At 44.8% G+C, this 288358-nt stretch overlaps 2 protein-coding genes across 3 annotated transcripts; one reads left to right on the top strand and one right to left on the bottom strand.

The window, feature by feature from the left end:
• Positions 1 to 62078: 62078 nt before the first annotated feature.
• Positions 62079 to 82190, bottom strand: ENY2 (ENY2 transcription and export complex 2 subunit). Its single transcript, XM_077271083.1, has 5 exons — positions 82101 to 82190; positions 80659 to 80736; positions 67505 to 67575; positions 64837 to 64911; positions 62079 to 62292 (listed from the first exon to the last, which is right to left on the bottom strand). Exons 2-5 carry the CDS (start codon positions 80724 to 80726, stop codon positions 62216 to 62218), a joined length of 291 nt encoding a protein of 96 aa, XP_077127198.1. The 5' UTR covers positions 80727 to 80736; positions 82101 to 82190; the 3' UTR covers positions 62079 to 62215.
• A 139-nt stretch (positions 82191 to 82329) lies between these two features.
• NUDCD1 (NudC domain containing 1) lies at positions 82330 to 255262 on the top strand. Of its 2 annotated transcripts, XM_077271082.1 has the most exons (11): positions 82330 to 82592; positions 127415 to 127621; positions 127705 to 127859; positions 148568 to 148753; positions 149922 to 150105; positions 169921 to 170091; positions 196541 to 196748; positions 213257 to 213401; positions 214735 to 214860; positions 250902 to 251061; positions 254827 to 255262. In XM_077271082.1, the coding sequence occupies exons 3-11, from the start codon at positions 127767 to 127769 to the stop codon at positions 255117 to 255119; spliced, it is 1566 nt and encodes a 521-aa protein (XP_077127197.1). In that variant the 5' UTR covers positions 82330 to 82592; positions 127415 to 127621; positions 127705 to 127766; the 3' UTR covers positions 255120 to 255262. The 2 variants fall into 2 exon arrangements, with proteins under 2 accessions (XP_077127197.1, XP_077127196.1); XM_077271081.1 differs by lacking the exon at positions 127415 to 127621 and having other exon boundaries at positions 82377 to 82592.
• Positions 255263 to 288358: the final 33096 nt, after the last annotated feature.

The following is a 288358-nucleotide window of genomic DNA, read 5'->3' as shown; positions in this document are numbered from 1 at the left end:
TGCTAAGTGCTCAGTGCAAATATATGGCACACAAATGTGCTACTACAAAGTTATGTCAGCAAAGATCCAGTTTTTTCCATAAAGTAATGTAGAAAGACCTGTAATCATACCTGGCAATGAATGCGGTCCTAAGTGGAGTGCGTGCTCTCACCCCGACAGCGCCGTTTCGCTAATTCTTCCTCTATGTGGGCCCCCATAGAGGAAGCATTAGCGAAACGGCGCTGTCGGGGTGAGAGCACGCACTCCACTTAGGACCGCATTCATTGCCAGGTATGATTACAGGTCTTTCTACATTACTTTATGGAAAAAACTGGATCTTTGCTGACATAACTTTGTAGTAGCACATTTGTGTGCCATATATTTGCACTGAGCACTTAGCACTTTAGATTAACAATCATAGTGCGGCCATTTCACAGTGACACACGTGTATACCAGGTCTTTATATAGGATACTCAGCACCTTATGCGAGATGCATTATACACTCAGCACTTTATGCTAGATTCATAATTTTATCATGGCACACTTCATACATTAGGTACTTGCATAGAATATCCAGTATTCCACAATTATTTACTAATTAATTACATATACATACAATTTGCACTAGTACACTTCAGATCTTTCTCAAGTTTACATTTATTATTTTATTATTTTTGTATATGTAAGAGGTATTTATTTATTTATTGGCACTTTACGTAGTAATTTTTGCACATTTTTTGTATATATTTGTATTAGATATTTATTACTGGCACTTTATGTAGCAGTTTTTTGCACATATAATTAAGTATTATATATATTATTGGCAATACAGCTAATTATATTCATCAGTCCAGAAATATGTTTTCCCAAGGTATTAATTTCCTATACATACCTGGCCCGGTATATATACATTGACTTTTCAGGAGTCCGGATTTGTGTGCTCTGTCTTGTGTGGTTCATATAGCTTTTTTACATGTTTTTAATTATTTTCTCAATAAAATTACAATTATTTTAATATTTTGCTGTTTCGTCTTTCTACTCCGTATTCAGGTAGTAGTGTGTATTCATTACAGTTTTTGACGTGTTGCAAAGAAATTTTTCTTCTAAGACTGTGTTTAATACAATCCAGAATACGGCAAAACCTAAAGCCCCTGATGCATCTGTAAAAAGTACCAAAGCCACTGCATCCACAAACTGCTCTTGCCATAAACTGCATCCCAGTTATTATGAGGTCGTAAGTTCGATACCGGTGAACCGTGGTCAATTCTGGCATTGAAATCAATATATGTACTTTGATATAAGCCCATTTGAAGCTGGCCAAATTCTGAGATCCTCTTTCAATTACTTAATTAATTGAATATGAAAATATGGTGATTATTAAACCATGAACAGCAATATAGAGCCCACCAGAAAAAAATTCTGTCTACTGAAATGATTCTAGAAGCAAACACTATTAATCCCAATAATGATTCCATATCCTTCAAAGTTATTTTCTTAAGCATTAGATCTTATTTAATACCAATATCTTCAATAGTAAAATTTCCTAATTTCCAGAAGTCTAAATTCCATTAACTTGATATCAATCAAAATGCCTAAAAGCTTTAATCTACAACTTTGTAACACAGTGCTATCAGTTGAAGTAAGAATATTAATAGAACTACATTAATATATAACTACAAACACTAACAAATAAATGAAAACCAACACTAGAATCAGCCCAGCCAATAAGTAAAATTAATCTAAATTATGAATAATACCAACCTCTTCAGAGTTCTTAAACATTACACAACGAATGAATGATGCAGAAGCATCAAAATAAAAGAAAGAAAACGAAATTTCCTTTTACAACTTATTACACTGAAAATCCAAGGAGTTAAATCCATCTGGATTTAAAGGTAATACATGAAATGCTGATTTGACATCTGCCTTTCTGACGCACGAGGAAAGAGTCATGTCCTCCCGAAACATTACGTCGCTAGAGAAAGGAATTGGGAGAGACCCAGCACAGGAGTGGGGGAGAGATCCGTCCCGTTACCATCCTACAGATCTCTCCAAATGAAGAGAGGATCAGGAAAACTGTGAATGTAAGCTGTCTAGTTTATATAAAACTTGAGTAATAAATAATGACACCCTGAATATGTTGGAGTAATTAATAAACCAAGTTTGTGATACCTTGGAGTCAGGTCAGCTGTTGGTGTAGTCCTGTGGGGCCCGATTCATTAAGGTTTTTACATCAGAATTCTAGTTTAAAAAACTTTAACAAGTCACAATATTTTTGTGCAACTCAGAATATTGCAACTTTTTACCTTTTTACCGTCAGTCCCAGCTAGCAACGCCAATTTTGACTGGTTGGTATGTGGCTAAGGCTGCCCATCAAATTCATTTAGCATTACACCACTTTTGTGGTATAGTTTACTTTAGAAATGTACTCCAGTCAATGAGTCCAGTTAAAAGATGCACAAGAGATTCCAGTTAGGCGCATCATTCCCCAACGAGACTGTTCATTAAGACTAGCACAACATCAATCTGTTAGAATCTGTTTTGCTTTTGACCATCCGCCATCTTGTTGTGGTTTTCTGGCTGCTGGTCTTTTTCCCCTGGTGCTGGGTTTGTCTTAGGTCAGGTGATTGTATCACCCTTTATTACCCAGCACCTGCCTCCCAGTCCTTGCTGGACAACAGTGTTAATCCGCTTGAGTTCTGGCTAGGTGCTTTGATAGCTTTCTATGTTTGTTATTGTGCAGTTCTGGGACTCCCGGTTCTGCTATCCTTAGTTTCTGTTTTCAGTTGGTTTCTGCAGCCTACTCTGTATTTTCTATTAGGAGGTGACCTGTTTTCATATCCAGCCCTTAGATCTTTCAGGGACCTCCTTTCCCCTATCTATAGGTCTTTGCTTGAGATTAACCTAGGATCGTCGGTGGGTCTATTCGCAAGGAATGGGTCGCTCACTTCATCGTAGGGTATCAGCCTAGTCTCAGTGCAGGGTCAGTTTTCCCCATTCTATCCTAGTTCTGTGTTGCAGGTCCATAACACAATCTTTATTAATTTGACCTATGGTATTTATAAGTGGTTTAGATCTATTTGCTTGTTGACATCAGCTTTTGCAATTAAACATATGCCATTGACCCAACGACTTAAAAAATTCATGATTTCAGCAATTGCATCATCAAAAAAAAAAGTTAACTGATGGCATCTTTTTATCCACTAGGTCATTTGCTAACTGTTTCTAAGGGAATGGCAAAAGATGCATTAAATGAAACTCACCTGGCTGTATTTTGGGGACAATGCCTAATGGTGACAAACCTAAAATTTCTGGAGGGAAGAGAACTAAAAGAACAATCAATCTTACATTTAGACAATTTTTTCTGTAATTTTATACCAACTCTTTAAAAAATGTACGACTCAGATGGAAATTGTCTCTTCAGAGAGGAAGAGGATTAGAACTCTAGTGTCAACTATTGGAAGCAGCAATCCTAAGGCAAAATTTGCATATTTCCCAGAGGAGCATTGCGGCTTTAAGTCCCCTCATCTCGACATGCTTAACATGTCACTCTCCGCAAGGAGAAACGATACTTTTTGGATCTTTCTCAGATGGAAAATTATCTATCCAACAACAACCTACCCTTTCAAATGTGGGAATGAAGAAAATGTAAAAAAATGTTTTAAAGCTGTTAAACAGTAGCTCTGCCATTGATCTGTCTTGGTATGCCTTCAGCCAAGGAAACATTCATTCCAGCATCACTGGAGTTTGTGCTCTTTTGAATCAATTGTTTGGAGACATTTGAGGATCGTTTTCTAAAACAGTGAAGGGATGTGGGCCACTACAAAAAGATCATTTGTGGTGATAATGACAGTTATTAAACCACTTACATTGACTCTCAGTATACACAAAGCATATACCTTTCCTCATGGACTTATGAGAAGAATCTTGTTTCAGAACATGCCCAGATCTCCGAGACACCATAAGACTTTTCCAAAGTCCTACATCTTTGAACCCCCATTTCATGATGGTGTGAACCATTTTTTTTCTGAAGACTTATATTGAAATTAAGTGTGGCCACTGAAAATACGGCATGCCTCCAAAGTAGCATCAACATAGTGGAACAAGCCTGAACACAACACTGATGTGTTATAGCAGAGCATGTTGGAGCTCACCTCAATAAATCTCACCAGTGCGGTACGAGAGCCCAGTGCCTGAACTTATAAATTGATACAACAGCATATGTGACCGGCTGCAGAGCTCTCGTATTGCACTGCGATCAAAGGTCCTCTTCGATAGTACATACCATCACTACTTATATGCAAGGAAAAGGCAGAGAAGAGTAACGTCATAACTTATAGAGGAAACTCGTGCAGAGAACATTTACTAATCTTCTCACCTTCCTTCTGTGTGTTCAATAGAAGCAGCATGTGCTGAAGTGCAAGTAAAGCCATCCACCATGGTCAGGCAAAAGCCATTACACAGGATAAAGTAGGGGCCAAAGTATCAGCTTATCTTCACAACGCAAAATTATTTTAAAACACATCTAATCGCTTAAATACTTAATTTTCCATCATCTATGAATTAAGCAGCACTTTCAATTATGGGACAACTCCTGTATGTAGATGAACATGAGCTGTAATATCAGACTTAGTCCATTGGCAAGGGTGGCGCTGTTTCTTGAATAAAACAACAATATTTTAATGTCACACCACCCACTTTCAGTACACTGACCTTGGAAGATGTAACTAACACACCAAAAACAATAGTGGACTTACCATGTGTTTCCTTGACTGTATCTTTCCAACAGGTCAAGTTATGCATTGTACTTGCTTTGTTTGAAGAATATAATATTCAATGTACAATACAAAGTATTTGGGTTGCTAAAGCACCCCTATCTGCAAGAATAGAGTAATAGAGTAAAAGTAACCAATAGGTGGTTGACTGGAACGAACACAACATATAGGGGCACACATAATGCTATGCATACAGAACAAAATAAACTCCAGTGTGTGAAGTGACCTTCTGAAATGTGCTCAGGATAAATGAGTACACCCTAACAGATTTGTCAGAAAACCTTTTAGTTTCCTTTTACGATCAACATTTTCTATATTAATAATAATAATAATAATAATAATATATTACATTAATAATAAACTATATTACAAAATATTCCCACAAATGTGGGCTATTAATTGCAAATAAGATTTGTTATTTTGCACACCCAAAAAGTAATTTTCCTAACATATTCAAAATCATGATGCAAAAAGTACACCCCCGATGAACATCTTAGGATAAAAGCTAAAGTTTAGGCTACTAGAAGACAAGATGCGAGAGCGTCTTCCATGGCAAAATCCTGGTGATGCGAAACAGCGAAGAGTAGATTGAATCTACGATACGATACGATACACTTTATTGATCCCGTGGGAAATTATGGTATCACAGCAGCACAACTTACATCATAAGAATCATAAAATGAACTAGATGGGCATTTCCTGAAGGAAATACATGGTGCTTGAACAGCGCTGCCAGCTTTACAGCAGCACTTTTCACACACGGGACCAGGGGGGCCACTCACTTTTCCACACCCAGGACCAGGGGAGCACTTACTTTTCCACACCTGGGACCGGGGCGCACTTACTTTTCCACACCCGGGACCGGGGCGCACTTACTTTTGCACACCCGGGACCGGGGGCGCACTTACTTTTGCACACGGGGCCGGGGGCGCACTTACTTTTGCACACGGGGCCGGGGGCGCACTTACTTTTGCACACGGGGCCGGGGGCGCACTTACTTTTGCACACGGGGCCGGGGGCGCACTTACTTTTGCACACGGGGCCGGGGGCGCACTTACTTTTGCACACGGGGCCGGGGGCGCACTTACTTTTGCACACGGGGCCGGGGGCGCACTTACTTTTGCACACGGGGCCGGGGGCGCACTTACTTTTGCACACGGGGCCGGGGGCGCACTTACTTTTCACACACGGGACCAGGGGGGCCACTTACTTTTCCACACCCAGGACCAGGGGAGCACTTACTTTTCCACACCCGGGACCGGGGCGCACTTACTTTTCCACACCCGGGACCGGGGCGCACTTACTTTTGCACACCCAGGACCGGGGGCGCACTTACTTTTGCACACGGGGCCGGGGGCGCACTTACTTTTGCACACGGGGCCGGGGGCGCACTTACTTTTGCACACGGGGCCGGGGGCGCACTTACTTTTGCACACGGGGCCGGGGGCGCACTTACTTTTGCACACGGGGCCGGGGGCGCACTTACTTTTGCACACGGGGCCGGGGGCGCACTTACTTTTGCACACGGGGCCGGGGGCGCACTTACTTTTGCACACGGGGCCGGGGGCGCACTTACTTTTGCACACGGGGCCGGGGGCGCACTTACTTTTCGCACACGGGGCCGGGGGCGCACTTACTTTTCACACACGGGGCCGGGGGGGCACTTACTTTTCACACACGGGGCCGGGGGGCACTTACTTTTCACACACGGGTCCGGGGGGGCACTTACTTTTCACACACGGGACGAGAGGGTGTCATAGTCACTTTATTCTGATGTTTGACTTTGATAAATGATCATGTCCTAAAATGGACACCGTACATTTGCATAGCTGCCATCTTTGGAAGGTCAAGTTGGGGGTAATGGAAAGTTCACCATTATTTCCTATGGGAAATTTTTTTTTTAAAATGCGATTTTTAAAAAAACTACATATCGGATCGACTATAAAAGTCATAGCACACCTGTCCCCACCGAGGCCTTCGAAACGCCGCCTGAACGGGGTCTCTGCGCCGAGCGGTTCGAGCCGCATTAATTGCGGAAAACGCGGAGAAGAATAATAAAATATAAGAAATCGGATTACAATATGTTGCTTGAACCTAGGAGGTTCAAGCACCATAATTACTTAATTGACATGACAGTTTGTTGACAGAAGGACATTATACATTAGAATAGGACATACACAACGAGTGAACTGAAATGTAGTATAAAGTAGACAATCCCCTTTATGATTTAACCCTAATGTTATTGTTGTACATCCCCATAGCAGTTGGCACAAACGATTTCCTAAATTTTTCCTTCTTACACCTCAGAAGTATTAGCCGGTTACTGAAGGTGCTCTTCTGTCTCATGAATAGCTCATATAGTGGACGTGCATTATTGTTCATAATTGCCCTACACTTTCTCAGAGTTCTTCTCTCCACTACCTCCTCAAGAGAGTCCAGATTGCAGCCGACAGCAGAGCTTGCCTTCTTGATAATCTTATTCAGCTTATTAGCATCAGAGGCCCGCACACTATTACCCCAGCATATGATTGCAAAAAAGATGGCACTTGCCACCACAGACTGGTAGAACATTTCTAACATTTTGCTGCACACATTAAAAGACCTCAGTTTCCTTAGGAAATACAATCTGCTCATCCCCTTCTTGTAGACAGTCTCTGAGTGGCATCTCCAGTCCAGTTTGCTATCCAAATGGACCCCCAAATATTTATAACTCTCCACCTGCTCTACCTCCTGACCAGCAATAGTGATCGGTAAGCATTCCAACTTAATCCTGCTATAGTTGGCCACCAACTCCTTGGTTTTCTTAACATTTAGTTGTAGATAGTTACCATTGCACCAATCCATGAAATTCGACACCACCCTTCTATATTCCTCATCCCCCCGATCTCCCCTAATACATCCCACAACCACGGAGTCATCCGAAAATTTTTGAAGGTGGCAAAGATCAGATTTATACTGAAAGTCCGATGTATACAGTGTGAATAGAAAGGGTGCAAGCACCGTTCCCTGGGGGGCACCTACACTGCTCAATAATCTGCTTGACACAACTGCTCCCATCTGTACAAACTGTGGCCGATCTGATAGGTAGTCAGTTATCCAATTTCTCATCCCCACCTCCACCTTCATATCAGTCATCTTCTTGTGTAGTAAAGGTGGCTGCAGGGAATTAAATGAACTCGAGAAATCAAAGAACATCGCTCGCACCATGGTTCCGTCAGTCTCCAGAAATGAATGTACACTATGTAACAGAGAAAGAATAGCATCATCCACCCCCAATCTATGTCGGTAAGCAAACTGAAGGGGATCGATAAAAGCATTGACCCTTGGTCTTAATTGAGCAAGCACTAATCTTTCCAAGGCCTTCTGTTATGACCCCAATGGCAGAGGGTCTCAGGAATCAATACCAAGTCTGCAAACACAAAAAAACAGCTCATAGGGCAGTGGTAACTGGGCTGACCATATATCTAATCCTAGCACCACAAATAGAAGTAGCTGGGGAACGTGCCTACGTTGGTTCTAGACGTCTCGCGCCAGCCGGAGAACTAACTAACCCTAGAAGGGAAAAGAAAGACCTTTCTTGCCTCCAGAGAAAAGACCCCAAAAGTTGGATACAAGCCCCCAACAAATAATAACGGTGAGGTAAGAGGAAAAGACAAACATAAGAATGAGCTAGGTATTTAGCAAAGAGAGGCCCACTAGCTAATAGCAGAATAAGTAAGATGACTTATATGGTCAGCAAAAACCCTATTAAAATATCCACGCTGGATATTCAAGAACCCCCGAACCGTCTAACGGCCGGGGGGAGAACACCAGCCCCCTAGAGCTTCCAGCAAGGTCAGAAATCACATTTAGTACAAGCTGGACAAAAATAGAAGCAAAGCAAGTAACTCAAAAAACAAAGAAGCAAGACTTAGCTTAATTTTGCAAGAGCCAGGACCAGCAGACAGGAGCAACAGAAGGATCTGATTACAACGATGCCAGGCACTGGACTAAGGATCCAGGAAGTTAATATAGCGACACCCCTGGACTAACGACCCAGGTGAGTGCCAAACAGAAAAAAAGACAATCCCAGAGTCATACCACTAGTGACCACAAGAGGGAGCCAAAAAGTCTAATTCACAACAGTACCCCCCCCTTAAGGAGGGGTCACCGAACCCTCACCAAGACCACCAGGGCGATCAGGATGAGCAGCGTGAAAGGCACGAACCAAATCGGCCGCATGCACATCAGAGGCAACCACCCAGGAATTATCCTCCTGACCATAGCCCTTCCACTTGACCAGATACTGAAGCCTCCGCCTGGAGAGACGAGAATCCAAGATCTCCAGCATGTACTCCAACTCGCCCTCAACCAACATCGGAGCAGGAGGCTCAACAGAAGGAACCACAGGTACAACGTACCGCCGCAACAAAGACCTATGGAACACGTTGTGAATGGCAAACGACACAGGAAGATCCAAGCGAAAGGACACAGGATTAAGGATTTCCAATATCTTGTAAGGACCGATGAAGTGAGGCTTAAATTTAGGAGAGGAGACCTTCATAGGAACAAATCGAGAAGACAGCCATACCAAATCCCCAACACGAAGTCGGGGACCCACACCGCGGCGGCGGTTGGCAAAACGCTGAGCCTTCTCTTGTGACAACTTTAAGTTGTCCACCACATGATTCCAGATCTGCTGCAACCTATCCACCACAGAATCTACCCCAGGACAGTCAGAAGGCTCCACATGTCCCGAAGAAAAACGAGGATGGAAACCAGAGTTGCAGAAAAATGGCGAAACCAATGTAGCGGAACTAGCCCGATTATTAAGGGCAAACTCAGCCAACGGCAAGAAGGTCACCCAATCATCCTGATCCGCAGAAACAAAACACCTCAAATAAGCCTCCAGAGTCTGATTAGTTCGCTCCGTTTGTCCATTAGTCTGAGGATGAAAGGCAGACGAAAACGACAACTCAATGCCCATCCTAGCACAAAAGGATCGCCAGAACCTGGAAACAAACTGGGATCCTCTGTCAGACACAATATTCTCAGGAATGCCGTGTAAACGAACCACATTCTGAAAGAACACAGGAACCAGATCTGAAGAGGAAGGCAGCTTAGGCAAAGGTACCAAATGGACCATCTTAGAAAAGCGATCACATACCACCCAGATGACAGACATGCCCTGAGACACCGGGAGATCTGAAATGAAATCCATGGAAATGTGTGTCCAAGGCCTCTTCGGAACAGGCAAGGGCAAGAGCAACCCGCTGGCACGCGAACAGCAAGGCTTAGCTCGAGCACAAGTCCCACAGGACTGCACAAACGACCGCACATCCCGTGACAAGGAAGGCCACCAAAAGGACCTAGCCACCAGATCTCTGGTGCCAAAAATTCCCGGATGCCCTGCCAACACCGAGGAATGAACCTCGGAAATGACTCTGCTGGTCCACTTATCAGGAACAAACAGTCTGTCAGGTGGACAAGAGTCAGGTCTACCAGCCTGAAATCACTGCAACACACGTCGCAAATGCGGAGAAATGGCTGACAAGATAACTCCCTCTTTAAGAATACCAACTGGTTCTGCGACTCCCGGAGAGTCAGGCACAAAGCTCCTTGAAAGAGCATCCGCCTTCACATTCTTTGAACCTGGTAAATACGAGACCACAAAGTCAAAACGGGAGAAAAACAATGACCAGCGGGCCTGTCTAGGATTCAGGCGTTTAGCAGACTCGAGATACATCAAATTTTTGTGATCAGTCAAGACCACCACACGATGCTTAGCACCCTCGAGCCAATGACGCCACTCCTCAAATGCCCACTTCATGGCCAACAACTCCCGATTGCCAACATCATAATTCCGCTCAGCAGGCGAAAACTTCCTCAAGAAAAAGGCACAAGGTCTCATCACAGAGCAACCAGGGCCTCTCTGCGACAAAACGGCCCCTGCCCCAATCTCAGAAGCATCCACTTCAACCTGAAAGGGAAGTGAGACATCAGGCTGGCACAAAACAGGCGCCGAAGTAAACCGGCGCTTCAACTCCTGGAAAGCCTCCACGGCTGCAGGAGCCCAGTTAGCAACATCAGAACCTTTCTTGGTCATATCCGTCAAAGGTTTAGCAATGCTAGAAAAATTAGCAATAAAACGACGGTAGAAGTTAGCAAAACCCAAGAACTTCTGAAGACTCTTAACTGACGTGGGTTGAGTCCAATCATGAATAGCGCGGACCTTGACTGGGTCCATCTCCACCGCAGAAGGGGAAAAAATAAAACCCAAAAAGGGAACCTTCTGTACTCCAAAGAGACACTTTGAGCCCTTAACAAATAAAGCATTCTCACGCAAAACCTGAAACACCATCCTGACCTGCTCTACATGCGAGTCCCAGTCATCAGAAAAAAACAGAATATCATCCAGATAAACGATCATAAATTTATCCAGATACTTCCGGAAAATATCATGCATAAAGGACTGAAACACTGAAGGAGCATTAGAGAGCCCAAAAGGCATCACCAAGTACTCAAAATGACCTTCGGGCGTATTAAACGCGGTTTTCCATTCATCTCCTCGCTTAATGCGCACAAGGTTGTACGCACCACAAAGATCTATCTTGGTGAACCACTTGGCACCTTTAATCCGGGAAAACAAGTCCGACAACAGAGGCAAAGGATACTGAAATTTAACAGTGATTTTATTCAGAAGCCGATAGTCAATACAAGGTCTCAAAGATCCGTCCTTCTTGGCCACAAAAAAGAATCCCGCACCAAGAGGGGAAGAGGAAGGACGGATATGCCCCTTCTCCAGAGATTCCTTGATATACGAACGCATTGCGGTATGCTCAGGTACAGACAGATTAAATAATCTTCCCTTAGGAAATTTGCTACCTGGAATCAAATCTATGGCACAGTCACAGTCCCTATGAGGAGGCAGAACACTGGACCTGGACTCGCTGAACACATCCTGATAATCAGACAAATACTCAGGAACTTCCGAAGGAGCAGAGGAAGCAATAGACACCGGCAGGGAATCACCATGAATACCCTGACAGCCCCAACTTGACACAGACATTGCCTTCCAATCCAAGACTGGATTATGAGTCTGTAACCATGGCAAACCCAAAACGACCAAATCATGCATTTTATGCAGAACAAGAAAAAGAATCACCTCCCGATGTTCAGGAGTCATGCACATGGTTACCTGTGTCCAAAACTGCGGTTTATTTTCCGCCAATGGCGTAGCATCAATACCCCTCAGAGGGATAGGATTAACCAACGGCTCAAGAACAAAACCACAGCGCTTGGCAAATGACAGATCCATAAGACTCAGGGCAGCACCTGAATCCACAAACGCCATAACAGGGTAAGAGGACAATGAGCAAATTAAAGTCACAGACAAAATAAATTAGGTTGCAAATTACCAATGGCGACAGGACTAACAACCCTTGTTAGGCGTTTAGAGCATGCTGATATAACATGTGTAGAATCACCACAGTAAAAACACAACCCATTCTGACGTCTATGATTTTTCCGCTCATTTCTGGTCTGAATTCTATCACATTGCATCAAATCAGGTGTTTGTTTAGACAACACCACCAGAGGATTAGCGGTTTTGCGCTCCCGCAAACGCCGGTCAATTTGAATAGCCAGCGCCATGGAATCATTCAGACTTGTAGGAATGGAGAAACCCACCATCACATTCTTAATGGCTTCAGAAAGGCCATTTCTGAAGTTTGCGGCCAGAGCACACTCATTCCACTGAGTAAGCACGGACCATTTCCGAAATTTTTGGCAATACACTTCAGCTTCATCCTGGCCCTGAGAAATAGCCAGCAAGGCTTTTTCTGCCTGAACCTCAAGATTGGGTTCCTCGTAAAGCAATCCGAGCGCCAGAAAAAACGCATCAATATTTGCCAATGCCGGATCTCCTGGCGCTAGCGAGAAAGCCCAATCCTGAGGGTCGCCCCGTAAAAAAGAGATAACAATTTTAACTTGCTGAACTGAGTCTCCAGATGAACGGGGTCTCAGAGATAGAAACAATTTACAATTATCCCTGAAATCCCTAAACTTAAATCGGTCTCCAGAAAACAGTTCAGGAATAGGTATTTTAGGTTCAGACATAGGACTACTGGTAACAAAATCTTGTATGCTTTGCACACGAGCAGCAAGCTGGTTCACACTTGTAATCAAGGTCTGGACATTCATGTCTGCAGCAAGCTCAAGCCACTCAGAGGTAAAGGGGAGGAAGAGAGGAAAAAAAAAAAAAAAATTCAGAATTTCCTTTCTTATATCCCACTTCTGCAATGCATTAAACATTCAATGTTGGCCTGGCATACTGTTATGACCCCAATGGCAGAGGGTCTCAGGAATCAATACCAAGTCTGCAAACACAAAAAACCAGCTCATAGGGCAGTGGTAACTGGGCTGACCATATATCTAATCCTAGCACCACAAATAGAAGTAGCCGGGGAACGTGCCTACATTGGTTCTAGACGTCTCGCGCCAGCCGGAGAACTAACTAACCCTAGAAGGGAAAAGAAAGACCTTTCTTGCCTCCAGAGAAAAGACCCCAAAAGTTGGATACAAGCCCCCAACAAATAATAACGGTGAGGTAAGAGGAAAAGACAAACATAAGAATGAGCTAGGTATTTAGCAAAGAGAGGCCCACTAGCTAATAGCAGAATAAGTAAGATGACTTATATGGTCAGCAAAAACCCTATTAAAATATCCACGCTGGATATTCAAGAACCCCCGAACCGTCTAACGGCCGGGGGGAGAACACCAGCCCCCTAGAGCTTCCAGCAAGGTCAGAAATCACATTTAGTACAAGCTGGACAAAAATAGAAGCAAAGCAAGTAACTCAAAAAACAAAGAAGCAAGACTTAGCTTAATTTTGCAAGAGCCAGGACCAGCAGACAGGAGCAACAGAAGGATCTGATTACAACGATGCCAGGCACTGGACTAAGGATCCAGGAAGTTAATATAGCGACACCCCTGGACTAACGACCCAGGTGAGTGCCAAACAGAAAAAAAGACAATCCCAGAGTCATACCACTAGTGACCACAAGAGGGAGCCAAAAAGTCTAATTCACAACAGCCTTCATAGCGTGAGATGTTAAGGCTACAGGACGATAGTCATTTAGGGTTGCAGGAGAAGAAGTCTTGGGTACCGGCACCAGACAGGAAGTTTTCCATAACACAGGTACCCTCTGTGTTTGTAGACTTCCATTAAATAGGAGTGTAAAGACAGTACACAGCTGGTCTGCACAAACTTTAAGGACACGTGAGCTGAGTCCATCAGGTCCAGCAGCTTTACCAATGTTAAGTGACTTAAACTGCCTCCTCACATCATTTTTGGATACTCTAAAATTAGTCTGCTCCTCCTCCAATATCGATGTTGCAGAATTTGCACCCAATTCCCCTCCACTTCCAGTTGGCAGTACACATGTACTGCTAAATCTATTGAAATACTCGTTCATCTCATTAGCCTTGTCCAGATTTCCTCCCCCGTGATCAGACCTTACCTTAAGCCCAGTCAGTAATTTCATTCCTGACCAAACCTCCCTGGTATTATTGTGGGACAGTTTCTTTTCAAGTTTAATTCTGAAGGCTTTCTGGGCCTCCTTTATTTTATACTTCAATTCATGCTGTATCATTTTAATTTCCTCTTTGTCGCCTAATTTAAATGCCTTTTTTTTCCTGTTGAGCAAATGCTTCAATTCCTTTGTTATCCATGGCTTGTTGTTTGCAAAACAACTAATCTTTTTAGCCGGCACCAGCATATCAATGCAGAAGTTAATGTAGTCAGTCACTCTACCAACCACTTCATTAACATTTGTATACTCGTCCATTGTCCCAAGCAACACATCCCAGTCTGTAAGATGAAAGCAATCCTGTAAAGCCTGTTCATTTGTTGGACTCCACATTCTAACAGATTTAATTGTAGCAGGCTGTTTTCTAACAACAGGTTGGTAGACTGGTGACAATAGTATAAGATTGTGATCAGACTTCCCCAAGGGCGGCAGGGTAGATGATGAATAAGCATTCTTGACATTCCCATAGAGTAAGTCCAAAATAATGTTGTCACGTGTTGTACATTTAACAAATTGATAGAATTTAGGTAGAGCAGTTGAAATTTTAGCCCGATTAAAATCCCCAGAGATTACAGTAAGCGAGTTGGGATGTTTCATCTGGAGCCGAGTAATGACTCCTGACAGCACTTCACCTGCAGCCTCATGGTTTGCAGTTGGTGGTATGTACAACACTATTGCAATAACAAGCGAGAATTCTCTAGGAATATAGTAAGGTCTGAGGCCAACAGCTAGCAGTTCAATGTTCGGGCAACAATGGCGCTCCCTTACAGTCACATGCCCCTGATTGCACCATCCATTGTTTATGTAGAGTATAACTCCTCCGACCTTTTTTTTGCCGCTCTTCGTAGTGTCTCTATCAGCCCGGACCATGTGAAATCCTGGTACTGAAACACTCGAGTCAGGGATCTCGCCGTGTAACCATGTTTCAGTAAAACACATCAAACTGCATTCCTTGTAATCCTTCTGGGTCCGTATTAATGCTAACAGTTCATCCGACTTATTTCCCAGTGATTGAACATTCCCCATGACGATGGACAGAACTACAGGTTTAAACCGTCTTCGCCTTGCCTTTAGTTTTTTGCCCGCTCTGCAGCCTCTGAAAGGTCGCCTTACCTCACTAGGGACACGTGGTCTACCCACTGCAGGAGAAGACATTAGCCTGCGCAGCTCCAGAAGTCGGCCCCTTGAGTAAGCAACACGTTTTGGAACAGACTTTGAGACATCCATCAAAACCTTGGCCATATTAGTCGCACCAAGCATGTCCGTGCAGGGTGGCATACAGTGCACGCCTCCAGACATAGCTGTGCCAATTCCCAGGCAGGTAGTGGCCACCCGGCCGTAGGTGCATATAAAAAAAAACAAAAACAAAACAGACCTAAGTTGCAAGGTGATCACAAATGCACTGTATATCCAGATAGCTGTGGGTAGTAGCAAACATCCAAGGGAAACATTTCAAAGGAACCCAGGTTCAGAAGCATATATCCAGAAGCAGTGGGTAGCAGTATGCATCCAGGGGAAACAAATCAGAGGATCCAAGGTTTAGAAGCAAACATCCAAGGGGAAATCCAAGGGTTCAGCATAAATCCAAGGGAAGCCTTCCAGCGGATCCAAGTTCAGAAGGAGAAGGTACTGGGGAATAGGTTCCTTAGAGTTCCAAAAACTGAGGTTCAGAAAGAAAAAAGGTTCACACATAACAAAAATAATTCCTAAATAAAACTAAAACTATTGCTGCTGCAATGGGCTGCCACTAGTACGGCGCCTTATTGCCCACCTGGTGAAGTTTTGCAGGTCAGGCACAACTCTGATGAGAGTAGCAGTGAAGTGATATTCCTCGTATCGACTGCTGCTTCACCTGTTGAAGTTGACAAAACGGTTGATTAACCCCTTCCCGACCTTTGACGCCACGTAGGCGTCATGAAAACCCTTGCCAATCCGACCCATGACGCCTATGTGGCGTCATGGAAAGATCGCATCCCTGCAGATCGGGTGAAAGGGTTAACTCCATTTTCACCCGATCTGCAGAGACAGGGGGAGTGGTACTTCAGCCCAGGGGGGGTGGCTTCACCCCCCCGTGGCTACGATCGCTCTGATTGGCTGTTGAAAGTGAAACAGCCAATCAGAGCGATTTGTAATATTTCACCTATGAAAATGGTGAAATATTACAATCCAGCCATGGCCGATGCTGCAATAGCATCTGCCATGGCTGGAGACCCCGATATGCCCCCCCCGCACCCCACCGATCGGCCCCCCAGTCGTCCTTTCTGCCCCGATCTCCTGTCCGCTCCCCTCCTCCCTCCTGTCCGCTCCCCCGGTCCTCTTGTCCGCTCCCCCGGTCCTCCGATCCCCCCCCCCGTGTTCCGATCCCACCCCCCCATACTTACCTAGCTTCGATGTCCCTCCCGGTGTCCGGCCGTCTTCTCCATGGGCGCCGCCATCTTGGAAAATGGCGGGCGCATGCGCAGTGCGCCCGCCGAATCTGCCAGCCGGCAGATTAATTACAAGTACATTTTGATCGCTGTGGTAGGTTCTATCACAGCGATCAAAATAAAAAAATAATAAATAAACCCCCCCCCTTTATCACCCCCATAGGTAGGGACAATAATAAAATAAAGAAAATATTTTTTTTTCTTTTTCGACTAGGGTTAGGGTTAGAACTAGGGTTAGAACTAGGGGTAGGGTTAGGGTTAGGGGTAGGGTTAGGGTTACGGGTAGGGTTAGGGGTAGGGTTATGGCATGTGCACACAGTGCGGATTTGGCTACGGATCGGCAGCGGATCGGCCGCGGATCGGCAGCGGATCGGCCGCGGATCCGCAGCGGATCGGCCGCGGATCCGCAGCGGATCGGCCGCGGATCTGCAGCGGATTGGCCGCTGCGAATTCGAAGCAGTTTTCCATCAGGTTTACAGTACCATGTACACCTAAGGAAAACCAAATCCGCTGTGCCCATGGTGCGGAAAATTCCGTGCAGAAACGCTGTGTTGTATTTTCCGCAGCATGTCAATTCTTTGTGCGGATTCCGCAGCGTTTTACACCTGTTCCTCAATAGGAATCCGCAGGTGAAATCCGCACAAAAAAACACTGGAAATCTGCTGTAAATCCGCAGGTAAAACGCAGTGCCTTTTACCTGCAGATTTTTCAAAAATCGTGCGGAAAAATCTCACACGAATCCGCAACGTGGGCACATAGCCTTAGGGTTAGGGTTGGAATTAGAGTTAGGGTTGGAATTAGGGCTAGGGTTTGAAATAGGGTTAAGATTAGGCTTGTGGTTAGGGTTACGGATAGGGTTAGGGGTGTGTTGGGGTTACAGTTGTGGTTAGGGTTGGGATTAGGGTTACGGTTGGGATTAGGTTTAGGATTAGGGTTAGGGTTGGAATTAGGGTTACGGGTGTGTTGCGGTTAGGGTTGTGTTGGGGTTAGGGTTGTGATTAGGGCTACAGTTGGGATTAGGATTAGGGGTGTGTTGGGGTTAGTGTTGAAGTTAGAATTGAGGGGTTTCCACTGTTTAGGCACATCAGGGGTCTACAAACGTAACATGGCGCCACCATTGATTCCAGCCAATCTTGCGTTCAAAAAGTCAAATGGTGCTCCTGCCCTTCCAAGCCCCGACGTGCGCCCAAACAGTGGTTTACCCCCACATTTGGGGTACCAGCGTACTCAGGACAAACTGGGCAACAACTGTTGGGGTCCAATTTCTCCTGTTACCCTTGCAAAAATAAAAAATTACTTGCTAAAACATAATTTTTGAGGAAAGAACAATTATTTTTTATGTTCACGGCTCTGCGTTATAAACTTCTGTGAAGCACTTGGGGGTTGAAAGTGCTCACCACACATCTAGATAAGTTCCTTCGGGGGTCTAGTTTCCAAAATGGGGTCACTTTTGGGGTGTTTCTACTGTTTAGGCACATCAGGGGCTTTGCAAATGCAATGTGACGCCCATAGACCATTCCATCAAAGTCTGCATTTCAAATGTCACTACTTCCCTTCCGAGCCCTGACGTGTGCCCAAACAGTGGTTTACCCCCACATATGGGATATCAGTGTACTCACAACAAACTGGGCAACAAATATTGGGGTCCAAATTCTCCTGTTACCCTTGTGAAAATAAAAAATTGCTTGCTAAAACATCTTTTTTGAGGAAAGAAAAATGATTTTTTATTTTCACGGCTCTGCGTTGTAAACTTCTGTGAAGCACTTGGGGGTTGAACGTGCTCACCACTCATCTAGATAAGTTCCTTGGGGGGTCTAGTTTCCAAAATGGGGTCACTTGTGGGGGGTTTCTACTGTTTAGGCATATCAGGGGCTCTGCAAACGTAACATGATGCCCGCAGACCATTCCATCAAAGTCTGCATTCCAAAACGTCACTACTTCCCTTCCGAGCCCCGGCATGTGCCCAAACAGTGGTTTACCCCCACATATGGGGTATCAGCGTACTCAGGAGAAACTGGACAACAACTTTTGGGGTCCAATTTCTCCTGTTACTCTTGCAAAAATAAAAAATTCTGGGCTAAAAAAATATTTTTGAGGAAAGGAAACACATTTTTTATTTTCACGGCTCTGCGTTATAAACTTCTGTGAAGCACTTGGGGGTTCAAAGTGCTCACTACACATCTAGATAAGTTCCCTTGGGGGTCTAGTTTCCAAAATTGAGTCACTTGTGGGGAGTTCCTACTGTTTAGGCACATCAGGGGCTCTGCAAACGCAACCTGATGCCCGCAGAGCATTCCATCAAAGTCTGCATTTCAAAACGTCACTACTTCCCTTCCGAACCCCGACGTGTGCCAAAACAGTGGTTTACCCCCACATATGGGGTATCAGCGTACTCAGGAGAAACTGGACAACAACTTTTGGGGTCCAATTTCTCCTGTTACCCTTGGGAAAATAAAAAATTGTGGGCTAGAAAATCTTTTTTTTAGAAAAGAAAAATTATTTTTTATTTTCATGGCTCTGCGTTATAAACTTCTGTGAAGCACCTGGGGGTTATAAGTGCTCACTATGCATCTAGATAAGTTCCTTGGGGGGTCTAGTTTCCAAAATGGGGTCACTTGTAGGGGAGCTCCAATGTTTAGGCACACAGGGGCTCTCCAAACGCGACATGGTGTCCGCTAACGATTGGAGCTAATTTTCCATTCAAAAAGTCAAATGGCACGCCTCCCCTTCCGAGCCTTGCCGTGCACCCAAACAGTGGTTTACCCCCACATATGAGGTATCGGCATACTCAGGAGAAATTGCCCAACAAATTTTAGGATCCATTTTATCCTGTTGCCCATGTGAAAATGAAAGAATTGAGGCTAAAAGAAATTTTGTGTGAAAAAAAGTACTTTTTCATTTTTGCGGATCAATTTGTGAAGCACCTGGGGGTTTAAAGTGCTCACTATGCCTCTAGATGAGTTCCTTGGGGGGTCTAGTTTCCAAAATGGGGTCACTTGTGGAGGAGCTCCAATGTTTAGGCACACAGGGGCTTTCCAAACGCGACATGGTGTCCGCTAACGATGGAGACAATTTTTCATTCAAAAAGTCAAATGGCGCTCGTTCCCTTCCGAGCCTTACCATGTGCCCAAACAGTGGTTTACCCCCACATGTGAGGTATCAGCGTACTCAGGACAAATTGGACAACAACGTTCGTGGTCCAGTTTCTCCTTTTACCCTTGGGAAAATAAAAAAATTGTTGCTAAAAGATCATTTTTGTGACTAAAAAGTTAAATGTTCATTTTTTACTTCCATGTTGCTTCTGCTGCTGTGAAACACCTGAAGGGTTAATAAGCTTCTTGAATGTGGTTTTGAGCACCTTGAGGAGTGCAGTTTTTAGAATGGTGTTATTTTTGGGTATTTTCAGCCATATAGAACCCTCAAAATGACTTCAAATGTGAGGTGTTTGTTGTAAAAATGAGAAATCATTGGTCAAATTTTAACCCTTATAACTTCCTAGCAAAAAAAAATTTGTTTCCAAAATTGTGCTGATGTAAAGTAGACATGTGGGAAATGTTATTTATTAACTATTTTGTGTCACATAACTCTCTGGTTTAACAGAATAAAAATTCAAAATGTGAAAATTGCAAAATTTTCAAAATTTTCGCCATATTTCCGTTTTTTTCACAAATAAACTCAGAAATTATCGACCTAAATTTACCACTAACATGAAGCCCAATATGTCACGAAAAAACAATCTCAGAATCGCTAGGATCCGTTGAAGCGTTCCTGAGTTATTACCTCATAAAGGGACACTGGTCAGAATTGCAAAAAACGGCAAGGTCATTAAGGCCAAAATAGGCTGGGTCATGAAGGGGTTAATACAATTGCAAGTCAAAAATTAAGAAATAAAAACCTTGTGGTGAATGACAAGGAGGAGAAGGTGTAGACAACGAACAGTCATTAAAAGACAGCAACGCGTTTCAAAATTGATCTAATTTCTTCCTAAGCCTAGCCTGCGGAACAAAGAAAACTAATTCCCATTTCATGCTGTCAGCAATGGCACCACATGGAAGAGAAATGTCACAAGGCTTGAGAAATAAAATATTTTCTTTACACGAGTAAGGTGAAGGCTATAAGAACAATAAAGATTTACTTATCAGTCAGAATACTGTCAAAAAAGTGATACAAAAGTGTAACAAAGATGGAAGTGTGACCATCTCACAGAGGCATCCAGAAGTTATTACCTAAACAGAAGCTTCTGCTGATTAGAGGTCCCCTGCAAATTAGTTAAAGAAGTAGAAAGCCAAACCAGGGTGAGTTTCCCGTTACACAATGTGCAGGGTTACCAACTTGACTTTTAATTTTTCTGGATAACTCATCAAAAAAATCACAGACAGACAAAAAATGTTTACAGACATAAATCATGATGATTGTAAATGATACATATCTACAGTCCAGAATTCTGATATGAAGAAATTAGCTGCATTTACTGTAAACTTATGATAATTAGAGTCAAAAAGATCTGTAGAAGTTTCTTTAGCTTAAAAAAAATAGTGGACACCTTACATTTTATTATCGACAAGGCAAAAAAGTGCCGTCTTTTTACACTGTCCTGGAATTTCTGCACTTTTGTCAACTCTGGCCTAAGGGTAGGGCAAATATCATCATTTTTTGTTGTTGTTTGGCGCCTTAATCTCTAATTCTTCCCTTTGAACTATTACTGTTTTTATTGTCAAGTGGTTTAGTGTTATACAAGGAACACAAGCTTTATGCACATGTACACTGTTTGTCTAGATCCTAACAAAACAGCAAATCTTCTAAGAGGTTGGAAGCCTGGTCTTCTCCTTGTAGTTCTTCTTTCTTACTGGACATCCTGGAGCACTGCATCAGATAGGACTTACCATAGCTACTTCAGTACATGGAGCTATATGTGTTGAAATAATGGTGAACAAAATGGAAAATTATTACCTCAGTTCATCGTTTGCATGCATTTTAAGTTATCTTTCTTCTTGCGCTGGAGGATTTTATGACAAATTCTTTAAAAGGGCAAATAATGTTTGATAAAAAGTGCGTAAATTCAAAAATGATATAACTTTTTTTTACATTTTTATTTTTTAGAGAAGCTCTAAAATATTGTTCATTAAACTGTGCAAAAAAAAAACCAGACAAATTTTGCTCACTGGTAGGGTATTGGAGTATTTTAATAACCAACACGCAGACCTAATGTCTAACAAAAAAAGAACTGATGAATAATCTTAAAAAAGGCACAAATTAAATAATGACTAGGCCCCTAAAAAACAGGTCACTAATAAAACCATTTATACTCCAGAAAAAAGGTGCAAAACCAATAATGGGCAGCCCGTATGTGTTTATGGAGACATTTTTATTATTACATGGAATTGGAAAGGAGAGCACTCCTAAGTGTGATACCACCAGCAAAGGAGGATAAAGAGGTGAGTGGTAATAAGCTCACCTTACGGTGTTGTGCTGCAGGTATAATGATCAATCTCCTGGGAACTACTGCTGTTTCCACATAATCCATGAGGGTTGCCAGGAATCAGAACGCCAGAGCAAAGAGAAAATATTGTGGTTATGAGAGCGCTGCCAAGCACTGGGAGACAAGAGATGATGTCAGATAAAAGGGTATTTATTTGGGAAATGCGTTTTGGAGTCTGTTTGACTCCTTTATCAGGCGCATGAACAACAGGATCTCAACCCTGACCTTTTATAGGGGTCAGCATTTCCAAAATGTAACATGATTGGTGGAAAAAAAATCACCAGTAATATAATGGAATTATACAAAAACTGTAGAAATTGTTTGACAAAAACATACAAAGATTACAAATTATACCATACAATTTCAAAACATAACACAAATTGTAAAAATTGGGTATTCACAAGAAGAGTTATATCATGTATAGTGTTGAGCGATACCGTCCGATACTTGAAAGTATCGGTATCGGAAAGTATCGGCCGATACCGGCAAAGTATCGGATCCAATCCGATACCGATACCCGATACCAATACAAGTCAATGGGACTCAAGTATCGGACGGTATCCCTGATGGTTCCCAGGGTCTGAAGGAGAGGAAACTCTCCTTCAGGCCCTGGGATCCATATAAATGTGTAAAAGAAAGAATTAAAATAAAAAATATCGCTATACTCACCTCTCCGACGCAGCCTGGACCTCAGCGAGGGAACCGGCAGCGTTGTTTGTTTAAAATTCGCGCTTTTACTTGGTTACGTGAAGTCCCGGCTTGTGATTGGTCAGGGCGGCCATGTTGCCGGGACGCGGACCAATCACAGCAAGCCGTGACAAAATTACGTCACGGCTTGCTGTGATTGGTCCGCGTCCCGGCAACATGGCCGCCATTAACCAATCACAAGCCGGGACATCACGGGAGGCTGGACACGCGCCCATTTTAAAAAGCGCGCGTGTCCAGCCTCCCGTGACGTCCCGGCTTATGATTGGTCACGGCGCCATGTTGCCGGGACGCGGACCAATCACAGCAAGCCGTGACGAAATTACGTCACGGCTTGCTGTGATTGGTCCGCGTCCCGGCAACATGGCGCCGTGACCAATCATAAGCCGGGACGTCACGGGAGGCTGGACACGCGCGCTTTTTAAAATGGGCGCGTGTCCAGCCTCCCGGCTTGTGATTGGTTGACCGCGGCGCAACCAATCACAAGCCGGGACGTCACGGGAGGCTGGACACGCGCCCATTTTAAAAAGCGCGCGTGTCCAGCCTCCCGTGACGTCACGGCTTGTGATTGGTTAATGGCGGCCATGTTGCCGGGACGCGGACCAATCACAAAGCCGGGACGTAATTTTAAAATCCTTAAGGACCTGAAATTACGTCACGGCTTGCTGTGATTGGTTGCGTCTCCCATGTGACTGCGACGCAACCAATCACCACGCCGGAACGTAATTTTAAAATCCTGAAGGACCTGAAATTACGTCACGGCTTGCTGTGATTGGTTGCGTCCCGGTCACATGGGCGGCACGCAACCAATCACAAGCCGGGACTCACGTAAAGGAAAGAAAAGCGCGAATTTTAAACAAAGAACGCTGCCGCTTCCCTCGGTAAGGTGCAGGCTGCGTCGGAGAGGTGAGTATAGCAATATTTTTTATTTTAATTCTCTCTTTTACACATTTTTACATTAATGTTGTTTCGATACCGATACCCGATATCACAAAAATATCGGATCTCGGTATCGGAATTCCGATACAGCAAGTATCGGCCGATACCCGATACTTGCAGTATCGGAATGCTCAACACTAATCATGTACAGTAATTTATGCATTAATTAGTACCCATGAAGATGAGAGGTATGAATGTTTCCGGATCTGATGCTAATCCAATTGGATGTCTTCATACAGAATTGAGGGGCAAAGCAATGAATTATAAAAAGGGGAGGAGGAAAGAAAAGGGAAAAACAAAAATCATCATTTCATATTTTCAATATATTCAATCAATCATTCGGGAGTCAAGGTGGCCAATTTGAAAATCCAATAAGACTCCCCATTGATGAGTCTCTGATATCTATTGGGAATGTGTTTGGGTATCTGTTCTAACAGGATTAATTTCGGATTAGTAGGGTCTTTATGGTGCCCAAATATGAAATGCCTAGAAAGACTATGATTAGTCACCCCTGTTAGGGTTTGCGGAACACACCGAATAAATTTATTGATGTGATTGGTGCGTTCGCAACCCGGGATCCACCGTGCAGGAAATATCCTGCCGCTAAGTAAATGGCGGCACTATATGGCGGTATTAACCATCTCTGTTAGCTTCACAGAGCGGCCGAGAAAGCAAAGCTCTGTGCCCTGTTAACTCTCACAGAGACACAGGCTAACTACCCAGAAGAGAGCAGTCAGTGGTCATGCATGCACACAACACTCCTCGCCAGAGGTGCCAGCATTCTAGGGGCTTATTTCAGCCGGGTCCCTGAATACTCTCATACACAATCTCCTCGCTGGAGGTGCCAGCATTCTAGGGGCTTATTTCAGCCGGGTCCCTGAACACATTTGCAGCGCCCCAGAGTCCTGGTCGTTGCAGTACTGTTGCTCCGCCGCTAAGGGGGGCTATGGTACGTCTGATGGCACTGAAGGAGTTCATCTGACCAGGTATCACAGACACCAATACATTTCACAGTCTGGCCTCCAGGGGGAGCTAAGGGTTCTATTTATTAGGCCACTCCTCACAATCTGGTAAAACTGGGGGTTAGGCAGGAAGTTAGGGAGAAAGCTGACTGGGTTGGAACCAGACAACACCTTGTGGCAGAGGGTGTTGTAGGGGAAGATTCAGAGAGGTCCCTGTCAGGGGTGGGATCCTGACAGAGGCCTAGCAACCAGAGAGAACGTTACGGGACCGCGCCTGCACGATATAGCGGCGGTACCCCAAGAAAGGACAAGAAGCGAGGTTTATTGTGCTGAGTGAGAAACGAGATCAATGCAACAAGGAGAATACCAGTAGGAGTCGTGCTGTAAGACGAGGCAACATCCTATTGAGGCGCATAACCGGTGGCCGGAACGCCGAGGAAGTATAGAGCTCCAAGCCAAACTTCAAACCTACGGCAGGACAGTCAGTTACAGGCGGGCTGTCTCACCCAGACCCAGGAAGACACAGGGGGGTAACAACAGGAGTGGGGCGACGCTGGAGTCCCGGAAGAGCTCCGAGCCTCCCCGTCATACGGGTGCGTCCTAACCGTAAGATCAGGGGGACGTAGAGGGAGAACATCAGGAACGAGTTGTGAGGGAACGCGAGAAACAGACACAACAGTTGTGGGGTACTATCCCGTAAGCACAGCAGGGGAGGACCACAACACAAGCGCAGGAAGGTAGGCACAGATTTCCACCTGCAAAGGGAACTCTGGAGGTTCCATCGGACCGGCTGGACTTGCGCAGCCCTGTTAACCGTATTCCGGATTGAGGACTCAGAAGCCTTCAGTAAAGAGGTAAAGAGACTGCAACCTGGTGTCCTCGTTATTGACTGCGACCGGCACTACACCGCACCCTAACATCAGCACCATTCCACCACCTTTCATTGTGCGCCCCTCAGCAGGGTCACGGACCGGGTCTAGCCACCGTGACAACCCCAGAGCAGAGACTCAGAGGCCTGGTACCGGGTACCCCTCGGCCCTGCGACAGTGGGGGCGCTACACATTCACGCATCTGACCACAGTGGCGCAAAGCATGTAACTTTAGAAGATTCTAGCGCATGGCTGTGCGGCCGTGCGAGCCTTAAATAGCTGCAGCACGTACAGGACCTTAAAGAAGAGGACCAATGAGAGACTGCCACTGAGTCTGCGCACCTACAGGACCTTCCTAGAAAGACCAATAGACTTGGCTGCAGTACCTGAACATGTGACCCCTGATCTCCACTGAGAGATCTTACCCTGGGCATGCTCAGTGTGTGCAAAGCAGGACTTAGTCCCAGAAAAGCCTGTTCACCGTAGATCAGTGCAGGGTACAATAGCAGAGCCTGGAGAGGCAACAAAAACCCTTTGCACTGAATCAGACTCAGTGAGACGCTGGGACCGACGTCTCCGCTGAGCAGGCTCCACTGCGGCTGAAGGAGAATGGGAGACCGCAGCAGAGACGGATCGAGATTCCTCCTGTGCAGCAGAGGAAACTCGACTCCCAACATTACCCCCCCTCCTAGGGCCCCCCCTCCTTGAGCCTCGCTACGCTCAAAAGCTGCAATGAGCAGCGGAGCCCGAATGTGCTCTACAGGCTCCCAGGTTCTATCCTCTGGACCGTGACCCTTCCAATCCACCAGATAAAATTTCTTGCCACGTACCACCTTGCACCCCACGATAGCATTCACCTCAAACTCATCCGTGGATGAACCCGATGTCCAGGCAGATGACTCAGAAAACCGGGACAAAAGAACGGGGTTTAAGAGGGAAACGTGAAAGGTATCGGTGATACCAAGGCGTGGAGGAATAGCCAAACGGTAGACCACAGGGTTCACCTGTTCCAGAACCTTGAACGGACCAATGTAGCAAGGCGCAAACTTAGTGGACTCAACTCGCAGCCTGATGTTACGGGCGAAGAGCCACACTAAGTCGCCAGGAGCAAAGGTCGGAGCGGGGCGCCGGTGTGTATCAGCCAAGACCCTCATTCTCTCCTTGGAGGCCCAGATGGCATCCTTTGTGCAGTCCCAGATGTCACGTGCCTCCACCGCCCAGTCTGCCACCCTAGAATCGGTGGATGACACAGGCATGGGCACAGGGACACGCGGATGCTGGCCATAATTAAGGAGAAAAGGAGTCTGACCAGTGGAATCGGCTACGGCGTTGTTCAAGGCAAATTCCGCCCAAGGTAGCAAAGATGCCCAGTCATCCTGCCTAGCAGAGACAAAATGTCGCAAGTATTTCACCAGAGTATGATTGGTTCTCTCTACCAACCCATTCGTCTTGGGATGATATGCAGAGGAGAGATTCAGCTCTATGCTGAGTAAACGGCAGAGCTCTCTCCAAAACCGAGACGCAAACTGGGGACCCCGGTCGCTGACAACTTTATCAGGCATTCCATGTAAGCGGAAAATATGTTTAATGAACAACTCCGCCAAGGCCCATGCAGAAGGTAACTGTGGTAGCGGCACCAAATGCACCATTTTCGAGAAATGATCGGTGATGACCCAAATGATGGTACAGCCGCGAGACTTGGGCAAACCCACCATAAAGTCCATCCCGACCATCTCCCAGGGTCTGTCTGCCACCGACATGGGGTAAAGTAACCCAGCAGGCCGTTGTCGTGAAGACCGATTCTGGGCGCAGGAGACACACGCCCGAATATAGTCCCGACGTCACGGGCCATATGCGGCCACCAGTATGTCCTCGCCAAAAGCTCAGATGTCCTTTTGGTTCCAAAATGTCCACCCACCCTGGACGAGTGAGCCCAAGAGAGAACCTCCAGTCGCAAATTCGCTGGCACGAAAGTCTTGCCCGGGGGCACGGACTCTAGCGAAACTGGAGCCACAGTTCTCAGGCTCTCAGAGGGGACAATAAGCCGAGGCTCCTCCTCCTCCTCCTCAGACGACACTACGGAGCGGGAGAGAGCATCGGCACGAATGTTCTTCTCCCCCGAGAGAAAATGGAGAGTAAAATGGAACCGGGAGAAGAACAGGGACCATCTGGCCTGGTGAGAATTCAGCCGCTGGGCCGTCTGTATGTACACCAAGTTTTTGTGGTCGGTGAATACATGGAAGGGAAAGCGAGCTCCCTCCAAGAGGTGTCTCCACTCAGAAAAAGCTAACTGCATTGCTAGCAACTCCCTGTCTCCGATGGAATAATTCCTCTCCGCTGGTGTAAAGGTCTTGGAGAAGAAGAAGCAAGGATGCTTCCGACCTTGAGCATCCTTTTGGAAAAGGACTGCTCCAGCACCAACGGATGAGGCATCCACCTCGATTATAAATGGCTTATCTACATCGGGGCGATGTAGAATAGGAGCGCTAGCGAAGTGTGACTTAATCAAAAGGAATGCCTTGGAGACATCCTCCGACCACAACTTGGGATTTGCTCCCTTCTTGGTGAGGGCAACCAAGGGAGCTACCAAAGTTGAAAAGTGTGGAATGAACTGGCGATAGTAATTGATGAACCCCATAAAGCGCTGCACCGCTTTAAGAGAATGGGGTTCCTGCCAGTCCATCACAGCCTGTAGTTTGGCAGGATCCATAGCCAAACCCTGGGCAGAGATGATATAACCAAGGAATGGCAAGGACTCCTGCTCAAACACACACTTCTCCAACTTGGCGTAGAGGGAGTTTGCCCGTAAGAGGTCGAAGACTTTGCGAACATCTCTCCGGAGGGAGTCAATATCTGGAGAGTAGATGATAATATCATCCAGATAGACTACGACCGAGGTGGTGAGCATCTCCCGGAAGATGTCGTTCACAAAGTCTTGGAAAATGGCTGGGGCATTACAGAGCCCGAAGGGCATCACCAGATATTCATAGTGCCCTGTTGTGAAATTGGATTCTGGGCTCCCCCGGTGGCCACTTGTGGAATTGTACTTGTGTGCATCATCCCCTCTGTTCACCTGCTCCTATCAGGATGTGGGAGTCGCTATATAACCTTGCTCCTCTGTCAGTTTCATGCCGGTCAACAATGTAATCAGAAGCCTTTCTGTGCATGTTCCTGCTACTAGACAACTCCCAGCTAAGTTGGACCTTTGTCCTTGTGTGTTTTTGCATTTTGTTCCTGTTCACAGCTGCTGTTTCGTTACTGTGTCTGGAAAGCTCTTGTGAGCGGAAATTGCCACTCTGGTGTTATGAGTTAATGCTAGAGTCTTAAAGTAATTTCTGGATGGTGTTTTGATAGAGTTTTCTGCTGACCATGAAAGTGCCCTTTCTGTCTTCTTGCTATCTAGTAAGCGGACCTCGATTTTTGCTAAACCTATTTTCATACTACGTTTGTCAATTCATCTAAAATCACCGCCAATATATGTGGGGGCCTCTGTCTGCCTTTTGGGAAAATTTCTCTAGAGGTGAGCCAGGACTGTCTTTTCCTCTGCTAGGATTAGGTAGTTCTCCGGCTGGCGCTGGGCATCTAGGGATAAAAAAACGTAGGCATGCTACCCGGCCACTTCTAGTTGTGCGGCAGGTTTAGTTCATGGTCAGTATAGTTTCCATCTTCCAAGAGCTAGTTCTCATATATGCTGGGCTATGTTCTCTCGCCATTGAGAATCATGACAGTTTGACCGGCCCAAAAAAAAGGGTTAAATTACTGGCTGAGAAAGGAGAGAAAAAAGAAGTCTGCTACAATTTTTTTTTTTTTTTCCTCTAGTTCTGAGTGTGCTCTTAATTGAATCACTTGCTAGTCTGCCTATACTGCAGCCTTCCTCTCTTTCTCTCCTTCTAATCCTTGAATGGCTCTGTGTTCACCTGTTTCAAATGGATCTTCAGAGTGTAGCTACAGGTTTGAATAATCTCGCCACAAAGGTACAAAATTTGCAAGATTTTGTTGTTCATGCACCTATGTCTGAGCCTAGAATTCCTTTGCCTGAATTCTTCTCGGGGAATAGATCTCACTTTCAAAATTTTAAAAATAATTGCAAATTGTTTTTGTCCCTGAAGTCTCGCTCTGCCGGAGACCCTGCACAGCAGGTCAGGATTGTAATTTCCTTGCTCCGGGGCGACCCTCAAGACTGGGCTTTTGCATTGGCACCAGGGGATCCTGCGTTGCTCAATGTGGATGCGTTTTTTCTGGCCTTGGGGTTGCTTTATGAGGAACCTCATTTAGAGCTTCAGGCGGAAAAGGCCTTGATGTCCTTGTCTCAGGGGCAAGATGAAGCTGAAATATACTGCCAAAAATTCCGCAAATGGTCTGTGCTTACTCAGTGGAATGAGTGCGCCCTGGCGGCGATTTTCAGAGAAGGACTCTCTGATGCCATTAAGGATGTTATGGTGGGGTTCCCTGTGCCTGCGAGTCTGAATGAGTCCATGACGATGGCTATTCAGATCGATAGGCATCTGCGGGAGCGCAAACCTGTGCACCATTTGGCGGTGTCTACTGAGAAAACGCCAGAAAATATGCAATGTGATAGAATTCTGTCCAGAAGCGAGCGGCAGAATTTTAGACGAAAAAATGGGTTGTGCTTCTATTGTGGTGATTCAACTCATGTTATATCAGCATGCTTTAAGCGTACTAAGAAGCCTGACAAGTCTGTTTCAATTAGCACTTTACAGTCTAAGTTTATTCTATCTGTGACCCTGATTTGTTCTTTGTCATCTATTACCGCGGACGCCTATGTCGACTCTGGCGCTGCTTTGAGTCTTATGGATTGGTCCTTTGCCAAACGCTGTGGGTATGATTTGGAGCCATTGGAGGCTCCGATACCTCTGAAAGGGATTGACTCCACCCCATTGGCTAGTAATAAACCACAATACTGGACACAAGTGACTATGCGTGTTAATCCGGATCACCAGGAGGTTATTCGCTTTCTGGTGCTGTATAATCTACATGATGTTTTGGTGCTGGGATTGCCATGGCTGCAATCTCATAACCCAGTCCTCGACTGGAGAGCTATGTCTGTGTTAAGCTGGGGATGTAAAGGAACTCATGGGGACGTACCTTTGGTTTCCATTTCATCATCTATTCCCTCTGAGATTCCTGAATTCTTGTCTGACTTTCGTGACGTTTTTGAAGAACCCAAGGTTGGTTCACTACCTCTGCACCGGGAGTGCGATTGTGCCATAGACTTGATCCCAGGTAGTAAATACCCTAAGGGTCGTTTATTTAATCTGTCTGTGCCTGAACACGCGGCTATGCGAGAATATATAAAGGAGTCCTTGGAAAAGGGACATATTCGTCCTTCGTCATCTCCCTTAGGAGCCGGTTTTTTCTTTGTGTCTAAGAAAGACGGCTCTTTGAGGCCGTGTATTGATTATCGACTTTTGAATAAAATCACGGTTAAATATCAATATCCGTTACCACTGCTTACTGATTTGTTTGCTCGTATAAAGGGGGCCAAGTGGTTCTCTAAGATTGATCTCCGTGGGGCGTATAATTTGGTGCGAATCAAGCAGGGGGATGAGTGGAAAACCGCATTTAATACGCCCGAGGGCCATTTTGAGTATTTGGTGATGCCTTTTGGTCTTTCAAATGCCCCTTCAGTCTTCCAGTCCTTTATGCATGACATTTTCCGCGATTATTTGGATAAATTTATGATTGTGTATCTGGATGATATTCTGATTTTTTCGGATGACTGGGACTCTCATGTCCAGCAGGTCAGGAGGGTTTTTCAGGTTTTGCGGTCTAATTCCTTGTGTGTGAAGGGTTCTAAGTGTGTTTTTGGGGTTCAAAAGATTTCCTTCTTGGGATACATTTTTTCCCCCTCTTCCATCGAGATGGATCCTGTCAAGGTTCAGGCTATTGGTGATTGGACGCAACCCTCTTCTCTTAGGAGTCTTCAGAAATATTTGGGCTTTGCTAACTTTTATCGTCGATTTATTGCTGGTTTTTCTGATGTTGTAAAACCATTGACTGATTTGACTAAGAAGGGTGCTGATGTTGCTGATTGGTCCCCTGATGCTGTGGAGGCCTTTCGGGAGCTCAAGCGCCGCTTTTCTTCCGCCCCAGTGTTGCGTCAGCCTGATGTTGCTCTTCCTTTTCAGGTTGAGGTCGACGCTTCTGAAATCGGAGCTGGGGCGGTGTTGTCGCAGAGAAGTTCCGACTGCTCCGTGATGAGACCTTGTGCTTTTTTTTCCCGTAAATTTTCGCCCGCCGAGCGGAATTATGATATTGGGAATCGGGAGCTTTTGGCCATGAAGTGGGCTTTTGAGGAGTGGCGTCACTGGCTTGAGGGGGCCAGACATCAGGTGGTGGTATTGACTGACCACAAAAATTTAATTTACCTTGAGTCTGCCAGGCGCCTGAATCCTAGACAGGCGCGCTGGTCGTTGTTTTTCTCTCGGTTTAATTTTGTGGTGTCTTACCTACCGGGTTCTAAGAATGTTAAGGCGGATGCCCTTTCTAGGAGTTTTGAGCCTGACTCCCCTGGTAATTCTGAGCCCACAGGTATCCTTAAAGATGGAGTGATATTGTCTGCCGTTTCTCCAGACCTGCGGCGGGCCTTGCAGGAGTTTCAGGCGGATAGACCTGATCGTTGCCCACCTGGTAGACTGTTTGTTCCTGATGATTGGACCAGTAGAGTCATCTCTGAGGTTCATTCTTCTGCGTTGGCAGGTCATCCTGGAATCTTTGGTACCAGGGATTTGGTGGCAAGGTCCTTCTGGTGGCCTTCCCTGTCACGAGATGTGCGAGGCTTTGTGCAGTCTTGTGACGTTTGTGCTCGGGCCAAGCCTTGTTGTTCTCGGGCTAGTGGATTGTTGTTACCCTTGCCTATCCCGAAGAGGCCTTGGACGCACATCTCGATGGATTTTATTTCGGATCTGCCTGTTTCTCATAAGATGTCTGTCATCTGGGTGGTGTGTGACCGTTTCTCTAAGATGGTCCATCTGGTTCCCTTGCCTAAGTTGCCTTCTTCTTCCGAGTTGGTTCCTCTGTTTTTTCAAAATGTTGTTCGTTTGCATGGTATTCCGGAGAATATCGTTTCTGACAGAGGGACCCAATTCGTGTCTAGATTTTGGCGGGCATTCTGTGCTAGGATGGGCATAGATTTGTCTTTTTCGTCTGCTTTCCATCCTCAGACTAATGGCCAGACCGAGCGGACTAATCAGACCTTGGAGACATATTTGAGGTGTTTTGTGTCTGCGGATCAGGATGATTGGGTTGCTTTTTTGCCTTTGGCGGAGTTCGCCCTCAATAATCGGGCCAGCTCTGCCACCTTGGTGTCCCCGTTTTTCTGTAATTCGGGGTTTCATCCTCGATTTTCCTCCGGTCAAGTGGAATCTTCGGATTGTCCTGGAGTGGATGCTGTGGTGGAGAGGTTGCATCAGATTTGGGGGCAGGTGGTGGACAATTTGAAGTTGTCCCAGGAGAAGACTCAGCTTTTTGCCAACCGCCGTCGTCGTGTTGGTCCTCGGCTTTGTGTTGGGGACTTGGTGTGGTTGTCTTCTCGTTTTGTCCCTATGAGGGTTTCTTCTCCTAAGTTTAAGCCTCGGTTCATCGGCCCGTACAAGATATTGGAGATTCTTAACCCTGTGTCCTTCCGTTTGGACCTCCCTGCATCCTTTTCGATTCATAATGTTTTTCATCGGTCATTGTTGCGCAGGTATGAGGTACCGGCTGTGCCTTCCGTTGAGCCTCCTGCTCCGGTGTTGGTTGAGGGTGAGTTGGAGTACGTTGTGGAAAAGATCTTGGACTCTCGTGTTTCCAGACGGAAACTCCAGTATCTGGTCAAATGGAAGGGATACGGTCAGGAGGATAATTCTTGGGTCACTGCCTCTGATGTTCATGCCTCCGATCTTGTCCGTGCCTTTCATAGGGCTCATCCTGATCGCCCTGGTGGTTCTGGTGAGAGTTCGGTGCCCCCTCCTTGAGGGGGGGGTACTGTTGTGAAATTGGATTCTGGGCTCCCCCGGTGGCCACTTGTGGAATTGTACTTGTGTGCATCATCCCCTCTGTTCACCTGCTCCTATCAGGATGTGGGAGTCGCTATATAACCTTGCTCCTCTGTCAGTTTCATGCCGGTCAACAATGTAATCAGAAGCCTTTCTGTGCATGTTCCTGCTACTAGACAACTCCCAGCTAAGTTGGACCTTTGTCCTTGTGTGTTTTTGCATTTTGTTCCTGTTCACAGCTGCTGTTTCGTTACTGTGTCTGGAAAGCTCTTGTGAGCGGAAATTGCCACTCTGGTGTTATGAGTTAATGCTAGAGTCTTAAAGTAATTTCTGGATGGTGTTTTGATAGAGTTTTCTGCTGACCATGAAAGTGCCCTTTCTGTCTTCTTGCTATCTAGTAAGCGGACCTCGATTTTTGCTAAACCTATTTTCATACTACGTTTGTCAATTCATCTAAAATCACCGCCAATATATGTGGGGGCCTCTGTCTGCCTTTTGGGAAAATTTCTCTAGAGGTGAGCCAGGACTGTCTTTTCCTCTGCTAGGATTAGGTAGTTCTCCGGCTGGCGCTGGGCATCTAGGGATAAAAAAACGTAGGCATGCTACCCGGCCACTTCTAGTTGTGCGGCAGGTTTAGTTCATGGTCAGTATAGTTTCCATCTTCCAAGAGCTAGTTCTCATATATGCTGGGCTATGTTCTCTCGCCATTGAGAATCATGACAGTGCCCATCCCTGGTGTTAAAAGCCGTCTTCCACTCATCCCCCTCACGGATGCGAATCAGGTTATAAGCACCCCGCAAATCTAATTTAGTAAATACCCTTGCTCCCCATAGCCTATCAAAGAGCTCAGATATCAGAGGTAGTGGGTACTTGTTTTTAACGGTGATGGCATTAAGACCCCTGTAGTCAATGCATGGACGTAATTCTCCACTCTTCTTCTGCACGAAGAAGAACCCTGCCCATGCAGGTGACACTGACTTCGTAATAAAACCTCTTGCCAGATTCTCTTGGATATACTGAGACATTGCCTCTGTCTCCGGGAGAGATAATGGATAGACTCGACCCCGGGGAGGCTCAGCACCAGGCAAGAGATCGATAGGACAGTCATAGGGGCGGTGAGGCGGAAGGGTCTCCGCAGCCCTTTTGGAGAACACGTCTGCATAAGGCCAATAGTGCTTGGGGAGAGAGGAAAGATCTGCGGGTACCTCAGTTGTAGCAACCTGAATGCGCTCCCTCTGACATCTACCCTCACAGGACTTACTCCATCCCCAAATTTTCCCTGAGGACCACTCTATATGAGGACAATGAAAACGAAGCCAGGGTATCCCCAACAGGACCTCATCAACTCCCTCAGGAAGGACCAAAAGAGAAATAATCTCCTGATGTGATGGAGATACAGAAAGAGTGAAAGGGATGGTTTGGTGTGTAATCTGTGAAGGTAGTGTCGACCCATTTACCACTCGAATGGTTATTGGCTTGGCGAGCATCACCAGGGGTATTGCGTGTCGCTGAGCGAAAGCGGATGACATAAAATTACCCTCCGCCCCAGAGTCCACGCAAAGCTCTACCATAAGAGTGGATGGGCCTATGGTATTTGTCCCCTTGAAGGACAATTTTGAGGTAAACGTCGCTGTGTCTAATGTACCTCCTCCAACTGCCACTAGACGCTGACGTTTCCTCGACCACTGCGGACACTTGGAGGCAAGATGTCCGGACTGCTGGCAAACATGACAGACCTTAAGGGCACGAGCGGCCTGGGACTTAGACCCCGCTCGCGACCCCTCTATGGCCTCATGTGACTCGGGCGCCTGGACCGGAGATTCCAAAGGTCTGGCGAAGGTGGGAGCCAGCCGAAACCTCTGCTTACACTGGCTCCCTCCAACCCTCGTTCGTGAAAACGAAGGTCTATGCGAGTTGATATAGATATGAGCTCCTCCAGTGTAGCGGGAATCTCACTAGTGGCCAAAGCGTCCTTCACATGGTCAGCCAGCCCCCTCCAAAATACTGGGATGAGAGTTTTATCTGACCACTCCAACTCAGACGCTAAAGTCCGGAAGAGAATGGCAAATTGGCTGACCATGGTCGAACCCTGAGTCAATGCCAGCAATTGGAGCGCCGTATCATGGGTGACTTGAGGTCCTACGAAGACCTGCTTCAGAGTGCCCAGAAACCGGGGAACACTCTGCACCACATGATCGTTGCGCTCCCACAGCGGCGTAGCCCACTCCAAAGCTCTGTCCGACAGGAGAGAAATTACAAATCCCACCTTTGCCAGCTCTGTGGGAAAACGTGAAGCCAGGAGCTCGAGATGTATACCGCACTGGCTCACGAATCCCCTACAGGACTTACTGTCCCCAGAGAATTTTTCAGGCAATGGAAAGTGGGATAAGGTCGGAACAGAGGTGGCAGTGGGTAAAGCTGCTGCAGCCACGCTAGCAGCCTGAACAGCAATTGCGGTAACATCCACCGCCGAGGTTGCACGCTCGAGAGACGCCAACCGGCCCTCCAGCAGCTGGATGTACCCCTGCAATCGCTGTTCGTCCGCCATTACTTAGCCAGATCCTGGCGCTAGTATAATGTTAGGGTTTGCGGAACGCACAGAATAAATTTATTGATGTGATTGGTGCGTTCGCAACCCGGGATCCACCATGCAGGAAATATCCTGCCGCTAAGTAAATGGCGGCACTATATGGCGGTATTAACCAGCTCTGTTAGCTTCACAGAGTGGCCGAGAAAGCAAAGCTCTGTGCCCTGTTAACTCTCACAGAGACACAGAAGAGAGCAGTCAGTGGTCATGCATGCACACAACACTCCTCGCCAGAGGTGCCAGCATTCTAGGGGCTTATTTCAGCCGGGTCCCTGAATACTCTCATACACAATCTCCTCGCCGGAGGTGCCAGCATTCTAGGGGCTTATTTCAGCCGGGTCCCTAAACACATTCACGCATCTGACCACAGTGGCGCAAAGCATGTAACTTTAAAAGATACTAGCGCATGGCCGAGCCTTAAATAGCTGCAGCACTTACAGGACCTTAAAGAAGAGGACCAATGAGAGACTGCCACTGAGTCTGCGCACCTACAGGACCTTCCTAGAAAGACCAATAGACTTGGCTGCAGTACCTGAACATGTGACCCCTGATCTCCACTGAGAGATCTTACCCTGGGCATGCTCAGTGTGTGCAAAGCAGGACTTAGTCCCAGAAAAGCCTGTTTGCCGTAGATCAGTGCAGGGTACAATAGCAGAGCCTGGAGAGGCAGCAAAAACCCTTTGCACTGAATCAGACTCAGTGAGACGCTGGGACCGACGTCTCCGCTGAGCAAGCTCCACTGCGGCTGAAGGAGAATGGGAGACCGCAGCAGAGACGGATCGAGATTCCCCCTGTGCAGCAGAGGAAACTCGACTCCTAACAACCCCATTCCTGAAATTATGACAATGCTTATTTATAGGATAAATAAAGATAATTTCAAAATTAGCCTACTTGCTGACGATATTTTGCTGACTATAGTGAATCTGTTGGACTCTATCATTGAGATGCAAATTTTATTGGACAACTTTTCTAGGGCCTCCTACTTTAAAATTTACCAAAAAAATCAAATATTTTACTCTTTAAAACAGACAACTTATTAATAAATAACATACAAAAAATGTATTTGTACAATTGGGTTGAAGACTCTATATCATATCTGTTGCTTCTCCTTACAAAGAATCTTAAAACGATGATTATGCTCAATACAAACATGATTATAGACTCCACCTTCAAAGATTCTAATAATTTAGGAAAGCCTGAATTGACTCCATTGGGGAAAATCATGGCATTTAAAATTTTTATGCTCCCCAAGATTCGACAGTCACCTTTTTAGGACCATTCTAGCTTCCATTTACGGTTACTTTTTTAACAAAATTTTGTTTGGAATAATAAAAAGGCCAGGATTATCAAGGGCATTCTATGGGAAAACAAGGCTAGAGGGGGTTTGGGTCTCCCAAACTTATCTAGTTATTAACACTGTAATCTTCTAAAACAAAATAAAACTCTTGGTAAAAGATGATATCTCAATTGCATGGTTGGATCTTGAGTTGGCATCCAACGATCATGCCCAGCTTCAGGAAATACTTCTTGAAATACTTATTAAGCAGCTAATTAGCCTCTATCTTCCAGAGCCTTTCAATATAATTTTTCAAGCTACTATTTTGGAGTGGAAAATATTAAAGAACCCTACAAAGAAAATCACAAAAATTCCATCAAAGAACATTTTCCCCCCTTTCTTTTAATAACCTTTATTGCAAAGGAAAAGTCCGAACATATTGGGTCTCTTTAGGAATCAAAAAGATTAAGGATCTATATGACAGGGAGAGTTTTATTCCATTTCGAGGCCTTAATTCAAAATATAATTTACCCAGTATGGATTTTCTTAATTCCTAAAGAAGCAATAGAACTTCTTTTAAACAGTAAATCTCCTCTTCCTGAGATTATTGGTTTATTGATTTTTAAACCTAAAAAAAAAGTTTTTATGGGATACTAACAATTTATATAATCATCTCAATAATGAGACCCTTTTTGTAAAAAAAAACCCTCCCATATGATAAAATGGGAATCAGATCTGAAAAAATCCTTCTCATCAGACCAGTGGGAAAAAGTTTTAACCCCTTTACCACCTTCGACTTATAGATACGTCCAAGGTGGGCTCCTCCTGTTTGCTGGGGCACCGGCGATGAGCCTGCAACTTTTCCGGCACATGTCAGCTGAGTTGAACAGCTGACATGTGCCCCTAACAGCCGTTGGTGTAATCAAGATGTTAACATGTTAACATGCTAAATGCTGCAGTCAATCTCTGACAGAGGCATTTAACATGAACGCGCCGGAAGCGGGTCACTATTGCCGCTCATCGGCGGCCGTGTCAATCCGATTGACATGACAACCCGATTGACATGACAACCCCGGGTCTGCAGGACACCCCTATGTTTGTCATTGCCGGATAGCTTTGAGAGCCTTATAGAAAATTGATTTTGTCACCTCAAATGGCCCTCCTATCTCTTGATATGAAAAACGTTATCCCTTCTTCGAGATCTATTATAATACATGTTTTCCTTGTTTTGAAAAACTCGATTGCAGCTTTGTGGAAAAAAAACCAGATCCAATTAACTATATTGATATCGTAGAAAAAATATTGCTGAAAATTTGCGCTTGGGAATAATATGTTTGAAAAATTCCATAAAAAATGGGATCTTTGGTACCAAGTATTTCCTTAAGCTACTTGTTCATTTAGGTGGTTATTCTGTTATTAATGCTTGAAACGTGAAAAATTGTAATCATGTTTTCATTTGTATTTGTATTAAATTGTACTAAAATGACTACAAAATGGGAGTTCTCCCAATTTCTTTCCTCTCCTTTTTGCCTTGATGTACCCATGTTTTCCTTCCTTAATAAATATCCTCTTCCCTTTATTTCCCTTTCTTTCCTCCCCCCATAAAAATGTAAACACTCAATAAAAATTCTTGAAACACAAATACTGATATAATGCAGTATACTGACCAAATACTGAACGTGTGAACGTGGCCTTAGTTTTATTTTCACTCCCTCTAAAAAGGATGCAAAAACAATGATTTTGTACTTTAATATTTTATCATTATTAATTTGACCTTAGGTACAAAACAATAACAAATACTATGAATCTGATTTAAAGTCAAAGTCAAAATGACTAAACAAGCTATACTTAAGCACTGAACTGGGTGAATATGGCAGAAATTTTTCCGGTAGGGACATCAAATGACAATCATCATAGTGGCTCAGTGGTTAACACTTGTAACATCCAGGCGAGTGTCACGGTTTCTCAGTGTTTCAGTCTCAGGTCAGTTTCCTCTGTCTCCCCTTCAGTCGCTGAGAGGTGCCATGGCTTTGTTGTGGGAAATGCATAGCGGCAGTGCAGCAGTCTTATTTCATTCCTAGATATGTCGGTGCTGCACAATCATGGAGTTATTGGGTCAATTCCTGTCTCCTTTCTGTCAGCCCTTTGTGGGACTAACACCTATTTAAACCCCTGAACCTCTGACTCTCACTGCCAATTAAATATATTTTCTGGCTCTGTCTTGTGCTATCTTTTCTTGCTTTGCTCTTTAAATTCCTGTTGTCTAACTGCAGCTTTTTTCTTCACCATTCTTTGTTTGCTGACTTTGCACCTTTGTTGCTCTCTTAGTTTTCACCGTGGCCTGTTTCCTGGCCATTCTTTGTCTTCTGATATTTTGCCTTGACTGCCCTCCTGGTCTTGACCTGGCTGGCTACATTAACTTCTCTCGCCCTTGATTCGTTCCTACAGCCAGCTGCCCTTCCTTGGAAGCAATCTAGTGGACCCCATCGTAAAACCAGATACCTGTACAGGAGTTAGAGGGCAATAGCCAGGGTTCCCCTGGAATCTGCCAGATGGATAGGCAAGTGCCAAATCTGTCCGAGTTAGCCTTTTTGAGCCTACAGTCTCTAACAGATGTTACAGATCAACTCACCCACTAAATTATATATCCTCTCCAAGTAGTGGTGGATCAAATGGAATAGTTGGCCCAACTTGTCCAGGATCTTGCCCCTGACAAAAGTTACAACACTATTGACTTGCAGACCTGGGGTCTTGGGTTAAATCCCACTTAGGGCAACATATGTATGGAGCTTGTACAATATGTTCTGTTTCCTTGTGGGGTTGTGAAACTGTACATACATAGTTATTGATGGCTGTAAGGGTACCGTCACACAGTACCATTTACATCGCTACGACGGCACGATTCGTGACGTCGCAGCGTCGTATGATTATCGCTCCAGCGTCGTAGACTGCGGTCACACGTTGCAATCACGGCGCTGGAGCGATGCCGAAGTCCCCAGGTAACCAGGGTAAACATCGGGTTACTAAGCGCAGGGCCGCGCTTAGTAACCCGATGTTTACCGTGGTTACCAGCGTAAAAGTAAAAAACAAACAAACCGTACATACTCACCCATCTGATGTCCGTCAGGTCCCTTGCCGTCTGCTTCCTGCTCTGACTGAGATCCGGCCGTACAGTGAGAGCAGAGCGCAGCGGCGATGTCACCGCTGTGATCTGCTCTCACTTTCCGGCCGGCAGACAGTCAGAGCGGGAAGCGGACGGCAAGGGACCTGACGGACATCAGATGGTGAGCATGTACGGTTTGTTTTTTTTTACTTTTACGCTGGTAACCACGGTAAACATCGGGTTACTAAGCGCGGCCCTGCGCTTAGTAACCCAATGTTTACCGTGGTTACCAGCGAACACATCGCTGGATCGGTGTCACACACAACGATCCAGCGATGACAGCGGGAGATCCAGCGACGAAAGAAAGTTTCAAACGATGTGCTACGACGTACGATTCTCAGCTGGGTGCCTGATCGCTGCTGCGTGTCAGACACTGCGAGATCATAACGATATCGCTAGAACGTCACGAATCGTACCGTCGTAGCGATAAAAATGCCACTGTGTGACGGTACCCTAATCTAAAAACCAACAACAAAGGATCACGTTAGCTTACAACTGTGACTGCTATTATCTTGTCTATAACTTCATGTCAGTTATCTCTTCAGTGCAAGCAGTACTTATACATTTATTGTCAGCGTGCTACCCGCTCTACTGTACAAAATGATGACTTACGTTAACACTTCATGTAGTTTAGGGTCTTAGTGAGAAGTATAATTATCTTACATGATTGGTTTCTGTATGTCGCTTTTAGTTATGATACGACAAAATGTTTTTGGTGCAAAGCGGAGAGGGCTGCCATATCTGCATCTAACGAATCATGATCAGGACCGGAGGCGAAGCTAAACAATTTTACAGCTATGAGCTACAGTGCCTTAAAGTATTCATACTTCTTGAACTTTTCCACACTTTTCCATGATACACCCACAAATTTAAAATTAATTTTATTTGGATTTTATGTGATATACTGACAATAAGTAGCAAGTGTTTGTGAACTGTAAAAGAAATATTTGTAACTTCAAAGTATTTTAAAAATATAAATCTGGAAATTCTGACCAACATTTGTATTTGCCCCCAACCCCGTCCCCCAGGAGTCAATACTTTGTAGGACCACCTTTCTCTGCAATTAATGCTACAAGTCTTTTGGGGTCTGTCTCTACCAGTTTTGCACATCTAGAGGCTGACATTTTTGCCATTTTCTTTACCAACTAGCTCTAGCTCAGTAAGATTGGATGAAGACATCTGCGAACAGCAATTTTCAAGTCTTGCCACAGATTCTCAAAAGGGAACCTGTCACCTGAATTTGGCGGGACCGGTTTTCGGTCATATGGGCGGGGTTTTCGGGTGTTTGATTCACCCTTTCCTTACCCGCTGGCTGCATGCTGGCTGCAATATTGGATTGAAGTTCATTCTCTGTCCTCAGTAGTACACACCTGCGCAAGGCAATCTTGCCTTGCATACGCGAAGTATGCTTTGCCCAACTGCGGGCAAAGCCGAAAAGCATTAGTGCGCATGCGCCGGCGCACTATGTCCCGGAACACAGCGAAATACTTCCGGGACATAGTGTGCCGGCGCATGCGCACTAATGCTTTTTGGCTTTGCCCGCAGTTGGGCAAAATGCGAGTGCGCAAGGCAAGATTGCCTTGTGCAGGCGTGTATTCATATGCCATTCACACATATGAATATGTTTTGATCTAAATCATCCATTGTAGCTCTGACAATATGTTTAGGGTCCATTTCTGGGTGGAAGGTTAACCTATGTCCCAGCCTCAGCCTCTAACACGTTTTAGTCCAGGATTGTCCTGTATATACTGTAGCTCCATCCACCTACCCATCAACTCTGGCCGGCTACCCTGTCCCTGCTGAAAAAAGCATCTCCATAGCATGATGCTGCCACCAACATGTTAGATGGTGTTTACAGGGCGAAGGGCTGTGTTAATTTTCTGCTACGCATCTAGCCAAAAAAAGTTCTACTTTGGTTTCATCTGGCCAGAGCACCTTCTTCCACATGCTAGCTGTATCCCCTACATGTATTTTTACAAACTGCAAATGGAACTTTTAATGGCTTGTTTTAAAAAATGGCTTTCTTCTTGCCACTCTTACACAAAGGCCAGACTTGTGGGGTATATGACTAATAATTGTCCTGTGGACAAATTCTCCCACCTGAGCCATGGATCTCTGCAGCTCCTCGAAAGTGACCATAGACCTCTTGGCTGATTCTCTAATTAGTGCTCTCCTTGCTGAGGATGTCAGTTTAGGTGGATGGCTAGGTCTTGGTAGGTTTGCAGTTCTGCCATACTCCTTTCATCTTCAGATGGTGGATTGGACAGGGCTCTGTGAGACATTCAGATCATGGGCTATTTATTATTTTATAACCTAACCCTGCTTTACTCTTCTTCCTAACTTTATCCCTGACCTGTCTGGTGTTTTCCTTGGTTTCAATGATGCTATTTGATCCTTCATGTTCTCAAATAAACCTCTGTGGTTTTCATACAAAAAAAAGTACTTCCCATGAATTAATCGCTTGTAGAAACAACTTTTGCAGTAATGACTCGAAGTATGTGTTTTCTACATGACTGTATCAATCTCTCACATTATTCTGGATGAATTTTGGCCAAGTCTTCCAAGTCTTCTCTACAACGTTGCTTAGGTTTACTGTGATTTGTGGGCATTCATTTGTGCACAGCATTTTAATTGGATTGAGGTCTAGATTTTCAGTAAGTCATTGAAACACCTTAATTCTTTTCTTTTTCATCCATTCTGATGTAGATTTGTTGGTGTGCTTGGGATCAAAGTCCTGTTGCATGACCCAGATTTGGCCAAGCTTTATCTTTCGGACTGATGGACTCAAATTTGACTCTAGAATACTTTGGTACACAGGGAAATTCAGTCGACTCAATTACTGCAATGTGCCAAGGTCCTATAGCAGCAAAATAAGCCAAAATAATCTCCCTTTCACCATCGTGCTTGACAGTAGTTGGTATGAGGTGTTAGTGCTGATGCGCTGTGCTTGTTTTTTGCCAAACATTTCACAGGGCATTATGGGCAAAACATCTCCACTTTCGTCTTGTTTAACCAAAGTACATCGTTGTAGAAGACTTGTGGTTTGCCATATGACTCTTTTCAAAACTTCAGCCGCTCTGCACTCTTCCAAACAAGTCATAATTGTTCAATCTTTTTTATAATTGGATTGTTATGAACTTGAACATTTACCATGCTAACTTAGGCCTTCAGAGTCTGAGCTGTATCTCATGAGTTGTTTTTCTCCAGTTTTTCTGAGCATAGCATACTCAGACCTTAAGGAGAATTTGCCAGGATGTCCACTCCTGGAAAGAGTGCCAGTTGTCTTGAATATTTTCCATTTGTGAATGGTTTTCCTCACTGTAGAATGATGCACTCCAAATTGTTTTGAAATGGCCTAATAACTTATCCCAGATTTATGAGCAACAACAATTACTTCTCTAATATCATTGCTGATGCTTTTTTATCTTTGACATTGTGGTAGCATAGGTTTGAATACTGCAGACCAGCAACTTGTCAAAACTTCTGCTTTTGCATAGCTGGTCAGATTTGCTGACGAACAATTCTTATGGAAGCAGTAAACGAGTACTTAATTTTTCACATACTTCCTCTGCATTTTGGTTTAGTTTTTGTTAAATAACGATAATATAATTTGTTATGTTGTTTTCCATCTGAGGCTGCATTTACTGTACCTAATTTTAACACCTTCCAAGCACCACATTTTTTTTTTATTTCCTTATACTTAAAAGCTGAAAATTCATAGAAAGTGTACTTCATTTTTCTCACTACAGTAAATGGAAAAATAAAAAAAAAACGATGCCTCTTGGGAGGTAGGACTGAAAAGAGAAAGTGAAAAAAAGTGCATGCAACGGGAAGAGGTGCAATTCATCCTAAGGTCATAGTAACTGCAAAGTCAAGAGGCTGAACAGCGGACTTAGAAATTTACTTGAAATTAGCCACAACTCATCTTAAAATAAGATAATTGATGTTTCCATGAAGAATTTGGCTCATGACCTAAATAGGCTTCCTTGTTAATTTTAACATATGTTATTTCCTCTCCGCACATTTTTATTGTTCCTACCAAGATACGCTTGACGGGACAAAAATTTAGCTTTAGCCGCCACCAAGCCTTTCACACTTATGACAACTGGATTTTCAGGATTCCTGGACCTGGAAACTATTTTATCAATATTCCAGATCCACTGTCTTAGGGTACCGTCTCACAGTGGCACTTTGGTCGCTACGACGGCACGATCCGTGACGCTCCAGCGTCGCTCCAATATCGCTCCAGCGTCGTAGACAGCGGTCACACTTTACAATGCACGACGCTGGAGCGATAATTCCATGACGTATTTGCGATGTAGAAGCCGTTGGTTACTGTGCGCACATCGTATACAACCTTTGTTACACAATGCGATCATGCCACCACAGCGGGACAATTGACGACGAAAGAAAGTTTCAAACGATCTGCTACGACGTACGATTCTCAGCAGGGTCCCTGATCGCAGTAGCATGTCAGACACAGCGATATCGTATGGATATCGCTGGAACGTCACGGATCGTGCAGTCATAGCGACCAAAGTGCCACTGTGTGACAGTACCCTTACACCACAGTGTTAAGCTTTGATACGTCTGACCTTTTTAGTTTCGCTCTGATTTTATTTTTTACTTCTTACACAACTACCAGCATATACCGACACAACATGTTTTGCTTCTTTCACCTTTTCTATTGATGACATATAAAGGGACTGTAAACCATATATACTCGAGTATAAGCCGACCCGAGTATAAGCCGAGACCCCTAATTTTGCCACAAAAAACTGGGAAAACTTAATGACTCGAGTATAAGCCTAGGGTGTGAAATGCAGCAGCTTCCGGTAAATTTCAAAAATAAAAATAGATACCAATAAAAGTAAAATTAATTGAAACATCAGTAGGTTAAGTGTTTTTGAATATCCATATTGAATCAGGAGCCCCATATAATGCTCCATAAAGTTCATGATGGGCCCCATAAGATGCTCCATATTAAAATATGCCCCATATAATCCTGCATAAAGGTTAATAATGGCCCCATAAGATGATCCATAGAATATTATGCCCCATATAATGCTGAACAAAGGTTGATGGCCCAATACGATGCTCCATAGAATAATATGCCCCATATAATGCTGCACAAAGGTTGATGGCCCCATAAGATGCTCCATAGACTATTATGCCCCATATAATGCTGCAGAAAGGTTGATGGCCCCATAGGCGGGTACACCAGCGCGCTATGGGAGCCAGGTGCCGGTGTCGCCGCTGGCTCAGGCCCCCGGCACTTGCGATATTCCCCTGTCCCCGTTCCACCACCACGCGCCGCTGTGTCTTCCGGGTATCTGCAGTGACTGTTCAGTCAGAGTGTGTGCACTAACCACGTCATCACGCCATCTGACCTGAACGTCACAGACAGAGGACGTGGAAGACAGAGCCCGGCGGTGGAATGGGGACAGGTGAATATCACATGGCTCACCCTCCTAAATCATACTCACCCCCTCCTGGCGCGGTCTCTCTGCATGTCCCTGCTTCTCCGATGGTCTCCGGTGCACGCCGGCAGCTTGTTCCTTTGTTCAGCAGTCACATGGTGCCACTCATTAAAGTAATGAATATGTGCACCACGCTTATGGGAGAGGAGTCGCGTCCATATTCATTACTTTAATGAGCGGTACCACGTGACCGCTGAACACAGGAAGAGCTGCTGGCGCGAACCGGAGACCTTCGGAGAAGCAAGGACATACAGAGAGACAGCGCCGGGAGCAGGTGAGTATGATGTGACAGCTGCCACTCCTGCTGCTCCCCTCCCCCGCTGAACCCCTGGGACAATAACTCGAGTATAAGCAGAGAGAGGCACTTTTAGCCTAAAAAAATGGGCTGAAAATCTCGGCTTATACTCGATTATATACGGTAAATAATGCAGAAATACAAGTGCTTCTCACTAAATTAGAATATCATCAAAAAGATAATTAATTTCAGTTCTTCAATACAGAAAGTGAAACTCATATCATATAGAGTCATTGCAAACAGAGTGATCTATTTCAAGTGTTTATTTCTGTTAATGTTGATGATTATGGCTTACAGCCAATCAAAACCCAGAAGTCATTATCTCAGTAAATTAGAATAATTAACAAAAATACCTGCAAAGGCTTCCTAAACGTTTAAAAAGGTCCCTTAGTCTATTTCAGTAGGCTCCACAATCATGGGGAAGACTGGTGACTTGACAGATATCTAGAAGGCAGTCATTAACTCACTCCACAAGGAGGGTAAGCCACAAAAAGTCATTGCTAAAGAAGCTGGCCATTCGCAGAGTGCTGTATCCAAGCATATTAATGGAAAGTTGAGTGAAAGGAAAAAGTGTGGTAGAAAAAGTTGCACAAGCAACCGGGATAATAGCAGTCTTGAAAGGATTGTTAAGAAAAGGCCATTCAAAAATTTGGGAGAGATTCACAAGGAGTGAACTGCTGCTCGAGTCATTGTTTCAAGAGTCACCATGTACAGACGTATCCAGGACATCGGCTACAAGTGTCGCATTCCTTGTGTCACGCCACTCATGACCAATAGACAACACCAGAAGGGTCTTACCTGGGCCAAGGAGAAAAAGAACTGGACTGTTGTTCAGTGGTCCAAGGTGTTGTTTTCAGATGAAAGTAAATTTTGCATTTCATTTGGAAATCAAGGTCCCAGAGTCTGGAGGAAGAATGGAGAGGCCACAATCCAAGCTGCTTGAGATCTAGTGTTACGTTTCCACAATCAGTGATGGTTTGGGGAGCATTATCATCTGCTGGTGTCGGTCCACTGTGTTTTATCAAGGCCAAAGTCAGTGCAGCCGTCTACCAGGAAATTTTAGAGCACTTCATACTTCCCTCTGCCGACAAGCTTTTTGGAGATGGAAATTTCATTCTCCAGCAGGACTTGGCACCTGTCCACACTGCCAAAAGTACCAATACCTGGTTTACAAACAACAGTATCACTTTGCTTGATTGGCCAGCAAACTCGCCTGACCTTAACCCCATAGAGAATCTATGGGGTATTGTCAAGAGGAAGATGAGAGACATGAGGCCCAATAATGGAGGCAAGCTGAAGGCTGCTATCAAAGCATCCTGGGCTTCCATAACACCTTAGCAGTGCCACAGGTTGATTGCCTCCATGCCACATCGCATTGATGCATTAATTGATGCAAAAAGATCCCCAACCAAGTATTGTTTGGGATGATTCTACACGGTCTAATATTTTTTTTACCCTACCATGTGTCAGCGTTGACTGTTGTGAATTAGACTTTTTTGGCTCCCTCTTGTGGTCACTAGTGATATGACTCTGGGATTGTCTTTCCTCAGTTTGGCACCCACCTGGGTCGTTAGTCCAGGGGTGTTGCTATATAAACTTCCTGGTTTCTCAGTCCAGTGCCTGGCATCGTTGTAATCAGTTCCTTTCTGTTTGCTCCTGTCTGCTGGTCTTGGATCTTGCAAAATTAAGCTAAGTCCTGCTTCCTTGTTTTTTGGTTTTTTGCTTTGCTCTTATTTTTGTCCAGCTTGTACTAAATGTGATTCCTGATTTTGCTGGAAGCTCTAGGGGGCTGGTGTTCTCCCCCCGGGCCGTTAGACGGTTCGGGGGTTCTTGAATATCCAGCGTGGAAATTTTGATAGGGTTTTTGCTGACCATATAAGTCATCTTACTATATTCTGCTATTAGTCAGTGGGCCTCTCTTTGCTAAATATCTAGTTCATTCTTACGTTTGTCTTTTCTCCTTACCTCACCGTTATTATTTGTTGGGGGCTTGTATCCAACTTTTGGGGTCTTTTCTCTGGAGGCAAGAAAGGTCTATCTTTTCCCTTCTAGGGTTAGTTAGTTCTCCGGCTGGCGCGAGACGTCTAGAACCAACGTAGGCACGTTCCCCGGCTGCTGCTATTTGTGGTGCTAGGATTAGATATATGGTCAGCCCAGTTACCACTGCCCTATGAGCTGGTTTTTTGTGTTTGCAGACTTGGTATGTACTTTTGAGACCCTCTGCCATTGGGGTCATAACAGTATGCCAGGCCAAGGTTGAATGTTTAATGCATTGCAGAAGTGGGATTACAAGAAAGGAAAGTCTGAGGTTTTTTTTTTCTTTCCTCTCTTTTTTCCTCCCCTTTACCTCCGAGTGGCTTGTGCTTGCTGCAGACATGAATGTCCAGACTTTGATTACAAGTGTGGATCAGCTTGCTGCTCGTGTGCAGGGCATACAAGATTTTGTTACCACCAGTAGTCCAATGTCTGAACCTAAAATACCTATTCCTGAACTGTTCTCTGGAGATCGATTTAAGTTTAGGAATTTCAGGAATAATTGTAAATTGTTTCTATCTCTGAGACCCCGTTCATCTGGAGACTCAGCTCAGCAAGTAAAAATTGTTATCTCTTTCTTACGGGGCGACCCTCAGGATTGGGCCTTCTCGCTAGCGCCAGGAGATCCGGCATTGGCAAATATTGATGCGTTTTTTCTGGCGCTCGGATTGCTTTACGAGGAACCCAATCTTGAAATTCATGCAGAAAAAGCCTTGCTGGCTATTTCTCAGGGTCAGGATGAAGCTGAAGTGTATTGCCAAAAATTTCGGAAATGGTCCGTGCTTACTCAGTGGAATGAGTGTGCTCTGGCCGCAAATTTCAGAAATGGCCTTTCTGAAGCCATTAAGAATGTGATGGTGGGTTTCTCCATTCCTACAGGTCTGAATGATTCCATGGCGCTGGCTATTCAAATTGACCGGCGTTTGCGGGAGCGCAAAGCCGCGAATCCTCTGGTGGTGTTGTCTGAACAAACACCTGATTTAATGCAATGTGGTAGAATTCAGACTAGAAATGAACGGAAAAATCATAGACGTCAGAATGGGTTGTGTTTTTACTGTGGTGATTCTACACGTTATATCAGCATGCTCTAAACCCCTAACTAGGGTTGTTAGTCCTGTCGCCATTGGTAATTTGCAACCTAAATTTATTTTGTCTGTGACTTTAATTTGCTCATTGTCCTCCTACCCTGTTATGGCGTTTGTGGATTCAGGTGCTGCCCTGAGTCTTATGGATCTGTCGTTTGCCAAGCGCTGTGGTTTTGTTCTTGAGCCGTTGGTCAATCCTATCCCTCTTAGAGGTATTGATGCTACGCCATTGGCGGAAAATAAACCGCAGTTTTGGACACAGGTAACCATGTGCATGACTCCTGAACATCGGTAGGTGATTCGTTTTCTTGTTCTGCATAAAATGCATGATTTGGTCGTTTTGGGTCTGCCATGGTTACAGACCCATAATCCAGTCTTGGATTGGAAGGCAATGTCTGTGTCAAGTTGGGGCTGTCAGGGAATTCATGGTGATTCCCCGCCAGTGTCTATTGCTTCCTCTACTCCTTCGGAAGTTCCTGAGTATTTGTCTGATTACCAGGATGTATTCAGCGAGTCCAGGTCCAGTGCTCTTCCTCCTCATAGGGACTGTGACTGCGCTATAGATTTGATTCCAGGTAGTAAATTTCCTAAGGGAAGATTATTTAATCTGTCTGTACCTGAGCATACCGCAATGCATTCGTATATCAAGGAATCTCTGGAGAAGGGGCATATCCGTCCATCCTCTTCCCCTCTTGGTGCGGGATTCTTTTTTGTGGCCAAGAAGGACGGATCTTTGAGACCTTGTATTGACTATCGGCTTCTGAATAAAATCACTGTTAAATTTCAGTATCCTTTGCCTCTGTTGTCGGACTTGTTTGCCCGGATTAAAGGTGCCAAGTGGTTCACCAAGATAGATCTTCGTGTTGCGTACAACCTTGTGCGCATTAAGCAAGGAGATGAATGGAAAACTGCATTTAATACGCCCGAAGGTCATTTTGAGTACTTGGTGATGCCTTTCGGGCTCTCTAATGCTCCTTCAGTGTTTCAGTCCTTTATGCATGATATTTTCCGGAAGTATCTGGATAAATTTATGATTGTTTATCTGGATGATATTCTGTTTTTTTCTGATGATTGGGACTCGCATGTAGAGCAGGTCAGGATGGTGTTTCAGGTTTTGCGTGAGAATGCTTTGTTTGTTAAGGGCTCAAAGTGTCTCTTTGGAGTACAGAAGGTTCCCTTTTTGGGTTTTATTTTTTCCCCTTCTGCGGTGGAGATGGACCCAGTCAAGGTCCAAGCTATTCATGATTGGACTCAACCCACGTCAGTTAAGAGTCTTCAGAAGTTCTTGGGTTTTGCTAACTTCTACCGTCGTTTTATCGCTAATTTTTCTAGCGTTGTTAAACCTTTGACGGATATGACCAAGAAAGGTTCTGATGTTGCTAACTGGGCTCCTGCAGCCGTGGAAGCCTTTCAAGAGTTGAAGCGCCGGTTTACTTCGGCGCCTGTTTTGTGCCAGCCTGATGTCTCACTTCCCTTTCAGGTTGAAGTGGATGCTTCTGAGATTGGGGCAGGGGCCGTTTTGTCGCAGAGAGGCCCTGGTTGCTCTGTAATGCGACCATGTGCTTTTTTCTCTAGGAAGTTTTCGCCTGCTGAGCGGAATTATGATGTTGGCAATCGGGAGTTGTTAGCCATGAAGTGGGCATTTGAGGAGTGGCGTCATTGGCTCGAGGGTGCTAAGCATCGTGTGGTGGTCTTGACTGATCACAAAAATCTGATGTATCTCGACGAGTCTGCTAAACGCCTGAATCCTAGACAGGCCCGCTGGTCATTGTTTTTCTCCCGTTTTGACTTTGTGGTCTCGTATTTACCAGGTTCAAAGAATGTGAAGGCTGATGCTCTTTCAAGGAGCTTTGTGCCTGACTCTCCTGGAGTCGCAGAACCAGTTGGTATTCTCAAAGAGGGAGTTATCCTGTCAGCCATTTCTCCGGATTTGCGACGTGTGTTGCAGAGATTTCAGGCTGGTAGACCTGACTCTTGTCCACCTGACAGACTGTTTGTTCCTGATAAGTGGACCAGCAGAGTCATTTCCGAGGTTCATTCCTCGGTGTTGGCAGGGCATCCGGGAATTTTTGGCACCAGAGATCTGGTGGCTAGGTCCTTTTGGTGGCCTTCCTTGTCACGGGATGTGCGGTCATTTGTGCAGTCCTGTGGGACTTGTGCTCGAGCTAAGCCTTGCTGTTCTCGTGCCAGCGGGTTGCTCTTGCCCTTGCCTGTCCCAAAGAGGCCTTGGACACACATTTCCATGGATTTCATTTCAGATCTTCCGGTGTCTCAGGGCATGTCTGTCATTTGGGTGGTATGTGATCGCTTTTCCAAGATGGTCCATTTGGTATCTTTGCCTAAGCTGCCTTCCTCTTCCGATCTGGTTCCTTTGTTCTTTCAGAATGTGGTTCGTTTACACGGCATTCCTGAGAATATTGTGTCTGACAGAGGATCCCAGTTTGTTTCCAGGTTCTGGCGATCCTTTTGTGCTAAGATGGGCATTGATTTGTCATTTTCGTCTGCCTTTCATCCTCAGACTAATGGACAAACGGAGCGAACTAATCAGACTCTGGAGGCTTATTTGAGGTGTTTTGTTTCTGCAGATCAGGATGATTGGGTGACCTTCTTGCCGTTGGCTGAGTTTGCCCTTAGTAATCGGGCTAGTTCCGCTACTTTGGTTTCGCCATTTTTTTGCAACTCTGGTTTCCATCCTCGTTTTTCCTCGGGACATGTGGAGCCTTCTGACTGTCCTGGGGTAGATTCCGTGGTGGATAGGTTGCAGCGGATCTGGAATCATGTGGTGGACAACTTGAAGTTGTCACAGGAGAAGGCTCAGCGTTTTGCCAACCGCCGCCGCGGTGTGGGTCCCCGACTTCGTGTTGGGGATTTGGTATGGCTGTCTTCTCGATTTGTTCCTATGAAGGTCTCCTCTCCTAAATTTAAGCCTCGCTTCATCGGTCCTTACAAGATATTGGAAATCTTTAATCCTGTGTCCTTTCGCTTGGATCTTCCGGTGTCGTTTGCCATTCACAACGTGTTCCATAGGTCTTTGTTGCGGCGGTACGTTGTACCTGTGGTTCCTTCTGTTGAGCCTCCTACTCTGGTGTTGGTTGAGGGCGAGTTGGAGTACGTGGTGGAGAAGATCTTGGATTCTCGTCTCTCCAGGCGGAGGCTTCAGTATCTGGTCAAGTGGAAGGGCTATGGTCAGGAGGATAATTCCTGGGTAGTGTTGAGCATTCCGATGCTGCAAGTATCGGGTATCGGCCGATACTTGCTGTATCGGAATTCCGATACCGGGATTCCGATACTCTTGTGGTATCGGGTATCGGGTATCGCAACAACATTAATGTTAAAATGTGTAAAAGAGAGAATTAAAATAAAAAATATCGCTATACTCACCTGTCCGACGCAGCCGGGACTTCAGCGAGGGAACCGGCAGCGTTGTTTGTTTAAAATTCGCGCTATTACTTGGTTACGTGAATTCCCGGCTTGTGATTGGTCAGGTCGGCCACGTTGCCGGGACGCGGACCAATCACAGCAAGCCGTGACGAAATTACGTCACGGCTTGCTGTGATTGGTCCGCGTCCCGGCAATATGGCCGCCCTGACCAATCACAACCCGTGACGTCACGGGAGGCTGGACACGCGCCCATTTTAAAATGAGCGCGTCCAGCCTCCCGGCTTGTGATTGGTTGACCGCGGCGCAACCAATCACAAGCCGTGACGTCACGGGAGGCTGGACACGCGCCCATTTTAAAATGAGCGCGTCCAGCCTCCCGGCTTGTGATTGGTTGACCGCGGCGCAACCAATCACAAGCCGTGACGTCACGGGAGGCTGGACATGCGCCCATTTTAAAATGAGCGCGTCCAGCCTCCCGGCTTGTGATTGGTTGACCGCGGCGCAACCAATCACAAGCCGTGACGTCACGGGAGGCTGGACACGCGCCCATTTTAAAATGAGCGCGTCCAGCCTCCCGGCTTGTGATTGGTTGACCGCGGCGCAACCAATCACAAGCCGTGACGTCACGGGAGGCTGGACACGCGCCCATTTTAAAATGAGCGCGTGTCCAGCCTCCCGTGACGTCACGGCTTGTGATTGGTCAGGGCGGCCATATTGCCGGGACGCGGACCAATCACAGCAAGCCGTGACGTAATTTCGTCACGGCTTGCTGTGATTGGTCCGCGTCCCGGCAACATGGCCGACCTGACCAATCACAAGCCGGGAATTCACGTAACCAAGTAATAGCGCGAATTTTAAACAAACAACGCTGCCGGTTCCCTCGCTGAAGTCCCGGCTGCGTCGGACAGGTGAGTATAGCGATATTTTTTATTTTAATTCTTTCTTTTACACATTTATATGGTTCCCAGGGCCTGAAGGAGAGTTTCCTCTCCTTCAGACCCTGGGAACCATCAGGAATACCGTCCGATACATGAGTCCCATTGACTTGTATTGGTATCGGGTATCGGTATCGGATTGGATCCGATACTTTGCCGGTATCGGCCGATACTTTCCGATACCGATACTTTCAAGTATTGGACGGTATCGCTCAACACTATTCCTGGGTGGTTGCCTCTGATGTGCATGCGGCCGATTTAGTTCGTGCCTTTCATGCTGCTCATCCTGATCGCCCTGGTGGTCTTGGTGAGGGTTCGGTGACCCCTCCTTAAAGGGGGGGTACTGTTGTGAATTAGACTTTTTTGGCTCCCTCTTGTGGTCACTAGTGATATGACTCTGGGATTGTCTTTCCTCAGTTTGGCACCCACCTGGGTCGTTAGTCCAGGGGTGTTGCTATATAAACTTCCTGGTTTCTCAGTCCAGTGCCTGGCATCGTTGTAATCAGTTCCTTTCTGTTTGCTCCTGTCTGCTGGTCTTGGATCTTGCAAAATTAAGCTAAGTCCTGCTTCCTTGTTTTTTGGTTTTTTGCTTTGCTCTTATTTTTGTCCAGCTTGTACTAAATGTGATTCCTGATTTTGCTGGAAGCTCTAGGGGGCTGGTGTTCTCCCCCCGGGCCATTAGACGGTTCGGGGGTTCTTGAATATCCAGCGTGGAAATTTTGATAGGGTTTTTGCTGACCATATAAGTCATCTTACTATATTCTGCTATTAGTCAGTGGGCCTCTCTTTGCTAAATATCTAGTTCATTCTTACGTTTGTCTTTTCTCCTTACCTCACCGTTATTATTTGTTGGGGGCTTGTATCCAACTTTTGGGGTCTTTTCTCTGGAGGCAAGAAAGGTCTATCTTTTCCCTTCTAGGGTTAGTTAGTTCTCCGGCTGGCGCGAGACGTCTAGAACCAACGTAGGCACGTTCCCCGGCTGCTGCTATTTGTGGTGCTAGGATTAGATATATGGTCAGCCCAGTTACCACTGCCCATTGGGGTCATAACAGTTGACCTCAGTGTGTGAACAAGGGCAGACAAAAGGACCGGGTCTCATCACAGGTATGTGTGGAGAAAAAGGGCACAGAATTTAAGGAAAAGAACATCTCTCCAACCATTAAGCATTGGGGTGGATCAATAATGCTTTGAGGTTGTGTTGCAGCCAATGGCACAGGGAACATTTCATGGGTAGAGGGAAGAATGGATTCAATGAAAATTCAACAAATTCTTGATGCAAACATAACACCATCACAATCCACCATAGACGGCCTCAAAAGGCACAAGCTGAAGGTGCTACAATGGCCCTCACAGTCCACTGACCTGAACATCATTGAAAATCTGTGGCTAGACCTCAAGATAGCAGTGCATGAAAGCCGATCCAGGAATCTCATCGAACTTCCAAGGAAGAATGGATGAAAATCCCTCAAACAAGAATTGAAAGACTCTTGGCTGCCTACAAAAAGCATTTATAAGCTGTGATATTTGCAAAAGGGGTGCTACTAGGTACTAACCATGCAGGGTGCCCAAACTTTGCATTGGCCTATTTTCCTTTTTTGTAATTTTTAAACTGTAAAAGATGAATATATCTATCTATCTATCTATCTATATATATATATATTTTTTTTTTTTTCCCTAAAATACAAAGTAAATGTGTTATCTGTAACTTTAGGCTTTTTAGAGATAATTTATTCTTCCACTTGCTTAACTGTTCAGAATAACAGTAACCAGGAGTGCCCAAATGTTTACATGCCACTGTAGGTTGCAGGCAGAGTAGACTCCACTGTAGCTGTGGCAACTTGGGTTGGTGCAGATGAAGCAGCCATGGTCAGGGCATCCAACTGTATTCACAGTCTGTAGAATTTTTGTTTTGCTGATCCTGCTGACGGATGAACCCTTGGTACAACTGCGATGCCTGAGGGGCCTTTGGATTGCCGGGGTCCATGGCCTGATCAAACTGTCACACCTGGTTTGTGGACCCACTGTGCCAGGGGTCGGGCTTGATTAGGAGGGGCGTAGCTAAGCGGCTACCTCGTGTTCACTAGAGATCCTGATGGTAGAGTCAGGCTTGAGCTGCACATAACCGCCAGTAGCATTCTTAGGCAGTCTCCGGTATCGCAGCTGTCAACCACAGGGCTCTGGTTCGCTGGACGGGGACACAGGAGCGGAGCCAGTTACAGGCAGCATTCAGAAACTGATAAACAGTCCGGACAAAGTGGGATTTGGGAATTGGTTCTGGTTCAGACACACGAATCTCACAAAACAGTTCAGGTTACTATGTAATTATGTGATAGCATGACATGTACTGAATGCATTACAATCAGGTATTTCATTATGTCAGGTCACATCCTCATTCCGATTATCTCATACTTGTTCCTGGAAAATGTACAAATAGCATTGTTCCATTTACAGGATTTTATGTTCCCTTTATGACTTCTTATACATGTATATAATGTGTGTGTATATAGTGTGCCAAGTCAACCTCTTCGTCTACAGACTCAAGAATAAAATATGAACTGAAGAGTATTATTAATGGACCGAGAAACACACAGAAAGGCAGAACCCACCAAGGCAATACGTGCACTATAAGTGCGGACACCGCTGTTTCCTCTGATACATTGCACGATACACAGTTATGTCTCCACGATCACGAAGAAAACTGTCCATCTGATATCAAACACAAGCCCTGGGATGGAGAAAACCACACCAGCCGGGAGATGAAGGAATTCTAGGACTCTTATGTAGATTTATTCCTTTCCTCTGCTGGTTAATTTTTTTTTTACCTGAGTTAGGAAAGTCCTGTAACGGTGTGTAAATATACATAATATAGATAAAGGTATTGGGACACCTCATAATTAATGAATTAAGGTTTCTCATTCAGCGCCATTACTACAGAAGTATGACATTCCCCCCCGGCAATGCCGCCTGCCTTTACTAACGTGGGAGTCTGGCTGGTGGTGCGAACCTCACCGATACCATTGCGGTCCTGTAATAGAAGCCACCGGTGTAACAAGGCGCTTCATGACATGTCTTCCCTCCTAAATCTTCCCTATCACCTGTGAAGAGGAAGAAACTGCAGCAACTCAGCCACGAAGAGACCACAAAATGTTACAGAGCAGAGGACAGAAAAGTCACCACCGCTCTGCTGACTCCATAATTGCAGAGTACAGTCCTCCTCTGATCCTAACATCAGCACAAACCTGTGCCCCGGGAACTTCATGGCTAAGCAGCTGCATGCAGCCTCCCATCACCCAGCACAATGCCGAATGTCAGAGCCACCAACACTAGAGCTTGGAGCAGTAGAAACATGTTTTGTGGAGTGACGGATCACGCTTCTCCCACCAACTGTAACGTTTGCTGGAAGAGGTATAATGCTATGGGGTTACTTTTTCAGGCATCGTCCTTGGTCTCTTAAGTTTCATTGAAGGGAAATCTTAATGCTTTAGCATAAAAGACCTTTTGTATAATTGTAGCTTCCATCTTTGAGGGTACAATTTAGGGAAGGTCGTTTTCGATTCGCCTTTTTGTGCCTAGTGCACATAGTAAAAACATGGTTGGGTGAGATTGGGTGGGAGAACATGACCGGCCAAAGAGCTCTACCTCATCTAACACCTTTGGGATGAACTAGAACAGACATTGCGAGTTTGGACGCTCCTCCGACCGGTGTCTGACCTCACAAATGCCCTATTGTAGAAAACCTTCCCAAAAGAGTGGAGGCTGTTATATACCTATGGACTTTGTGTTATAAAAGCTCCTGTATGTGTCATTTGTGGTGTCCCAATATCTTTTCCATATAATGATGATTAATTTGCAATAAAGGTACCAGTTTGCAGTGACATAATTGTTTTCATAGTGAAGTTCTGATTTTGGGGTGTGTTAATACTCCATATTTACCCAAGTTCATTGTCCAAGATTGCACTGTAGACTCACGCAGTGTGCCCACCATCCACAGCCCCGCTCATGTGAGATTTCTGAGAAACGCATGCACAATGTGTGATCACCTTGTATGCGCTACAACAGTGCACGAGCCTATCCAGTGCTGACAACATTAACATTGGGGAGGAAATCAGGCAGCCTGGATCTCGTTCTGGGTGGACCGCACATGATCTACGTTTCCCAAACTCCAGTCTTCACGGTTCCCCGTCATGTTTTCAGGATCTCTCAGCATTACACAGGTGATGCAAGTATCATCAAGGAATCAGGAATTCTCTCACCTGAGCAATACCATAGATATCCTGAAAACATGACCTACTGGGGAGAGTGAGGACTGGAGATTGGGAAACACCGATTTAGAAGATCACTGGTAGATGTAAAATTGGATCATGTGAAAATGACCAGAATCTGTATGTGCATTGAAAAAAGACTAAATGACATTTTTTTAACTGTGGCTATAATTGATTGTCATAGGGAAAAATTAAAATCCATAAACATTTCCAGAGAGGGGAACTATCACCCTCACATAGAATATATAGGATTAATTATAACTGGGGAAGTGAGAGAGCTGACACTTTAACCTCCATTGAAGTAGCAACCTCCTGCAGTGACCAGATAATTACAACAGGAGATCGGTTCTGGGAACCAGCCAAAGCTGGGAATAGTTTATTCAGAGGTGGAGAAGTACAGGGGATTCCACTGATCAATTGGAGCCAGTGGTCAGTGATGAATATTGCAGTTTGCATCAACACGATACTTAAGGGTTAGATATATTTTCGGTGTCGTAGCGAAGGGACGAACACAACGCATTCACATCACCGTAAAGCCATTCTAACTCCTCCAACTTAACCACCGGAGCTTTTTTAGTTTTTCGCTCCCCTTCTTTCCAGAGCCATGACTTTTTTATTTTTCCGTCAATATGGCCATGTGGGGGTTTATATTTTGCAGAACGAGTTGTACTTTTGAATGATACCTTTGGTTTTACCATGTCTTGTAACAGAAAATGTTAAAAAAATTCCAAATGCGATGAAATTGCAAAAAAAGTGCAATCTCACACTTGTTTTTTGTTTGGCTTTTTTGCTAGGTTCACCAAATGCTAAAACTGACCTGCCATTATGATTCTCCAGGTCATTACGAGTTCATAGACACCAAACATGTCTAGGTTCTCTTTTATCTAAGTGGTAAAAAAAAACAATTCCAAAGTTTGCTAAAAGAAAAAAATTGCACACTTTTCTGAGACCCGTAGAGTCTCCATTTTTCGTGATCTCAGGTTAGGTGAGGGCTTATTTTTTGCGTGCTGAGCTGATGTTTTTAATGATACGTTATTTTGATTGCACGTTATTGCATTTTAATGTAATGTCGTGGCGACCAAAAAATGTAATTCTGGCTTTTTGATTTTATTTCTCGCTACGCCGTTTAACGATCAGGTTAATCTTTATTTTATTAATAGATCGGGTGATTCTGAACGAGGCGATACCAAATATGTGTATGTTTGATTTTTTTTTTGTTTTATTTTGATTGGGGCGAAAGGGGGCGATTCGAACTTTTTATTTTTTTTAATAATTTTAAGCACATTTTTTTTTCTTTTAATTTTGGCAAGCTTCAATAGCCTCCAAGGGAGGCTAGAAGCATCCACTATTCGATCACCTCTGCTACATAGAGGTGATGCACAGATCACCTCTATGTGGCTGAATTACAGCTCATAGCAATCCGTCAACAATTGAGGTCTTCAGGAGACCTCTGGTTGTGATGGCAATGCACCGATGACCCCCTATCACGTGACGGGGGTCAGCGGCGTGCGTATTTCCGATTCTGCGCTCGCCCATTGCGGGCACATGTCAGCTGTTGGAAACGCCAGAGCCCACCTCAAAGCGGAGGATTCTGTCATCTGACGTACTATCCCATCAGCTGGCAGAAAGGGGTTAATATCTATCTGATGATGCTACATATGCCATGTTTCATCTTTATAGAAAGGTAAAATCGCAATAGCAAACCTGACGACAATATCGGCTGCCTGGGACCTCCAGGTCAAAGATGTCCTGTAAGTTGGGCATCTCATAATCTGCTAAAGCATATCCCATAACAAGCCCCCATATGACCTCACCAAGGGGAGGTATGTGGGCGTAACCTTAATCTAAAAAAAAACAGACTTTGGGTCTCTGTTCATTCTGGAAGACATACCTTATATACTCAAGTATAAGCCGAGGCACCTAATTTTGCCACGGAAAACTGGGTAAGCTTATTGACTCATTCCTATCCCGGTATGCGTGGTTCCCCTGTCCTGCTCTGTGTGGCTCCCCCTGTTGTATGTATGGCTCCCCCCGTCCCATCTTGTATGAATGGTTGGGCTCCCCTGTCCTCCTCACCCTCATAGCGCAGTCGCCGAATGTCCCTGCATCTCTATTGTCCCAGCGCGGCAGCTTCTTCCTGTGCTGAGCGGTCACGTATTACCGCTCATTAAGGTAATGAATATGCACTCCACGCCTATGGGAGTGGAGACGCGTGCAAATTCATTACCTTAATGAGCGGTACCACCTGACCGCTGAGCACAGGAACAGGAAAGAGCTGCTGGCACCTGGACGGAGATGCAGCAATGGAAGGTGAGTATCTTCTGGAAGCCACCAGCTGCAGCCGTCACTGTGCTACAGCTGACGGCTCCCCAACGGCTTTCTGGGACCGTGACTCGTGTATAAACCGAGGGGGGCGTTTTCAGCACAAAAAAAAATGTGCTGAAAATCTCGGCTTAGACACGAGTATATACGGTAGTTCATTGTGACAGCATTCCATTTTCCCCAATCAGGATGCTTCTCGCCATAAAGATAAGAGCCATTCCTGCATCATCAGGTTTAGTACTTTCTCTTTCGTTATTTCTTTTTATTTTATGTAATAGTATATATTGTATTGCTTTGTTCCCATTTTGCATCATATTTGTATATTATATATATATATTTTTTAATAAACACTGCCTACCTTTCCGTATTCAATATATAAAATGTAATCGCTTAGTTCCTCTTGCTCTGCAAACCGCACCCTTGAAGCCATACGAAACCTGTAACGGGTGTCCAATCGGCCTGTGTAAACAATTAGGGTGGCAGATATATGTTCCCTTTTGTTATTGTGTAGTTGGCAGTGTTCATACCGGGGTATATATATTCCATATGCTCACTGTGAGTTCCCCAATAACCGGCCTAGTAGTGGAAGCTGCCATCATTAGTCAGTCAATTGCGTAATTGTCCTAACGATTGGAGGCAGTGGAGTTGGGTTCCCTGACAAACTAGTGGCAGCGGTGGGATCTGCGCAACTCCCCCTTGTGTCCTCCATGACAATGATTACCTTATATACTCGTGTATAAGACGAGGCACCTAATTTTGCCATGAAAAACCGGGAAAAGTTATTGACTCGAGTATAAGCCGGGTATGCATAGTCCCCCCCCATTCCCCATCCTGGTACGCATGGCCCCTCATCCCCATCCTGGTATGCATGGCCCCTCATCCCCATCCTCGTGTGCATTGTCCCCTCATCCCCATCCTTGTATGCATGGCTCCTCGTCCCTATAAAAAACAAAACAAAAAAAACAACAAAACAAAAACATCCTACTTACCTTCCCTGCGTGCCCTCGCTGCATCTCGTTCTGGTGCCAGCAGCTCTTTCAGCCGAGCGATCACGTTTCCCCGCTCATTAAGGTAATGAATATTCACCTCTCTCCACGCCTATGGGAGTGGAGAGAGGTGAATATTCATAACTCTTAAGTAGCGTGATAGCCCGGCAGCTGCTGGAAGCCGGCGGCTGTGGCTGAGACTGTGCGCACTATAAGAGAAATGAATATTCACTGCCAGTGCAGTGAATATTCATTTCTCTTGAGAAGCGGGCACAGGCTTTAAGCTGCAGCTGCTGACTCCTGCTTCCTGTTACCCGCTGCTTCCCCTCCCCAGCCTTCTTCTGGGACAATGACTAATGTATAAGCTGAGGGGGGTCTTTTTAGAACAAAAACAACGTGCTGAAAAACTCGGCTTATACATTTTCTCCTCCATGCTGACAGCGAGTGAACAGTCTATTCTGGGGAGATTTAATAGATTTTCATGTTTGATAGTGGATGCAATTTCACTCACCGACATCAGTGACATGAAATGATGCTCTTACGTTTTTTTTTTTCACTAAGAAAACAGCGTATTGATTTGGCAACGTTTTATTTGGTCAAGACATGATACAAATTATGTAATAAAAAAACAGCTTGAAAAATGGAGAACAAATTGTGCAAAAAAAAACCCCACGTATCACATTAGAAAAGATAAAATAGGCAAATGAAGTTAAAGACTGGCATGCTGGGCGAGGAAAGCCCTTATCCTCTGTAACAGCTCTTTCTTCACACTGTCAGGCACCAGGGCTGGAGAGAAGAAGGGGACAATGATTAGACTGACGCATGTCTGCAAATATTATTATTAATATTATTTATTATTGTAGTGCCATTTATTCCATGAAGCTTTACATGTGAGGAGGGGTATACATAATAAAGACAAGTACAATAATCTTAAACAATACAAGTCACGACTGGTACAGTAGGAGAGAGGACCCTGCCCGCGAGGGCTCACAATCTACAAAAATGGAAAATATTAATTCATTGAGACAAAAAAAGTGTATGTATAAATGTGCTATTAGTACAAGTTCATCAAACTTATGAATGTATTCTTATTTCCAAAAGTGACCAGAATTTCAGCGATCAGCTCCACTTCTAACTTGTGATGATGTGTGTTATGCGTGAAGGGGGCTGGCCGACTGCTCGTTTCAATAGCTAAACTTTCTGTTTATGCATCGGCCATGGCAGAAAAGGGGGCTGACCCGGCTGTTGACTCGGCCTAAAGTGGAGCTGCCTTACCAATCACAGACAAGGGTTTTTCGGACTGTCATGTTTATACTACTGGCACTCAGAGACTTTTTTTTGCTGAGTTTTCAGAGCACAAGCTCAAAAGTTTGAGAGTTTCTGCTTCAAAATCTCCCAGCGCACATTGCCTTAACAGCTCTTTCGTTTTTGTAGCAGAGGAGGAAGATGAGCAGTTGCAGATCTATTCTGCCCATGATAAGGACTTGTGCTGAATCAAATATCCACAACAGTCTATTTGGGGCCTTTAGGACAAAGCATTTTTATCATTTTCTTGTTGTCGCACTCCAACAAAGCCATATCAGCGCTTGATTTTTGTGCGACGAGTTGTATTTCCCAATGGCGATATTTAGAGGCACATACAGTATATCTCATTAACTCTTTATGGGAAGGAATGGGAATTAGAAAAAAAAACAGCAATTCTGTTTTTTTTAAAATGTATTTTAATGATGCATTGTTTACTCAAATAAAAGTATTAAACTTATCTTGTGGGTCAGAACGATTACAGCTATTCCAAATTTATATACATTGTACATAGCAGTCAGTTCCCAATGCAGACGGCGCAGATCCTGAACCTGCTCCACCAACACGATGTAGATGGACATTTTAGTTCAGAAAATAACACTTTACCGCATTGCGATAGGGAAATTGGTTAAAGAAACATTTGTTTGGGGCTTCGCTATAGGCGTCTATACAAATACCAAAAATGATTAATGATAAAACTGGAAAATTACTTTAATCAGGAACACGTGAGATCAGTACTTCCTTCATTTTTTCTTGGTCCAGTAGTTAAAGGGGTATTCCTAAATTCAAGATCCGATCCCAATATGTAGTAGGTGTAATAATAATATTAGCAAATAACTCCAATTAGAAATGTAGTATAGTTCTTCTGATTCATTAGGTTACTTACCCCATGTGCAGGGCATTGCAGTAGTTTCGGCATCCTTGGTTACAACCACTCAATGACAAACAAAGTATCAGTGTATAGATCTATGGCATGTAAACATGAAATATATCAAACTGGAATTGCATTACTGCACTAGAAAATAAGAAAAAAAAAATGAAGATACTTAGCGCCTAAATTGGCCAATTCATGTGTGCCCAGCAACCACAATAAGGCGATCCTCTTTGTTGGGAACCTATCTAATGCGATTCCTCTCTTGGGCTGATAATCTTAATGTATATGGGTAGGTAGGATCCGGCTGTGATTAAAAACAGCCTCAGGCTGATGGGTGGAGAGCTCAGTCAGGGAGCCCATTTATAAATAACAAAAGACTGACCATCGCTTCCAAACAGAAAACTGGTGTGTACAGGAGCATAGTAAGGGTAGCCATGTCTACACATAACAAATAAAGTAGGACTCAGTAGCACTACAGCATGCAAACATGAAATAGATCAAATCTGAATTGCATTACTGCCAGGAGAGGAATCATTAGATTGTGAACCCTCGCGGGCAGGGTCCTCTCCTCCTGTACCAGTTGTGACTTGTACTGTTACGATTGCTGTACTTGCTTTTTTTATTATGTATACCCCTCCTCACATGGAATAAATGGCGCTATAAGAATAATTACATTTCCAAAAAGAGGATTGCCTTGTCTTGGCTGTTGAGCACACATGAATTGGCCAATTTATATGCCAAGTATCTTCATTTTTCCCTATTACCTAGAGCAGTGATGCAATTCCAATTTCATGATATATATATGGAGGAGACTACTGTTAGTAGGCACCTTTTCACACCCGCTTTCTGTTTGGAAGTGATGGTCAGTCTTTTGATATTCATATAATGATAGTTAGCTGTTAGTGGACGTAACCATGGATACATAAGCTACAACAATGCCCTGCACATGGGGTGAGGACCTAGCAAATCAGAAGAACTATACCACATTTGTAATTGGAGGTATTTGCTAATATTATTACACCCACTACATATTGGGATATGATCTTGGAGACAGGAGTATCAATTTCACTTTTTCCTACTGCAAAAAAAAGAAAAAAAAAAAAAAACAGTCCAATTTCTGGTCGGCCACAGAACAGTCAGTTGTCATCACTCACCTCTGCCCTTGGGAGTAATTTCTGCGACCAGATCATCCACGGTGACGTGCTCAAGTCCTTTCTCATTAATCACATCTAGAACATGAACACACACACACTTGTTAGAGGATCCGGCTGAGCGCAACAGGAAAGAACAACCATAAAGGGACCAAACGGCGACAACCTCACAGGCATTTTCTGGAGAAATGAAGGGTCGGGTAGTGAAAGGACCTCGCTGACATATTACTTGGCATTTCTGATATTTTTAAAGCCAAGACCAGAGCCGCAGACCAGGCGATTCTTGCTGTAAAAAATACCATAACGTAAAAAGCGCAAATATGAACAGAGACCTAAATAGATTCAGTGAGTTACAGATCAGTCTACAGAAATATGGGGAGCAGGCGGCAAAGGGGGAAATGGCTCGCTAATTAAAGCAGCAATTTCTCATTTTGCCTATACAGTATCACATAGACCATTAATAAATAATAATGCAATGGTTTGTGAGTATGCCTCGAGTTCCCGTTTTAGCTGGGATGTCTGCCATATTGATTCCCTTAATGCAGACTACACGTCCCATGATGCCTCTGCTGCGGACGTGGGGGGTCACATTGCACTTTGCTCGGGCTGGAGCCCCGTCTAACAGCAGCAGTAACAGATCAGTGACATGGGACTGCTGCCCCTCACACTTTAGAGACTCTCTGCATCCTATTGTGAGATATACAGATAGAAAGTAAATGTAATATCTGATTATACATGATGTATATATTTGAATATATATGAAAATTACGTTTTCTTAAAAGGCGTTTCCCACAAACAAACATAATTTTAATCAACAGATCTCGGAATAATAATAATTTCCACAATTGGAAGTGTATAAATAAAATGTTCCTGTGCTGAGATAATCTTATAAATGTGTCCCTGCTGTGTACTGTGTAATGGCGGTGTGTGACCCTAAAGGGACATGGTCTGATCATACCACATCTCCTGGGCAGGGGAGGAAGTAAAAAAAAAAGTATACAGATATTACAGCATGGGGATCAAATAATTCTTTCTTTGCAGGTAAAACATAAAAAAATAATAATAATAATTTCTGATCCCCTGCAGTCCTATCTGTATACTCTTTTGCTTCCTCCCCTGCTGTCCTGTCTGTATACTCTTTTGCTTCCTCTCCTGCCCAGGAGCTGGGGTATGATCAGACCATGTTCCTGCCAGGGCTGTGGAGTCGGAGTTGTGGAGTCGGCATAATGAAATTTGAGGAGTCGGAGGTTTGGCTTATCGACTCCACAGCCCTGGTTCCTGCATGGCCTCGCTCAGTTGGTCTAGTCTGAATGTGGCTGGAAGATTACAAGTCACATAATTGCATTCACGTGACTGCCTGCTCTCGCCTCCGACTTTGGAGAATCCTGACAGCGTGGAGGATGCACGGTGCAGGGATTCAGAAGTCTGCAGTCAGAGTAACTACAAAATTTTAGCAAAAGCCTGGACAACCCTTTTAAAAGGAGTATGGACCAAATAGGACAAGAGTATGAAAATTAGCTTTCTGGCAACGTGAACGTAGAAGAGGTAGCTACCCTATAAGTCAATATTTGATCTCTTAACAACATGACTAAAGGCAGAAACTAAAGCGGTTTCAGGGTGTTTGCCCATCATCAGTACACAGCACTGTCCAGCCAAGTAAGTGCGATGCCCTAAAGGCAAGGTGAGGGAAACTTTTCTACCAGGTTAAAAAAAAAAAGTTGAAAAATTCATCCGAATTCAGGTTTATACACAAAATATAAAACGATCTGCTAATGAGACAGAAAACCATCAATTAAAAAGCCGGTATGGAGGCATGAATAAGGTTCAGCTCACTAATAAAGTACAGCTGGTAACAGGAGGCGACAATATGGTCAGGTAGTCACCAGTGCTGGATCACACAGGTGGGGAGAATCCTGTATGTAGCAATAGTACTGACTGCAGCCCTTAGGCGGTATAATACAATGGTGCTTACATACAAGTACAGGTGATGAATGAGTTACTATAGTACCACAGGCCCCAGCGGACTCCACCGATACATAAGAGTAGGACAAATATTACTACATTATGTTTCCCAGCTGTTCACCTGGATACTGTTGTGTTGTGACCCAGCCCCTCACGGTTACAGAATACTGATGGGTCATTGTGGTTGGCCCCTCTTCATACAGCTTAGTTGTGCTTTCGGTATTTTTCATCATTTTGATCAGTGTTTGTTCAATGTGTCAGGCTTTTACCATCAGCGATTTTCAGAAATGAATAATAAATTGTCAAGCTTCCACTAAACTCTACATCATCACGGACAGAACAACGATGCCTGATTTTTCACGGACCCATAGACTTGTATGGTCGATCTTCATCTGACGCGTCTCTGATTTTTTTGTGGTTCTAGTTCACAAAATACATGAACATATGACTGACACCATAGACTTGAGTGGGGACGTATTTAATCCGTAAAACCCATGGATAACACATACGTAAAAAAAATGTGACATCTGAATGAGGCTTAATACATATGACGTTGGTAAGGGCTGAGTGTCCAGAACTAATCACCTGTGAGCACAAAAGGATCATGCATATCCTAATCCAACATGCCTGACCCTAACGTCTGGGTGGGTGGGGTAGACATTCATCCAATATCTATATCCACAGCTCATTCAGAAAACGGAGACTCTACCTTTGCAGTGCGCCTTCAGCTGGTCTCTCCATCCGCACTCGATAAGCTTTGCCGTTAACAAATCTTTAAGGCTTTGAATGAAGAAAGAAATAAAAATAATTAGAGATGAAACGTAGATTGTAACATAACGCATTATGGTTTGTAGTAAATTGGTCCTTATTAGTGAATGTGCTGGGATAAGGTGTTGTCCGCCATGCTCGTGTTCTAACCGAGTGACTTCGGAGTGCTCGACAACTATGCTTGATTTCCCGCGGCTGATCGACAGCCACAACACATGCAGGGATTGGCATTTTGTTAGGTAATCCTGGCATGTGTCAACCAATTTTCGAGCACGCAGAAGACATTAATAAGCACCTGATAACACCGTAACCGAGCACATTCGCTCATCACAAGTGCTTACCGATCACATCAGCCATGCAAGCCTATTCCCAGAATTACCATTTAACGCTGGAACTTAGAGCGGTTGTGGCGATATTGATCGATCTGTGCTCATTTATGGGGAGAAATCGGATCGTCCTTTAGTGCTCAAAGCTGAACTCATGCGTCGCCGTCAGTAGCTGAAAGGTCAGCGTGCACTCCGCCTTACTCTACCCTTTACCTTGTGGATACCATTCCTAACTTCTGTCCTTTCAGTATACGGTACCGAAATAAAACTTTACCAACATTTCTAGAAAATCTTTCCGTGAGGTTATATTAAATGTTCTTATCTTGGTTACAGACAGCTCGACTGTCACTCATGAGCCAGGAAAGATTACAGGTGCCATCATAGGGAGTAATAGATTGTCACCGCTCCGGCTGATGCACAGAGATAAGACAAAGCACATTTCTTACAGCTACAAAAGGTCCCACAGAAATCCCGGGAAGTCAAGGAAATCACAGCAAATATCGTCACATTGCCGCTGGCGGGACAGCGAACGGAAGGCATGATAAGTATGTGTGTGATGGGGCCGGAGAAGGACTCTCCGCACAATGCCAAGATGTCGCCTCGCACACTCAGGCTCGGAGGTAACATTATTCCATCAGTTTCTGCACTTACAATATGATGAGAGCAATCAGCGTTCCCACCCCATAGATAGCGAGCCGAACTCCGGGCACGGCCCTACTCATGTGCGCTGGACAGGTTCTATACAGCTCTTTGGATGTGGTTGAAAAAAAAAAAAAAGAACATAAGCTTTGGAAATAAATATTCACATCCTTATTTCTAGCAGTTAAAATTAGGTTTTTGGGTTCATTTTTTTTTTTTTTCATCCATCAAAATTTGTATTATATACATAAAAAATAAATAATTAAATCTCGCAATTTTCACATATGCTGTTTGGGCTTCTTTAGACTTCCTGCTTCAGGAAACAACACATGTACCTAGCCACAATGCTCGGACCCCGATCCTATCTTTTCTGTTGAAGCATTTAATCCCTTTACCCCCAAGGGTGGTTTGCACGTTAATGACCGGACCAATTTTTACAGTTCTGACCACTGTCCCTTTATGAGATTATAACTCTGGAACGCTTCAACGGATCCTGGTGATTCTGACTTTGTTTTCTCGTGACATATTGTACTTCATGATAGTGGTAACATTTCTTTGATATTACTTGCGTTTATTTGTGGAAAAAAAACTAAAATTTCGCAATTTTCCAACTTTGAATTTTCATGCACTTAAATCACAGAGATATGTCACACAAAATACTTAATAAGTAACATTTCCCACATGTCTACTTTACATCAGCACAATTTTGGAACCAAAATTATTTTTTGCAAGGGAGTTATAAGGGTTAAAAGTTGACCAGCAATTTCTCATTTTTACACCATTTTTCTTTTTTTTTTATTTTTTTATTTTTTTAGGGACCACATTACATTTGAAGTCACTTTGAGGGGTCTATATGATAGAAAATACCCAAGTGTGACACCATTCTAAAAACTGCACCCCTCAAGGTGCTCAAAACCACATTCAAGAAGTTTATTAACCCTTCAGGTGCTTCACAGGAATTTCTGGAATGTTTTTAAAAAAAAAAAAAAAAAAAATGAACATTTAACCTTTTTCACAAAAAAATTACCTCAGATCCAATTTGTTTTATTTTACCAAGGGTAACAGGAGAAATTGGACCCCAGAAATTGTTATACAATTTGTCCTGAGTACGCCGATACCCCATATGTGGAGATAAACCACTGTTTGGGCGCACGGCAGAGCTCGGAAGGGAAGGAGCGCCATTTGACTTTTTCAATGCAGAATTGGCTGGAATTGAGATCGGACGCCATGCCACGTTTGCAGAGCCCCTGATGTGCCTAAACATTGAAACCCCCCACAAGTGACACCATTTTGGAAAGTAGACCCCCTAAGGAACTTATCTAGATGTGTGGTGAGCACTTTGAACGTGCAAGTGCTTCACAGAAGTTTATAATGTAGAGCTGTAAAAATAAAAAATCATTTTTTTTTTTTCACAAAAAATCTTTTCGCCCCCAATTTTTTATTTTCCCAAGGGTAACAAGAGAAATTGGACCCCAAAAGTTGTTGTGCAATTTGTCCTGAGTACGCCGATACCCCATACGTGGGGGGAACCACCGTTTGGGCGCATGGCAGAGCTCGGAAGGGAAGGAGCGCCGTTTTAGAATGCAGACTTAGATGGAATGGTCTGCGGGCCTCATGTTGCGTTTGCAGAGCCCCTGATGTACCTAAACAGTAGAAACCCCCACAAGTGACCCCATATTGGAAACTAGACCCCCCCAAGGAAGTTATCTAGATGTGTTGTGAGAACTTTGAACCACCAAGTGTTTCATTACAGTTTATAACGCAGAGCCGTGAAAATAAAAAATATTTTTTTTCCCACAAAAATGATTTTTTAGCCCCCCGATTTTTTTTCAAGGGTAACAGGAGAAATTGGACAGCAAAAGTTGTTGTCCCATTTGTCCTGAGTACAATGATACCCCCATATGTGCGGGGGAACCACTGTTTGGGCTCGAAAGGGAAGAAATGGCGTTTTGGAATCCAGACTTTGATGGAATGGTCTGCAGGCGTTACGTTGCGTTTGCAGAGCCCCTGATGTACTAAAACAATGGAAACCCTCCAATTCTAACTCCAAACCTAACCCCATCACACCTCTAACCCTAATCCCGACCCTAACCCCAACACACCCCTAACCGAAACCACACCCCTAACCCTAATCCCAAACCCAACACACCCCTAACCCTGACACACCCCTAACCCCGACACACCCCTAACCCAACCGTAAACGTAATCCAAACCCTAACCCCAACCCTAACTTTAGCCCCAACCCTAACGGGAAAATGGAAATAAATACATTTTTTTTATTTGATTATTTTTCCCTAAGGTGGTGATAAAGGGGGGCTTGATTTACTATTTATAGTGTGTTTTTATGTTTGGCAGCCGTCACACACTAAAAGATGCTTTTTATTGCAAAAAATAGTTTTTGCATCACCACATTTTGAGAGCTATAATTTATCCATATCTTGGTCCACAGAGTCATGTGAGGTCTTGTTTTTTGCCGGACGAGTTGATGTTTTTATTGATACCATTTTCGGGCCCATGACATTTTTTGATCGCTTTTTATTCCGATTTTTGTTAGGCAGAATGAACAAAAACCAGCAATTCATGAATTTCTTTTGGGGGGGGGTTGATAAAAAGCAGTTATATTCTTCAGGTCGGTACGATTACAGCGATACCTCATTTCTATCTTTTTTTGTGTTTTGGCGCTTTTATACAATCAAAACTATTTTATATAAAAATTAATTATTTTTGCATCGCTTTATTCTGATGGCTATAGCTTTTTTTTTTTCTTTGATGACGCTGTATGGCGGCTCGTTTTTTTGCAGGACAAGATGACCGTTTCAGCGGTACCATGGTTATTTATATCCGTCTTTTTGATTATTGTTATTCCACTTTTTGTTCGGCGGTATGATGATAAAGAATTGTTTTTCTCGTTATTTTTTTTATGGTGTTCACTGAAGGGGTTAACTAGTCGGGTAGTTACAGATGCGGCAATACTAAATATGTGTACTTTTATTGTGTTTTTTATTTACATAAAGAAATGTATTTATTGGAACAATATTTATTTTATTTATTTAGGAATTTAAAAAATATATATTTTTACACAGTGGAATATTTTTTTTTTGTAACTTTTTTACATTGTCCCTGGGTGGGACATCACTATGTAGCGTCAGAACGCTAATCTGACACTTTGCAGTGCACTGTGTCAGATCAGCGATCTGACAGGCACAGCTGGAGGCTTGCTGGCGCCTCCCTGCAGGACCCGAACGACCCTGGCAGCCATCTTGTAGCGGGGCCTGCAGGGAGGAGAACGGAGGAGACGCTCGGAACAACGCAATCACATTGCGTTGTTCAGAGGGGTCTCAGGGAAGCACGCAGGGAGCCCCCTCTCTGCCTGATGCTTCTCTATGCCACTGGAACGCTGCAATCATGTTTGATCGCAGTGTGCCGGGGGTTAATGTGCCGGGGGCGGTCCGTGACCGCTCCTGGCACATAGTGCCGAATGTCAGCTGTAATAATCAGTTGACACCCGGCCGCGATTGGCCGTGCTCCCCCCGTGAGCGCGGCTGATCGCATATGACGTACTATCCCGTCGATGGTCATACGGGCCCGGGTCACCTCGATGGGATAGTACGTCAGATGTCAGAAAGGGGTTAATGAGCGTGTTGCAGAAGTCACTGTGAAAGGAAGGGGGAGCTGTGACATTGCCTATTGTGATTGGTGGATCCTGTGTTATCAGCTCATTATAATGCTGTTACCTGTCATTGCCATCCTGCCCCTGATGATAATGAGCCCACTGAAAACTTCCTGTAAGGGCAGGACGTACCAGTCTAAAAAATAGCCAGTGCCCGGTGTGAGAACTGCAAAATTATGATTTTTTTTTTTAAATATAAAAACATAGCCAATTTAAAAACAAAACAAAAATAACAGGTCATTCTTTTAAGATCTCATCCCTTTGAAAAAGGTTTTCCAACCTCTTGCAGCTCCTGTGAGGACATTTCCCTGGTGCCCCACTAGTCTCAAGCCGGTGGAACTGTGACCAGAAGGGGACAAGGAAGCACTGGTACAGTATTACTCCTTTTGTTATTTTACAAAATGGTCCGCTGTTACTACAAAAAAAAAAAAAAAAAAATCCAGGGGACTGAAAACCCCTTCGTTAATGTTCTCATGAAACATCTCATCTCCTGCTCTGTCTGCACGATGCTCGACGGATAAGCAGGAATTGGAGAGGTTGTGAAGGTCTCAAAAATGTTAAGATTTTGCAAGAAAACTGCTCTCGTTTCTGTCAACCTCCCCCCCCCCCCACAAAAAAAAAAACAAAAACGCGCAGGTGTAGTTACTGGAAGAACCTAAAAATAGTTGATCAGTCAGAGTCCCCCATGCGAGCCAACAGAGCCTGAAGGACATGGCATAAAAGCATGAGGAGCTGATGACAGGAGGAATGTAACCAGATCTGGGCTCCGATATGTCCTGCGGTGACGTCATCTCCCGCCTGTCCCCACCGAGCAGCACATTTCTCACATTCTATCAATGACCTTGTAGACAGGTACGTAGCATTGCTCAACACAGGAAAAAGTCGGCAGCGAGAGCCAGAAAATTCTGTCTTGGGACAAACCACCTTCATACACGGTGAGGACTGGAGAACCAGCCGGCAAAATGCATTGTACAGTGACGGGGAGCCATTACATAACGCAGCGAGGTGATCATGGGGCGCTGGTGCCCAGCATCACCGTCTAACCTCTGTCTTATCACATAGACGTGTTTGTTGGGGCTTATATGTCCAGGATCAGTTGTCTCCAAATCTGGGTGGTACAACACAAGTGCTCATACGGGTGCAGCTGCCAAGCCCCATGATCACAGCGCTGTAAATATTTAGCTCTAGGAGATATATACTACACCGTGTTCCAAATTATTATGCAAATTGGATTTAAGTGTCAAAGATTTCATTGTTTTGTTTTTCAAATAAACTCGTGGATGGCATTGTGTCTCAGGGCTCAATGGAACACTGAAATCAATCTTGAACACATGTGATTAGTTTTCCAGGTGATTCTAATTTAAGGAAAACTACTTAAAAATGATGTTCCACATTATTAAGCAGGTCACAGTTTTCAAGTAACATGGGAAATAAAAAGGATCTCTCTGCTGCCGAAAAGCGTTAAATAGTGCAATGCCCTGGACAAGGTATGAAAACATTAAATATTTCACAAAAACTTAAGAGTGATCATCATACTATGAAGAGATTTGTGACTGAAACAGACACAGGCAGAGTTCATGCAGATAAAGGCATAATGAGGAAGGTTTCTGCCAGCCAAATTCGTTGGATTAAGAGAGCAGCTGCCAAAATTCTATATCAAAGCAGCAAACAGTTATTTGAAGCTGCTGTTGCCTCTGGAATCCCTCGGACCTCAAGGTGCAGGATCCTTCAAAGGCTTGCTGCTGTGCATAAACCTACTATTCGGCCACCCCTAAACAGTGTTCACAAGCACAAACGGTTGCAGTGGGCCCAGACATACATGAAGACTGGCCCTGGATGGTCCAGATGGATGGAGTAGTGGATGGTTGGTGGATGGCCACCATGTCCCAACAAGGCTGCAACGTCAGCAAGGAGGTGGAGGAGTCATGTTTTGGGCCAGAATCATGGGAAACAGCTGGTAAGGCCCTTTAAGGTTCCTGAAGGTGTGAAAATGACCTCTGCAAAGTATATACAGTTTCTGACTGACAACTTTCTTCCATGGTCTAAAAAGCAGAAACGTGCCTTCAGGAGCAAAAACATCTTCATGCTGACAATGCCCCATCTCATGCTGCAAAGAATACCTCTGAGTCATTGACTGCTATGGGCATAAAAGGAGATAAACTCATGGTGTGGCCACCATCTTCCCCTGACCTCAACCCTATAGAGAACCTTTGGACTATCATCAAGCAAAAGATCTATGAGGGTGGGAAGCAGTTCACATCAAAACAGCAGCTCTGGGAGGCTATTCTGACTTTATGCAAAGAAATAAAAGCAGAAACTCTCCAAAAACTCACAAGTTCAATGGGTGCAAGAATTGTGAAGGTGATATCAAAGAAGGGTCCTATGTTATCATGTAACTTGGCTGGTTAGGATGTTTGGAGTTAGTTTTTTTGTTCAGTGGATGTGACCTCCTAATGCTGCAAACTCCACAAATGAGCATTTTCAGTTCTTTAACCCCTTCACCCCCAAGGGTGGTTTGCACGTTAATGACCGGGCCAATTTTTACAATTCTGACCACTGTCCCTTTATGAGGTTATAACTCTGGAACGCTTCAACGGATCTTGGCGATTCTGACATTGTTTTCTCGTGACATATTGTACTTCATGATAGTGGTAAAATTTCTTCGATATAAGTTGCGTTTATTTGTGAAAAAAACGAATATTTGGCGAAAATTTTGAAAATTTCGCAATTTTCCAACTTTTAATTTTTATGCCCTTAAATCACAGACATATGTCACGCAAAATACTTAATAAGTAACATTTCCCACATGTCTACTTTACATCAGCACAATTTTGGAACCAAAATTTTTTTTTGTGACGGAGTTATAAGGGTTAAAAGTTGACCAGCAATTTCTCATTTTTACAACACCATTTTTTTTTAGGGACCACATCTCATTTGAAGTCATTTTGAGGGGTCTATATGATAGAAAATAATCAAGTGTGACACCATTCTAAAAACTGCACCCCTCAAGGTACTCAAAACCACTTTCAAGAAGTTTATTAACCCTTCAGGTGTTTCACAGGAATTTTTGGAATGTTTAAATAAAAATGAACATTTAACTTTTTTTCACACAAAATTTATTTCAGATCCAATTTGTTTTATTTTACCAAGGGTAACAGGAGAAAATAGACCCCAAAATTTGTTGTACAATTTGTCCTGAGTATGCTGATACCCCATATGTGGGGGTAATCCACTGTTTGGGCGCATGGCAGAGCTCGGAAGGAAAGGAGCGCCATTTGACTTTTCAATGCAAAATTGACTGGAATTGAGATGGGACGCCATGTTGCATTTGGAGAGCCCATGATGTGCCTAAACATTGAAACCCCCCACAAGTGACACCATTTTGGAAAGTAGACCCCCTAAGGAACTTATCTAGATGTGTGGTGAGCACTTTGACCCAACAAGTGCTTCACAGAAGTTTATAATGCAGAGCCGTAAAAATAAAAAATCATATTTTTTCACAAAAATGATCTTTTCGCCCCCAATTTTTTATTTCCCCAAGGGTAAGAGAAGAAATTAGAGCACAAAAGTTGTTGTGCAATTTGTCCTGAGTACGATGATACCCCATATGTGGGGGGGTAAACCACTGTTTGGGCGCATAGCAGAGCTCGGAAGGGAAGGAGCGCTATTTTACTTTTCAATGCAAAATTGACTGGAATTAAGATGGGATGCCATGTTGCGTTTGCAGAGCCCCTGATGTGCCTAAACATTAAAAACCCCCACAAGTGACACCATTTTGGAAAGTAGACCCCCTAAGGAACTTATCTAGATGTGTTTTGAGAGCTTTGAACCCCCAAGTGTTTCACTACAGTTTATAACGCAGAGCCGTGAAAATAAATTCTTTTTTTTTTTTCACAAAAATGATTTTTTAGCCCCCAGTTTTGTATTTTCACAAGGGTAACAGGATAAATTGGACCCCAAAATTTGTTGTCCAATTTGTCCTGAGTATGCTGATACCCGATATGTGGGGGGGAACCACTGTTTGGGCGCATGACAGAGCTCGGAAGGGAAGGAGCGCCATTTGGAATGCAGACTTAAATGGATTGGTCTGCAGGCGTCACGTTGCATTTGCAGAGCCCCTGATGTACGCAAACAGTACAAACCCCCCACAAGTGACCCCATATCGGAAATTAGACCCCCCAAGGAACTTATCTAGATGTGTTGTGAGAACTTTGAACCCCCAAGTGTTTCACTACAGTTTACAACGCAGAGCCGTGAAAATAAAAAATCTTTTTTTTCCCACAAAACTTATTTTTTGGCCCCCAGTTTTGTATTTTCCCAAGGGTAGCAGGAGAAATTGGACCCCAAAAGATGATGTCCAATTTGTCCTGAGTACGCTGATACCCCATATGTTGGGGTAAACCCCTGTTTGGGCACACGGGAGAGCTCGGAAGGGAAGGAGCACTGTTTTCCTTTTTCAATGCAGAATTGGCTGGAATTCAGATCGGATGCCATATCCCGTTTGGAAAGCCCCTGATGTGCCCGAACAGTGGAAACCCCCCAATTATAACTGAAACCCTAATCCAAACACACCCCTTACTCTAATCCCAACAGTAACCCTAACCACTCCTCTAACCCAGACACACCCAACCCTATTCCCAACCGTAAATGTAATCCAAACCCTAACCCTATCTTTAGCCCCAACCCTAACTGTAGCCCCAACCCTAGCCCTAACCCTAGCCCCAACCCTAGCCCTAACCCTAGCAATAACCCTAGCCCTAACTCTAGTCCTAACTCTAGCCCTAACCCTAACCCTAATGGGAAAATGGAAATAAATACATTTTTTAATTTTTTTATTTTTCCCTAACTAAGGGGGTGATGAAGGGGGGTTTGATTTACTTTTATAGCGGGTTTTTTAGCGGATTTTTATGATTGGCAGCCGTCACACACTGAAAGACGCTTTTCATTGCAAAAAATATTTTTTGCGTTACCACATTTTGAGAGCTGTAATTTTTCCATATTTGAGTCCACAGAGTCATGTGAGATCTTGTTTTTTGCGGGATGCGTTGACGTTTTTATTGGTAACATTTTCGGACACGTGACATTTTTTGATCGCTTTTTATTCCGATTTTTGTGAGGCAGAGTGATCAAAAACCAGCTATTCATGAATTTCTTTTTGGGGAGGCGTTTATACCGTTCCGCGTTTGGTAAAATTGATAAAGCAGTTTTATTCGTCGGGTCAGTACGATTACAGCGATATCTCATTTATATCATTTTTTTTATGTTTTGGCGCTTTTATACGATAAAAACTATTTTATAGAAAAAATAATTATTTTGGTATCGCTTTATTCTCAGGACTATAACTTTTTTATTTTTTTGCTGATGATGCTGTATGGCGGCTCGTTTTTTGCGGGACAAGATGACGTTTTCAGCGGTACCATGGTTATTTATATCAGTCTTTTTGATCGCGTGTTATTCCACTTTTTGTTCGGCGGCATGATAATAAAGCGTTGTTTTTTGCCTCGTTTTTTTTTTCTTTTTCTTACGGTGTTTACTGAAGGGGTTAACTAGTGGGCCAGTTTTATAGGTCGGGTCGTTACGGACGCGGCGATACTAAATATGTGTACTTTTATTGTTTTTTTTATTTTATTTAGATAAAGAAATGTATTTATGGGAATAATTTTTTTTTTTTTTTTTCATTATTTTGGAATATTATTATTATTTTTTTTTTTTTACACATTTGGAAAATTTTTTTTTTACTTTTTTTACTTTGCCCCAGGGGGGGACAATACAGATCGGTGATCTGTCAGTTTGCATAGCACTCTGACAGATCACCGATCTGCGAGAAGTGCAGGCTGCTTCACAGTGCCTGCTCTGAGCAGGCTTCTGTGAAGCCACCTCCCTCCCTGCAGGACCCGGATCCGCGGCCATCTTGGATCCGGGTCTGGAGCAGGCAGGGAGGGAGGTAAGACCCTCGCAGCAACGCGATCACATCTCGTTGCTGCGGGGGGCTCAGGGAAGCCCGCAGGGAGCCCCCTCCCTGCGCGATGCTTCCCTGCACCGCCGGCACATCGCGATCATGTTTGATCGCGGTCTGCCGGGGGTTAATGTGCCGGGGGCGGTCTGTGACCGCTCCTGGCACATAGTGCCGGATGTCAGCTGCTATATGCAGCTGACACCCGGCCGCGATCGGCTGCGCTCCCCCCGTGAGCGCGGCCGATCGCGTATGACGTACTATTCCGTCCTTGGGAAGTAGGGCCCACCCCACATGGACGGAATAGTACGTCTAATGACAGAAAGGGGTTAAAACATATCAAATGTTTAGAACTTCTACTGTGCCTAATAATTTGGAACAGTGCATTATGAGGTTTTATTCATTTTGGAGATTATACTGTTATCATTGGGAGGTTTCTGCAATAAAATTCTATGTATACTCTAACGGGTGATGACTTTATTAGACTGACTGTCATTTGCACCGACCATTTAGGAAAATCCGAGAAAAATATAATTTGCATAATAATATAGAACATGGTGTAGTAGAGTTGGGGTTCTTCAATTCCCAGGACCCAGTCCATCAGCCACTTCAGTAAACTGTGGCTGCTACATGGGATTCCAGCGAGGGGCCCCCTACATGCCAGTCGCCCCCTACCTGCCAGCCGCCCCCTACCTGCCAGCATCCTTGGCCCTTGAGTCTTAATTTGATTAGCTGGCAACAATGATGTCACTCCAAAATATGATCCAGTTTACTGGGCTCCCGTCCGGCAGCCAGAGGACTGATGTGGCCCCTGGACTCGTGAAACGATTCGCAATACCTCCAATTACTACCTTTTAACGCAGTATGCTTAAAGGGGTTGTCCGGGCTTTCTGTACGATTTGTGTGCACCTAGGCTGCAGAATGCTGACAGTTTATAATATACTCCCGGTCAGCATTCTGCATGGTGTCCTAGATATCACACCTAGTCTGGTGAGCAGCTCTCTCCTGATTCTGGAGGAGCTGCTCACTCACCAACTAGTTTTCCTGGTCATAATCGCCAGTCTTTGCCAGACCCTCCCCCTCCTGTCCAGCCTCCCCGTGCAGCACACAGTGGGAGGCAGGGGGTGAATGACTCAGCGGATTGGATGAACCAGGAAGAAAAAGGCTTCTACATAGGTGAGTATAATGTGCTGTGCGCATCCATCCATCCCTAATGCACACACACACCTCTATAAAATGAGGTTCTGCAGCAGCTGAAGTATATTATGTGGTATCTACAGTTGTGCTCAAAAGTTTAGATACCCTGGCAGAATTTTTGCTTTCTTGGCCCTTTTGTCAGAGAATATCCATGATAACGCCAAAACTTTTTCTCCACTCATGGTTCGTGGTTGGGTGAAGCTATTTATTGTCAAACTACTGTGTTTTCTCTTTTTAAATCATAATGACAACCCAAAACATCCAAATGACCCCGATCAAAAGTTCACATACCCTGATGATTTTGGCCTGATATCATGCACAGAAGTTGACACAAATGGGTTTGAATGGCTACTAAAGATAACATCCTCATCAGTGACCTGTTTGCTTGTAATCAGTGTGTGCGCATAAAAGCTGAGTGAATTTCTGGGATCCAGACAGACTCTTGCATCTTTCATGCAGCCACTGACATTTCTGGATTGTGAGCCATGGTGAAAGCAAAAGAATTATCAATGGATCTATGGGAAAAGGAAATACTGGAGGCAAATTTGCCCTCATCAGCCTGGAAGCTGCGCATGGAACCTTCTTGGACATTCCAACATGACAACGATCAAAAACACAAGGCCAAGTTGACCTGTCATTGGCTACAGCAGAACAAAGTGAAGGTTCTGGAGTGGACATCTCAGTCTCCTGACCTCAATATCATTGAGCCAATCTGAGGAGATCTCAAGCGCGCAGTTCATGCTAGACAGCCCAGGAATTTACAGGAACTGGAGGCTTTTTGATAAGAAGTGTGGGAAGCTTTACCATGTGAGAAAGTAAAGAACCTCATCCACAATTATCACAAAAGACTTCAAGCTGTCATTGATGATAGAGGGGGCAATACACAGTATTAATAAATGGGGTATGTGAACTTTTGATCAGGGTCATTTGGATGTTTTGGGTTGTCATTATGATTTAATAAGAGAAAACACAGTAGTTAGACAATAAATGGCTGCACCCAACCACTAACCATGAGTGGAGAAAAAGTTTTGGTGTTATCATTCATATTCTCTGAAAAAAGGCCAAGAAAGCAAAAATTCTGCGGGGTGTGTAAACTTTTGAGCGCAACTGTATGTAGATATAGACATTACTATAGACTCTTCACAGTTCTCGTATGTCATGGGTAATGTGGGGACATGTGACGCTCTATCACCACTGTGGATGTGATGTGCGGACATGCGAAGCTCTATCACCACTGTGGATGTGATGTGGAGACATGTGTGAAGCCAGCCGCCTGTGGGAGGCTCCACACTTACTGACTCTGTACTTACCGCTCCCTCTCCCCTGTTTCGATGAGCTTCTGGTTGATCATCGCTCTCATCTGAGCATCTTTATTCATGGTGAAGACACTTGGAGGGAAAAAATAAGAATTTTGAAAACTTAAGAAAAATCTAATCATGCCAATAATATCGCTGTGTACACAGGTCTCATTCATGCACACAATACTCTCTGCGTTTCAAAAAAAATCTGGGAATTTTTTTTTCCCCAAACAATTTTGGATGCTACTTTAACTCTGAAAGATGGGGCTTGTAAGGTCACTCAAGGCAGGGAGGGGTCTGCAGCAGCAAGATAACAATGTGTGCTCCTGACTAGCCTAATTTTTCAGCGATAACGAACGACTCATATTATTTTATATTAAATGTGTTTATATGGCATGAAATGCAGTGATTGTAGTAATATACTCGCCTATCTCTGAGATCCATCACCGTTCAGCTCCTCTTCTCAGTGACGTCATCGCTCTTCAGACTATGTGTGAGCGGGAAGTCTCTATTACAATGAGAGCCTACGCAGCCGTGTTCTGGAGCCCCTTAGACTTCCATTGTAAAAGACACCGGGGAGGGCTTCTTTACGGTCTCAGAGCTCTGCTGGACGTCAGCTGACTGATAAATGTGGAAAATAGCACAGGTTTCCAACACCGCTCTGCTATACTGTGCTCAGCTGCATTGTAGGTATATCATCAGGTGAAAATTCAAAGAGAGGAAAAGCAGTACTCTCACGGGGATGCGGTGCCGACGGTCACAGTTCTGGGGGGTGCAGCCTTCCGGGGGAGGGGGTGCGATGCCGACGGTTACAGTACATGGGGGCTATCGAGCACAGTGCCGGGGGGGGGGGGGGGGGGGGGTGCAGGGCAGTCGGTCACAGCGCCGGGGGGGGGGGTGCAGGGCTCTCCACGGTGACTGTAGCCGCCATGACTGATATCCGGCAGCTCCCTGGAGGAATGAAGCTCAGTGTTGGACTCTTAGGCTACGTTCACATTTGCGTTGTGCGCCGCAGCGTCGGCGACGCAACGCACAACGCAGGAACAACGCATGCACAACGCTGCATTTTGCGACGCATGCGTTCTATTTTTGAACGCAAAAAAAATGCATCATGCTGCGTCCTCTGCGCCATGACGCTTGCGCCAAAAAGGACGCATGCGTCCCAAAACGCAACGCATGTCCATGCGCCCCCATGTTAAGCTGGACACTATTAAACCCTATAGCGGCGGGTTACAGTTTGGGGACATGACAGGTTCAATTTAATTTGGAAAAAGAGTAACAAAAGAGAACCAGTAGGCGGATTTATGTTGTGGAAACAACGATTCTCAGCCACAAAGCCGCCCCATCTGTACAGCACACATGGCGGCGGCTTTCTCCGGCACTAACAGTCCCCTCCTCACCGCTACCTCACACATTACCGCACACACTCCGCACCGGGCCGCAAACCAACTCACCACCAAGTCCGCCAGCCGGAAGTCCCCTCCAGTTGCTTGGCAACCACTTCTAAAGCGGCGTGTTACGTCCCCGGACGTAGCTCTGGTCACGTGACCGTACACTTCTATTTTCTCCGCAGCAGGAACACAAAGAAGCTTCTATTGCTCCGAATAATTGGCCGGTGTATGAAATGTCTCCACCCAGAGAGTGATGGGAGCAGTTACAAAAATCAGAAAGTTTCAAAAAGCTTAAAAAAACAACTACAATTCCCGTCAGGCTTAGTTCCTGTGGTCCTTCAGGGAATGAGGCGTTTCCGGTTGTAGCCTCAGTGAACGTGGTGTAAAGGTTCCGGGTTCCTCAGGCTGGTGACAGACACAGGGCAGACTGAGATAATAACATGGAAGCCGCCAACTGCTCCCTGCGGGTGAACCGGCTCCTGCTGGACCCCAAGTTTGAGAGCTACAAGCTGTCACTGGAGCCGCTGCCCTGCTACGGAGTGGAGCTGGACGCTGGTGAGTGGCGCGGACACGTGCGGCCGGGGGACAGCCTGCTGCCGGGGGACAGCCTGCTGCCGGCACAAGGGTCTCTGACTCAGCGGGGACTCTGGGGTGGACTGAACTCTGCTAAGGTTGTAATGTGTGACTGACCCAAAGTGTCAGATGTCCCCAGTGCAGCCCACCCGTCCCTGATGGCAGAGCCAGGCCCGGACTGGCCCACAGGGTAACAGGGGAATCCCTCGGTGGGCCCCAATCCCACTATATAGGCAGTACGTACTTGGCATAATTCACTTGATTCACTCTACGGAAAAAAGCAGCACCTCATCATTCATTAACCACACTACCCAGCTTATTATATAAAGACTAGATGGTGGCTCGATTCTAACGCATCGGGTGTTCTAGAATATGTATGTAGTTTATTTATGAAGATTTTAGAATAATACATTGAATACACAGGATACGGCTGGCCGCGACCAATTAGCGAAGCGTGGTTCAAATCCTGCGCCAATTCACGGCCGGACTGCGCCTGTCGCTGATTGTTCACGGCCGGCCACGGAGTATATAGCCCAGCCCACGGAGTATATAGCCCAGCCCACGGAGTATATAGCCCAGCCCATGGAGTATATAGCCCAGCCCACGGAGTATATAGCCCAGCCCACGTATTATATTGCACAGCCCACGGAGTATATAGCCCAGCCCACGGAGTATATAGCAATGTGGGCATCATATCCCTGTTAAAAAAAGAATTAAAATAAAAAGTAGTTATATACTCACCTTCCGTTGGCCCACGGATCCAGGCGAAGCATTTACCGATGCTCCTCGCGCGCTCCGGTCCCAAGAGTGCATTGCGGTCTCGCGAGATGACGTAGCGGTCTCGCAAGACCGCTACATCCTCATCTCGCGAGATCGCAATGCATGGAGCGGTCACCGGAGCGTCGCGAGGAGCGGGAAAGGCCTGTTCTGGATCCGAGGGGCCGACTGACGGTGAGTATATAACTATTTTTTATTTATTTAATTTTTTTTAACATTAGATCTTTTTACTATTGATGCTGCATAGGCAGCATCCATAGTAAAAAGTTGGTCACACAGGGTTAATAGCAGCGGTCACGGAGTGCGTTACACCGCGGCATAACGCGGTCCGTTACCGCTGCCATTAACCCTGTGTGAGCGCTGACTGGAGGGGAGTATGGAGCGGGCACTGACTGCGGGGATTAAGGAGCAGCCATTTTGCCGCCGGACTGTGCTGGTCACGGCTGTTTTGCAGCGACCAATCAGCGACTTGGGATTTCTGTGACAGAAAGAAAGACAGAAGTGACCCTTAGACAATTATATAGTAGATATAGGTAAATTTGTGAATGAGGGTAGTGTAATATTTGCATGCAGGTGAAAAGTGGGTCCCCCAAACTCAGTGTTGCTGGTGGGCCCTTGTCACCCCAGTCCGACACTGGTTGTAGTGCTTGTGACTCATTCTAACAGCACTTGTGCTGATCTTTATGGGGTGTGAAGAGTCCCACTGATCTGATAGTACTGGCCTAGTCTAAGTATCAATAATCTACACCTCAAGGCGCTGAGTCAGAAATTACTGCTGGCAGATTACTGCTATTTATTCTGTACAATTGTGAATGCAGCTGTTGGCTATTAACAGCCTGTAATCGATAATGAGTATAAGATAAAGAAATATTAGCTCATTTTCACTCATCCAATATTCTCATAGTGTTCTGTCCATTATAAACAAGTACTCATTATAGTCTGTGGGCATGCTCATGTGGCACCCCAGGAGTTCAGGTTCCACAGTGGTATTGCCTTCCTCTCAGGGAGGGTGATGCCATGCCTGGAAGCGAGGAGGATCCCTTTGACAGGTAACCTGTACATGCAGCGTGTTCTGACTTCCGGTCCGGAAGGGGGAGCTCTAGACCCGGTTAAAGGGGAGCTTCCCTAGATATATAGATTCTGGCTTGGAGGAGTAAGTTCAGTTTTGGAGCTTGAGGAGCATAGGAGATGCGAGGAGCTGGAGGAGAGCTGCGACTAGGCTCCCTCCACGCTGGAGCGCAGGAACCGGACACCGGGAGTCCGAGGCTGTGTGGGACTGTATGCCCCACAGCAGAAACCGTAGGGCAAGAGATTGAAAGTTACTTGCCCACTTCTACACCTGAAGGCACAGCAGCATACAGAGCCCAGAGTCACAGTACATAGAGACACCTTTGCAAAAGCTCGCGCTGTTTGCCATGCAGGAACTGTTCTAGGACACAGAGAGAGAAAGAGAGAGGACCTTGTGATAAGCCATAGGCAGCAAGGGACGCATCTTACAGCGCAGCAAGGAAGGCTCCTAATCCCACCTGGCTAAGGGGATTCCTAATCGCCTCCAGGCCGCCTCGACCTCAGCATCACCTGTTACCGGTACCCTGGACTGTGGCTTTTCATCACCAGTAAACGGTAAAGAGACTGCAACCTTGTGTCCTCTGATTCTTTCTGGCACCTCACCATCTTTCCCTACTTCACCGGGAGCTCTGGGGATTCAGCTTCACCTGTGTGAAGCCATACCATCCCTGCTGCAGCACCATCATCCCTAGTGGACCCCTTTAAGCAGCGCTGGTCATCCCTGACCGAGTACCACAGGTGGCGTCACAAACACTTTTTATTCAAATAGAACCCCTTTAAAGACCTTGCCTTTAACTTGGAGGCCCAGGGCCACGGACCGGGTCGCTGCCACCATGACTTCCCCTTTAATGACCACCGGACCCGGTACCGAGTACCCTTAGGCGCTAGCTGGCACTTCACTCACATGTCCAGCTTTTTTATAGATAAATTGACGCTATCCGTGTGGCATCATAATGCTGTCCACTGTTCACTGTCAAATAGTTAGAAGTTGGAAAATGTTGATCTTTTTCAATCCTTTCAAAGAAAACACACTTTTGGTAAAAACGTACATCATGACCAAAAAATGACAAAAATCGCTTAAAAACCATTGACCAAAATGTTTTCATATAAGGGGATAGATATTATTTCTCATTGCAGTTCTTGAAGAGAAACATCTTATGAGCCCAGTTTCCTACATGAACCAGACACCTACATAAAATCTAGAAGAAAAGCTATAATATCTGACGGCATCACAAAATGCGTCAACTGAGGGAAACTAAATTTTAAAACGCACTCCTTTTAATGTATTGCAATCATCATATTATACGGCACTGTGTACTTACAATTGCTAATTGTTCCCTTCTTCCCAGTTAATTATTTTCTTTTCTATTAGGTCTATGACATCACGTGAGTAAAAACAGACTAGCTGAATCCTTCTAAGCTCTATGTAGAAACAGGAAGCCTCTGTTCCCTGCATGAGTCATCATTAGAACTACAGTTCTACATCACATGATATAGAGCTAATGGAAAAGAGAAGGATTAGCTGGGTAGAAAAGCAAAATGAGCAATTGTTAAGTACACGGTGATATACAATATGATGATTGCAATATACTGTATTGAGAGGGGGAAAAAAAACTTTCAAAATAAGTTTCCTGAATAAATGAGATTCCATGCTGTCAACATAGCATTTTTTGGTGCCATCGGGACACTATGTAGGTCTGTTACTGTTCTACAAATTGCATTTCTTGCATCAGTGAAGTAAGTCCGGATAGGTGCTTTATGTACCTGATATAAATACATGGAGCAATTCAATTCCTCTGTGTTATGTCCTTCCCAATTTGCTGTCCAGGAAGGAGGCGCTGATGCTTCTTGCCCACAACCTGCAGTTACACAGACACAACAGTCAGCAACCACGTCCAGTCCAGCTTTCAGTTGTCCCTTGTCAGCATATATGTCTGTTCAGAAATTGTTAGTTAGATATACTATATATTCGTTAGCACTTTACACTGTCCGGTGCTGGACAAAGACCATTCCTGGCTTTTAGAGGCTCCTAAAGGAGACTTGTGTCTCTTTATTAAACTGTCGCTTCCCTTAAATTTTCTAAAGTTTGGTTAAAAAAAAATGTTGATGGGGTATTGGCCAGTTTCGGTACATTTTAAGCAGCTCTAAGAGTCTGGGTGAGCCACTAGAGGGTGGTATTATAGCACACTGAGATTAGAGATAGGAACTCAGGAACAGTAACAGTTAAGTTAGGAGGGGCCAACTGTGGGTAAGACAGGAGGATTTCCTGGTTTTGGGTAGTCAGGCTAGGGAGCCCAGGCAGGTCAGCTGGGCCTGGGGGCCCCCAGCTAAGTAGTGGGCCATGTAACCTTAAGTGTGAAGCCCTGTCGTCCAGGACAGCAGAAGTGGGAGCAGCAGGCACGGCAGAAGTGGGAGCAGCAGGCACGGCAGAAGTGGGAGCAGCAGGCACGGCAGAAGTGGGAGCAGCAGGCACGGCAGAAGTGAGAGCAGCAGAAGTGAGAGCAGCAGAAGTGAGAGCAGCAGAAAGCCAGAAACAGCAGAAGTCACCCCAGAACAGAAACGCAGGTCGCTCCAAAATGTGGCAGCTTTCTACTTGGGTAGATGCTCTTATGTCTGGCGCAAAACGGACAAGGGAACTCCTGAATGTTGCGAAGCTGAACAGGGAGGACGCTGCAGTATCGGTCGAGACGGGACAAACTGGGTACAACCTAAAGGACATAGGGAAGAGCACAGGGAAAGCGAAGGATGTGAACTGTACAGAACTCTGTGTTGATGCTGTAACTGATGTGGACGTGCTGCGATAGGAAACAAGAAACAAGTAAAGTTCTACATTTTTAGTTGGAATTGCACTGTCTCTTTATGTGGAGAAGTGTCCCTGCGTCTAAGGGAGGCCTCTGAGAACCAGGCAAGAGAGACAGTGGGACTGTATGTATGTGATGCGGGTGGTCAGGGCACGCTAAAGCAGACACCTATGTGGGCCATGACTACGGCCCTGGCTGCCGCTCACAATACAGCACTTATTCATATCTGTGGATTGTCATTTACTGCAGGTTATAACAGCCGTCCGGAGGCAAGAGCAAGACATGTTCTCTGTAACCACACTGACCACAAGGATCACGGACAAAGGACTCCCCTATATTCCTTAGTATTCTTCAAGATTCCATATCAAAATGTTTTGTTTTGGGTTTTTTTTGTGCACTTTTTCTTAGCTGGACAATCCCATAATTTAGACTACAAATTCTCTCCCATTGGCAGCAGACTTGTCTCATCTCCCGTCTCACAATCAGTGAAATTACCCTCTAAGGCCATGTTTCTATGATGAGTATTTGTTGAGTTTTTAACACTGTAGATTTCCTGCAGAATTTCATTCTTGAACTTGCCAGATTAGGTTATTTGTGTTTCTTCGTTGCCTTTTGAGTGTTTTTTACATGTTTTTATTGCATTTTTTTCAGTTTCGCTCTTGCTGCTTTTTGAATATAATTTAATTAAAATTTCTTTGCTTTGTAAACTTCCTGTTTGCTGTGAGCTTTGATAATGCTTTATTGATAATGTTATGTCTGCATGTGGATTACATCCATTTTTTTGCTGCTGAAATGTAATAAAAACCCATATGAATTTTTCATATGCGAATATTCGGCATCTCATTAAAGTGTATGGGAAATTCCACAAATAAAACACATAATTCGCAAGATTTCAAAAATTCAACACACCTCAATTTTTGTAGTATAAAAAAAAAAAAAAAAGTAAACAAGTCCAAGAACGGTAAAGGACCCAGCTTCCAGAATATAATTTTTTAACTTAATCCATTAAAAAAGTGAAAAAATATACAAACTTTGCAAAAGATTGAAGTGAACACTTTCTATAAGAACTAACGCGTTTCAAACATTACAACGTTCTTAGTCCAGGTTCGAAATACGTCGGTTTCTATGAAGAGTATTCAGAAAGTGAAATCTCTGTTCCCCTGAACTTTACACACTCTTCACTGCTCCAGGGCTGAATCTCTGGTGCAACCCATGGTATCTGTTATTGTCTGCAGCGCTGACTTCACATTGACAGCGCTGCAGACAATTAGTGAGCTCAGCAGCTTATGCTGTCAACTCAGAGTCACTGAGCGAAGTTACTGACTGCAGCGCTGTCACCGATGTAATGATGAAGTCGGTAAGGATTTACAGCACTTTTACATGGCGATATTTTGCATCAGTATTTGTTAGCAGACTCCAGGAGTGGATCCTAAACACAGAAGAGGTGTCATTCAGTTATTATTTTTCTCAGTGTTTGCTCCTGTTTTTTTAGCTGACAAATAGTGATGTAAAACACTGGCCAAAATACTGTGTGAATGAGGCGAGGAAGCTGCTTGTAATCCTGCTGTAATACAAGTCCTTAATCCAATGATGTGTGCACACTTGCTTGTCTTCTCTGTTCCATGATATTCAGCAGAGCAGGAGCAACACCTGGGGCAGATGTCTGGCCCTATGACACAGTGACATGTGATGGACCCCAACTCCCAAACAAAATTAATCACACAGACGCACACAAAATAAATACACAAAGCATTGTAATTAGGTGTCAAACGTTCTCAATTTTATTTACATTCACAGGACACCAAAAATGGCACAACCCCCGACTCACGAAGAGTCACCCTCCAGCACTCAGAAGAGGAAAAACCCCCTGTGGTGGAAACCTCTAGGAAACCATGGCTGGAGGATTTCCCTTCCCTTGGACTTAGAGAGTTAGTGCCAATATATAACAGATGTAACAAGTTTTAACATTTGTACATTTTACCAGATTTACAGAGAACGACATAACAAATATAGACTATAAATGTGATAAACCGAATGTGGGAGAGATCTGGCTGCGATATCGGTCACCACATTGGTTGTTAGACCCAATTTAGTTGATCTGATTGCCCAGATGGATGAACCATTTCTTCCTTACAGATCCAGGTCCACCTCATAAATTTAGACTTTTGGTTACAGGGATTGTTCATAATGGATAACCCCCAATAGGAGAAATACCCCTCCCCCCCCCCCCCATCTCCCATCCCAATTTATCACCCATTAAAGTCATAGGTGCGTGCATTATCTCCCAAAGGAGAGCAGCTTTGTAGAGGGTAACAGAAGGGGATACTCTGTTGGGGACCCCCCTCGGTTACCTTCCCATGCCCTGGGGGTGTCTAAAGCAGACAACCCCATTTCCCTGCTAGAACCTCCAAATTTCACCAAGGTCGGCACATTACGGGGGGTGGTCAAGCTCAACGTCCTCAGGCGCATCAGTAATGGCGCCGATCGTGGCAGTGCGGCCTTCTATTATGGAATCTTCTTTATAACACTTGTTTATGACCTCATAGCAGTTGTCATGGTTACTGCAGTAACTATTAGGCCGGCGTCACACTGGCGAGTTTTACGGACGTAAGAGCGCAGAAACTACGTCCGTAAAACTCGCATAACATACGGCACAATTATTCTCAATGGGGCTGCTCCTATCAGCCGTATATTACGGATCCGTAATATACGGCTTTCTACGGCCGTACAAAATCGCAGCATGCTGCGTTTGTCAGCGTATTGCGCAAAAAAATCGCCAATGAAAGTCTATGGGGGCCAGAAAAAATACGGATTCCACACGGACCAGCAGTGTGACTTGCGAGAAATACGCAGCGGTGTTAGTGAAAATTCGGTAATTCAATTGCCGGCTTTTCATTTCTCCTGCACAAACCCGACATGATATGAGACATGGTTTTCATACAGTAAACCATCTCATATCCCCATTTTTTTTTGCATATTCCACACTACTAATGTTAGTAGTGTGTATGTGCAAAATTTCAGCGCTGTAGCTGCTAAAATAAAGGGTTAAATGGCGGAAAAAATTGGCGTGGGCTCCCGCGCAATTTTCTCCGCTAGAGTGGTAAAGCCAGTGACTGACGGCAGATATTAATAGCCAGGAGAGGGTCCATGGTTATTGGCCCCCCCCTCGCTACAAACATCTGCCCCCAGCCACCCCAGAAAAGGCACATCTGGAAGATGCGCCTATTCTGGCACTTGGCCACTCTCTTCCCACTCCCTGTAGCGGTGGGATATGGGGTAATGAAGGGTTAATGCCACCTTGCTATTGTAAGGTGACATTAAGCCAGATTAATAATGGAGAGGCGTCAATTATGTCACCTATCCATTATTAATCCATTTGTCTGAAAGGGTTAAAAAACACACACACATGATTAAAAAGTATTTTAATGCAATAAACACAGCGGTTGTTTTAATAATTTATTGCTCTCTCAATCCATCAGCAACACCCTCGCTTGGAAAAATAATAAACGCACAAGATACATACCTTCTGATGTCCTATCACATCCAACGAGGAAATCCATCTGAAGGGGTTAACTAATATTACAGGCACGAGCTGCGATAAACCACTCGCTTGTGCCTGTAATCCCCGGGTGCTGAAAGGAAAGCAGAGTGATCTATACTTACATTCAGTCGCGGTGATGCGCCCCTGCTGGATGTTCTCATGAACTGCAGCCTGGGAACTTTTTCCCACGCTCCAGGTCATATGAGGACATCCACCAGGGGGCGCATCACCGCGACTGAAGGAAATGTAGGTCAATGACCTACATTTCATTCATTTGCCGGGGAATTACAAGCCCGAGCACACCGCTGCATTAGCAGGGCTCCTGCCTGTAAATTATTTTAACCCCTTCAGATGGATTACCTTGTGGGACGTGACGGTTCAGCTGAGGGTATGTATCTTGTGCGTTTATTGTTTTGCCAAGCGAGGGTGTTGCTGATGGATTGAGAGAGCAATAAATTATTAAAACAACCGCTGTGTTTATTGCATTAAAATACTTTTAAATCATGTGTGTGTGTGTTTCTCTATCCCCATGATGGCACCACGGAGAGAGGGGTCCGCCCCCAGGGACAGGAAACCTACAGGTGAAAAAGGGCGTACCTCTCTCCCACATCAGTTGGTTTCCTGTCCCTGACGGGGAACCTACAGCACGTACCTGAAGGATTCTTCGTGGGATTCCAGGGGCTGATGCAGTCGACTTTCTAACAGGGGGCGCCCTGTTACGGCTGGGTCAAGCGGTTTTTTTCCCCTCTTTTTTTCTCCCTTTCCTGAAGCACCACCACAGAGGTCGGCGGGCCTCATGGGTGAGTGGAGGAAGGCAGTGAAAGGATCCAGTCTGCCTTCCACGAAAAAAAAAAAAAAAAAAAAAAAAAAAAGGGGGGGGAGCGGGTGACGGCGGTCACCGGAGGACTCTTGATAGTAATATGGGGGTAGCGGCGGCTATCTTACCATAAAAGGCCAAATAAGAACGGGCCAGAGGACGCCGGCGTCATTACCTCTAAATCGGTGTGGGCGTCGGAAAAGGAGCGCTGGTGCGCTCACCGGCGCCATCACCGCAAAAACGCAGCGCTAGTGCGCGCGCGCCGGCGTCCTAGTATATTCATTTCCTCATGTGAGGCCGACGAATCAGAGAACCGGAAGTTGGGCGGGCGCATGCGCAAACCGTCACTTCCGGTCTCGCCGGCGCAAATGCAATAAAAGAACGCCAGCATATGGAAAAGGGTGGCAAATTCAAACTCCAAGTGCACCAGACAGTGCGGAGGCCACCATGAGCGAAAGCGAGCAGCAGGTTATGCAGGAAGCTGTCCAGCGATCTCCTGAGCAGGCACAAGTGCAGCGGCGTCTACACCCACAGCAGCAGCGCAAAGGAAACTCTTCCTCTGTACAGCGCAGCAGCAGCGGACGATCAGAGTCTCAACGCAGTCGGGGGTCTGCAAAAACCACACGGCCGGCGACGATTCCAGCGGATACAGTCCCCAGGCCCGAGACGGTATCTCTGATCCACAGGGGGTGAGTGATCTACGTGAAAGTGCTGAGTTTAATATAGGGCTCTTTTTGTTCTAGGGGAGAAAAAGTACAGCCAAAACTAAGCACAGAGAATGTGCCATATGTTCAGACGGCCTACCTTCCTCCTGGGAGAAGAGACTATGCAGCGTCTGTATAAAAAAGACAATTCAGGAGGAAACCCCATCATTTGCATCCGAATTAAAGTCATTAATAAAAAGCCAGGTGGAAAGTGCCATTAAAGGCATTAAAGCTACAAAGAAAAAACATAGAAAAACACCTGAGTCCCCTATGTCTAGTGCGGACGAGTCAGAAAGTGAACTATCTGACTCAAATAATTCGTCAGCCTCTGACACCTCTTCAGTATCCTCTGAGGGAGGCCGCAGTTGCTTCCCTATCGAGGAAACAGACGCTTTAGTGAAAGCGGTCAGAGCAACAATGGGGCTAGTGGAGGAGCGACCTAAAAAAACAGCGCAGGACATAATGTTCAGCGGTCTGGAACAAAAAAGGAAAAGAGCATTTCCAGTAAATGAGAAAATTCACTCTCTAATCAAAAGAGAGTGGAAAAAACCAGACAAAAAAGCTCTCCTCACCCCTAAAAGAAAATACCCGTTTGATGACCCTGCCTGCTCGTCCTGGAGTAAGGCACCAAAATTAGATGTGGCCATAGCAAAGGCCTCAAAAAAGTTTGCCCTACCTTTTGAGGATATGGGTACCTTAAAAGATCCGATGGACAAAAAAGCCGAGGTTTTCCTAAAAAACTCCTGGGAAGCGGCAGGAGGTGGGCTTAAACCAGCTGTCGCGGCCACCTGCACGGCTCGCGCACTAATGGTGTGGCTCGAGCACTTGGATTCCCAATTAAAGGGGAAAACCTCAAGAGACACAATTCAAAAATCAGTGTCCGTAATGAAAGGTGCAGCAGCCTTTTTGGCGGATGCATCTGTAGATTCGGCCAGACTAGCAGCCAGGGCTGCCGCCTTCTCGAACGCTGCAAGACGTGCCCTGTGGCTGAAATGTTGGCCAGGGGACCTTCAGACAAAAACAAAACTGTGTTCAATACCCTGTGAGGGTGAATTTTTGTTCGGCACAACGCTAGATGACATCCTCGAGAAAGCCGAGGACAAGAAAAAGTCTTTCCCTGGTTTCCCCAACCAATCGTACAGACGTTCCTTTCGGAATAAAAAATTTATGCGGAGAAAACCTCCGAAAGGGAACAAAGAAACATGGGAGGAAAAAAGAAATAAAACCAGAGGGTTCCTATTCAACAAACCCACTCCCGACAACAAGAAAACTCAATGAAGGTGTCCCCCGGGTTGGCGGGAGACTGACAGGGTTTCTCCCAGCCTGGGAAAAAATTTCAAGCAGTCCCTGGATACTAGGCATAGTACGAGAAGGGCTCAAGCTAAAGTTCCGCATTCCCCCCAACAACCTCTTCATGGTGACACCACAGAGACAGTCTCAAGAACAGTCGGCTCTTCAGGAGGAGATTCTAGGCCTAGTCCAGAAGGAAGTCCTACAGGAAGTCCCTCACCAGGAAAGAGGCATGGGCTTCTACTCTCCCCTCTTCCTCCGAAAGAAGCCAGATGGATCATACAGGACAATAATAAATCTCAAAAACTTAAACAGTTTTCTCGAGATCCCACACTTCAAAATGGAGACAATAAAATCTTCCGTAAAAATACTCTTTCCCAGGTGTTTCATGACTGTTCTAGACCTACGAGATGCATACTATCATGTACCGATCCACAAGGATCATCAGAAGTACCTCCGGCTAGCAGTGAATATCCAGGGGGAGGTGAAACATTATCAGTTTCGGGCCCTCCCTTTTGGGTTAGCTATCGCACCCCGGGTATTCACGAAACTAATGTCGGAAGTGATGGCTCATATACGAGAACAGAATATCCTGATAGTTCCCTACCTGGACGACCTCCTTGTAGCAGGGACATCATTCCATCACTGCAAACAGCAGTTGGATTTGGTTATGACTTCTCTGTCAAGCCTAGGTTGGCTGTTGAACCTTACCAAATCCAAAGTAGTCCCATTACAGGTACAGGAGTACTTGGGGATAGTCCTCGACTCAACCACACAAACGTGTTATCTTCCTCAGGGGAAGATTCAAAAAATGACACAGGCAGCGGTACAGTTGTCATCGTCCCCGGTTACCACACTCAGGAAAGCCATGTCCCTGCTGGGCTCTATGACATCCTGTATTCCGGCAGTGCAGTGGGCACAGTGCCATTCCCGGGACTTACAATGGGAGACTTTAAGTTCAAGCCTGTGTCTGGGAGGAAATTTAGACGGGCAGTTAAGTATATCACCGACTACGATACACTCCCTACAGTGGTGGGCGGACCCGATAAATCTTACCAAGGGGGTCCCCTGGTCACTACCAACAGAAAAAATCCTAACGACGGATGCAAGCCCCTGGGGGTGGGGTGCTCATATAGACGGTCAGGTGACACAAGGGAACTGGAGCAAAAATCAAGAGCTAACCTCATCAAATATGAAAGAACTGCTAGCGGTAAAACTCGCCCTAATACACTTTCTAAAAATCATCCGCTCCCACCACGTAAAAGTCTTCTCGGACAATCAGGTAGTGGTAGCATACCCAAACCACCAAGGGGGCACCAGGTCACAAACACTGATGGAAGAAACCCGATCCATCTTCTACATTGCAGAACACAATCTGAAGTCCCTGACGGCCCTTTACATAAAGGGTTCAGAAAACCAGACCGCAGACTTTCTCAGCAGAACACGCTTGAAACAGGGGGAGTGGGAGCTGAAACAGTCGGTATTCAACCAAATAGTGAAGCGTTGGGGAGAGCCAGAAATAGACTTGTTCGCGGACTATCAGAATCGGAAAGTGAGGAAGTTCTGCTCAATCGACCCCCGGGGAGGGCCAGTAGCTCTGGACGCTCTCACAGTCCCCTGGAACTATCGCCTCTCCTACGCGTTCCCTCCAATATCCCTCATTCCCCTAGTCTTGAGGAAAATTCGGGAGGAGGGGGCGACAGTGATAATCATAGCTCCATTCTGGCCTCGCAGAATATGGTTTTCTTGGCTGAGAAAGATGTCCTTAGACAGGCCGTGGGTTCTACCAGACACGCAAAATCTGTTATCCCAGGGTCCAGTGTATCACCCCAATGTAAAAAGCCTACATATGACAGCCTGGCTTTTGAAAGGAAGTTATTAAGCAGCAAAGGGTTTTCATCCAATCTGGTGTCCACATTACTACAGAGTAGGAAACCCGTAACCACCAAAATATATGGCAAAGTGTGGAAAAAATTCATGTCTGTATCGGGAGCTGATCCAAGGGGGGAAATCCCAATAGATAAAATTCTCGAATTCCTGCAAAAGGGTTTGGAAAAAGGGCTAGCTACAAGTACTCTAAAGGTTCAGGTAGCAGCCTTGGGAGCGCTGTATAATTACGATCTAGCCAGAAACCGATGGATCGTGAGATTCATCAAAGCCTCGGGTAGATCAAGACCGGTTCCTTTACATAATGCCCCTCCATGGGATCTAAACCTTGTTCTAAATGCACTAACCAAATCTCCTTTTGAGCCCTTGGCAGACGCACCCCTAAAGATTCTATCTTTAAAAACAACACTCTTAGTGGCCCTAACCTCAGCCCGTCGCGTTAGTGACATACAAGCATTGTCCGCGGGCCCTCCCTTCACTCAAATTCTCGAGGACAGAGTCATTCTAAAAACAGACCCGGCTTACCTCCCAAAAGTCGCGTCACAATTTCACAGGACACAAGAGGTCTCCCTGCCCTCATTCTGTCCCAACCCCAAGAATGAGGGAGAAAAAACACTACATACCCTTGATGTTAGGAGGTGCCTACTCCAATACTTGTCAGCCACTAGGGAGTGCAGGAAGGATAGGGCTCTGTTTGTCTGCTTCCAGGGTCCACGGAAGGGACAGAAAGCGTCAAAAGCTACGCTAGCGAGGTGGATAAAAGATGCCATCGCCCTATCCTACTCTTCCAGCGGGGCGGCCATCCCGGAGAATATAAAAGCGCACTCGACCAGAGCAGTGGCATCATCCTGGGCGGAAAGAGCGGGCGCTTCAATACAACAGATATGTAGAGCGGCCACTTGGTCTTCCCAGTCTACATTTTTCAAACACTACCGCTTAGACTTGACCTCCTCTGATCTCACATTTGGTCGAAGGGTTCTAGAGGCAGTGGTCCCTCCCTAAAAAAGTTACAATCTATGTAAATCTCTCCGTGGTGCCATCATGGGGATAGAGAAAATCGTAGTTACTTACCGATAACGGTATTTCTCTGATCCCATGATGGCACCCGTATATTCCCTCCCTTTTCACACACAGGTGTGCACACTATAATGTATAGTTAGTTACCTTTAGTCACGGTGCCTCTGTTAAGTAAAAAAATTGTTAAGTTTAATTTGTGTAAATATCAAATTGCAGCTGAAGTTCTGTATAAGGCTCTGTTAACCAACTGATGTGGGAGAGAGGTACGCCCTTTTTCACCTGTAGGTTTCCTGTCCCTGGGGGCGGACCCCTCTCTCCGTGGTGCCATCATGGGATCAGAGAAATACCGTTATCGGTAAGTAACTACGATTTTTTTAACCGTTTCATACAATTGGATTAATAATGGATAGTTGCCATAATTGACGCCTCTCCATTATTAATCTGGCTTAATGTCACCTTACAATAGCAAGGTGGCATTAACCCTTCATTACCCCATATCCCACCGCTACAGGGAGTGGGAAGAGAGTGGCCAAGTGCCAGAATAGGCGCATCTTCCAGATGTGCCTTTTCTGGGGTGGCTGGGGGCAGATGTTTTTAGCCACGGGGGGGCCAATAACCATGGACCCTCTCCTGGCTATTAATATCTGCCCTCAGTCACTGGCTTTACCATTCTGGCGGAGAAAATTGCGCGGGAGCCCACGCCAATTTTTTCCGCCATTTAACCCTTTATTTTAGCAGCTACAGCGCTGAAATTTTGCACATACACACTACTAACATTAGTAGTGTGGAATATGCAAAAAAAAAAGGGGATATGAGATGGTTTACTGTATGTAAACCATGTCTCATATCCTGTCGGGTTTGTGCAGGAGAAATGAAAAGCCGGCAATTGAATTACCGACTTTTCACAGATATCGCGCTGAATGAAATCTAAATACAGAATATATATATATATGTGTCTCAATGATGTATATATGTTTTCCCAAACATTTGAGCACATAAATCCATTAGATGTCGGTTTTGCAAGCCTGCGCGAAAATCTCGCAGTACGGATGCCATACGGATTACATACGGAGGATGCCATGCGCAAAATACGCTGACACACCCTGACTACGGATCACTATTTTGGGAACATTTCTCCGTATTACGGCCGTAGTACGGACGTATAATACGTGGCGTATTGTCTTACGCCATGTGTGACGCCGGCCTTACTGATACAAGATCCAAGTATTAACCCTTTCGTCATTGGTAATTCACTTTGTTATTGAGGCAAATAACTGCACTTGTCACCAAGCAGGCGCCTATCATTACGGCTTCCCTTAGGCACCAGAAGAAATACAGATTAAACGTGCAAGTGTTTCAGGAGGGTTTTGCACTTTTTAAATCCAGAGGTTGGATTTATAGCTAGCACTTTACACAGAAAAAAATAAGGGGAAATTACTTGTAAAATATTATAGGGAATTACAGTTCTAGCATTTTCCTAATGTACAGTTCACACGATTACATAGGTTGAACTTGATGGTCCTAGGTCTTTTTTCAACCTATCTTCAAAGATATATTTTATATTGCTAGATTACTTATAACTCACAATGTCATGTTTTGATTTAAAAAAAAAAAAAAATCCAGACCTTTTTTAAATGTTATAGTAACTGCCATTCCTAGCTCTTGTGGTCGGCATTCCAGTCTCATTGCTCTTACTGTAAAGAACCCTTTCCAATTTATCTCCCATAATTGTCTTTCCTCCACGTGTAATAAACCAGCCTCGGACTGGTCCACAGGGTAACGGGAATCTCCTGGTGGGCCCCTGTGTAGATCTGGGCCCCCAGCCCCACTGTATGGGCAGTACTTGGCATAATTCACTCTGTGCAGAAAAAAGCAGCATCTCATCATTCTTTAACCACCCTACCCAGTTTATTATCATAGAGATATAGGTAAATTTGTGAAGGAAGGTAGTATAATATTTGCTGCAGGTGAAAAGTGCCCCCCCCCCCCAAAGTCAATGTTATTGGTGGGCTCTTGTCACTCCAGTCCGACACTGGGAAGAGCCCACCCGTCTCTGATGGCAGAGCCCACCCGTCCCTGATGGCAGAGCCCACCCTTCTCTGATGGCAGAGCCCACCCTTCTCTGATGGCAGAGCCCACCCTTCTCTGATGGCAGAGCCCACCCTTCTCTGATGGCAGAGCCCACCCTTCTCTGATGGCAGAGCCCACCTGTCTCTGATGGCAGAGCCCACATCACCTGGTTATCGCAGGAGCTGAGGCTTTGCCGGCGCGGCCCTCCATACAAAGCCCTGTCGTCCTGCTTTCTGACTGCACGTTTTGGCCCGTGTTGGAGTGAGTGACCCTTTAAAGGTCGAGTTCACACGTCGGGTATTTTGTGCAGATTTCACTTTTAGATTTCCAAACTGAAATCCACATCATTTCTGCACCTAGAACCTGCACATATTCTCTGCACTGTTTTGTGCTTTTTATTTATTTTTTTGTTGCAGAAAAGAACTAAAATGCTTCAAAACAATGCTGGGCCAGCGGCATAGCCTGCGGATGTAAAGGGAGCTTGTCATGTCCCCAAACGCAATTAACCTGCAGATAAAGGGTTAATCTGCAGTAACTTTGGGCCATAAAGCTGCCCGGCTACTGAACCTGAAGAACCTAAAAACGTGAATGGGATTTGAGTTTCTTGGGAAGTTTTTCTGGATAAGTGTCCAGGATTTTGACTTTTTTTTTTTTTTTTTTTACCCACTTTGGGTTTTGAAAACAACCTGTTGGGAGGAAAGAGCATGTCACATGTCCAGAGAACACCCCACACTAGGCACTGTCCAATCATAAGACTGAAAAAAGCTCCAGCAAAACAAAACTCTCTAACAAGGCTTTAAAGACTCTTCAAAACTGCTTCAGGAAATGGAAAAGGTCCTCCCAAATCTCTTCAAAGAAAGAGCATTTCCTGAGATTTTAAAAACTCAGTTTTTTGATCTCATTAAATAATCTTGGTGTGCACATTACCTAGAGCAGTGATGGCCAACCTTTGAGACCGAGTGACCAAACATCAACCCAAAACCCCTTTATTATCGCAAAGTGCCAAGCAGTTTAATCTGAGTACTGAAGTCTTAATATAAAAGTTTTTTTTTTTCTAAACTATCAGCTTTTGTCCTAAAAGAAAAACAATAACTGAGCTTTCAATGATACAAACAACTTTTTATTGAAAGGTAAAACTTTGCATTTGACATGCTTCTCAGGAGGCACCTTGTTATGGGTGCCCTCAGGAAGGCGCCAGGTCGTGGGTGCCCTCAGGAAGGCACCGGGTCGTGGGCGCCCCCAGGAAGGCAATGTATGCTGACTCCTTGATTCCAGCACAAGTCACTCTGGTGATCTCCTACTAGATAGGAAGCAATAACCTCTCATTCTTCGGCCATTTGACTACTGAGCCTATCTGATGATGTTTTGTTCTAGTCACCTGAGGTCTTAGGGGTCAGGTGACCAAAGAATGAGACGCCATTGCTTCCTGCCCTTCTAGAGACCACTAGCTTATGTTAGAGCAGGGGTGGGGAATCAAGAGCTGTTTCAATATTTATAACTAAACTATCAACTTGAAAATCATCCTGTTATATTTGGTAACATTAACTGAAACCTAATGTGATGGCTGGAAGTACTTCTGTTTTGTGCGGCTGTGATGTTAGATGGTAGTGATGATGTTGCTACTTGCAACTGCTTTTCCTGATTTGCATAGGTCTACAGCACAATTGCCTCTTTTTGTTGATAAGTTTTGTAAAGAACTTGCAGCAGTATAGGAGACACATCCCATAGGAGACACTGGTGATGGAGCATATACATCCCATAGGAGACACTGGTGATGGAGCATATACATCCCATAGGAGACACTGGTGATGGAGCGTATACCTCCCATAGGAGACACTGGGGATGGAGCGTATACCTCCCATAGGAGACACTGGGGATGGAGCGTATACATCCCATAGGAGACACTGGGGATGGAGCGTATACATCCCATAGGAGACACTGGGGATGGAGCGTATACATCCCATAGGAGACACTGGTGATGGAGCGTATACCTCCCATAGGAGACACTGGTGATGGAGCGTATACCTCCCATAGGAGACACTGGTGATGGAGCGTATACCTCCCATAGGAGACACTGGGGATGGAGCGTATACCTCCCATAGGAGACACTGGGGATGGAGCGTATACCTCCCATAGGAGACACTGGGGATGGAGCGTATACCTCCCATAGGAGACACTGGGGATGGAGCGTATACCTCCCATAGGAGACACTGGGGATGGAGCGTATACATCCCATAGGAGACACTGGGGATGGAGCGTATACCTCCCATAGGAGACACTGGGGATGGAGCGTATACATCCCATAGGAGACACTGGGGATGGAGCGTATACATCCCATAGGAGACACTGGGGATGGAGCGTATGCATCCCATAGGAGACACTGGGGATGGAGCGTATGCATCCCATAGGAGACACTGGGGATGGAGCGTATGCATCCCATAGGAGACACTGGGGATGGAGCGTATGCATCCCATAGGAGACACTGGGGATGGAGCGTATGCATCCCATAGGAGACACTGGGGATGGAGCGTATGCATCCCATAGGAGACACTGGGGATGGAGCGTATGCATCCCATAGGAGACACTGGGGATGGAGCGTATGCATCCCATAGGAGACACTGGGGATGGAGCGTATGCATCCCATAGGAGACACTGGGGATGGAGCGTATGCATCCCATAGGAGACACTGGGGATGGAGCGTATGCATCCCATAGGAGACACTGGGGATGGAGCGTATGCATCCCATAGGAGACACTGGGGATGGAGCGTATGCATCCCATAGGAGACACTGGGGATGGAGCGTATGCATCCCATAGGAGACACTGGGGATGGAGCGTATGCATCCCATAGGAGACACTGGGGATGGAGCGTATGCATCCCATAGGAGACACTGGGGATGGAGCGTATGCATCCCATAGGAGACACTGGGGATGGAGCGTATGCATCCCATAGGAGACACTGGGGATGGAGCGTATGCATCCCATAGGAGACACTGGGGATGGAGCGTATGCATCCCATAGGAGACACTGGGGATGGAGCGTATGCATCCCATAGGAGACACTGGGGATGGAGCGTATGCATCCCATAGGAGACACTGGGGATGGAGCGTATGCATCCCATAGGAGACACTGGGGATGGAGCGTATGCATCCCATAGGAGACACTGGGGATGGAGCGTATGCATCCCATAGGAGACACTGGGGATGGAGCGTATGCATCCCATAGGAGACACTGGGGATGGAGCGTATGCATCCCATAGGAGACACTGGGGATGGAGCGTATGCATCCCATAGGAGACACTGGGGATGGAGCGTATGCATCCCATAGGAGACACTGGGGATGGAGCGTATGCATCCCATAGGAGACACTGGGGATGGAGCGTATGCATCCCATAGGAGACACTGGGGATGGAGCGTATGCATCCCATAGGAGACACTGGGGATGGAGCGTATGCATCCCATAGGAGACACTGGGGATGGAGCGTATGCATCCCATAGGAGACACTGGGGATGGAGCGTATGCATCCCATAGGGGACACTGGGGATGGAGCGTATGCATCCCATAGGGGACACTGGGGATGGAGCGTATACATCCCATAGGGGACACTGGGGATGGAGCGTATACATCCCATAGGAGACACTGGGGATGGAGCGTATACATCCCATAGGAGACACTGGGGATGGAGCGTATACATCCCATAGGAGACACTGGGGATGGAGCGTATACATCCCATAGGAGACACTGGGGATGGAGCGTATACATCCCATAGGAGACACTGGGGATGGAGCGTATACATCCCATAGGGGACACTGGGGATGGAGCGTATACATCCCATAGGGGACACTGGGGATGGAGCGCATACATCCCATAGGAGACACTGGGGATGGAGCGTATACATCCCATAGGAGACACTGGGGATGGAGCGTATACATCCCATAGGAGACACTGGGGATGGAGCGTATACATCCCATAGGAGACACTGGGGATGGAGCGTATACATCCCATAGGGGACACTGGGGATGGAGCGTATACATCCCATAGGGGACACTGGGGATGGAGCGTATACATCCCATAGGGGACACTGGGGATGGAGCGTATACATCCCATAGGGGACACTGGGGATGGAGCGTATACATCCCATAGGGGACACTGGGGATGGAGCGTATACATCCCATAGGGGACACTGGGGATGGAGCGTATACATCCCATAGGGGACACTGGGGATGGAGCGTATACATCCCATAGGGGACACTGGGGATGGAGCGTATACTTATTCGATAAGACTTTTTATTTGTGAAAAAACGGAAATTTGGCAAAAATTTAGCAATTTTCCAACTTTGAATTTTTATGCCCTTAAATCACAGAGGTATGTCACATAAAATACTTAATAAGTAACATTTCCCACATGTCTACATCAGCACAATTTTGGAACCCAATTTTTTTTTGTTAGGGAGTCCTAAGGGTTAAAAGTTGACCAGCAATTTCTCATTTTTACAACACCATCTTTTTTAATTTTTTTTTTTTTTAGGGACCACATCTCATTTGAAGTCATTTTGAGGGGTCTATATGATAGAAAATAACCAAGTGTGACACCATTCTAAAAACTGCACCCCTCAAGGTGCTCAAAACCACATACAAGAAGTTTATTAACCCTTCTGGTGCTTCACAGGAATTTTTGGAATGTTTAAAAAAAACAAAAAACGAACATTTAACTTTTTTTTTTTTTCACACAAAATTTACTTCAGCTCCAATTTGTTTTATTTTCCCAAGGGTAAAAGAAGAAATTGGACCAAAACAGTTGTACAATTTGTCCTGCGTACTCTGATACCCCATATGTGGGGGTAAACCACTGTTTGGGCGCATGGCAGAGCTCAGAAGGGAAGGAGCGCCATTTTACTTTTCAATGCAAAATTGACAGGAATTGAGATGGGATGCCATGTTGCATTTGGAGAGCCCCTGATGTGCCTAAACATTGAAACCCCCCACAAGTGACACCATTTTGGAAAGTAGACCCCCCTAAGGATCTTACCTAGATGTGTTGTGAGAGCTTTGAACCCCCAAGTGTTTCACTACAGTTTATAACGCAGAGCCGTGAAAATAAAAAATCATTTTTTTCCCACAAAAATGCTTTTTTAGCCCCCCAAATTTTTATTTTTCCAAGGGTAACAAGAGAAATTGGACCCCAAAAGTTGTTGTCCAATTTGTCCTGAGTAAGCTGATACCCCATATGTTGGGGTAAACCCCTGTTTGTGCGCACAGGAGAGCTTGGAAGGGAAGGAGCACCGTTTTACTTTTTCAATGTAGAATTGGCTGGAATTGAGATCGGGCGCCATGTCGCGTTTGGAGAGCCCCTGACGTGCCTGAACAGTGGAAACCCCCCAATTATAACTGAAACCCTAACCCTAGCCCTAATGGGAAAATGGAAATACATTTTTTTATTTTATTTTATTATTTTTCCCTAACTAAGGGGGTGATGAAGGGGGTTTGATTTACTTTTATAGCATTTTTATATCGGATTTTTATGAATTGCAGCTGTCACACACTAAAAGACGCTTGCGTTTATTGCAAAAAAATAGGTTTTGCGTCTCCACATTTTGAGAGCTATAATTTTTCCTTATTTTGGTCCACAGAGTCATGTGAGGTCTTGTTTTTTGCAGGACGAGTTGACTTTTTATTGGTAACATTTTCAGGCGCGTGACATTTTTTGATCGCTTTTTATTCCGATTTTTGTGAGGCAGAATGACCAAAAACCAGCTATTCAGGAATTTCTTTTGGGGGAGGCGTTTATACCGTTCCGCGTTTGGTGGACTTGATAAAGCAGTTTTATTCTTCGGGTCAGTACGATTACAGCGATATCTCATTTATATCATTTTTTTTGTTTTGGCACTTTTATATGATAAACTATTTTATAGAAAAAATAATTATTTTTGCATCGCTTTATTTTGGGGACTAACATTTTTTTTTTTATTTTTTTTTATTTCTTTGCTGATGATGCTGTATGGCGGCTCGTTTTTTGCGGGACAAGATGACGTTTTCAGCGGTACCATGGTTATTTACCATCATGTTATAGTGACAGATCGCTGATCTGACACTTTGACAGCACTGAGTCAGATCAGCGATCTGACATGCAGGGCTGCAGGCTTACCAGCACTTTCTCTGAGCAGGCGCTTAGTAAGCCACCTCCCTGCAGGACCCGGATGCAGCCCCTCGGCCATTTTGGATCCGGGGCCTGCAGGGAGGAGACGCTTAGTACAAGGTGAGGGTCATCGTACCGTGTGTGTGGAGGATACTGTGGCGTATCATAAAGTGTTTGGAGGGCACTTTTGTTGCCACCTTAGTTTATCTGTTGTATTTATTAAAGTTTTTTTAATACATATTTAAATTAGGCCATTGGGCTGTATGCTTTTTTTACTTCTCTTACGTAACTTGTTATTTCACTATGCCCCATTTGTGATTGTGTTTATTTTATTCTAAGATCTATTAAAATGTGCTTTGTTCGTGGGACAACCCCTTTTAAGTTTATTTCCGGGTGAAAAGGTTCGTCGTAATATTTGATGGTAAAGAAAAACTTCGATTGTTGACATGTTTTAATAAATATCAAGGTCGACCTGCTACTTTTTCCAAGTGTTTACTTTTTTCCCTCTGTATTTGCATCTGATATCTGTGATCTAAATACAGGTGCTTGTCACAAAATTAGAATATCATGAAAAAGTTAATTTATTTCAGTTCTTCAATACAAAAAGTGAAACTCCTATATTATATAGAGTCAATAAAAAGAGAGTGATCTATTTCAAGTGTTTATTTCTGTTAATGTTTATGATTATGGCTTACAGCAAATGAAAACCCAAAAGTCATTATCTCAGTAAATTAGAATACTTTATAACACCAGCTTGAAAAAATTATTTTAACACTTGAAATGTATGTTCAGTAAATGCCCTCAATACTTGGACAGGTCTCCTTCTGCATCAATTACTGCATCAATGCGGCGTGGCATGGAGGCGATCAGCCTGTGGCACTGCTGAGGGGTTATGGAAGCCCAGGTTGCTTTGATAGCAGCCTTCAGCTCGTCTGCATTGTTGGGTCTGGTGTCTCTCATCTTCCTCTTGACAATAGATTCTCTGTGGGGTTAAGGTCAGGCGAGTTTGTTGCCAATCAAGCACATTGATACTGTTGTTTGTAAACCAGGTATTGGTACTTTTGGCAGTGTGGACAGGGAACAAGTCCTGCTGGAGAATGAAATTTCCATCTCCAAAAAGCTTGTTGGCAGAGGGAAGCATGAAGAGCTCTAAAATGTCCTGGTAGATGGCTGCGCTGACTTTGGCCTTGATAAAACAGTGTATCTACACCAGCAGATGACATCGCTACCCAAACCATCACTGATTGTGGAGACTTCACACTAGACCTCAAGCAGCTTGGATTGTGGCCTCTCCACTCTTCCTCCAGACTCTGGGACGTTGATTTCCAAATGAAATGCAAAATTTACTTTCATCTGGAAACATGTTGGACCACTGATCAACAGTCCAGTTCTTTTTCTCCTTGGCCAGGTAAGACTCTTCTGGTGTTGGTTATTTGTCATGCGTGGCTTGACACAAGGAATGCGACACTTGTAGCCCATGTCCTGGATGCGTCTGTGTGTGGTGACTCTTGGAGCAGTGACTCTGGCAGCAGTCCACTCGTTATGAATCTCCCCGAAATTTCTTAACAATCCTTTCAAGCCTGCGGTTATCCTTGTTGCTTGTGCACCTTCCTCTACCACACTTTTTCCTTCTACTCAACTTTCCAAAAAAAGTGACCTTTTGTTGCTTACCCTCCTTGTGGATTATATCAATGACTTTCTGGACATCTGTCGTTCCACAGTCTTCCCCATGATTGTGGAGCCTACTAAAACAGACTAAGGGACCTTTCTAAATGCTTAACAAGCCTTTGCAGGTGTTTTTGTTAATTATTCTACTTTACTGAGATAATGATTTTGGGGTTTTCATTGGCTGTAAGCCATGATCATCAATAGTAACAGAAATAAACACGTAAAATAGATCACTCTGTGTGTAATGACTCTATCTAATATGAGTTTCACTTTTTGTATTTAAGAACTGAAATAAATTCACTTTCATGATATTCTAATTTTGTGAGAAGCACTTGAATATTTCTTACCCCATGACGGCACCATGGAGAGAGAGGGATCCGCCATCAGGGACAGGAAACCTACAGGTGAAAAAGGCGGTACCTCTCTCCCACATCAGTTCGGTTTCCTGTCCCTGACGGGGAACCTGCAGCGTGGACGTCGTGGGATGCCGGGGGTCCATCGGTTCTGTTATTGGCAGCGGGGGGCCCTGCTTCGGATATGGTGGCTAATCCTCCCCCGAAGACCACGTTCCCAGGGTCGGCGGGCCCTGTGCGTGAGCGGGGGAGAAGCAGTGAAGAAAGACCCAGTCTGCTTCTCCCCCATGAAAACCTAAAACAGCCGGTAATAGGTGACGGCGGTCACCTGGTGCCTTACCGCCAGTTCTCCCGCCGGATAGCGTACTCATGCGGGGGTCCCTCCGCGGGCGCTTGGGATCCTGGGGCTGGAGCGGGCGCTTCCTCCGGCGTGGTCTGCAGGGTGCCGGGACCGCACTCCCTCCAGGGAAAAATGGCGGCGGCAGAATGCGCGTGCCGGGCGCAGAGCATTCTGGTAGTCCCAGAATGCTCGGCACAGGGGTCACTTCCGGGGCGGCGCACGGCATCTCTTGGTAATGAGCCCAGCGGTGCGCCGCCCCACTTATACATAAAAGACGGCAGAAAACAAATGGCCGGTGCTCAGAAAGGTCTCGCTATGAGTGAGGTAGAGCAACCGGCAGAAGAAACTCTGCAGACCCCGCCGAAAAAGCGCCAACAGCAGCAGCACCATCGCCAGCAGCGGCGACAGCACGATGCTTCTTCGCAGCTCGGGATCTCAACGTAGCAGAGGCTCGGGCGGATCCAGCAGACCAGTAACGGTTCAAGTCGAGGAAGCTACTCCTACGCCAGAACCGGTATCCCCCTTTACTTAGGAGGGTAAGTGATCTTCGTTGAATGCTCAGTTTCTAAAGGGGTTTTATTGTGTTTTTCTTAGGGGAAGAAATGTACAGCGAAAACCAGGCAGAGTTTGCCCGATCTGCTCCGTAGAACTACCCACTACATGGGTAAAGAAACTCTGTGCCATATGCATAGAAAATACCATTTCCGAGGAGTCCCCAAGATTCGCATCCGACTTAAAACAATTAATTAAATCCCAGGTAGATGATGCGTTAAAAAGTGCCAAAGACTTGAAAAAGAAACGTAGATCCAAACATAGGTCCCCGGAGCGAAGTTCTAGTGAAGAAGATAGCGATATCTCTAATTCAGACAGTTCGCTTTCCTCTCTATCATCCTCTTCTTCCTCGGAGGGGGATCGCAATTGTTTTCCCATTGAGGAGACAGACGCCTTGGTAAAAGCGGTAAGAACTACCATGGGGCTAGTAGAGACTAAATCCCAAAAAAACGCACAGGACTTTGTTTAGCGGTCTGGAACAAAGGAAACGTAGAGCGTTTCCAATAAATGATAAAATACATGCCCTAATAAAAAAAAAGAATGCAAAAGACCAGACAAAAAAGTCCTCTTAACCCCGAAAAGGAAATATCCTTTTGATGACCCAGCCTGTTCTTCCTGGAGTAAAGCACCGAAACTGGACGTCGCTATAGCAAAAGCGTCTAAAAAATATGCTTTACCTTTTGAAGATATGGGGACCCTAAAGGACCCTATGGATAAGAAGGCTGAGGTATTTCTAAAAGGTGCCTTGGAAGCCGGCGGCGGGGGGGACTAAAACCAGCTATAGCCGCCACATGTACCGCCAGAGCATTAATGGTGTGGTTGGACCATCTTCAGTCACAACTAAAGGATAGATCCCCGAGAGAATCAGTATTGGGGCTCATTTCCACGTGCGAGGCACACGTCCGTATCTCGCATGTGGAAACCAAGCTCTGGCGCCGGCACTTTGGATTCGATCTGTGCAGCTCCATGTGTTCCTATGCGGCCGCACGCTCCGCTCTGGAGTGCCGGCGCCAGAGCTTGGTTTCCACATGCGAGATACGGACGTGTGCCTCGCATGTGGAAATGAGCCCTTAGATTCAATCTCGATAATGAAAGAAGCAGCGGCGTTCCTAGCGGACGCATCCATAGACTCTACAAGACTAGCGGCAAGAGCTGCTTCTTTTTCAAATGCCGCTAGAAGGGCTTTATGGCTCAAATGCTGGCCGGGGACCTACAAACAAAGTCCAAATTATTTTCCATACCCTGTGAGGGGGAATTTTTATTCGGCCCTACCTTAGATGATATCCTGGAGAAAGTGGGGGATAAGAAGAAAGCCTTCCCGGGGTTCCCTAACCAATTATATAAACGGTCCTTTCGGAACAGGAAATTCATGCCTAGAAGGCCTCCAAAAAATCAGAAAGAAGGATGGGACGATAAAAAATTTAAGGGAAAAGGCTACTTGTTCAACAAGCCCGACACCAAGAAACAACCCCAATGAAGGTGGTCCCCAGGTGGGAGGAAGACTGGCACACTTTCTTCCAGCCTGGGAAAGAATATCAGGGAGCCTATGGACCCTAAATATAATAAAAATGGGGCTGAAACTAATTTTTCATACAAGGCCGTCTCGTCACTTTGTCATGACACTGCAGAGGAAAGCAGAAGCCGAACAGCTCAGCCTTCAAAAGGAGATACAAATGCTTCTAGCAAAGAATGTCCTACAGGAGGTCCCAAGCCAGGAGAAAGGCATGGGATTCTACTCTCCTCTGTTTCTTTGGATGAAACCGGATGGAACTTACAGGACAATAATAAATTTAAAAAAATTGAATCAGTACCTAGTGACGGAGAGTTTCAAGATGGAAACAATAAAGACGTGTGAGAACGCTTCATCTGTCTTGTTTTATGACTGTCATCGATCTAAAAGACGCATACTACCATGTGCCCATACACCCAGACTACAAGAGATTTCTCAGAGTGGCGGTATTAATGCAGGGAGAGTTAAAGCACTACCAATACAGGGCCCTTCCCTTCGGCCTAGCCATAGCCCCGAGGGTATTCACAAAATTGATGGCAGAGGTCATGGCTCACATAAGAGAGCAAAACATACTAATGGTTCCTTATTTGGACGACCTCCTGGTAGTTGGCAAAACTCCCCTCCACTGCACTCAACAATTAAGCAAAGTAATGACATCCCTGACGAATCTAGGATGCTAAACCTAACAAAATCAAGAATCATCCCAACTCAAGTACAACAATACTTGGGGTTAATAATAGATTCAAACCGGCAAGAATGCCGCCTTCCAGGGGAAAAAGTTTCGAATATGGTCCAACTGGTAGAACAACTCAGGAAGTCTCCAGTAGTAACTCTATGCAAAGCTATGTCCATACTGGGATCGATGACAGCCTGTCTACCAGCGGTCCAATGGGCCCAGAGTCACTCCAGAGACCTCCAGTGGGAGATCTTAGAAGCAGATTCTGTGTTAAAAGGGGATTTAGAAAAGCACTTAATCTCCTTGCAAACAATACATTCCCTAGCATGGTGGGTGGATCCACACAATCTAACCAGGGGTGTTCCATGGGTATGGCCAACATCTATAACCCTAACTACCGATGCGAGTCCTTGGGGTTGGGGGGCTCATGTGGACAACGAGGTTGCTCAAGGGCCATGGTCGGAAGAGGAAAAACTGGGTTCTTCCAATATGAAAGAACTTCTAGCAGTAAAATATGCACTCATCCCCTTCCTACACTCCCTCCATTCCCATCACGTCAGGGTATTATCGGACAACAAGGTAGTGGTGGCCTACTTGAATCACCAGGGGGGGCACGAGATCTCGTACACTGATGGAAATAACAAAATCCATCCTATTATTAGCAGAGGCCAATCTGTTATCACTGACAGCCCTTCACATCAAAGGGACGGAGAACCAAACTGCAGATTTTCTAAGCCGAACACAACTCAAACAGGGAGAGTGGGAGTTGAATCTTCAGTCTTTGAGTCTTCAACCACATAGTACAATTGTGGGGTCTTCCAGAAATAGATTTATTTGCAAACAACCAGAACCGAAAGACTCAGGCTTTTTGTTCAATAGACCCACGTGGGAACCCAGTAGCCCTAGATGCCTTTTAAATTCCATGGAACTTTCATCTAGCCTATGTTTTTTTTCCCCCCAATAGCACTAATTCCTTTAGTGTTGAAAAAAAATCAGAGAGGACGGAGCGAGAGTCATCATGATAGCTCCTTTCTGGCCAAAGAGGGCATGGTTTCCATGGTTAAGGATAATGTCTGTAACAGATCCCTGGGTCCTTCCAGAAATTCCGAACCAGCTGTATCAGGGGCCGGTAAATCACCCGCAAGTAAAGAACTGGCATATGACGGCGTGGAATTTGAAAGGAGCCTTCTAATCAAGAGAGGGTTCTCTTCAAATCTAGTCTACACTCTCCTGCTAAGTAGGAAACCAGTGACTACTAGAGCGTATGGGAAGGTTTGGCGAAGATTTTTATCAGCATCCGGTGCTAATTTATCTGAGGAAATCCCAATTAAAAAAAGTGCTAGAATTTCTTCAGAATGGGCTAGAAATAGGCTTAGCAACGAGCACACTTAAAGTCCAGGTAGCAGCTTTGGGCGCCCTTTACAACTGTGATTTAGCGGGGAACCGCTGGGTAAAAAGATTCATTAAAGGGCCACTGTCACCCCCCCCCCAGCCGTTATAAACTAAAAGAGCCACCTTGTGCAGCAGTAATGCTGCAGTCTAACAAGGTGGCTCTTTTAGTTTTTGATTCATTTATTACCTCAATAAAGCGTTTTAAAAATTGGCCACAAAGACCAGATATTTTACCGGGAGGCGGTCCGAATCGTCCTCTATGAATCTCCCAACTGCCGTCACTCTTCTCTTCAGGGGCGATGGTCGCCGCCCCCTTCGCGCTGTTGCTTCTTAAATCCGGCGCCTGCGCTGTGCGTGCCTGCCTGGGGCAGGCGCAGTCTTCATTGTCAGTCACAGCTCAGACGCAGGGTGCCTGACTGCGCCTGTGCGGGCAGTGCGGCCACCCTGTTCCTGAATCCCCGCCCCGCACTGTGTTATTCATTATGCACAGTGCGGGGCTGGGGTTCCTGGGCATGCGCACTGCGCTTGTCAGACGCTCCCCCGGTCCCCCGCCTTCCAGCGTTGTTCTTTGTGGCTGTTCAAAACGTCGGCAATGAAACCTGTATATTCCGGCAATGCTGGAAGGCGGGGGACCGGGGGAGCGTCTGACAAGCGCAGTGCGCATGCCCAGGAACCCCAGCCCCGCACTGTGCATAATGAATAACACAGTGCGGGCCCCAGGCAGGCACGCACAGCGCAGGCGCCGGATTTAAGAAGCAACAGCGCGAAGGGGGCGGCGACCATCGCCCCTGAAGAGAAGAGTGACGGCAGCTGGGAGATTGATAGAGGACGATTCGGACCGCCTCCCGGTAAAATATCTGGTATTTGTGGCCAATTTTTAAAACGCTTTATTGAGGTAATAAATGAATCAAAAACTAAAAGAGCCACTTTGTTAGACTGCAGCATTACTGCTGCACAAGGTGGCTCTTTTAGTTTATAATGGCTGGGGGGGTGACAGTGGCCCTTTAAGGCCTCGACCAGATCTAGACCAGTGGTACACCATACTACACCTCCCTGGGATTTAAATTTGGTCCTCTCTGCACTGACTAAAGCACCTGTTGAGCCACTGTCACAAGCCTCTTTAAAAATATTATCACGTAAAACCTCCCTCCTGGTGGTGTTAACATCGGCACGGAGGATTAGTGACATGCAGGCCCCATCAGCATATCCACCTCTGACACGCATACTACGACAGAGTAATCCTTAAAATCGATCCATCCTACCTTCCTAAAGTGGCATCACATTTTCATAGATCTCAGGAGATCTCGCTACCCTCCTTCTGTCCAAACCCCAGAAATGAGAAAGAGGAACATCTACACACACTAGACGTTAAGAGATGTTTAGTTCAATACCTAGCGGCCACAGGAGTTTATAGGAAGGATAGGGCTCTGTGTGTGTTTTTCCAGGGTCCAAATAAAGGGCATAAAGCATTGAAGGCCACTCTTGCGAGATGGATAAGGGACGCCATCATCCTCTCGTATTCATCAAGTAATGAGAACATTCCAGAGGAAGTCATGGCTCACTCAACCAGATCGGTGGCGGCCTCCTGGGCGGAGAGAGCAGGAGCATCAATTGAACAGATATGTAGGGCGGCCACTTGGTCATCTCCTTCCACTTTCTTTAGACGCTACCAACTGGACCTGACTCCCTCTTCACACCTCACCTTTGGCAGAAGGGTTCTAGAGGCAGTGGTCCCTCCCTAATGTACATCTATGAAATTCTCTCCGTGGTGCCGTCATGGGGTAAGAGAATATCGTAGTTACTTACCGATAACTGTATTTCTCTGATCCCATGATGGCACCCGTACATTCCCTCCCTTCACGTGTGAGTGTGAACACTAGAATTAATCTTAATACTTAGTCACGTGGTGCCTCTGATAAGTTGAAATTAAAGTTTATGTTTGATAACATTTAAGTTACAGCTGAAGTTCTGTTAAGTCTCTGTAAACCAACTGATGCGGGAGAGAGGTCCCGCCTTTTTCACCTGTAGGTTTCCTGTCCCTGAGGGCAGATCCCTCTCTCTCCGTGGTGCCGTCATGGGATCAGAGAAATACCGTTATCGGTAAGTAACTACGATATTCTTCAGCATCCACAGGTTTTATTCCTCCTTTTGCCGTAGCCATGAGGCCTTGTTTTTCTATGTTCTTGTTTTCTTTTTTTCTTTTATTTGTCAATAACCCAATTAGAGGGTATGGGGTATGGAGTTGATGGAAAGTCTGGGCTTGTTGAGCAGCGCACTGTTCGAGGGGGGGTAACTAAGCGATTGACAAGGGGTCTCAGGACCCGGATCCACACCGATCTTTTTCTCTGAGCCATCTTTTTTTTTTTTTTTTTCTTTTTTCTCCTTTTGCTGAGGTCTTGATTTTTATGTAGGTTTTTATTTTTGTTTGTTTAGGGAACAATATATATCTACAGCTCTACTTTTCCTCTCATTCCTAAGGCTGCTTCCTCACGGCGTTCAGGCATCCTTTCAATGGCTCTGTGGGGGGCTCACGTCTGAACCCCCTCAAAATGCAATTGCGATGTATATGCCAACGGGGCCACAGACTATAATGGTGCCGGTAGAGCGAACGTGCTCTGTCGTCCATTGTTTTTAGTCATGTACACTTCCTGGAGGCGGACATTCAGACGTAGCAGACTGTACCTGGAAGTCCCTCTCCAGTAGGCGGCTACGCCTGAAAATGATAGACGACAGGGCGCACTGTCACTCTGCCGGCACAATTACTGTCTATGGCCCTGTCGGGACCCACAAACGGGTGTCAGAACGCAGTGTGTAAGCGGCCTTACTATTGTGCCTTTTCACATGGTTTCTCCATGCAGAGCCGGGTGTGTGACCCTCTGGGGTCTGTGCTGTGTCCCCTATAAAGGTAAAGGGCTTCTCTGCTGTACGTTCAGCTGAACTCGGAGAAACGTAATGAAGCTTCAACAAATCCGTGCTATCGTTTTCCATGTCTAGATGAAGAATGTAATATTTTGTTTCTTTTTTACTATTGCTCTTCTTCAGTGAGTTTTCTTTCGCTGACTCGTGCTCTTGAAATCTCATTTTTCTAGGAGCGGATATATTTTTAGGATGCAGCGGCAGTGCCAATTTTTCTCCACCAGGTGGCAGTAAAGGACCAATAACGCTTTTGCATAACTTGGTCCTTGGTAGAATTATCCAAAGTTCTGCAAGTGAGTTCTCCGGGAAGGAAGGTAACCACAGGCGACCAGTAAGAGAGGTGGCTATCCGACAGCTCAATGTGTGACGCTTTAACCCCTTCATTATTAATTTTTGCACTTACGTTTTTTTTTTCCTTCCCTTCTTCCAAGAGCCAAAACTTTATTTTTTTAAACTCTTCTAAGCATGAAGTTATTTGGGAGCTTATTTATTTTTATTTTTTTTATGCATTAAAATAACCCGTCAACATAATTCTGCAGGTCAGTACGGTAACGGTGATGCCAAGCTTGCAAATATTTTATTGTTAATTCAGAACATTGAAAGAAAAAACCAACAAACAAACCACATGTTTTTTTTTTGTTTTGATTCTCCATTTTCTGGGATCCTTAACTTTGAATTCTCGTTTCCGCGCAGTATTTTCCGCACCATGTGCACTGTGGATTTGGTTTACCATAGGTTTTACATGGCAATGTAAACCTGATGGAAAACTGCAGCGAATCCTCAGCGGCCAATCCGCACCGTGTGCACATAGCCTAATGGATCTTGTAAGCGCTGATTTACAACCATCCTAGTAAGCTTTGTGCCCCTGCCTGCAGCATTGGAGAGCGCACAGCTCTGGCCAGCAGCGCAGCAGTGCCGCTAGCCCAAACTGTTAACCTTTAGGATCGCACCTCCCCACCCCCTAGCAATCAGGAGGCAAGGTGGCACACTTAAAGGAATCATGAGACAACCCCTTTAATAGAAAGGTGGAGTGTGTCCATTCTGCTTATGGAGAGGGGGTCCTGAACAAACTGACCCCATTTTTTTTTTCAAAAATAATTTTCCCCTTCGAGACTGACTCTGACTGTTACTGGACCCATTCACCTAATTGGTGGGAATGTCTGCGTGTCCCCTTCTGCATGATCTCCCGTGACCCAGGGCTGATTGGAAGTGTTAGATGCAGACATCGGCGACTTTTTTTTTTTTCTTTTCCCGGACGAATCATTATCTTGACGAGTTTCCATGGTAACTGACTGCCATCCGCAGCTGATAATGTGTAATTCTGGTTACTAATGTTTAATAAAGTTCTCAGGAAATTGGGACTAAATCCATCCCGGACACCAAGCCGTGACAATAGGGGGTGCGGATTCACCCGGACACCGCAGTATGGACGGGTCCTCGGCACAATATGAGGAGTCCATTACCAGACATCACCATTTATTACCATTGTGGCTGCAAGTTAGACTTTTGGCCGGACTTTTTTTTTGGGAATCCAGTAGCCATTTTTGGTAGGTAGGCAGCATTGGTTTATAGTAATTTATGAAAGTTCAGGAGCAGGGCTCTCCAGAGAAACAAAAAGGGCCACAGCCGGGGCCCCAGCGCTCAGGCACCCCCTCCAACGTCCTCAGGTAGTGATGACATGTACTTCAGAGGGCGGGAAAACCTTATATTGTTTATCCTCCTGATGGTCAGTGGGTGTTGGACCGCTGGGATCCAGAACAGATCAGCAGGACGGTGCGCTGTGACACCTGTGAGCGTGGAGCTGCTGTGTACACGCCTGACCGCCCGCTCCAGTACCTCCCTATGGGGCTGCTGAGCGCTGTGCTCGCCTTTTTCCAGCCTCCCCTTAGGCTTCTTTCACACTTCAGTTTTTTGGCGTCAGTCACTTCCGACATAATGACGGATCCGTCACAATAGTTGAAAAAACGGATGTAACGGATCCGTGTTTTTGACGGATCCGTTACTCGGGGGTTGTATATACTTTTTGGAGCATGCGCAATTGAAAAAAATTGAAAAAACGGATTGGGGCGACGGATCCGCCAAAATGACGGTCGCGACGGATCCGTCGCCCATAGGTGGCCATTCTATGAAATGACGGACGCGACGGATCCGTCGCGATCCGCCATTTCAACGCAGACAAAAAACGTTGCAATGACCGTCAATGTCTAGATGACGTCCGCCAAATTTTGACGGATCCGTCGCATGACGGATGGAACGGACGACCATCCGTCACAATCCGTCGCTAATGCAAGTCTATGGGGGAAAAAACGGATCCGTCGAAAAAAAAAACGATCCGTTTTTTGAGGAAAATGGCGGATTTAGACTGACGCCAAACAACTGAAGTGTGAAAGAGGCCTTAGAGAAGGAATATTGGTCAAACAACCAAACGACGTCTTTTAGCCCCCGGCTTATATACCATAGTGATGGCTTCCGCCTGAAGAATGGTCGGGTGGCTTCTCTTACTGCAAAGCCTGAAGCTGTAGAGGCCATGGGCACACGCTGAGTATTTGGTGAGTTTACCTCAGTATCTGGAAATAGGAAAAAAAACGTGGATTTTCCGCGTTGCTGATGAGTAAGTAACGAGATCCAGGATACAAGAACTGTATTAAATGCATTTTTTTTTATTACCAACGCGGTTCAATCCTTCCTGAGGACCAAGTTTGTGTACTTTGAAACGTGTGTGCACATACCCCTAAAATACTTTTTTTTTTTTTCTGCCTTCTATGGCAAAATTTGTAGCTTTTTTTTTTTTTTTTTTTTACACAGAAAGGCCTCCAGAGTATGTTCTTTTTCTGTGACTTCTGAAGATGGTCCACTACAAAAATCCACATTAGAGAGTATGAAGAGTATGGAAAGCTGGTTTTCATGTGGATTTTCAAATGGATCCACTTAGGTAAAATTTTCACAATGAGTTTTTGGTTAATTTTTTTCACTTTTTTTTTTTTTTTAATCTCTGCAGTTTTTTTTGTCTCTCGTTGATGTCATGTTTTAAATAAAGTTGCCTTTTTTTTTTATACTTCCTAGTATTTGGTGTTGACAAAATTTCATTGATACTGATATGTGGATCACAAGCGTTTTTTTTACCAGCGGATTTTCCGCATCTAATGCATGTTTATGGCACGGTTGCCAAATTGACTTACTTTTTCTGGACAGTATCCAAAAATGACGGACAGACAATATTTTGTTACGGTCACATTGGAAAACCATAATAAATCATTCTGATTATAAGTGATCCGTGTGTACAGCCCATAATTCTGATAGGAGACATCCGCTGCATTCACTGTAAAATTACGATAATTATAGTGAGAATAATCTGTAGAAGTTTCTTCAGCTTCATACAAATCATGTTAAATGCGTTAAATTTTTCTCACGGCGTAACGAAATCAGATGCATTTTCCTGCTTAATTTTCCTTGCAGATTTTATGTTTTTCGAATCCACAGGGTGTCCATTATTTTCAGATGTTTTTGGAGGGTTTTTCACCCATGCCGCACATATCGCACACAACGTTGTTCCTGCCAACTCTCTGATTTTTGTTTCAGAAAATTAATTTTCAAATACGCAACGTGTGCTCGTACCCACGATAGGCGAATAGGCGCTCACAACATCTTTTTATGGTGGATTCCAATAAAATAAAAAAATACCGTAAAACTGCCTAAAAACTGAACATGATGCACAGCAACAATTTTTTTTTTTTTTTTTTTAAAAAAAAGCCTCTTTGGGTCCGTATAAATAATAGAAAAGATGCCACCACTGGAGCTGCCACAAAAATGGAAAAACCGACAGCGAAGCGTTTATGCCACAAATGTTTTATCGATGCTAGAGAATTGGAACATCATCTATCTGTATAATGAGGCCTCATCTCACGCCCCAGGAAGTAGAGATGGTTACATATGTGCTGCTTTCATAGATGCGCATGGTATCCTGCTCGCAAACATCTAGAGAATGGGCCCCAATCTCTTGCTTCATGATATGGAGAGTTGGCTGTGCATGTGCTGTTTTCACGGTTGCGCACCTGTCGCTCTTACGTTTGCGCACTATTGAGGCTGAGACCCTTTCTCATACAGCAGGAAATGGAGAGATGTTTGACCCCGTACTGCTTTTGGTTGCCCACGTGCTTCTCTCGTTGGTTGCCCACATGCTTCTCTCGTTGGTCGCCCGCGTGCTACTCTCGTTGGTCACGCGCCTCTTTCTCTCGTTGGTTGCCCGCGTGCTTCTCTCGTTGGTTGCCTGCGTGCTTCTCTCGTTGGTTGCCTGCGCGCTTCTCTGGTTGGTTGCCCGCGCGCTTCTCTGGTTGGTTGCCCGCGCGCTTCTCTGGTTGGTTGCCCGCGCGCTTCTCTGGTTGATTGCCCGCGCGCTTCTCTGGTTGGTTGCCCGCGTGCTTCTCTGGTTGGATGCCCGCGTGCTTCTCTGGTTGGTTGCCCGCGTGCTTCTCTGGTTGGTTGCCCGCGTGCTTCTCTGGTTGGTTGCCCGCGTGCTTCTCTGGTTGGTTGCCCGCGTGCTTCTCTGGTTGAATGCCCGCGTGCTTCTCTGGTTGGATGCCCGCGTGCTTCTCTGGTTGGATGCCCGCGTGCTTCTCTGGTTGGATGCCCGCGTGCTTCTCTGGTTGGTTGCCCGCGTGCTTCTCTGGTTGGTTGCCCGCGTGCTTCTCTGGTTGGTTGCCCGCGTGCTTCTCTGGTTGGTTGCCCGCGTGCTTCTCTGGTTGGTTGCCCGCGTGCTTCTCTGGTTGGTTGCCCGCGTGCTTCTCTGGTTGGTTGCCCGCGTGCTTCTCTGGTTGGTTGCCCGCGTGCTTCTCTGGTTGGTTGCCCGCGTGCTTCTCTGGTTGGTTGCCCGCGTGCTTCTCTGGTTGGTTGCCTGCGTGCTTCTCTCGTTGGTTGCCCGCGCGCTTCTCTCGGTTGCCCGCGCCCTTCTCTCATGGTACCAATTTACTTATCATGCATGAAAGTAACTGAAAAATGACACATATGCAATTGTCTTTTCATTCTCGGAGGGGCAACAGGGCTCCATTTTCAAGATTGATGTGTGATCTACACCTATTGGACATTTTTCATATGCCATAGGCTTTCCATAAATGTCCACCACTGTAGGAATACTTATGCACATGGTTGTCTCTAACTCCTGCATTGCTGGTTGCAGTTATCGGATCAGTACCACAACTCCTTTCAATCCCTTACATTTCATCATTTGATATTAGCAGGAGATTAGAATGGATCCGTTTTCCGGTCTGCTACCTTTACAATTATGAATGGACGATGGGTATTGTGTTGGGGTCGTCGAGGCTGGTTGTGATGTGAAGTTCCCCGGAAAAAAGCAGTTTATCAACCTTAGTCAGACACTGGAGATTTTCCTTTTGTGATTCACGGATTCTTTCCTGTGATCGTCATTAGAATCATCTTGATTACCCGCAGATAACGAGCCGCCCCGTATTCATAGGTAGATGAACACTGCACATCACCATATCTCTAAGTGTTAATGGGTTCAGCTGGCTACTTGTAGGAAATGTGAACCATCCCACCATGTTAAGGATGCGAGGAGCATATAAGTACCTATTCACAAGCATGAATGCCTAATTAATCCTTCTCTCCAAGTGTCGGAGTAGAGGGGTATCTCACAATGACTGGATGGGGGCTGCAACCTCCAGCTGTAGCGTTGCATTCGTTCCCGAAGGATTGATCTTATAGAACAGATTTGCAGTAATGTGCACCTATCTTAATTTTGCATCAGTAGTAATTGTATAAGATTACTAGAAAAAAATGGCAAATGTGGAAAAACTGGTATACAAAAGATTACAAAGATGTGATTGGAGAATTTGGTTAAATTCCCAAATGCTACGATTGCTAAAATCTCTAGAGGACCTTCCAGCGTACCCATCTAACCTGTCTTAGAAAATCATCACATTCACCTTAAGAAAACTGTCCTAGAGGAGCTCTGTGCTGTACCTCTGTTATTGCTGCGGGTAATGTAGGAATAAATTGACAACTGGGTTTTACCACTCTACTTGATAATAGTGTGTGTCTATACACGGTCTGATGGTGATCGGATATTGTCAGGGGGTCCCCAATCTTCTTACCTTGAAATCTTCATTAGGCTGTGAGAGATTACGTGTTGTGCCCATGTGAAGAAATCTTGAGCGTATGTTCCCCTTGACCGAATGCTCCTTTGTACAGTAGTAATGGCCAGAATCACTTCTGATTAAGTAGTAATTCCCTATTTCCCCCCGTATAAAGAAGAAATGTCTGAGCCCCCCCTTATAAAGTTATAATAGCCAAAGTCATCCCTGAGTAGTAGTTTTAATTCTCCGAGTGCCACCTTGTAAAGTTGTAATGCCCCGAGTGCCCCTCTTAAGGTAATAATACAGCAAATGTCCCCTTATAAAGTACTAATGCCCAGAGTTCCTTTTTATAAAATAGTAATAACGCAAAGGTCCCCTTTTCAAGTAGTAATGCTCCCAGTGCCTCCTTCTAAAGTAGTAATGGCCCTAAAGTGCCCCTTTAAGAAGAAATAATGCACGTCCCCTGTGGAAACCGGTATATCTGATAGTGGCACTTGCCTGAGCAGACAGCAGTTAGCCGCACTGCGGGGGCCCCCGAGAGCCCCATCTGGCTGAGATAGATGGACACATCATTAGCAAAAAGTGATCACACCGTGGTGTTAGTTTATTTTTAGGAATAACTGGAACAACACATCTACACACGTGGTCAAAATTGTCGGTACCCCTCGTTTAATGACACAAAACCCACAATGGTCACAGAAACAACCTGACGAAAGTAATAATAAATAACAGATCTATGAAAATGAACAAATTAAAGTCAGACATTGCTTTTCAACCATGCTTCCACAGAATTAAAAAAATAAGTCATGAAATAGGCCTGGACAGAAATGATGGTAGCCTTAACTTAATATTTTGTTGCACAACCTTTTGAGGCAATCACTGCAATCAAACGATTCCTGTAACTGTCAATGAGACTTCTGCACCTCTCGACAGGTATTTTGGCCCACTTCTCAAGAGCAAACTGCTCTAGTTGTCTCTTGTTTGAAGGTTGCTTTTTCCAGACGGCATGTTTCAGCTCTTTCCAAAGATGCTCAATAGGATTTAGGTTAGGGCCCATAGAAGGCCACTTCAGAATAGTTCAATGTTTTTAGCAGTGTTTTGGGTCATTATCCTGTAGCAAGACCCATGACCTGCGACTGAGACCAAGCTTTCTGACACTGGGCAGCACATTTCTCTCTTGAATCCCTTGATAGTCTTGAGATTTAATTGTACCATGCACAGATTCTAGACACCCTGTGCCAGATACAGCAAAGCAGCCCCAGAACATAACAAAGCCTCCTCCATGTTTCACAGTAGGGACAGTGTTCTTTTCTTGATACGTTTTTCAGTCTGTGAACATAGTTAATGTGCCTTGCCAAAGTTCAATTTTTGTCTCATCTGTCCATAGGACATTCTCCCAGAAGCTTTGTTGCTTGACAATGTGTAGTTTGGCAAATTCCAATCTGGCTTTTTTTATGATTTTTTTTTTTTTCAATAATGTTGCCCTCCTTGTTCATCTCCCATGAAGTCCACTTTGGCTCATACAATAACGGATGGTGCGATCTGACACTGATGTTCCTTGAACTTGAAGTTCACCTTTAATCTGTTTAGACATTTTTCTGGGCTCTTTTGTTACCATTCGTATTATCCGTCTCTTTGATTTGTCATCAATTTTCCTCCTGCGGCCACGTCCAGGGAGATTGGCTACAGTCCCATGGATCTTACATTTCTGAATAATATGTGCAACTGTAGTCACAGGAACATCAAACTGCTTGGAGATGGTCTTATAACTTTTACCTTTAACATGTTTGTCTATAGTCTTCTTTCTAATCACCTGAAACAACTCTTTCCTTCACTTCCTCTGGTCCATGTTGAGTGTGATACACACCATGTCACCAAACAGCACAGTGAGTATCTGTAGCCCTACAGGCCACTCACTGATTCCGAGATTGTAGACACCTGTGATGCTAGTTAGTGGACACACCATGATTTAACATGTCCCTTTTGTCACATTATTTTCAGGGGTACCATCATTTCTGTCCAGGTCTACAGTGGGGCAAAAAAGTATTTAGTCAGTCAGCAATAGTGCAAGTTCCACCACTTAAAAAGATGAGAGGCGTCTGTAATTTACATCATAGGTAGACCTCAACTATGGGAGACAAACTGAGAAAATAAAAATCCAGAAAATCACATTGTCTGTTTTTTTATCATTTTATTTGCATATTATGGTGGAAAATAAGTACCGTATATACTCGAGTATAAGCCGACCCGAGTATAAGCCGACCCCCCTAATTTTGCCACAAAAAACTGGGAAAACTTATTGACTCGAGTATAAGCCTAGGGTGGAAAATGCAGCAGGTACCGGTGAATTTCAAAATTAAAAATAGACACTCCATACCATTCATTATGGCCCCATAGATGCTCCACATAAAGCTGTGCCACATATAATGCTCTGCACCGTTCATTATGGCCCCATAGATGCTCCACATAAAGCTGTGCCACATATAATGCTCTGCACCGTTCATTATGGCCCCATAGATACTCCACATAAAGCTGTGCCATATATACAATGCTCTGCACCGTTGCCCCATAGCTGTGCCATATATATAATGCTCTGCACCATTGCCCCATAGCTGTGCCATATAGTGCTCTGCACCGTTGCCCCATAGCTGTGCCATACAGTGCTCTGCACCGTTGCCCCATAGCTGTGCCATATATACAATGCTCTGCACCGTTGCCCCATAGCTGTGCCATATATACAATGCTCTGCACCGTTGCCCCATAGCTGTGCCATATATATAATGCTCTGCACCATTGCCCCATAGCTGTGCCATATAGTGCTGTGCACCGTTGCCCCATAGCTGTGCAATACAGTGCTCTGCACCATTGCCCCATAGCTGTGCCATATATACAATGCTCTGCACCGTTGCCCCATAGCTGTGCCATATATACAATGCTCTGCACCGTTGCCCCATAGCTGTGCCATATATATAGTGCTCTGCACCGTTGCCCCATAGCTGTGCCATATAGTGCTCTGCACCATTGCCCCATAGCTGTGCCATATAGTGCTCTGCACCGTCCATTATTGCCCCATAGCTGCTGCTGCAATAAAAAAAAAAAAAAAAACATACTCACCTGTCTTGCTTGCAGCTCCTCGGCGCCATCTTCCCGGCGTCTCTCTGCACTGACTGATCAGGCAGAGGGCAGCGCGCACACTATATGCGTCATCGCGCCCTCTGCCTGAACAGTCAGAGCGGAGAGACGCCGGGAAGATGGCGCGACGCCCGGCGTGTGGAACGAGGACAGGTGAATATGCGATACTTACCTGCTCCCGGCGTCCCGCTCCTTCCCCCTGCCTGTCTTCGGTGCCGCAGCCTCTTCCTCTGTCAGCGGTCACCGGCACCGCTGATTAGAGAAATGAATTATGCGGCTCCGCCCCTATGGGAGGTGGAGCAGCCTATTCATTTCTCTAATGAGCGGTCCCACGTGACCGCTCAGGGGAAGAGGCTGCGGCACCGAAGACAGTGTGACAGGCAGGGGGAGCGACAGGAACGCCGGGACTAGGTGAGTATATGACAGTCCTCACCCGCCGACCCCACCACCGATCATGACTCGAGTATAAGCCGAGAGGGGCACTTTCAGCCCAAAAATTTGGGCTGAAAATCTCGGCTTATACTCGAGTATATACGGTATTTGGTCAGAAACAAACAATCAAGATTTCTGGCTCTCACAGACCTGTAACTTCTTCTTTAAGAGTCTCCTCTTTCCTCCACTCATTACCTGTAGTAATGGCACCTGTTTAAACTTGTTATCAGTATAAAAAGACACCTGTGCACACCCTCAAACAGTCTGACTCCAAACTCCACTATGGTGAAGACCAAAGAGCTGTCAAAGGACACCAGAAACAAAATTGTAGCCCTGCACCAGGCTGGGAAGACTGAATCTGCAATAGCCAACCAGCTTGGAGTGAAGAAATCAACAGTGGGAGCAATAATTAGAAAATGGAAGACATTCAAGACCACTGATAATCTCCCTCGATCTGGGGCTCCACGCAAAATCCCACCCCGTGGGGTCAGAATGATCACAAGAACGGTGAGCAAAAATCCCAGAACCACGCGAGGAGACCTAGTGAATGAACTGCAGAGAGCTGGGACCAATGTAACAAGGCCTACCATAAGTAACACACTACGCCACCATGGACTCAGATCCTGCAGTGCCAGACGTGTCCCACTGCTTAAGCCAGTACATGTCCGGGCCCGTCTGAAGTTTGCTAGAGAGCATTTGGATGATCCAGAGGAGTTTTGGGAGAATGTCCTATGGTCTGATGAAACCAAACTGGAACTGTTTGGTAGAAACACAACTTGTCGTGTTTGGAGGAAAAAGAATACTGAGTTGCATCCATCCAACACCATACCTACTGTAAAGCATGGTGGTGGAAACATCATGCTTTGGGGCTGTTTCTCTGCAAAGGGGCCAGGACGACTGATCTGGGTACATGAAAGAATGAATGGGGCCATGTATCGTGAGATTTTGAGTGCAAACCTCCTTCCATCAGCAAGGGCATTGAAGATGAAACGTGGCTGGGTCTTTCAACATGACAATGATTTAAAGCACACCGCCAGGGCAACGAAGGAGTGGCTTCGTAAGAAGCATTTCAAGGTCCTGGAGTGGCCTAGCCAGTCTCCAGATCTCAACCCTATAGAAAACCTTTGGAGGGAGTTGAAAGTCCGTGTTGCCAAGTGAAAAGCCAAAAACATCACTGCTCTAGAGGAGATCTGCATGGAGGAATGGGCCAACATACCAACAACAGTGTGTGGCAACCTTGTGAAGACTTACAGAAAACGTTTGACCTCTGTCATTGCCAACAAAGGATATATTACAAAGTATTGAGATGAAATTTTGTTTCTGACCAAATACTTATTTTCCACCATAATATGCAAATAAAATGATAAAAAAACAGACAATGTGATTTTCTGGATTTTTTTTCCCTCAGTTTGTCTCCCATAGTTGAGGTCTACCTATGATGTAAATTACAGACGCCTCTCATCTTTTTAAGTGGTGGAACTTGCACTATTGCTGACTGACTATATACTTTTTTGCCCCACTGTATTTCATGAGTTTTATTTTTTTTTATTCTGTGGAAGCATGGTTGAAAAGCAACGTCTGACTTTCATTTGTTCATTTTCATAGATCTTTTATTTATTATTACTTTTGCCAGATTCAAGTTATTTCTGTGACCATTGTGGGTTTTTCTGTCATTAAACAAGGGGTAGCAACAATTTTGATCTCGTGTGTATAACTGTTACATGTAGGAGGAACACAAGCGCTGGTGGAGAACATCAGGCTGAATTACGACCTCATATGTACTTGTATCGCGCTCCATGGTTCTCCTGACCCAAGTTCAGCAGCCTTTGGGCATAGACAGGGCAGTTGAGTTCAGATTCGAAGACCATCAGCTGGGTTGGAAATCTTGGTCCATTCGCAGACCATAAAACTTGAATGTGTGAAGCCAACCGTAATGTTTCCTCTCAATAATCGGGGAGAATTTTCTTGTTTCCCATATTTCCAATCCGATATTTGCAATGTGCAGTCCAATGTCTTGCGTCCAGTCTATATATGTGATGTTTGCGCTGGGTACACATGTGCAGTGAAGAACCCCACCATATGTACCATCAGGCTGGTTTAGTCTGATCCACCAGACCTCCACAGATTCTTAAGTTGATGGTGCTCAGCTGCACTTCCCAGTACCCCAGTGATCAAATGCATCTAAATTGAATAAAATATCCCAAATCACCATAAAAAACGTCCCTAACGTAGTAAGTAATGATAGTACGGAGATAGCTCTTAGGATCTGGGTTTCTCTTCAGCTGACAATGTAGTTCTTCTCTTTGGCGGTCATTTTAATACCTGTTTACACAGTCAGACAAAGGAAACAATGCGCACTGAGCCCTCGGTAAAAGATCGCTCAGCGCCCATAGGCTGCCATGTTTCTCGGCAGCGCGAGTCCTGCTTACACAGGACGACGCACCACCGAGAACGTTTCTTCTATGCTGCGTAAAAGATCATTTCACCCGATGAATGAACGTTTTGCTCGTTTAGCAGCCCGTGTCCTCAGCAGGATAATCGTGAAACCGGCGTTTAACACTCGTTCACAATTATTTTGCAGCGTATATGACCTTGACTTCAGAGATAAGAATCTGTGTCTCTTTATCTAGCCACACATTATAGTAGTTCAGAGCCCTGTTTACTTGCTGACAGTGTCCCTTTGACCCTTTTTGAGATTCGGCTTTTTTTTTATTTTTGCAGAAAAAATCCAAATGGGGTAATATTTTAGAAAACAAAGCAAAAAAAAAAGCCCAATTCTGCTAATGTTCTCGAGGTCAGTACGATTACAGCGAAACAATCTTTTATACGGTTCGTATATGTAGCTGAAAAGGTCAACTCTCGTCCTCACTGTTTTGCGACTGGCTGCAGCAGGAGCCTCCCCCCACTGCCCTGGCTAGAGTACAATACAGAGATTAAAGTCAACCATAGACTGGCAAACTGTTAAGAAAAATAAATAAGTTCACAGGCTTTAATGAATTTTCAATGGGGAGAGAGGAGAGACTCCTCTGCTAGAAACTTATCTACCCTAAAGCCAAAGCAATGGCCATTGAAATTCCAAGAGACTGGTCCTACACCCCCCTAAAGCGTTGGAAAGCCCCCATTTACATCAGATGGTTGGCCTGTCCTGCCAATCGGCTAGTTCAATGACTTTCATCCAACATCTTTGGGCTCCTATCACCCTGAACCTCAGCAGTTCACAAGCTGTAAATTGGAGAGTGTTAACCCCTATGATGTTTGCTTGACTGTTACTAGACCGTTTATTTTGGGGAAAAGTCCTGTTGACCGAAAAACCAGATTGTACAAATATCTCTCATTTAATTTTATCACTTCTTTCTTGATATAGAGTCCTTTCTATTCACTTGTCCTCTAATAATGATGAGATGACTCTGATGATTCTGTCTCAGTCTACTCGGTAAAGCTGGAAAAAAAAAATAAATGGGAAAACTAGGCAAAATTGGAAATGTCAGACTCTCTGGGAGATCTGGTAACTAGTGTTTAGAATTAAAATATTTTATGTTCTGTATGAAAAGCCACAAACATAGTAGTTATAATATAAGTTGGAGTTAACTTCTTCTGTAAGATTTGTCCAGTTGACCTTATTATGGTTTATTATTAGGTACATTTCTGGACCCTGGGAAGATAAAAGGTTAATGAGATGAATTGCTAAAATGATTCTGCCTTCCAATTTGTATTCCTGACTTGAGTGTATGTGAATCTGTCGCTCACCCTGGTACATAATATAATCCAGCGCCTCGTCTCCTGCTGCCGCGGAGGATTGAACGGTTGGAAAATCCATTAGAAAGATAATTTACTAAGTTTCCAGGCAAGATTAAAAAAAAAAAAAAAAAAAAAATACTATATAAAAATAAATGGATTAAAAAAAATATGTCTCTTCTTATGTTCCAGTTGTGGCGGAAGTGAAGCTCCGGGAGGATCAGTACACGCTGGACCACGTGCGCGCCTACGGCATGTATAATTACCTGCACTGTGACCCGTGGTGCCCTGATAGCGTCTTCTATGTGGATCAGCTTGGCAGAGTCATGACCATCCATGTGACACTGGTAGGGATGATACAACCTTTACATCGTTTGTGTTAGTAGTGTAAGGTCCGACTTCAAATCGTTTCCTCCCCTGGATTATATGTTATCACCGTTAAATTAATGAGCACCCCCCAGAGTAAGATTACTGTAATCTAAATGTATCAGTGAGACATCACTGGAATCAGGGTCTCTGCCCCTACATCACGCTGCTGTCAGATTACATAGCAAAAACCTGCTGACGGATTCCCTTTTACCCCCTTACCAATGTATGACGTTATGTCATATGCCGGCTCCCTGACTTTGATGCAGGCTCTTTCCCGGCACATGATCCCAAACACATTTTTCGAGCACGCCGAAGACACTTGGTTATCACACGAGCATGGCGGGTAACACCTTATCCCAGCACATTCACTCGTCATTATTTATAAACGTAAAAAACCCCAACAGGATATGGTTTTGGTTAGTTGTTTCGGGTAATGCAATAAGCCCTATCATAATATGTTATAGTAGTAGTAACTAGTCAGCAGACTTAATACTGCTCAATATTAAATCATAAAATATTAATTTAAAAGAATAGTACTATTGAGTAGAAATAATTTCAGCTTATTTATTCAACCCTCCACAAACAATCACGGTATCTAATCTGGCCTCTTGTGAAAATTAATTGCCCATCCCTGCCAGACAATATAGTTCTTATAGTTTTCTAATCATATTAACCCCTTTCTGCCATATGACGTACTATCCCGTCGAGGTGACCTGGGACTTCATTCCCAGGGACGGGATAGTACGTCATAGGCGAGCGGCCGCGCTCACGGGGGGAGCAGTGCGGCCGATCGCCACCTGGTGTCAGCTGATTATTACAGCTGACATCCGGCACTATGTGCCAGGAGCGGTCACGGACCACTCCTGGCGCATTAACCCCAGGAGCACTGCAATAAAGCCTTGCGTGCTTCCCTGAGACCCTTGGAACAACGCAATGTGATCGTGTTGCTCCGAGCGTCTCCTCCCTGCAGGCCCCGGATCCAAAATGTCCGCTGGGCTCCTTCCGGGTCCTGCAGGGAGGTGGCTTGCAAGCGCCTGCTCTGCCTGTCAGATCACTTATCTAACACAGTGCTCTGCAAATTGTCAGATCAGCGATCTGACATTATATAGTCAGGTCCCCCCTGGGACAAAGTAAAAAGTTAAAAAAAAAAAAAAAAGTTAAAAAAATATTACTAAATAAACAAAAAAAGATATTTTTCCAATAAATACATTTCTTTATCTAAATAAAAAAAAACAATAAAAGTACACATATTTAGTATCACCGCGTCCGTAACGACCCGACCTATAAAACTGTCCCACTAGTTAACCCCTTCAGTGAATTCCGCAAAAAACAACGCTTTATCTTAACGCCGATCAAAAAGACATCATTTCGTCCCACAAAAACGAGCCGCCATACATAATAAAGCGATGCAAAAATAATTATTTTTTTATATAAAATAGTTTTTATTGTATAAAAGCGCCAAAACATGAAAAAATTATGAGGTATCGTACTGACCCGAAAAATAAAACTGCTTTATCAATTTTACCAAACGTGGAACGGTATAACCCCCCCCCCCCAAAAAAAAAAAAAAAAAAAGGTCATGAATAGCTGGCTTTTGGTCATTCTGCCTCACAAAAATCAGTATAAAAAGTGATCAAAAATGTCACATGCCCGAAACAAGACCTCTCATGACTCTGTGGACCACAATATGGAAAATTTATAGCTCTCAAAATGTGGAGATGCAAAAATCATTTTTTGCAATAAAAAGTGTCTTTTAGTGTGTGACAGCTGCCAAGCATAAAAACCACTAAAAAACCCGCTATACCGTATTTTTCGGACTACAAGACGCACTTTTCCTCCCCCAAAAAAGGGGGGAAAATGGGGGGTGCGTCTAATAGTCGCAATGCAGGCTTACCGTGGCAGCAGAGGTACGGTGGCAGAGGTACGGTGGCAGAGGTGTGGTGGCAGAGGTGCGGCGGCAGACGTGCGGGGATGAGGAGGCGCAGTCATCGGGGTCCCTTTCCCCGGTGAGGTGATGCAGCAGCCCGGTAAGCAGCAGAGCCGGGTGAATCCTGTTAGCGGTGGTGGCGGCCATCTTCCGGAGGCCGCGCATGCGCAGATGGAGCGCTCTGCTTCCCGGGGTTTCAGGAAAATGGCCGCGGGATGCCGCACGTGCGCAGATGGGGATCGCGGCGGCCATTTTCCTGAAGTTCGTGGCTTCAGGAAAATGGCCGCCGCGATCTCCATCTGCGCACGCGCGGCATCCCGCGGCCATTTTCCTGAAGCCCCGGGAAGCAGAGCGCTTCATCTGCGCACCCGCGGCCTCGGGAAGATGGCCGCCACCACCGCTGACAACAGTATTCACCCGGCTCTGCTGCTTACCGGGCTGCTGCATCACCTCACCGGGGAAAGGGACCCCTCTGACGCCATACCTCTCACTGCGCCTCCTCATCCCAGCACCTCCTCATCCCAGGACCTCCTCATCCCAGCACCTCCTCATCCCAGCACCTCCTCATCCCAGCACCTCCTCATCCCAGCACCTCCTCATCCCAGCACCTCCTCATCCCAGCACCTCCTCCTCCCAGCACCTCTGCCGGTAACCACTGCTGCAACCCTCCCATGGACACCAGGCCGTGGCATTGCCCACCTAAGCAGGAAGGGACCCTGCTCAGGTGCACGCCGTACCGCATCACCCCACCTCTGCCGACACCATGCCTCCTGTGACCCTGCTCTGCCACCGCCAGCCCTCAGGTAAGATACTGTAAATTCGGACAATAAGACGGACCCCATCTTATAAAAAATCTCTTTTTCTGCAATTTTCACCCTAAATTTGGGGTGCGCCTTATGGTCCGGTGCGTCTTATAGTCCGAAAAATACGGTAAATAGTAAATCAAACCCCCCTTCATCACCCCTTAGTTAGGGAAAAACAAAAAAAAATGTATTTCCATTTTCCCGTTAGGATTAGGGTTGGGGCTAAAGTTAGGGTTTGGATTACATTTGCGATGGGGATTAGGGTTAAGATTAGAGTTAGGGGTGTGTTGGGGTTAGGGGTGTGGTTGGGATTAGGGTTAGGGACATGTTTGGGTTAGGGGTGTGGTTATGGTTAGGGTTGGGATTAGGGTTAGAGGTGTGTCAGGGGTGTGGTTAGGGTTATGGTTGGGGTTAGGAGTGTGTTGGACTTGGGGGTGTGGTTAGGGTTGGGATTAGGGTTAGGGGTGTGGTTGGAATTAGGGTTAGGGGCATGTTTGGGTTAGGGGTGTGGTTAAGGTTAGGGTTAAGGTTGGGATTAGGGTTAGGGGTGTGTTGGGGGTTAGGGTTGGAGTTGGAATTCGAGGGTTTCCACTGTTTAGGCACATCAGGGGCTCTCCAAACGCGACATGGTGTCCGATCTCAATTCCAGCCAATTCTGCGTTAAAATTCTGCGTTAAAAAAGTAAAACAGTGCTCCTTCCCTTCTGAGCTCTGCCGTGCGCCCAAACGGGTTTACCCTAACATATGGGGTATCGGCGTACTCGGGACAAATTGGACAACAACTTTTGGGGTCCAATTTCTCCTGTTACCCTTGGGAAAATACAAAACTGGGGGCTAAAAAATATTTTTTGTGGAAAAGATTTTATTTTCACGGCTCTGTGTTATAAGCTGTAGTGAAACACTTGAGGGTTCAAAGTTCTCACTACACATCTAGATAAGTTCCTTGGGGGTCTAGTTTGCAAAATGGGGTCACTTGTGGGGGTTTCTACTGTTTAGGTACATCAGGGGCTCTGCAAATGCAACGTGACGCCCACAGACCAATCCATCTAAGTCTGCATTCCAAAATTTCACTACTTCCCTTCCGAGCTCTGCCATGCGCCCAAATGGTGGTTACCCCCCACATATGGGGTATCGGCGTACTCAGGACAAATTGGACCCCAAAAGTTGTTGTCCATGTTACCCTTGGGAAAATACAAAAGAGGGGGCTAAAAAATAATTTTTGTGAAAAAATGATTTTTTATTTTCATGGGTCTACATTATAAATTTCTGTGAAGCACTTGGTGGGTCAAAGCTCTCACAACACATCTAGATGAGTTCTTTAGGGGGTCTACTTTCCAAAATGGTGTCACTTGTGGGGGGTTTCTACTGTTTAGGCACATCAGGGGCTCTCCAAACGCAACATGGCGTCCCATCTCAATTCCTGTCAATTTTGTAGTGAAAAGTCAAACGGCGCTCCTTCCCTTCCGAGCTCTCCCATGCGCCGGGATTAAGGTTAGGGGTGTGTTGGGGTTAGTGTTGAAGTTAGAATTGAGGGGTTTCCACTGTTTGGGCACATCAGGGGTCTCCAAACGCAACATGGCACCACCATTGATTCCAGCCAATCTTGCGTTCAAAAAGTCAAATGGTGCTCCCTCCCTTCCAAGCCACGACGTGCGCCCAAACAGTGGTTCCCCCCACATATGGGGTATTGGTGTACTCAGGACAAATTGCACAACAACTTTTGGTGTCCAATTTATCCTGTTACCCTTGGGAAAATAAATCAAATTGGAGCTGAAGTAAATTTTTTGTGAAAAAAAAGTTAAATGTTCATTCTTTTTTTTAAAAAATTTCAATAATTCCTGTGAAACACCTGAAGGGTTAATAAACTTCTTGAATGTGATTTTGAGCACCTTGAGGGGTGCAGTTTTTAGAATGGTGTCATACTTTGGTATTTTCTTTCGTATAGATCCCTCAAAATGACTTCAAATGAGATGTGGTCTCTAAAAAAAAAATGGTGTTTAAAAATGAGAAATCGCTGGTCAACTTTTAACCCTTATAACTCCCTAACAAAAAAAAATTTTGGTTCCAAAATTGTGCTGATGTAAAGTAGACATGTGGGAAATGTTACTTATTAAGTATTTTGTGTGACATCTCTGTGATTTAAGGGCATAAAAATTCAAAGTTGCAGAATTGTGAAATTTCAAAAATTTTCTCCAAATTTCCATTTTTTTATTTTTTATTTTTTTCACAAATAAATGCAGGTAATATCAAATAAATTTTACCACTATCGTGAAGTACAATATATCCCGAGAAAACAAGGTCAGAATCACCCGGATCCGTTGAAGCGTTCCAGAGTTATAACCTCATAAATGGACAGTGGTCAGAATTGTAAAAATTGGCCCGGTCATTAACGTGCAAACCACCCTTGGGGGTAAAGGGGTTAATGGTGAACGCTATACAAACCTCCCCCCCCATGATTATATTTAATGCAAGTGAGCTTCCACAGCCATCTCTCTGTTCATAGTAGCTGCGGCACCAGGCAGGACATGGAGTCCCTTTAGAGATTTGTGTGGGATACACCATAAATGTCTATCCTTGGATGTTAAAGTTTATCCATCACCAGATGTCACAATACAAACTGCATTCATTCTTAAATAGTTCTTCGACTTGATGAGGCTGGTGTATTTATGAAAAAAAAAATGTCTGTGTCAGAATGGTTATACAATCTTTGTATCAACATGAGCATTTTATAAGTTTGGCTAGTGCTGGCCTCATAAAATGCTAATTGTGATATCGGCCACAAGTACTTTCAATAAGAAAAATGCAAACAATCTGATTGTTGGATTTTATCCACTTCTTGACGTAGGAAGCCGCCATTTCTTAACCCAATAAAGCCCAGCCTTCAGCTGAGCAGCATAAGGCCGGCATCACACTCGGCGTAAGACAATACGGTCCGTATTTTACGGCCGTAATACGGCCGAAATACGGTGAAATGTTCCCAAAATAGTGATCCGTAGTCAGGGTGTGTCAGCGTATTTTGCGCATGGCATCCTCCGTATGTAATCCGTATGGCATCCGTACTGCGAGATTTTCGCGCAGGCTTGCAAAACCGACATCTAATGGATTTCTGTGCTCAAATGTTCATTAAAACATATATACAGTGTATATATATATATATATATATATATATATATATATATATATATATATATATATATATATATATATATATATATATATATATATATATATATATATATATATGTCATTGAGACACATATATATATAGTCTGTATTTATATTTCATTCAGCGCGATATCTGTGAACAGCCGGTAATTCAATTGCCGGCTTTTCATTTCTCCTGCACAAACCCGACAGGATATGAGACGTGGTTTACATACAGTAAACCATCTCATATCCCCTTTTTTTTTTGCATATTCCACACTACTAATGTTAGTAGTGTGTATGTGCAAAATTTCAGCGCTGTAGCTGCTGAAATAAAGGGTTAAATGGCGGAAAATTTGGCGTGGGCTCCCGCGCAATTTTCTCCGCCAGAATGGTAAAGCCAGTGACCGAGGGCAGATATTAATAGCCAGGAGAGGGTCCATGGTTATTGGCCCCCCCGTGGCTACAAACATCTGCCCCCAGCCACCCCAGAAAAGGCACATCTGGAAGATGCGCCTATTCTGGCACTTGGCCACTCTCTTCCCACTCCCTGTAGCGGTGGGATATGGGGTAATGAAGGGTTAATGCCACCTTGCTATTGGAAGGTGACATTAAGCCAGATTAATAATGGAGAGGCGTCAATTATGACACCTATCCATTATTAATCCAATTGTATGAAAGGGTTAAAAAACACACACACACATGATTAAAAAGGATTTTAATGAAATAAACACAGCGGTTGTTGTAATAATTTATTGTTCTCGCAATCCATTTCCAGGCCCTCGCTTGGCAAAATAATAAACGCACAAGATACATACCTTCTGATGTCAGATCACGTCCCACGAAGTAATCCATCTGAAGGGGTTAACTAATATTACAGGCACGAGCTGCGATAAACCACTCGCTCGTGCCTGTAATCCCCGGGTGCTGAAAGGAAAGCAGTGATCTATACTTACATTGAGTCGCGGTGATGCGCCCCTGCTGGATGTTCTCATGAACTGCAGCCTGGGAACTTTTTCCCACGCTCCAGGTCATATGAGGACATCCACCAGGGGGCGCATCACCGCGACTGAAGGAAATGTAGGTCAATGACCTACATTTCATTCATTCGCCGGGGAATTACAGGTACGGAGCACAGCTGCATTTAGCAGGGCTCCTGCCTGTAATATTAGTTAACCCCTTCAGATGGATTACATCGTGTGACGTGATCTGACATCAGAAGGTATGTATATTGTGCGTTTATTATTTTGCCAAGCGAGGGTTTGCAAATGGATTGCAAGAACAATAAATTATTACAACAACCGCTGTGTTTATTTCATTAAAATCCTTTTTAATCATGTGTGTGTGTGTTTTTAACCCTTTCCTACAATTGGATTAATAATGGATAGGTGTCATAATTGACGCCTCTCCATTATTAATCTGGCTTAATGTCACCTTCCAATAGCAAGGTGGCATTAACCCTTCATTACCCCATATCCCACCGCTACAGGGAGTGGGAAGAGAGTGGCCAAGTGCCAGAATAGGCGCATCTTCCAGATGTGCCTTTTCTGGGGTGGCTGGGGGCAGATGTTTTTAGCCACGGGGGGGCCAATAACCATGGACCCTCTCCTGGCTATTAATATCTGCCCTCAGTCACTGGCTTTACCACTCTGGCGGAGAAAATTGCGCGGGAGCCCACGCCAATTTTTTCCGCCATTTAACCCTTTATTTTAGCAGCTACAGCGCTGAAATTTTGCACATACACACTATTAACATTAGTAGTGTGGAATATGCAAAAAGAAGGGGGATATGAGATGGTTTACTGTATGTAAACCATGTCTCATATCATGTCGGGTTTGTGAAGGAGAAGGAAAAAGCCGGCAATTGAATTACCGACTTTTCACTAACACCGCTGCGTATTTCTCGCAAGTCACACTGCAGGTCCGTGTGGAATCCGTATTTTTCTCGCCCCCATAGACTTTCATTGGCGTATTATTAGCGCAATACGCTGACAAACGCAGCATGCTGCGATTTTGTACGGCCGTAGAAAGCCGTATAATACTGAACCGTAATATACGGCTGATAGGAGCAGCCCCATTGAGAATAATTGTGCCGTATGTAATGCGAGTTTTACAGACGTAGTTTCTGCGCCCTTACGTCCGTAAAACTCGCCAGTGTGACGCCGGCCTAAGGATTGTGATAGTTGCTACATATGGCAATGCTGAAGAACAGCATATAGTACATCTTCCAGGAGGCTAAAAGAAATAAAAAAGTGTGTGTATGTGCATATGTGTATATATGTGTGTATGTATGTGTAATATATATATATATATATATATATATATATATATATATATATATATATATATATATATATATATATATATATATATATACATATACATATACATATATATATATATATATATATATATATATATATATATATATATATATATATATATATATATATATATATATATATATATATATATATATATATATATATATATATATATATATACATATATACAGTGGGGCAAAAAAGTATTTAGTCAGTCAGCAATAGTGCAAGTCCCACCACTTAAAAAGATGAGAGGCGTCTGTAATTTACATCATAGGTAGACCTCAACTATGGGAGACAAACTGAGAAAAAAAAATCCAGAAAATCACATTGTCTGTTTTTTTATCATTTTATTTGCATATTAGGGTGGAAAATAAGTATTTGGTCAGAAACAAACAATCAAGATTTCTGGCTCTCACAGACCTGTAACTTCTTCTTTAAGAGTCTCCTCTTTCCTCCCCTCATTACCTGTAGTAATGGCACCTGTTTAAACTTGTTATCAGTATAAAAAGACATCTGTGCACACCCTCAAACAGTCTGACTCCAAACTCCACTATGGTGAAGACCAAAGAGCTGTCAAAGGACACCAGAAACAAAATTGTAGCCCTGCACCAGGCTGGGAAGACTGAATCTGCAATAGCCAACCAGCTTGGAGTGAAGAAATCAACAGTGGGAGCAATAATTAGAAAATGGAAGACATACAAGACCACTGATAATCTCCCTCGATCTGGGGCTCCACGCAAAATCCCACCCCGTGGGGTCAGAATGATCACAAGAACGGTGAGCAAAAATCCCAGAACCACGCGGGGGGACCTAGTGAATGAACTGCAGAGAGCTGGGACCAATGTAACAAGGCCTACCATAAGTAACACACTACACCACCATGGACTCAGATCCTGCAGTGCCAGACGTGTCCCACTGCTTAAGCCAGTACATGTCCGGGCCCGTCTGAAGTTTGCTAGAGAGCATTTGGATGATCCAGAGGAGTTTTGGGAGAATGTCCTATGGTCTGATGAAACCAAACTGGAACTGTTTGGTAGAAACACAACTTGTCGTGTTTGGAGGAAAAAGAATACTGAGTTGCATCCATCAAACACCATACCTACTGTAAAGCATGGTGGTGGAAACATCATGCTTTGGGGCTGTTTCTCTGCAAAGGGGCCAGGACGACTGATCCGGGTACATGAAAGAATGAATGGGGCCATGTATCGTGAGATTTTGAGTGCAAACCTCCTTCCATCAGCAAGGGCATTGAAGATGAAACGTGGCTGGGTCTTTCAACATGAAAATGATCCAAAGCACACCGCCAGGGCAACGAAGGAGTGGCTTCGTAAAAAGCATTTCAAGGTCCTGGAGTGGCCTAGCCAGTCTCCAGATCTCAACCCTATAGAAAACCTTTGGAGGGAGTTGAAAGTCCGTGTTGCCAAGCGAAAAGCCAAAAACATCACTGCTCTAGAGGAGATCTGCATGGAGGAATGGGCCAACATACCAACAACAGTGTGTGGCAACCTTGTGAAGACTTACAGAAAACGTTTGACCTCTGTCATTGCCAACAAAGGATATTTTACAAAGTATTGAGATGAAATTTTGTTTCTGACCAAATACTTATTTTCCACCATAATATGCAAATAAAATGATAAAAAAACAGACAATGTGATTTTCTGGATTTTTTTTTCTCAGTTTGTCTCCCATAGTTGAGGTCTACCTATGATGTAAATTACAGACGCCTCTCATCTTTTTAAGTGGTGGAACTTGCACTATTGCTGAATGACTAAATACTTTTTTGCCCCACTGTATATATAAAAAATTTGTGTTTAACAAGTATAATAAACGAATAAAGTGAGATTTCAGAATTGCTATTTTTTTCGGTAACTTCATTGCTTACAAAAATGCAATAAAAAGAAAAGTTAAAAATACTGTATATACTCTATGGCCTCTTTCACACTTCCGTCTTTTAGAATCAGTCACAATCCGTCAAAGTGTTGAAAAGACTGATCCTGTGCAGATTGTAAAAAACTGTTCCACTGGATCCTGTTTTTTGACAGATGCAGCAGCTGCAGGAAAAATGGGTTAAATTAAAGGAATAGAAATCCTTCCAGGCATGCTCAGTGGAGAGAAAAAAAACAACAAAAAAACGGAATCTGTTGCTGGATTCCATCATTTGACAGACAGCAACGGATCCTGCGCCCATAGGCTTCCATTCTAGCCAACGACGGACGCCGTAGGATGTGGCACGTTTTTGTCGTTGCAGACAAAAAACATTACATTGAACGTGTTTTTTCCAGACGACGGTCCGCCAAAACATGACGGATGGCCATCTGTCGCGATCCGTCGCTAATACAAGTCTATGGGAAAATGCAGGATCCCGCGAGCACATTTGCAGGATCCGTTTTTTTCCCCAAAACGACGCATTGGAACGGATCTGAAAAGTGTGAAAGAGGACTAAAATGGGGCAAACTCCTTCTGGCCCTGCAAGGAATAAGCCCTCGAGCAGCTTCATGAACAAATTAATAAAAGAACAGTTGCAGGTCTCAGAAAATGGAGGCATAAACCAAATTTGTTTTATTTTATTTTTTTTTATATAACCATTAAAATGGAAAACACATTCTTCAAGATTGGTATCGCTGTAATCGCACTGATCTGAAAAACCACAAAGTGAACACCATAAAAAAAGCCCTAAAAACAATTCAGAAATTGCTTTTTATTCCACTTGATATTACCGCGTTTGGATTTTTCCCCCCCCCCCCATTTTTTCAGTAAATCATATGGTAAAATAAATGGCGTCCTTCAAAACTCCAACTATTGGTGAAATTACCGAGCCCTGATACAGCTACGCAGACTAAATAAAAAGGTTCTGACTCTTGAAAGAAGGACTGGAGCAAAGGGGGAAAAAAAAATTGCAAAAGCGAAGAATTTTTTTAAGCACCCCAGCCTCATCAGGTCTAAGAGATTTATTTCATTATTTCCACTAAGTTAAGTATTCTAATATCTACTGACAGATCTGCTATGGCGGGTTACGGAGTCTGTTTTTATGTTGCGCTGTCACTTTAAGGCATGCAGCAAAATAACATGTTTGTTTTTCTAATTATTGGAGGCCAAAACGTAACGTATCTAGGGGCAAAAAAAGGATGTGCTCGAGTGTAAGGCTTCTGAAGTGTCTTAAAAGCCAGCACTTGATGCGCTCTCGTCTCCGCTCGGCAGTTTTCTTGCCCATCTTGTGCTCCTTGGTTTTGCTGCCTCTCGGTATCGCACAGCGGAGTTGTAGCTTGTCCGTCTATCGTAACACAGGTTCTAATTTTGTCATAGAGATCAGACTCCCGGCAAATTTTTTTTTTTTTCCTGTAAATGTACTAGTAGATTGCAGAGCGTGTGCCGTAAGCTAGTCCCGGTGACTCTACTCTTGGTGGTCATTAGACGATAATCAGTCTTTTACCGTCTCTTCCACTGTTTGTCGCAGATCTTGCGTTACTTAAAAAAATGTTTTTGTTTTCCTTGTTTTTTTTTATCATTGCAAAGAGCTTCTAACACCCTATCAATAAAATATTGTTTGGTTTCTGTGTGCTATATTTCAGATATTAGAAAAACTAATTGTTGACCTTGCATCGAAAGCTCCTCAAAGTCACTTGGTGGAAAAATAGAATTTATTGTGCAAGATTTTTTTTCTTTGTAGTTAATTCAACCTTAAATTCTCTCAACGGGTGAGACATTTCAAGTGGATCCATCTTCGAGATGTTCTTTTCCATCTAAATGCACCTTTGGTGTTTTTTGTTTTTTTGTCATGCCGAGCAACTTGGCCAATTGGACAGAGGGGCTCCATAATTTGTAAGGTGTCTGATGTAGAGACAGTGCTCTTCTTTAGAAGTATCTGTCCTGGCAATAGATTTCTTTAAGGAGGTTACTTCCAAGACTCTCCCTGTTCCAGCCTTCTCCTTGGAACTTGACTGTTCTGGTAGACCCAGTTCTTCCCGTACCGTGCCAAGAGGTTGACTCAGGAAAGTTTTAAGGCTTTGGCCACGTGTGCAGAAATGCAGCTATAGAACCGGCCAGGAGTCAATACCATCATTGGAACAACATGTATCAGAGGACACATCCACAAGGTGGGACAGGCTTGTGATGAAGGTGTGAAGCCAAGGTCAAAGTCAGGATCAGAAACCAAATAAAAATAAACAGGAATAATAGCCAAATCAAAGGGTGTAACCTTAATTGAGATACCATGTGAATAGTTGGAGTCCCTTTTTTATAGATTACCAGGATTGACGCCATTCAAAAATAAAGGTTGACCTTTCAACCTGACGCAACTTGCCATACAGAGGAGGAAAACAGCAACAATTCATCGCCGAAGTGAAGACCAAGGTGTAGCAGGTGCTGGTGGAGATCAGCTGAAGATCAGCCGTTGTAACCATGCAAGGTGATCAATACATTGACTTGAATCAGAGCACACGTACCCGTATACTGTCGATGGCGGTTGGCTGAACTATCGTTTAGCTGTCCACTATGTGTCCCGCCTCCACCATACACTGGAATGCTGAATTTTGCCAAGCTCCTGTGTTCTCTATGAGAGCAGATGCGAGAATCATCAGACAATCCATTATCTCCCCTCCAAATAATAGGACCGGGTGAGTGAATTCCAGCCATCAGATCCTTTTATTCTCGACATTACTAAATGCTCAGACGATCATTCCGAAATCGTCGGCCTCGTCCAAAGTTTTTCGAATGTGGGTCCCTAATTCTGACTAGACTTCATAAGCTCCTCAGCCCCTTGAACTTCCCTTTTGATGGTCTATGACGGTGCCCTTGAACACCACACAATAATAATCAGTGGAGAATGATGGAAATACCGTATATATAAAAAAAAAGAAACTATGATTTCTAGCTAAATACTCTGTATCTGAGAAGTGTTAAGATTATTTATAGTTTTGTTATTTAATATCTGGTACGATGACCCGTCCCGTATGCTGCGTTTTGTGCGCATCTGTGTTCTGCGCGGCAGGAGAGCCTATTATGGCAGCGATCCTTCAGAACGTGTGTAACAGGGCAGCGCGAGCATCTCCTGAGCCATATGTGTCTGCAGCGGACAATGAGGAGCTGCTGACAGCTTGGGCTCGTTTGCCATTGTTTTCTTTTTTTGGCTCCATTTCAGGTGCTATGTTGCTTTTCGTTTACTGTGATATGACTTGGAGCTTATGAATATTCAGAAGTCCTCTTCTGTGTGCAAAGCTTTGTTTTTCTTCCAGTTATGACGATATTAACTCACAATGGTCTAGGCTTTCTGGTTTTAAACCCACTTTTTCTGTTAAAGGAACATATTGATCCCTTTGAAATGTGGCCACTTGCCTTTAAAAGTAAATAAATATGATGAATTATGTGGTCATTGCCCAGTATAAACCTGCAAATGTAAATGTTTTTTCCACAATTAGAAAAAGAAATTTGTGACACTTCAGAAGCAGCGCTGCCTTTGTTCATGGGCAGGTTAGACAGCAGTATGAGCAGTCTCTTCTTACCTCTGCACTCCTAGTATCTCCAGTATTAGATCAGATAGACAGGATGGACAGCAGTGTGAGCAGCCTCTTCTTTCCTCAGCACCCCTGATATCTCCAGTATTAGATCAGATGCACAAGGGGGGACAGCAGTGTGAGCAGCCTCTTCTTACCTCAGAACCCCTGGTATCTCCAATATTAGATCAGATAAACAGGGTGGACAGCAGTGTGAGCAGCCTCTTCTTACCTCAGAACCCCCTGGTATCTCCAGTATTAGATCAGATAGACAGTGTGGACAGCAGTGTGAGCAGCCTCTTCTTACCTCAGCACCCCTGGTATCTCCAGCATTAGATCAGATAGACAGGGTGGACAGCAGTGTGAGCAGCCTCTTTTTACCTCAGTATTCCTTGTATCTCCAGTATTAGATCAGATAGACAGGATGGACAGCAGTGTGAGCAACCTCTTCTTATCTCAGCACAGCTAGTATCTCCAGTATTAGATCAAATAGACAGGGTGAACAGCAGTGTGACCTGCCTCTTCTTACCTTAGCACCCCTGGTATCTCTAGTATTAGATCAGATAGACAGGGTGGAAAGCAGTGTGAGCAGCCTCTTCTTACCTCAGCTCCCCTGGTATCTCCAGTATTAGATCAGATGCATAAGGAGGGACAGCAGTATGAGCAGCCTCTTCTTATGTCAGAACCCCTGGTATCTCCAGTATTAGATCAGATAGACAGGGTGGACAGCAGTGTAAGCAACCTCTTTTTACCTCAGCTCCCCTGGTATCTCCAGTATTAGATCAGATAGACAGGGTGGACAGCAGTGTGAGCAGCCTCTCCTTACCTCAGCTCCCCTGGTATCTCTAGTATTAGATCAGATAGACAGGGTGGACAGCAGTGTGAGCAGCCTCTTCTTACCTCAGCACCCCTGGTATCTCCAGCATTAGATCAGATAGACAGGGTGGACAGCAGTGTGAGCAGCCTCGTTTTACCTCAGTATTCCTTGTATCTCCAGTATTAGATCAGATAGACAGGATGGACAGCAGTGTGAGCAACCTCTTCTTATCTCAGCACCCCTGGTATCTCCAGCATTAGATCAGATAGACAGGGTGAACAGCAGTGTCGGCAGCCTCCTTTTAGCTTAGCACTCCTATTAGAGCTTGTTCATACCACCGTATACTGTACATCAGATGACTGCTATCAGATTTTGTTTTTATTGAATAGCTCTTTCAGCAGTTACATAATGGGGCTGTGCTGCTGATCAGTTTTTTCACTGACAGAATCTGTCAGTGAAACAAAATAGCTGCATGCTGCGATTTCACTCTGAAATTGAAAGCCATTCGCTCGTTCAAGTCTATGGGCACGTGGAAACCATCAAACTGCACTCAGATAACATCTGAGTGCAGACTTATTTCTGCGAACTCACACAATAGAAAAGATGGAACATTTTGTTCTCTATCTTCTCACAGTGCACTACAGTGCTCTCATCTGATCACACTATGCTGATACTTGGAGTTTGATCGGAGTGTCATTATCATAATCAACCCAATTCTCTCGGATGAGATAATCTACAGTCATGTGAACCTGGTTGCATGTAAAGTTTTCTATCAGAGTGGACAGCAGTGTGAGCAGCCTCTTCTTACCTCAGCACTCCTGGTGTCTCCAGCATTAGATCAGATAGACAGGGTGGACAACAGTGTGAGCAGCTATTTTTCCTTCACCACCCCTGTTATCTCTAGTATTAGGTGAATATGTACGAAAAGTGGTATGTACAGTAGGATAGGGAAGGGTTATGATAGGACCCATCAGAGAAGTGTCACCTTGCCATGGTTGATGGGTACACATGAATTGGGCAATTTGTGTGCTATGAACCTTTTTTCTTTTTTTTGTTAGTACATCTTGCTGAGGGACAATGTAGTTGAAGTTATTTCCATTGACACTATATGTCTTGGCTTTCACAGAGTGCTGCTGTGCTTTTTTTGTACATATTTTGCTGTCACTGCAGCTTGCACCTATTCACACTTAGGAGGTGCTGGTCAGGATTTTTTGTATAGTATTAGATGAGATAGACATTGTGGATAGCAATGTGGGTACATCGATATGGTGGACAGAAGTGTGAGCAGTCTCTTCTAATCTCTGCACTCCTGGTATCTCCAGTATTAGATCACATAGACAGGGTGGACAGCAGTGTGAGCAGCCTCTCCTTACCACAATACCTCAGGTATCTCCAGCATTAGATCAGAATTTCCACAGGAAGTCCATCTTCATATACCTGAAGTTAGGGAGCTAAGATTCCTACTGCACATTGCCTACCTTGAACAAGAGCCTCATCTCCTCCATTTTCTCTCTCTCTCTTGCTCTCTCCTTGCTTGCTCGCTCTCTCCTTGCTCGCTCTCTCCTTGCTCGCTCTCTCCTTGCTCGCTCTCTCCTTGCTCGCTCTCTCCTTGCTCGCTCGCTCTCTCCTTGCTCGCTCGCTCTCTCCTTGCTCGCGCTCTCTCTCCCTGCTCGCTCTCTCCCTGCTCGCTCGCTCTCTCCCTCTCTCCTTGCTTGCGCTCTCTCTCTCCTTGCTTGCGCTCTCTCTCCTTGCTCTCTCTCTCCTTGCTCGCGCTCTCTCTCTCCTTGCTTGCTCTCTCCTAGCTCGCTCTCTCGTTGCACTCTTTCTCCTTGCACACTCACTCACTTTCTCACCTTGCGCGCTCTTTCTCCTCTGCCCTTTCTCCTTGTGCACTCTCTCCTTGCGCGCTCTTTCTCCTTGTGCGCTTTCTTTCTCCTTGTGCGATTTTTCTCCTTGCGCACTTTATCCTTGCGTGCTCTTTCTGTCTCTCCTTGTGCGCTCACTCTTTCTCCTTGCACTCTTTCTCCTTGCGCAATTTTTCTCCTTGTGCGCTCACTCTTTCTCCTTATGCGCTCTCTCCTTGCACGCTCTTTCTCTCCTTGCGCGCTCACTCGCTTTCTCTCCTTGCGCGCTCACTCGCTTTCTCTATTCTTGCGCGCGCTCTTTTTGCGCGCTCTTTTTGCGCGCTCTTTTTGCGCGCTCTTTTTGCGCGCTCTTTTTGCGCGCTCTTTTTGCGCGCTCTTTCGTCTTGCGCGCTCTTTCGCCTTGCGCGCTCTTCCTTTCACGCGCTTTCTCCTTGTGCACTCTTTCTCCTTGTGCACTCTTTCTCCTTGTGCGCTCTTTCTCCTTGTGCGCTTTCTTTCTCTGCTTGCGCGCTTTCTCCTTGTGCACTTTCTTTCTCTCCTTGCGCACTCTCTTTATCCTTCGCTCTCTCCTTGCGTGCTCTCTCTCATTGCGCGCTCACTCGCTTTCTCTTTTTGCGCGCTTTCTTTCTCCTTGCACGCTTTTTCTCCATCCCGCTCTTTTTTTTTTCTCTCTCCTAGCGGTCTCTTTGTGCGTTCACTCTCTCCTTACGCGCTCTTTCTCCTTTGCCCGCTCTTTCTCCTTGTGCGCTCTTTCTCCTTGTGCGCTCTTTCTCCTTGTGCGCTCTCTTCTTCGTGGTCTTTCTTTTTGCGTGCTCTTTTTCTCTACTTGCTCGTTCTTTTTCTCTACTTGCTCGTTCTTTTTCTCTACTTGCTCGCTCTTTCTCTCTCCTTGTGCGCTCTTTCTCTCTCCTTGTGCGCTCTTTCTCTCTCCTTGTGCGCTCTTTCTCTCTCCTTGTGCGCTCTTTCTCTCTCCTTGTGCGCTCTTTCTCTCTCCTTGCGCGCTCTTTCTCTCTCCTTGCGCGCTCTTTCTCTCTCCTTGCGCACTCTCTTATCTCTCTGATAATTTATGGCTAACACAACTTTTCCTGCAAATGATGTGATTGGCCTTTTTTTTTTGTAAAGTTTGATGCCTGTACAAAATGCGAAAGTTACTACTAATTCGATTTTTATTTTCACTTTTTTTTTCTATTTTTCTTACTTGTTTAATGCAAGTTTCATGTTTGGAAAAGTCAATAACGGCGTTTATGTCAGTTCCTCATGACAGGAGCAGAATAGTTCTGTTACAGATGACATGCTGTGTTTCTGCCGATGTTTAGAAGCTGTTTTGTGCTCCCATATCAGGGCGGTGAGGAGGATGGGAGGCAGGGGAACACCGGGTCATTATGGTGTGTTACACACGGGGACTCGCTGCCATTGCAGCTGATAGGACTCCTATTGTTAATTCCCACCTGACCATTGTGCTATTGATTTGTCAGACAATCTTGGAACTTTTTAAGAGCCTGGAGGATAAAAAGTTTTGCCTGTCATCATTTTGCATTTAGCGATGCGTCTGCAGCCGGTGCGAGCGACTAATGTGTCACATAGTGGATTGAGGTCATTAATGGAGTTTGAAAGCTCAAATATTTCTGCAAAAGCCGCGTTAATAGTTAGCATCAGACTGCGCTCATACCCTATACTGTGCGTAGCATTTCCAGTCTTGGGTACCATGATGGACGGACTTGTCTGATTATCTAATTTCACTTAGTCCCCTTAATTTGGATTTTTTCACCTTGTGAGACAGAACCCTTTTATCACCTACTACAAGATAGTTGATAACTAGTGATAATGGGATAAGGTGTTATCTGAGCATGCTCGGGTGCTAACCGAGTGTCTTCGGCGTGCTCAGAAAACATGCCCGAGTCCCCGCGGTTGCATGTCTCGTGCTGTTCGACAGTGGCAACACATGCAAGGATTGAACAAAACCGAATAGGTGGCCTAGATTGATGGCGCTCTCCTCAAATTAATTCAACCTATAAACAAAAGTACGTCTTATGCCAAGTTTAAAAATGATATTGAAATCTTTATTAAGACATATAAGGTTAAAAACGTGAATTTTTGTGGGGGTGGATACAAATACAAAATTGACTGCATTCAGGTGTGCTTGAAGTCCATCAGTAATTAAATGATTCCTTCTGTTTATTCCTTAAGATCAGTTGGTTAATCATGTAATTTCCAGGATTGTATATGACCAATGTAAATACATTAAAAAAAGGTAGATATCAGAAAATGCTTTCAGTGCATATAGTGCAAATAGATCTGTCCGCTGCTAATCAATGCCATATAGTAAGGATAGTTAGCAGCATAATAACCCCAGCGGTAAGCAGTAATGACCAGACCATGGTCCTGCACGGTCACACACGGCCATTACACCGTACACAGCAGGGGCACATGTATAAGATTATCTCAGCACAGGAACATTTTATTTAAACACATCCAATTGTGGAAATTCTAATAATTATTATTGCAAGCTCTGACAATTAAAATCAACTTTTGTTTGTGTGAAGACCCTTAAAGTTACTGCATTGCGCCAGCAGTGCACTGCTTAGTACACCTCACATACTGGAGCAGCACAGCGGAGGAACAGGGCTAGGTGGGTCTCTTTATTTTTAAAAAATGTCAGTACTTGTGGGAAACTATGGGGACATCATACTGTGGAAGGAGAGAGGATGGCTCTGAGAGGACATGCGGTTTGGAAGGGCTGTGTGGGGACATCATGCTGTGTGGGAAATGATACAGCAAGGGGGGCTTTGTGGAGACATCATACTGCATAGAGGGGCTTTATGAGGTTATCATACTGCATGGGGGGCTTTATGGGGACATCATATTGCATTGGAGAGGCTGTATAGGGACATCTTACTGCGTAGGGGGCTGTATGGTGACACTGCATGGTAGAGACTGTTTGGGGACATCATAATGCGTGGGTGGCTTTATGAGGACATCATACTGCGTGGGGAGCTGCATGGGGACATCATACTGCATGGGTACGTTGTTATGAGGACATCATTCTGTGTGGGGACATCAAACTTCGTGAGGACATCATACTGCATGGGGGGGGGCTGTGTGCACACCATAAGGTGTGAGATACTTTGTGTAGCTCATCATTTGCGGTGGGTGGTGTGGGACATCATACTTTTCGTGGGGACATCATGCTGTTTTGGGACTTCATACTGTGGGAGGTGCTTTGTGAGAACATCAAAGTGCATGGCGACTGTGCGGGGTCATCGTGATGTTTGAGGTGGTTTCATTCTGTTTGAGATGTGTTGAGAGCTGTTGATCAGGTTACAAGAGCTGAATAATGGAAAATTATGATTTATAAACTTAACAAAACCCAGTAAATTATACAGTGTTTATTATCTGCTAAAGGTAAGAATATGGGTTACTATAAGCAGTATTGTTACATGTATTGGCAATAGCAGTGAGTTCACAGAATGAATGCTGCTCAATATTTACATGAGTATAAAACAGCAATAATAATGATTATAATAATTAGAATACCATTCTGCCTGCTGGTTTGTCCCTCCTTCAGCAGTCCCTGTCTCTCGATGACCCACCTCTACCTCTGCTTTAGAGGGGTTGTCCAGGCCTACAGTATTGATGGCCTACTCTTAAGATAGGTCATCGATATAATTTAGGGATGCCGGTTGTCTGCCCCCCACGATCGGGTGTTGATGGGTCCGAGGTGGCTATATGTAGAGAGTATACGGAGCGGGAACATCGCAGCACCGTACAGTCGGTAGTGTCTGTTCTTGGCTCTGGGTCACTACCATCGCACTATTGTGAGACTTTTCTCTGCAGAATCTGTGAGATGAATGACTATTTTTTTTCTATGCCAAATAATAAAAGTGAAGGGGAAAAAAGGCAGAATAACTATTGCACTTGCAGATTTTCTGAAACTGTCTAATTCCATTTACTGGATGACCGAGTGACGGGAGAGGTTGTAATCCGCCTCTGGTGACAGCTGCTTCTGGTCCGTGACCCTGGAAGGTAGAACCATGGGGATTATGGAATGATCGTGCTGGGATCTCTGTGCCGTGAGTTGTTGATTTGCTCATGTCTCGAAGACACTTTATTATCTGAAACCTAAAATTGTCATATCAAGATAGAATAGCGTCGTATCTGCCATCCTGAGATACAGAAGACCATGCGATGGGAGATGGGGCGCCCACCTTATAATCCTTCATATTCTGATCCCTTCTCCTACGTAACCTGAACATAAGTCCTAGAAACTTAGTGATCATGCTCACAAGTCAATCATTTGCCTCTTGTCCAATTTTCAGGATACGGCTTTGGGGAAACCAATAGAAGTCTTCAGATTTCCAAGTGACGTGCGCTCCTGCGACCAGCGACTCTGCTCCTCCATGCATTTCACATCGCCCGCCTGGGTGACCCTTTCTGATGGGACAGGAACCTTGTATGTCATCCACCGTTCCAGGAATGATGAATGTGCCTCGGTAAAATGGGAGGTGAGCATTCTCCATGTCCGAGATGTTTGGGTACACACAATAAAGCCCTCGGGGGATCCTGTCCCCACTAATCTGCCCCGAGAGAATTTCTCCAAACTGTTTGATCGTCATACAACTTAGATAACCACTTCAGATGGTCACATCAGGCGAGTATCATTATCAATCGAATAAAGCGAGTGTCCAGCTCAAACAAAATTCTTAAAATTTGCATAAAATAACTAGTTGTACAGTTTACTAACGAATTTTAAAAATCAAAGGATTCCCCATTCTAAAGATATTGGCGCTTTCCTGGCTCTGTAGTTCCGGGTTGTGTTTGATACAGAATTATTTCTGTTCCACAACATGGCGCTGTGTGTGAAGGGGGCTGGCTGACTGCTCATTTAAATAGCTGTGTCTATGGTAGAAAAGAAGGTTGGCTTAGCTATTCCTATGAGCACAGTCGGCCAGCCCCCTTCACATACAGCACTGGTCATGTGCTGACATAGTAAGTTCAATCCTATGTTGGGCATAAGCTAGAAGTAGGACTGTCCAGGCCTAAGACTGCTCTATATGTCTTATCTAGCTCAGTGGCTTTTCAAAATGTTACAAATTCTTCATAGTTCCTGGTTCCGATGGCTTTCTGCTGCAGTTCTTGTTTTAGAAATGTTAGCAAGGAAGGGGGAGGGAGTTGTACATGGATTTCTACAGCATGGGGAGTAGAGAAAGCGTGTACAGTCTTGGGGAGGGCAGAGAAAACCAGCTACAGAAAACAGGAAAGGAAGCTGTGCTGAGAGACACTCCGACAAGAGAAAAAGCTGAAACATGGATCAGGCTGGTGATAACCAGTAATATATTCATATGAAAGGTGCTTATAGCCTTTTAAGGCTAATTATATATATATATATATATATATATATATATATATATATATATATATATATATATATATATATATATATATATATATATATATATATATATTAACCTGGAAGACTCTACTTTCTCTAAAAGCTTAATTCAATATGGGCTGGGTCTTAGTTTGCATAGGACTGTGTAACCTTGTCATTAGGCTAAGCATATCCCTGTACTGAACCCTGCCGATCACGCCTCTGGTCCCCACGCAGTACATTGTATTCGCCTCCACATTGATGACTCTTGTCTCATTCACTTATTTTCACGTTCATTGCAGCTGACGTTTAATGAGGAGCTGGGGGACCCGTTCATCATTCTTCACAGTATTGTGTACGCCCGGGATGAGGTGCAGGTCATCGATACTCTAGTATTGTCTATCGAGAGAGATGAACTGGATGTGAAAGGCAGCGGTTTCCATGTCTCCCTGGAGTGGATATCTATAACGTGCGGCCAAAATATCGGTAAATACTTCTCCTTCTGTAAAGCAGATTTATCTTTCTTTAGTTTTGGAGCTTCTGTGGCCTTGTGGTCTCAATGCTTAAAAGGGTATTGCCTGAATTGAAAGTGGGTAAGGGATAATTTGCTAATTTCTGGGTATCTCTCTGCTGGGTCCCAAACGAGCCTGAGACCTGGACTCTGGATCCTACAGAGATGTGATGGCACAACCGCTATTCCTTTTATTCTTTATGGGGCCTCTGGAGAAAGCGGGCTTCAGCACTTTTCTATTTTCAGCACTCTGCTATGGTGAGGGCATAATTTTTAATTGTTGGAATACCCTTTTAATATACTTTCATAAACGGCCTCTATCCACAGGATAGATGATAAATGTATGATCTGTAGGGGTCTCAACGCTGAGACCCATGCTGATTCATAGAAAAGGGGGCCCAAAATACAGAGCGTGACTGGAACATTAGTGAGCATGTGCGACCACCTCTCCTATTGACAGAGCAGTAGTGAGCATGTGCGACCACCTCTCCTATTCACAGAGCAGTAGTGAGCATGTGCGACCACCTCTCCTATTGACAGAGCAGTAGTGAGCATGTTCAACCACCTCTCCTATTGACAGAGCAGTAGTGAGCATGTGCGACCACCTCTCCTATTGACAGTGGACAGAGCAGAAGTGAGCATGTGTGACCCTTCTCAATTCACTGTCCGTGGAATTGGTGGTGGCACATGTTCACTATCACTCTTTCCTTTGTCCATAGGAAAGGTGATTGCACATGCTCACACAGGGAACCTTGGGTCCCCTTTTCTATGAATTAGTTGGGGTCTCAAACATCAAAGACTTACCATCACTTCCAAACAAAGAGCACCAACAAATAAAGTTCCACTCTGTAAAGCTACAGCATGTAAACATAAAATATGTGAAACTGGAATTCTATTACTGCACTTATGAATTGGCCAAGTAACTATGTCTTTTCCAATTTTCGTGTGCCCAGCAACCACCGACAAGGCGATCCTCTTTGCTGGGAACCTAAACTCAGTTGCGGTCTCCACTATCAAGACCACCACAATACATTTTTCATCTTTTCTCCATTAAGTAGAAATAAGCTTTAGCCACTAAAAGGCAAGGTTTGGTATCCTGGGGTTAATCTGTAGGCTACCATTATTCAGTAGTTTACAGATTTTTTCCAAGACTGCAAATATGATTTTATAGGAACAGGAGCATTTTGAATTTTCTGTTACTTGGTAAAACCGAAAAAAATAAAATAATAATCTATAGAGGCAAAATAAATATTTGAAAATGTTGTTTCACCCCTTTAAGATTTAGGCAATTTCTATTTATTGTTTTCATTCTAGGTTTCATTTGTCTGTTAGTGACCACAGTGTGAACAAGCACCGACATATTACACTTCTGCCAACAGGTGTGCCGGCCCATGTTTTCAGTTTTGCTTTATATCCAAAGGATGTGTAATATATTTTTGATAGATGGTTTCTAACTCCTTGTGCTCCCAATGATCATAACTATCCCCCATGGTCTAGATCTGAGAAGAAAGTCCAAGGACGGGAGGGTTGGCTCCATTTTTAGTTGCATTCTACATCATTTTAAAAGTGGGTGACCGTAAACTTACAAATTATTCCCCAGCTCTTTACAGATATCATCATCGCTGCCCCCAATCTTCCAATCATTATATCTTTGGCGTATGGGAGAACCCGGAGGAAACCCACGCAAACACAGAAAGAACATGAAACTCCTTGCAGATGTTGTCCAATCTGAACCCAGGATCCCAGCGCTGTTAGGCTACCGTACTAGCCACTGAGTCATCGTGGTGATTTTGTGTAGTAAGGTGGCGGATCTTGCTGATATCAACCGGTTTAGCGGAGTGTCTGATGTGTATGTGTGCCTGTTGTCTGATGATCGGGAGAGATGTCGATCACGCTTGTCCAATTTCAGACTGCCGATTGCTCGGTTCTTCCGGAGATAAGCGGCCGGCCTATGTGTCAGCCTTCTGCTTTATCATAGAAAGCACGAGCGCTCTGCCGAACGAGCATTACTGAGTATGGGACAGATGGCTGAGATGGCTGTTGGCCAAAGCATCTTAGAATCATAGAATGTTAGTCGGAAGGGACCTCAAGGGTCATCGTGTCCAGCCCCCTGCTCAATGCAGGATTCACTAAACCATCTCATGTCTGTCCTGCCTCTGTTTGAAATCTTCCATTGAAGGAGAACTCGCCACCTCTTGTGGCAGCCTGTTCCACTCATTGATCACCCTCACTGTTAAAAATATCTAATCTGTATCTTCTCCCTTTCAGTTTCATTCCATTGCTTCTCGTGTTTCCATGTGAGAATAATGATGATCCCTCTACACTGTGACAGCCCTTCAGATGTTTGTAGATAGCTATTAATTTATTTTCTCGGTCCCCCATGACAGCACTACGGAGAGAGGGGATCCGCCCTTCAGGGACAGGAAACCTACAGATAAAAAGGGCGGTACCTCTCCCTCGCATCAGTTGGTTTCCTGTCCCTGACGGGGAACCTCTTTTCGGCAGTACCTGCAAAGAAGACGCCGTATCCAAAGGACCGGGACCGGACAGTCGGGTTCCGGCAGCGAGGAGGCTCCTGCCGCGGCTTGTCCGGCACCCGAAGCCGCCACCGCTGGAACCGACGGGTTCTTCAGGGTGTGCGGGGGAGAGACCGCCGCCAGACTCTGAGGGAAGAAGGGGCGCTGGCACCCGGAGCTCCTGTGCCGGCATCTGCACGCTCCGGGTGCAGAAAGATGGCCACCGCTCCGGAAATGAGGCGTTAACTTCCGGGTCATCTCCGCGCGCATGCGCGGTAATCTCTCTCTCCCTGGGATGTGTGCAGAACCGGAAGTGCGGCAGAACGCCGGAGGTGGCGTCGGATTAAAAAAGGGAGATAGTGCACACATAGCTATCGCACTATCTCCCTGTAACCATGGAGGACAGCGATCCACAGCAGCTGCAGCCCAGACAGCAGCATCATAAGAAGGTGGACCACAAGAGCTCCAGAAGAAGTGGGTCAAGCAGTCGGTCCACACAGCGCAGCAGATCGGCTGCAAGGACTAACTCCCCTCCTCAAGAGGCTCCACTGCCAGACCCAGGCCCTCCTCCAGAACCGGTACCTGCCTCCACATCCGAATGGTGAGTGATCTCCGTGAAAGTATATATTTTATAATGGGGCTTCCTCTTCTCCCTTACTAGGGTAAGAAGAGCCTGGAGAAAAAGAAAAATAGGGTCTGCCCCACCTGTAGCAAAGCTTTGCCGGTAACATGGAGCAAAAAGCTTTGTAAATCTTGCATTCAGCGATTATTATGTGAAGAGACCCCTGACTTCGCATCTGAACTTAAAACCATAATTAGATCTGAAGTTCAGAATGCCCTGTTATCTTCCAAAAAAGGGAAGGATAAGGTAAAGGAGACAGTATATTCTCACTCTGTCCGATCCTCGTCCGAGGACGTGGAGTCTGACGATTCTAAATCCTCCCTATCTTCCTCTGATGAAGATTCAGGCCGTCATTGCTTCCCACTAGAGGAAGTGGACGCTCTAGTAAAAGCCGTCAGAGCCACTATGGGGGTTGAGGATCCCAGACCCGATAAAACGGCTCAAGATATAATGTTCGGAGGTCTGGGACAAAAAAAGCGGAGAGCTTTTCCGTTAAATTCCAATGTTCAGACACTGATCAAAAAAGAATGGGAAAAACCGGACAGGAGAAATTCTTCAGTACCCTCGCTGAAAAGAAAGTACCCCTTCGATGACGAGGCGTCCACTTCTTGGGACAAGGCACCAAAATTGGACGTAGCAGTGGCCAAAGCCTCGAAAAAATTTGCGCTCCCGTTTGAGGATATGGGTACCCTCAAAGACCCCTTAGACAAGAAAGCGGATACCTTTCTTAAAGGGGCTTGGGAATCGGCTGGGTGTAGCTTGAGACCTGCAGTCGCAGCGACCTGCACCTCCAGGTCTTTGATGGTGTGGGTTGACCAGCTGGAAAACCAGATTAAGGACAGGTCACCCAGAAGTAAATTGCTTGATTCAATCCCTGCAATTAGGGCAGCAGCAGCGTTCCTAGCGGACTCCTCAGCGGACTCAGTACGTTTAACATCCAAGGCCGCTGCCCTCTCCAACGCAGCTAGAAGGACCCTATGGCTTAAAAGCTGGCCAGGGGACCTCCAAACAAAGCTGAAATTGTGTTCTATCCCATGCGAGGGAAATTTCTTATTTGGGGAAACCCTGGATGACATCCTCCAGAAAGCAGGGGACAAAAAGAAGGGGTTTCCAAATCTGGGGCCAGCCCCATTTAAACAGTCCTTTCGGAACCGGAAATTTTTTCGTCGAAGACCTCCCAGAGAACAGAATAAATGGGAAGAAGGGAGAAGACAAGATAGAGGCTACCTTTTTGGCAACACCTCCCGTGACAAAAAGCCCTCCAAATGACCTTTTTCCTATGGTGGGGGGAAGGCTCACCTCATTTCTTCCTGCCTGGAAGAAAATATCCAACAACACCTGGATTTTAAAACTCATACAATCCGGTCTAAAAATAGATTTCCTTTCCCACCCCCCCCCCCCCCGAAATTACGTAGTGACAAAAACGAGGTCTTCGGCAGCAGAACAAGCGGCATTAGAGAAAGAAATTATTATTTCCCTACTGCAGAAAGCCGTAATTCAGGAAATCTTTCCTCAAGAAATGGAGGAGGGGTTTTTCTCCCCTCTGTTTCTAGTACCGAAACCCGACGGGTCCTTTCGGACGATTATAAACTTAAGAAACTTAAACATTTATGTAAGAAACCACAAGTTCAAAATGGAAACGATAAAATCTACAATAAAAATTCTTTTTCCAAATTGCTTCATGGTCGTGATAGACCTAACCGACGCATATTACCATGTGCCCATCCACGAACAATCTCAAAAATTTCTCAGGATGGCGGTTTCCATAAAGAGAAAAATAAGAAACTTCCAGTACAGGGCCCTCCCGTTTGGGATCTCAATTGCTCCGCGAATATTCACGAAAATAATAGCAGAGATGATGGCCCACATAAGGGTACAAAACATTATCATAGTCCCTTAATTGGACGATTTTCTTATAGCCAGCGACTCGGCTCAAAGCTGCAGAGAACAGAGAGACCGAGTAATGACTATTCTAACGGACTTGGGTTGGCTCATAAACATAAAAAAATCAAAGTTGGAACCCTCTCAAGTACAGGAGTTCCTAGGGCTGACGTTAGACTCCCAGGTTCAAGAATGCCGACTCCCGGGCCCCAAAAAAGACAAAATATTAACCATGATAGCACAAACACTGCAAAACCCCTCCATGACTCTAAGGAGGGCAATGTCACTGCTGGGCTCTCTGTCTTCATGCCTGCCAGCGATACCTTTCGCACAATTCCACACAAGGGAGCTTCAGTGGCACATACTAGAATGGCAGTTAATATTAAAAAACAATTTGGAAAGCAGGGTCACTCTAAATTCCTCCGTTATTCATTCCCTTCTCTGGTGGGGAAAGAACCAGAATATTTCAAAAGGGATTCCTTGGGTACCAAAAATATCTCAGGTAATAACAACCGATGCGAGTCCCAGGGGGTGGGGGGCCCACATGGCAGACAGAGTGGCTCAGGGCAACTGGTCAGTTCAGGAACTGCCAGCATCCTCAAATCAAAAAGAACTCTGGGCGGTGCATCGTGCTCTTCTATCGTTCCTTACCTACATTCGGGGACATCATGTCCGAATTTTCTCGGACAATATAGTGACAGTAGCCTATATAAATCACCAGGGAGGAACAAGGTCTCGGTCACTGATGAATTCCTCCGCCAAAATTATCAGCCTTGCAGAGACAAATCTACTATCCCTTTCTGCACTGCATATTCAAGGTTCAAAAAACGAGAAAGCAGATTACTTGAGTCGAACCCAGTTGAAACAAGGCGAGTGGTCCCTGAATCAGTCTGTCTACAACCAGATCACGAGAATGTGGGGGACCCCAACAATAGACTTGTTCGCCAATTGCAAAAACAAAAAAGTAAACAAATTTTGTTCTCTAAGCCCGGAAGGGAATCCCCAGGCTCTGGATGCCTTTCTGATTCCATGGACACACAAACTGACATACGCTTTTCCACCAACCATTCTGATTCCGGCAGTCATTCGGAAAGTCAGAGAGGACAAAACAAAAATGATCCTTATTGCCCCGTTCTGGCCAAAAAGGACATGGTTTTCCTGGCTAAGGATGCTATCGGTCTCAGACCCATGGGTTCTACCGAATTTGCCAGACCTACTACAGCAAGGACCGATCTTCCACCCACAGGAGACGAACTTGTATTTGACAGCCTGGTTTTTGAACGGGAACTATTTAAAGAAAGAGGCTTTTCAGACAACTTGGTTGCAACATTGTTAAAATGTAGAAAACCTATTACTACTAAAATATATGGTAAAACATGGAAAAAATTCTTGTCTGTATCCAAAGTTAAAATCCAGGAGGGACCCTCAATTAATAAAATACTGGAGTTCCTACAAAAAGGTCTGGAACAGGGGTTAGCGGTTAGTACTCTTAAGGTGCAGATAGCAACCCTGGGTGCACTCTATAACCAGAATATTGCAGCCAACCCATGGATAATAAGATTCATTAAGGCGGTAACAAGAGCAAAACCTGTAGTTACCCAAAAAATGGCCCCATGGGATTTAAATTTAGTCCTCTCAGCGTTATCTGGCCCTCCATTTGAACCCATAGACATGATTCCCATTAAAATGCTATCTCTTAAGACCATTCTTCTGGTAGCCTTAACATCTGCACGCAGGATCAGCGACATCCAAGCCTTGTCCTCAAACCCTCCCTTTACAAAAATAATGGATGATAGAGTCACTCTAAGACCTGACCCGGCCTATTTGCCAAAAGTGGCGTCAAAATTCCACAGGTCACAAGAAATATCCCTGCCGTCCTTCTGCCCGAACCCTAGAAATGGAAAAGAGCAGAGCTTCCATAATCTAGATGTTAGAAGATGCCTAGTCCAATACTTAGATTCCACCAGGGAGTATAGGAAGGAAGGCTCTCTGTTTGTCTGTTTTCAGGGTCCCAGGAAAGGATTCCGGGCATCTAAAGGTACTTTGGCAAGGTGGATAAAAGAGGCAATAGTGTTGGCATATTCATCCACGGGAAATGCGATCCCGGACGGTATAAGAGCGCATTCCACAAGAGCAGTAGCTACCTCATGGGCTGAGAGGTCAGAGGTATCAATAGAACAAATCTGTAAAGCGGCCACCTGGTCATCACCGTCAACCTTTTTTAGACACTATAGATTAAATCTAGCCTCTGTGTCTGACTTGACCTTCGGTCGAAGGGTTCTTGAGGCGGTGGTCCCTCCCTAAGCTTAGTCTCTGCAATTCTCTCCGTAGTGCTGTCATGGGGGACCGAGAAAGTCATAGTTACTCACCGATAACGGTGTTTCTCGGAGCCCATGACAGCACACGCTTATTCCCTCCCATCACAAGTGCGGTGAGCACCTTTAATTACATATGATTTATATAATTTATATATTATAATCTAGGCACGGGGTTCCTTTTTAAGAAATGTTATAATATGGTATTTTCTCTGTTGTAAACTAACCTGGAGGTCCTCCGATGCTCTGTAAACCAAGGGGTACCGCCCTTTTTATCTGTAGGTTTCCTGTCCCTGAAGGGCGGATCCCCTCTCTCCATAGTGCTGTCATGGGCTCCGAGAAACACCGTTATCGGTGAGTAACTATGACTTTTTTTTTCTTGCAAGCTAAACATTCCCAGATTCTTTAACCTCTTAAGGACCACCTATACGCCTTTTAACGGCGGCAGTTAAGGGTACTTATTCCTCAACCCTGCTCTTTAATGGTGCTGAGAAATAAGGGTATAGCGCCCCCCGAAGGTCAGAATTTCTTGGATCTCGGCTACCGTGACCCTATCACAGTGATCAAAATAAAAAAATTGTAAATCAAACACTGCTTTATCACCCCCTTAGGTATAAATAATCAAATAAAAATATACATTTATTTCCATTTTTCCATTAGGGTTATGTTTGGGCTTATAGTTGGGGTTGGGGCTAGGGTTGGGGTTGGGGCTAGGGATAGGGTTGGGGCTAGGGTTAGGGTTGGGGCTAAAGTTAGGGTTGGGCTAAGGTTAGAGTTGGGGTAGGGTTGGGTTAGTGTTGGGCTAAAGTTAGGGTTGGGTTAGGGTTGTGGTTATGGTTGGGATTTGGTTAGGGATGGGTTGGGATTAGGGTTAGTGGTGTGTTGGGGTTAGGGATGTAGTTAGAATTGGGGGGTTTCCACTGTTTAGGTACATCAGGGGGTCTCCAAGCGCGACATGGTGCCGCCATGTATTCCAGCCAATTTTCGTTCAGAAAAACAAACGCTGCTTCCTTTCTTCTGAGCCATGCCATGCGCCCAAACAGTGGCTTTCTCCCACATACAGGGTATTGGCATACTCAGGAGAAATTGCACAACAAATTTTGTGTTCCATTTTCTCCCAATACCCTTGTGAAAATAAAAAAAACTTGGTTCCAAAGTACATTTTTTTGTGAAAAAAGCAAAATGTTCATTTTTTTTTTTCCTTCCACATTGCTTTAGCTCTCGTGAAGCATCTGAAGGGTTAATAAACTTCTTGAATGTGGTTTTGCGCACTTTGAGGGGTGCAGTTTTTAGAATGGTGTCACTTCTGGGTTTTTTTTCTGCCACATAGACCCCCCCAAACTCACTTTAAATGTGAGGTGGTCCTTATAAAAAAAATTAAAAAAAAATGGTTTTGTAAATTTTGTTGGAAAAATGAGAAATCGCTGGTCAACTTTCAACCCTTATAACGTCCTAACAAAAAAAAAATGATGTTTCCAAAATTGTGCTTATGTAAAGTAGACATGTGGGAAATGTTATTTATTAACTATTTTATGTGCCATATCTCTGATTTTAAGGGTACAAAAATTAATTGAATTGTAAAAATTGGCCTGGTCATTGAGAACCAAATTGTCTCTGTCACTAAGGGTTTAACCGTTCCCCGTAGGACATGCTTTGCAGTCTGCTCACCATCCTGGCAGCTCTTCTCTGAACGTTCTCCAGTTTTTCAATCGATCGGTCGATCACCTTCTAATGCGTATGGTCGGCCTTAGTGAGTAGCTTACAGCCATGTTTGAAATATAAAGTATATGTTCATAGTGAAAAATCATATTTGTACTTCATCAGGACTTTCTTACCACCTTATTTTCTCCTCTCCAAGTGTAGCGCAAAGTGACCCTTATGTGTAGGGGCCCCGTATTTCACAGTACCTTTCTTTTGAGGTCACCAGTCCCCTCCCATAGCATTTATCATTCTTGGGCTGCTTCTCTTATGCACTCGCTGGGTGTACTCTAGAGAAGAAGCTAACAGGTAGACGTGCTGCTGCTGTGCTGATCCTCTTCCCAGCTTCTCTCATGTGCACCCACTCAGTGCATGACTGGGCTTACTCTAGTACAGTCAATATTTTAACTGGTTTTATATTTTTTTGGGGGGGGCGGCTCGGTGGCAAAAAAAGAAAAAAAAAAAGTTCTGTGTTTTTTTGTTTTTTTTTTAAATCTTTTACAACGCTTAATATTTGGATTTAATTTTATATTTTGATGGGATATTGTTTTGTTTTTTTTCTTTAAGAATGGGACTTTTATTTATTTTATTTTTGTAAAATATGTTTTGTTAAAAATATTTAATTGATAATTTAACAATATTTGTATCACTCCCAATAGGGGACTTTAGGGTATGTTCACCCTGGGTGTTTTTTTTTATCTTTGAAGCAAAAACTTTTCTCTCTTAGCAGGACAGAAGCTGCAGAAAAAAATAAAGTACCGTATATTTTCCTTGGTTTTTCTTGCTGTTTTTTTTTTTTTTTTGTTTTTGCAATTTTGACATCCTAGATTTGTGTCTCGTGCATACTGATGAAGTGTAGTGTTGAAAAAAAGTCCTATTCTATAGAATCAGGTTTTGGCACAGGAAAAACTCAGCAAAACCTGATACCTGCTTTTCTGGTGCATTTTTTTTCAGCGTTTTGTTCAATACCCATTCAAGTCAGTGGATAAACAACGCTGAAAAAAATGCTGAAAAAAAAACAATTTTTGAAAATGGCGCCCACCACGCCTCCACATATTGCGCAGCACGAGCATGTCACTAAAGGTACCGTCACACTAGGCGATATCGCCAGCGATCCGTGACGTTGCAGCGACCTGGATAGCGATATCGCTGTATTTGACACGCAGCAGCGATCTGGATCCCGCTGTGAAATTGCTGGTCGCTGCTAGAAGGTCTGCACTTTATTTGGTCGCTAGGTCGCCGTGTATCGCTGTGTTTGACAGCAAAAGCAAGGATACCAGCGATATTTTACACTGGTAACCAGGGTAAACATCGGGTTACTAAGCGCAGGGCCGCGCTTAGTAACCCGATGTTTACCCTGGTTACCAGCGTAAAAGTTAAAAAAACAAACAGCACATACTCACCAGCGCGTCCCCCAGCCTCTGCTTCCTGACACTGACTGAGCGCCGGCCCTAAACTGAAAGTGAAAGCACAGCGGTGACGTCACCGCTGTGCTGTTAGGGCCGGAGCTCAGTCAGTGTCAGGAAGCAGAGGCTGGGGGACGCGCTGGTGAGTATGTGCTGTTTGTTTTTTTAACTTTTACGCTGGTAACCAGGGTAAACATCGGGTTACTAAGCGCGGCCCTGCGCTTAGCAACCCGATGCTTACCCTGGTTACCCGGGGACCTCGGCATCGTTGGTTGCTGGAGAGCGGTCTGTGTGACAGCTCTCCAGCGACCAAACAGCGACGCTGCAGCGATCGGGATCGCTGTCGCTATCGCTGCAGCGTCGCTTAATGTGACGGTACCTTAACACAAAGCTGAAGATTACACAACAACCACAAGACTGATTTCATCACCCCAGGTATCATTGTAATCAGTATAACGGCACCGACCTGACACTGTCTGTAGGTTACTGTGCACAATCCTGCTGACAGGTTCCCTTTAAGTACTATACTCCCGCCGTGTGTAGCATAGGCTCAGCTGAGCCCCCTGCATAAGCGCGCACCCGAAATACATGGGCAGCATATATTGGGTAAGGGTTAAAAGACAGACAGATTTGCTAGCATATGAAGATGAGCAATGTCTCAGTATTCGCCTGCATTAATCTCCGAGGTTTCTGACCCAACCCGCGGCAGATGCAACTTCAACTTATTCTCCCGCTAAACCGTCCTGTTTCTCGGTAACTTTCCTGTGACTCACCCGAGCCCCGTCCCTCTATTTTCCTCCCACGCGTTCACTTGCTTAACTAATAATCCAGTGTGTTACCTGCAGTCATATCTCTCAGCCTCGCTATTCTAGGATGAAGTAGGAAAAAAATGATTTAAAAAAATGATCAGCTTCTTTTCTTTAGTTTCAGGAGAATTTTATTCTCTGCAGGTACAACGCGTTTCACTGTTAGAAGAAGAGTGACCGAACTCTATAAATGTACGATGTGTGCCGACTAATGGACACGTCTGATAATGGGGGAATATCGCAGCTTTTCTTTTTTTCTATCTTAATTTTTTTTCTTTTTGATTTATTAAATATTTTGCAACATGGCGCCATCATTTTCACCCCATAAATCGTTTTTGAATTAATAAGCAATCCACTTTGTAATATATCTCGTTAAAGAAAAATCTCTGCTTCTATATGTGCAAGCACTGTGCTGTAACTGTGAGGTCTCAGAAGCTCTGCACTCCTCGCAGGTCCCCTATATACTGCACTCCTCGCAGGTCCCCTATATACTGCACTCCTCGCAGGTCCCCTATATACTGCACTCCTCGCAGGTCCCCTATATACTGCACTCCTCGCAGGTCCCCTATATACTGCACTCCTCTCAGGTCCCCTATATACTGCACTCCTCGCAGGTCCCCTATATACTGCACTCCTCGCAGGTCCCCTATATACTGCACTCCTCGCAGGTCCCCTATATACTGCACTCCTCGCAGGTCCCCCTATATACTGCACTCCTCGCAGGTCCCCCTATATACTGCACTCCTCGCAGGTCCCCCTATATACTGCACTCCTCGCAGGTCCCCCTATATACTGCACTCCTCGCAGGTCCCCTATATACTGCACCACACGGGTCCCCTATATACTGCACTACTCGCAGGTCCCCTATATACTGCACCACACGGGACACATCCCCTATATACTGCACTCCTTACAGGTCCCCTATATACTGCACTCCTCGCAGGTCCCCAATATACCCCTATATACTGCACCACATGGGACACATCCCCTATATACTGCACTCCTAGAAGGTCCCCTATATACTGCACCACACGGGACACATCCCCCTATATAGTGCACTCCTCACAGGTCCCCTATATAGTGCACTCCTCACAGGTCCCCTATATACTGCACCACACGGGACAGGTCCCCTATATACTGCACTCCTCGCAGGTCCCCTATATACTGCACTCCTCGCAGGTCCCCTATATACTGCACTCCTCGCAGGTCCCCTATATACTGCACTCCTCGCAGGTCCCCTATATAATGCACTCCTCACGGCACATCCCCTATATAATGCACTCCTCGCGGCAGGTCCCCTATATACTGCACTCCTCGCGGCACGTCCCCTATATAATGCACTCCTCGCGGCAGGTCCCCTATATACTGCACCCCCCGGGGCACATCCTCTACAGTGAAGGAAATAAGTATTTGATCCCTTGCTGATTTTGTCAATTTGTCCACTGTCAGACATGAGCAGTCTATAATTTTAGGAGTAGGTTAATTTTAACATTGTGAGATACAATATCAAAAATAAAATCCAGAAAATCACATTATATAAATGTATTTTCATTTTGCAGTGAGAAATCGGTATTTGATCCCGCTGGCAAACAAGAGTTAATACTTGGTGGCAAAACCCTTTTGGCAAGCACAGCAGTCAGACTTTTTTTGTAGTTGATGATGAGGTTTGCGCACATGTCAGGAAGAATTTTTTAAACCTTTTCAACATAATGTGTTACCGATGGTTTTCTTGAAGACTGGTCCCAGCTGCCTTGAGATCATTAACAAATTCCCACCATGTAGCTTTAGGCTGATCTCTCACCTTCCTCATGATCAAGGATACCCCATGAGGTTAGATTTTGCATGGTGCCCCAGATCGATGTCGATGGACAGTCGTTTTGTATTTCTTCCATTTTCTTACTATTGCACCAACAGTTGTCTCCTCACCCAGAATATTACTTATGGTTTTGTAGCCAATTCCAGCCTTGTCCCTGACATCCTTAGAAGCTCTTTGGTCTTGCCCATGTTGTAGAGGTTAGAGTCTAAATGCTTAATTAAGTCTGTGGACAGGAGTCTTTTATAAAGGTGACTATGTAAGACCGCTGTCTATAATGCAGGTAACTAGTTGATTAGGATCGTCTAACTGGTCTGTAGGAGCCAGAACTCTTAATGGTTGGTAGGGGATCAAATACTTATTTCTCACTGCAAAATGCAAATAAATCTATATAATTTTTACAATGTGATTTTCTGGATTTTATTGTTGATATTCTAGCTCTCAATGTTAAAATTAACTTATTAAAATTATAGACTGTTCATGTCTGTCAGTGGGCAAACTTACAAAATCAGCCAGGGATCAAATGCTTATTTTCCCCAATGTATATTCACCTATCCACGAGAAGTTGATCGGTTGGGTTCCGGCCGCTAGTACCCACAACGGTCAGCAGAACAAGGAACTTGTTTTTTGATTACAAAATGGAGAGACCGGTCAGATGCCCGACTGGGGCTGCCGAGTGCGGCACTTGGCTTTTGGTGGAGTGGTGGTCGGGCATCCAACCTGCCACTACATTTTATAAAGGGTATACAAATTGCTCGTTCTGCCAATTGGTGTAAGTTATCCTACAGCTAGATGAGAACTTGTTTTACCAGACTACCCCTTCGCTGGTGCCCCTACCCAGTGGTCTTATTTATCCACCCCTCCATTAATAGTTCCTCCACACCAGTGCCCCATTTATATTAATAATAAAGAGGAAAAAATGAATCCCCACTCAAACGTTGAACGCTAGATCATCTACCGTTCTGTGGTGCAGGCAACGCAATTCTGTTCTTGCTCTTCCTGCGGCAGGATGCTGATGTCCTCGGCCCCAGACCTCAGTGGCACATCGGAAAACTATTCTCTGTCTTCTCCTGTTTAGTTTTCAACTAGATCTGTGTCCTGAGGATGGAGATGTAGTTGAAAATGGCCTGAGCCACCATAGGGCACCTCTCCTTTCCAGGCCCGGTTGTGGTCTCCTTCACATGTGATCACAACTCCCTACACTCCTGATTATAGTCATACAATGGGTCTAGTCCTCTGCTTATCTCTTGACTCCACAGAAATATGTAGCACCACTTTTATTCCGATGCTGAAACTTTCTGTAGGATTTGAACAAGGTTGCGGAAAGACAATTTATATCCACTGTGTGCAGATTGTGGATCTGGATCGTGTGAGCAGAGCCCAAGGCCTCCGGATCAGTAAGACCGGAGTTTTTTACACCAGCTTTATTGAAGGGTGCAATAGAGTAAACTGAATTTGACACATCTTTACAGCTGTCGTGCGTCTCCGTCAGAAATGTTAGTTCAGTCTGGGACTTGAGAATAGTTCAGGTATCATAGGTTTGTGGCATAAATTATAATGAATTGGTTCCAACCTGGCTCCACCCGCTTTTCAAAAAGCACGTAGAACTGGCATCAAAATGCCATAAGTTGCCAAATTTTTGCACAATTTTTCTAATTGATGCAAAACTGCTTGAATTGATGGAACATGTTTTAAGCAGAGTCCTGGCATAAACTCCTTGATGAATTGGATCCTAAGCACTTCAGGTTCAGGAGGAAAAACTGTCGCTTCAGGCTGTAAAATAAAACAAATGTATATTATCCAGAATCCCTTTTAGGAAAATTTACAGGAAATGATTTATAAACTGTTTCCGAAGATTTATGACCTGTCCTAGTTGTGGGGCCTTCAAGTCTCTCTATAAAGTCAGTTACGAGAGGTCAAAAGGAGCACCACAATCTGATGAGCTCCAGAGCCCCTTTATACTTCAGATTGGTGGAGGTGTTAAATGGGAAAGTGGAATTACAAATCATCCGAACCTGCCTGGTAAAGGCATGTCCTGCATTCCTTCAGTAAACAAATTTCATCTTGGCTGTCGCTAATGTCCATGGGGAATTATTCTTTAATCACTCATTTGTTTCTGAGGCTGTAACATTCTGTTCCCTCGTTATAAAGTGGAGTTCGCCCCTAATCCCTCACTTGTATAACCTAGGCTTTCTGCTCACGACGTACGGTCAGTTTTGATGCCTGCGGAGATGTCTCCTGCCTTGTAATCCTCAAGCTGAAAATGGTTTTGCTTGAAGGACTCTTGAAAACTTGTTTGTAAGCAGCATTTACTCATTCTTAATTTTTTCCAAAGTGAACAAGTTACCGATGAGTTTCCACGATTTATTCGTTGCCGTTAATGGCTGTCCTTTTCATAGGTAGCCCAATTCAGAACCTGTTTTATTACTTATTCTGGTATTTGAAAATTATTAACGGGGTTGGCCACCTTTGGGGACCATTTTTTTTTTTTTTCTTAGATGCCTGCATTTTTGGGGCTATAAATTTTTTTTTTTTTTTTTTGCCGTTGGGTTTCATTAACCCCTTCACTCCAAAGCCTGTATTTACCTACCTGGCCATGACAAATTTTACAATTCTGGCCACTGTCGCTTTATGTAGCAATAACGTTGGAACGCTTCAACGGATCCCACTGATTCTGAGATTTTCATGCCATACTGTACTTCAGAAAGTTAGAGTTAAACATTTATCAGCAATTTATAATTTTTCCAACAAAAGTTACAAAACCAATTTTTGAAGGGACCACCTCACATTTGAAATGACTTTGAGGAGCTTATATGGCAGAAAATACCCTAACGTGACATCATTCTAAAAACTGCACCCCTCAAAGTGCTCAAAACCACATTTAAAAATCTTACTGACGATATAGGTGCTTCATAGAAATTTTAAAAAATGAGAATTTTACTTTTTCCCACAAAAATATTTCTTTAGTCTCAAATTGTGCATTTTCCCAAGGGTAATAGTAGAAAATGGACCATACAATTTGTGCAACTTCTCCTGAGTACGCCGATACCCCATATGTGGGTGAAAACTGCTGTTTGTGCGCACGGGAAGGAGCGCCATTTGACTTCTGGAATGCAAAATTGTATGGAATCGAGAGCAGAAGCCATTTCGTATTTGCAGAGCCCGTGATGAGCTTAAATATTGGAAACCCCCCACAAGTGACCCCATTTTGGAAACTAGACCCCCAAGGACTTTATCTAGATGTGTGGTGAGCAGCTTGGCTTCACAGAATTTTATAACGAACAGTGAAAATGTAAAATCACATTTTTCTCCAAAAAAATATTGCTTTAGCTCCAGATTTTTTGCTCAATTTCTTCTGAGTATGTCGATACCTCATATGTGGTGGGAAACTACTGTTTAGACATACTGCGATGCTCTGATAAGATGGAGTGACGTTTTGGAACGCAGACTTTGATGGATTGGTCTGCTGATGCCATGTCGCGTTTGGAAAGCCCCTAATGTGCCTAAATAATGGAAACTCTCCCACAATTGACACCATTTTGGAAACTTGACTCCTCAAATAATTTATCTAGAGGCATTGTTTTAGTTATGATAATCTTTTGGTTTTACTGGTGTATGAATTTATATTGTGGTGGTATGTGTAAGTTGTGCTGAGTATGACTGACTATAAAAGGGTGTTGTGTTAAAGGGTTAGTCCGAAACCCAAAAGTAAATTTCAGTTAATAAATCTTTAAAAACGAATAACTTTTGTAATTTGTCGTGTTGAAATTCACTTCCGTTCACACTGTACTGCAACTTCCAAACATGTACAGCTTCCCTCACCTCGACAGTGTCACTGAGCACCTTGTTCTTCTATATCTTGCTCCGTGGTGGTCGGTCTTGGCCTTCTCACCTCGGCCGTGTCTCTGAGCACCTTGTGCTTCTATATCTTGCTCCGTGGTGGTCGGTCTTAGCCTTCTCACCTCGACCATGTGTATGAGCACTGAACACCTTGTGCTTCTATATCTTGCTCCGTGGTGGTCGGTCTTGGTCTTCTCACCTCAACCATGTGTATGAGCACTGAACACCTTGTGCTTCTATATCTTGCTCCGTGGTGGTCGGTCTTGGTCTTCTCACCTCAACCATGTGTATGAGCACTGAACACCTTGTGCTTCTATATCTTGCTCCGTGGTGGTCGGTCTTAGCCTTCTCACCTCAACCATGTGTATGAGCACTGAACACCTTGTTCTACTGGGCCTCCAGGGAAGTTGCATTTTGGAATATGACAGCACTGGAGGTTAAGTTAATGGCATTCTGGTTGCTTCACGTTTGATTCTTCTCTTTTTTTTTTGGTCCATTTTGCCTGTGGAAAACAAGCTGCCTAATTCTGCACACCTTGATAAAGGACGTTTTATTCTTAGGTCGCACCCTCCTCATTACACACGTCACCTAATCTGCTCCATCCAATAAGCATCCCATGTTATACAGTACGGAGTTGGAAAAATCTCCATAAAAATGATATGGTCTAAATACTCACCTGCCAATAATTCTGCATACAATATATAGGGATTAGCTGTATGGGGACAGTAGTAAAGCAAATTACGAAAGTGGGTATGGATGAAAAATAGATTCTTATAAAGGTCGTTTTAGGTATCAGACAATGTCTTTAATTTAATTTATTCTACAGGTCATAATGGTTATGGTGATGCCAAAATTAAATCACTTGCTTTTTGATAAAAAATGTTTTTTTGTGTGTTTTTTTTGAGTGTGTGTAGCTGTTCACGGTGCAGAATAAATAAAGATATGAATCTTCTGCCTTTCAGAATGTTGCCATACTTGCAAGATCATGTCTAAGATTACTTACAAATTACTGCTAAATTTTTGCAACTCGCTTCCAATCACCTATATTTTTCAAGTTCCTGTCTAGTGGTCGAGAGGTGTAATACAGGTGATTAGAGTATCATCAAAAAGTTAATTTATTTCAGTTCTTCAATACAAAAAATGAAACTCAATAATCATAGGTCACTCTCTTTGTAATGACTCTATTTCAAATGTTTATTTCTGTTAATGTTGATGGTTATGGCTTACAGCTAATGAAAACACAAGTCATTATCTCAGTAAATTGGAATAATTAACAAGAAACACCAGCAAAGGCTTCCTAAGCATTTATAAACGCCCCTTAGTCTGTTTCAGTAGGCTTCACATTCATGGGGAAGACTTCTGACTTGACAGATGTCCACAAAGCAGGCATTGACACACTCCACAAGGAGGGTAACCAGAAAAGGTCATTGCTAAAGAAGCCGGCTGATCAGAGAGCTGTATCCAAGCATATTAATGGGAAGTTGAGTGGAGGGTAAAAAGTGTGGTAGAAAAAGGTGCACAAGCAACCGGGATAACCGCAGCCTTGAAAGGATTGTTAAAGAAAAGTCGATTCAATAATTTGGGGGAGATTCACAAGGAGTGGACTGCTGCTGATGTCATTGCTTCAAGAGCCACCACACACAGACGTATCCAGGACATGGGCTACAGGTGTCGCATTCCTTGTGCCAAGCCACTCATGACCAATAGATAATGCCAGAAACGTCTTACCTGGGCCAAGGAGAAAAAGAACTGGACTGTTGCTCAGCGGTCCAAGGTGTTGTTTTCTGATGAAAGTAAATTTTGCATTTCATTTTGAATCAAGGTCCCAGAGTCTGGAGGAAGAGTGGAGAGGCCACAATCCAAGCTGCTTGAGGTCTAGTGTGAAGTCTCCACAATCAGTGATGGTTTGGGGAGCCATGTCATCTGCTGGTGTAGGTCCACTGTGTTTCATCAAGACTAAAATCAGCGCAGCCGTCTACCAGGACATTTTAGAGCACTTCATGCTTCCCTCTGCAGACAAGCTTTTTGGAGATGGAAATTTCATTCTCCAGCAGGACTTGGCACCTGTCCACACTGCCAAAAGTACCAATACCTGGTTTAAAAACAGTATCACTGTACTTGATTGGCAGCAAACTCGCCTGACCTTAACCCCATAGAGAATCTATATGGTATTATCAATATGAAGATGATAGACACCAGACCCAACAATGCAGACGAACTAAAGGCTGCTATCAAAGAAACCTGGGCTTCCATAACACCTCAGCAGTGCCACAGGCTGATGCAGTAATTGATTCAACAGCAGCCCGGATCAAGTACTGAGTGCATTTGCTGAACATACATTTCAGTAGGCCAACGTTTCGTATTTTAAAATCATTTTTGAAGCTGGTGTTATACAGTATTCTAATTTACTGAGATAATGACTTGTTGGTTTTCATTGGCTGTAAGCCATAATCATCAACATTAACAGAAATAAATATTAGAACTAGATCACTCTGTTTGTAATGACTCTATATAATGAGTTTCACTTTTTGCATTGAAGAACTGAAATAAATTAACTTTTTGATGATATTCTAATTTTGTGAGAAGCACTTGTGTTCAGTAGGTGTTACGGACTTCTGGGGATTCTACTGTATATAATATAATCCTTTTCAGTGTTGTCTTAACATGTTTTACCCATTCCACTTAAGAATGGTCTTGAATGCCTCCGCAGTAGGAGGTGACACTGGTAATTATGGGGCAAACAGCAATTTTACTACAATCTTTTTGCAAAATGAGTTTTGCTTCTAGCATTGGTGTCGTAATTGAGCAATTTACCTAAAACTTGTGCGGCTGTAAGTGGCTGTTCAGTATGATATGATTGTCTATAGAAGATATTGCTTTTTTGTGTTCACAGATGAATGTAAAATCTTGAAACGTAGGAAGCTTCATGGCAAATCTGTCCCACATTATGCGGCTATTGAACCGACGGGAAATGGATTGACGATTATCTCTTACAAACCCTTCAGATTCATTGTGGATGAGGAAAATCAGCCAGAAGAGGAGAGAATGGAAGAGGAGAAGAAAGGTAATGTTGACACCGGTGTTCCCTTGATGCAATTTCCTTATAATGTGAAATTTTGCATGTGAAATACAATTTTTACTTTCCCTGCACACACAGAAATAACTTGTGACAGTAGTGGTTTATCACACAATAGAAGTAATAAAATATTTTTATGGAGCAGAATTTGTAGGAGTTAAAATGTCCCCAGGTAAAAAATGTTTTAGAATGGAAACAGCTTTTCATGCAAATATAAATATATTATTCAGCATTTCCAAATATATGTTGTATACCGGATTTATATTATTTCTTTAACCCCTTCATGACGGGAGCTTTTTTCGGTTTTGCTTCTTCGTTTTTCGCTCCCCTTCTTCCCAGAGCCGTAACTTTTTTTTATTTTTGCGTCAATATGGCCGTGTGAGAGCTTATTTTTTGTGGGACGAGTTGTAATTTTGAACGACACCATTGGTTTTACCATGTTGTGTACTAGAAAATGGGAAAAAAATCCAAATGTGGTGAAATTGCAAAAAAGTGCAATCCTACACTTGTTCTTTGTTTGGCTTTTTTGCTAGGTTCACTAAATGCTAAAACTGACCTGCCATTATGATTCTCCAGGTCATTACAAGTTCATAGACACCAAACATGTCTAGGTTGTTTTTTTATCTAAGTGGTGAAAAAAATTCCAAACTTTACTAAAAAAAAAAAAAAAAAAAAAAAGTTCAATTTTCCGATACTCGTAGCGTCTCCATTTTTATATTGATAGATCGGGCGATTGTGAATGCGGCGATACCAAATATGTTTAGGTTTGATTTTTTTTTTATTGTTTTATTTTGAATGGGGTGAAAGGGGGGGTGATTTAAACTTTTATTTTGTTTTTTTCATATTTTAAAAAACTTTTTTTTTTTAAATTTTGGCATTCTTCTATAGCCTCCATGGGAGACTAGAAGCTGCCATAACTCGATTGGCTCTGCAACATAGAGGCAATGCTCAGATCACCTGTATGTAGCAGAATTACTGCATTGCTAAGAGCGCCGACCACAGGGTGGCGCTCATAGCAATCTGGCATCAACAACCATAGAGGTCTCAAGGAGATCTCTGGTTGTCATGTCGACGCACCGATGCGCGCATTTCCAACCGGATGGTTGGAAGCACTTGTTAAATGCTGCTGTCAGTTTGACAGCGGCATTTAACTAGTTAATAGGTGCGGGCTGATCGCGATTATGCCCACGCCTATTGCGGGTACAAATCAGCTGACATGTTCTGGCTTTGATGCGTCCTCACCGCCGGAGCCCACATCAAAGTGGGTGATACTGCCATCGAACATACTATTCCGTCCGATGACAGAAACTGGAAGCCTACGTAGCAGAACATAAGGAATACGTTTGCAGAATTTGTTCCTCATAAAGTATCACAAACCAAAAGATTACTTTAGCAGACAGGTATACTCAAATTATTAGGGTAGGTGCACACGGTCAGTTAACACTGTGGGTTGCACACTAAGTACCTCCGCAGCGTTCAACCTGCAGTGTCCAGATGTTACCGTATAGTGGGTGGGATTTCAAGAAATCCCACGCCCATTATGCGTGCACCAACACCTGCTGCTTACCTGCGGAGACTGACATGCAGCGCGTCTTTCCAGACTGCAGCATGTCAATTTATCTTACGGAGACGAGAGCCTCCACAAGATAAATTTCACCCGTACAATGTATTGGACACAGTGAATCCATATGGTTTAATGAATACAAGCGGAATCACCTGCGTTCAAAAGCGTGGCTAATTGCTGACCGTGTGCACCTACCCTGACTTTTTATTCCTGGTGGGTTGTGTAGTGAAAAAGTTGTTTATATTTTCCTGGTAGTCTTGACTCATGATCTGGAGAAAGTAAGTTCTCACTCTCAAACACCCAACTCTGCATTCAGAAACTCAAATTCGACAGCAATGTGAGCAGCCTCTTGTCTCGCTCGGACATGGGTAAGTCCAGTGGACGACACTGCATACAGATACGACGAAATGGAAAAGGGAGAGAAAGTTCCTTACAGTAGGGAGCGAGATGGGATAGTCAATGAGTTCAAGGTCAAAAGCTAGGAGGGTATGTCATAATTAGAGGGAAGTGACAAAGGCGTTGTCAGTTAATGGTCCGAGGTCAAAATACCAGGAGGAAAACCGATCAGAGCAAAGGGGTTAAACAGACGGAAGGTCAGAATGAGGTCCAAGGTCAGGCAGCGAAAGTTCATCTAACAAAACACTAAGCACATAGTAGAAAACAAACCACACTTAGCTGAAGCTATATCTAGCAGGGGTCTGGGACTGACAGCCCTGCTAAGCAGCTGGGCAATCACCTGGGACAGAACAACTGAAGACATCTCAGCACCTTCCAGTCTCAGATATGACATCCGAGCTGTCAAGCAAAACACGGACCACTTCAGCACACCCCTGCACCAGATTGAACGGCTGAACCTTCAGTAACTGCATCCCAGACACACTGAGGGGTGGAATCGTGACAACAGGGTCATAGATGTATCATAATTTTATGAATTAGACAGGTTCTTTAGATGCTAAAGCAACTGATATAAATAGGATCTTCAGCATAGCATAGCTGAGCTGTACTACACCCCTGCTACCAGCTGATTTATTAGACATGGTTTTTAAGTACGTGTTTTACATTCCGAACCAAATAATGGGTCGAATACTGAAGATATCTATATAAAAAATATAGCTTTATTTGTTATAAATTAAAACATGATAATAAAAAATCAGATGTCATAATAGGGAACGCCTAAAGGAGGCACTCAGAGTAAATAGAAATAAAGTCTGTATAATTACTGATGAACTCTCAGGATTTCAATATGTCATAAGATTCACTAGCAAAATTAGATGGGTCAGGTAATACATATTTAAATAATTAACTTGCTATATCAACACACAGTCATTATTCTGGTACAGCACCTTAAATTTTAAAATCCTAAAGTCACAGTTGCATTATATGTACATTCAGGTGCTGCCCTTATATTCCTGTCTCGCACTTGTTTGGATGGATCAATAGGGACTGCAGCCCTTGACTACGAGTGGTATTAATACTGACACCTGGGAGGATCTAAGGGAATGCATGAGAATAAAGTGCAGAGTGCTATGCTTAATGTACCTGATAGTAAAGAGTCCGTGAAGGCTCCAATGTCCGAGGTCACTTCAGCGTCCCCTCACCCCGACGCGTGTTTCACCGCCAGCTTCTTCCTGGGTCATGGTTTTTAAGTACATCTGAATGTGCTCGACCAGCAGCATTAGAACTACTGGAGGATGGATCCTGTAGCAACAGAGGATGAAGAGAGCCCTGGGTGCATCATTAGAGGGCTGATGGCTGCAAATCTGTACAGATTTAAAAATGGGTTATATTGGCACGTGATTAATAGAGATGGATGAACCCGAACAGTAAAGTTTGGCGTCCGTACCGAACACCTGCAGTTTGGGCACGAACATCGAACATGGACTTCACTATGAAGTCCGTGTTACTGTTCGGTTCGGCTGCCCGAACACCGGATGTTTGTCACACTGTCATGTGCATGACAGCGCGGTGAACACCGCTTTTGATCGACTGTGAAATCATCCCTACTGGTCGGAGAGCTGCGGTCTCCAAGCTGTCAAGACAGTGTGAGCGCGCAGCTGTGATCGGAGGTATAAAGTTCACCTCCGGTCACTGGTGTCAGCTGTTGGGACTACAGCTCCCATCTCACCGGGGTCACCGCAGTTCAGCCCAGCTGAGAACGCGGACTCAGTGACCGGCGGTAACCTCGATGTCACCGCTGGTCGCTGAGGCTGCACTCGCAGCAGTTCAGTCACCAGTTGTTCTCAGCCTGAACGATTTCACATTGCTTACTCAATTTTGCTCCAAAGAATGAAATGTCAAATATATCTGTACTGCATCTTTACATAATAATTAAGCCAGATACATCCTTCGTGTTGCGAGGGATTGACCCATTTAGCAATGTCTTGTCCTGTTTGCATTATTACTCATTACCATGTGAGCCACGCACCGGCCTGTTACATTGGCAGAAAAATTAGCGTAAATGTATTTGGTTTTGAGCAGTGATAACGGTGATGCATGACGGCTGTGTATGTCAAGATTTGGGCATTGCATTTCGTCTCCAAGCCCTTGTCGTTCTGGCTCAGTGAACCTCTTCTTTTCGCTGCCATCGCTTTTCTCCTTTGTTTATCATCTTTCATCCAATCATTGTGTTTCCTGCAGAAATGAAATCTATCTAGATTGTCAACTGTGGGATTCTTCTCCCTGTGGTCATTGGTTCCTATAAACATTAATTCCACATTTTGGACATGTTAGACAGATTGGAGTGGAAACTATTAGCGTGTCCTAAATTCGTGATGGCATTCACAGTCTATTAGAGCCGTCATACGAATGTGGAATTTAATTTACAAGTTGTAAAGTAGATCTTCATTATCCTGAATTTCGTGACATAATTTAGTTTCAAGAACTACGATGGCCTTTAAGGGCATTGTCCGCTACTAGGATAACCCCTTGTCATTCCCCATGTTTAGCTCTGTTAAAATGATAAAAAAACCCTCTGTACGCGCGTCCTGTGCCGACGCCGTTCCAGCAGTGTCGGCACTCGCGTTACCAGGGCTCACATGAGGTTATGTTACAAGAGTCCTGCACTGTCCCCGCCTTGGAACATATACTTAAGAAGAATTCACAGCTGCGGCTGGCCGCGTACTTCTTCTAGATTATTTACGCCTACGGAGACAGACGCTAAGGCTAATTGAGGGCCGGGCTCAAGCGACCTAACAACCTCACGTGAGTCCCGGGAATGCGAGTGCCGACATCATTGGAACGGTGTCGGCACCATTGGAACGGTGTCGGCACGGGAGGCGAGTGTAGGTGTTAATTAGTGATGAGCAAACGTGCTCGGACAAGGCGCTATTCGACCATGCTCGTGTGCTAACAGAGTTCCGTCGGCGTGCTCAAAAAATATGTTTAAGTCCCCATGGCTGCATGTCCTAATAACAGGCAATCGCTGCAAGTGTTGTGGCTGTCTAACAGCCCTGAGACATGCAGATGCGGGGACTCGAACATATTTTTCGAGCACGCCGAAGTTACTTGGTTAGCACACGAGCATGGCGGATAACACCTTATCAGAGCACGTTCGCTCATCACTAGTGTATATATTTTAATGGGGCCAAGCATGAGAAATGAGAAGAGGGTGTTCAAGTATTTGACAACTTTTTCAGGCGGCGGCGGGTGCTCTTGTGTAGAGCCTGCGCCATACCCAGATGATCGCTTTTGTTATCTCCTGCCACTTTCTCTGATAGCGTTCTATTCTGGGGGTTTAAGACGCCCATAGCGCTCTGCCCACCCACCCCAGCGAGGTGTAATCGAGGAGTTCTACTGGATTACCAATGCAACCAGTGTCCTACTTAACAACATAATGGATCTAAAGTGTCCTAAAAAGACTAATAAACATGGAGGAACAGCGTTGTGTTCCCTGACAACAGCTATGTTGACTCTTCACATTTGCGGGCCCAATTCTGCAACGTTAAAACTATTCGCCAGCTAGCGCATGCGCTAGATCAGTACGTAGCCCATGAAGCATCTTGCCTGTACACATCCTGCAGGTAGTTTTAGTCTCCTTGACTATGCTAGACTTGCACTTCCTCACTGCTAAAGGAGTTCTAGCTCCGTGGCAGCGTAGGCCACTAGTAATGACACAGCAGTCAGGTGACCCGGGACCAGGGGCTCCTTTCCTGTCCCTAACACTAGGGGGCGCTGGGGCCTCCACCCTTGCTTTATCCTCCTGAGTTAGCCCTCCATCTGTTCTCTTCCCCCACCCAGGGAGAGGGGCGCTACTGTGCACCATAGTACACCAACCCGACAAACAAGGCATTACAACCAAGGGTTACCAGAAAACTCCAGAAATACAAAATATTCACTCACATATAACATAGGAATGCATCGGGGTGTGGAGGTAGGGGAATAAACCAAAACAGAGAAGGACAAGGAAATACCACGCATACAAACCAAACAACCGTCTCTGATAACTCCTCCAACGCTCCTTCTCATATGAACTCCTCTCCCACCGTTAGCCATGCAGCAAATGCTAGCTCTGACAAGGATTTGTAACAGAGCCCAGATTATAAAGGGAAAAGGAGTTGCTAACCGAGCTCAGCTGTGAGCACAGGGATTTCCAACATGACCGATTAACCTCTATTCTGCTTCTTCTCAGCGCCGGAGTAGGGGCATTCAGATGCTGCGGTCTTCTGGCTTGATTCCGCTGATGTTACTTACTAAGCTATTAGCTTTCATTTTGATAAAATCACAGTTTTATCTGCTGCAGGTCTAGCAGTGCTCAGAATGCTGAGCTCTATATAACCCCTCCTACTCCACTGATTGGAAGCTGTCTGTGCATAGGCAGAAAGCTGCCAATCAGTAGTGGGGGGGTGGTTATAAAGATCACATAGATATGGAGGACTACATGACAGCAGGCCTATTAGTGCTCTAATGATAATCTCCTGCTGACACAACATTGATTTTATTAAAACCACAGAAAGACGCCCAGTCAGTGATACACCTCTGGAATCAGGGTCTCTATCTTTACATTATGCTGCTCTCCGATAAGGTGGATAAAACCTGGTGACAAATTCCCTTTAAGGGTAAGCGCACACATTGTCTTTTTCAGGTGGATTTTGACTGAAAAAGCTCTTAAGCAACGCTAAAAAGAATGACCATATACACCGCAATATTAAAATGATTGCTGTGTATATATTCAGACTTTCAGCTTCTGCTTGGAGGCCGCAAAGTAGTTTATATCCAAGTGTCCCAAAAAAAGAGAAAACGCCGCCGAAAACTCGAAAAACAGATTATAAATACTCCAGAAAAAGACACTTCAGGAGAAAAGGCATTAGAGAACCCGCTGTGTTTTGCCAGAGGAAGACGCTGTAGGACACAAGGGCATCTTTTGTCCTGAAACGAGTGTTTCTGGAGTATTTTCGATCATTGTTTCGTCTTTTTCTCTGGCTTTTTTTTGGGTGGGGAACGCATTTTGATATAAACTACTTAGCGGCTTTCAAGGAGAATCTAAGAGGTTCCGTGAGCACACACCGAGCAGTACTTCTTTGCCAGCAGATCCTCCTCCTCCTTGTTTTTTGTTGAGCAAATATGTGCAGATGACGGCAGAGGAGGTGATGGATTTTTGGGCATCGCAGTATTGTGTTTTCTAATTTGTCTTCTGTATTGTTTTACTTTTGTATTGTGAAGAATCACCACCTTTATTGGGTAATACGGAAAGAAATAGGGTGGTAAAGAAAATAATCCCTTGTTTTTGTGCAGAATCCTTATTCCAGGACTGGTATTGCTTTAAACGAGCCCCCCGTCCTCTGCCTTATCACACTGGCATGTTTTTCATTGCAGCTTTTCACATGCAGACCCCGTTCTAACAGCAGCTAATTGTTAATCTCGTACAGTTGTGATGTCACCGCGGCCGGGTAATTACACCGTTCCTTTCATTGTGAAATTACACCGACAATGGTGGCCATCGCTGAGGACTATTATTCCAGTTTCATTAAAAGTAACCTATGGCTTAAACCCTTGTGCTTTGTAGGTAGGAACAAAGGGAACGTTTGTGGGGTTTTTGTTGGTTGTTCTTTTATCTTTGTTTCTTGACGAGATATAATTTTTATTTATTTTTGTATATAATAGTCTTTTCTCAGGAAGACTAAAGGGAGCCCTGGTCTTTATCTGCCTTTCCCATCTATATATATAATTGTCTAAGGGGTACTTCCGTCACGGTTATTCATTCACTGATTGGTCTCGGCAGCTGCCTGTCATGGCTGCCGAGACCAATCAGCGACGGGCACAGTCCAATTAGTCCCTCCCTACTCCCCTGCAGTCAGTTCCCGGCGCCCGCTCCATACTCCCCGCAGTCACCGCTCACACAGGGTTAATGCCAGCGGTAATGGACCTCGTAATGCAGCGGGTAACTCACTCCGTTACCGCCGCTATTAACCCTGTCACCAAGTTTTTACTATTGACGCTGCCTATGCAGCATCAATAGTAAAAGGATCTAATGTTAAAAATAATAATAATTTAAAAAAAATCATTATATACTCCCCTTCCGCCGCCTTTCCCGCTTCTCGCCACCCTCCGGTAACCGCTCCATGCAAGCGGCAGGTTCCGGTGGCAAGGATCGTATGGCAGAAGGACCTGCCATGACGTCACGGTCATGTGACCGCGACGTCATCACAGGTCTTGCGCGAGCAGGACCTGCCATTACGTCACCATCATGTGACTGCGACATCATCACACCCTGGGACCGGATGCTGCCGCCTGTACCGCACACAGGCGACAGAACTACAAGGTGCCCTCAGATCGGAAGGTGAGTATGTTAGAACTTCAAGGGGCCCTCGGATCGGAAGGTGAGTATGTTTATTTTTTAACCTGTGACATACGTGGCTGGGCAATCTACTCCGTGGCTGGGCAATCTACTCCGTAGCTGGGCAATATACTACGTGGCTCTGTGCTGTATACTACGTCGCTGTGCAATATACTACGTCACTGGGCAATATACTACGTGGCTGTGCAATATACTACGTGGCTGTGCAATATACTACGTGGCTGTGCAATATACTACGTGGCTGTGCAATATACTACGTGGCTGTGCAATATACTACGTGGCTGTGCAATATACTACGTGGCTGGGCAATATACTACGTCACTGGGCAATATACTACGTGGCTGGGCAATATACTACGTTACTGGGCAATATACTACGTGGCTGTGCAATATACTACGTGGCTGCAATATACCGCATCACTGGGCAATATACCGCGTCACTGGGCAATATACTACGTCACTGGGCAATATACTGCGTCGCTGGGCAATATACTACGTGTCTGGCCAATATACTACGTGGACATGCATATTCTAGAATACCCGATGCATTAGAATCGGGCCACCATCTAGTATTACATAATGTAGAGGAGGGCGTCTCTCCATAGATGAGTTCTCTTTCCATTAATGGCGTTATGAAAGGACTTTTGTAATTTTCTTCTTAGGCCTCTTTCACACGTCCAGATAATTCCGGTACCGAAGAAATCGGTACCGGAGTTATCCGTGTCCGTGTGCTCACGTGGCACACGTGCGGCATCCGTGTGCCGCCTGAGGACCACATGGACCGTGCAGGAGAGACAGCGCTACAGTAAGCGCTGTCCCCCCCCCCGCTGTGGTGCTGAAGGCGGCATTCATCTCTTCTCCCCGCAGGAGAGAAGAGATGAATGATCAAGTTTTTTTTCCTTTTTAGTTAAAAATAAAGTTGCATGTGACCCCCGCCTCCCACCCCCAGTGCGCCGCCCGGCCCCTTGCAGAAGAAATACTCACCTAGCTCCCACGATGTCTCCTCTCTCCTCTCTGCGCCGGCAGCGTCTCCTGTGTGAGCGGTCACGTGGTACCGCTCATTACAGTGAGGATTATGCGCATAATCCTCACTGTAATGAGCGGTCCCACGTGACCGCTCACACAGGACAGGCTGCCGGTGCAGAGAAGAGACAGGAGACATCGCGGGAGCTAGGTGAGTATTTCTTCTGCAAGCGGCCGGGCGGCGCACTGGGGGTGGGAGGCTGGGGTCACATGCAACTTTATTTTTAACTAAAAAGGAAAAAAAACGTGATCATTCATCTTCTCTCCTGCGGGGAGAAGAGATGAATGCTGCCTTCAGCACCACAGCGGGGGGGACAGCGCTTACTGTAGCGCTGTCTCTCCTGTGGGTGGTACGTGCACACGGAGGAGAGTGCACACTGTTCTCCGTGTGCGCGTGTGCAGGACGTATTGCAGTACGTTCTGCCGGAGAAACACGGACATATCTCCGTGTTTTGCACACGGGACACACGGTCCGTGAAAACACGGAGACATGTGCATAGACCCATTCATTTGAATGGGTCTACGTGTGTCAGTGTCTCCGGTACGTGAGAAAACTGTCACTACACGTACCGAAGCCACTGACGTGTGAAAGAGGCCTTAGGCTGTGTTCACACATTCAGTATTTATAAGGCAAAACCAGGAGTGGAACAATCAGAGGAAAAGTATTATAGAAAGACGTCACCACTTCTGTATTTTTCTCCCACTCCTGACTTTGGCTTACAAATACTGATGTAAAATACTGACCGTGTGAACATGGCCTAACTTCCTGCCTGTGCTGGCTCATAACGGTCACGGACTACTCTTGCCGGAGATTTTGCTGCTTTATTTGACCTCACGTCAACAGAACAGCTCTTCCTCTCTGATCTCATGACCGACGTACTGGGAGCAGTAGGGACCGCTGGGATCTGTACTGGGAGCAGTGGGAATAGCGGAGATCTGTACTGGGAGCAGTGGGGATAGCGGGGATATGTATTAGGAGCAGTGGGGACAGTGGGGATATGTACTGGGAGCAGTGGGGACCGCAGGGATCTGTATTGGGAGGAGTGGGGACCGCAGGGATCTATACTGGGAGCAGTGGGGATCTATACTGGGAGCAGTGGGGACCGCAGGGATCTGTTATGACCGATTCTTTTTAACCTCTTTATTAATGACCTTGTGGATGGGATTTAGAGTAAAGTGTCAGTCTTTGCTGACGACACCAAACTACAGCTCTGGAAAAAATTAAGAGACCACTGCAAAATGTTTAGTCTGTCTGATTTTTCTCTTATATTTTTGAATAAAATTTAAATTGTTCTTTTATTCTATAAACTACTGAAAACATGTCTCTGAATTCCAAGCAATAAATTTTGTATTTTTTTTTTTTTTTCTAAAAAGAGAAATGGTCAAAATTAAAAAATAAATAATAATGCAATGAAAACAAGTTCATAATCCTTTAGAGACAACAATACTAATGTTTTAACTCAGGAAGAGTTCAGAAATCAATATTTTGTGGAATAACCATGATTTTTAATCACAGCTTTCATGCGTCTTGGTGGGGAAATGTTGAGACTGATGGACCTATGTCTTTTTTTCAGCCCATGTAACTATGTAATCTCACCTTGTGCTTTGGTGACTCTGATGTTTACCGACATTTGAATCTAACACTAACCTTCAAAGCCGACCATGATCTCCTCCATATATCTCAAAACTAATCTCATGATATCACACGTAATCTCTGGTCCTTCCAGGACCTCCTTCTCTCCTCCACACTTTAACAATCCTCACTTAATTGCCTCAGTCTTTCCCCGAGCTTTCCTCATACTCTGGAATTTCTGTAGCCCATCACCTCTGACCTTCTGTAGCCCTATCCACCACATTCAGACGGAACTCTAAAACGCATCTCTTCAGGAAAGCGTACAGCCTGCAATGACCCTCCTCACCACGACCAGAGCCGCCGCCTGACCACTACCAGAGCTGCCACAACCCCCCAAACTACTGTCTATAAGCTGCGACGGCCCTCTCCGGCTCTGTACCCATCTGTCTTTCTTAGTTTCTCTGCCCTCTCCGGCTCTGTACCCGTCTGTCTTTCTTAGTTTCTCTGTCCTCTCCGGCTCTGTACCCGTCTGTCTTTCTTAGTTTCTCTGTCCTCCCCGGCTCTGTACCCGTCTATCTTTCTTAGTTTCTCTGTCCTCTCCAGCTCTGTACCCTCTGTCTTTCTTAGTTTCTCTGTCCTCTCCGGCTCTGTACCAGTCTGTCTTTCTTAGTTTCTCTGTCCTCTCCGGCTCTGTACCCGTCTGTCTTTCTTAGTTTCTCTGTCCTCTCCGGCTCTGTACCCATCTGTCTTTCTTAGTTTCTCTGTCCTCTCCGGCTCTGTACCCTCTGTCTTTCTTAGTTTCTCTGCCCTCTCCGGCTCTGTACCCGTCTGTCTTTCTTAGTTTCTCTGTCCTCTCCGGCTCTGTACCCGTCTGTCTTTCTTAGTTTCTCTGTCCTCTCCGGCTCTGTACCCGTCTGTCTTTCTTAGTTTCTCTGTCCTCTCCGGCTCTGTACCCATCTGTCTTTCTTAGTTTCTCTGTCCTCTCCAGCTCTGTACCCGTCTGTCTTTCTTAGTTTCTCTGCCCTCTCCGGCTCTGTACCCGTCTGTCTTTCTTAGTTTCTCTGTCCTCTCCGGCTCTGTACCCGTCTGTCTTTCTTAGTTTCTCTGCCCTCTCCGGCTCTGTACCCGTCTATCTTTCTTAGTTTCTCTGTCCTCTCCGGCTCTGTACCGTCTGTCTTTCTTAGTTTCTCTGCCCTCTCCGGCTCTGTACCCGTCTATCTTTCTTAGTTTCTCTGTCCTCTCCGGCTCTGTACCCGTCTGTCTTTCTTAGTTTCTCTGTCCTCTCCGGCTCTGTACCCGTCTGTCTTTCTTAGTTTCTCTGTCCTCTCCGGCTCTGTACCCGTCTGTCTTTCTTAGTTTCTCTGCCCTCTCCGGCTCTGTACCCGTCTATCTTTCTTAGTTTCTCTGTCCTCTCCGGCTCTGTACCCGTCTGTCTTTCTTAGTTTCTCTGTCCTCTCCAGCTCTGTACCCGTCTGTCTTTCTTAGTTTCTCTGCCCTCTCCGGCTCTGTACCCGTCTGTCTTTCTTAGTTTCTCTGTCCTCTCCAGCTCTGTACCCGTCTGTCTTTCTTAGTTTCTCTGCCCTCTCCGGCTCTGTACCCGTCTATCTTTCTTAGTTTCTCTGTCCTCTCCGGCTCTGTACCCGTCTATCTTTCTTAGTTTCTCTGTCCTCTCCGGCTCTGTACCGTCTGTCTTTCTTAGTTTCTCTGTCCTCTCCGGCTCTGTACCGTCTGTCTTTCTTAGTTTCTCTGTCCTCTCCGGCTCTGTACCCGTCTATCTTTCTTAGTTTCTCTGTCCTCTCCGGCTCTGTACCAGTCTGTCTTTATTAGTTTCTCTGTCCTCTCCAGCTCTGTACCCGTCTGTCTTTCTTAGTTTCTCTGCCCTCTCCGGCTCTGTACCCGTCTGTCTTTCTTAGTTTCTCTGCCCTCTCCGGCTCTGTACCCGTCTGTCTTTCTTAGTTTCTCTGCCCTCTCCGGCTCTGTACCGTCTGTCTTTCTTAGTTTCTCTGTCCTCTCCGGCTCTGTACCCGTCTGTCTTTCTTAGTTTCTCTGTCCTCTCCGGCTCTGTACCCGTCTGTCTTTCTTAGTTTCTCTGTCCTCTCCGGCTCTGTACCCGTCTGTCCTTCTAAGTTTCTCTGTCCTCCCCGGCTCTGTACCCGTCTGTCTTTCTTAGTTTCTCTGTCCTCCCCGGCTCTGTACCGTCTGTCTTTCTTAGTTTCTCTGTCCTCCCCGGCTCTGTACCCGTCTGTCTTTCTTAGTTTATTTGCTGTGATTTAAATTTGTGTTTCCAGTTCACCACCTGACAGCACCATTGGAGGACGTCCTTCTTACCCTCAGTGGGACAGGAACAACAAGCGGTTAATAGGACCCTCCCCACTCCACCCACGAGTGTTTTTCCTGTCCCACTGCGGATAGGAACGGTAAGCGTATCCTCCGACGGTGCTGTGCAGATGGTGGGGATCCCTGCCACAAGACTTCTGCGGCTGATGCCTGCTATGGGGGGTCCCTCAGCCTTCCCAGTGTAGCGCTGCTCCTGGGGTCGGGTCCGCTTCCTCCGTATAGGGGGCTCTCGGTCCGGGCGCCTGTCTGCCGGGGAGTCAGGGCGGTGGTCACTTCCAGCACGCGACCAGCTCCAGCGTGCGGCCGCAGCTTCACCAGAGACCGCTTCCAAGCGGACACTTCCGGGTCCAGCGGCCGCGTCACTTCCGGCTGCGACGGCCGCGTCACTTCCGGTCGTGGCCAGCGTGGGAGAACGGCGCCGGCAGCAGCCCCGGCCTCAGTGAGGAGTATAGCGCGGTCAACCGCAGCGGCGGTAAGGAGGGCAGGATCAACCAGGTAAATCCTATATAAACTTACTAAGGCTACGTTCACATTTGCGTTGTTGTGTGTTGCGTCGGCGACGCATCGGCGACGCAACGCACAACGCATGCAAAACGCATTGTTTTGTGACGCATGCGTCCTTTTTTTGCTTGATTTTGGACGCACAAAAAATGCAACTTGCTGCGTCCTCTGCGCCCTGACACGTGCGCCGCAGTGACGCATGCGTCACAAAACGCAAGTGCAGCGCATGTCCATGCGCCCCCATGTTAAATATAGGGGCGCATGACGCATGCGGCGACGCTGCGGCGCAGAACGCTAATGTGAACGTAGCGTAAGGGGGTCTTTATGCTGCCGGCCATCCTGACAAAGGAGCACTTGGCTATACGGCTAGAATTGTCCTCACTATGGAGGAGACAGCCAGACAGACCTGAGGGGACTGACCAGCTTCAGGGGCACGTGAGTGGGCTATATTAAGCCATACCACAAAGCTCACCCCTCCCCCTACTTCCCTACCTACGTAGTATTCCATATGTATCTCTATCTATCCTAGGCAGAGCCTCCCATTCCCACATCCGAAAGGAAAAAATCTGGGAAAAGTAAATGCCCAATATATGCCACTAAGTTTCCGGAAAATTGGCGGAAGCCATTATGCAAATCATGCACATCCAAGATTGTGGGGGATGAACAAACTGCGTCACTAACCAGTATGAGGACAATGATTCGGCAAGAGGTTCAGGCATCCATCTCAAGCTTGAATCTTCCCCAAACAAGTCAGTCAGAACCGCAAGCCTCACGGAAGAGGCCGAGGGAGTCTAGCCCCTCTACCGAAGGAGAGGTTTCGGAAGATTCTGACCAGGAAGAAAGAGACGGATCATTGGGCAGAGGGAAGAGATATCTCTTCTCTGCGGCAGACACAGATGAGCTTCTTCATGCTGTACGTAACACCATGCAGTTACAGGACACGCCAGAGGAAACCTCGATCCTGGATGAGATGTTTGGCGGATTACATGCCCAGGTCACAAAGGTTTTTCCCGTCAACAACCACATCCGTTCCATGATTCTGGAAGAATGGCAGGAAGCGGAGAAGAGACTAGTAGTGCCCAGAGATTTCAGACTCCGTTTGCCTTATAATCCAGAGGACATTAAAGTGTAGGATGAAGTTCCCAAGATTGATTTTCCATTAGCAAAAGTGGCGAAGAAGACCTCAATCCCATTTTAGGACTCCTCCGCATTGAATGATCCTATGGATCGCAAAGCAGATGGTCTGCTCAGGAGAACTTGGGAGTCCTCCACAGCAATAATACAGGCCAATATATAGCTGCAACATCGGTAGCCCGGTCAATGCATCTATGGATAGACGATTTGGAGGAACATCTCAAAGCTAAGACTTCCAGAGATGTTATTCTCAAATCCCTGCGGTTGCTTAAACTTGCAACAGGCTTTATGGCAGACGCTTCTGCTGAATCTGTACGCTTCGCTGCCAGAAGCGAGTCTTTATCCAACGCTGCCAGAAGAGCCATCTGGCTAAAGACCTGGTCGGGGGATATCCAGTCAAAAAATAAATTGAGCGGAATCCCATTCTCAGGGAATAAAGTATTTGGGCCTATTCTAGATGACGTTCTAGAAAAGGCCTCTGATAAGAAGGGGTTCCCTGAGGAAAATACAAAAAAGTACCAGCCCTTTCGTAGATCCCGACCTAGTCAGAAGACAGACTACAGGGGGAAAGGGAAGACTGGGAGTTGGTCTTATCCCAAGGGTGGAAAGGGTAGAGACTCCATCTTCCCAAGTGCAGGTACAGGAAAGCCAAATAAATGACATCAAGGTGGGTGGTCGGTTACAAAAATTTCTAGGGGGTTGGCAGAAAGTATCCCAAAATCCTTGGATTCTGCAGGTAATTGCTCAGGGGTACAAACTAGAGTTCTCCAGCAGTCCCCCAGAAAGATTTGTGGTAACCCGACCCTGTCCACTCTCAGACTCTTCTATGTGGACAAACATCCAGGAGTTGATAGAGTTAGATGCGATAACTCCAGTACCCATCTCAGAAAGAGGCAAGGGCCATTACTCCCTTTTATTTTCAATAAAAAAACCGTCAGGGGACTCCCGGACGATCATAAATTTAAAACGACTAAACAGATGGGTCCGGTACAAAAGATTCAGGATGGAATCTATAAAGTCCACAACGCCTCTCATCGACAAGGACATGGTGATGTGCACCTTAGACCTAAGCAATGCATACTATCATGTCCCGATACACGCTTCCTACCAAAAATTCCTGAGATTTGCCCTAATGAACAAGGGAATATTATATCACTTCCAGTTCAGATGTCTCCCCTTTATGCTTGATTCGGCGCCCAGGATATTCACCAAACTGATGTCAGAAGTTGTGGCCTATCTAAGAAACCAGAATGTGACCATAGTACCATATCTGGACGACTTTCTGATAATGGCGAGATCAGAGAAACTTCTCAGGATAGATTGCAGCTTCACACTTTCCATCCTACAGGATCTGGGGTGGATTGTGAATTGGAAGAAATCCTGCCTGGTCCCAGATTCCAGAATTACATTTTTGGGGGTCATACTAGACTCAAATGTCAGAACATCTTTTTTACCAGAAGACAGACTGGAGGCCTTAATCAGGCACATACATCGATTCAGGAGAAGTACCCCCTCCATAAGAGAGGCAATGAGGATTCTGGGCTTTATGACAGCATGCATACCCTGTGTGAAATGGAGCCAATTCCACTCGCGGGAGTTAGAGAGAGGTCTTGGGATCTTGGAACAGGAAACAGAGTTCCCTAGACAAGAAGATGATTGTGTCTCCGTCAGTAAAGAGATCCCTAACCTGGTGGACCACACCGGAAAACCTGAGAGAGGGAGTTCCATGGATACTCGATCCCTGTGTTACGGTTACCACAGACACCAGTCAATATGGATGGGGAGGTCATATAGGAAGGACATACTATCAGGGAGAATGGACTCCTCAGATTGCCGCAAGATCATCAAATTTCAGGGAGCTGTATGCGATCTGGAAGGTGTTGTACCAGGCCCAGTCACAGGTCAGGGGCAGACACGTAAGGATACTGTCCGACAATGTCACAGCAGTGGCATTTCTAAGACACCAAGGAGGTCCGAAGCATCCACCACTGCAACACCTAGCAGACCAGATTTTCAGATGGGCAGAGAAATCTGTCAAATCCATCTTGGCAGTTCACCTGGAAGGCGCCAAGAATCAGGTAGCAGATTTCTTGAGCAGAACGTCGGTACATCCCGGAGAATGGGAACTGAACCCAGAAGTATTCAGCAGTCTGTGCCAAAAATGGGGAACACCTCAGGTGGATCTTTTCGTCACCAGGTCAAATACAAAGACCAGAGCATTTTTCTCGCTCAATCCTTTTAGACGGAGCCACTGCAGTAGACGCCTTTTCTCAGTATTGGGGAGAAGGTCTCCTGTATGCATTCCTGCCTCTTCCTCTGATACTGAAGACACTCAGGAAGATACGAGAAGAGAGAGCAACCGTAATCCTGGTGGTTCCTTTTTGGCCAAAAAGGAGCTGGTTTTCTCTACTATCCAGAATGTCAACAGAGAGACCAATCTTATTACCGAACAGGCAGGACCTTCTACTACAAGGGCCGGTGTTCCACAAGAACCCAGACTCTCTTCACCTATCTGCTTGGATCCTGAACGGCAAAACTTAAGATGCAGAGGCCTGTCAGAAGATGTCATTACCACATTCCAGGCAAGCAGAAAGCCGGTGACTTCGGCGATTTACAACAAAATCTGGAAGCGGTATTGTTCCTTTCTGGGAGAAGTTTCTGTGGATACTTCAAAACCAGACATTCCCAGAATCCTCGACTTCCTGCAACTGGGATTTGACAAGGGCCTTCGGCCTAGTACTCTAAAAGTACAGAATGCAGCGCTTAGTGTCTTTTTTGATATGTCACTAGCCTCCCATCCTTGGATAGCAAGATTTTCCAGGGCCACACAGAGAATGAGACCACTTGTGAGAAAATCAACTCCTCCTTGGGACCTAAACCTGGTCCTTAATACCCTGTGTAAAACCCCGTACTTGTTATCAGAAGATATGAGCATAGCCAATCTCTCCTTTAAAACTGCCTTCCTGGTTGCTATCACATCAGCTAAAAGGTTGGGGGAGATGCAGGCTCTTTCCACCCAGAACCCATATCTTCAGATCTTTGACGACCGGATAGTCTTAAAGGTACCGTTACACTAAACGATTTACCAACGATCACGACCAGCGATACGACCTGGCCGTGATCGTTGGTAAGTTGTTGTGTGGTCGCTGGAGAGCTGTCACACACAGCTCTCCAGCGACCAACGATGCCGAAGTCCCCGGGTAACCAGGGTAAACATTGGGTTACTAAGCGCAGGGCCGCGCTTAGTAACCCGATGTTTACCCTGGTTACCATTGTAAATGTAAAAAAAAAAAACACTACATACTTATATTCCGGTGTCTGTCACGTCCCTCGCCGTCAGCTTCCCGCTCTGACTGTGTCAGCGCCGGCCGTAAAGCACAGCACAGCGGTGACGTCACCGCTGTGCTCTGCTTTTACTTTACGGCCGGCGCTCGCAGTCAGTGCGGGAAGCTGACGGCGAGGGACGTGACAGACACCGGAATGTAAGTATGTAGTGTTTTGGGTTTTTTTACATTTACAATGGTAACCAGGGTAAACATCGGGTTACTAAGCGCGGCCCTGCGCTTAGTAACCCGATGTTTACCCTGGTTACAAGCGAACACATCGCTGGATCGGCGTCACACACGCCGATCCAGCGATGACAGCGGGTGATCCAGCAACGAAATAAAGTTCTGGCCTTCTAGCTCCGACCAGCGATGTCACAGCAGGATCCTGATCGCTGCTGCGTGTCAAACACAACGAGATCGCTATCCAGGACGCTGCAACATCACGGATCGTAGTCGTTCTCGTTCAAAAGTTGCTCAGTGTGACGGTACCTTTAGACTTAACCCAGCTTTCCTCCCCAAGGTAGTGTCCTCAACAAATATTAACCCCTTTCTGCCATTGGACGTACTATTCCGTCCATGTGGGGTGGGCCCTACTTCCCAAGGACGGAATAGTACGTCCAGCACGATCGGCCGCACTCACGGGGGGAGCGCGGCCGATCGCGGCCGGGTGTCAGCTGCCTATCGCAGCTGACATCCGGCACTATGTGCCAGGAGCGGTCACGGACCGCCCCCGGCACATTAACCCCTGGCACACCGCGATCAAACATGATCGCGGTGTGCTGGCGGTATAGGGAAGCATCGCGCAGGGAGGGGGCTCCCTGCGGGCTTCCTTGAGACCCCCGCAGCAACGCGATGTGATCGCGTTGCTCCGAGGGTCTCCTACCTCCTTCCTCGCTGCAGTTCCCGGATCCAAGATGGCCGCGGCATCCGGGTCCTGCAGGGAGGGAGGTGGCTTTCCAAGTGCCTGCTCAGTGCAGGCGCTGGTAAGCCTGCTTTGCTCTAAGTCAGATCGGTGATCTGACACAGTGCTGTGCACACTGTCAGATCACCGATCTGTGATGTCCCCCCCTGGGACAAAGTAAAAAAGTTAAAAAAAAATGTCCACATGTGTAAAAAATAAAAATAAAAAAAAAATTCCTAAATAAATAATAAAAAAAATTATTCCCATAAACACATTTCTTTATCTAAATTAAAAAAAATCAAACAATAAAAGTACACATATTTAGTATCGCCGCGTCTGTAACGACCCCACCTATAAAACTATATCACTAGTTAATCCCTTCAGTGAACACCGTAAAAAAAAAGAAAGAAAAGAAACGAGGCAAAAAACGCTTTATTCTCATACCGCCAAACAAAAAGTGGAATAACACGCGATCAAAAAGACGGATATAAATAACCATGGTACCGCTTAAAACGTCATCTTGTCCCGCAAAAAACGAGCCGCCATACACCATCATCAGCGAAAAAATAAAAAAGTTATAGTCCTCAGAATAAAGCGATGCCAAAATAATTATTTTTTCTATAAAATAGCTTTTATCGTATAAAAGCGCCAAAACATAAAAAAATGATATAAATGAGGTATCGCTGTAATCGTACTGACCCGAAGAATAAAACTGCCTTATCAATTTTACCAAACGCGGAACGGTATAAACGCCTCCCCCAAAAGAAATTAATGAATAGCTGGTTTTTGGTCATTCTGCCTCACAAAAATAGGAATAAAAAGCGATCAAAAAATCTTCCGTGCCCGAACATGTTACCAATAAAAACGTCAACTCGTCCCGCAAAAAACAAGACCTCACATGACACTCTGGACTCAAATATGGAAAAATTATAGCTCTCAAAATGTGGTAACGCAAAAAATATTTTTTGCAATAAAAAGCGTCTTTCAGTGTGTGACAGCTGCCAATCATAAAAATCCGCTAAAAAACCCGCTATAAAAGTAAATCAAACCCCCCTTCATCACCCGCTTAGTTAGGGAAAAATTTAAAAAATTTAAAAAATGTATTTATTTCCATTTTCCCATTAGGGTTAGGGCTAGGGTTAGGGTTAGGGCTAGGGTTAGGGTTAGGGCTAGGGTTGGGGCTAGGGTTAAGGCTACATTTAGGGTTGGGGCTAAAGTTAGGGTTAGGGTTGGGGCTAAAGTTAGGGTTAGGGTTTGGATTACATTTACGGTTGGGAATAGGGTTGGGATTAGGGTTAGGGGTGTGTCTGGGTTAGAGGTGTGGTTAGGGTTACCGTTGGGATTACGGTTAGGGGTGTGTTTGGAATAGGGTTTCAGTTATAATTGGGGGGTTTCCACTGTTTAGGCACATCAGGGGCTCTCCAAACGTGACATGGCGTCCGATTTCAATTCCAGTCAATTCTGCGTTGAAAAAGTAAAACAGTGCTCCTTCCCTTCCAAGCTCTCCCGTGCGCCCAAACCGGGGTTTACCCCAACATATGGGGTACCAGCGTACTCGGAACACATTGGAGAACAACTTTTGGGGTCCAATTTCTCCTGTTACCCTTGGGAAAATACAAAACTAGGGGCTAAAAAATAATTTTTGTGGAAAAAAAAAATATTTTTTATTTGCATGGCTCTGCGTTATAAACTGTAGTGAAACACTTGGGGGTTCAAAGTTCTCAAAACACAACTAGATAAGTTCCTTTGGGGGTCTAGTTTCCAATATTGGGTCACTTGTGGGGGGTTTCTACTGTTTAGGTACATTACGGGCTCTGCAAACGCAATGTGATGCCTGCAGACCAATCCATCTAAGTCTGCATTGCAAATGATGCTCCTTCCCTTCCGAGCTCTGCCATGCGCTCAAACGGTGGTTCCCCCCCCAGATATCAGGTATCAGCGTACTCAGGACAAATTGGACAACAATATATAGGGTCCAATTTCTCCTGTTACCCTTGGAAAAATACAAAACTGGGGGCTAAAAAATAATTTTTGTGGAAAAAAAAAAATTTTTTATTTGCATGGCTCTGCGTTATAAACTGTAGTGAAACACTTGGGGGTTCAAAGTTCTCAAAACACAACTAGATAAGTTCCTTTGGGGGTCTAGTTTCCATTATTGGGTCACTTGTGGGGGGTTTCTACTGTTTAGGTACATTAGGGGCTCTGCAAACGCAATGTGACGCCTGCAGACCATTCCATCTAAGTCTGCATTCCAAATGGCGCTCCATCCCTTCCGAGCCCTCCCATGCGCCCAAACGGTGGTTCCCCCCCACATATGGGGTATCAGCATACTCAGAACAAATTGGACAACAACTTTTGGGGTCCAATTTCTCCTGTTACCCTCGGGAAAATACAAAACTGGGGGCTAAAAAATAATTTTTGTGGGAAAAAATTTTTGTTTTATTTTTACGGCTCTGCATTATAAACTTCTGTGAAGCACTTGGTGGGTCAAAGTGCTCACCACACCTCTAGATAAGTTCCTTAGGGGGTCTACTTTCCAGATGGTGTCACTTGTGGGGGGTTTCAATGTTTAGGCACATCAGTGGCTCTCCAAACGCAACATGGCGTCCCATCTCAATTCCTGTCAATTTTGCAGTGAAAAGTCAAACGGCACTCCTTCCCTTCCGAGCTCTGCCATGCGCCCAAACAGTGGTTTACCCCCACATATGGGGTATCAGCGTACTCAGGACAAATTGTACAACAACTTTTGGGGTCCAATTTCTTCTCTTACCCTTGGGAAAATTAAAAATTGGGGGCGAAAAGATCATTTTTGTGAAATTAATATGATTTTTTATTTTTACGGTTCTGCATTATAAACTTCTGTGAAGCACTTGGTGGGTCAAAGTGCTCACCACACCTCTAGATAAGTTCCTTAGGGGGTCTACTTTCCAAAATGGTGTCACTTTTGGGGGGGTTTCAATGTTTAGGCACATCAGTGGCTCTCCAAACGCAACATGGTGTCCCATCTCAATTCCAGTCAATTTTGCATTGAAAAGTCAAATGGCGCTCCTTCGCTTCCGAGCTCTGTCATGCGCGCAAACAGTGGTTTACCCCCAAATATGGGGTATCGGCGTACTCAGGACAAATTGTACAACATCTTTTGGGGTCCGTTTTCTCCTGTTACCCTTGGTAAAATAAAACAAATTGGAGCTGAAGTAAATTTTGTGTGGAAAAAAGTTAAATGTTCATTTTTATTTAAGCATTCCAAAAATTCCTGTGAAACACCTGAAGGGTGCTGATGTAAAGTAGACATGTGGGAAATGTTACTTATTAAGTATTTTGTGTGACAGATCACTGTGATTTAATTGCATAAAAATTCAAAGTTGGAAAATTGCGAAATTTTCAATATTTTCACCAAATTTCCATTTTTTTCACAAATAAACGCAGGTAATATCAAAGAAATGTTACCACTATCATGAAGTACAATATGTCACGAGAAAACAGTGTCAGAATCACCAGGATCCGTTCCAGAGTTATAACCTCATAAAGGGACAGTGGTCAGAATTGTAAAAATTGGCCTGGTCATTAACGTGCAAACCACCCTCGGGGCTTAAGGGGTTAACGTGCAAACCACCCTTGAGGGTGAAGGGGTTAATCAGGAGATAATCCTTCCTTCATTCTGCCAACACCCTAGAAACACAAAAGAAGGGGTCTACCATAACCTTGACGTTAGTGAGACTGTTCTAAAATACCTGGGGGCGACGGAAAGTTGGAGACAGGACACTAACTTGTTCGTGCAGTACGGTGGCCCAAATAGGGGTTGTAAGGCAGCAAAATCAACCATTGCTAGGTGGATCAAAACCATGATAAACCTAGCATATACAGACCAAGGGAAAGGTCCCCTGGATATTCTTAGAGCCCATTGAACCCGAGCTATCTCTACATCATGGGCGGAGAGGGGGGAGCCTCAGCTGAGCAAATCTGTAGGGCGGCGACTTGGACTAGTCTTTCTACCTTTGCTAGACACTATAAATTAGATGTCTCATCAGATCAGTTAGCTTTTGGTCGAAAAGTTTTACATGCAGTAGTCCCACCCTAGTTAAACATCCTTTGGTATTTCTCCAATGGTGCTGTCAGGTGGTGAACTGGAAAACGGTAATTAGCCTTACCGGTAATTGTATTTCCAGGAATCCATCCTGACAGCACTACTAATTCCCTCCCACTGCAAGTTTATACTATTGACTAATGTGATGTAACATTGGTATATACTGTTAATAAACTCTCTTTTTGCATCCATCCAGATGTGGTACTTAGAAAATCACTGGTGGGTGGAGTGGGGAGGGTCCTTTTAACCGCTTGTTGTTCCTGTCCCACTGAGGGTAAGAAGGACGTCCTCCAATGGTGCTGTCAGGTGGATTCCTGGAAATACAATTACCGGTAAGAACTAATTACCGTTTTTGTATGTGACTTCCCCTCATGTACAGCACCATGGAATCAATGGTGTTCTAAAAACAAATCATAATAATTTTTCGGTATCTTCAGTTTTTGGGTCTATCAATAATGTGAAAGTTGTCCTGGCAGTGAAATGGTTACATGGCGGTTAAAGGCTGCTGCAGCGTATGTGGTACTGCAGTCTTACTCTATTCCCTTAGCACTGCAGTACCGCACACAACCTGTGGCTAGTAGTGGCGCTGTTTTTTTAAATAATATATTCCCGTTTCTCGAATTCTGTGCATCCCTTTTAATGTTTTTTAGAACTGTTATTTTCCATACCGCGATATAACTATTGGTCGTGTTCGGTAATTCTTCGCTTCCAGATTCCAGTTACTGAAACTGCGCATTTTCTTATTTTTCATAAATAGGAAAACAAGTGCAGAGGTGTGAATAAAATGTGTGAGCGGGAGTGTTCATAACTAATCCTATATATCCCACTGTTTCCATAGTTTCTAGTAATATTTATAACTGTTGCGCACACTGGATCATAACTCAACAACACGAGACATGACGACGGTGCAGGAAAATATTGTATTGCTTGAATGTTTTCTTAGGACTTTAGACTGTGCCATTCCTCTGTTATTCTTCCTGGATAATTATTATAGGTAATCTGTCAGCAAGTTTTTGCTATTTATTTTAAGAGCTACATAATGTGGGGACAAAGACCCTGATTCCAGCAATGTGTCACATGCCCAGAGGCTTGCTGTAGTTTCGCTACAATTAGTGTTTTATCAGCAGGAGATTATCACTGCAGAGACAGGTATTGTGTACCAGAAAGTCCAATGGTATTGTAACCCCGCCCACACACATGGTCTGCAGGTTGCTGCCAATCAGGGATGTGGGCGGGGTTATACAGAGCTCTGCATTTATAGCACTGCTACATCTACAGCAGAGAAAACAGGGATTTTATCAAAACTGCACCGAGCAGCCCTGTAAGGCCATGTGCACACGTTCAGTATTTTTCGCATTTTTTTCGCTATAAAAACGTGATAAAAACGCAAAAAAAAGCTAACATATGCCTCCCATTATTTTCAGTATATTCCGCATTTTTTGTGCAAATGTAGCCTTTTTTTCCGCGAAAAAATCGCATCGCGAGAAAAAAAAGCAACATGTTCATTAAAATGCGGAATTGCGGGGATTCTGCACACCTAGGAATGCATTGATCTGCTTACTTCCCGCACGGGGCTGTGCACACCATGCAGGAAGTAAGCAGATTATGTGCGGTTGGTACCCAGGGTGGAGGAGAGGAGACTCTCCTCCACGGACTGGGCACCATATAATTGGTCAAAAAAAAAGAATTAAAATAAAAAATAGTCCTATACTCACCTTCGATGTCTTCCCGCCTCTCCGCTGCATGCTGCCGCTTCGGTTTCTATAGCTGGTGTGCAGTGAAGGACCTGCGATGACGTCACGGTCTTGTGATTGGTCGAGACCGGTCATGTGACCGCTCACGTGACCGCGACGTCATGGAAGGTCCTGAACCACACCGGCATTTATAGGAACGGACGCCTGCAGGTGAGTATAACCATTTTTTTTATTTTTTTTATTATTTTTAAACATTCTATCTTTTACTATAGATGCTGCATAGGCTGCATCTATAGTAAAAAGTTGGTCACACTTGTCAAACACTATGTTTGACAAGTGTGACCAACCTGTCAGTCAGTTTTCCAAGCGATGCTACAGATCGCTTGGAAAACTTTAGCATTCTGCAAGCTAATTACGCTTGCAGAATGCTAAAAAAACGGAAAAAAAAACGCAAAAAAAAAATGCGGATTTCTTTCAGAAAATTTCCGGTTTTCTTCAGGAAATTTCTGCAAGAAATCCGGACGTGTGCACATACCCTAAGAGATACATCACTGGAATCCAGGTCTCTGAACCTACATCATGCTGCTCTCAGATTACATAGGAAAAACAACTACTGACAGATTCCCTTTAATAAATGGAACACTAATCATCTTTACGGCAGGATAATGATGCTTTACAGTCAATTCTAGCAGGAGACATCCCCAACGTTTACCCCAAATACATCATCCATGGCACTTATTATATCCAGTGTCTGCTTTTGTTTTGTGTATCTGAAGAAGTTATGTTATATTTCTTGAAATTCCAAACTTTTGCATTGAATCCACAGAAAGACGCAGGGAAATCATCAATGAATCTATAAATCATGAATATTTTGCTTCATATTCCCATCCCCCCAACAAACCCCCTCCCCCCATTAACAAATCCGTATACATGTCACATCTGGGGCTAGTATATACAGAGACTGGAAGGCAACCACGCAAGTGCCAGGGAGGTTAAAGCTGTAAATATCCTGCAGATTTTGTAGCAGATTCCCAGATTATCAGCATCAAAATGCTCAACAATAGGATTTTATTGCTTTTTATTTTTTTTTACTTTCCCATTGAAGTCAGTGAGCAGAATGTAATCCTTGCTGCGGATTCACACACATTTTTAAAATTCCATGAGAACTTTCCCTTATGTCTAATTGTCACATTTCTACATTTCACTTTACTGTATGCTGTAAAATTATATATATTTTTTTCAGTTTTACGGTAATTGTCAGTCTTGTATAGAACATGTTTGTAAAATTGCAATTTTCCATCATGTATTTTTACGTGTTTGGACAGTACATTTTCTTCTACACCAAATTTATTTTAAGAAATCTCATTCTGATGGTCATATACCTTTAAATGAATAACCTGCCCTATTGCATATTTCTTTTATACATGGTTTATTAATTTTTTATATATATATTTTTTCTATATTTTCTATATTTTTTAAAATATTTTTTTAATATATTTTTTTTATAGAGCCCCTTTATATTTGGCAGCAGACGGCAGAGGATGTGACTCTTACTTTCCGCCTTCCCGATGATATAACCAAAGAGCACGTTAATATACAGTTTTCTCCCGATCACGTCAGCATTTCATTAAAGGAACAGGATCCATTTCTCAAAGGACAGCTTTACTCCAGAATTAATCATGAAAGCAGCACTTGGATTGTAAAAGATGAAAGAAGGTAGTCTAATGTTCTGTTTTTTTCATAGCTCAGGTTGAAATGTATCTGAATATTTTCCTTTCCTATGTAAATAATATGGAGCCAGATTGGAAACCTGCTCCTTTCCCCCACCCTTTCCCCCAACCTGCTCCTTTCCCCCACACTGTCTCCCAACCTGCTCCTTTCCCCCACACTCTCTGCCAACCTGCTCCTTTCCCCCACCCTTTCCCCAACCTGCTCCTTTCCCCCACCCCTTCCCCCAACCTGCTCCTTTCCCCCACCCTTTCCCCAACCTGCTCCTTTCCCCCACCCTTTCCCCCAACCTGCTCCTTTCCCCCACACTCTCTGCCAACCTGCTCCTTTCCCCCACCCTTTCCCCAACCTGCTCCTTTCCCCCACCCTTTCCCCAACCTGCTCCTTTCCCCCACCCTTTCCCCCAACCTGCTCCTTTCCCCCACACTCTCTCCCAACCTGCTTCTTTCCCCCACACTCTCTCCCAACCTGCTCCTTTCCCCCACACTCTCTGCCAACCTGCTGCTTTCCCTCACACTCCCAACCTGCTCCTTTCCCCCACACTCTCTGCCAACCTGCTCCTTTCCCCCACCCTTTCCCCAACCTGCTCCTTTCCCCCACCCCTTCCCCCAACCTGCTCCTTTCCCCCACCCTTTCCCCAACCTGCTCCTTTCCCCCACCCTTTCCCCCAACCTGCTCCTTTCCCCCACACTCTCTGCCAACCTGCTCCTTTCCCCCACCCTTTCCCCAACCTGCTCCTTTCCCCCACCCTTTCCCCAACCTGCTCCTTTCCCCCACCCTTTCCCCCAACCTGCTCCTTTCCCCCATATTGTATCCCAACCTGCTACTTTCCCCCACACTCTCTCCCAACCTGCTCTTTTCACCCACTCTCTCCCAACCTGCTGCTTTCCCTCATACTCCCTCCCAACCTACTTCTTTCCCCCACACTCCCTCCCAACCTGCTCCTTTCCCCCACACTCCCTCCCAACCTGCTCCTTTTCCCCCACACTCTCTGCCAACCTGCTCCTTAACCCCACCCTCTCTGCAAACCTGCTCCTTTCCCCACACTCTCTGCCAACCTGCTCCTTTCCCCACACTCCTTCCCAACCTGCTCATTTCCCTCACACTCTCTCCCAACTTGCTCCTTCCCCCACACTCTCTGCCAACCTGCTCCTTTCCCTCACACTTTCTGCCAACCTGCTGCTTTCCCTCACACTCTCTCCCAACCTGCTCCTTTCCCCTACACTCTCTCCCAACCTGCTCCTTTCCCCTACACTCTCTCCCAACCTGCTCCTTTCCCCCACACTCTCTCCCAACCTGCTCCTTTTCCCCACACTCTCTCCCAACCTGCTCCTTTCCCCTACACTCTCTCCCAACCTGCTCCTTTCCCCCACACTCTCTCCCAACCTGCTCCTTTCCCCCACACTCCCTCCCAACCAGCTCCTTTCCCCCACACTCTCCCCCAACCTACTCCTTTCCCCCACACTCTCCCCCAACCTGCTCCTTTCCCCCACACTCTCTCCCAACCTGCTGCTTTCCCTCACACTCTCTCCCAACCTGCTCCTTTCCCCTACACTCTCTCCCAACCTGCTCCTTTCCCCTACACTCTCTCCCAACCTGCTCCTTTCCCCCACACTCTCTCCCAACCTGCTCCTTTTCCCCACACTCTCTCCCAACCTGCTCCTTTCCCCTACACTCTCTCCCAACCTGCTCCTTTCCCCCACACTCTCTCCCAACCTGCTCCTTTCCCCCACACTCCCTCCCAACCAGCTCCTTTCCCCCACACTCTCCCCCAACCTACTCCTTTCCCCCACACTCTCCCCCAACCTGCTCCTTTCCCCCACACTCTCTCCCAACCTGCTCCTTTCCCCCACACTCTCTCCCAACCTGCTCCTTTCCCCCACACTCTCTCCCAACCTGCTCCTTTCCCCCACACTCTCTCCCAAAACAGTGCCACACCTGTCCACAGGTTTAGGGTGGTATTACAAGCGATACAAGTGAATACTTCAATCTCGCACCCAGAGGGCAAGTGTGCAGCAGCTCTTGGAAGATGACATCTATGTTTTGAAATCATGGACAAGCCAATTAAAAATGTTCCCAAAGGGGTAACATTCTTTACGCAACCCCTTTATTATAAGCCGCTGAAAGGACTGTAATATACACTCGTCCTCATCTCAGTACCTTCCATTAGCTGATGCTTGGCTTTGGAGATCTTTCGAATTTCCAGTAGCAATTATTTGGAGCCTTGTAGTACTCTGTATTACCTGTAGAGGCGCCATCACATTGTTTCAGATTTTTCTCAGATAGATCTGCAATTTTGAATGTGACTGTCCAAGTAAAAATTTAATTTGCAGCCATTAAAAGGTTAGTGCCACAAGGACGAGTCTTATCCGTATGCCCTCGGATGGCATGTGAACAATCTAGAGCAACTATGCACTTGTGAACTTGCACTTTGCAGGGACATTTCTTTGATTGCCCCGGCATTGATGACTGATATCTAGAGGGAACAGAATCCGGATCTGCTGTGCCCACCGCACACTATAAGGTCTTTTTTCTTTGTCTTCTGTCCAGTGACAAGTTTTTTTTCTATTTAATCTGGGAGCAGCACAATGCAGGGACAGATCCTCATTAGAGTGATGTTTCACTTATTAGTCTGTGTTCTGTAATGTAAATACAATCAGTGTTTTATCAGCAGCAGATTATCGCTGTCAGACTTGGTCTCACATGCAGACAAGTCTGGCTAATCTGTGTAACCCCGTCCCCACCTCTTATTGGCAGCTTATTGACAGTTTACACAGGAATCTGCCAATCAGCGGTGTGGGCGGGCTTATACACAGCTCGGCATTCTGAACACTGCTACAGATAAAACAGGGATTCTATCAAAACAGCCCCAAGAGGCCCAGTAAGTGACACATCACTGGAATCAGGGCCACTTGCTCTATATTATGCTGCTCTCAGATTGCATAGAAAAAAAAACTGCTGATAGATTCCCTTTGTTTTCAGATGCCTCCAATGTACTTAGAACTGTCCTCTACATGCAGAGGACACAGCGGCTGTGTCTGCGCCTAGCCCCCCTAATCTCCGTTTTATATGACATAACAGGCTCTATGTATACATGGTAATACCTGTAATCACAGAGAATAGAATTACCTTCTGTATGCAGGGACGGTATAGATATGGCGGGATTATACACCTTCACACGTAAGTGCCGCAAATCTGTCCTGTTCGGATCCAACTCTCCTTCATGTCCAGAAGCTGCATTTTGTCAAGTCGGCATCTCTGGTCTCGCTTTCTCAAAAATGAAGCAAGTGATAGTGGATATTTTATCGTAAAGGGGGCCCGTTCCTGAAAGATTGTACATTAAAGGGGGTTTCCAGTTTAATACCAGCAAAACTGTCCTGCCCATGTACCCCTCATTATGGCGTAAATGTTCCCATAGTGTATAGAGCTGGAAGATGATGGCTCTATACTCCGCGTAGTGGCCGTACTGTGCTACTGCATCTCGGATTACTTTCTGTTCAATGAGAGCTGCGCTGCAGTACCCGACAATAGCCACTGTGTGGTGTACTGAGCTATGGCGTTTCAGCTCCATACGCTAGCAGTTGACCGGTGGGGTTGCCAGTGTCGACCCCCCGCAATCTGATACTGAAGACCTATCAATATCAAACTCCTGGATTGCTTGAGTCTGGGCAATGCTCCTTGGACTAAATAAATCAATATCCCAAGTCTTGCTGATAGTTTGCCGCAGTGTATCAGCCTGAAGTTCACGCTGATTTTCCCACAAGGTATTACCTAGTGTGGACTCACTTGTGTCCACTTCTCCGCTCGGAGCAGACGTTCTATACAGTTTTTCAGCCTTTGGATGTTAACAAAAATCTTGTAGTCTACTGACGGCAAACAAAGATCTTGAAAATGGGGAGGAATAAAAAGTGTCAGACAGACCAACGGTGTCATCCGTAGGCACTGCACATGTGGGAACATCCTGTGGAGCACTGCATTTGTGGGCGACTGCTTTTAGGACACTGCATGTGCAAGGACCTTTTTGGTGCCGTGCACATTCAGAACTACTTTTGGAGCACTCTACTACGTGGGTAATACCTTTTGGGGAAGTCTTACTACGTGGGAACGCCTTTTGGGACACTGTCTACTAAGTAGGCAATACCTCTTGGGGCATTCTGTAAAGTGGGGAATGCCTTGTGGAGCACACTACTAAGGCTACGTTCATATTTGCGTTGGGCGCAGCGACGCCGACGGATACCGACGCATGCGTCATGCGCCCCTATCTTTAACATGGGGTGCGCATGGGCATGCGCCGGTATGCGTTGTCTAGCGTTGTCTGACGCATGCGTCATTTGGGCGCAACAGTCCGGGCGCAGCCGACGCTACATGATGCAGTTTTTCTGCGGCCAAAAATCATGTAAACGTTGAACGCATGCATCAAAAAACGCTGCGTTGTGTATGCGCTTTGCGTTGCATCGGCGACGCTGCGCCCAACAACGCAAATGTGAACGTAGCCTAAGTGAGAAATTCCTTTTGGGGCAATGCACATGCGGGGACTTACTTGAGAGCAAGGCATATGCAGGGACAGTCTGTGGTGCCCTGCACATGCATGGGACTGTCTTTGGGGCACTTAACATATGGACACCGCCTTCAGGGCACTTGTAATCGCAGTGTAGAGTGGATACAAACTTGTTTTTGATCATTATACTAAGAATATACACTAAAGCGGGGGTGGGGAATCTTTTTCCTGGGAAGAACCACTTGGATATTTATACCATCCTTCAGGGCCGAACAAATTGTGCACTAACTCCCCCCATAAAGTACTTCCTGACCCTGGCACTTGTCGGAATGTAATCTTTCATTGCACACGTCTCGGCGGTCAGTAGTGAACATTGTGTGGCCCGTGGTCACAGAGCAAGAAGAAATATTAATTGGCCTGCAGCCATCAAAATACAGCTGCCGACCCAAGCCCTGCGGTACCCAGGAATCTGCCTGGGGGCCGGATAAAGGCTCATCGAGGGCCATAAACCGCCCCCCGGCCCGAGGTTCCCCATCCCTGCACTGAAGTATATTTAATTTGCTTTCCAGTTCTTCTCCTTGTTGCGGTCGCAGTTTTGTAGGATTATTATTATTATTATTATTATTATTATTTATTATTATAGCGCCATTTTTTCCATGACGCTTTACATGTGAGGAGGGGTATACATAATAAAAACAAGTACAATAATCTTGAACAATACAAGTCACAACTGGAACAGGAGGAGAGTGGACCCTGCCCGCGAGGGCTCACAATCTACAAGGGATGGGTGAGAATACAGTAGGTGTGGATAGAGCTGGTCATGCAGCGGTTTGGTCGATCGGTGGTTACTGCAGGTTGTAGGCTTGTCGGAAGAGGTGGGTCTTCAGGTTCTTTTTGAAGGTTTCGATGGTAGGCGAGAGTCTGATATGTTGTGGTAGAGAGTTCCAGAGTAGGGGGGGATGCACGAGAGAAATCTTGTATGCGATTGTGTGAAGAGGAGATAAGAGGGGAGTAGAGAAGGAGATCTTGTGAGGATCGGAGGTTGCGTGCAGGAAAGTACCGGGAGACGAGGTCACAGATGTATGGAGGAGACAGGTTGTGGATGGCTTTGTATGTCATGGTTAGGCTTTTGTACTGGAGTCTCTGGGTAATGGGGAGCCAGTGAAGGGATTGACAGAGGGGAGAGGCCGGGGAATAGCGGGGGGACAGGTGGATTAGTCGGACAGCAGAGTTTAAAATAGATTGTAGGGGTGCAAGAGTGTTAGAGGGGAGGCCACAGAGCAGGAGGTTACAGTAGTCGAGGCGGGAGATGATGAGGGCATGGACTAGGGTTTTTGCAGATTCTTTGTTTAGGAATGTACGGATCCGTGAAATATTTTTGAGTTGGAGGCGGTAGGAAGTGGAAAGGGTTTGGATATGTGGTTTGAAGGAGAGATCAGTGTCAAGGATTACCCCAAGACAGCAGGCTTGTGGGACTGGGGAGAGTGGGCAGCCGTTTACTGTAATGGATAGGTTCGTTGGGGAGGTCATGTGAGATGGGGGAAAGACGATGAATTCTGTTTTGTCCATGTTAAGTTTTAGAAATCTAGAGGAGAAGAAGGATGAAATAGCGGATAGACATTGAGGGATTCTGGTTAGTAGGGTGGTGATATCTGGTCCAGAGATGTAAATCTGTGTGTCATCAGCATAGAGATGATACTGAAAGCCGTGAGATTCTATGAGCTGTCCCAGGCCAAAGGTGTAAATGGAAAAGAGCAGGGGCCCTAGAACTGAACCTTGCGGGACTCCGACAGATAGGGGGCGAGGTGAGGAGGTGGTGTGTGAGTGGGAGACGCTGAATGTCCGGTCAGTTGGGTATGATGAGATCCAGGATAGGGCCAAGTCTGTGATGCCAAGGGATGAGAGGGTCTGCAGCAACAGGGAATGGTCCACTGTGTCAAAGGTGGAGGACAGGTCCAGGAGGAGGAGGATAGAGTAGTGCCGCTTGCTCTTGGCAGTTAATAGGTCATTGGTGACCTTAGTTAGGGCAGTTTCAGTGGAGTGGTGTGACCGGAAGCCAGATTGAAAGCGGTCGAAGAGGGAGCAGGAAGATAGATGGGAGGACAGTTCAAGATGGACATGTTGTTCCAGTAGTTTTGAGGCATAGGGGAGAAGTGATATAGGGCGATAGCTAGATATAGAGGATGGGTCAAGAGAGGGCTTTTTGAGGATAGGTGTGATTGAGGCATGTTTAAAGCTTGAGGGGAAAACACCAGTTTTTAGTGATAGGTTGAAGAGATGGGTTAGGGTTGGGATGAAGACTGTGGCGAGGTTTGGGATGAAGTGGGATGGAATCGGATCAAGTGCACAGGTGGTGAGATGCGATCTTGAGAGTAGAGTGGAGAGTCTGTCTTCTGTAATGGTGGAGAAGTTGGCTGTAGAAGACCATTGAGCAAGGCCAAATGAGGAAGTGAGAGATAGAAGTTTAGTGGCAGCTGAGAGGGGAGCGTCAATGGGGATGTTGAAGTCGCCCATGATGATAGTGGGGATGTCAGCGGCGAGGAAATGGAGTAGCCAGGTGGTGAAGTGGTCAAAGAAGGTGGTGGCTGGCCCTGGGGGACGGTAGATGACAGCCAGTTGGAGGTTGGAGGGGGAGTAGATGCGCACGGAGTGCACCTCAAAGGAAGGGAGGGTAACAGAGGGTGGCAGTGGGATTGGGGCGAAGGAGCAGTTATCTGACAGGAGAAAACCAACTCCTCCGCCATGCTTGCTGTTGGGGCGAGGGGTGTGAGAGAGGTGGAATCCACCATAGGAAAGCGCGGCTGGAGAGGCTGAGTCAGAGGGGGTGAGCCAGGTTTCAGTGATGCCGAGGAAGGAGAGTTTGTTATTGATAAAGAGGTCGTGGATAAATGACAGTTTATTGCAGACAGAGCGTGCGTTCCATAGTGCTCCAGATAGGGAAATTGGGGGAGCGGGGGCTGGATGAATGGGTATGAGGTTACTGTTGTTGCGAAGACGTGTAGAGGATCATGGCAGGGGATTAGAAATGAGTGTGGGGATGTGGTGAGGAGGGCCAGGATTTGGGGATATGTCGCCAGCAATGAGGAGCAGCAGACTGAGCGTTAGAAGGTGGGAGCAGGATAGGTCATGATGTGGCCGTGTGTGCCTGGAGAGAAAGGATTGTATGCGGAGGAATAGTTCTGTGGAGGAGGTGAGGTGGCTGGGGAGGATGGATGAAGAAATAACTAGTTCCTTACTGGGTGGAGGGATTACAGGAGATAGGAAGAAAGAGAGTAGTATGGGGGTGAATGTTAAAAGAAACCGAAACATTATAGTGGTTTTCTATTCCTTTACCTTCCAGTCAATTCCAGTCCAATTCTAGTCTAATTCATAGCAATTAAAAATCTGCAATTTAAAAGATGCAATTTCTAAGATGGTCAGACACGTCTCCTGACAATGGTCAGACAAGTCTCCTGACAATACCCCATATCTCTTGGTTATAGCTGTCTGGGAACGCTGGGGGCAGCCAATATATAGTGGTCACTGATCCATAGGAATGGTCACACAGGTTTCCGAGACCCTTGAATGTTCTCTCGTTGTGGGAGACGTCGCTCCCGGTGACTTGTGGTAAAAATATAATGTTCTGTAAGATCTCTGCCTTCACACTCCAGAAAGTTCACGCTGTCAAAATCTGAAGCCTTCAACTCGTAGAGAGTTCTATCAAAAGCTCAAAGACGTCTCGTACACCTCTGCAAGGAGACGCAGCCATCAATCAAAGGAAGCTGCTGCGGCTCGTCCTCCTACCTTTGTGCGAAACGCCATTACTTCCTGCAAATTGTCTCCGTGCCAGAGGCGCAGGGTTTTTTTTTTTTTTTTTTAATAAAAGATGTATATACAATGTATTTTTGTGTATATACACGGTGCCTTGAAAAAGTATTCATACCCTGTGAACTTTTCCAGGTTACACCCACAAACTTAAAATCCCCCAAAATACATTTATGTGATACACCAACACTAATATCAAGTATTTGTGAAATGTAAAATAAATCATACATGGGGGGTTCTAATTATTTTAAAAATACAGATCCGACATGCATTTATGTTCACCCCCTCTGAGTCAATACTGTTCAGATCACCTTTTACAATAAACAGTGACATTTCTGGGGAGTGCGCGGGAAGAAATCCCAATAGGACAATGATGAATATAAATGCAAGCAAAGAAAAAAATCCAGCACTTGGTCTCCATTGTGGAATAAAAACCATAATATTTATTAGTACATCCAGAAAAAACTTAATAAAACTTCACACATTTTAAAACTGGACATCCTGATAAGAGTAACCCTGGCCTACACGTTTCGAACCGACATCTGTATGCAGTTGTCATTCATGGCATGAGACTGCTGTATACATCACATATGACACACTGTGACTGCTGTATATACATTACATAGGATACACTGCGAGTGCTGTATATACATTACATAGGATACACTGCGAGTGCTGTATATACATTACATAGGATACACTGAGACTGCTGTATCTACATTACATAGGATACACTGAGACTGCTGTATCTACATTACATAGGATACACTGAGACTGCTGTATATACATTACATAGGATACACTGAGACTGCTGTATCTACATTACATAGGATACACTAAGACTACTGTATATACATTACATAGGATAAACTGAGACTGCTGTATACATCACATAGGAAACATACAACTGTTGTGTATACATCACATAGGATACACTGAGACTCTGCTATATATACATCACATAGGAGTCACGAGACTGCTCTTTATGCATCACATAGGAGACACTGAGACTGCTGTATATACATTATATAGGGTATGCTGAGACTACTGTATACATAATCTAGGATACACTGAGACTGCTGTATCTACATTACATAGGATACACTGAGACTGCTGTATCTACATTACATAGGATACACTGAGACTGCTGTATCTACATTACATAGGATACACTAAGACTACTATATCTACATTACATAGGATACACTAAGACTACTATATATACATTACATAGGATAAACAGACTGCTGTATACATCACATAGGAAACATACAGCTGTTGTATATACATCACATAGAATACACTGAGACTGGTGTATACATCACATAGGATACACTGAGACTCTGCTATATATACATCACATAGGAGTCACGAGACTGCTCTTTATGCATCACATAGGAGACACTGAGACTGCTGTTTATGCATCACATAAGTCACTGAGACTGCTGTTTATACATCATATAGGGTATGCTGAGACTGTACTGTATACATAATGTAGGATACACTGAGATTGCTGTATATACGTCACATAGGAGACACTGAGGCTACTGTATTTATATTGCATAAAATACAGACTGCTGTATACATTACATAGGAGACATGAGACTGCTGTATACATCAAATAAGATAAGAAAAAGAACTGCTATACTCACCGGTTCGAAACATGTAGGCCAGGGTTGCTCTTATCAGGAGAACCTGTTTTAAAATGTGTGACGTTTTAGAACTTTTTTTTTTCTTATGTATTGATAAATGTTTTTGTTTTTATTCTACCATAGAGAGTAAGTGCTTCATGTTTTTGCTTTTTTGCATGGATCCCTCAGGATTCCCTTTTTTCTTCAGAAAATGAAGAACTCCATCTATGACGTCCACATACCCATAATAGGGCACATAGCAAAGGAATGTCCTTTATCAAATAAATTTCCACCCGTTGCAATCCTAAAAGCAGAATGCAGACTGCCCACACAACGCCTGCCATTACAGCTCCACCAGAAGTCATTAAAGGGGTATTCCCATCTCCAAGATCTTATTCCAATATGTAGTAGATGTAATAATATTAGTAAATACCTTTAATTAGAAATGTAGTATGGTTCTTCTGATTCACTATGCCCTCTTACCCCATGTGCAGGGCATTGCAGTAGCTTTGCTCTCCATGGTTACGACGACTCACATAGTGACAGTTGTTAGCGGTTGTAAACAAGGTTACCTAAGCTACTGCAATGCCCTGCTCATCTGGTAAGGGACATAGCGAATCAGAAGAACTGTACTACATTTCTAATTGAAGGTATTTACTTATTTTATTATTATTATTACATCTACTACATATTGGGCTAAGATCTTGGAGATGGGAATACCCCTTTAACTTTCCTGGAGCCCTGAAAGGCAAGTCCCCCCCTCCTGTATGATTGCATGTAAGACCTTACTGTGCCTGTAAGTTGAATGTGCTATGGTTTAGAAAGTTGGCTAAAAACTTATGTCTGATACTTTCACACTGGCATTATAAGCAGGTCTATATATTCTAACACCAGGGCAGTACCTATCTGCTGCAGGGAACTGTGTGCACAGTCTGCTAAATAGCTGCTTTTCATTTGTTATTTTTTTTAATGTTCTCCCCAGGGACACATTAAGTCATGAAAATAGATATAATAAAGCTAATTAGTAGAAATTGTTTCCATTATTTTCTGCTGTTAATGTATTGTCATTAACTTTACTCAAAATTAAATTAATTGCACTTTATAAATCCTTGGAAATTACACTTATAATAAAATTAGCTTGCATATTATTTATCACAACGATTCAATAATTCATAGAATGGAACTCGACTTCTTTCCCGTGGGAGGTAAGATGCTGCTTATAGGTATGGCAGCATTTTATTCCTACCTCAATTAGGCTATATCTTCACATAGATTTTTTTTTTTGTATATATAAATTGTTCACTGCTCTCTAAAATGCATAGTTGAGCAGGTTTCTAGTCTTTATTAAACATGTGGCACTATTTTGCTGCTGCAGAATGTAAGTCCTTTATCTTGCCGAGTGCTCTGCAGAAATGTTCAAAATCCATCAGATCTCCCTCTCTTGAGGCTCTGCTTTCCACTCTTCCCTCAGTATTAGAGGAGAAGAAAATTCACAGGGGAGAAAGCATCTACAGTCTCAGGAGCGGCAGAGAAAATATACTGTAGAAAGGAAGAAAGCACATAAACATCATAAAATGCAGAAAAGAATCTGTGCTGATATATAGGTAATGAAGACAACAGTACCCTACATATACTCTGACTTCATGCCCAGCCTATATTACCGGGACTTGGAGCAGGCAGCAATCTCCGTATTAGGGGTCTAAAAATGAAAGAGAAAATGAAGATCGCTGACTAAAAGTTAGTGCAACTTATTAACTAAAGGAAACCACTAACCTATGTAAAATATTAGTAATCTATATTAATGGTAGCCTTTAATCCGCTTCTTTTGATGATGGCCAATCAGTTGTGATGACTGAAGCGTATCCATTTTTTTATTTTCTGTGTGATATTCAGGTCTTTTTTTTTTTTTTTTTTTTTAAGCTGCCACCTTCTTATATCTCACAGCTGCCATTCTCTAAATTTCTGGATGCCCGTATCTCTTTAGCCTCTGGTCTCACTTTTTTACAGTCTGACCATAAAATGTGTACTGTACAGGGGACAGAGTATTTGCATGTTGGAGTTATTCGCTTTTCAATATGGTGGCGGCATCGGAGGTGAGTATAAGTGTTATTATTTCACTGGGTGCAAACATACGGATTGAGATGGTCCTAGAGGTGTGCAGAGCTCACAGTTTGCAGCCACAACATGCTATAGATAAGGTGCATGTAGGGGAAATCGGTGCAGGATAGAAGCTGTACTGATTCTTAGCTAATATAGGCAGCAGTACCCAGGATATCTGTGGAAGAGACCTTGATTACCAAGGCCTGGAAGACTGAAGATTAGCCTCTGAAACTGCACCCTCACGTAGCTGAGAGATCGTCGCCCCTTTTCCTTTGGGAGGGGTCTAGACATGGACCGAATTCTATTTCTAGACAAAATGCAATTTAAATGCATCTGGTAAATTTAGGAGAAAAAAAAGAGCCCAGCAGTAATGAGTATCTGCCACAATATCCAAAACTATTGATCTAAATCCCCCTCCTTCTTCCACATGAGTTGTGAATAACAAAATTTCTTTTTGCCTATGGCTCCGCCGCTCAGTTCACAGCAGACTCCGAAAGCGTGAAATCATCGCGAGGAAATGTTTTACTATCTTTCTGTTTGGCGTTGCATGTATAATGCAGCATGAAGGGGAACACATCCGAAAACGACAGGGAAAGAGCCGCTTAATGATTCCTTCCAGTGAGGAATCCTCCGTCGCTTCCGAGATGAAACGTTTTTGCTACATCCGGCAAATGGCCGTCCCCGGCTCCTGATCGGCTTAGAGAAGCCGCAGATTGTACCTTAATTGGGAATTTGGTTATTGACCTTTCGCTTTCTGATAAAACCTGTTATTCATCCCGGCAGCCTTTTGATCCCACTCCTCCACGTTCTCCCTTTTTTTTGATCACCGTTTTCCCCTTAATCCGGTGTGAACGCTCTAGTGCCCGAGGTCAGTGGCACTGCTTTTTAATTTTGTACGCTAATTTAAAGGACTTTCAGTACATTAATTACATGCAATCAAAGTCTTAAGATCTCCGTCCGCTCTTCCCTTAATGACCGGTAAGGTCTTCCTTCTTTCGCAACGTCTTCCTTTTCTTTGGCAGCCACTTGTGGATCTCTATAAAGGCAGCAGTGGCGCTCCCTTTATTCACATTGTCACGGCATCTGAGAGCCTGTCATCTTTTCGCTCACTTTGATGAAATCCAATTCTCCCCTATTAACCTGCCAAGGTTCCGATGCCGTGTTTTTATCTATTGATCCCGAGCTTCGCCTCTTCCATCTCCTGCGTTTTGAAGTCGACCGGCACCAATCAGTCGGCAGACAATGAAGATGAAGGCGCGCTCTTCAATGAACTACGGATCCATATTGCCTCGTGGAGACATAAACAATGCGCCCTGCGGAGGGATTGATGTGATGTTTTTCATTTTCAATAAATCTCCCTCCTGTCGCCGCTTTCTGCATTTGTTACGATGCTGCAGAACGTATCTCATCCCTTCCAATTAAAATCAACTGTAGGATGGAATACCGGTGTAATAAAAGTTGCAGATTTAGATGTATTCCTGTAATGTTTTTTGAGCTACATTATGCAACATTTTAGGGGGAACTTCCCAAGACCGTCATTTCATATACCAAATTTAAAGGGGTTGTCCACTACTCAGACAACCCTTTCTCAATGAATACACTCCCCCATGTAAAATAACCAGTGCTTTTCCGGCAATGCCTGCGCTGGGACTCTCGGGGCCCAACAATGGCTGCAAGACGAGTCGTGGCCGCCACACTCGCTTCGTTTGGACAAAGCTGATTAGTGGAAGAAGTCAGAACTGCTGCTACTCTCTCACTTCCTCCCGATACCCGTTTTGTCCAAAGGAAGTGAGAGTTAAGCTGCTCATTAGCAGGTGCTGATTGGCTCCATGGCTCACTAGTGGGGAGTATAGGCTGTTATTATTTTACTTGGGAGGGGGTATGTAGTAATTGAGAAGGGATGGTCCAAGTAGTGGACAACACCTTTAAGGTGCATTTAGATTTGCTGTTAAATGGGTAGTCCACTACTTGGACAACCCCTTCTGAATCCTTGAGTTTTCCCCCCAGTAAAGTGACAACACTTATACTCCCCTCCAGTGTCGTCACCGTTCCAGCGATATCAGCACTGGCTCTCCCGGTGCTCACGGGACATTGTCACGTTATCCCTGCAGCCAATCAGCGCTGGCTTCACCCGCCTCTCTTTCGGACATTTCAGGACATCCGGAGGAAGTGAGAGCTGCTGCTTCTGCCCTCTCACTTCTTCAGGCTGTTGATTACATGTGTTTTTGTAGGGGAGAGTGAAACCAGTGCTGATTGGCCACAGTGATCGCGTGACACAACAGTGCCCTGGGAGAGCCTTTGCCATCGGCACTGGAGGTGAGTGTAAGTGTCGTTCTTTTATTGGTCGTAGCATATGGATTCAGAAGGGGTTGTCAGAATAGTCGTCAACCCCTATAAATGGCTGCTATTCAGTTATATGTAAACAGATTGGCAGTCGCTTAATGGCCTGTTCATTTATGTAAGTGTACAGTGGGGTGAGAAAGTGTTTCCTCCTTCCTGATTTCTTGTTCTTTTGCATGTTTGTCACACTTAAATGTTTAAAATCACCAAACAGATTTAAATATTCAACAGAGATGACACAGGTAAACACAGAGTTCAGAAAAGAAATCCAAACCTGCAGGGCCCTATTGCCCCCCCCCCCCCCACACCTTAAAATATAAATAACTGTGATTTATCACACCTTTAAGAAACGGAGTTCAAAATCCCTAGCCACACCCAGACCTGATCACCCAGGTCCCCCCACACCTGTTCTCAATCAAAAAATCACTTAAATAGGACCTGCCTGACAAAGTGAAGTAGACCAAAAGACCCTCAAAACACACATCATGCCGCGATCCAAAGAAATTGTGGAACTAATGAGAGGCAAAGTAATTGAGATCTATCAGTCTGGAATAGGTTATAAAGCCATTTCTCAAGCTTTGGGACTCCAGCAAACCTAAGTGACAGCCATTATCCACAAATGGAAAAAACTTGGAACAGTGGTGAACCTTCCCAGGAGTTGGTCGGCCAACCAAAATTACCCCAAGAGCGCAGTGACGAGTCATCCAAGAGATCGCAAAAGACCCCACAACAATATCCAAAGAACTGTAGGCCTCACTTGCCTCAGTTAACGTCAGTGTTCATGACTCCACCATAAGAAACAGACTGGTCAAAAATGGCCTGCATGGCAGAGTTCCAAGACGAAAACCACTTCTGTTTAGCCAGAAAACATCTTGATGATTCCCAAGACTTTTGGGAGAATACTCTGTGGACTGATGAAACAGAAGTTGAACATTTTGAAAGGTGTATGTTCTATTACAAATGGCATAGAAGTAACACAGCATTTCAGAAAAGGAACATCATACCAACAGTAAAATATGGTGGTGGTAGTGTGTTGGTTTGGGGCTGTTTTGCTGCTTCTGGACCTGGAAGACTTGCTGTGGTAAATTAAATCAGCTGCCTACCGAAAAATCCTTAAGGGATCATTTCCACTTGCGAGATAAAAAACAGTCCGGAATCTGGACCGAAAAAAAGGGATGAAAAGTATGCGATTGTCATGCGAGTTCAATGCGATTTTTTTTAATCGCACCATCCGTTTAACATCCGTATGACATCCGTATGCAATCCGTTTTTTTTCTCTGCAACTATTTTTATACAGTCATTTACAGGACTATTTACAGTGTTATATGCCACAGAATGGTAAGGTATCTGTAAAAAATGGACGGAATACGGATCGTCCGTATTCCAATGCGTTTTTTTTTCTCGCACCCATTGACTTGCATTGGCGAGTCTCGTCCGAGAATCGCAGCAATACGCAGCATGCTGCGATTTTTTTCACATTTTTACAAATTTATAGGCAAAGCTAAATGAACTCCACTGAATTCCACAGGTATGCCTTCTTCCCGGACCATCTCTTTTCTTCCTGGGCCATCTCTTTTTTTTCTTCCCGGGCCAGCTCTTTTTTTTCTTCCCGGGCCAGCTCTTTTTTTTTCTTCCCGGGCCAGCTCTTTTTTTTCTTCCCGGGCCAGCTCTTTTTTTCTTCCCAGGCCAGCTCTTTTTTTCTTCCCGGGCCAGCTCTTTTTTTTTTCTTCCCGGGCCAGCTCTTTTTTTTTTTTTTCTTCCCGGGCCAGATTATTATTTTTTTTCTTCACGGGCCAGCTCTTTTTTTTTTCTTCCCGGGCCTGCTCTTTTTTTTTTCTTCCCGGGCCTGCTCTTTTTTTTTTCTTCCCGGGCCTGCTCTTTTTTTTCTTCCCAGGCCAGCTCTTTTTTTCTTCCCGGTCCAGCTCTTTTTTTCCTTCCCAGGCCAGCTCTTTTTTTTTTTTTTCTTCCCGGGCCTGCTCTTTTCTTCTCAGGCCTTTTCCTTAATTCCCGGGCCATCTCTTCTCCCTTCAGATACATAGTGAATAGATAACATGTAGTATTAATATTTTTATTGTCTCTTGGTGTTCAGCAAGTCATCACTATGTACTTTTTTGTCTTCGCAGTGTGAAAGTCACATTGATGAAGAGAGACGAGGGCTGTATGTGGCCAGAAGTCATTGTCGGCGATAAACAAGGAGAATTTGTCGCAGATCCAGCACAATGTGCTGCAATCGCTGAACAACTGATGCACCTCACGTCTGAGGAATTGGTAAGGGAACCAGTTCTTAAATCTTGATCATCGAATATACTTTTTCCATTTCTAAAAGAAGCACAGCACTGATGAATCACTCGCACAACAGACCCGATCAACTTATTATGAGGTTCTGCTCAGTCTCCCATTATTATCATCTTAGTGATGGGGCAGAGCACACAGCAAGCACCCTGCCTGGTCATACATACATACATACAGTATATCTATATGATCCATGGAAGAGGGGAGGGGACAAGAAAGCTCAATACTGAGTGCTCTGATTTGGCCCTGAAACAGTCTGTTGTTGAGTTTCTGGCTTGCCATTCAGCTTTGATGCTTGACAAAGACCTTTTGGGTCGAAACGTTGCATCATGGCAGAACAAAGGTATTGATTTTTTTCATCACCCGGACTGGATGCTGTTCCTTTTTTATTTGGTGCCATTCATCTTTGGTCATGTTGCAAGTCTAGTGAGAGAGTGAGACAATGACTTGCAAGATGCTTTCTTTCATTTTGCAAGAAAGCTAATCTGCATAGTTTTCCCTATGGTGCATGGCTTAAAAGACTCCATACTAAGCCCTTCTCTGTTTATGGGATTGTATGGCCTTAGGCTACGAGTCAGACTTGTGAATCCTCACATCACACCAACTGCAGACTGTCAGAAGTCTGCAGTGCCAGGACCCCATGTATGTGATTTGCACACATGCGGACACTTCTAATCGGAATGTGGCCGACAGTATGGAAATCGTATACTTGTCATCACATGACCGCTCCCTTCTGGACCCGGCCCTGGAAAATCCTCACCGCGTGCAATGAGCGCACTGTAAGGATTCACAAGTCTGCAGTCATGTGGAGTGACTGCAGACTTGTAGCCAAAGACCGGACAACCACTTTAACCCTTTCCCTCTACATGACTTACCATTATGGACTCCCAGATAAATTCCAGTTGGCACTCGTGCAGTTTAGTGGTGCTTGTGTGTAGATGGCTTACAAAACACCGGCATGTACTTGAATGCATAAAGTTGTGGCATAAAGCTATTTTTTTTTTCACTGATGTCATCATCAGCTGAACCATTCCAATATTTGCTGAGGAAGTTTGGGAGGTATTTTGGGACGGCGATGAGCGGTCGTTCATCAGGCCATCGGTTGTGTTCTGGTGATGGCCTCTGGAGGTGACCTTGCTGGCAAATGCTTGGCGTTACATTGACAGCTGGTTGATTTCGGTGGCCCCGGTGTTATGCTCCATTTCCTTGTTAGTAAATTGCTCAGATCTCTGTGTGAGTTAATCTTGTGGTAATAGATGCAAAATATTCTGAATTTACATCTTGGTAATTTCTTGCGTTTCTTTGTCAGAATCCAGACCCGGAGCGAGAGAAGCCTCCGTGTAATGCTCAGGAGCTGGAAGAGTGCGACATGGCTCTGGAGGACAGCACAACTTTGTGCAGATTTGATGGTAACACAATGAAAGCTACACATGTGGTAAGATGCTGCCATTACTGAGGAATGCAGAATATATTAACCGTTATGTTCATTTCTTAGGACAACAACTAGAAGGTACATTATCGCCCTGCTCTGGTTGAGCTCGTGTAGGAGTCTCAGATGTTTTCTGCCCTTCATCTATGACTTCTCCCATGTGGGCACTGGTCCTAATTACGATCACACATTCTCATTTGGATCTATTCTTTTTCATATGGGCAGGAAATCCAATATTTTTTTTTTCTTTTATTAGAAGGGTCCCCAAGAATATGCTCATCACAAGATCTCCCAATGCTCAGAGATCTCCCATAATCTGTGGAGGAACCATTCTGTAGCCCCGTCCGATAGGTGAATGTACGTCACATGCCAGATGCGGCTGTGTAGAACAGGCTCAGCCTACCGCATGTTATAGAGCCTGCAATCGTAATGGCACCGATCGTTGCTGTTAACCCCTTAAATGCCACCATTGATCTGCCATGGTGATCATCGTGACTTGCCGTTTAGAGTGACCCACCCCCCAACACGATTTGGGGTGCCAATGGCAGATGGAGACCTGCTGATGCACATCTGTGAAAATCCAATGGTGCCAATAAAAACGTTGAATCACCAAGCACGTGGCTCCTGTGGAAAAAAGGAAAAAGTTAACTCAGAAAATTCGCACACAACACTATTTTTTTTTATTTTCTTTAATTTCTGATTTTTTTTTCCACCATTTTACATGGAAGAAAAACCTTTTTAAAAGTTTGATATCGCAGTCCTATTGATCTGTAAGAATTACATTGACAGGTCATCTTTACTACACATTGAACCCAGTGCAAAACAAAAAAACAGATCACTGAGGTCAGTGATTGATTGCAGACCTCACATGGGGGTATACCTGGCGGTGTAGTGCCTCACTGCAGGATTTCACATAAATTGGACAACCCCTTTAAAGAGGACCTTTCGCCAAATTTTTCATTTTGAACTGGACACACGGTGTAATATTAGCTGCAGGGCAGAAGAAAATGTTTGTTTTTTTTATTTTGCCTCTCCGATGTGGAGATATTAGCAATGAAAGTATTTGGCACTTAATAACGTTTAACTTTTGATAAGTCCAAGTAGGTGTTATCAGATGGTTTTCATTGGGAGTGTGTACTTTTTCTCCCTGTATGATGATGACCTATCATAATCAGGCAGTAACACTCAAGGGAAACAAGAACTCGCCCCTTAATAGCTTAGAGCAGGTTTCTCAATGCATGAGGTGTGTGACAGACAGCTCTGATCTCCTGGTCTAACCTCCTGTATGATTAGAAAGTGCTGAGAGAAGAAAATAGATGACTCGCATCTTTCAGATAAAGTATCTATGGTGGTTGAAGCAGCACAGCTGAGTTTAGTTGTGTCATATTACCAACTCTTCTATCAGCTCTCCTTCTCCCATAGCATTGTCAGCTCTGCCGTACTGCACCTCCTCTACACTGCCTGTCTGGAGATGAGTCAGTAAGGAGTCCCCTGTGATCACAGTAACTTGCACTTGCTCTGCAGTGAGATCGTAGCAGGGTGTCATTACATCTCACACAGGAGTATCCCAGAATAGACTGCTCCTTTGTGAGATGTAATGACAGCCCTGATCACACAGCAGACATAGGTGTGATTACATCTCTCACACTGAGAAACATGCTTTAAGCTATAGTGGGGGGCGTGTTCAACTTTCTTCAGTGCTGCCTGCTTATGATTGGATAACATTATACAGGGGAAAAAGTAAACGCCCCCAGAAAAGCATCTGATAACACTCACTTGGTCCTAACAAAAGTTAGCTCATTAGGTGCCAGATACTTTGATTGCTAATATCTCTGCAACGGAGAGATATTAAAGTATTATTCTGCTCTGTCGCCACTATTACATTGTGTGTCCAGTTCAACAATAAAAATTTGATGAGATCCTCTGCACTGCCCCCAGAGGTAAAATGAAGCATTGCGCAATTCACCTTCACATCTAGAAGTTGTCTGTGTAATACTAAAACATGCCAAGTCCTCCAGAGTAAGATACGCTCTTCGCTCCTCTTGTTCCACCGCATAGATGAGTTCTGAGTGGGAGACTCCCAACTATTAATGGGGAGATCGATGGGGGCGCTGAGTATCTGGCCCCACCGATTTGATATTGGTGCGCTATCCTGAGGAAAGCTCCTCAACTTTACAAGTCATCTGTCAGTGAAGAGTGAGGAGGACAACTATACTGGAGATGAACAGATCGATTCACAGTGGCCACATCCATGGCAGCCTGATGGATCCTGTGAGCCGCTTCCTCCTGCGGGCATTCCTGACTACTCTTCTGATTAGCCGGCCAGGTGCGACATTGTCACTCTACGACGATGATATTGTGTCAGGCTGGCTAATCAGAAGAGGAGACGGTGATGCCGGCAGGAAGGAGGCGGGTAATGGGGCTCAGGGTACTGCGATTCAGTTTTCTCATCTCTAGCCCATACACATATTAGCAGATTTGTCTGCCTTTACTCTGTGTTTTGGGTATCTTAAAGGAAATGTGTAAGTAGGAAAAACTAAATCTCCGAGCACTAAAAAATACTCGGAGGACACCCGAGCATGCTCGGGAAATCTCGAGTAACGAGAATGTTAAGCTGTCAAGATCAATGGGCCGGAGAATCCCAGAGAATCTGCCTCCAGAGAGTATTTTAAATGAAAGTGGGCGTTACCCAAGAAAGACATGTAATGACTGACAGTCCTCTCTCCTTATGTACATGTCTCACATGATCAGTGTTCGGCCCGTAGATCTTAAGGGCTCATTTACATATAAGAAAAACTTATATTTCTCTGGAATAAGACATCGGGTTGCAGATATCAAGGTATCTTTTTATTTAGCTTCCTATGACCTGCACTCCCATATGAACCTTTAGGAGGGTTGATCCTACTGACAAAGTCCCTGTAAGGCTATGTTCACACTAGGCGTTTTTTCAGTGTTTTTATTTTAACAGCAAAACAATGCTCTGCTTTCGATGGATAAAAAAAAATGCTGAAAAAACACTGAAAGAAGTGACATGCTTTATTCTGCAAACAAAAAACAAGCAAAGGCAAAAAATACTGAGAGGCAGGAAAAACAAGCTTACTGAAATCTCATAGACTTTGCTGGTACCGTAAAATGCAACTGAAATTTGCATTAAAAAAACGCTGAAAAAAAAGATGCCCGGGACTATAAAAAATAAAAATAAATAATAACCCCTTAATCCCATATGACGTACTATCCCGTCAAGGTGACCTGGGACTTAATTCCCAGTGACGGAATAGTACGTCATATGCGTCACGGGGGAGCGCGGCAGATCGCGGCCGGGTGTCAGCTGACTTTCGCAGCTGACATCCGGCACTATGTGCTAGGAGCGGTCACGGACTGCCCCCGGCACATTAACCCCCCGGCACACTGCGATCAAACATGATTGCAGTGTTCCGGGGGCATAGGGAAGCATTGCGCAGGGAGGGGGCTCCCTGCGGGCTTCCCTGAGACGATCGGTACAAGGCGATGTGCTCACCTTGTACTGAGCGTCTCCTCCCTGCAGGCCCCGGATCCAAAATGGCCGCGGGGCTACTTCTGGGTCCTGCAGGGAGGTGGCTTACCAAGTGCCTGCTCAGAGCAAGTGCTTATAAGCCTGCATGTCAGATCGCCGATCTGGCACAGTGCTCAGCAAAGTGTCAGATCAGCGATCTGTCACTATACAGTGATGTCCCCCCTAGGACAAAGTAAAAAAGTAAAAAAAAATGTTTTAAATGTGTAACAAAAAATAAATAAAATAAAAAAAAAATTAATAAAAAAAAAAAATAAATTGTTCCCATAAATACATTTTCTAAATTAAAAAAAAAACAAGAAAAGTACACATATTTAGTATCTCCGTTGCCGTAACGACCCGACCTATAAAACTGTCCCACTAGTTAACCCCTTCAGTGAACACCGTAAAAAAAAAAAAAAAAAAGGCAAAAAACGCTTTATTATCATACTTCCGAACAAAAAGTGGAATAACATGCAATCAAAAAGATGGATATAAATAACCATGGTACCGCTGAAAACGTCATCTTGTCCCGCAAAAAACGAGCCGCCATACAGCATCATCAGCAAAAAAACAAAAAAGTTATAGGCCTCAGAATAAAGCGATGCAAAAATAATTATTTTTTCTATAAAATAGTTTTTATCGTATAAAAGCGCCAAGACATAAAAAAATTATGTAAATAAGGTATCGCTGTAATCGTACTGACCCGGAGAATAAAACTGCTTTATCCATTTTACCAAATGTGGAACGGTATAAACACCCCCCCCCCCCAAAAAAAAAAAAAAAAAGAAATTCATGAATAGCTGGTTTTTGGTCATTCTGCCTCACAAAAATCGTAATAAAAAGCGATCAAAAAATGTTACATGCCCAAAAATGTTACCAATAAAAACGTCAACTCGTCCCGCAAAAAACATGACCTCACATGACTCTGGACCAAAATATGGAAAAATTATGGGTCTCAAAATGTGGTAACGCAAAAAATATTTTTTGCAATAAAAAGCGTCTTTTAGTGTGTGACGGCTGCCAACCATAAAAATCCGCTAAAAAACCCGCTATAAAAGTAAATCAAACCCCCCTTCATCACCCCCTTAGTTAGGGAAAATTAATAAAGTTAAAAAAATGTATTTATTTCCATTTTCCCGTTGGGGTGGGGTTGGGGTTAGGGGTGGGGCTAAGGTTAGGGTTGGGGCTACAGTTAGGGTTATGGCTACAGTTAGGGTTAGGGCTAAAGTTAGGGTTAGGGCTAAAGTTAGGGTTGGGGCTAAAGTTAGGGTTGGGGCTAAAGTTAGGGTTAGGGTTGGGGCTAAAGTTAGGGTTTGGATTACATTTACGGTTGGGATTAGGGTTAGGGATGTGTCAGGTTAGGGGTGTGATTAGGGTTATGGTTGGGATTAGGATAAGGGGTGTGTTTGGGATAGGGTTTCAGTTAGAATTGGGGGTTTCCACTGTTCAGGCACATCAGGGCTCTCTGAACGTGACATGGTGTCCGATCTCAATTCCAGCCAATTCTGCATTGAAAAAGTAAAACAGTACTCCTTCCCTTCTGAGCTCTGCCGTGCGCCCAAACAGGGGATTACCTTAACATATGGGGTATCAGCGTACTCGGGACAAATTGGACAACAACTTTTGGGGTCCAATTTCTCTTGTTACCTTGGGGAAAATAAAAATTTGGGGGGCTAAAAAACATTTTTGTGGGAAAAAAATGATTTTTTATTTTCACGGCTCTGCGTTATAAACTGTAGTGAAACACTTGGGGGTTCAAAGTTCTCACAACACATCTAGATAAGTTCCTTGGGGGGTCTAGTTTCCAAAATGGTCACTTGTGGGGGGTTTCTACTGTTTAGGTGCATCAGGGGCTCTGCAAATGCAACGTGACGCCTGCAGACCAATCCATCTAAGTCTGCATTCCAAATGACGCTCCTTCCCTTCCGAGCTCTGCCATGCCCCCAAACGGTGGTTCCCCCCACATATGGAGTATCAGCGTACTCAGGACAAATTGGATAACAACTTTTGTAGTCGAATTTCTCCTGTTACCCTTGGGAAAATACAAAACTGGGGGCTAAAAAATAATTTTTGTGAAAAAAAAAAATGATTTTTCGTTTTCACTGCTCTGCGTTATAAACTGTAGTGAAACACTTGGGGGATCAAAGCTGTCAAAACACATCTAGATAAGTTCCTTAGGGGGTCTACTTTCCAAAATGGTGTCACTGGTGGGGGGGTTTCGATGTTTAGGCACATCAGGGGCTCTCCAAACGCAAGATGGTGTCCCATCTCAATTCCAGTAAATTTTGCATTGAAAAATCAAATGGCGCTCCTTTCCTTCCGAGCTCTGCCATACGCCCAAACAGTGGTTTACCCCCACATATGGGGTATCAGCGTACTCAGGACAAATTGTGCAACAACATTTGGGGTCCATTTTCTCCTGTAACCCTTGGTAAAATAAAACAAATTGGAGAGGAAATAAATTTGTTGTGAAAAAAAGTTAAATGTTCATTTTTTTTATTTTTTTTTAAACATTCCAAAAATTCCTGTAAAACCTGAAGGGTTAATAAACTTCTTGAATGTGGTTTTGAGCACCTTGAGGGGTGCAGTTTTTAGAATGGTGTCACACTTGGTTATTTTCTATCAGATATACCCCTCAAAATGACTTCAAATGTGATGTGGTCCCTAAAAAATATTGGTGTTGTAAAAATGAGAAATTGCTGGTCAACTTTTAATCCTTAACTCCCTAACAAAAAAAATTTGGGTTCCAAAATTGTGCTGATGTAAAGTAGACATGTGGGAAATGTTACTTATTAATTATTTTGTGTGACATATCTCTGTGATTTAAGGGCATAAAAATTCAAAGTTGGAAAATTGCAAAATTTTCGCCAAATTTCCATTTTTTTCACAAATAAACGCAAGTTATAGCGAAGAAATGTTATCACTATCATGAAGTACAATATGTTACGAGAAAACATTGTCAGAATCACCGGGATCCGTTGAAGCGTTCCAGAGTTATAACCTCATAACGGGACAGTGGTAAGAATTGTAAAAATTGGCCCGGTCATTAATGTGCAAACCACCCTCGGGGCTTAAGGGGATATTGTCTAAGCACTAACAGGCAGGTAGTTGGTAACAGAGTTAACTACGTGCTTGTTGCACCCGGCGCCGGTCATTGACCGCTCCTGCCGGAGATTCAGCTGCTCCCTGTCAGTAGAGCAGCAGTTTCTCTTCCTGTTGACAGGGCGGGACTACTGGTGCCATGCTGATTGACAGCTGGCTCTCCCCAATTAGGAAGTGTCAATCAGCATGACACCAGTAGCCCCGCTCTGTCAACAGGAAGAGAAACCTTTGCTTTGTTGACTTGATATCAGCACAAGTCTGTGACCGCTCTGTGCCGGCGGAGGACGGCGTCGGGCACCAAAAGACAGGTACGTACCAACTACTTGTGTATTAGTGCTTAGGCACTTTTTTTTTTTAAATCCTGGATATCCCCTTTAAGTGAACGTTACCCATGTGACATCTATATTGAGGCATTTATGTCTCCCTCCTACTCCATTTTTAGAGTGTTTTTCCTACCATAGATGTAAATATCCATACCATGCACCACCTCTTACTGATCAGTGTGCCTCCAGTTACTGGGGGAAGTCCAAATTACCCTGCTAAAGGCAATGCGAGTCCAACAGGGAGCTGCGGTATAGGCCTAGTCTCCTGCACATTGACGAGTGAAGAAGAAATGCTGAAGGGACTCCATTCTCCAGATTGGCAAGGGTCCCAGTGGGTGGCGTGTGCTAGAGGATGCCCCAATATTCCAGGGTGGGAATACCCCAATAATCAAAGACTTGTTGTGCAGTAGTGTGCCTTGGGAATATAATCCTATACATCACATGCGTTTGATACTCCACTTATCGTGGAGGTCTATACAAATGCAATTGTTTGACCGGAACATTGCAGCTGCCAGCTCTCATTTTTCAGTGATAGAATCAGTGAAGCAATGAAAAGTTTGAGTTGTTTTCCCTCCATTGATGATTGGTTTTCATTATTTCTATTCACAACCTTCTCAAGTAAAGGGCTTGTAGAATGAAGCACCTGAGGCTATGAGAAAGTGAGGAGTTTAAGGGTCAAAAAAGTCTTGCAAATGACCTATAAATTAAAGTCCGTATAAGCAGAGCAAATATGTTATGCCAAGAGTCAAAAATGTATGCAAAGAGTAACTAAACTTTATTTTTTAATTTAATGATCCTCCAGGCATTGCAATGTTATATATTGTAGTGTACTTCATGATCTTATTTTCCTTCTTTCTCTACCGAATACTTTGCTAAAGTGCTGTTTCAATGTCTCATTTATGCTCCTTTAGAAGCTGCTTTCAACTGCTGCTCAGCAAGATCTGTAAGCTATGGCCCTGATTGATCATTTGAGCCCTTTATACATTTTTTTTTTTTCTTTGTCTTTTCTACCTTTTTGTGGTGGCGGACTTTGGTCCACATTCATGAAAAGGCGCACAATGTTTTCGGGGAATTCATCAACTCTTTTAAGCCAGAACACTTATGTTGAAAATTTTCTGAATCTTTTTGGCTTGCTTTTCTAGAGGGGGCTGATCTTCGTCCTCCTACTCTGATTGACGTGGATGACACAAAATGTGTCATCTACGTAGCCGGGCGAAAGCTTGCGCCTGTGCAATTTGCACTGCCCCACTGCGGGCAGAGCCTAAAACAAGCGCACTTAAGTGTGCGGTTGTGAGCCGGTGATGTCTCTGCGCAGGCGCGAGATTTCACCCAACTATGTAGATGACGCAGGAGACTTCATGCATGACAGTCATCATTAGTTCGTCGATTAGCAGCCGGGAGGAGGGATAGAGACCACAAAAAGGACGCCTATTGGACTGGACCGACACGGTTTACATAAAGCGTGGGGGAATTTATAAAGGTTTTGGGGGAGTATACAGGGGGAGTCACCGAGGTTATATACCCCTTTATTAATTAAGGTGATAATCTTTGGTCACACATGAAAAAAAAAATGGTGATCGGTTCCTATTAAGTGGTATCTTACTCCATCTACCCCTGGATGAAGACTGGTGTACAAAACACCAGTCTTGATAAATTTTCCTCTTTTTGCTCTGTTTTTCCTTTCAATAGGCTGTAAAAGGCTCAAACTAACCAACGTTTATATAATCAAAACCAAGGCCATATTGTTGAGCAAGCCTAAAAGGTGATGAGGACTGAAACCCCAAACATACAAATGGTACAAAAGTCATAATGAATTTGGTGCGAGCATAAACATGCCTAAAAATAAAAAATTGAAAAAAAAAGTGTTAAAAGAATGATGATTTTGGCCTGTATTCAATTAGAGTGTGGAAGTTTCCCTATTTGAGTACAGCAGGGGAGCAGTGAGGCTCAGACAGGAAAAGTCCCATACACAGGTAGTTTGAATGTAGTGTACTGATATAGCTGAGCAGCAATTGAAAGCAGCTTCTAAAGGAGCATGAACTGGACAGCACTGCAGCATAGTAATTGAGAGAGAAGGAAGCAAAATAAGGCAATTAAATGCATAACTTTGCAATGCATGGAGGATAATTATAGAAAAAAATAACATTTAGTTACTTTTTTTTACAATTGGAACTTTTTTATTGTACTTTTTGTGTGTCAAAATGGTGATGGACATCTATCCTGATCATGTTATTGGGTTCATTAGACTGCCGCTATCTGAGCTTAATCATAACAACTCCTGTATCTATATGAATATGACGTTACCAGGCCATGGGGGTCTGAGCCCAGACACACAAAGATTAGACATATTCTGTCTGGGCATCAGGTGTAGAAGCATCCGGGCCTTAGCTGTTTTTGTGCATACTTTCAATCATTTCTGTAATAGTGTCTTCATAGTTTATTGTCCGTGTTTAGAGGCTGTGTACAAGGTTACAGGGGTTGAAAAACAAGGATGCTTTTTTTCTATAACAAAAAAAGTGACTGTTTTTTTTTCAGCTCCTCATTAGGCCTCATTCAGATGTCTGATTTTTTTCACGTACAAGAAAATTGGACCGATTATATTGATCAGTGTGATACGAGTGTCATCCAATTTTTTTTCTCGCACATGAAATTTAAAAAAAAGAAGAAGAATTTCTTCATTCCGACAGTCCTTGAAAATCGAAACGCACTCGAATGTCATCCAAGTGCAGTCAGATATTTATTTTATTTTTTCCCACTGACTTGCATTGCAGATTTCGATCCAACCCTCCGATCAAAATCCGATATTGTCTGCAGACTGCTCAGTTCAGGGTAAAAATTACCGGTATCTTTGAAAAACACGGGTAGCACTCGTGTGAGAAAATCGGATGTTTAAATGAGGCCTGATAGTACAACATCGGTCAGTGTGCAAAATTAAAGGGAGTCTGTCATCCCAAACTGACAATATAGACTAAGCACATAGCCTTGTAGCTATTACGGGCCCTATAAAATCTCACCGTTGGTGCTCTAATCGCAGCCTCCGTTTTGCAAAAACTGTACTTTAATGAAACATGCTAATTAGAGTAGTTGTTGCACCCTTGGTGTGGCCAAGAGGCTCAGTGCACTGCTCCGCCCACTGGTTTTGCATGTCCCCGCCTACATTACTGGTGACTCACCTGATTGGCCTGCCTAGGCTTTCTCTGCAGTCAGTGCTCACTCCAGGCTAGAGAGCACTGTCAGTGTGCTCCCTAATTAGCATATTTGATTAAATATCAGTTTCTGCAGAACGGAGGCAGCGATTAGAGCACGAACGGTGGGATTTTTATAGGTGCTGTAATATCTGCAATGTCCCGTGCTTAGTTTACACTGTCAGATCGAGCAGTCGGACCCCCTTTAAAGGGATTTTACTGTACCCATGATCTTTTCTACATTTTAACGAGTGGTCGGCACCAGTTCTCTCTCTGTGAATGTTATTTTGGTACACTATATGTAGATTTTCTTATTATATCTGCATGTTATAGAACATTTTATCTTATTTGCTCCATCCCCCGTTTCCGTTCACACCCCCCACACTGCCAGCTATTTTCTATCCCTCGTCTCCTCTCTATTCAGGAAAACAATGCGATCTTCACACCTCGCTGCTATAGTCTCCACACACAACCAGTATGGAGGTGCTCCGATCTGATATCAGCCGAATATTAATGAGGACTATGTCTCATTGTGTGTGGGAGATGGGGCGAGCCAGATCTATATTCTGATCAGACTTTATCAGGCAATTATGCTAATTACTCTGCAATGCCAAAAGTGGACTGCAAAGTATTTTCTGCCCTTTTTTTAGAATTTTATATGCAGAACGTTGAGATAAATAAGCAAGTGTATTCCATAATCTCAGCAGCTGACGGTTCTCTGAGCACCACCTCGCATTAACCCCTGCCAGCCACAGCCAACTTTCATTTGTGTACTTTAGCTTTATGTTTTTTCTTTGTTTTTGCCCTTTCGTTTTATGTTTTTTTTTCTACCTGCTCGTATTCAAAGAGCCCATAGCTGTTTTTTATTTTATTTTTTGACCGCCCATACCCACATGATGGCTTTTTTGTTTTGGGCAAGTTGCAATTTTGAAAGACACCATTCATTTAGCTTTATAACGTATTCAAAAACGAAAACAAAAATGTCAAGAAATAGTAAAAAAAAACTCAATAAGGAATTGTGTTTTTATTTTCACCATGGCGTTCGTTGTGCAGTAACAATGACCTGGCAATACGATTCTCCAGGTCGGTGCAATTCCGACGATGCCAAACGGAGTATTTTTGTGTTTTGTTTTTTTTTAGTTCTATAATTAAGGGAAGAAAAAAATGGTTTGTGTCCCCATTTTTCCAACAGAGGACATGTGGGCTTGTTACTTTTTTTGGGGTACGTACAACTTTTTGATCTCTCTTTATTTCATTTTGTGGTTGAGACTGTACTCGTAAAATAATTTTATGTTTTGGTTGGGCTTTTACAGATGCAGTAATACTAAATATGGTTACATTTTTACGTTTTTTTTTATTTTTGAAAAGGGAAAGGGGGGGTGTGTGATTAAAAAATTTTTATATATATTTTTTTTTAATCTATATAGATTTTTGCTTTTTTTTATCACCTTAAGGGACTTGTACCTTTTGATCCTGTAATGGATTAATCTGTATACTGCAGTACCACAGTATTGAAGGATGCAAGTAAAATATTTGGTGTCTATATAGCTGGACTATCCCAGGAGTACTGACTTTGCAGCCATGGGGGCTTTCAGCAGGCCCCTAGCTGCCCTCACAGTCTTAAGCAGAACCCAGCCAGGCACTGCAATGCATCAGCAACCGGCGATTGTGTATCAGGAGAATCATGGGTGCCTAAAACGCTGCATTATCAGAAGCTGATGGCGGAATTTAAGGAGTTAGCAACAGTTATGAGAGCTAGGTCTGGTCACTATTGTTAGAGGCAGATGCCGGCTGTATAAGACCGCCGACGTCTGCTCTGTTTTGAGTGGGCTCAGCTCGTAAGCTTGTTCCATATAATGGCACTCATACCAGAACGAATCATCCTGGCCACCATGGATGTGGAATCTTTGTACTCTAACATCCCACACCAGGATGGATTAAATGCCTGCAAATTCTTCCTGGAAAACACAGAGACTGATGCGGATTCTGTGGTGAAACTTATAAAATTCATCCTCACCCACAATTACTTTGAATTTGACAAGAAGATCTATTTACAGGAGACTGGCACCGCAATGGGAAGTAAAATGGCCCCACAGTATGCAAATCTTTTCACGGCCAAGCTTGAAAGCGACTTTGTCCTCATGTCCCATCGGGCCTCTGGCATACTACCGCTACATTGATGACATTTTAATCATCTGGACGGAGTCTGAGCCACAGCTAAAGATGTTCTATGAACAGTTTAATCAATTTCATCCTACCATCAACTTGACACTCAACTACTCCTGTACTGAAATTAACTTTTTGGACACCATCATTAAGCTGCAGAACAATAAAATAGAGACATCCCTGTATCAGAAGCCAATCGACCGTCCAACATACCTTAAATGGGACAGTTTCCATCCAAAACACATAAATAATTATATTGTCTACAGCCAAGCCATCAGATACAATCGTATATGTTCCAACCCCATGGATAGAGACAAACACCTTGGTTGCCTCAGAAAGACCTTTTTGAATCAGGGCTACCATCCAAGAACAATTCAAAACCAAATTACAAGAGCAACTAGAATATGAAGGAATCACCTGCTACATTACAAAGCTAAAGAAGAAAATAACCGGGTGCCTCTAGTGGTCACCTACAATCCAAATCTGGAGGTGCTAAGGGGAGCTGCACGGAAATTACAACCTTTACTACAAAAAAGATGCCCGATTACAATCCATTTTTCCAGACCCCCCACTACTATGGTTTAGGCAGCCCCCAAATCGAAGAAGCATCATTGTCAGAAGCTCCCTGTCCTCTCCAACAGCTGCAGGTACCTTTCCTTGCAACTAGAAAAAATGTAAAACCTGTCCATTTATAATGACCACGGACAAGATAAAGATCCACAATTCACACCAGGACTACAAGATACCAGGTACCTTCAGCTGCATCACATCTAATGCGGTGTACCTAATTATTTGTACCAAATGTCCAACTGGGGGTCTGTATGTAGGGGAGACAGGGCAAAAACTGAGGACAGGGATGAATTCTCATCACCACACAATAAGAGAAAAAAGAATGGATCTACCTGTGGCCAAACATTTTTGTCTCCCAGATCACAGCATTATGGACATGAAATTACTTGTATTAAAAGGTAACTTCAAATCTCAGAGAAACAGAATAGTCTGGGAATATAAACTGATGACGAACTTTGACACAGGAATGAATGTGTCCCATGGATTTATGTCTTTTTACATCAATTAAGGAATTTGCTCCTCAGACCATGTGGGGTCATCATAACATAGAACCAGACCCCAATCAGAGGACAATAAAACATTCACACTCCTTATCTATGAACTGTTCCAATATTTATGCACATAAACATTTTAGCACTCTCACATAATGGTAGTTCTGCTTCACGTCACCTGTCTTATCTATGGCATTTTTTCTGGGCTGTATTGTGCATAAATGTGTTTTTTCTGAATTTGTATTAGTCTAGTCTGATGTAGGGACCTGAGTAGTCTCGAAAGCTTGCAATTTGTTTCCATCTTTTCAGTTAGCCATTAAAAGGTATCAACCACTGAGGACTCTCAATTCTAAATATTTTTCTATCTACTGGCTAACACAGTACCAAGATATATATCTTTCCTGTATCTTACACTAGACCTACCAAGTTCTAATATGTGCATGAGGGCAACTACATCGACCCTTGGTAATTGCTTTTGAAGGAGACTAGAATCGTCATGTTGGGTTTTAAGACGAGCAATGCAGACAGTATCTGGCAGCATCTTATGAGAATAAACATGCAAGCTGGACCGTCAGGCAGGAGAACAGAGCTCCATATGTATCTCTTGTGCAGCATTTAGAATCTATTACATTTAATGGGTCCCTGGCCTTTCAGGAAGCGCGATCTTATGTGACAGATAATGGGATAAATAGAAAATCTGCAAAGTACTTAATTTCGAAATTGTTATCTTGCCTCCGAAAAGTCACTTCAAAGAGCTGGCCACTAGGTTTTCCATTCTGTGCACTGCTTGTTGTCAGGTGTAATCACAGCAGCAGAAATGAACTACAGGAGGTGGAGGCGGAGCTATGATTTTCTCTGCTCCTGCCCTCCTGTCTGTTATACTCCAGGCATAAGACGAAGGTGAACTACAGGAGGTGGAGGCGGAGCTATGATTCTCTCTGCTCCTGCTCTCCTGTCTGTTATACGCCAGTTATAAGAGAGGTGAACTACAGGAGGTGGAGGCGGAGCTATGATTCTCTCTGCTCCTGCTCTCCTGTCTGTTATACGCCAGTTATAAGAGAGGTGAACTACAGGAGGTGGAGGCGGAGCTATGATTCTCTCTGCTCCTGCCCTCATGTCTGTTATACTCCAGGCATAAGATAGAGGTGAACTACAGGAGGCGGAGCTATGATTCTCTCTGCTCCTGCTCTCCTGTCTGTTATACTCCAGGCATAAGAGAGATGAACTACAGGAAGTGGAGGCGGAGCTATGATTCTTTTTGCTCCTGCTCTCCTGTCTGTTATACTCCAGGCATAAGAGAGGTGTGAACTACAGGAGGTGGAGGTAGAGCTATGATTCTCTCTGCTCCTGCTCTCCTGTCTGCTATACTCCAGTCATAAGAGAGAGGTGAACTACAGTAAGTGGAGGCGGAGCTATGATTCTCTCTGCTCCTGCTCTCCTGTCTGTTATTCTCCAGGCATAAGAGAAATATGGACTTTCAGGATGAGCAGTGTATTGGACAATGGCAGAAAAAGTGCATTCTGGGGAGTTATAGAAAGAAAGATGTCGCACCTATAGGCCTGATTCATCATTGTTGTTTCTCCAGTTTTCTGAGATAACTTGTACTTTTAGTGGCTTTAGGCAGTATATGAGCCTAAAGCATAAAGATACATGCATAAGATACATGTGTAAGGATAAGAATTGCACCGCTTTTGCAGTTGTTTTTTTTATTTCTCCTCTACAACTTTGTTTATCCAGATGTTTAGGACAGATTCACAAAGTGCAACTTTTGCAAAATGTCGTGTTCTTTTGCCTCATCTCACAGGTTATTGCAAGCTTTTTAATTTAACGCGTTTTAAGCCAAACTTGCGACTTCTGAAAGGATTTGCAACTTTTCTGCTAAAAAGTCAAAAAAAAAAATTTAAACACAAAGTTAAGGATTGTTTTTATTATTATTATTACATGAGTGAATCCCACAAGATAAAAAAAAATAAGTGACTTCAAGAAATTGCAAGTGATGTATTAGCACCATAGTGTTTACAGTATGACACTAAAAAAGTGTCTGGCAATGTCTGTAGCGGTGCATGCTGGTAAGTGAAGAAAAGGACGTAGTTGTGACAGGCTCCTTCTATGTCGTTCTATGCATAAAGCACTTTTTTTAACCAATTTTATAGTCTGTGAAGTAGAAATGGGTGAAAAGTTTTATTACTGCTGTTTCCATTTTGAGCCAAATCCTTTAGGTTATTCTGCGCACCCCAGGCGGCTCTTGTGCCGTGTAAGGTAACACGTCCCGTAATTCTTTTTATGAAAAGACCCACTCCCATCAGATGTTCTGCATAGAAATATTGCAAAGAAGTATGAACTATTAGTTTATTAAAATCTATCTACAAAAGCTTCATTCAGTAGGAGCAGAGCATAATAAAAGTCCTCACACAGTTCATGACAAATAATATATATATATATATATATATATATATATATATATATATATATATATATATATATATATATATATATATATAGTGATATATGTGATGCAGTAACCCCTGTAACAGGTAGGGGGCGCTGCATGGTCTCCCCGGGATGTGCACGGAGTTGTATTGAGGCCGTGAGAATTGACCTGCAGTGATGTCAGGATCACGTGACCACCAGCCCATGTGATCCATTACCGTGGGTGTGGTTACAGGTACATAACGTGACCAGGGTGTGGGTCACATGGTCCTGTGTGGTTCCAGTGTTGGACCTGGAGGGTCCAAGTGCAAAATCCCTGAGGGAGTTCCTGAGGGCTCGGTGTGTTCCTGTGTTGGAAGCCTGAGAGGGGGCTTCCTGGAAAGCACCTGCTGGCGTGGGAGGTCCTAGTAGGAGGACCGGATCCCGGAGCAGTGCACAGTAGAACTGGGGAAGCTGGAGTCCTTCGGTGAGGTCTGGACTGACTACTGTATGCCGGACAGGCAAGTTGGGGATCCCTGTTAGGCAGCTTACCCAGAAGAGTGTTGACGGAGTCTGGGGAAGCTGGAGTCCTTCGGTGAGGTCTGGACTGACTAGTGCGTGCCGGCCAGGCAAGTTGGTGATCCCTGTAAGGCAGCTTACCCGGAGGTGCGGACTGGCAAGGAGTCAGCAGGTGGAGCCGGAGCTCCCGTCAGGTATCGTACAGGCCGGTAGTGCTTGTGAAGTTCTATGAACTGTGTGGTCTCCCTTGGGAACTGGTTAAGGGAGGACCAGCGTGTTAGTGACCGTGAGGCAAAGCCGTACACTGAAGTGTTAGAAGCTGCAAGTAAATATGACCAGTTGGTGCCTGTTGTGTTTCATGTTATGAACTGTGCGTACCCCGGTTTATGAGGCTTAATAAACCGCATGGACTGCTTTGTTTTATAAACCCGTGCCCGTGTGCTTGAATATCGCGGCCAAGTGAGTGTCACCCAACACTCTCAGTAAGAGAAACCTTACAATTGGTGGAGAATGCGGGCAACAATCCCGCTAGCACACGTGGAGTTAATTGCTGTGGCAGAGCCACGAAGGTGACAAGCGTCTAGCGGTAACTCGGCGGGGTTACGAAAGTGACAAGCGTCTACTGTGACTCGGCGGGGTCACGAAGGTGACAAGCGGCAGCGGTGGACCCGTGCAGAGCCGTGTGGAGAGTAGCCGTGGTTGCAGCGAGGTTCCACAGCAGGCGGAGCTGCAGTGACTTGTGGTTGGCAGCACCTGGAGGTGCCGGTTGTGTGTGACTGCAGCGGGAGCTGTGGCGGTACCAGCAGGAGCTGGTGAAAGTGACATAGAAAAAAAAAAAAATAATTTTTCTTTTTGTGCAGACTTTTAAAGGGCCAGTACAAGCCTAGAGACATTGGGGTGTACTGTGTGTACTGGGGCCTGAGTACTGTGGGGGAGTCCACGGGGTGTATCCCAGGGAAGGGATTATCCCTAATAGTGAGCGGTGGCCCAAACGGGGATGGTTGCCCAAAAGGGGGCGGAGTCCCAAAAAGGGGTGGTAACCCGAATAGGGGTAATGGCCCAAAAAGGGGTGGAATCCCGAAGGGGGGCTGAATCTCGAACCGGGGTGGTATCAAAACGCGGAGCACTTGCCCAGAAAGGGGGCGGAGCCAAAAAAGGGGCGGCAATCAGTGAGGTGTCACGACTGCGTCCTTTTTGGCTGGATGGAAAGTGTGTGCAAGGGTTGATAGACCCGGGGAGAGAAGCGTCTGTGCTGAGAACCCGTCCAGGAGATTCTGTGTCACCTGGCGACACTGAATATCTCCAGGTAGCCACTATCTACATTGTCGCAGCGGAGGTTTCCACATACCATGAGGTGGTTGTAGACCCGATCTTGCCGTATCCTATGGTAATAGGACAAGATTTGGTAGCACTGTGGGAAAAGGCTGAAGTGTTTGTGGATATAATGTGGATGTCAGTTAGTAATGTTGAGAAGGCAGGCCTGACCAGAGGGAAAGGTTCGACTGCCCAACTAACTGACCTGACGTCACTTGAAGTGTGCCACAATACGACTGGTAGTGGTCTGCTGGATAAAACAGGTGGAGCTGACACCCAGACAGAGAGTGACTTGCAGGGTCATCAGACTGTGGGGTGTGACACAGATTCTGGGGGTGACTGTGACAAGTCATGGCCAGTAACAAACGCGTATGCCCTGGTGACAGGTGGAGGACGGGGTCCAGGACCTGTGGTAACGGGTGGAGGACGGGGTCCAGGACCTGTGGTAACGGGTGGAGGACGGGGTCCAGGACCTGTGGTGACGGGTGGAGGACGGGGTCCAGGACCTATGGTGATAGGTGGAGGACGGGGTCCAGGACCTGTGCTGACGGGTGGAGGACGGGGTCCAGGACCTATGGTGACAGGTGGAGGATGGGGTCCAGGACCTGTGCTGACGGGTGGAGGACGGGGTCCAGGACCTGTGGTAACAATTGGTGGCGACTCCCCTTCAGACGGTGACGCCAGTGGAAAAGAGTGTAATAAGGTTGACTCAGGCAATTCTTCCTCCCGTCGCCGGAGACGTAAAAGAGCCAAAGGGGCTGAACCCGTTGCTCCGTGTGAGGAATTGACGGAAGATGCTGAGGACCTGGGGTGTATGAAGTGCTCTGTAGTCCCAGGGAAAAGGGACGAACCTAATGACGTCACTGCTGAGACCCAAGAGAGGGCCGACCCTGACAGTGCAGAGTCGGAGGGTGCGGAAGTGGAGGAGGCCACCAAGGAGATGGTGCCGGAAGTGAATACCTCCTCAAGTGATGGATGTTTCACCAGTCCGGAGGATGGGAGAAGCGAGATGGAATTGGTTATAGAGACGGTGAACGACCATGTCGAACGAGAAAGGGTCCTGAGACAAGCGGCTGAGCGCAGAGTGGATGAGCTAGAGAAGGAAGTCTCTGAGCTCAGAGGCCACCTGTTCAGATGGCAAAGTGTGTATCAGACCCTAAAGGAAGACATTGTAGTGCTTAGAGAAGCACTAAAAGGCCCTCTACAAGGAAAAGAGGTGGTGGTCGCAGACTTCTCGTGCCAGTACCAGAGTGGTAATGAGAGTAAAGCTGAAGAGGAGTTGGCGCTAAAAGCAGAACAAGATGGTCACCCGGTTGTGATAGAGGTCTTGATGGAAAGGTCCATGGCAAGGCAGGGGCCATCTGTTCTTGAAGGAAGTGAGACTCCGCTCTTCAAGTGCGTGATAGATGTACCCGTAGAGGCGCAAGATGCATGTACCCGCGAGGGTGTGCATGAGGCCTTTAAAAAGGCAGTGGAAGCGTCTAGTGTGCACTGGGCACTGGAGACGAAACAGTTGGTGGTACTGTCTACTAAGGAAGTCACAGTGAAGAGGGTGGCTGTCCTGAAGGACATGCACCTACGGTGCCTCCGCACGAAGCAGAGGGTCCTGTGGGAGAATGGTGAGGCCACTCGTTGTTTGGAGCAAGCCAGGAAAGCTCAAAGTCTTCTGGGCTTGGTAGAGGACACAGTCCAAGTGCCCAGAGCTCTGGTAGCGAAGCTCATTGGCCGATTTGGAAAAGCGATGCAGGAGATGGTGGATGTGTCAGGTGTGAAGAGACTGAGGATTCCGTCTGAAGACGAGGCCCAGGTGGGTGAAGATGGAATGGTGTCATTCCTGGTTGTCGGGTCCAAGGAGAGTCTAGCAAATATCCGGATGCTCCTGAGGTATCGCGTGGCCTACCTGAGAGAAATAGAGCAGCTAAGACTGTACAGACGGCAGGTCAATAAACAGCTGCAGAACATAAGGTGGCGGCCGCCTTCTTCCCAAGGAAAAGGAAACAAAAAGGACATGTACAGTAGTAGACGTAGTGATGGAGGGTCAGACTCTGATCAGTTGCTAGTCTCGACTGCAAGTGGGACTAATGTCCGTACCAACCGTGGGTGGCGACCCTGGAGAGAAAGGTCGAGTAAAGAGACAAACTTGACTAAAGGTTTGGTGTCACGGACAGAGTGTAACTTATGGGCCAAAGCTCAAGGCCTACATGTTGACCGCTGGGGGCGGGGTAAACTCAACAACTGGATGGGTCTGTGTGATGCTCAAAACCGACTGAGACGGTTCTCTCGACAGGTAGGGCAAGGCAACGTGCATGACATATCCCGTGATCCCACGTGTATGACAGGTGTTCAACCCTACAGGTGTGAACAGAGGGGGGGGATATGTGATATATGTGATGCAGTAACCCCTGTAACAGGTAGGGGGCGCTGCATGGTCTCCCCGGGATGTGCACGGAGTTGTATTGAGGCCGTGAGAATTGACCTGCAGTGATGTCAGGATCACGTGACCAGCCCATGTGATCCATTACCGTGGGTGTGGTTACAGGTACATAACGTGACCAGGGTGTGGGTCACATGGTCCTGTGTGGTTCCAGTGTTGGACCTGGAGGGTCCAAGTGCAAAATCCCTGAGGGAGTTCCTGAGGGCTCGGTGTGTTCCTGTGTTGGAAGCCTGAGAGGGGGCTTCCTGGAAAGCACCTGCTGGCGTGGGAGGTCCTAGTAGGAGGACCGGATCCCGGAGCAGTGCACAGTGGAACTGGGGAAGCTGGAGTCCTTCGGTGAGGTCTGGACTGACTACTGTATGCCGGACAGGCAAGTTGGGGATCCCTGTTAGGCAGCTTACCCAGAAGAGTGTTGACGGAGTCTGGGGAAGCTGGAGTCCTTCGGTGAGGTCTGGACTGACTAGTGCGTGCCGGCCAGGCAAGTTGGTGATTCCTGTAAGGCAGCTTACCCGGAGGTGCGGATTGGCAAGGAGTCAGCAGGTGTGGCCGGAGCTCCCGTCAGGTATCGTACAGGCCGGTAGTGCTTGTGAAGTTCTATGAACTGTGTGGTCTCCCTTGGGAACTGGTTAAGGGAGGACCAGCGTGTTAGTGACCGTGAGGCAAAGCCGTACACTGAAGTGTTAGAAGCTGCAAGTAAATATGACCAGTTGGTGCCTGTTGTGTTTCATGTTATGAACTGTGCGTACCCCGGTTTATGAGGCTTAATAAACCGCATGGACTGCTTTGTTTTATAAACCCGTGCCCGTGTGCATGAATATCGCGGCCAAGTGAGTGTCCCCCAACACTCTCAGTAAGAGAAACCTTACAATATATAATATTGCTCTGAAGCTTTTTATTTTAATTGATTTCAATATATAATAGTCTAATTGTTGGAATAGTCAGTGTTCTCTTAGATTCTATGCCAATCATCAGGAGCTGTACAATTGTCAGAGACGGGGGATTAACGCTTATGTGACCTAAAATGTAATGGTCTATGTGGGCAAGCCTGTAATTGGCTCGTGTAGACATCTTGGAGATCACCGGACTAACGGTCAAGACACAAGGGACCACCTTCTAAGACAGTGATTTTCAACCAGTGTTCCGCATGGTCGGGTGTGCCGCGGGGAAAGTTCCCCAAACTATGGTGCCCCCTTTGTTTTGTTCCCCGGCAATGCGCAGCGATGCGCAGTCACGGAATAACACATGCGCGAGCTTTGAACGCTCGCGCGACTTAATGACGTCACCGAGGCCGGCGCGTCATCCTGAGAGCGGAGAGACTCTCGCATTTGCCCGCCGCCAAGGTAATGCCCGCCAATAATGCTGTGTATAATCATTAACCCCTTCCCGACCCATGACGCCACGTAGGTGTCATGAAAGTCGGTGCCAATCCGACCCATGACGCCTATGTGGCGTCATGGAAAGATCGCGTCCCTGCAGATCGGGTGAAAGGGTTAACTCCAATTTCACCCGATCTGCAGGGACAGGGGGAGTGGTACTTCAGCCCAGGGGGGGTGGCTTCACCCCCCCATGGCTACGATCGCTCTGATTGGCTGTTGAAAGTGAAACAGCCAATCAGAGCGATTTGTAATATTTCACCTATGAAAATGGTGAAATATTACAATCCAGCCATGGCCGATGCTGCAATAGCATCTGCCATGGCTGGAGACCCCGATCTGCCCCCCCCCCCCCCCCCCGCCACCGATCGCCTCCCCAGTCGTCCTTTCTGCCCCGAACTCCTGTCCGCTCCCCTCCTCCCTCCTGTCCGCTCCCCTGGTCCTCCTGTCCGCTCCCCCGGTCCTCCGATCCCCCCCCCCCCCCCCCCCATACTTGCCTAGCTCCGATGTCCCTCCCGGTGTCCGGCCGTCTTCTCCATCGGCGCCGCCATCTTGGAAAATGGCGGGCGCATGCGCAGTGCGCCCGCCGAATCTGCCTGCCGGCAGATTCGTTCCTGTACATTTTGGTCGCTGTGATAAGTTCTATCACAGCGATCAAAATAAAAAAAAATTGTAAATAAACCCCCCCTTTATCACCCCCATAGGTAGGGACAATTATAAAATACAGAAAATATAATTATTTTTGTTTTTCCATTAGGGGTAGGGTTAGGGGTAGGGTTAGGGTTGCACTTAGGGCTAGGGTTGCACTTAGGCCCAGGTTTCACACTGAGTGAGTATAAATACATTTAGAATCTATATTATTAACTATATGTAGAATATGTACTGTTTTAGTGTCATTTTGTGCCATTTTGGTTGGTGGTGTGCCCCGGGATTTTTTAAGTATAAAAAGTGTGCCACGGCTCAAAAAAAGGTTGAAAATCACTGTTCTAAGATATCCATATGCTCTAATGTTGTGAATTCTGCTCTTGGGCTCCCTCCGGTGGTTGTAAGTGATAGCGCTGCTGTCTCTGAATCACAGCATTTATCAGGTGTGTTCACTTTTTGCAATTTTGACTGGGCTATTTAGTCTTGCTTCACCCTTTAGTCAGTGCCAGTTGTCCATTGTTCCTGGAGGATTCACATCTCTGCCTGGTCTCTCCTGCTTTGCAGTTCTTTTCAGCAAAGTTAAGTTCTGGCCTTGATTTTTTGCTGTCCACATGCTGTGTGGCCTTATTGTTCAGTTTTTTTCCATGTTTTTTTGTCTTGTCCAGCTTGGTCTGTATAAGGATTTGTTTAGCCAAGCTGGTATCTCTGGAGATGCAGATATACCCTCCATATCTTTAGTTAGCTGTGGAGTTTTTGTATTTTCTGTGGTGGATATTTTCTAGTGTTTTAATACTGACCGCATAGTACTCTGTCCTATCCTTTCTATTTAGCTAGAAGTGGCATCCTTTGCTAATTTCTGATTTCAGTCTGTGTATGTTTTTTCCCTCTACTCTCACAGTCAATATTTGTGGGTGGCTGCCTATCCTTTGGGAATTTTCTCTGAGGCAAGATAGTTTTCCATTTTCTATCTCTAGGGGTAATTAGTCCTCCGGCTGTGTCGAGATGTCCAGGGAGCGCTAGGTACATTCCACGGCTACTTCTAGTTGCGGTGTTAAGTTCAGGGTCTGCGGTCAGTACAGGTACCACCTTCTCCAGAGTACGTCTCATGCTGCTCTTAGGCCACCAGATCATAACAGTACAACTGGCCAACAATGAGTTAACCGCATCTCAGAAGAAGGGAAGGAAAGTGCTGAGCCATTTTTTTTTTTTCTGTAGTCTGTTGTGGTTTTTTTTTCCCTTCCCTCTTTACCTCTGGGTGGCTCAGGAGTTCGGCGCTGGTATGGATGTTCAGGGATTGGCTTCTCGTGTGGATCAACTTGCTGCTAGAGTACAGGGTATTTCCGATTATATCGTTCAGACTCCGGTTTTAGAGCCTAGAATTCCAACTCCTGATTTGTTTTTTGGGGATAGGTCCAAATTTCTGAGCTTTAAAAATACAGTGCCTACAAGTAGTATTCAACCCCCTGCAGATTTAGCAGGTTTACACATTTGGAATTAACTTGGCATTGTGACATTTGGACTGTAGATCAGCCTGGAAGTGTGAAATGCACTGCAGCAAAAAAGAATGTTATTTCTTTGTTTATTTTTTTTTTAAATTGGGAAAAGTTTTTTCAGAGGGTCATTTATTATTCAACCCCTCAACCCACCAGAATTCTGTTTGGTTCCCCTAAAGTATTAAGAAGTAGTTCAGGCACAAAGAACAATGAGCTTCACATGTTTGGATTAATTATCTCTTTTTCCAGCCTTTTCTGACTATTTAAGACCCTCCCCAAACTTGTGAACAGCGCTCAAACATGGTCAACATGGGAAAGACAAAGGAGCATTCCAAGGCCATCAGAGACAAGATCGTGGAGGGTCACAAGGCTGGCAAGGGGTACAAAACCCTTTCCAAGGAGTTGGGCCTACCTGTCTCCACTGTTGGGAGCATCACCCGGAAGTGGAAGGCTTATGGAACTACTGTTAGCCTTCCACGGCCTGGACAGCCTTTGAAAGTTTCCTCCCGTGCCGAGGCCAGGCTTGTCCGAAGAGTCAAGGCTATCCCAAGGACAACAAGGAAGGAGCTCCGGGAAGATCTCATGGCAGTGGGGACATTGGTTTCAGTCAATACCATAAGTAACGTACTCCACCGCAATGGTCTCCGTTCCAGACGAGCCCGTAAGGTACCTTTACTTTCAAAGCATCATGTCAAGGCTCGTCTACAGTTTGCTCATGATCACTTGGAGGACTCTGAGACTGACTGGTTCAAGGTTCTCTGGTCTGATGAGACCAAGATCGAGATCTTTGGTGCCAACCACACACGTGACGTTTGGAGACTGGATGGCACTGCATACGACCTCAAGAATACCATCCCTACAGTCAAGCATGGTGGTGGCAGCATCATGCTGTGGGGCTGTTTCTCAGCCAAGGGGCCTGGCCATCTGGTCCGCATCCATGGGAAGATGGATAGCACGGCCTACCTGGAGATTTTGGCCAAGAACCTCCGCTCCTCCATCAAGGATCTTAAGATGGGTCGTCATTTCATCTTCCAACAAGACAACGACCCAAAGCACACAGCCAAGAAAACCAAGGCCTGGTTCAAGAGGCAAAAAATCAAGGTGTTGCAGTGGCCTTGTCAGTCTCCTTACCTTAACCCAATTGAAAACTTGTGGAAGGAGCTCAAGATTAAAGTCCACATGAGACACCCAAAGAACCTAGATAACTTGGAGAAGATCTGCATGGAGGAGTGGGCCAAGATAACTCCAGAGACCTGTGCCGGCCTGATCAGGTCTTCTAAAAGATGATTATTAGCTGTAATTGCAAACAAAGGTTATTCCACAAAATATTAAACCTAGGGGGTTGAATAATAATTGACCCACACTTTTATATTTAAAATTTATAAAAATTTAACTGAGCAACAAAACTTTTTGGTTTGTAAGATTTATGCATCTGTTAATAAATCCTGCTCTTGTTTGAAGTTTGAAGGCTCTAACTTATTTGCATCTTATTAAACCTGCTAAATCTGCAGAGGGTTGAATACTACTTGTAGGCACTGTAACTGTAAACTGTTTTTTGCTCTGAAGCCCCGTTCCTCTGGTGATCCCATCCAGCAGGTTAAAATTGTTATGTCTCTGCTGCGTGGTGACCCCCAGAATTGGGCATTTGCCCTGGAACCTGGGAATCCGGCGTTGCTTAATGTAGACACCTTTTTTCAGGCGCTTGGGTTATTGTATGACGAACCTAATTCAGTGATCATGCTGAGAAGACCTTGTTGGCCCTGTCTCAGGGTCAAGAAGCGGCAGAATCATATTGCCAGAAGTTTAGAAAATGGTTTGTACTGACTAAATGGAATGAGGATGCCTTGGCGGCAATCTTCAGAAAGGGTCTTTCTGAATCCGTTAAAGATGTTATGGTGGCCATTCAGATTGATCGGCGCTTGCACGAGCGCAGAGTTGTGCACGCTATGGCATTGTCTTCCGAGCGGAGTCCTGAGCCTATGCAGTGTGATAGGATTGTGTCTAGAGCTGAACGACAAGGATTCAGACGTCAGAAAAGGTTGTGTTTTTACTGCGGCGATTCTGCTCATGTTATTTCTGATTGCCCTAAGCGTACCAAGAGAATCGCTAGTTCTGTTACCATCAGTACTGTACAACCTAAATTTCTGTTATCTGTGACCCTGATCTGCTCATTATCGTCATTTTCTGTCATGGCATTTGTGGATTCAGGCGCCGCTCTAAACTTAATGGACTTAGAATTTGCCAGACGTTGTGGTTTCCCCTTGCAGCCTTTGCAGAGTCCTATTCCTTTGAGGGGCATTGATGCTACACCGTTGGCTAAAAATAAACCTCAGTTTTGGACACAGCTGACCATGTGCATGGCGCCAGCCCATCAGGAAGATTGTTGTTTTCTGGTGTTGCATAATTTGCATGATGCTATTGTGCTGGGTTTCCCATGGTTACAGGTGCATAATCGGGTATTAGATTGGAAATCTATGTCTGTGACTAGTTGGGGTTGTCAGGCGGTTCATGGTGACGTTCCTTTGATGTCAATTGCCTCCTCCCCCTCTTCTGAAATTCCTGAGTTTTTGTCTGATTTCCAGGATGTATTCAATGAGCCCAAGTCCAGTTCCCTTCCACCACATAGGGACTGTGATTGTGCTATTGACTTGATTCCAGGCTGTAAGTTCCCTAAGGGCCGACTTTTCAACCTGTCTGTGTCAGAACATACCGCCATGCGGAGCTATGTTAAGGAGTCCTTGGAGAAGGGGCATATTCGGCCATCTTCTTCACCATTGGGAGCAGGTTTTTTTGTTGTTGCCAAAAAAGATGGCTCCTTGAGACCCTGTATTATTGCCTCTTGAATAAGATCACGGTCAAATTCCAATACCCTTTGCCTTTGCTTTCTGATCTGTTTGCTAGGATTAAGGGGGCTAGTTGGTTTACTAAGATTGACCTTCGAGGGGCATATAATCTTGTTCGTATTAAGCAGGGTGACGAATGGAAAACTGCGTTTAATACGCCCGAAGGCCATTTTGAATACCTTGTGATGCCATTCGGACTCTCTAATGCTCCATCTGTGTTTCAGTCCTTCATGCATGATATATTTCGGAATTATCTTGATAAATTCATGATTGTATATTTGGATGATATTTTGATTTTTTCAGATGATTGGGAGTCTCATGTGAAACAAGTCAGGATGGTATTTCAGATCCTTCGTGATAATGCCTTGTTTGTGAAGGGGTCTAAGTGCCTCTTTGGAGTACAGAAGATTTCTTTTTTGGGCTTCATTTTTTCTCCCTCATTTATGGAGATGGATCCGGTTAAGGTTCAGGCCATTCATGATTGGATCCAGCCCACATCCGTGAAGGGCCTTCAGAAATTTTTGGGCTTTGCTAATTTTTATCGCCGTTTCATTGCCAACTTCTCCAGTGTGGTTAAACCCCTGACCGATTTGATGAAGAAAGGCGCTGATGTGACGAATTGGTCCTCTGCGGCTGTTTCTGCCTTTCAGGAGCTTAAGCGCCGATTTACTTCTGCCCCTGTGTTGCGTCAGCCGGATGTTTCTCTTCCTTTTCAGGTTGAAGTTGACGCTTCTGAGATTGGGGCAGGGGCCGTTTTGTCTCCGAGGAATTCTGATGGTTCCTTGATGAAACCGTGTGCCTTCTTTTCTCGAAAGTTTTTGCCTGCGGAATGCAATTATGATGTCGGTAATCGTGAGTTGTTGGCTATGAAGTGGGCATTTGAGGAGTGGCGACATTGGCTTGAGGGGGCCAAGCACCGTATTGTGGTCTTAAATCAGATTCTTATGATCGGTCATCTCGAGTCTGCCAAACGGCTGAATCCTAGACAGGCCCGATGGTCCCTGTTTTTCTCCCGTTTTGATTTTGTGGTCTCGTATCTTCCGGGTTCTAGGAATGTTAAGGCTGATGCCCTCTCTAGGAGCTTTTTGCCTGATTCTTCTGGGGTCCTTGAGCCGGTCGGTATTCTGAAGGAAGGGGTGATTCTTTCTGCCATCTCCCCTGATTTACGACAGGTTCTTCAGAAATTTCAGGCTGATAAACCTGACCGCTGTCCAGTGGGGAAATTGTTTGTTCCTGACAGATGGACTAGTAAAGTGATTTCGGAGGTTCATTGTTCTGTGTTAGCCGGTCATCCTGGGATTTTTAGTACCAGAGATTTGGTTGGTAGGTCCTTTTGGTGGCCTTCTTTGTCACGGGATGTGCGTTCTTTTGTGCAGTCCTGTGGGACTTGTGCGCGGGCCAAGCCTTGCTGTTCCCGCGCTAGTGGGTTGCTTTTGCCTTTGCCGGTCCCTGAGAGGCCTTAGACGCATATTTCTATGGATTTTATTTAGGATCTTCCGGTTTCCCAGAGGATGTCAGTTATCTGGGTGGTTTGTGACCGGTTTTCTAAGATGGTTCATTTGGTACCTTTGCCTAAGTTGCCTTCCTCTTCTGATTTGGTTCCGTTGTTTTTTCAGCATGTGGTTCGTTTGCATGGCATTCCGGAGAATATTGTGTCCGATAGAGGTTCCCAGTTTGTTTCTAGGTTTTGGCGGGCCTTTTGTGCTAGGCTGGGCATTGATTTGTCTTTTTCTTCCGCATTTCATCCTCAGACAAATGGCCAAACCGAGCGAACTGATCAGACTTTGGAAACTTATTTGAGATGCTTTGTGTCTACTGATCAGGATGATTGGGTGGCTTTCTTGCCATTGGCCGAGTTTGCCCTTAATAATCGGGCTAGTTCTGCTACCTTGGTTTCACCCTTCTTTTGTAACTCTGGTTTTCATCCTCGTTTTTCTTCGGGGCAGGTTGAGCCTTCTGATTGTCCTGGGGTGGACTCTGTGGTTGACAGGTTGCAGCAAATTTGGGCTCATGTTGTTGACAATTTGGTGTTGTCTCAGGAGGGGGCTCAGCGTTTTGCTAACCGTCGTCGGTGTGTTGGTTCCCGGCTTCGGGTTGGGGATTTGGTCTGGTTGTCTTCCCATCATGTCCCTATGAAGGTTTCTTCCCCTAAGTTTAAGCCTCGGTTTATTGGCCCTTATAGGATTTCTGAGATTATCAATCCAGTGTCTTTTCGTTTGGCCCTTCCAGCCTCTTTTTCCATCCATAATGTTTTTCATAGATCTTTGTTGCGGAAATATGTGGTGCCCGTTGTTCCCTCTGTTGATCCTCCTACCCCGGTGTTGATTGATGGGGAGTTGGAGTATGTGGTTGAGAAGATTTTGGATTCTCGTTTTTCGAGGCGGAAGCTTCAGTATCTTGTCAAATGGAAGGGTTATGGCCAGGAGGATAATTCTTGGGTTGTTGCCTCCGATGTTCATGCTGATGATTTGGTTTGTGCCTTTCATTTGGCTCGTCCAGATCGGCCTGGGGGCTCTGGTGAGGGTTCGGTGACCCCTCCTCAAGGGGGGGGTACTGTTGTGAATTCGGCTCTTGGGCTCCCTCCGGTGGTTATAAGTGGTAGCGCTGCTGTCTCTGAATCACAGCATTTATCAGGTGTGTTCACTTTTTGCAATTTTGACTGGGCTATTTAGTCTTGCTTCACCCTTTAGTCAGTGCCAGTTGTCCATTGTTCCTGGAGGATTCACATCTCTGCCTGGTCTCTCCTGCTTTGCAGTTCTTTTCAGCAAAGTTAAGTTCTGGCCTTGATTTTTTGCTGTCCACATGCTGTGTGGCCTTATTGTTCAGTTTTTTTCCATGTTTTTTTGTCTTGTCCAGCTTGGTCTGTATAAGGATTTGTTTAGCCAAGCTGGTATCTCTGGAGATGCAGATATACCCTCCATATCTTTAGTTAGCTGTGGAGATTTTTGTATTTTCTGTGGTGGATATTTTCTAGTGTTTTAATACTGACCGCATAGTACTCTGTCCTATCCTTTCTATTTAGCTAGAAGTGGCCTCCTTTGCTAAATTCTGATTTCAGTCTGTGTATGTTTTTTCCCTCTACTCTCACAGTCAATATTTGTGGGGGGCTGCCTATCCTTTGGGAATTTTCTCTGAGGCAAGATAGTTTTCCCTTTTCTATCTCTAGGGGTAATTAGTCCTCCGGCTGTGTTGAGATGTCCAGGAAGCGCTAGGTACATTCCACGGCTACTTCTAGTTGCGGTGTTAAGTTCAGGGTCTGCGGTCAGTACAGGTACCACCTTCTCCAGAGTATGTCTCATGCTGCTCTTAGGCCACCAGATCATAACACTCTAATTAGCATTCAGCGTACTTGGCTACATGCAGGATAGGTGATGGCTTATTGATCAGTGGATATCCAACCACTGGGACCTACATTGATCAGCAGAACCGGGACACTTTTATTCCAGTGAGAACCTCCATTCCATTCATTCCATATTGAGCTGTTGAGCGCTGCACTTTACTTCTTCTGACATCGCCTAAGAGAATGAATGGAGTGGGGGTCAGGCATCTGACCTAGCATAATTTATCGACGATCCCGTGGATAGGTGATGACTTGTTTTCATCAGTGAACCCTTTAAAGGCCTCTTTCACACACCTTTTTTGTGACTTTGGTGGAGGGAGAGATTGGGCAGGATGGAAATGCCATGAATTTCATGAATTTTTAAGAGGATAGGGAGCACTTGGGAAAAACACACCTAGAGCAAACTGTTTTGTCTAAAAAAAAAAAAAAATGCTTCCAACTCAATAAGGAAATTGCCACAAGGAGTTATTTGGTTGCCTTGTAGGCTGGCGTGCCTATCCATTTTTGCAATCTGTGCATAGATTTTATACCTCTTTCTGTGATGGCTTCTGTATGGGGAGTGGGAACTAAAATAAGTCTTGTGTGGAATGAAAAATAGCCTATTGTGTTGCAGTTAGAAGTTTTGCTCACATTTCTAATACAATCACACCTGTGAATGTAACTTCATGTTCTCATATTGTGGTCACCTAGACAAGGAGTCACTTGATGATGGACGAGTTTTCATCTGTTTGGTTGGATTAGAAACCTGAAATTCTGCTTGGTTGTGTGAAAGAAGGGTGGGCACCATCCCGTCTAATTAGACTCCTTAGGAGCCACCTTCAAAAAGATTAGATATAGGCTACTTTGGCCTCAATGATGTTCACTTGATGATGCTTCTACTGTATTAAAAGAAGCAGAGTCTAGATCACGTTAAGTAATTATCCCCCTCTACTCCTCCTTGGTCAGGCCTCATGTGGAATACTGTGTACAGTTCTGGGCACCACATTTTAAAAAAGACATTGAAAAAGCTTTAGCAAGTTCAGAGAAGAGCGACCAGGATGGTGAGCGGACTAGGATCTGGGAATGTTTAGCTTGCAAAAAAGAAGACTAAAAGGAGACTTAATAGCTGTCTACAAATATCTGAAGGGATGTCACAATGTAGACGGAGCATCCTTATTCTCATTTGCACAAGGAAACATGAGAAGTAATGGAATGAAACTGAAAAAGAGAAGATACAGATTAGATATTAGAAAAAAAGTTTTGACAGTGAGGGTGATCAATGAGCGGAACAGGCTGCCATGAGAGGTGGTGAGTTCTCCTTCAATAGAAGTCTTCAAACAGAGGCTGGACAGACATGAGATGGTTTAGTGAATCCTGCACTGAGCAGGAGGATTGGACATGATGACCCTGGAGGTCCCTTCCAACTATAACATTCTATGATTATATGGCAGGACTATAGAAGTAAATAGGGTCACATTGCAACACCTACAGAAAAAATGCAACCCCATTAATTGTGCTTCAATGTAGTCACGAGCCGACCTCAGTTGTGCGATAGATGTCGCCTCCAAAGTTGCCTTGTATCCCTAGCCTTATGGTGGGTACAGGCTGGCCTGCCAAGTCGGAAATTGTGGATGTTACTGGATTTGTGTGCTTTCGTGTCTCCACATAGTGGATGGATAGAGACGCTGCTTACAGTTTACATGTGATTTAGTCATTTTATTTTATTTTTTCAAATGGATTAAAGGTCCGTGTGTAAAATCGCTGCTGTACATTGGGTCACAAAGTACAGCCTTAAGGCCCCCATACAAATTAGACTAAACTCGATATCAGTGGGCTCGCCGACAGTCTGATGTATATTGAGGAGTTTTCTAACTCTGCTCTGACAGATGATGTCTGAGGAAACAAGGATCCGATATATCCGAGATTGGCTGGCGCTAGTGGAATCTGACAGCTCTCTTTCTTAGAGAACACCGGAGAGCCCTAGGCAGAGCATTTAGGAGCTGCATGCCCATCCGTTGCCCAAACCGTCAGCTATCTATTGTGTATGCTCCCAGGCTTGGCTCCTGGTCTGGGAAAGGATAGACTGCGTTGAGGCATGTGGAGGTCATCACAATGAGGTGTGGGATGTCCTATGGTGTTTTCAGGTTCTGGGCAATAGGCTCAGAGTTTGGACGGCTAGAGTTCTACCACGTCTAGTTAAGGGCTTGACGGCCCCAGATTAATTTTTCTCTGTGATGTACTTGTTTTCTGTATGAAGATAATCTGATTTCAGACAGATTTGAACCTTATCCACTGTTTGGGAATGAAAGCCCTTTGTGTGCCAACCACCTATCCCAGGAGATGGCGACCCCGAAAGCTGATTAGATCTCATAAGATACTAATGTAGAGTTTAGCTTTAATACTAACCACAATGACTATACTTAATACCATGTGTGGAGCACTGAACGAGTATTGTTAGCCACGGTGTCGTCCTCCGAGGACTGCTTCACTTTTTCACTGTTCTAGTATTAGAATATTTATGTGCTCGTCCTCCACAGGCATCGGAGTAACAATTTGTGCCTTTGATGTTCTGCAGACTTGTGCATATCATAAGGAACAATGCGAGAAATCTGTACTGTATAATTTATACGCAATAGGTTTTAGGAACACCATTAACCCCTTAACACTACACGACGCTGTATCCATCATGAGCACTGGTAAACTAGCTCTCCGCAATGAATATATTCATCACATACACAGGTGGGTTCCTGCAAAAACTGGGGGAATCTGTGAGAACACGATCCCTCTATTTAACCCCTTAGATGCCACTGTCAAGAGTGACTGCGGCGTCTAGGTGTTTAGACACGGGGAGAAGCTTGACGGGTTGGAAAAACACAAGTACATAAGTTTATTTCTATGTACAGTATATAGAATGAGTTATATCTTATGTTGCTCAGATTTATCATCAGCACACTAGATTTCCATTGCCAATTTTTGGAGCATTATATTGAGGTTTACGACACTTATTTGCTTTGTGATCACCCTATATTCACCTGCTCAGCCTGCAATCCTATAAAAATCATGGTGCATATTATGCTTAAACCAAGGGAAAATACCTGCATCTGCTGGGAATATTACAAGCCCTTTTACACATAACATTAACTTCAATTTTTTCTTTATTCTTTTTTTTTTGTCCCTCTTTCCATGTTGCTCTTTCTACCTTTCTAATCATTATCCTGAGGATCAGTATGTCTCGTGCCTGAGGATAAGCCTGGCTGTCAGACACATCACCCGTGAACAGAGCGCCGCCGCACTTCTCTTTTCATCACTACTGTCTTTGACGATTAATATTTAATTTGTGAGATGCCATGCAGAAATGACACTTAAAAGATACACGGGCAATGTAATTTATTCAGTAATTCTCAAGTGGACCTTTCCCGGATTAGAAAAGCTTGAGAATGTAGAATACGGCACTCGTAAAGAAAGTCCTTCTGCTGCACGCCAAGATCACTCATCGAGATATCATGTCTGATATGTGACAGCGCGGCAGATGCTGAGCTAGATGTGTGCAGCGCGGTCCGGAGGAGCGCGCCTGGAAATATCCGGCCCCCATCTCTACATTTTATGGGACAAGTTAGCAAAAGTTTTACCAGGAAAGTATTCTAATTCTTGCCTTAAAATAGGTCATAAATAGGTCATCGATAGATGATCAGTAGAGTCCATTCCAATCAGTGGATAGAAGGTTGGTGGCTTTCCCTAGTAGAGTACCAATCACACTCATATGGGAGTGTTCAGAGCACCGCTGCTCTTCAATTTACTCATCTTGGGACGCCCGTCATATCAATAACTTATGCTGAGGATAGGCCATCGGTGTAAAATCCCAGATCGTGAAAAGTTCTGCAAGCTTCTGTTTTACTGCTTCTCCGCCCACAGGAATGGCCTCTTAATTTTGGAACGAAATTGTGCAGCCAATCGCCACCATGGGTGCAGATTATGTCCAGCCGCACCGTCTGATCTCCCCTGATATCAACACTGTCTTACAGTAAAGCAGTGTTTGTTGCCCATAGCAATCAATCGGAGCAGTGACGCAGTGTTGGGGCTGCCACAGGTGCCGTTGTTCTAGGTGCAAAATTCTTAGATTTGCTACATTTTTTTAAATAAAAGTAGAACTTTTTTTATTTCTTTTATCATTTTGCAGTTCTAAGTGGCAGTGCTAAAGTGGAAGATTTGGGGCAGTGCATGTGCCTTGGACTTCTACCCCGGTGCCCCGGATCTCCTGGCGAGAGCCACAGTTTGATTCTGCAGTCCAGCACGGAGTCTATGGCTCTGCCCCATCACGCTCCATCCTGAAGACGGCAGAGAGCTATAGGCTTATATCTTCAAAAACATGAGCGTCTTGATCTGACCTTCTCTGAGGAACCGGAAGTGATGACCTCCCGACCATCAGTCATCTGAACCTGCAGCCAAATAGTGGCCTCACTGGTCAAATGACTGATGGTTGTGAAGTCCTGCGGAAGGCTAATTACGAGATCAATGCAGTTTTTGTTTTTTTTTCAATTGCCTATGTTATCTGCTGTCCTACTGCTGATTTATTACTCAAGGTAAAATCACGGGGCATTTAAAGGGAATCTGTCACCTCAAATTGGTGGGATATTTAAATTACTTTTTACCTGTTCGATGGGCAGCATTTCATCTTCATTTCTCCACCCCGTCCGTCCCTGTTGTCCGCAATATGTTAGTGAATTAGAGTACGTGTGCTCCATAGTTGGCGCGTGTGCAATGCAATCTTCGGTCGCGCACGTGCAGTATGATCTGCCCAACTGCGGGCAAAGCCGAAAAGCATTACTGCGCATGCGCCAGCGCACTATGTCCTGGAAGTATTTCGCTGTGTTCTGGAACATAGTGCGCGGGCGCATGCGCAGCAATGCTTTTCGGCTTTGCCCACAGTTGGGCAGAGCATACTGCACGTGCGCGACCGAAGATTGCATTGCACACGCGCCAACTATGGAGCATACGTACTCTAATTCACTAACATTTTGCGGACAACAGGGACGGACAGGGTGGAGAAATGAAGGTGAAATGCCGCCCATCGGACCGGTAAAAAGTAATTTAAATATCCTGCCAATTAGAGGTGACAGGTTCCCTGTAACCATTTAGTTACTCAATTGTAACTAAAGTTCTGGGGTTGATGATACCTCCATTAATATAACAGTCACTTCTTAAAATATTTATACGTATATTTATTTCCATTATTTTTGGTCTTTTTGCTTTATGAGAATCACATTTTGTTTTGTTCTGCCCATTAAATATCATCAAATGTTGTTTTTTCTACATTACAAAGTCATAGATGCATGTTTAACTTATTGATCTTTTGTCCAAACTCATGATTATCTGTTATACCTTGTGTAACTTATTGAAATGTCACATCCCTTTTGGGATAGATTTGTTTTTCCTTTGCATCATGCTGATTCCCATTTCCTTGCATTTTTAACTGTTTCTGATAAGTGGGACCAGCGCCTGAAGTTTTGACTTCAGCTTGATTAATTATAGCCACTAATTGGCACATGCCTAGTATAAATGATGGCTCACAATGATCCACCTCAGTTCTCCTATGAATAAGGGTGTTGTATACACCTGAAACGTGTCCGATTTCCTGAGGTTTCATTTTACCATGTTTTAATCTGTTTTTCAATAAAGAAAGATTTTCCTTATATCCTGGATGGATGTGCCGACGCACTTTCTTTTCCTCCATTTTTTTTTTGTTTGTTTCCACCTGGGCTGTGGACTTGTCATAATTGTCTATCTTGTGAATTGAGACTGTGGGGGAGTTAGAGGATCTTTTTAAGAAGGTATATAAAGTGGAATTTAATTTTATTCAAGATACTTAAAGAAAATTGATCATAAAAGTTTTGCTTCCCAATTTGAGCACTGTAAAACAAGGGCCGATATCCTGATTTCATCCCTGGGTCACTTGCTGTGTTCATTAATGTAGTTTTGATGAAATCACTGTTATATCTGCTGCGGCTCTGCTAGTCTTCTCAGTAATGAGCTCTGTCGCACCTATTCTGCACTATTGACTACCGTTTTCTGTCTGCACTGTACATAGACAGGAATCTGACAATGAATATCAAGAAATATCTGCAGCTTATTACTGAGAAGACTAGCATAGATGCAGCACATAAAACAGTGTTTTATGAAATCTATAGCAAGAAGCCCCATAAAGTGACCCAACATTACAATCAAGTTTTTTTCTATTCTCACATGGGGCATCAAACACCTGGTGACAGTCTCTTTAAGTTTCTGACCCCATTGAAGATGTCTTGTCAAGTCTGTACCCTATTTTCCCACAGGTAAATCTAGGCGGCAATCAATTCCTTTTCTCACTTGTTGCTGCTCCAGAAATGATGCCATGCTTTTCCTTGAGACATGATGTGGACGCTCTTCTGTGGCAGCCAGTTTTGAACCAAGGTGACAATTTTTGGGAACATGCAGCGACATTCAATGCTCTCGGTAAGCTGTCAATGATGAGTACTTGGGGGGGATATTTAAGGACCATGTCAGCTTTTGAATTAAAATGCAAATAAGGCTGAATAACCATTCAGAGATCTGAAGCCTCTGTCACTCCAGCTCTGTTCGCCGACCAGCGCCACCTCCACTGCGTGACTGACAGCTCCTTTGCCTGAAGTCACACAGCTTAGAGGATGTCAGTCAAGCAGAAGGAGGCGGCGCTGGGTGGGGAATAGAGCTGGAGTGACAGAAGTTTACGATCTACCATTATCATTTGCATATCAATTTAGATGCTAATTTTTCCATGCAAAGGTTATGCTTGACTTGTCTTTGAAAGCGCTACACACGCATATAAAGTATAATTAGTGACTCATCCCTGGAATCAGGGTCTCGTGCCCTATGTCAGGCAGCTCTCAGATTAAATGGCCAAAACTTGCTGGCAGATTTCCTTTAACAGTTTAAGTAAAGTGGATGTGACTTCCTGAAAATCAGTTACCATTGCATTTAAAGACGCTTCTGAGCTGTTTTTTGGTGTAATTTTTCCTATAGCCTTCCAGAGGGAGCCTGAAAAAAATGTATCTAAAAATGTAATTCTGTTTTTAAGTGGAGAATCCCAATGTTTGTGCACTAAAAATGGCATTTAAAAGACGCATCAAATCTGCACCAAAGAAACGCCTAAAAATGGGGGAAATGCTTCAAAAAGATGGAGCAAAATTGCAATAATCAGACTAGATTGCTATCACTTATTTTGGTGAGAAAAATTAATGGGGAAAAAAGTACTATTTTCACATGTGAGAATATGGCCTATTGGATCCTTTTGGGTAGATCCAGATGCAACAAAAACTGCAATGTGTTTTTCCTAAAAAATAAATCCAATCTGAGCTGGACATGCCGTAGATTTAATGGACTCTGTCATCTTAGTATAAGTGTTCACACCAAGTACAGGCGCTCTGTGCTCCCTCTGCGTGGCCAAATAATTAAGTGCACCTTCCCTCCCTGTTTTCCCTCTATCTCCACCAACCCTCCCCTTCTTTGATTGACAGCTCTGGCTTTATAGAAGCGTAGAAAGGTGGAGATGTTCGGCCACAACAAGGGTGCACCGAGCTCCTATACTTGGTTTGAACAGTCATTTTGTGCCGACAGCCCCTTAAAATTATTCAGCGCCGGTTAATTTCTTGCTCAGGAAAATGTATTAGAATGAATGGAGTGATTTGTTTACTAGACCACTGCTGCAAAGTCCTAGGGACCGACTTACAGAGCTTCATTAGCTATGCATGTCCTATGATTTTGATTAGCGGGTTTGCTGGACAGCTGCTCCTTTAAGTGGGGGGCTCAGGACCCTATTCTCCTAACCAATAATGGTGGTGGGAACACTAATGGTCAGAGACTTATCCTCTGTCCTGTGTAAACTGTAGACACTGCCCCCGCAGGCCCTGTGCAGTCATAACACAAGGTGTAGGTTTTGGCTGGTGCCTATATTGCCCCCGTACCACAGGGATGTGGATTAGATGCCATTCTTAGAACAGTATGAGTTCACTTCTCTCTTGACTTCTTTCTTTAATTTTTGCTGTATATATTTTTTTATTTCTTCACACTTTGTACGGGGTTTGTCACACTGGGTTGTTTGCCCAGAAAATCTGATCATTTAATTTCAATACTGCACATTTCGCCATAAACTTACACATTAGCCGATGGCGCTCCTCCATCCGTAGCCGGGATTCTGCAAATGAGAGGAAAGTGTTTAAGATGGTGTGAAAATAAAATTGGTGTTGTGAGCTGAGGTTGTGTTAGATTAGTGGACTGCTGCGTCCAGGCTTATAGCGGTAACACATGGATGTCTCACAGGTACTAGCCCCGTACAAGAGCCAACTAATGCCAGGAGCACCTAGGGGGGCCGTGACTTATAAGCCTGCCGTATAACGGATTCTGTTTCTATGGCAACAGAACTTGGGAATACATCACAGTTTAGTTCGTTTCAACTTATATATATATATACACAAACATCAATACCGTCCTAGTGCGGGATAAGACCACGGAGATATCGCTATAAAATGTGTGTGATGTACAGTTCACAAGCATTGCATATAATGATCCAAAACTTTACTTTGCTGTCTGACCGGGAAGAAATGGTTGGCAACATCCTTAAATCTCACGGTAATTGCTAATTTTCCAAGTTATCCAAGAACCTTCCAGAAAGAGAGGAGAACTCTTTGACGTTGTAAAAATGTAACCCATTGACGCTGGCGGAATTATGTTTTGTTTTTCACCGGATCGCCCCATTTGAAGATTATTCCACGTTTTTTAGTATATTCTTTTTTAAAGTGAATGACCTAATTCAAAACTACTACTACAAAGCTACAACTCACTGATACCGCAAGAAAGCAAGTTCTCATACGGATACGTCGATGAGAAAAGTTTGGTTATAGGTAGAAGAGAAGAAAAAACTAAATTACCAATTGAAATATTGGAATTTTATGAAGGTTTTGAATGGGGATCAGCTGCAAGACGTCACATTGCCCATGATCACCAACTCATGGTGATCGGCTGCAGGAGAAATAGTGACTATTCAGATAGTTGGCACAGGGAGGGTCCGGATCTGAGGTTTCCTATGACATCTCTATGCCCTTGTAATCAGTTGGCTACTATGTAACAAGGTGGCACAGGGTGGTAGTCGCAGGCGAGTCTACTACAACAGTCAGTCCACACCCCGGCCCCTTGCATATAAAATGTCAGTTCTGATCCCAGCCTTGGGTCACAGTGGGTTACCTCAGTCCTGCAGCTGTTCTCCACAATGGGACGACGTCCTCCGGATGAACCACACTTCACACTGTATAGGTCCCAACAGTGGCAACTTGTATTTTAATAATAAAGGTGTAAAAATGAACAAGAGATGAATAATTCCTATTATGTCCCTAGACACAGCAACGGCTGCAGCAGCAAAGTCCATGACTCTCAGCAAGCTCTCCGGAGCCAGAGTCTCTGTTGGGGCACCAACACAGTCCTTGTGCCCGCTGCCCGACAGTCCTCTGGCAGCCTATGTCCTCCCCAACCAGGATTCAGCTCCGTACCAGACTGGGATCCACTTATAACCAAGACGGGGGCTCCTTCTGTCCCAAGCGGGGACACACCTGTGCCCCAGATGGGAACACACACCCTGCCTCAGGTTGTCTGGCCTGGGCTCTGAGCAGGAAGCAGGAGCTTCCTGCTCCCAAGAGGCTACAAGTCCAGCCCATAAAGTTAACCTGTCCTGGCCCTGCCTCTAACAGATATAGGAACATTCCAGACACAGCACACTAATACATAGAATACAGTAACATACAGGTACATAACATTAATACAGTGAACTGCACGGGATCAGCACATAGGAGAGAGGTGAAGCAATGGGGTACTCCGCCACCTCCTGACAACTACAGTATGGGAACTAAACCTCCAGGCAATCACATGTGAGTGGGGGCTGCATTCTACATCATCTCGGGCTAATAGAGGGCTACTGATGGGAGAACTATTATATATTGTCATAATTGGGTATATAGAACGGGGTTGTCCTGATGCCTTCTGTATGACTTTGTTTGTTTTTTCTTGTTACTTGTGTTTTTTTAATACAACCTTTTGTGTTACATTATCTACACACTGTCTTCAGATAATTCCATTTTACAGATGCAGTAGAGCGGAGTTTGTCACTTACCATTAGTCAGCCCTATATAACTCCACTCTGCTACGTGTACAGAAAACCATCTTCTTGGCTTTAACGTTTGTGTCACTTTCCAGGATACGTCCAAGCATCAAAGCAAGACAAGAAGTTTTTTACCTGTGCTCCAAACTTTTGCTACGCTGCCCTGTGCGAGTGCGTCCGGCGGATATTCATCTATCGCCAGCCAACCCCTATGTCCACGGTATTGTACAACAGGAAAGAAGGCAGACACGTAGGACAGGTTGCTAAGCAACAAGTAGCGAGTCTGGAGAGCAGCGACCCCATCTTAGGATTTCAAGCTTCCAACGAGCGACTGTTTGTTTTAACCACAAAGAAGTTATTTGTTATACGGGTAAATACTGCCGGCTAATGAGCCATCCCTCGCGTCTTTCATCTCTGTTCACTGCCGGTTACAATACTCGTACATGAGCCTTTGAAGTTCGTATCCAGGCGGCTGCATTTTATAAATGGTTTCATAATCTTATTCTTCACCAATAAAATATTAAAAGCCAATGTATCCCGTATGGCATATAATCGACTGGAAATTCTGTGAGTCCCATAATTTATTACATGAATGAACAGAACTCCAGTTGCTGCAGTGAAATGGTGGCTACCACAACTATTGGATGACCTCAAGGTTTCTCATGGTGGCTTATGATCATTCTGAATGGTTGCATATCACCAGCAAATTTTCTGTTACAGGGAAAGATTTAGGGCCCTCAAACACATTAGATAAACCTCTGCCAAACCAACGAGTTCTGCAGAATCAGCTGAACATTTAATGTATAGGGGGGCTTCCAGCTGTCCTCCAATTGATGATGTCAGGGAAGATAAGAATCGGAGAGGAGAGGGGTGGGTTTGAACTGAATTCTTGATCCTTTTGTTCTGCAGGCAGAGGAGTTTGCTCAACCACCACTTCATTCATTCTGTTGGCTTGTCTCGGAGGCCCCATAGAGAATGAATGGAGCGGTGGTCGAGCCAACCTGCACCATTTTGTAATAAAAATTTCCCAATCTGCCAATTAGTCCAGGTCCCAGTGGTGGGACTCTCACTGATCAATCAGCAAGTTATCACCTACCTAGTGGATAAGTGATAACTTGTTTTACGTGGGCAACCCCTTTAAACCCAAAGATCCATTTAGACCATAATTTTATCATAAACCAGCATTCTTAAGAGCGCTAGTTTCACGTTTATCTCTGTGTAAACAGGTTGCCAGCCACCCTCTAGTGAAATAATCTTTAGTGTTGCAGAAAAGATCATCATTCTCAACTGCATATCATGCGTATTGTTTATCCAGGACTCGTGCTGCTGAGAACAATGGCAGCCTATGTGAACTGAATGATCTATTGCAGATCCTGTAGGTTACATCATTATAGTGGTCTACCTATGTGAGCAAGCTTTTAAACAACTACTGTATAGGAAAACAAGGTTCTGATCGATGGTCGTTAGTGCTGTCAGTAGGTTTCTGTAAGCCATCCCTGGCTTACAGAAACCGACCGTCACTAAATGACCATCGAAAACTAAATGACCAACGAAAACTAATTGACCATTGAAAATGACCTATGGCCCTTGATAACCTTTTCTCCAGACCCCTGACAGATTCTTGGGGATCACAGAGCCCGGGCTGGTGGTCTAGTTTTGCTGGCCACCAGCCCTTTATGTCCTTCTTGCACTTAAAGCACACGTATGCAGCATTCGCTATTGAACGCTGTGGTGCATGCATAGACTTATTAGGTCCTGATGCTGGCCAGCGGACATACTCTGTAGGCGTTGCTAGCACGCGATGCGCACCCTCCCACAGGTGAAGGCGGCAGCCTTCGTGTCTGATGTGATGTACATGTTCCAGACACACTGTCTCTTGTGATGTACATCAGAGGTGTCAAACTGCATTCCTCGAGTGCCGCCAACAGGTCATGTTTTCAGGATTTCCTTAGCATTCCACAAGGTGCTGGAATCATTCTGTGCAGGTGATTAAATTATCACCTGTGCAATACAAGGAAATCCTGAAAACATGACCTGTTGGCGGCCCTGGAGGAATGCAGTTTGACACCTCTGATGTACATGCTCCAACCCCACTGTCTCCTGGGATGTACATGCTTCAGCCCCACTGTCTCCTAGGATAGACTATCTCCAGCTCCACGGTCTCCTAGGATGTACATGCTCCAGCCCCACTATCTCCTGGGATTTATATGCTCAAGCTACACTGTCTCCTGTGGTGTACATGCTCCAACCCCACTGTCTCCTGGGATGTATATGTGCCAACTCCATTGTCTCCTATGTGATGTACATGCTCCTGCCCCAGAATCTCCTATGTGATGTATATGTTCCAGCCCCAGTGTCTCTTATGAAATACACATACTACAGCCTCATTGTCTCGTGTAATGTATATACTGCAGACATTCTACTGTTTGAGTTCTACAAATGTTATGTGAGCAGTGATGAATTTCCCACTGTGAGTAGACATTTAGTGTAATATACATCTGTCTTCAGAACAACTTACTACTGCGAGTTCTTTACAAAGCTTATCAGCACAAGGAGTTGACTGTGCTACAGACCAACACAAACCTAGAAAAGCAGTTGCAAGTAGCATCATCATCATTACCACCTAACCTCACACGTCTCGCCAAAGAGAAGCACTTCCAGACATCCCATTACTGGTGAGTTAATTATTTGTTTGATCAAATAATCGGAGACCATGACCTGTGGGGATGGAGATAAGAAACCCTGACCTATTTGACCACTGCAGCCAATCAGTGGCCTAAACAAATACATCAGAGGTAACATCCCCACTGCACAATAAATAAACATTGACAGGTAGGGTTGAGCGAAACGGGTCGATCATTTTCAAAAGTCGCCGACTTTTGGCTAAGTCGGCGTCTCATGAAACCCGATCCGACCCCTGTGCTTGTCGGCCATGCGGTACGCGACTTTCGCGCCAAAGTCGCGTTTCAATGACGCGAAAAGCGCCATTTCTCAGCCAATGAAGGTGAACGCAGAGTGTGGGCAGCGTGATGACATAGATCCTGGTCCCCACCATCTTAGAGAAGGGCATTGCAGTGATTGGCTTGCTGTCTGCGGCGTCACAGGGGCTATAAAGGGGCGTTCCCGCCGACCGCCATCTTACTGCTGCTGATCTGAGCTTAGGGACAGGTTGCTGCCGCTTCGTCAGAAGCAGGGATAGCGTTAGGCAGGGTCCACTAACCACCAAACCGCTTGTGCTGCAGCGATTTCCACTGTCCAACACCACCTTCGGTGTGCAGGGACTGTGGAAGCTATTTTTTTTTTTTTTTTCCTCAGCGCTGTAGCTCATTGGGCTGCCCTAGAAGGCTCCGTGATAGCTGTATTGCTGTGTGTACGCCACTGTGGAAACCAACTGCTTTTTTCAAAGCACATATCCTCTTGTTCCTTTCTGCACAGCTATCTTTTTTGTTTGTCCACACTTTTTATTTAATTTGTGCATCAGTCCACTCCTATTGCTGCCTGCCATACCTGGCTTAGATTACTGCAGGGAGATAGTAATTGTAGGACAGTCCCTGTTTTTTTTTTGTTTTTTTTTTTTTGGGAGATTAAGATTGGCATTTCTGCTACAGTGCCATCCCTGTGTGTGCCATCTCTCACTGAGTGGGCCATAGAAAGCCTATTTATTTTTTCCGTGATTTGTGTTCTAAATTCTACCTCAACACAAAAACACTACATCAATCAGTGGTAGAAAAATATTGGCCTCAGTCAGGGCTTGTGTGCCACTGCTGTGTGTGCTATCTCTCATTCAGTGGGCTATAGAAAGCCTATTTATTTATTTATTTTTTTTCTTATTATTTGGTTTCTAAAGTCTCCCTGAAAAAAAAAAAAAAATAAAAAAACAGTGGGAGAGTAATATTGCCCTTTCAGCTTGTGTGCCAGTCTTGACTCCTGGGTGTGCCACCTCTCTCTCTCATTCAGTGGGCCATAGAAAGGCTATTTATTTTTTTGGTTTTTTTAATATTATTTGGTTTCTAAAGTCTCCCTGAAAAAAAATAATAAATAAATTAGGTGGGAGATTAATATTGACATTAGTGCTTGAGTGACAGTCCTGCGTGTGTGTCATCTCTGTGATTTTGTGCCACAGAAAACAGAGTGTGTAACATTGTGCCTGATTTTCCTTGTGGTCTCACCAACCTGTTAAGGGATATTGAAATCATACTGAAGTTATAGCTCACCGTGTAAGTTGTTTGACAGCAACAAATAAAGTTACTTTGGTTAAGATTTTAAAACAATGAGGAAGTCTGGTGCAAGAGGTCGTCGTGGGCGTTCATTGTCAGCTGGTAATGATGGTAGTGGTAGTGGAGCATCAGGTGGTCGTGGGGATAAAAATATTCCACCTAAGTCTGGAGCTGTGGAGCCAGTTTCGTCGTCAGGCTACACAAGGCCTCGAACGCTCTCTTTTCTGGGAGTAGGAAAACCGCTTTTAAAGGCGGAGCAGCAACAGCAAGTTTTGGCTTACATTGCAGACTCAGCCTCTAGCTCTTTTGCCTCCTCTTCCGAAACTGGTAAATGTAAAAGCAGCGCGTCGCTTGTGGATGTTCACGGTCAGGGACAAGTCGCTTCCTTGTCCTCCTCAGCAAAAACTACAACAAGAGAGAAGGATGCAGCAGGCGACACAACGGGTCACTCCATGGAGCTCTTTACACATACCGTCCCTGGCTTAGAAAGTGAAACATTTAACAGGCCATGCCCATTACAAGTATATTCTGACATGGAGTGCACTGATGCACAGCCACAGCCAGAGTACTATGCTGCTCCTTTGACTCAGACCACCACATTGCCCTCTCAGGGTACAGATCCACAATCAGACCCTGATGAGACTATGTTGCCCCGCCACGAACGCTATACCACCGACCGACACAGTGACACAGACGAAGTTGCACACGAGCTCGAAGAGGAGGTAATAGATGACCCAGTTATTGACCCCGATTGGCAGCCATTGGGGGAACAGGGTGCAGGCGGCAGTAGTTCAGAAGCGGAGGTGGAGGAGGGGCCGCAGCAGGCATCAACATCGCAACAGGTTCCATCTGCCGGGCCCGTATCTGGCCCAAAACGCGTGTCAAAGCCAAAACCTGTTGGAGGACAGCGTGGCCATCCGGTTAAAGCTCAGTCTGCAATCCCTGAAAAGGGATCCGAGTCTAGGAAGAGTGCAGTCTGGCATTTTTTTAAACAACATCCAACTGATCAGCGCAAAGTCATCTGTCAAAAATGTTCAACTAGCTTAAGCAGAGGTCAGAATCTGAAAAGTCTAAATACTAGTTGCATGCATAGACACTTAACCACCATGCATTTTCAAGCCTGGACTAACTACCAAACGTCCCTTAAGGTTGTAGCACCCTCGGCCAATGAAGCTAGTCAGCAACGCAACATCCCTTCCGTCACTGTAAGGCCACCATTTTCCGCACCACCGGCAGTATCTGTGCAGGTTTCTTTGCCAGCCAAAAGCAGTCAGGGTCAGGGAACCACCAGTTTTGTAGGAGGAAATATTGCATCTAGGGCACCGGCGGAAACAATACCGTCTCCAACCGTCTCTCAGTCTGCCATGTACACCGGCACACCCGAAAGTTCCACGATCTCCAGCTCTCCAGTCCAGCTCACCCTACATGAGACTCTGGTTAGAAAAAGGAAGTACTTATCCTCGCATCCGCGTACACAGGGTTTTAACGCCCACATAGCTAGACTAATCTCGTTAGAGATGATGCCCTACCGGTTAGTTGAAAGCGAAGCTTTCAAAGCCCTGATGGAGTACGCTGAACCACGATACGAGCTACCCAGTCGACACTTTTTTTCCAGAAAAGCCATCCCAGCCCTGCACCAGCATGTTAAACAGCGCATCGTCCATGCACTCAGGCAATCTGTGAGTACAAAGGTGCACCTGACTACAGATGCATGGACCAGTAGGCATGGCCAGGGACGTTATGTGTCCATCACGGCACACTGGGTGAATGTGGTGGATGCAGGGTCCACAGGCGACATCAATTTAGGGACAGTTGTGCCTAGCCCACGGTCTAGGAAACAGTTGGCTGTAGGCGTTCGCACCCCCTCCTCCTCCTCCTCCTCGTCCTCCTGCAGAAGCTACAGCTCTTCCACAGAACGCAGTCTGCCAACCACTCCATCGGCAGATGACACTGTTGCACACCAGTTGTCCCATTATGGGCCAGCTACTGCCAAGCGTCAGCAGGCTGTATTGGCTATGAAGTGTTTGGGCGACAACAGACACACCGCGGAAGTTCTATCCGAGTTCTTGCAACAAGAAACGCAGTCGTGGCTGGGCACAGTAGATCTTGAGGCAGGCAAGGTAGTGAGTGATAACGGAAGGAATTTCATGGCTGCCATAGCCCTTTCCCAACTGAAACACATTCCTTGCCTGGCTCACATCTTAAACCTGGTGGTGCAGTGCTTATTGAAAACTTATCCTGGGTTCTCCGACCTGCTCCTCAAAGTGCGTGCACTTTGCTCACATATCCGACGTTCGCCTGTACACGCCAGCCGTATGCAGACCTATCAGCGGTCTTTGAACCTTCCCCAGCATCGCCTAATCATAGACGTTGCAACAAGGTGGAACTCAACACTGCACATGCTTCAGAGACTGTGCGAACAGAGGCGTGCTGTTATTTATTTGTGGGAGGATACACGGGCAGGCAGTAGGATGGCAGACATGGAGTTGTCAGGTGTGCAGTGGTCTAAGATACAAGACATGTGTCAAGTCCTTCAGTGTTTTGAGGAATGCACACGGCTGGTTAGTGCAGACAACGCCGTAATAAGCATGAGCATCCCCCTAATGCGTCTGCTGATGCAAAGTTTGACGCACATAAAGGAGCAGGCGTCTGCACCAGAGGAAGAGGAAAGCCTTGATGACAGTCAGCCATTGTCTGGTCAGGGCAGTGTACAGGACGAGGTAGCGGGCGAAGAGGAGGTGGAGGACGAGGAGGATGATGGGGATGAGTATATTTTTAATGCCGAACCTTTCCCGGGGGCACAGGAAATTGGTTGCGTGTCACGGCCGGGTTCTGGTTTTTTGAGGGACACAAGTGACGTAGATTTGCCTGCAACTGCCCCTCAACCAATCACAACCGGAGATTTGACAACTGGAACTTTGGCCCACATGGCGGATTATGCCTTACGTATCCTAAAAAGGGACACACGCATTACGAAAATGATGAACGATGACGATTACTGGTTGGCCTGCCTCCTTGATCCACGCTATAAAGGCAAATTGCAAAATATTATGCCACATGAGAACTTGGAACTAATATTAGCAACCAAACAATCAACTCTTGTTGACCGTTTGCTTCAGGCATTCCCAGCACACAGCGCACGTGATCGTTCTCACACGAGCTCCAGGGGGCAGCAGACTAGGAGTGTTAGGGGTGCACACATCAGAAGTGGCGTTGGACAGAGGGGTTTTCTGACCAGGTTGTGGAGTGATTTTGCTATGACCGCAGACAGGACAGGTACTGCTGCATCAATTGAAAGTGACAGGAGACAACATTTGTCCAGTATGGTTACTAACTATTTTTCATCCCTTATCGATGTTCTCCCTCAACCGTCATTCCCATTTGATTACTGGGCCTCCAAATTAGACACCTGGCCAGAATTGGCAGAATATGCATTGCAGGAGCTTGCTTGCCCGGCAGCAAGTGTCCTATCAGAAAGAGTATTCAGTGCTGCAGGTTCAATATTAACCGAAAAAAGGACTCGTCTGGCTACCCAAAATGTTGACGATCTAACATTCATTAAAATGAACCACAACTGGATTTCGAAATCTTTTGCCCCACCTTGCCCGGCCGACACCTAGCTTTCCTATGAAAAGCTCTTGCCTGTGAATTACTTTTCTAATGTCTAATTTGCTGCAGCTGATTGTACAGCATACGACATGTTTACACCTCCCTAAATGGCAAAACTCCCCACACGGGGCCGTGGTATCGCGACTTGGCGCAAGCACCCGTGAGACTGCTGTTTGTCTGAAGAGGTGGGTGTGCTCGCTTTTGGTTGACGGCATTGCTACTGGGTCCCTCATAGTACAATGTAGTGTCTCTGGCGGTGGTGGTGCGCACCCAACGTCAGACACACCGTTGTAACATGAGGGGCCCTGGGGCGGTCCCGCCGGCCTCAAGAGAGTTCCCCCCTACCCCAGCTCAAAATGTGCTCTACCACATGCAAAATTATGTCGCACAGCTCCACCAATCTTTAGTCTATTCGCTGACATCATTCAATGTCTGGCACTGACAATACAAATTTGTAGACATCTATGATGCAACTTAAAGTAGTCTGTGTCTGTGTCCTATATTGGCACCATTAAATAGTTACTGCCAAATTACTATGTCAGAAACTCAGTAGATGAGCCCACCCCTGTACCTAAGTATGCCACCTTTTTTTTTGTTTTGGTTGTTTTGCGAGACATTAACATCTATTTATATTTTGGGAGTACTGGGACAGACACTCCTTGCACTACTCCTCCACTCACCACCAAGCTGCCTGTGTATCCATGTAACCGCTGTAAAGCTGCCATGAGCCTATTGTTTGTTATTTTAGGCCTTTGATAGCCTGTCTGCGGTCCCTACTTTAAATACTCCTCCACTCACCACCAAGCTGCCTGTGTATCCATGTAACCGCTGTAAAGCTGCCATGAGCCTATTGTTTGTTATTTTAGGCCTTTGATAGCCTGTCTGCGGTCCCTACTTTAAATACTCCTCCACTGACCACCAAGCTGCCTGCCCGTGTATCCATGTAACCGCTGTAAAACTGCCATAAGCCTATTGTTTGTTATTTTAGGCCTTTGATAGCCTGTCTGTGGTCCCTACTTTAAATACTCCTCCACTCACCACCAAGCTGCCTGTGTATCCATGTAACCGCTGTAAAGCTGCCATGAGCCTATTGTTTGTTATTTTAGGCCTTTGATAGCCTGTCTGCGGTCCCTACTTTAAATACTCCTCCACTCACCACCAAGCTGCCTGTGTATCCATGTAACCGCTGTAAAACTGCCATAAGCCTATTGTTTGTTATTTTAGGCCTTTGATAGCCTGTCTGCGGTCCCTACTTTAAATACTCCTCCACTCACCACCAAGCTGCCTGTGTATCCATGTAACCGCTGTAAAGCTGCCATGAGCCTATTGTTTGTTATTTTAGGCCTTTGATAGCCTGTCTGCGGTCCCTACTTTAAATACTCCTCCACTCACCACCAAGCTGCCTGTGTATCCATGTAACCGCTGTAAAGCTGCCATGAGCCTATTGTTTGTTATTTTAGGCCTTTGATAGCCTGTCTGCGGTCCCTACTTTAAATACTCCTCCACTCACCACCAAGCTGCCTGTGTATCCATGTAACCGCTGTAAAGCTGCCATGAGCCTATTGTTTTATTTTAGGCCTTTGATTGCCTGTCTGCGGTCCCTACTTTAAATACTCCTCCACTCACCACCAAGCTGCCTGTGTATCCATGTAACCGATGTAAAACTGCAGTATTTTGCTTATAAAAAAGAAAATACTGGAGAGATATCAAATGCAGACATTTTAACATTAAAAACAAAAACACATACAACAAAAAACTGGTACAGTACAAAAATTGGCCACCAGCTACAAAAACTTTCTCCTGCAAGTAGTTAACTGAAAGGTTTTTTTCCATTGAAAACACAGATATGGCATCCACCGAGTGTTGTCCTGTCGCGTCTTCTTTATATTATTGCCAAGAAGCTGCAACTGAATAAAGCTGAGCTTCTACCTTCTGCCTCTTATTAACTGCTTTTTTTAAAAAAAATTGTCCACCAGCTACAAAAACTTGCTCCTGCAAGTAGTTAACTGAAAGGATTTTTTCCATTGAAAACACAGATATGGCATCCACCGAGTGTTGTCCTGTCGCGTCTTCTTTATATTATTGCCAAGAAGCTGCAACTGAATAAAGCTGAGCTTCTACCTTCTGCCTCTTATTAACTGCTTTTTTTTTATAAAATTGGCTGTTCCGGCCTACTAAAGGTGTCTGTCTGCCCCTGCCTGGTGTTGTCCTCAACTGAATAAAGCTGAGCTTCAACCTTCTGTTCCAAATTACCATTTTTAAAAATGCAATTGGCTGTTCCGGCCTACTAAAGGTGAATGTCTGCCCCTGCCTGGTGTTGTCCTCAACTGAATAAAGCTGAGCTTCTACCTTCTGTTCCAAATTACCATTTCTAAAAATGCCATTGGCTGTTCCGGCCTACTAAAGGTGAATGTCTGCCCCTGCCTGGTGTTGTCCTCAACTGAATAAAGCTGAGCTTCTACCTTCTGTTCCAAATTACCATTTCTAAAAATGCCATTGGCTGTTCCGGCCTACTAAAGGTGTCTGTCTGCCCCTGCCTGGTGTTGTCCTCAACTGAATAAAGCTGAGCTTCAACCTTCAGTTCCAAATTACCATTTTTAAAAATGCAATTGGCTGTTCCGGCCTACTAAAGGTGAATGTCTGCCCCTGCCTGGTGTTGTCCTCAACTGAATAAAGCTGAGCTTCTACCTTCTGTTCCAAATTACCATTTTTAAAAATGCCATTGGCTGTTCCGGCCTACTAAAGGTGTCTGTCTGCCCCTGCCTGGTGTTGTCCTCAACTGAATAAAGCTGAGCTTCAACCTTCAGTTCCAAATTACCATTTTTAAAAATGCAATTGGCTGTTCCGGCCTACTAAAGGTGTCTGTCTGCCCCTGCCTGGTGTTGTCCTCAACTGAATAAAGCTGAGCTTCTACCTTCTGCCTCTTACTAACTGCTGTTTTTTTTAAAAATTGGCTGTTCCGGCCTACTAAAGGTGTCTGTCTGCCCCTGCCTGGTGTTGTCCTCAACTGAATAAAGCTGAGCTTCAACCTTCAGTTCCAAATTACCATTTTTAAAAATGCAATTGGCTGTTCCGGCCTACTAAAGGTGTCTGTCTGCCCCTGCCTGGTGTTGTCCTCAACTGAATAAAGCTGAGCTTCTACCTTCTGCCTCTTACTAACTGCTGTTTTTTTAAAAAATTGGCTGTTCCGGCCTACTAAAGGTGTCTGTCTGCCCCTGCCTGGTGTTGTCCTCAACTGAATAAAGCTGAGCTTCAACCTTCAGTTCCAAATTACCATTTTTAAAAATGCAATTGGCTGTTCCGGCCTACTAAAGGTGAATGTCTGCCCCTGCCTGGTGTTGTCCTCAACTGAATAAAGCTGAGCTTCTACCTTCTGTTCCAAATTACCATTTTTAAAAATGCAATTGGCTGTTCCGGCCTACTAAAGGTGAATGTCTGCCCCTGCCTGGTGTTGTCCTCAACTGAATAAAGCTGAGCTTCAACCTTCAGTTCCAAATTACCATTTTTAAAAATGCAATTGGCTGTTCCGGCCTACTAAAGGTGAATGTCTGCCCCTGCCTGGTGTTGTCCTCAACTGAATAAAGCTGAGCTTCTACCTTCTGTTCCAAATTACCATTTTTAAAAATGCAATTGGCTGTTCCGGCCTACTAAAGGTGAATGTCTGCCCCTGCCTGGTGTTGTCCTCAACTGAATAAAGCTGAGCTTCAACCTTCAGTTCCAAATTACCATTTTTAAAAATGCAATTGGCTGTTCCGGCCTACTAAAGGTGTCTGTCTGCCCCTGCCTGGTGTTGTCCTCAACTGAATAAAGCTGAGCTTCTACCTTCTGCCTCTTACTAACTGCTGTTTTTTTTAAAAAATTGGCTGTTCCGGCCTACTAAAGGTGTCTGACTGCCCCTGCCTGGTTTTGTCCTCAACTGAATAAAGCTGAGCTTCAACCTTCTGTTCCAAATTACCATTTTTAAAAATGCAATTGGCTGTTCCGGCCTCCTAAAGGTGAATGTCTGCCCCTGCCTGGTGTTGTCCTCAACTGAATAAAGCTGAGCTTCTACCTTCTGTTCCAAATTACCATTTTTAAAAATGCAATTGGCTGTTCCGGCCTACTAAAGGTGAATGTCTGCCCCTGCCTGGTGTTGTCCTCAACTGAATAAAGCTGAGCTTCAACCTTCAGTTCCAAATTACCATTTTTAAAAATGCAATTGGCTGTTCCGGCCTACTAAAGGTGTCTGTCTGCCCCTGCCTGGTGTTGTCCTCAACTGAATAAAGCTGAGCTTCTACCTTCTGCCTCTTACTAACTGCTGTTTTTTTTAAAAATTGGCTGTTCCGGCCTACTAAAGGTGTCTGTCTGCCCCTGCCTGGTGTTGTCCTCAACTGAATAAAGCTGAGCATCAACCTTCTGTTCCAAATTACCATTTTTAAAAATGCAATTGGCTGTTCCGGCCTACTAAAGGTGAATGTCTGCCCCTGCCTGGTGTTGTCCTCAACTGAATAAAGCTGAGCTTCTACCTTCTGCCTCTTACTAACTGCTGTTTTTTTAAAAAATTGGCTGTTCCGGCCTACTAAAGGTGTCTGACTGCCCCTGCCTGGTGTTGTCCTCAACTGAATAAAGCTGAGCTTCAACCTTCTGTTCCAAATTACCATTTTTAAAAATGCAATTGGCTGTTCCGGCCTACTAAAGGTGAATGTCTGCCCCTGCCTGGTGTTGTCCTCAACTGAATAAAGCTGAGCTTCAACCTTCAGTTCCAAATTACCATATTTAAAAATGCAATTGGCTGTTCCGGCCTACTAAAGGTGTCTGTCTGCCCCTGCCTGGTGTTGTCCTCAACTGAATAAAGCTGAGCTTCAACCTTCAGTTCCAAATTACCATTTTTAAAAATGCAATTGGCTGTTCCGGCCTACTAAAGGTGTCTGTCTGCCCCTGCCTGGTGTTGTCCTCAACTGAATAAAGCTGAGCTTCTACCTTCTGCCTCTTACTAACTGCTGTTTTTTTAAAAAATTGGCTGTTCCGGCCTACTAAAGGTGTCTGTCTGCCCCTGCCTGGTGTTGTCCTCAACTGAATAAAGCTGAGCTTCAACCTTCTGTTCCAAATTACCATTTTTAAAAATGCAATTGGCTGTTCCGGCCTACTAAAGGTGTCTGTCTGCCCCTGCCTGGTGTTGTCCTCAACTGAATAAAGCTGAGCTTCTACCTTCTGCCTCTTACTAACTGCTGTTTTTTAAAAAAATTGGCTGTTCCGGCCTACTAAAGGTGTCTGTCTGCCCCTGCCTGGTGTTGTCCTCAACTGAATAAAGCTGAGCTTCTACCTTCTGTTCCAAATTACCATTTTTAAAAATGCAATTGGCTGTTCCGGCCTACTAAAGGTGTCTGTCTGCCCCTGCCTGGTGTTGTCCTCAACTGAATAAAGCTGAGCTTCTACCTTCTGCCTCTTACTAACTGCTGTTTTTTTAAAACATTGGCTGTTCCGGCCTACTAAAGGTGTCTGTCTGCCCCTGCCTGGTGTTGTCCTCAACTGAATAAAGCTGAGCTTCTACCTTCTGTTCCAAATTACCATTTTTAAAAATGCAATTGGCTGTTCCGGCCTACTAAAGGTGTCTGTCTGCCCCTGCCTGGTGTTGTCCTCAACTGAATAAAGCTGAGCTTCAACCTTCAGTTCCAAATTACCATTTTTAAAAATGCAATTGGCTGTTCCGGCCTACTAAAGGTGTCTGTCTGCCCCTGCCTGGTGTTGTCCTCAACTGAATAAAGCTGAGCTTCTACCTTCTGCCTCTTACTAACTGCTGTTTTTTTTAAAAATTGGCTGTTCCGGCCTACTAAAGGTGTCTGTCTGCCCCTGCCTGGTGTTGTCCTCAACTGAATAAAGCTGAGCTTCAACCTTCTGTTCCAAATTACCATTTTTAAAAATGCAATTGGCTGTTCCGGCCTACTAAAGGTGTCTGTCTGCCCCTGCCTGGTGTTGTCCTCAACTGAATAAAGCTGAGCTTCTACCTTCTGCCTCTTACTAACTGCTGTTTTTTTAAAAAATTGGCTGTTCCGGCCTACTAAAGGTGTCTGTCTGCCCCTGCCTGGTGTTGTCCTCATCTGAATAAAGCTGAGCTTCTACCTTCTGTTCCAAATTACCATTTTTAAAAATGCAATTGGCTGTTCCGGCCTACTAAAGGTGTCTGTCTGCCCCTGCCTGGTGTTGTCCTCAACTGAATAAAGCTGAGCTTCAACCTTCTGTTCCAAATTACCATTTTTAAAAATGCAATTGGCTGTTCCGGCCTACTAAAGGTGTCTGTCTGCCCCTGCCTGGTGTTGTCCTCAACTGAATAAAGCTGAGCTTCTACCTTCTGCCTCTTACTAACTGCTGTTTTTTTAAAAAATTGGCTGTTCCGGCCTACTAAAGGTGAATGTCTGCCCCTGCCTGGTGTTGTCCTCAACTGAATAAAGCTGAGCTTCTACCTTCTGTTCCAAATTACCATTTTTAAAAATGCAATTGGCTGTTCCGGCCTACTAAAGGTGAATGTCTGCCCCTGCCTGGTGTTGTCCTCAACTGAATAAAGCTGAGCTTCTACCTTCTGTTCCAAATTACCATTTTTAAAAATGCAATTGGCTGTTCCGGCCTACTAAAGGTGAATGTCTGCCCCTGCCTGGTGTTGTCCTCAACTGAATAAAGCTGAGCTTCAACCTTCAGTTCCAAATTACCATTTTTAAAAATGCAATTGGCTGTTCCGGCCTACTAAAGGTGTCTGTCTGCCCCTGCCTGGTGTTGTCCTCAACTGAACAAAGCTGAGCTTCCACATTCTGGCTTTCGCCCTATACTATCAGATATTAAACTGCATTTGGCCTACTAGTGTGGTTATGCCCTTGAAACAGTGTCTGCTGCTCTTGGGTTTGCTACTCCACTGAACAAAGCAATGCCGCCTGTTTAGTCCTGTTACCAATTTTGAACTGCATTTAGCCTACTTTATTCTTTGGCCCTATATCTGTTTCCTCCTCATCCTGCCCATTGCCCAGCCACTGCTAGATGAGTCTGCTGGTACATTGACCTAGACCACTACATTCCCCTTATACTCTACACAGCCAGAATCTGACCCTGCTGAAAGTAAGGTTCCCCTTCCCGCATGTTATACCACCTTACACAGGGACAGAGAGGAAGGTGCAGATGAAAGTGCAGGTTCCTTCATCAGGTGGGGGGGCATACTCGTTGGCGACGTCACTGGCACAGGGCCCCTCAGAGTACGCAAAAGTGTCGCTGCTGGTGGGAGGCGCCCCCGCCATGCAAACACACATCGCTGTACTTTGAGGGGCCCTGTGCCAGTGCCAATGCGAACGAGTGGGCCCCCCCTGCTTGCTCAGGATCACAGCACTTGCAACGTTGAAATACTTACCTTTCCCTGCAACACCGCCGTGACGTAGTCCGCATTTCCTGGGCCCACGAAAAACTTGAGCCGGCCCTACTCCCCCCACAACTTTTGCCAAATGACCCCCAATTCCCTATGCCCAACTATTATTATAAAGTTAATTAAGATTGACAAGCTTCAGAAACAAGAATGGATGTTTTTGGCATTAAAATGGGCACTGTAGGTGTTTTCCTGGCCTCCACTCACTGCCGACTATGCTTCCCCATTGACTTGCATTGGGTTTCGTGTTTCGGTCGATCCCCGACTTTTAGCGATAATCGGCCGACTGCACTCGACTCGACTCTGGACAAAATCGGGTTTCACAAAACCCGACTCGATCTTAAAAAAATGAAAGTCGCTCAACTCTATTGACAGGAATTGAAAGTACTGGTGTAATGGGACTTATATTAATTTATAACATTGCTTCCATAACCAATTTTTTCTAAATCATTTAATACAGAAGCCACAACGCAATGCCTAAATGGCCGTTGTTTTCATGCATATTTTTGGAGGGGCCCTGCATAAAGTTTTCGAAACAAAAAATTGCCTAAAACACAAACTTGACTACCACAAAACCTCTCCCCTCACAGATGAGTAATCAATCGGAACATGACTGAGATGACTGGATAAGTGTCAGAATACCTGGAGGATACTGTAAACACCCCATCCCTGAGCGCTGGGCAGTGTCCAGAAGCGGACTTGCTTGCATGTTCCAGAACACTGGAGGGGTTTGGCACCAGGAAATGCCTGCTCGACACATAAGATTGACAAAGGCCAAACTGGACAACAGGAAGAGAATTGTGTGACCTGGGAGTCAGTCATTTAGAAGTGTGTGCACATGTTGTGGATTTGACTGCGTTGTACAGTACCATGTTAACCTATGGAAAACCAAATCTGCAGTGCACATGCTGCGGAAAATTCAGAGTGGAAACACTGCAGATTATTTTCCGCAGCATGTCAATTCTTTGTGCTGATTTCGCAGCGTTTTACACCTAATCCATTATAGGATTCAGCAGGTGTGAAAACGCAGGCAAAAGCCGCAAGAAAGCCCCAGGTAAAACGCAGGTAATTTTACCTGCGGATTCTGCAGAATCTGCGCAGAAAAATCCGCAATGGAATCCCAACGTGTGCACATACCCTTCGCTCCCTTTTTAAACAGGGAAGTGAGGAGCCATTGATAACAGCCGCTAATTCAGCTTCATACCCCTTCAGTCGGCTATTCGGCTTGGATATTACCTCCTCTGAGTAATCTGATCTGAGGAAACGCGTAGGTAGGTAACTCTGCAAGAGATTCCTTTGGACAGTTTGAATTGTGGATATCAGATGGATTCCCCCCCAAACTGTCTGAAGGATCAGACTTGGCATCTCTTACATCCCTTTTGGATGTGGATCTGGGCGAGAATGTTCCTATTTCTATAACTATAATAATGATGATATGAGATCCTATCCTCATTACATTATCCCCTATATTTGTGCAAGCCTAGTAGTGATAACTCTGCAGGTCTCCAAAAATATAACTGATACTGGATAACCAAAGAGGGATGCTTTCAATTTGTCTGCAAGTTTCTTTTACAATATACCACTTATTCATTTAACCATGAGAGCGACATTTTGAATATTTGATTAAAAATTTAATCTTTTTGACAGTGAGGGTGATCAATGGATGGAACAGACACAATAGGCTGTGAGTTCTCCTTCAATGGAAGTCTTCAAACAGAGTCTGGACAGACATCTGCCTGAGATGGTTTAGTGAATCCTGCATTGAGCAAGGGGATTGGACACGATGACCCTGGTGGTGGTCCCTTCCAACTCTAGCATTCTATCATTCTATTCTAAATTTAATTTTATCTCACTTATTTTGCTTTATTTAATTATTAGTGGGTTCTGCTTCATATCTGTATTGTAACATTTGCTATTTAATTTGTTTTAATTTTACTGGGCATGGCAGTATTTTTTGTCTACTGATATAGATACTGACCATTGGTTGGCAGAGGGTAAAGATGGATTCTCAGATCATAATTTTACACTAAAAGTACCGTATATACTCGAGTATAAGCCGAGATTTTCAGCCCAAATTTTTGGGCTGAAAGTGCCCCCTCGGCTTATACTCGAGTCACGGTCGGCGGGTGAGGGGGGAGAGGGCGCTGAGGCATACTTACCTGCTTCCGGGGCTCCTGGCGCTCCCCCTGCCCGTCCCACGGTCTTCGGTGCCGCAGCTCTTCCCCTGTTCAGCGGTCACATGGGACCGCTCATTAGAGAAATGAATAGGCTGCTCCACCTCCCATAGGGGCGGAGCCGCATAATTCATTTCTCTAATCAGCGGTGCCGGTGACCGCTGACAGAGGAAGAGGCTGCGGCACCGAAGACCAGCTGTCCGGGGGAAGGAGCGGGACGCCGGGAGCAGGTAAGTATTACATATTTACCTTCCCTCGTTCCACACGCCGGGCGCCGCTCTGTCTTCCCGGCGTCTCCGCTCTGACTGTTCAGGTCAGAGGGCGCGATGACGCATATAGTGTGCGCGGCCCCCTCTGCCTGATCAGTCAGTGCGGAGAGACGCCGGGACCGGACGCTGAGGAGCTGCAAGCAAGAGAGGTGAGTATGTGTTTTGTTTTTTTTATTGCAGCAGCAGCAGCAATGGCACAGCTTTATGTGGAGCATCTATGGGGCAACGGTGCAGAGCACTATATATAAGGCACAGCTTTATGTGGAGCATCTATGGGGCAACGGTGCAGAGCACTATATATAAGGCACAGTTTTATGTGGAGCATCTATGGGGCCATAATCAAAGGTCAAAGGTGCAGAGCATTATATATGGCACAGCTATCTATGGGGCCATAATCAAAGGTGCAGAGCATTATATATGGCACAGCTATCTATGGGGCCATAATCAAAGGTGCAGAGGTAATATATAGCACAGCTATCTATGGGGCCATAATTAAAGGTGCAGAGCATTATATGTGGCACAGCTTTATGTGGAGCATCTATGGGGCCATAATGAACGGTATGGAGCATCTATTTTTAATTTTGAAATTCACCGGTAGCTGCTGCATTTTCCACCCTAGGCTTATACTCGAGTCAATAAGTTTTCCCAGTTTTTTGTGGCAAAATTAGGGGGGTCGGCTTATACTCGAGTATATACGGTATATTCCATAATTCAATGCAACATTCAAAGAATTGACCAAGACATATAAAGATTGTCTCCCATTGTTTAAGAATTATTCTGACACCAGGGGGTCCATTTTAAACGCTCTTGCCTTACGGGAGAGTGAGGCCACTAACTGTTCACTCACTTTATCAAATTTAAATGACAAAATTAAAAGAACAAATTGATATCCGAAAAAAGAATGTTCTTCTAAACCAGATTTTACATCAAGAGAAATAAATACAACTTGCATATTTGAACGCTTTTCAGTTTCATAAGAAAGGAAACATGAACATTATACTAGAGATTTACAGGACTTCAGAGAAAATAGTGTATAATTATCCCAATAATAGAACTAAAACAAAAGCTATAGAGGCGGATCTGTCATCTACAGATTTAGAGATTTCTGATACAGTGAGTCGGAATAGAACCTAATGGGACAAACTGAGGATCCTTGGGGGAGGTAACATCAGACAGTTGACTCAAGGGACACTTTTTCTTGGAGCAAACTTACTTTTTGAGAAACTGGTCCTATCTCTCAAATAATCCTAACCTTCTAGAAACACACAGATCATAAATCTTTCCTCGAGACATTTGAGTGAAAATGAAATTAGAATTCTTATTAAAGTCTGATGTAGGAACAAATGAAAGACCTTTACTATCTTTGAAACTATCAAAAACCTCAACCTTTTTGCATGTAGACTCAAATGGCATAAACATTTTGTGAGAGAAGACAGATGAAGCTGCTTAAATATAGGTGACGTGGGGACACCTTATTACTGGATATAGGAGTATTATGTGACCTAACGGAAGAAAACCCCAACAATAGGGAAGAAGGTCTCTTTACTAACTTAAAACAAGTTAAAACATGCTCCCTGTTCAAAGGGTTGTGCCATCTATTGATATTTTTGTCAATCTCCTATTTGAAGACTTAGAAAATCTTGAGAGAGGAAATGTCTGTAGGCTACAATCTTTCAAAACGAGAAATGCGCATTCTATGTGCTCTTGAACATGATCACCCCTTTACCATCAACCCCTCTGACAAAGAAGGTAACATGGCGTTAATCAACACACTCCAATGCTGTGGGATATGCGATGCCCTTCTGGACGATGAAGAAGGCTATCAAAAACTCTTCACATCTGACAACTGTTAAGTGAATTACAAACCCTTCTTTTAGAAGGTTCATCTGGGAAAATAGACAAAAATGCTTATGAATTTTTGTTACCCCGTCATCCACTACTTTCTGTTGCTTAGCTAAAATACAGAAAGGCTTGACGCCACTGTGTGTAGATCTATAGGTTTGGGGATTGGCAGTTTATGACAAAATGTGGATATTTATGTGGATATAATACTGAGACCATTTGTCTCGGTGTTGAATTCATATGCCACAGATCTACTTAGAAAGAGATTTACTGTGGAACCATATTCAATACTTGCAAGCATATATGTGGAGGCTCTTTATTCATCAATTCCACATAAAAAAGGCCTATAAGTAATTCAATACTTCTTAAAATGTAGGGTATGCTAGTTTCAGTAGTATAATTAATTTGTACTCAAGATTTTACAACTTTGTCTTACTTAAAAAAAATTTTAATCAAAAGTACTTCACCAGCTCAGGGGTACAGCAAAAGGGAGCCCTTGTGCTCAATCGTAGGCAAACCTGCTTCTCGGCTGGTGAGCGGAAACTATTTTGGGGGGAGATAAGCCTACTCTTAACACAGAAAAGATTGTGTTATGGTCATTGCTACATAGATTACATTTTTGTGATATGGAAAGATGACCTTACACAATTGGCAGAATTTGTGGCAAGATTGGGTATATCAATAACAGCAGTCTATATTTCAATTTTTAAACAAACTTACCTTATATACTCGAGTATAAGCCGACCCCCCTAATTTTGCCACAAAAAACTGGGAAAACTTATTGACTCGAGTATAAGCCTAGGGTGGAAAATGCAGCAGCTACCGGTGAATTTCAAAATTAAAAATAGATGCTCCATACCATTCATTATGACCCCATAGTTGCTCCATATAAAGCTGTGCCATATAGAATGCTCTGCACTGTTCATTATGGCCCCATAGATGCTCCACATAAAGCTGTGCCATATATAATGCTCTGCACCGTTCATTATGGCCCCACAGATGCTCCACATAAAGCTGTGCCCCATATAGAATGCTCTGCACCGTTCCGTATGGACCCATAGATGCTCCACATAAAGCTGTGCCCCATATAGAATGCTCTGCACCGTTCCGTATGGACCCATAGACGCTCCACATAAAGCTATGCCATATACTGTATAATGCTCTGTGCCGTTCAGTATGGCCCCATAGATGCTCCACATATAGCTGCCCCATATATAATGCTCTGCACCGTTCATTATGGCCCCATAGAAAGCTGTGCCATATACAATGCTCTGCACCGTTCATTATTATTATTATTATTTATTGTTATAGCGCCATTTATTCCATGGCGCTTTACAAGTGAGGAGGGGTATACATAATAAAAACAAGTACAATAATCTTGAACAATACAAGTCATAACTGGTACAGTAGGAGAGAGGACCCTGCCCGCGAAGGCTCACAATCTACAAGGGATGGGTGAGAATACAGTAGGTGAGGGTAGAGCTGGTCATGCAGCGGTTTGGTCGATTGGTGGTTACTGCAGGTTGTAGGCTTGTCGGAAGAGGTGGGTCTTCAGATTCTTTTTGAAGGTTTCGATGGTGGGCGAGAGTCTGATGTGTTGTGGTAGAGGGTTCCAGAGTAGGGGTGATACGCGAGAGAAATCTTGTATACGATTGTGGGAAGAGGAGATAAGAGGGGAGTAGAGAAGGAGATCTTGTGAGGATCGGAGGTTGCGTGCAGGTAAGTATCGGGAGACGAGGTCACAGATGTATGGAGGAGACAGGTTGTGGATGGCTTTGTATGTCATGGTTAGGGTTTTGTGCTGCAGTCTCTGGGTAATGGGGAGCCAGTGAAGGGATTGACAGAGGGGAGAGGCCGGAGAATAGCGGGGGGACAGGTGGATTAGTCGGGCAGCAGAGTTTAGAATAGATTGGAGGGGTGTGAGAGTGTTTGAGGGGAGGCCACAGAGCAGGAGGTTGCAGTAGTCAAGGCGAGAGATGATGAGGGCATGGACTAGGGTTTTTGCAGATTCTTGGTTGAGGAATGAACGGATTCGTGCAATATTTTTGAGTTGAAGTCGGCAGGAAGTGGAAAGGGCTTGGATATGTGGTTTGAAGGAGAGATCAGCGTCAAGGATAACCCCGAGGCAGCGAGCTTGTGGGACTGGGGAGAGTGGGCAGCCATTTACTGTAATGGATAGGTTCGTTGGGGGGGTCACGTGAGATGGGGGAAAGATGATGAATTCTGTTTTGTCCATGTTAAGTTTCAGAAATTTAGCGGAGAAGAAGGATGAAATAGTGGACAGACATTGAGGGATTCTGGTTAGTAGGGAGGTGATATCTGGTCCAGAGATGTAGATCTGTGTGTCATCAGCATAGAGGTGATACTGAAAGCCATGAGATTCTATGAGCTGTCCCAGGCCAAAGGTGTAAATGGAGAAGAGCAGGGGCCCAAGGACTGAACCTTGTGGGACTCCGACAGAGAGGGGGCGAGGTGAGGAGGTGGTGTGTGAGTGGGAGACGCTGAATGTCCGGTCTGTTAGGTATGATGAGATCCAGGATAGGGCCAAGTCTGTGATGCCAAGGGATGAGAGGGTCTGTAATAATAGGGAATGGTCCACTGTGTCAAAGGCAGCCGACAGGTCGAGGAGGAGGAGAACAGAGTAGTGTCGCTTGCTCTTGGCGGTTAAGAGGTCATTGGTGACCTTAGTTAGCGCAGTTTCAGTGGAATGGTGTGACCGGAAGCCAGATTGTAAGCGGTCAAAGAGGGAGCAAGAAGAGAGATGGGAGGACAGTTCAAGGTAGACGTGTTGTTCCAGTAGTTTTGAGGCATAGGGGAGAAGTGATATAGGGCGATAGCTAGATACAGAGGATGGGTCAAGAGAGGGCTTTTTGAGGATAGGTGTGATGGAGGCATGTTTAAAGCTTGAGGGGAAAACACCAGTTGTTAGTGATAGGTTGAAGAGATGGGTTAGGGTTGGGATGAAGATTGTGGTGAGGTTTGGGATGAGGTGGGATGGGAGCGGGTCAAGTGCACAGGTGGTGAGATGCGATCTTGAGAGTAGAGTGGCGAGTTGATCTTCTGTAATGGTGGAGTAGTTGGTTTTGGAGGTGGAGGGTAGGGAAGTTGGGAGGAAGGGCTCTGGGGCTTGTTGGCCAAAACTGTCTCTGATGTTATCAATCTTCTGCTTGAAGAATGAGGCAAAGTCTTCAGCAGAGATAAGTGAGGAGGGAGGAGATGCTGGGGGACGGAGGAGAGAATTGAAGGTGTTGAATAACTGTTTAGGGTTGTGAGACAGGGAGGATATGAGAGATGAGAAGTAGGTTTGTTTAGCTGTGGCGAGTGCGGTCTTGAAAGTAGTGAGGGACTGTTTGAATGCGATTAAGTGGTCGTTGGAGTGGGATCTTTTCCATCTGCGCTCAGCAGCCCTGGAAGCTCGCCTCAGTTCTTTGGTCAGGCTGGTGTGCCAGGGCTGTCTGTTGATTTTGCGAGCTTTGGTATGTGTAAGTGGGGCAGCAGATTCCAAAGCTACAGCTATTGTGGTGTTATATAGAGCGGCAGCGTCATCCGCATTGTGTATGAAACTTATGTCTGTGAGAGGGAGGAGGGGTTCAGAGAATGAATGTAGGTCAAGATGTTTAAGATTTCTGCTAGGGTGTGAAAGTTTGTGGGGTGGGGACTCTAGACATGGAGTGGAGAGAGATGAGAATGTGAGAAGGTTGTGGTCAGAGAGAGGAAGAGGTGAGTTAGAGAGGTTAGATAGGGAGCAGAGGCGGGTGAAGATGAGGTCCAGTGTGTGACCATCTTTGTGAGTGGCTGCAGAAGACCATTGAGTGAGGCCGAAGGAGGAAGAGAGAGATAGAAGTTTAGTGGCAGCTGAGAGGGAAGTGTCAATGGGGATGTTGAAATCGCCCATGATGATAGTGGGGATGTCTGCAGAAAGGAAATGAAGTAGCCAGGTGGTGAAGTGGTCAAAGAAGATGGTGGCTGGCCCCGGGGGGCGGTAAATGACAGCCAGTTGGAGGTTGGAGGGGGAGTAGATGCGCACAGAGTGCACCTCAAAGGAAGGGAGGGTAACAGAGGGTGGCAGTGGGATTGGGGTGAAGGAGCAGTTTTCTGACAGGAGAAAACCAACTCCTCCACCATGCTTGCTGCTGGGGCGGGGTGTGTGAGAAAGGTGGAAGCCACCGTAAGAGAGTGCAGATGCTCCACATGAAGCTGCCCCATATATAATGCTCTGCACCGTTCATTATGGCCCCATAGATGCTCCACATAAAGCTGTGCCATATATAATGCTCTGCACCGTTCATTATGGCCCCATAGATGCTCCACAGAAAGCTGTGCCATATATAATGCTCTGCACCATTCATTATGGCCCCATAGATGCTCCACATAAAGCTGTGCCATATATAATGCTCTGCACCGTTCAGTATGGCCCCATAGATGCTCCATAGAAAGCTGTGCCATATACAATGCTCTGCACCGTTGATTATTGCTCCACATAAATCTGCAATATATAATGCTGCTGCAATTAAAAAAAAAAATGACATACTCGCCTCTCTTGCTGCCCGCAGCTCCTCAGCCTCCCGTCTCGGCGTCTCTCCGCACTGACTGTTCAGGCAGAGGGCGGCGCGCACACTAGTACGTCATCGCGCCCTCTGACCTGAACAGTCAGAGCAAGAGGACGCGAAGACGGAGCGACGCCCGGCGTGTGGAACGCGGACAGGTAACTATGACATACTTACCTGGTCCCAGCGTCCCTGGCTCCTTATCCCGGACAGCTGGTCTCCGGGTGCCGCAGCCTCTTCCTCGGTCAGTGGTCACCGTTACCGCTGATTAGAGGAATGAATATGCGGCTCCACCCTTATGGGAGTGGAGTCCATATTCATAACTTTAATGAGCGGTACCATGTGACCGCTGAACAGGGGAAGAGCTGCGGCACCGAAGACCGTGGGACGGGCAGGGGGTGCGCCGGGACTAGGTGAGTATGCGACACGCTCTCTCCCCCTCACCCGCCGACTCCACCGCCGATCATGACTCGAGTATAAGCTGAGAGGGGCACTTTCAGCCCAAAAATTTGGGCTGAAAATCTCGGCTTATACTCGAGTATATACGGTAAATACCATTTTGTGACATTATTAATCACAATTGGTGACACACTCTTAGCAAACCAACAGCCACCAACTCATTAAGATGGGAGAGCAGTCTCCTTTTTTCCCCTCACGAAAGGTATCACTAAAGGCCAATACCTTTGAATTTGTAGAAACTGTTCAATGAAATTTTTAAGACACGCAGAGGACTTGAGGGATAGATTTTTTGAGAGGGGTACCCCAAAGAATACCAAACGAAATCATTAGTTGAATCTGAAATGAAGTACAGAACCTACTTGCCCCAAACCCCCCAAAAATAGGAAGAATGAGATGAAGGGCAATAGACTGATGTGAGCGAACGGGTCTGGAAATATAAACATAGTATTCCAGCAGGACAATGACCCGACGCATACGTCGATATTGGCAAATAAATGTTTCAGTGAAAGTAGAGGTGCTGGATTGGTCCCCACATTTCAACCCAATTGAATTGCAGTACTTTATGCTGCCCTCAGCAAGGCAGAGAATTACACCTGCGCAGGAGCCACGACACGAAGCAAGGAGGAGGACGTCATTGTATGAAGATGGGAGGCGCCAGACCTGGACGTGCGACACCCATCGGACCCGAACTGCACCGGCCGCCCCTGGGTGAGTATTATCTAACTTGTTTTTCTGATCTTTATGGTTACATCGGGGGCTTATCTACAGCATTACAGAATGCTGTAGATAAGCCCCTAATGGCGGTGGCCGCAGCTTATATGCGAAAAATAATGAGAGACCACACTGGCAAGATGCATAAATATTATGCACGGAGGCTCGAGTTCATCCATCAAGTTTATGGGTATAGATAAGGTTGATATGCCACCATGCAGAGCTGATTGAGATAAACCGATCCCACAGCATGAAACTAAAAGTATTTTTTTATTTAAGCCACTACTCTAACATTTTTATTTTTTAATTTTACCACTGCAGTGGTGCCCACAATTTAAGTTCCCTGCCCCTAGTTTCATACTCACCTCTGTAGTCGTCTTATATTGACACCACTCTAGTTAGTCTTAGGCAGGATGTGACCAGTTGGATCACTCCAGTGTCTGCTGGGCAAGCCGGAGTTCACTTCTCAATGTAAGTCTGAAACGCAGAACAAGGCTCTTGTAACGTTACTTTGAGAGCTTGTGATGTTTACCTGTGACTTCTGGTCAGTCAAAAGTTGTAATCACAAGATGTCGGATCGGGACCCAGGTAGCGCACGGAATAGCTGAAGACCCAGTAAGTATATTACTAGAGTAAGGGGACATAGATTAGTAGCACCACTCCAGTTCTGAAATTATAAAAAAAGAAATGTTGGAGTGGTGCTTCAGGATAGTTATGCCTTCATGTTTGAATAAAAATTTCATATAGTGTTGTTTTCTCTGGTGGGGAATATTAGTGTGATGAAAGATAACGTGCAGTGCAAGTGCCATTGCGCAGGATATTAGAGTGCCAAACACTGTAGTTAGTTGGGTTTCCCTAATATATCACAATATACAAACTTTACACCTAACGACATTTGCTATCCCTGGTCATTTAGCTCATACTCCCTGTAACATACACCAATAATACCCTCTCCGAATACACTTCTTTTCCCTGATGGTTGGAAGTGAAGTATGCGTGTTGCGGTGTCCAGAAACCATGAGGAAACACGGGAGATTTTAAGGGTGGGGTTCAGCTCCCGGAAAAGTTGTGGGCCTGCTTGGCGCATATGATTGACAAACGCCCAAACAGGAAGAGAATGGCGAAACTTGGGAGTCAACCATTTACATTCCCTATTTAAACACATAAGGGAGTGATCTATTTTGTAGTGAGGAAGCAGCACTAACATCAGCTAGTGCGGCCTTATACCCCTTTAGTTTGCTATTCAGCTGGGATATCACCAGATCTTACAATTTGATCTACAACTCCCTTGATGGATCTGATCTGGGGAAATGCTTTCTGAGATAACTTGGCAAGAGATACTTTTTGGACAGGGTGGACTGTGGATATCAGACAGAGCCCACCCAAATTGTCTTAAGGAACAGACTCCGCATCTCGTATATCCCGTCTGATTGTGGATCTGGGTGAGATTCTTCCTGTTTTTAAAATTAACAATGATGGGAGTACTGGCGTGATGGGACTTTTATTAACTTATGATATTCCTTTCGTCTGCCCAAATTTTTCCAAATCCTTTTAATACAGAAACCACAACGCAATCCCTAAATGGTTATTGTTGTCACAGGTAAAATATTTTTATCATGAAATGTAACATGAACTTTGATTTTACAGGAGCACAGACTCCAATTCTAGTCCATGACAGATTTCCAATTAGGGATAGAAGGCACCGGCCTATGGGCCCCAAATCTTTTGGAGGCCTCATGCAACGGATTACAAATATAGATTTGATATTGAATGAAATTTACAATTGGCGTGCCAATCCGACCAGCTGACCTTGGAGGCCAGAGGGAGCTCTGATGTGAACATTACAGCAAATTGTAGTAAAATGATCTTTCCATGGTTGTCTGGTCTATTCGAGAATTTACAAGTAGTAGAGGGGGGGTATCTATGCGACCAGGTGTTACAACTGTGTACTTGGCTAGAATAGGTAGGGGGAGTGGAGGAGAGGTAAGTGGCGCAAGTTTTCGCCAACTCTAGACCATAATAGAACATTTGTGAGAAGAAGCTTTGGTAATACAGATGAGTATTTAAATAGGCCAACACCCAAGGGTGACATTGGGTCATTACCTTTTCTGGATTAGAATGAAGTTTAAGTAACTTATTATTCTGTCTGTCAAAAGTGAAAAGTAGACAGCACCGCCAATTTGTCAGAGTAATGGTGCAGGACACACCTGGTTTCAATCGAAGCTCGCCTTCGGATCTCGGGTGCTTTTACCGAAAGTAACAAATGCAATCCATGTCCGAAGAAAAAGTGGTAGCACTCACCGATCCTTTAAAATGGGTTAGTCCTTTATTCAAACACTGTAAAAACCTTCATGGCTCGGGGGTGTGCAGGAAAGAGAGTGTGCAGGTTCCGACAACGGCCGTTTCGCGCCTGGTATGGCGCTTTTATGGGTCACTTTCTTTCTTCGGACATTGATTGCATAACTTATTATTCTGTTTAATAAAATATAATTGTCTTAAAATTCTTAGTAAATGTAAAAATGTATTCGGAATTAATTGACTGAAGGGGCTCCAAGATTTCGACTGCCAATGGGTGTATACGCGCATTTCATTTGACATTGATTTGAGTGATGTCACTTACGTACTTTTTGCTGTAGTTTTGATCAAAACACACTGTCCCCTAGTCTTAATGAGTTCCTGTTATGTATTCCTTGATATCTGAGTTCAAGCTAACCCATCCCTTCCTACTAACTGACAGCTTTCTTACTTTAATAAAAAAACATGGGTTTTTCAAGAAAATGCTGAATTTTTATGAAGGAAGCAAGCGCATTTCATACATTCATAGAGTTTAAAGGGATTAGTTCTTTGTCGTGATGAAATACAATGTGAGACAGTGACAATAGAATTTTATGTAACACAAAAATGGAATGAAGAATGTGCAAATTGAAAATCAATTACATACCTTCTAGAAGACGTTCTAGAAACCCATGATTCCTACTCAATCAGAAATACATGATAGAAAGATACAGTTCTCAGACAAATGTGAATTTCATACAGATTGCGTGAGTGTTTGATTGGGATAACAATGAAAAAAAAAGGTAAAAGTAATTGGAATGTTCCACGCCGTAGTATGGATTATTGGATAACAGGCACCGACTTTAGAATTTCTGTGCTGATCTCTACTCTCCAAGGTCTTGTTACTAGCACAGGATCTCAAACATCTCCAAATGCACATAACTAGAGATGAGGCCCTTGCTCTGTGGAACGCGTCTGTATTCCAACGTCACTGGCTCTGACCTGCTGGCATCATGCCACAACGATCACGTTGCGCTAGACTGGCTACTCAAAAGAGGAGCGGAGGATGCCAGCAGGCACTTAGCGGGTCGCAGGACTACTGTCCAGCAATCTGAGTGCTGACATGATCGCTGAACCAGGGTAATATGAATTTATTTGCTCGTGTCTAATCCTTTAAGAGGGGCATCAGTTGGGGGAGAAAAAAATATTAAAATGATGAAGGAAATTGAGTCAGAAATTAAAACAAGTAATCTGGTAAAAAATATGAAGACTTTGGATTCTGATTAGTAAATTTTAGGAATACAAATTTGGAGATCAGGACTGTCTCAAACTTTTATTCAAGACCCTGAGCTTTGGAACTGTATGTTAAAGTAGAATTTGAAATTGATCTGTTTAGTGCAGTGTTTCCCAAACCCTGTCCTCACCTTGTCCTCAACATCAAGTTTTCAGCATTTCCTTAGTATTGCAAAGTTGAAAGAACCTGTGAGATTCTGTCCCCACGATCAGGATAGGGCAGCGTTTTGGGTGCAGCGTATTTTTGCTGCATCCAAAACACGGCATTCTAATCACATAGGTAAATCTGCTTGTGTTCGTTGAACTATGCGGATTTACCACATGTAATGAATGGCTGTGGGTGAGACTATGCATCGTCTCTGCTGCAGATAATTGACATTCTGTGTCCCGTAAATCCTCATCGTGGGTGAGTTTACACGTCAAACAGAAGCACAGCGGGCATAGGATTTCTATAAACGTCATCCAGTATACTTGTAACCTAGAACGCATTTTGGATGCAGGGCAAGTCAGCTGCGTCCAAAACGCTGCTATACTGGATCATGAGCACTTACCCTGACAGTTTCTTATGCTTTAATTAGAATTCCATCACCTGTATAATACTAAGGAAATCCTCAAATCATGACATGTTTGGGGCCGTGAGGACTGGAGTTTCGGAAACACTGGTTTAGAGCAACCCATAAATTAAGCCTTCACAAAACTTTTGCTGTAGGCAATAGTTTATGTATTCCCACCTACGATAAGTGGTTGCACTTATAGCCAATATAAAAACTTCATTTTTATATGCAGTAAAACTAAAATACAAAAATATTAAGACAAATATTAATCACTCCTATATCAAGTAACATAAAAAGTTTGAGAGTAGAGATGAGCGAGCACTAAAATAGTCTGGTGCACTTTGCTCGAAACAAGCAATTCCTATTACTCACAAGCTCGTTTTGGATAACGAGTATTATGGGAGTCGATGGGAAAGTCGAGCTTTTTACCGGTAGACCCTACAAAAGAAGTCTGGGGGGCAGTGAAAATATTGAAATGGATGGGACAAGTGCTGAAGGGAAGGAGAAAGGCATGGGGAAGACCCCTGGAAGCATCTCTGACTCGCAGATCACTGCTGAGAACAATGGTGTCAAACTTTTACTCCACTTTAAGGACTGACAATAAAACATTCCAAACTGATGAGAAAATGCATTTTACAGGACAGAAAATGTTAGAAAATATTTTTTCCTGTATAGTAACTTGTATATAAGGCAAAATTAAAAAAAAAAAATATAATTTAACTAAACTAAAAAAAATTTTTTTATTATTAAAAACAGAAGACATTTTGGTGTAATTTATGCAGAAGCAAGAACTGCCAAAAATTAGGTACTCAGATACACCCTGTATTAGACATAAAGGAGGCCTCACACATTCTGTTCAAATTATTATGTGTTGTTATTCCTAGACTCATAAAGGGTATGCACTTTTGAGGGTTATATACCAAGGAAATGTCCCCCAGACCACGGATAGTCTATGGGTAAGCAATATAACACAGATAAGGATATGTGCACATGTTGAGTAAAATTTCTGCATCTCTTGTCAGGAAAAAACGCAGCTGCAAAAAACGTGCATTTTTTGCAGCGATTTTTCCCTATGCTTTTGATTGATTTGACTTGTCAATGGGGAAAAAAAAGCGAAAGCCAAAAATGCACAGAGAATTCACATGCAGCAGATTATTTTCTGCTCCAAATCTGTAAGTCAAACATATGTGTGCATAACACGTCAGGTTTCTCATTCACTTTGCTGGCATCAGGTTTTGTCACAAATCCACCCAGAAAGAAGTGACAAAAGTGCACCAAATCGTCAACGTGTGCACACAACCTACATTTTTGAAGACTTTTCTTTAAAGGTTATATACTAATGAAATGTACCCAAGAAGATATAATACCCTTTAAATGAGCAATATAATACCAATACATTTTGAACAAGTTTTTTGAGGGTATTATACCAACGAAATGTACTCCAGACCGTGGCATAGGCTATGGATGAGCAAAATATAACCAATAAGTTTTAAACAAGTTTTTCTCTAGTAACCCCCCACAACAGCACACCTGGAGGATGTTACCCCTTTCCTAATAGGAACAGGAAATGACCAAAAGGTTAAATAACCCCTCCCTCATCCTCCCCCTCAGTGTTTTTTTCCTGTCCCTACTAGGGATGAAGAGGTCATCCCAGGTGTACTGTGCCGGCAGCAGTCACCGGGGGGGAATAGAGGCATTATTGCTGGGCAGCTGGGGATCGGACTTACGTCTCTTCCCCATGTGCTGCTCCCATCTCCTCCGACTCAGGACTCTTTGCCACCATTCCGCACCTTCTAGGCAAGGTCTGGGGGCATTCTTCAGCTTGAGGCCTCTCTGAGCTCTCCAGCCAATCTCCGTGCGTGTGGTCTAGATGGTGGCATGGGCACAAGCCCACACCAGAATACTCCAAACTCATATTCTGTCAAACTGGGACGGATCCCCAGATTCTCTAGAGAAAAAGATCCGAATACCACTGCACGTAAAGTCCTCATTGACATGGTGGCTACAAAAGGAGAACTTAATCAGAGGAGTTCCCTGGTTGCAGGACCCAGCGGTGACTATAAGAGTAGATGCCAGCGGAAAAGGTTGAGGAGCTATGGTAAACCAGCACATATTCCAGGGATACTGGCCAACCGAGATAAGCCAACGATCCTCGAACTTCAGAGAACTAAAAGCGGTACAGGAGGTTCTCAAGGCAGCAGTAACTCTTGTTCAGAATTCCCATATAAAAATATACTCGAACAACATGACAACAGTTGCCCACCTTCGCCATCAGGGAAGTACAAGACACGAGGATCTATAAACCATATCAGCCAGAATATTTTCGTGGGCCGATGAACATGTTCTCTCTCTATCTGCCCTACATATAAAAGGAGAAATAAATATACAGGCCGAGTTCCTGAGCAGGACAAAGATCCATCCAGGAGAATGGAGAATGGAGCCTAGACCCAGAAGTCTTTCAGATACTGGCCAGAAGGTGGGGACAGCCAGAAGTGGACCTGTTCGCAAAAGGTCAGAACACAAAGGTGGACCAGTTTTTCTCACTAGATCCAACCAATCCAGGGCTAGGTGTGGATGCATTGGCCCAACCATGGACATTCACACTGGCGTATGCTTTTCCTCCATTACCAATTCTACCAAGAGTCCTACAAATCGTGATCTTGGTGGCACCATTTTGGCCCAAAAGAAGCTGGTTCAGGACCCTCATCAGCCTAAAAATAGATGGACCGATAACACTACCTCCGGTCAAGAACCTTCTCTACCAAGGGCCAATACTTCATCCAGATCCCGAGAGATTACACCTGAATGCCTGGCTTCTGAATTCTCAATTCTGAGGACCAGAGGGCTATTAAAGAACGTCATTAAAACACTACAAAAAAGCCGAAAGACAGTAACCAATTCAATCTACCCAAAAATTTGGAAGACCTTTATCACATGGAGTGCTCCTGAACGGCCTAACCCAGACAGGCCGAACCTAGCCAGGATCCTGGATTTTTTACAGGATGGGCTGGAAAAAGGTCTCAGACCCAGCACCCTCAAGGTACAGGTGGCAGCCCTGAGCTCGTATTTTGACCAATCTTTAGCCGACCATAGATGGATAAGAAGATTTATGACGGCGGCATCCCGCATATCTCCAAGACCCATAAATATAGTCCCATCCTGGGACCTCAATATAGTCCTGAAGGGACTTACACTTCCACCTTTTGAGCCCTTGTCATCAATAAGTATGGATAAACTCGCCTGGAAGACCACCTTCCTGATAGCAATAACTACAGCCAGAAGAGTAGGTGAACTACAAGCCCTGTCAATCAATTAGCCCTACATGAAAATTCTACAAGACAGGCTTATCCTGCGATTGGATCCATCCTTTCTCCCAAAAGTCGTCTCTGATTTCCACAAGTCGCAGGAGATAATTCTTCCCTCCTTCTATCAGGAACCAAAGAATGAGGAAGAAGAACAATTCCATCCTTTGGATGTTCAGAGAATGGTACTTTATTATCTTCAAGCTTCAGAGAAAATTAGAAAGGATCAGAATCTGTTTATTCGTCTTTTCGGCCAGAATAAAGGAAAGAAGACTTCCAAATCTACAATTGCGAACTGGATCAAAAGAGCAATCTTGGAGGCTTATCAGATTCAAGGCCTTCCACTGCCAGAGAAATTCACAGCTCATTCTACTAGGGCAACAGCTGTCTCCTGGGCCGAGAAAGCCAGTGCTTCCATTGAGCAAATATGCAGAGCTGCTACGTGGTCCTCGGTCCATACGTTTTCCAAACATTACAGGCTAGACCTGATGTCAAAAGAAGACTTAGCCTTCGGAGAAAAAGTCCTTAGAGCTATAGTCCCTCCCTAATTGTTACTCTTGGGTACTGCTCCAGGTGTGCTGTCGTGGGGGGGTTACTAGAGAAAATAGAATTAGACTTACCGGTAATTTGGTTTCTAGTAACCCACCACGACAGCAGGAGTAATCCCTCCCTTTGCTTAATATACGTTCTGGAAAGAATAAATATAATTTGAAGCATTCCTTCTCCTGTGGTCCTTTATAATAACATTGAGGGGGAGGATGAGGGAGGGGTTATTTAACCTCTTGGTCATTTCCTGTCCCTATTAGGAAAGGGGTAACATCCTCCAGGTGTGTTGTCGTGGTGGGTTACTAGAAACCGAATTACTGGTAAGTCTAATTCTATTTTTTAGGGTTGTAAACCAACTAAATTTACCCAAGAACATGTAATATTGTATGGCTGAGAAATGTAACAACATTTTTAAACTTATTTTTGTCCTGTATAAAAATATGTACCTG

Source organism: Ranitomeya variabilis, chromosome 6 (genome assembly GCF_051348905.1).
Source record: "Ranitomeya variabilis isolate aRanVar5 chromosome 6, aRanVar5.hap1, whole genome shotgun sequence".
NCBI classification, from domain to species: domain Eukaryota; kingdom Metazoa; phylum Chordata; class Amphibia; order Anura; family Dendrobatidae; genus Ranitomeya; species Ranitomeya variabilis.
This window is presented reverse-complemented; position numbering and strand designations above follow the sequence as displayed.

Bases quoted from the DNA above. Each gene is read 5' to 3' on its own strand.
- ENY2 (XM_077271083.1), bottom strand. From the start codon at position 80,726: ATGAATAAAGATGCTCAGATGAGAGCGATGATCAACCAGAAGCTCATC. The intron at 64,912-67,504 runs GTAGAGTCTCCG...TTCATGTTCTAG, and splicing joins GCTGAAGGCGCACTGCAAAG to ATGTGATTAATGAGAAAGGA. The intron at 62,293-64,836 runs GTGAGTGATGAC...TCTTCTCTCCAG, and splicing joins AATTACTCCCAAGGGCAGAG to CCCTGGTGCCTGACAGTGTG.
- NUDCD1 (XM_077271081.1), top strand. From the start codon at position 82,478: ATGGAAGCCGCCAACTGCTCCCTGCGGGTGAACCGGCTCCTGCTGGAC. The intron at 196,749-213,256 runs GTAGTCTAATGT...TTGTCTTCGCAG, and splicing joins ATTGTAAAAGATGAAAGAAG to TGTGAAAGTCACATTGATGA. The intron at 214,861-250,901 runs GTAAGATGCTGC...ATTTTCCCACAG, and splicing joins CAATGAAAGCTACACATGTG to GTAAATCTAGGCGGCAATCA.